The sequence below is a fragment of the Phycodurus eques genome, chromosome 10, assembly GCF_024500275.1.
Source record: "Phycodurus eques isolate BA_2022a chromosome 10, UOR_Pequ_1.1, whole genome shotgun sequence".
Lineage (NCBI taxonomy): Eukaryota > Metazoa > Chordata > Actinopteri > Syngnathiformes > Syngnathidae > Phycodurus > Phycodurus eques.
The window spans coordinates 14494536-14764470 of NC_084534.1; the positions used below are offsets into that span (position 1 = coordinate 14494536).

At 39.9% G+C, this 269935-nt stretch overlaps 17 protein-coding genes, 1 long non-coding RNA gene and 1 other non-coding gene across 41 annotated transcripts in view; 8 read left to right on the forward strand and 11 right to left on the reverse strand.

Moving 5' to 3' along the window:
* Positions 1–2525: 2525 nt before the first annotated feature.
* Positions 2526–11838, forward strand: nab2 (NGFI-A binding protein 2 (EGR1 binding protein 2)). Its single transcript, XM_061688883.1, has 7 exons — positions 2526–2648; positions 3872–4786; positions 4879–5012; positions 6932–6983; positions 7591–7705; positions 7803–7988; positions 11551–11838. The coding sequence occupies exons 2-7, from the start codon at positions 3878–3880 to the stop codon at positions 11646–11648; spliced, it is 1494 nt and encodes a 497-aa protein (XP_061544867.1). The 5' UTR covers positions 2526–2648; positions 3872–3877; the 3' UTR covers positions 11649–11838.
* Positions 11839–12966: 1128 nt separating this feature from the next.
* zgc:113184 (uncharacterized protein LOC553745 homolog) lies at positions 12967–30702 on the reverse strand. Of its 2 annotated transcripts, none has more exons than XM_061688927.1 (4): positions 30628–30702; positions 17634–17765; positions 17284–17564; positions 12967–17193 (listed from the first exon to the last, which is right to left on the reverse strand). In XM_061688927.1, the coding sequence occupies exons 2-4, from the start codon at positions 17743–17745 to the stop codon at positions 17017–17019; spliced, it is 570 nt and encodes a 189-aa protein (XP_061544911.1). In that variant the 5' UTR covers positions 17746–17765; positions 30628–30702; the 3' UTR covers positions 12967–17016. The 2 variants fall into 2 exon arrangements, with proteins under 2 accessions (XP_061544911.1, XP_061544910.1); XM_061688926.1 differs by lacking the exon at positions 30628–30702 and adding an exon at positions 20486–20646.
* A 36-nt stretch (positions 30703–30738) lies between these two features.
* On the reverse strand, positions 30739–40801 carry LOC133409188 (probable nuclear hormone receptor HR38). Of its 4 annotated transcripts, XM_061688872.1 has the most exons (9): positions 40644–40801; positions 36734–37521; positions 35248–35377; positions 34837–35000; positions 34276–34478; positions 34006–34184; positions 33787–33921; positions 31892–31970; positions 30775–30843 (listed from the first exon to the last, which is right to left on the reverse strand). In XM_061688872.1, exons 2-8 carry the CDS (start codon positions 37517–37519, stop codon positions 31927–31929), a joined length of 1641 nt encoding a protein of 546 aa, XP_061544856.1. In that variant the 5' UTR covers positions 37520–37521; positions 40644–40801; the 3' UTR covers positions 30775–30843; positions 31892–31926. The 4 variants fall into 4 exon arrangements, with proteins under 4 accessions (XP_061544857.1, XP_061544856.1, XP_061544855.1 ...); XM_061688873.1 differs by lacking the exon at positions 31892–31970 and having other exon boundaries at positions 30739–30843; XM_061688871.1 differs by lacking the exon at positions 30775–30843 and having other exon boundaries at positions 31683–31970.
* A 4427-nt stretch (positions 40802–45228) lies between these two features.
* On the reverse strand, positions 45229–57882 carry dgkab (diacylglycerol kinase, alpha b). 2 transcript variants are annotated; one of them, XM_061688854.1, is made up of 24 exons: positions 57793–57882; positions 57287–57366; positions 55615–55691; positions 54978–55119; positions 54511–54585; positions 54346–54395; positions 54164–54238; positions 53380–53496; positions 53154–53271; positions 51823–51911; positions 51064–51171; positions 50879–50977; positions 50751–50801; positions 50463–50536; positions 49255–49329; positions 49096–49181; positions 48937–49026; positions 48687–48847; positions 48506–48570; positions 47719–47809; positions 47449–47629; positions 47267–47387; positions 47113–47173; positions 45229–45971 (listed from the first exon to the last, which is right to left on the reverse strand). In XM_061688854.1, exons 2-24 carry the CDS (start codon positions 57357–57359, stop codon positions 45891–45893), a joined length of 2160 nt encoding a protein of 719 aa, XP_061544838.1. In that variant the 5' UTR covers positions 57360–57366; positions 57793–57882; the 3' UTR covers positions 45229–45890. The 2 variants fall into 2 exon arrangements, with proteins under 2 accessions (XP_061544838.1, XP_061544839.1); XM_061688855.1 differs by lacking the exon at positions 57793–57882 and having other exon boundaries at positions 50751–50795; positions 57287–57454.
* Positions 57883–59368: 1486 nt separating this feature from the next.
* On the forward strand, positions 59369–67682 carry stx16 (syntaxin 16). 3 transcript variants are annotated; one of them, XM_061688909.1, is made up of 9 exons: positions 59369–59784; positions 62659–62670; positions 62777–62884; positions 62964–63104; positions 65711–65873; positions 65967–66055; positions 66307–66450; positions 66606–66686; positions 66782–67682. In XM_061688909.1, the coding sequence occupies exons 1-9, from the start codon at positions 59659–59661 to the stop codon at positions 66881–66883; spliced, it is 966 nt and encodes a 321-aa protein (XP_061544893.1). In that variant the 5' UTR covers positions 59369–59658; the 3' UTR covers positions 66884–67682. The 3 variants fall into 3 exon arrangements, with proteins under 3 accessions (XP_061544893.1, XP_061544894.1, XP_061544895.1); XM_061688910.1 differs by lacking the exon at positions 62659–62670; XM_061688911.1 differs by lacking the exon at positions 62659–62670 and having other exon boundaries at positions 59369–59739.
* Positions 67683–69118: 1436 nt separating this feature from the next.
* LOC133409209 (EEF1A lysine methyltransferase 3-like) lies at positions 69119–73093 on the forward strand. Its single transcript, XM_061688923.1, has 3 exons — positions 69119–69281; positions 69376–69487; positions 71667–73093. Exons 1-3 carry the CDS (start codon positions 69120–69122, stop codon positions 72062–72064), a joined length of 672 nt encoding a protein of 223 aa, XP_061544907.1. The 5' UTR covers position 69119; the 3' UTR covers positions 72065–73093.
* Positions 73094–80098: 7005 nt separating this feature from the next.
* Positions 80099–85530, reverse strand: cnpy2 (canopy FGF signaling regulator 2). The gene is made up of 6 exons (XM_061688928.1): positions 85456–85530; positions 85149–85255; positions 84948–85063; positions 82184–82381; positions 81983–82079; positions 80099–81079 (listed from the first exon to the last, which is right to left on the reverse strand). The coding sequence occupies exons 2-6, from the start codon at positions 85246–85248 to the stop codon at positions 81036–81038; spliced, it is 555 nt and encodes a 184-aa protein (XP_061544912.1). The 5' UTR covers positions 85249–85255; positions 85456–85530; the 3' UTR covers positions 80099–81035.
* Positions 85531–86271: 741 nt separating this feature from the next.
* slc11a2 (solute carrier family 11 member 2) lies at positions 86272–106545 on the reverse strand. Of its 3 annotated transcripts, none has more exons than XM_061688875.1 (17): positions 106388–106545; positions 102498–102581; positions 100863–101002; positions 100542–100661; positions 99814–99933; positions 99327–99433; positions 99163–99233; positions 99011–99078; positions 98776–98931; positions 97617–97775; positions 97457–97543; positions 95867–95986; positions 95634–95783; positions 95431–95504; positions 93954–94107; positions 93602–93655; positions 86272–88117 (listed from the first exon to the last, which is right to left on the reverse strand). In XM_061688875.1, exons 2-17 carry the CDS (start codon positions 102529–102531, stop codon positions 88046–88048), a joined length of 1686 nt encoding a protein of 561 aa, XP_061544859.1. In that variant the 5' UTR covers positions 102532–102581; positions 106388–106545; the 3' UTR covers positions 86272–88045. The 3 variants fall into 3 exon arrangements, with proteins under 3 accessions (XP_061544859.1, XP_061544858.1, XP_061544860.1); XM_061688874.1 differs by having other exon boundaries at positions 100863–101048; XM_061688876.1 differs by lacking the exon at positions 86272–88117 and adding an exon at positions 90622–92221 and having other exon boundaries at positions 100863–101048.
* A 1522-nt stretch (positions 106546–108067) lies between these two features.
* Positions 108068–128144, forward strand: LOC133409179 (serine/threonine-protein phosphatase 6 regulatory ankyrin repeat subunit C-like). Its single transcript, XM_061688833.1, has 28 exons — positions 108068–108198; positions 110743–110826; positions 110916–110994; positions 111071–111141; positions 111233–111433; positions 111558–111645; positions 112366–112508; positions 114170–114382; positions 114459–114537; positions 114651–114765; positions 115943–116025; positions 116122–116239; positions 116317–116385; positions 116461–116601; positions 116693–116743; positions 117415–117526; positions 117612–117683; positions 117767–117968; positions 118045–118132; positions 121092–121209; positions 121288–121507; positions 122064–122151; positions 122232–122315; positions 122676–122821; positions 123055–123137; positions 123318–123400; positions 123517–123608; positions 125708–128144. The coding sequence occupies exons 1-28, from the start codon at positions 108172–108174 to the stop codon at positions 125947–125949; spliced, it is 3192 nt and encodes a 1063-aa protein (XP_061544817.1). The 5' UTR covers positions 108068–108171; the 3' UTR covers positions 125950–128144.
* A 678-nt stretch (positions 128145–128822) lies between these two features.
* Positions 128823–137628, forward strand: npepl1 (aminopeptidase like 1). Its single transcript, XM_061688879.1, is given in 13 exon segments — positions 128823–128997; positions 131938–132123; positions 132245–132313; positions 132315–132416; positions 132846–132935; positions 133009–133090; positions 134590–134732; positions 134902–134979; positions 135091–135191; positions 135729–135852; positions 136014–136190; positions 137054–137164; positions 137303–137628. Coding segments are annotated over 13 exon segments (1572 nt in total). The 5' UTR covers positions 128823–128847; the 3' UTR covers positions 137462–137628.
* A 99-nt stretch (positions 137629–137727) lies between these two features.
* On the forward strand, positions 137728–143049 carry ctsz (cathepsin Z). The gene is made up of 6 exons (XM_061688920.1): positions 137728–138398; positions 139752–139915; positions 140493–140672; positions 140750–140900; positions 142328–142490; positions 142573–143049. The coding sequence occupies exons 1-6, from the start codon at positions 138283–138285 to the stop codon at positions 142693–142695; spliced, it is 897 nt and encodes a 298-aa protein (XP_061544904.1). The 5' UTR covers positions 137728–138282; the 3' UTR covers positions 142696–143049.
* Positions 140917–155150, reverse strand: nelfcd (negative elongation factor complex member C/D). 3 transcript variants are annotated; one of them, XM_061688869.1, is made up of 16 exons: positions 154957–155150; positions 153624–154001; positions 152363–152475; positions 152139–152248; positions 151942–152051; positions 150137–150244; positions 149895–150047; positions 149124–149254; positions 148762–148927; positions 147775–147909; positions 147540–147679; positions 147241–147355; positions 147065–147160; positions 146805–146945; positions 143447–143576; positions 140917–143349 (listed from the first exon to the last, which is right to left on the reverse strand). In XM_061688869.1, exons 3-16 carry the CDS (start codon positions 152392–152394, stop codon positions 143315–143317), a joined length of 1602 nt encoding a protein of 533 aa, XP_061544853.1. In that variant the 5' UTR covers positions 152395–152475; positions 153624–154001; positions 154957–155150; the 3' UTR covers positions 140917–143314. The 3 variants fall into 3 exon arrangements, with proteins under 3 accessions (XP_061544853.1, XP_061544851.1, XP_061544850.1); XM_061688867.1 differs by having other exon boundaries at positions 153624–154049; XM_061688866.1 differs by lacking the exon at positions 153624–154001.
* A 2042-nt stretch (positions 155151–157192) lies between these two features.
* kdm5ba (lysine demethylase 5Ba) lies at positions 157193–191113 on the reverse strand. Of its 4 annotated transcripts, none has more exons than XM_061688828.1 (28): positions 191049–191113; positions 179100–179428; positions 175520–175597; positions 175323–175445; positions 175014–175184; positions 174583–174711; positions 174392–174485; positions 174215–174312; positions 173973–174131; positions 173371–173490; positions 172957–173115; positions 172401–172582; positions 172048–172210; positions 169506–169625; positions 169126–169320; positions 168730–168911; positions 168209–168333; positions 167915–168065; positions 163431–163548; positions 162997–163352; positions 160863–161001; positions 160604–160783; positions 160214–160372; positions 159494–159913; positions 159348–159423; positions 159075–159262; positions 158313–158588; positions 157193–158220 (listed from the first exon to the last, which is right to left on the reverse strand). In XM_061688828.1, exons 2-28 carry the CDS (start codon positions 179250–179252, stop codon positions 158083–158085), a joined length of 4452 nt encoding a protein of 1483 aa, XP_061544812.1. In that variant the 5' UTR covers positions 179253–179428; positions 191049–191113; the 3' UTR covers positions 157193–158082. The 4 variants fall into 4 exon arrangements, with proteins under 4 accessions (XP_061544812.1, XP_061544810.1, XP_061544813.1 ...); XM_061688826.1 differs by having other exon boundaries at positions 159075–159274; XM_061688829.1 differs by having other exon boundaries at positions 174583–174708; positions 191049–191112.
* LOC133409216 (uncharacterized) lies at positions 174560–186984 on the forward strand. The gene is made up of 3 exons (XR_009769378.1): positions 174560–174653; positions 181243–181436; positions 181805–186984. It is a non-coding gene; the product is annotated as an uncharacterized LOC133409216 (long non-coding RNA).
* On the reverse strand, positions 182609–191867 carry rabif (RAB interacting factor). 2 transcript variants are annotated; one of them, XM_061688934.1, is made up of 3 exons: positions 191710–191867; positions 191049–191210; positions 182609–183289 (listed from the first exon to the last, which is right to left on the reverse strand). In XM_061688934.1, exons 2-3 carry the CDS (start codon positions 191190–191192, stop codon positions 183041–183043), a joined length of 393 nt encoding a protein of 130 aa, XP_061544918.1. In that variant the 5' UTR covers positions 191193–191210; positions 191710–191867; the 3' UTR covers positions 182609–183040. The 2 variants fall into 2 exon arrangements, with proteins under 2 accessions (XP_061544918.1, XP_061544917.1); XM_061688933.1 differs by having other exon boundaries at positions 191686–191865.
* Positions 191868–191993: 126 nt separating this feature from the next.
* trnaa-agc (transfer RNA alanine (anticodon AGC)) lies at positions 191994–192066 on the forward strand. Its single transcript has one exon. It is a non-coding gene; the product is annotated as a tRNA-Ala (tRNA).
* Positions 192067–192220: 154 nt separating this feature from the next.
* On the reverse strand, positions 192221–207022 carry adipor1a (adiponectin receptor 1a). 2 transcript variants are annotated; one of them, XM_061688906.1, is made up of 8 exons: positions 206936–207022; positions 200749–200964; positions 200544–200663; positions 197790–197961; positions 197455–197641; positions 196353–196540; positions 194553–194746; positions 192221–193937 (listed from the first exon to the last, which is right to left on the reverse strand). In XM_061688906.1, exons 2-8 carry the CDS (start codon positions 200893–200895, stop codon positions 193809–193811), a joined length of 1137 nt encoding a protein of 378 aa, XP_061544890.1. In that variant the 5' UTR covers positions 200896–200964; positions 206936–207022; the 3' UTR covers positions 192221–193808. The 2 variants fall into 2 exon arrangements, with proteins under 2 accessions (XP_061544890.1, XP_061544891.1); XM_061688907.1 differs by lacking the exon at positions 206936–207022 and adding an exon at positions 206829–206917.
* Positions 207023–208535: 1513 nt separating this feature from the next.
* Positions 208536–231239, reverse strand: inavab (innate immunity activator b). Of its 7 annotated transcripts, XM_061688861.1 has the most exons (12): positions 231007–231239; positions 226099–226242; positions 223032–223158; positions 219543–219649; positions 216973–217100; positions 215372–215494; positions 215061–215292; positions 213202–213255; positions 212830–213124; positions 211909–212061; positions 210132–210843; positions 208536–209960 (listed from the first exon to the last, which is right to left on the reverse strand). In XM_061688861.1, the coding sequence occupies exons 4-12, from the start codon at positions 219595–219597 to the stop codon at positions 209868–209870; spliced, it is 1845 nt and encodes a 614-aa protein (XP_061544845.1). In that variant the 5' UTR covers positions 219598–219649; positions 223032–223158; positions 226099–226242; positions 231007–231239; the 3' UTR covers positions 208536–209867. The 7 variants fall into 7 exon arrangements, with proteins under 7 accessions (XP_061544845.1, XP_061544846.1, XP_061544847.1 ...); XM_061688862.1 differs by lacking the exon at positions 226099–226242; XM_061688863.1 differs by lacking the exon at positions 226099–226242 and having other exon boundaries at positions 223032–223161.
* A 20608-nt stretch (positions 231240–251847) lies between these two features.
* Positions 251848–269935, reverse strand: part of LOC133409199 (growth/differentiation factor 11-like) — a 33766-nt gene continuing 15678 nt past the window's right edge. Inside the window, exons 2-3 of the mRNA XM_061688905.1 lie at positions 261472–261845; positions 251848–252228 (exon numbers count right to left, since the gene is read on the reverse strand). Of these exons, the coding sequence (XP_061544889.1) occupies positions 251848–252228; positions 261472–261845 (755 nt within the window). The remainder of the gene's footprint in view (positions 252229–261471; positions 261846–269935) is intronic.

The following is a 269935-nucleotide window of genomic DNA, read 5'->3' on the forward strand; positions in this document are numbered from 1 at the left end:
TTATTAATAACTAAACTAAACGTTTTTGTATTTAGTTGTTCTCAGCTCATAGGGTGTCTTATATATATATATATATATATATATATATATATATATATATTCCAAATGGCCCCCAGTAACCCCCCACCATCACACACCCACCCACACACACACACCGGGTTCCGCCACCTCTGTAGACACAGCAAATTGATGGATAACTAGTTTAGAAATTGGCTGTTGGGTTTTCGTATATGGGCTATGGCTCTGCTGTGTGTAGTGTGCATGTTCTTCCCGTGCTTGCGTGGGTTTTCTTAGGGTACTCCGGCTTCCTTCCACATTACAATAAATAAAAATGCATGTTCAGTTCATTGAAGAACCTAAGTTGTTCTAAGATGTAAATTTGAGTGTGAATGGTTTGCTTGTAAGTGCCCTGGGTTTGGCAGTCAACCGGTCCAGGTTGATCTTCACGAGGGTCCCAGCTGACTCTGGGCAAGAGGTGGGGTACACCCTGAACTGGTCGCCAGCCAATCGCAGGGCACACATAGACAAACAAAAATGAACTCGGACATTCACAACTACAGACAATTTAGGATATGTTTACACTGCAAGTCAGTTCTGATTTTTGTGACATGTATTAGATTCTTTTATTTCAATGTCCATCCATCCATCCATTTTCTGAGCCGCTTCTCCTCACTAGGGTCGCGGGCTCATTTAAATGTGAACAGTACAATACAATTTTTTTTATGCCCAAGCCTCTTTCATATGTGGACATAAATCGCATATGTATGTGACACAAGTGCAGTGTGGATGCAGATGTATGACAAACATCACAAGTGTTGGACAAAACAGACACGCGCCAAAAGCAAACAGCAGACAAAGGAGCACAAAACAGTCAGTGGCGAAAAGATGATGCTTCAGAACTGATAAATATAAAAAAATGTTGGCTCCGGTTTCACAAAATCTTTGAAATGACCCCAAATGCGTCATGAGGTGACCTACGCGAGAGGCGTCTCGTGGTTGTGCGCGTGCGCAATGTGACGTCCTGTTTTGTACAGATGCATGTGAACTCACCAACCCGTTCTGTCCTCAATAGAAGCAGTATTTTTTTTTGTAATGTGAACGACTACATAAAAAGATTAAATAAAAAAAAAAATAATAATAATAATAATCCAAATTGGCGGCACGGTGGCTGACTGGTTAGACTCACAGTTCTGAGGAGCAGGGTACAATCCCTGGCCCTGCCTGTGTGGAGTTTGTGGGGCAGATGGGCTAACCAGTTGTCCACTGTGCTGCCCTGGATCCACCATTGTTAAATTTATTTTTTAAATTAGTTTGGTTACCATAAAACGCAATCTCGATCAAGCTGCTGCTCCTCCGCATCAAGAGGAGCCAGATGAGGTGGCTTGGGCATCTTGTTAGGATGCCTCCCTGACCCCTCACTGGTGAGATCCCCGCCGGGAAGAAGCCCTGGCCACACGCTGGAGAGATTACGTCTCTCGGCTGGCCTGGGAACGCCTCGGGATCCCTCCGGAAGAGCTGGACCAAGTGGTTGGGGAGAGGGATGCCTGGGCTTCCCTGCTTAAGTTGCTGCCCCCACGACACACAAATCAGGGCCATTGATTGCAAATGAAATTTGTCAATGGGCACACACCAAATATTCAATTAATCAATACTTTGTTTATATACCACACCTGAAAAAAGCAACAGAAAGTGCTACACAGAACAGCTGCCGATACCAAATGAAAATAAATACATAAATAACAGATACCAATATATATATATATATATATATATATATATATATATATATATATATATATATATATATATATATTTAAAAAGTGATGTACAATGAATCTGGAGTAGGTTAAAAGTGTTAAAGTTAAATAAGAATAAAACAAAACATATATATATATATATATATATATATATATATATATATATAGAGAGAGAGAGAGAGAGAGAGAGAGAGAGAGAAATGTATATTGATGTGGATATGGATATAGGTATATAATTTGTAATGCAATTCCAAAAGAATTCATCATCGAAATTCTGAGAAATGGGGATGTGTACACATGATGGGCACCCTCCTTGCCAGCCTTCACAAACACCCCGTCAAACTATGAAAGCGTGTTCAGTAACATCAAAACGTGTCCTTGACTGGGGGTCGTCAGGAAGCATTGGAATACCCCTTTAAAGCTTCATGCATCTCGAAGACGCACAGGGTTAATTCCGAGCCCCCACCACCACCACCCACATCTCCAATTTGAAAGCCGCCTCTCTACCGGGAGAGGAAGGCTCTTTTTCGGTCAGATGGCGCGCTGCAGTCCGCCCCCGTCATTCTCCAGCCCACACAGACACACAGAGAGAGAGAGAGAGGCAGCCAGCGACCAATACGGTACGCCGGAGGAGGATTTCTGCCAGTGATCTCAGACTACGCCAGTCTGACGCTATTGCTTCGAGGTAAAAGACTACATTTGAAACATGGCAATACACGCAGCAACGTGTTTGCTTGCAACATAGGTTATTCATGGCGCATGAATGTGTTGAATACTTCTTTTGACTAAATGAATGATGATAGGCTTGTTTGATTGTTTGTTCTTTGACAGAAACATCTGTTGCTTGAGAGACTTCTGAGCACCTTCACTCTGCTTCCTAACCCGAAGAAGGTAAGAACCATGACGATAGCAACACTTTCTTAACTAAATGGCTGATCATCTGTGGTGGGAAGTTAAAAGTGTAGTTACTATACTGAAGTAGATTTTTCATGTATCTGTACTTTACTTGAGTATTTATTTTTCTGATGACATTTGACTTTTACTCTGTACATTTCATATCTGTGTTTTCTAGTTCTAGAATCAATTGAGGCTTCCTACTGTTTTTCAAAGTCTGTGGAAGACAACACGTTAAAAAGAACCGAATAGAGGGAGGTAGTCAAATGTGGTTAAGATCTTCACTGACTGAGATCTTGGGGTCTTATAAGGTGGAAATTTTTTTTTTTTTAAATGACAACGACATGGTGGAACATGAACAAGGGACCCTAACCCTAACACCCTAAAAAATGCCGGTTATGGGGCACTTTTTCAGTCCAGGGGAGCACTTTTCTCCTCCTAAAATTATTTTTGCGGGGGCAGGGGTGGGGGGGGGCTGATCAACCTTCTTCTTTGGTTGGTGCTGCTGAACAATTTTTTTTGCCCCCCCGCTTTGCCTAAAATAGGGGCACTTCTAAAAAAAAAAGTGTGTGTGGGGCGGGGGGCCCGTTCCGCAACCTCTGTTAACAGCAATGGCAACAGATTCAGAGAGGCAAGATATTCCCCATCTATGGCCTTATTTAAGAGAATTGTTCTTCTTGTCAGTACAAAGAAATGTGCACTTTAATAAAAGAGGGAAACATTTGTGTGCAGATTTAGTTTTTGTTGTGACAAGTTATATAAACAAGTATTATTTGTGCATAATTGACAGAAATAATAAATTTTTAGTTTTGTACTCAAGTACTTCTCAGCCTACTTTTTTACTTTTACTTAAGTACAGAAGTTGAATCAGTACTTCTACTTTAATCAGTCTTTTCACACAAATAGATAGTACTGCTACTTATTGACAGAGTGTGAGTACTTTGCCACCTCTGCTGATAATAATAATAAGTGACGCATTGTAGTGAAAAAGTCTGAATGGTTCCAATATAATAAACTAGCTTCAAAAGTAACCATTAGATAAAATAAGATTAGATTAGATAGATAGACAGATAGATAGATAGACAAATAGATAGATAGATAGATAGATAGATAGATGGATAGATAGATAGATAGATAGATAGATAGATAGATAATAGCATTTACAAGTCCTGCTGCAAGTAGGTCAATGTGTCTCATTTGCCCTCATCTTTTGTGTGCAGCGTGCCATGTCTTTGCCACGCACACTTGGGGAGCTGCAGCTCTATCGGGTGCTGCAAAGGGCCAACCTGCTGGCCTACTACGAAACCTTCATCCAGCAGGGTGGCGATGACGTGCAGCAGCTCTGCGAGGCGGCGGAGGACGAGTTCCTGGAGATCATGGCCCTGGTCGGCATGGCCACCAAGCCACTGCATGTGCGTAGGCTGCAGAAGGCCCTCCGAGATTGGGCAGCGAATCCTGCCCTTTTCAGCCAGCCCGTCTCCAGCCTGCCCTCCCTCGGGGGGATCCCGCTGTTTAAAGTGGACAGCACAGGTCCAAGCGGATCTGCGGGTGGACCGAGGAAGTCTTTGAGCAACGGGCAGCCGGGGTCACCGTCCGAGCGGGAGGATCGGGCGTGTCTTACTCCCATGCACAGTGGGAGCCCCCGGAGCCCCTGCTCTCAGGCCTCCCCACAGCCGCCAGACTCACATTACCGGGAAAAACTGTCCCCCATGGACCCACACTGGCTCACCCCAGAGCCTGATGGGAACGGCACCTTCGCCTCTGCACCAGGAATCGAAGAGGATCCGCCCAGCCCGCCACATCTACACGTATGTCCCCTCGGTCCCTCCACATCTCCAAGCTCATCTTCTGCCCCCACCCCTCTGTCGGCTTGGCCCGGAGGACAACTGGACGGGGAGACGAGCCGCGCCGTGGCGGAAAGCGTGGAGAGACTCCTCAGGACTCTGCCACGCTCCGATCAGACGGAGGTGAAGAGTCTCCTGAGGATAAACAAGAAAATAGCAAAGACCGTGGGACACATCTTCAACATGGGCTCACAGGACGTGAAGAAGGAAGAGGAGATTCGCAAGTATAGTCTCATCTACGGACGCTTCGACTCCAAGCGGAGAGAAGGCAAGCTACTCACACAGCATGAGGTAAAACAGCCCAATCGCGCAGTTGTTTTATACCCGTGTGTCACCTGGCTGTGTCATGTTCACAGCTTCCATCTGTCTTCTTCTCTCCTCAGTTGATCATCAATGAGGCTGCCGCCCAGTTCTGTATGCGCGACAACGCCCTTTTACTCAGGAGGGTGGAACTTTTCTCTTTGGCTCGGCAGGTGGCGAGAAAATGTGCCTACACCTCCACTCTCAAGCATGCAAGGTAAAAAAAAAAAAGCATGTTTGTCTTTCAGCGACACAAACAATGCTCCTGCTGCAACAGAAAGGCAAGGAATGAACAGGGCAATGTTTCACAATCTTAATTGCACCAAGGCACATATTTTACAAAATTTAGGGCACACTACCAATCAAAAATGTCACAAAAAGTATATATACACTACTGAAATAATAATAATCTCATCCCGATTTACTTACAAATTGACTTAGTGTGAAGTATGGGCTTGTTTAGTTGAACACAAATACTGTTGTATGAATGGCAACAGGTGAATTCACAGGTTCCTTGGTGGTCCTGCCATTTAATGGAAGAGCATTTAATTATGATCGTCACAATACGTCACTTGCATCGATAGATGAACAATGATACATTATTTGTATTAAATCAGAATCACCTTTATTTGGCAAGTATGTCAAAAACACACAAGGAATTTGTCTCCAGTAGTTGTAGCCGCTCAAGTACGACAACAGACAGTCAATTGACAGAGAACACTATTGTGACATAAAAACAACAACAGTCACTGAGCAATAAAAGGTTACCAGTAATGTGGTAATGCCGGCACTATTTATTTATTTATTGACAATTGTGCAAAAAGATGCATAGTCCTCTAGCAATTAGAGCAGAATAGATAGGTTATAAATAATCTTGGACCAATTAAAAGAAAGTGGATAATTTCCCACTGCACATATGATAACACTGGTCAACAACACATTTATTGTTGAAGTTTTTATAGCTGATTTAGGACAATTCTGATGTGCTGAATCCAAATATCACATTGGTTTTGCTCAATCAGGTCAACATTTTGAACTATGGCCACGTTTCTTTACTACATGTACAGGTATTTTCGCTTGAGAGGTTCAAATAAACAGAGGTTCATGCCCTGAATTTTGAATAACGATGACGTAACATTCAATTGACAGGTACTTGCTTTTATCAATGTGGACTATTCAATTTACAATAAGCAAAGTTTGTAACATTTGATTAATAAACGGTTAACAACTTGGCATAAAACCCTGACCTGTAAAAAAGAAACAGATGTCATTTTCTGATTCAGCGATGCAAAATTGTCCTAAATCAGTTGAAAAAACATGGGCAACTTCCAAATATATATATTTTAACACAGTGTAATCTAATGTGCAGAGGCATAGCGGGAGTCAATCATTGAAATATCTAAAAACAACATAAACCCCATGTGAACCTAAACACAACATTAGGTGTCAACTCATTAGGTGTACTTGTTCCAGTTTAATGAAATCCAATACAAGATGTGGACAGACAGTATTGCCCTTACGAAGATAGCAACAGTACAATAACGCTACACCAAGAGTCACTATCTTTGTGTTTGTCAGTCCATCAGTATGTTAGTAGGCCACTTGTTGGTTCACAAAGGACGATCAAAGATGGCTGGAATGTACCTTTTTTTATGGGGAGACGCTCCATTGTGACTCTGTTGACTTGGTTCAAAACTTCTGGCTCAGGCCTTCATGTGTGGAGTTTGCATGTTCTCTCCATGCTTGTGTGGGTTTTTTCCGGATACTCCGGCTCCTCACAGATTTCAAAAACATGCATGCTCGGTTCATTCAAGACTAAATGGGCAATTGTTAAGAGTGTGAATGTGGTTGTTTTGTGATTGTTATTGACTGACAACCAGTCCAGGTTACCCAAAGTTAGCTGGAATAAGCTCCAGCTCACCTGTGACCCTATAAGGACAAGCGTTATAAAAAATAGATGGATGGAATAACTCTCTAAAAGTTTCAATCAAAACAAAGCATCATCATCTTTGTAAAGTTAAAACATTGGCTACAACGCTTATAGTGAATGTACGTGCACTGTAGGTAACATTTTTATATGCATTGGTTTAAATGTCAAAAAGGTCAAATAAACATTTTGTTTGTCATTCTCTGCAGGTCAAACGTGGAGGAGAACAGTGCGCCGTTCCAGAAGAGAGCGAGGCTTGAAGTGAGTTGACAAAAAAACCTCCTGTGAGAGTGTTTGTGATTATAACATTTGTGTCCAGAGATCCCTCATTTATCGCGGGGGTTAGGTTCTGCACAACCCCCGCAACTGATGAAATCTGTGAAGCAGCAACCACATATTTAAAAAATAATTATTTATACATATGTTAAAGCTGTATGAACCTCCCCAGACTCTTATTAATCTTCACCACAATCCTATTAACATCTACAATACTCTTTTAAACACTTTCTATACTCTGAAACACCTTTTAAAGTCTTAAACATACAGTAATAATGCACAGTTGTGCTGTACACTATGTACATTTGATTCCTTGTAATATGTGTTTTAATGAATTTTTCTTTAGTTTTTTTAAAAATAGTTTTAATGTTTTAGGCTAAAAAGTGTTTACTTTACCACAAAAAAAACATCGCATGAACTCAAACTCTGTGGTGAATTACAGTATGCGCAATATCAATATGAAACAAAGATCTGCAATGCACTGAATCTTCAAAAGGTGAACCATGATATAGCGAGGGAACACTGTATATTTGGAACTGAAATAATAATAATAAAAAAGTTTCTTAACAGCTAAATGTGTTTTTAATTCCAGGTGACTGTGCCTGAGAGCACTTCGTCACTCCTCGGAACGGACGGCGCTGAGACCTTAAACCAGAGGACCGATGAGGACAGCTTGTCTGCAGAAAGTCCAGACAGCGTTTCACATGGTAAACACCAAAAGATGTTATTCTGACTTTTACTCCAGATGTCCCTCCTGCCTCTAAAACTCCATGAACCATATTCCCTTACTGTCTATCCTGTCAGACATGGGCTCACAGTGCAACCAGTCACCATCGTCGTGCCCCCCCACCGACAGCTCCAACCAGACCCCTTGGAGTCGCCATCTCATGCAACAAACGCTTATGGACGAAGGGCTGCGATTGGCTCGCATGGTGTCGCATGACCGGGCCGCCAAGGTCAAATTAGGGTCAGATGGAACTCACTCCACAGGTGACTTTTCAAACATTAACTTATTATGTTTAATTTTGCCAACAGAATAAACGACTGTTTTGCAATATTTGCCCGTCTCTTTGCAAGTTGGAAAAAACAATGAGACTCCCCAAACTCTACAGTATGCATATTTCGTGTCCATTCTTAGCTTACCAATTAGTATACCTTAAACAAAACAGGCCACAAAAGAAATCAAGCCTTTTTTATAGAGTGATCCAGCAAAATTACTACATCAGAGTTGTAACAGAAGGCCCAGCATTCATCCACCTTTGCCTTTTACAAGCAGCACAGTGAGCTAGCGGTTAACATACAGTATATGCAGCGCAGTTCTGACCTTTGAGGCTCAAATCTTGGGTCCAGCCTTCCTGTGTTGAGAATGCATGTTCTCTAGGTACTCTGGCTTCCTTCCACATTCCAAAAACATGTAAACTAAGGTAATTGAAGACTCTGAATTGTCCACAGGTATGAATGTGACTGTGAATTGTTGTTTATCCATAAGTGTCCTGCGATTGACTGGCGACCAGTCCAGGTTGTAGCCTGCCTCTCTCTGCTCTAAAAAAAAAATGTCAGTTGTGACAAGATCAACCTCACCCATGACCCTGGTGAGGATAAGCGGTTACAGAAAATGAATGGAAGGTGGAAAAATTACTGCTTTTACAGTACAGGCAGTGTAAAAGGGGGTACAGTTGAAGGATATCATGTTGATCATTTCGTTGTTAGACACTGCGCAATTGTTATGCAGTTCATCGGGTTTTACACATATCATAGCAAATGTTTTCAACAAATATGCATTTTACCCATGCTGTCATTTGTCAGCATCACAGTGGCTAAAGTTTAGCCTCAATAATAATGTGTGATATTCCTATAATGTCTTTTAAGGTTAATGTTAGTTGAATAGTTTTGACAATAGAGCTGAGTTACCTCGAGATGAAGTTATCCTAAAACGTTAACGACAATGGTTATGTAGTTTAGTTGTTCTAATTTTGCAAGTTGTCTTGCCCTTAGCGGTTAGCAATTTGTTGGAGAATAACATATGACATGCTTACGCATGGGGCAGCACAGTGAACTAGTGGTAACGACCTTCCCATGTGGAGTTTGCATTTCCTTGTGTGGGTTTTTGACTTCGTCTTTCTCTCACATTCCAAAATGATGCATGACTGTGAATGTCTATATGAGGTGTTCTACCGAAAATGTGTTTCGACTTATTATTACTTTGTTCCTGAGACTGGACTAGTTCTTCCAAAAAATCTATACTGTTTAGGTTAGTTAAAAAAAAAATACAATTTTTAACCTTTCCCCACTAAAGTGTTTTAACTGACTAAAGTTGCAAGGTGCAATTAAAGTTTCAATACAGACAGACACATTCCGAAGTCCAAATTAGAGAGGATAGTGTTGCATTGTCAAGTAAATATGAGAGGCGTTAGGTCTCTTCCTGGTATCACACTGCCTTATTAGGAAGAAGTGATGTGTACAAGTTAGTTGTAATAGCCAGAGCGAGGAAAAGGATTCCGGCCAAGACATGAGCGGGCGTGGATGGAGGGAGAGAAGAGGGAGGGAGGTGGTATAGGAAGTACTCTGTGGGCGACAGCATCAGACCCCCACCACCAGCAGCGGCGTCGCCACCTCAGCGGCAACTGACGTCAGAGTGCGTTGGCTGCGTGGGCAGAGGGGCGGGGAGGATGGGCTGTGGGGGCGATGGAGTGGGAGGTAATTGGAGGGGCGTTGCATTGACTCACCAAGTGACAGTGCACCAAAATAAAACCCGTGGGCTGCGAAATGGCACAGTCTTTTTTATTCCTCCTCTCCCGCAACCACAAGGACTGCAGAAATAACAACAATAAAAAAAAGTGACATACGTTTCATCTCTGACGTCAATCTGCTTCAATTCTTGTCTTTCACTCCAACTTTAGTTCACTTCCTCCTAACATGTTTTCCCATAAATCCTCATCTTTTCTGGCCCAATCTAGTCATGATCATCTATGTATGTGAATGTTCCTGTTTGTCATATGACCAGTAAAATTGTCAGACTATGCATATAAGGGTATACACAAGTTACTGATTAAATATTTAGTGAACATGAACCTTCATTACTTGCTCATGTGTTGACTTTATGACTTTTTTTTTCTGTTATTCAACTGCAAAGATGTTTATCAGGCAACTTATGATGACTTCACTCCATGTGGGGGTGTTTCTTGCTGAATTCCCCAAACTATTATTCAAAGACTTTAAAACACATCACTTCGTGGCGGTGACTAAGGTTTAGCCTTTAATGCAGTCCAGTCATATTAAATAGAGTACTGTATCAAATCAGAACCCAAGGGGTGTATTAGAGAGATCTCACTTCTTTAATTCTTTGAACTTCCATTTATGGACTAGAGAAGTGTTTGCCTGCGGCGTGTCAGTCCCCAGTGATTCTCAAATAGTAGAAAGCCATTAAAGCACCAGGAGGGAATAACTTTTTGTGTGATTTCCTCTCAGGCCACTACAAGTAAAGCGAGAGCGTAAATATAAATTGCATGGCAAGCAGGCTAAGGTGAAGGAAGTCAAACACAACCGTCAACCTCCAATTTGTGGGTATACTGAAAAAAATATCTCCACATAATGGAATTATAAATAATATGTTCCAAGGTGATTGGCTGGCGACCAGTTGAGGGTGTACCCCGCCTCTCGCCCAAAGATAGCTGGGATAGGCTCCAGCACGCCCGCAACCCAAGTGAGGATAAGTGGAACGGAAGATGAATGAATGAATGTTCCAAGGTCAAACAGTCACCACCATTAAAGTATTGTTAACTGAACAGTATTGTTGTTAACTGAACATCTAGTTTTAACATCCAAGGGAATTAGCAATTTTAAAAACAACACTTTTTGTCATATTTGTTAAAACTGTCAGTATGACCTGACAGTAGTCCATGAGTAAAATGATCTGTAAAAAAAATAAAAAATCATCCCTCACTGACCCCATCTTGTGCCTCAAATTTGAAAAGAAGCAAAACAACGAATCAGAGACAGAAGGCTCATGTACTGCTGTCGGGTCAAACTGACAGTTTTAACAAATATGACGAAATTATTATTTTTTTTTTCAAAAAATAGTTAATTCCCCTTTAACTGTAAAACAAGTGTAAAAAAATAACTGCTAATGTGAAAACAATAAAACACTGACATTTTGTGGCACTTCGTGAACACATCTTCAGACGAAAGGAACTAAAACCAACAATCACTTGGTCTGTACCTAAAGAAGCAAAGTTAATGAGACAAAGCACGAATAAACTAACCAATGTCATTTCAAGGTTTGATCATTTTGGTATTTTTACAAGCACAACAGTAACATTAGCATCAATGCTATTGCTAGCAACATGAAAAGCGTCCTGGCTGGTCCACATAATATTTTAGACCACTAAAGTAAGTTAAATGTTAGTCACCGTGGGGATGGCAGTGACGTTATTTTCTTTATAACAATCCTCATAAAAACCAATGTACCCAACCTATCATATTTAAAATTATATAATGTAGCTTTAAATCTGGTGAGAGATGTGTTTATTCTTTCCATTTCCTGTCTCCTTAGAGCATGCCAGTAAAGTTCCGCAGCGGAGCTCGATCACAGTGTGCCGGAGCATCAGCCCAAACATCACCAAAGAAAACACCAATCACAGAGGGAAGTGAAAAAATAAATAAAATAAAAATTAAAATTTCCAATCCACACGGCCAAGGACGGGCTCAGGACACCACTGACATGAAGAGCATCCAATGGCGATAACATCACCATCAACTTCATATGATGACATTATAAGCCTACAGTGAACTGTTTGGACATGTTAATGGACATTTTGTTATTAAAAGCATTCATTCTGCATATTGGATCCATCTATTTATTATGAGCAATGTTGCATGTTAGTGGTGCCTTGATATGAAACGCCCCAACACACAAGGGGGCACTACAACTTTGGAAATGACCCCCTTTTTAATCACTGCGTAGAACACTGCAAGAAGAAAAGTTTTATTAATATTTTCAAGCATGTAAAATATAGAGCAGTTTGCTGATTTTCATTTTCAGGAAACAGTCAAAAGAGAAAAATGCATCAATGATGGTGACTTGCATCCTGTCAGTCTTAACATCTGTTTTGAAATACAACATAAAAACAGATTTTATCTTTATTTTGTGTATATACACACACGATATATAATGCTTTTGTCATACTAGAGGTTTTCGCTTGATTTTTTTATTTTTTTAAATCTTTTATACAGTTTTTCCTTTTTAAGCTCAGTAAGAACTTTGCCTTTTGGGTTGAAATCAGGTTTGATGAGTTAGAGACGTTTGGCTCAGCTGCACTTCACTTTCATCTATATTTGTTTTATGTGTTGTGCCAAATATGCATCATCAGAACAGCATTACACGCCAATACATTTTAAACTAAGATTGAAGGTGACTAAGGTTTAAAAATATATCAATATAGGGTTTTGATATGCCACTATGGTGACACTATAGCAGTGTGTCATGGAGATTAATGACTTTTTGACTTAACAACTTTTTTTTTTTTTGTAATTGTTGTTTTAGCCTTTGAATCTGCGTTCAAACATACACAGGCAGAATTTTAATTTCTATAACATCTGGTTGCATTAGAGCAGGGATGGGCAAAGTATGGGCCATAGGACACATTTACAATATTAGCTGCATTAATTTACCCTTTTAATCCTCAAATTAATGAATTAAAATGCATTAATTTTCCTGTGTGGAGTTAGTATGTTCTCCCCGTGGTTGCATGGGTTTTCATGGGTACTCCGGCTTTCTCCCACATTCCAAAAACATGCTTGTCAGGTTAATTGAAGACTCTAAATTATCCTTAGGTGTGAATGTGAGTGTGAATGATTGTTACATAAGGATGATATATAATCATAGATATTGACATAAAAACGTGCATTAATTACTATATTGTTAAAGTTAAGAGTTTAACATACACATTAAAAAATATATATCCTCATCTAAAAATACCGTAGTCCATCAACCTATTTTACAAATCAAATGTGGCCCGTGAGCAAAAACATTTGCCCATCACTGCATTAACTGTTTGACTCTGAAACTTAAACAACAACATGCTTATAATAATGACACATACAGCCTGGGCTGGATGTTCATTCTACCTGCTTGTCTTTGCAGCCTTGGTGACAGTTTATTAATTTGCCAACCAATCCTTTATTTTGTTACACACACACACACACACACAAAATAAATTTTATTCCCGATGGCTGCAATGTGTTGTATTGCAATGCACACATACATGTGTCTATTGCAGAAGCTGCTGTCATCTTGTTTGTTGTGCCGATGCTCTCCTGCAAGCTGTGACTCATGATGATACCACCAGAACTCACACACTTAGATGGAGATGTCCTTTCAAGACACATGGAAACATATGTGGAAATCTTAGATAAGGAATGTAGTTGTGTTGAAATAAAAAAAAATCCCATGCAAACTGTTGTCATCATAAAATGTTTAGTAACTGTTCAGTAAATTTTTTTAAGTCACATTTTAACATTCTTTTTCTGTCATACACATTTGATTAATTCATTTCCATCTGTTCATCCATCCATTTTCTCCAGCCAACTGTTCTGATTAAGGTCGCAAGGGAAATGGAGCCCATCCAAGCTCACTCTTGAGTGAGAGGTGGGGTACACCCTGGACTGGTCGCCAGCTAATCACAGGGCACGTATTGTATAGACAAACAACTATTCATACTCACATACCCACCCATGGGCAAATTGGAGTCTTCAAAGAACCTAACGTATGTTTTCGGAATGTGGGAGGAAGCTAGAGTACCCAGAGAAAATACACACAAGCATGGGGAGAACATTCAAACTCCACACGGGACGGCAGCAAACCACTATGTTACCGTGCTGCCCCATGTGAAAGCATGTTAGACTGGATGCTATTCTAAATGAACTGCCTACAAATTGCAGCTAATATCGCGCCAACTCTCTAAATTACCACTGGTCCACTACATAAACAACTAACATAGCTAAAGTTCTAGAATAACTCAGACATCAAGCTAACTCACTGTTGTCAAAATGATTAAAATACTATATGATTATCATACATTATAACTGTGGCTATTGTCATGATCTGGGATTTTCTTTTTTCTTTTTTTTTTAAATTGGTTTAGAATAGATTTCAGCCACATCCAAACAGGTTTTAGTGTATCTGCAAAAGTTCTTGAACGTTTCTGCATTCCGTCCACACAGAGCCTGCGTTTTGGGAGCTCAAATCCAATCATTTTTTAAACCAGGTTCCATAGTGGCTAATCTCAAAACGCTGCCTTCACGTTTCCGTGTGTACATCACATTCACTTCTTTTTTGATACGACGACACGGTTGTGCAAGTTGTGGCGGGACTGTGCATGAACACTGCCAACATTAACACCGACTGGTGGGTTACTTGTGTTGCATTCGTCCTGCATAAGTCCTGGGCATGATAGGCATTTCCAGCAAAATCTCTCCAAAAAAATCCAGTCCACACAAATGTCTCCTTCATTCCTCGCTTTGCATTCACTGCCATTGATGTGAGTTTGTTTACATCACAGAGCCTTTTGCTCTCTGTTTTTGGTGACTTCCTGTGGCTGCGTTACACTGCCACACATGCCTGGCTTACATCTGTATACCACAGTGTTTCAGCGTTTCCATGAAACAATTCCGTGTTTAGATCGGCTTCGTTTCCGTGTGGACAAGGTTTTAGTTTTGCTTCATGTTATGTCATGTTTTTCTGTGTCCCTTGTTCATTTCTCTTCAACTCGCTAGGCTTTTGTTTCTGTTCTCGTCAGCCTTGTTCCTTGTGTCTACCAGTCAGCTCCCTCCAGCTACTCGTGTCATGTCCAGGTGTGCCTCATTGTCTCATCAATTTTTGTTTACATAGTTCCCTACTTTCAATTTTTGTTTACATAGTTCCCTACTTTCTTTCAGTTCCCAGTTATTGCTGTCATATAGTATATCACGTAGCTTTAGTCAGGTCATATTTCCTGTAGTGGTGAGTGTTTCATTTCATTGTAATTCTTTATTACTTTGAATTTATATTTTGGGGGATTTTCAGAATTTTATATTTAGATTTTTCTGTGAACCTTGTTTGTTAATAAATACTTTTTTGAGATTACGCTTGCTCACCTGCCTTGCCTCCCTGCTCCCCTGTGATTGGGTCCACCACATTTGCCAAGTCCACCATGCAAACCCTTAGCCCTGACAGCTAAACTTTACTATTCACACCTATGGACAATTTGTAGTCTTCAATTTACCCATGCAAACTCCACACAGGAAGGCAGGAGCTGATATTCCAATCCCGAACCTTAGAACTCTGAGGCAGACATGCTAACCAGCAACTGTAAATGTATTTCAACACAAGATAATCATATCCATATTCAATTATTTTTCCCTACAGTGATCATGAAAGAAAGAGGGAGAATGAAGGCAGATGAAGACGGTGTCATCAATCAGCTGTCAGCAGTGTTAATTAGCGCCTTCATTCGTGTAGGCTATTCTTAGCCTTGGTGTTCCCTCCTTAGCAACACAGCACTGAGCAGCTGACAGATGACCAGTGAAAACTAGATTGCAATGACACACACTTTTTATTTTTTTTTATTGTGTCGCCATTCCAATAACCTACAGGTGCTCATTACTGTTTTGAGGCTTAAAAAACATTACAATCTTAAGGCATGCTGTGAAATTCTGTTCGGTCCAATACATTAGGCAAAGCATACATCACAGCAGTGATTCCCAACCACTGGTTTGATAGATTCATTGTTCATCTATCTGAGTGACATACTGTATAGTGACAGGCATAACAATTAAATGCACTTCCACTAGATAAAAGAAGGTACAATTAACCTGTGTATCCACCTGTTGCCGTTCATACAACAGAATAATAGCTTTGTCTTCAACTAAATAAGCTCAGAATTCACACTAAGTACATTAGTGAGTAAGATCATTATTATTATCATAATTATTATTATATAAATTATTATTATTTCATTATTTCAGTGTACAGTATTTTTTGTGACATTTTTGTTTGTGACATTTTTTCTAATGTAGGGAGACTACTACTCTTAAATCTTTTGACTCATCTATTGATCAACAACCAAAATCCCAGCTATCTTCGGGCGGGAGGTAGGGTCCACTCTGAACCGGTCGCCAGCCAATCGCAGGGCACATAGAAACAAACAACCATTTGCACTCACATTCACACCTACGGGCAATTTAAAGTCTTCAATCAACCTACCACGCATGTTTTTGGGATGTGGGAGGAAACCGGAGTGCCCGGAGAAAACCCACGCAGGCACGCGGAGAACATGCAAACTCCAGACAGGGGGGGACCGGGATTTGAACCCCGGTCGCCAGAACTGTGAAGCAGATGTGCTAACCAGTCGTGCTGTGGCCGTATGAGCAATTGCATACACACATTTATTTTATTAATAGTGTCGCGCTGAAAGAATAACGGCTAACAATATGCATGAAAATGACCTGATAAGCTTAACAACAAAAGGCACATATTTAATGCACTGGGAGAATGTTTTTTTCTTTCTTAACTTTCATAAGCAACAGTGTTGATTGTCAATTCCTGAAACTACAAAATGACAAAGCAAGCACAAAACACAATGTTGTGAACATGTTCTTATTCCGCCTGCCAACAGTTGCAATATCTTTAAAAGAGCAGAGGTTGACAGCATCCCTCTGCAAACACTTTATGTTCCCACTCCATTTAGTCCGTCTCCGTCAGGCTTATTCACATGTTGTGTCGTTTTGCTGTATTTTACTTTTATTTTATTTTATCATACAGTGATTAACTCCTCCTGACACTTACAGTATATGACAGTTAAGATTGTTAAGATGTATACTTAATTCAGGCTTTATGAAGGCAACAATTTGATTTTGCCTTTATAAATTTAATAATTGTCAGTTTTGATGAAGCCGTTTGCGATGTTTTGGATAAATCACGTGTAGAGGTTGAATTAGGAATTTTAAAGAGGAAACCCAAGCTCGTCTTTAGTGATGGTAACTAGGTGACATGGTTGTGGAGATGTTGCAGGAACTCCCCCCTGGTTGTTGTGTGTCCCGGAAAAACGGCCTGGCAAAAGTCGCACACGTGAGAGTGCAGCGTCACATCGGACATCAGCAATCTGCCTGGAAGACTCTGGAGGTCAAAGCCAAGGAACTGGCAGTCTGACAGAGACATCTGAGGCAAACACAGCACATTTTTACAGGTAAATATGGGAAACAATGTGTTGGTGCAAATAAATGCCGTCCCCTGATGTGGTTCATTTACCCTCGAGTTGTGGTGGCTCCCGCCTTCACTGGGAGGATCACAGGAAAACCTATTTGTTAAAGAGTCCTGTGCTAATGACATCTTTTGTTGTGCTTTGCCATAAGACGCCTTCATGCTGAGCTTGGACATATCTTCAGCTAGGAGATGAGATGTGTTCTCATTTGGAGGGCGTGCATACAAGTCAGACTGTGCTGTGGGGTTGTGTGCACTTATTGTGTTTCCCTGGAAATGCACTGGGATTTCTTGGATACGCTTGGCAGACAAGTCTCCATTTGAAGCACCTGCAGACAAACGCTTTTACTGAGTCATGATGGATAGCGAGACCTATTTTCTGGACTGTTTTGTTTAACCTTTGGCCTCCTGTAGGGTTGTCATAAGTCGGTGCAACAGAGCCGCCTGCCTAAGACAAAGAGATTTCAGGCGAACAAACTCCTGGTAAAGTTCTCTGTATGCTGCCTCCATCTTATATCACCAGTCTGCAGCTGTGGAAAGAACATGGCTAATTAGATGAGGGTTTTAACACATTTAGTTATGTCACCACAGTCCATGGACATAGCTACATTTAGACATAGTAACATGTGAACAAACATACAGTATGCCTAATATGTGGCAAACACACCTACAGGAAGTGAAAATTAATTAAAATATAGATCTTGTTCCTCATTTGCTATACTTCCAATATTGTAAGACTTTTTAATAAGTTTATAGTGTGTGTAACATGTGGCACGGTGGAAGACTGGTTAGAGCGTCTGCCTCACAGTTCTGAGGACCGGGGTTCAATCCCCGGACCCGCCTGTGTGAAGTTTGCATGTTCTCCCCATGCCTGCATGGGTTTTCTCCGGACACTCCGGTTTCCTCCCACATCCCAAAAAACATGCATGGTAGGTTAATTGACAACTCTAAATTGCCCGTAGGCGTGAATGTGAGTGTGAATTGTTGTTTGTTTGTATGTGCCCTGCGATTGGCTGGCAACCAGTTCAGGGTGTACCCCGCCTCCTGCCCGATGATAGATGGGATAGGCTCCAGCATGCCCGCGACCCTAGTGAGGAGAAGCGGCTCAGAAAATGGATGGATGGATGGATGTGTGTAACATAACATAACAGTGCACAAATGCATGCTTGGATGAGGTTGTCATGCTCATCATTTTTTGAAAAAAAAAAAAAAGTACCGGCATTACCAGATAACTAGCAACCCTTTACTGCTCAGTGACTGTTTTTTATTTTTTTTATTTTGTCAATGTCTTTATGTCTCAAAAGTGTTCTCTGTCAATTGACTGTCTGTTGTCGTACAAGAGCGGCTCCAAGTACCGGAGACAAATTCCTTGTGTGTTTTTTGGACATACTTGGCAAATAAAGATGATTCTGATTCTGATCACACTTTTGAGATGAACTAGAACAGAGGTCATGATAACGTCAGTGAACTCACAAATGTTCTTCTGGATGAACAAAATAAACATTCCACAGACATACTCTAAATCTTGTAGGAAGGCTTCTCGCTGTATGTGCAGTGACCCGAGTGACCACGTGGCCAAATACTTTGTATCGTGTATCATAATTGCTATTATCTTGTCCATACACTAGTTAAGAAATATATGAAAAGATAATGCTCTTCTAGATTTATGTGCTTCAACATGGTACGCATTGAGGGATATTGTGCTACATTGGAAGTTTTTTTTTTTTAACTTTACTTTTATTGACAACACTTATTTTTGGGAGCACCTAGAGTGATAGGGATATGATCTAATTAACAAAAGAGCCGAATGGACTGTGACTAAACATACAGATTGAAGTGGGTTTGCATATTGGAGGAAACACATCGAGTTCATCTTACGTATATGACATAATTTATTAATGCAAAAAATAAAATCCATCTTTTTTTCTCTACCGCTTATCCTCACTAGGGTCACCGGTGAGCTGGAGCCTATCCCAGCTGACTTTGAGCGGGGTACACCCTGAACACGTGGCCAGTTAATCACAGGGCACTCAGAATCGACCATTCAGACTCATATTCACACCTTTTAGATTCTTCAATTTGCATGTCTTTGGAACGCACGTGGGAAGAAGCACAAGGAAGGCCGAAGCGAGGAATCGAACCCCGACCTCAGAAATGCGCGCGATGGATGTGCTAACCACTTTTATCCACCATGCCGCCTCACGAATAGCAACAATGAAAAAATATATTTGAGGACACATCTACTGTATAGGTACAGTATGTACTCTACTAGCTTACAGTATACGGTATAGGCTAGCTGTAACTGCGAGCATTCACATAGCCAACAATAAAATGAGGAAGAAGGGCTAAGCTTCCATGTCTTTTCACACGTAGCAGGTTAAATGATGATGATAACAAAGTCAGCTTTAGTTTCATTGGATTTCTGATGCAAAAACAGTCATGAACTAAGATGTAGACTAAAAATTAGACTCAAACATGACATGTTCTTTCCAAATTTGACCTGAAAGTACCACCCTTTGGTGGAATCTTTATTAGTTTATGCAGTATATCTGAGATTTTGAAAAGGTTAGACCAGGTTAGACTCATAATATATAGTTAAACGTAACGTTTAACACATAAAAGAACATCCACTTTTGAACAGTTTCATTTTCATAATTTCGGACTTTTTTTTATGGAACATTAATGCCATCACTTATCTCGGTTGTCACGAAGCAATATTGTCTAAATTGTGCACATTTGTCATTCGGTCAACATGGGATCATGTTTTCAACACACTTTACCGATATACGGTAACAAGCAGATTTTTGTTATTTATTTACATTTTATCTTGTTTTGTTATCAGTTTAACTTTCTGTAAAGAACAAATATGTGGTTAATTCCTAAATACCTATGGTTTTAATCCTTTTTTTTTTTTTTTTTTGTGGAAACATCCTAAGGTCCTGTTGATGCAATCACTCAAAATTAAGAAAAGTAATTCAAATGTAATCAAAGGTAATTAGTTATATTACTTTGAAAAATTAATTGACATAGTTACGCTAATATTTTATTTTCAATAGGGTAACTTGAAATTGTAACCAACTACATTTCCAAAGTAATCTTCCCAACACTGCCCAAATGTTATGTACACTGACACTCAGTGAGCAGCTAGACATGTACACTGCATCATGCTGAGTATTTCAAACATTTTGGTTATAGTTTTAGTTTACAGTAGTAGTGTCTTTTGAGTGTGTATCAGTAAACGTTTACTGACCAGTCACACGATCATCTGCCGCAGCTCCAAGCAATCACTTCTATCCAGCTACGTTAATCTCATAAAGGTCTCCTGTAATAGCCAAAAACATTTGTTATATAAATTCTGGACATTGTGGTTCGTTCTCTCGTACCACCTTATACTAGAAGCTAGAAAGAAAACGGAAGTGGCTAAGGAGAATGAGGAAGTGAAAAGCATTTTGTTGAAAGGGAACCTCATGCGTTAAATAAGACTACGGAAAATATTTTCAGAACATCATAGCAAACGTCATGATAGCAATGTCAGTCAGTATTTTGGAAAGTTGTCATCATTTTTGGGGCGAAAAGAGCTTTCTATTTTTTTCCATGCATGAAATATAGCATACATACAGAAAACCCTCTAAACGTCTCCGTTAGGTCCAAATGTATTTGGACCATGAGAGTTATATATAACTATGTGACTTTTGAGTCCCTGAACATGGAGGTAATTGCTGAATGGTAAGCATCACATTTTTGTAAAACCTTTCTCAAAGAAAACTGGAAGTCCACTCTTAAATTATATCTAGATTTTTTTAAATATGGTGGCAAATCCATTTTGGTGGTATACAAAGGCAAAAATCCCAAGACTGTCATTGTTCTAATGACTGTAATCACTTGTCAAATTGTACTACGACATTCTTCATTCAATATCAGACCTAAAATACAACAACTTAAAAAAAGTGTGTTTCAAGAATAATACTGTAATGGTGCATTAGTAGTTTATATATATATATATATATATATATATATATATATATATAAATTTGCCATTATAATCATATTTTGTTTAAATTGTCATCTGTTCTTTTTTGGTTTGTGATTTTAGATTTGAGAGAAATATTTACTTGTACTGGCCTGCAGTTTACTCATGAAAATAAGGAACTCACTTTGTGTTCTGCTTTTCTTTCACCTCTGTGCATCATTTCCCCCTGTTACACTCTAAAATAGTTTACTTGAACACACGGAGATAACCTTGCTGATAGGAACTGACTGCAGATGAAGCAGGTGTGCTAATAGAGATCAGAAGACCTTGTCTCAGAGAGGCCTTAGGTAGAAGTAATTATTACGAGCTTAAACCATCCAACTCTCACTAATGTTCACGCTTCTTGTCATTACAGTTGGACAATAGCCCAAAGCTCAAACTCCCTTCATGCATGATGTCATGTGAGACTTAAACTGCATTTTGCTCCTTTTGTTGGGTACTATCGTGATGCAAAGAGTAAAAATGTGATGATGACTATACAACTAAAAATAGTTATTTAAAGTTATTTCAAGATAAAAGAGTTGCACGTTACCTATAACATTACATTTGTTTTGTGATTGTGATTAGGATTTGACTGTAGGACTGATTTCCATTATTTTTTCCAAATCCGCAAAAATCCATCCATCCATTTTCCGTCCCACTTATCCTCACTAGGGTCGCGGGCATGCTGGAGTCTAGCCCAGCTATCTTTGGGCGAAAGGCGGGGTACACCCTGAACTGGTCGCCAGCCAATTGCAGGGCACATAAAAACAAAAAACCATTAACACCTACAGGCAATTTAGAGTCTGCAATGAACCTACCATGCATGTTTTGGGATGTTGGAGGAAACCGGAGCACCTGGAGAAAACCCACGCAGGCACGGGGAAGACATGCAAACTCCACACAGGTGAGGTCGGATTTGAACCCGGGTCCTCAAAACTGTGAGGCAGAAGGGCTTACCAGGATTTCACTGTGCCACCAAATCTACACAAATTCCAAACATATTTCTTTTTGTCAGACTGCATGATTAAGATAGGATCAGGTGCAGCTGGTACATGAATGTGAGTCACTGTCATTGAGATTTATTAAGACGAATGGATGGATGTGCTGCTTGAGGCTGATGTTGGTTTAAAAATAAACCTTATTTAATGCATCGGAGTCCGGTGGGTGGCAGATTACTTTCTCTGACATCCATCCACTTGAGTGCCACCCCCCAAACCCTCCTCCCTCTGAGTTTGGAGCCAGCACCTTATGATCCCAATGGACTTGCCAGTCCACTTCACTTATGTAACTCTCTGTTTAAGGAACATGGGAAGACTAACTCTAATGACATCTTTTCAAAATGGTTGCAGCGTGGGTGGCGGTGTGGAGGAACAACACATTCAAAAGAACAGACTCTTTTTTAGAACACATAAAGATGGACTTGTGTGAATAATTTCAAGACTGTACAATATTTTTATATTTTTATTTTTATATTTAAGTTTTATAATGGTTTACTAGAGTGTCCCCAACTAGCGTGCCATGGCATCTTTGCGTGCTGTGTGAGATCATCAGGTGCCGCAGGAAATCATCAAGCTGTACTTAATTTGTTGGCTAATTATTATTTACTTAATTACAAATCTGTCTGTGTTCATCTGTCTATGCCAGCGACGTATAGCAGCAGGAAGAATAATTAAATGCCCTTCCATTAGATGGCAGAAAATACAGTAAACCTGTGTATCCACCTGCTGCTATTCATACAACAGAATAAATCATTGCTTCCTGTGAGTATATTTGGTTTGTGTTCAATTAAACTAGCCCAGTTTTTACGATAAGTAAGTCAGTTCATGAGTAAATATTTCAAGTTAAACATATTCATGGATGAGGGAAGCAGCCATTTAAACTGCACCTTTGGGTTTAATAACAATACACTGTAGAAAAAGTATATTGTCCAACAGACTTTTTTGTTGTTGAAAACATTAAACTGGACTGACAAGTATTTGAAACGTTTGTTAATGCTGAACTTTAACTATTTTCACTCGTATTTTCTACAGTGAAAATATGTTCATGCTCATTCTAGTTTAAATTTGAAAATAGATGTGACAAACAAGTCTTATTTTGAAAGTCCCTGCTCTTTGCCAGACTGTTTCTATTAATATGTCTCTTAATATATTATCTTTTGATTATATGTGTAACACCATCAGGTGTGTCAGATTACTATTCGTGTGTGACATGTAAAAGCCACACATTCCAATAAAAATTAAGATATGTAGATAACAAAAAATATGTTTAAATGTTATTTATACTGAATCACTGATGGATAATGCACATAATAATTGCTGAGGAGGCAGCTGAGTTGCACTCCCACTACACGCTTCACCCCAAGTAACATAAGCCCAAAGAGCACAGATGCTGATAAACGAGCTGGCGAATGTATAATGCAAATTCACATACCCGCTAGTATGAAGACTTTTGACACAAAATATTTGCACCGCTATTTTTAACAGCTGGTCTTGTTTCCAAGGACTTGTTCAACACCTTGTCGCCTCCAACACTGCTGTAGGGCCACTCAAGAAGAAGAAGACGAAGAAGAAGAAGAAAAATGCCATTCACATTGCATGCTAAAGAGTCTGTTTATTTTGGATTTATGCAGGTATTTGATTGTGTCTTATCGGTCAGACCACCAATCGTGTTTGCTGGTTTGCACACCATGTGTTTGCTCTGACCTTGAACCCCTCCTTCCATACACATACACTGTGCCACCCTTGCATTGCACTTGGTCCTTGTGTTAGGGGCTCTCTGAAGTGCGTGTATATGTGTGTACATGTGAGTAATAGTGGTGGTGGGGGGGGGGGCTTTGCTGTGAATAACTTCTGGGCCAGGAACTGTCATCTGCCAGTGCAACACGATCTAGCCTGTCAATCTTGTTTTATAATTGTAACATTCTCATGTTTTTTGGCTGAGCAGAGAGAAGTTTCCAACATAGTGAGAAGCGCAGGCGAACACATATTGAAATAGATATGCTTTTTATCTCTCACTGTGCTTCTCTAGCAGCAAGTGACATTACAATAAAAAAGGCGTTTTTTTTTAACAGGTTATCTACACTCCATTAGGTACACCTGCACAATTGACATTATAATTTGTTTTTACTTGAATTAACATTTTCTTAACTATCAGTTCCACAGGATTTTATAATGTTAGTTAAAATCCATGTAAAGTGAAAATAAATGTCTTCTAAACTGGAGACACCACAGAGAATAGTTTTGTTAACCACCTGCCAAACTTGAAGGATTGAAATAATCGCCAAATGTCAAAATTCAAGCCATTTTCTCCACTCTCAAACATCGTGGCAATGTCCACTGAATGTGTTAAAACCACACCTCGCTCAACTGTCCACTGCCAATCAAATACCAATACTACGACCTAGAAAAATGTATGCTACTTCATCTAGCATTTATATTTTGTCTCCACATAGCTACATGTTTGAGCCGCGAAAATATATCAGGCTTAAAAGCCCCCTGGTGGCTGGATTCCACAGTGTCATCGAGGGCTTTTCTACGCCGACACAATGAGACACTCTAAAGCGGCCATAACAGCGCGAAGCCCCTGCCCACACACTGCCTGTCAGATCTGGCTTTTATTTTATTTCATTTTCCCCCTTCGTCATCTTTCTGCGCATGACGTGTGCGAACTCGCAGCCGACAATGAGACACTCTAATGCGGCCATGCAGCCTGAAGCTTCGGTCCATACGCTGACTGTCAAGTTGGACTTGTTTTCCCCCTCCTCGCACGTCTGCCTTTCTCTGTGTGATGTACGCACACTCAGTGCCGACAACAAGGCGCTCTCATGCACCAGTCACAATATGTAATCCTATTGATCGACATCAAGGTGCGCTGTCGGAGAGGTGTTGTTGATATGTCACACGACACGGAAGATATCCAAAAAAACAAACATGCTGGATTTCTCATTTTGCCGTTGTTGAGCTATCGTAAAGCCAAATCATTGGCCGTGGATTATGTCACACTACAAGAGGTTTTGTCATTCCCGCCAAAATATGTCGGGCCTAATCTGGGAAATGGCTTGCGGTTGCTAATCAAGGCAATATCGGGGCTAAAATCCTGTAGTCGAATCTAGACATAAAGCGACCACGCCAGCCGACTCGCCTGAGGAAGATGCATTTTCAGGTGTTGGCATAGCTCGCTAGCTAACAGCATACCACAGTTGCGCTGAATAACTGCTGATGCAAACGAAGATACTGAAGTACTTATTGGGTAGGGGAGGGACTCATGCTGGCGCCCAAGTGAGACACTGGGCCCCATTTTAGCCAAGCCCAAAAAATAGGGAAAACTGAAAGTGAAAAACAATTTTACACGATGGGCTCTATTTTCATAGACTATGCAACGTGTACCAGAGCGCAAATGGTGAAGTACCTTGATTTTCGTGGAAGCGTAAGGGTTTGCCAATTTGGCAGCCTGGTCTAAGCCAAGATGGGCATACCGACACAACAAGGCTGTGTCCTTTGACATCTGCCCGGCACACACGGTGACAATTTGGTAACTGAAAGTTGGTCTAATGTACAGCTGCTCAGACCATGTCTAACTTGGCGCCATGTACACCGCTGGTCTAACACGATTTTTGTGAATTTGATCGAGGCGCAGGCAGACAGATACACAAGCTCCGTGGACATGTGTGGTGGATCAGACATATTTCATTCACATATGTGTAAACAGTGGACAGTGAACCCTCTTAATCATAAAGCATAAAGCAAATCATTGATTCCATTATTATTATTTCTGAATCATCCCACAGGCCGGCACGCAGCTATGGAGGGGCACAAGAACAATGTAGATGGGATAAATACATGAGGTATCGGAACATCTTTAAGTCGGTTATCACTGTATTTAATCACGCTGCCTGTTGCCACATCAGCCAAGAGCAGTGACAATGCTCCGGTCATGGATCACTGCATCTGCATATAGAGTTACAGATATATATGTATGTATATGTGTGTGTGTGTGTATATATATATATGTATATATATATATATATATATATATATATATATATATATATATATATATATATATATATATATATATATATACATACATACACACACACGCATATATACAGTGGGTACGGAACGTATTCAGACCCCCTTAAAATTTTCAGTTTTTTATATTGCAGCCATTTGCTAAAATCTTTTAAGTTCATTTTTTTCCACATTAATGTACACACAACACCCCATATTGACAGAAAAAAAAATATTGTTGAAATTTTTGCAGATTTATTAAAAAAGAAAAACTGAAATATTACACAGCCATAAGTATTCAGACCCTTGGCTCAGTATTTAGTAGAAGCACCCTTTTGAGCTAATACAGCCATGAGTCTTTTTGGGGAATGATGCAACAAGTTTTTCACACCTGGATTTGGGGATCATCTGCCATTCCTCCTTACAGATCCTCTCCAGTTCTGTCAGGTTGGATGGTGAACATTGGTGGGCAGCCATTTCCAGGTCTTTCCAGAGATGCTCAATTGGGTTTAAGTCAGGGCTCTGGCTGGGCCATTCAAAAACAGTTCTATCTTGTTCTCATCAGACCAGAGAATCTTATTTCTCACCAACTTGGAGTCCTTCAGGTGTTTTTTAGCAAACTTTCATGTGTCTTGCACTGAGGAGAGGCTTCCGTCAGGCCACTAGTCATAAAGCCCCGACTGGTGGATGGCTGCGGTGATGGTTGACTTTCTAGAAATTTCTCCCATCTCCCGACTGCATCTCTGGAGCTCAGCCACAGTGATCTTTGGGTTCTTCTGTACCTCTCTCACCAAGGCTCTTCTCCCCCAATTGCTCAGTTTGGCTGGACGGCCAGCTCTAGGAAGGTTTCTGATCTTTACAAACGTCTTACATTTCAGGATTATGGCGGCCACTGCGCTCTTAGGAACCTTAAATGCAGCAGAATTTTTTTGTAACCTTTGGCCAGATCTGTGCCTTGCCACAATTCTGTCTCTGAGCTCTTCAGGCAGTTCCTTTGACCTCATGATTCTCATTTGCTCTGACATGCACTGTGAGCTGTAAAGTCTTATATAGACAGGGGCGTGGCTTTCCTAATCAAGTCCAAGTCCAATCAGAATAATCAAACACACCTGGACTCCAATGAAGGTGTAGAACCATTTTAAGGATGATCAGAAGAAATGGACAGCACCTGAGTGTCACAGCAAAGGGTCTGAATACTTATGGCTGTATGATATTTCAGTTTTTCTTTTTTTATAAATCAGCAAAAATGTCAACAATTATTTTTTTTCTGTCAATATGGGGTGCTGTGTATACATTAATGAGGGAAAAATTAACTTAAATGATTTTAACAAGTGGCTGCAATATAACAAAGAGTGAAGGATTTAAGGGGGTCTGAAAACCTTCCGTACCCACTGTATATAGATAGATAGATAGAGAGATAGATAGATAGATAGATAGATAGATAGATAGATAGATAGATAGATAGATAGATAGATAGATAGATAGATAGATAGATAGATAGATAGATAGATAGATAGATAGATAGATAGATAGATAGCAAAACAATAATGCAATCCATTCTTGGACATCAGTATAGTATTTGTTTCTACATATATTTTCATATTATTTAATGATCATTTTAACATTACAACAGCATTATTGTTCTTAGCTGACTGGCTGGAATAAATCACATGGTTGTACTGCCTTAAAGTGAGGTTTGTTGTTCATTTTGACTTATTATTAACGGGTTAACCATAAATTTAATGCTTATTCTTGGTTTTCTCTCAAGTATGGCAGTCCTCATTGTGTATGCATTATAGAATAACACCAGTCAAGTGCATCACTGTCAAACTCTTAGGTTTACACCAAAGACACAACAATAACAGCCATTTAATAGGCGAGGTGCAAACAGATCCTCAGCAACCTATCCTCCACTTGAGAATGATAATTCACTTAAAAGTTAATACATTGGGCAGCAAAAGAGCTTTAGACGGTGATGTGGGGTGTACACGTATAACTGGGGTGTTATGGGCAGTGACATCTGCCAAGTCATTTATCAGCAGACTCTCTCGGCGAGAGAGGCCAGATCAAATTACAGAGGTTTCTATGGGCTCAACAATAGCCAGCTATAAATAAACACACAGAGGGTTTTCCACACTCAATAAGACACCCACACGTGAAAACAGAGAGCACATATGTACAAACGTGTATGTTTTAATCAACATGCTATGGCAATTAAAGGTAAATATTAGGCGCAAAACATGGAACCCTGTTTATAGGTCTACATAACTGGGGATGAAAGAGGAGTAATTCAATTCAGCAATGTCCCAACAGAATACAAAGCAGCTTCCCAAAGTTATTTGCAGCTCAGTCCATCAATAAACGACAGGTGCAACATCCTCAAAAACAAACCTATTAGCTTTCTGCCCATTGCGACAAAATCATCAGTCTCTTCTTTAAACACACACAAGTGTTCCATGCTAATTCATGGATTGCTTTGTCAAGTTATTTGAAATGAATCTAAAGATAATATTAACCGAACTAGTCATGTGGGAGGTCAGGATACACCTGCACAATGCTGCGCCACTCTTGTGACTACAAATGTTTTTTTATATTTATTACTGCGCAATTAATGTAAATATTTATGTTTGTATGTTTTCTGCCAACTCTCCCGGTGCTTTCTCCCGTTTGTATATCTGGAATGTGCTTTGGAATTCTGCTTAGCAACAAGTGACCAGATAAATTCAGAGCTGTTCTGTTGACCTACAATACTGCAAATTTAAGTTTTAATATGAATTAAGAAAGTGAGTTTCTCCATGGGGCAAAATGCTTTACTGTAAGAACCTGAAACATTAAGTGCAACAAGTCACTATAACAAGCAAGTAACAAATTCATACACATGCGCACAGATATACATTCTGTGTGAACACACTTCCATCTGCTACAGTCTGTGTCCAAATGCTGAGTGTTGTATGTCAGGGCAGAGTTCTAAAGTTGAGAGGCCGACAGCAAATCCAGATGACACCATTCCACTTTTGAAATGAAAAGGGGGCAGGGCATGAGAGTTCCCTTTGCATGCAGACATGATATATACAACATGAACAAAATAAAGTCCACAAAGAACTTGACATCAGCCTGTCAAACACCTGTGGGGTGGACTACAACAGAAAATACCACTGACCTCTGTCCTCACAAATCTAGATGAATGGACAAACTTTCACACTTAATAGTCATGTCCATAAGGGTTGACCAAGGGTTTTTAATTGCACTTTTGTGTACGATCTGCAGTGACCATCCATCCATCCATCCATTTTCCGAGCCGCTTCTCCTCACTAGGGTCGCGGGCGTGCTGGAGCCTATCCCAGCTATCATCGGGCAGGAGGCGGGGTACACCCTGAACTGGTTGCCAGCCAATCGCAGGGCACATACAAACAAACAACCATTCACACTCACATTCACACCTACGGGCAATTTAGAGTTGCCAATTAACCTACCATGCATGTTTTTTGGGATGTGGGAGGAAACCGCAGTGCCCGGAGAAAACCCACGCAGGCACGAGGAGAACATGTAAACTCCACACAGGCGGGGCCGGGGATTGAACCTAGGTCCTCAGAACTGTGAGGCAGACGCTCTAACCAGTCGCCCACCGTGCCGCAGTGACCATACAGTTATGTTAAAAAAAAAATAAAAAAATACAAAACCTTAAATTCATGAATGGTCATCACATGATCACATACTGTACAACAAGAATTTGTTTTGGTGTGTATGTTAAAGTTGACAAAGAAGTGAAGAAACATATTCCATCCTCCAGGTTGCTACCCTTTTTTCCACTTAGTCTGTCAGCACCAAAGCCCAGACAACCATATCTCGGAGTACAGTGGGATCAAGTGTCGTGCGGATAACAACAGCGGAACAGTGTCTTCTTCCTCGAGTCTGGAGGAAGATGCTAGCCTTGCCAACTTGACCACATTGAGTAGACTTCACAGCAGGTTTTATGTCAGTGCAACTCTACTGTCCAGTCAGCAAATATGGTCGAATGTGGTCATGACCACGAGAAAATAGAAGAATATATTTTCTTGCACACAAAGCTCTACTGAAGTTCAACAAATACACATAGAGGACAAATGGTTTTAATGTGCCTCCCTGTTGAGAGGGTTGAATCTCAACTCAGGCCCTCCTGTTTGGAGCTTGCATGGTTTTTCTCCGGGTACTACGACTTCCTCCCACATTTCAAAATCATGAAGGTTGAGTTAATGAAGACTCAAAATTGTACGTTTCATTCATTTGTTACAATCATTTCACAAAAATCTGAGCCGTTACATTGAAATTCATATTCATTATATTAAGTTGATGTTATGCAGTTTAAGTCATCTATCCATCATTTGTACTCACATTCACACCCATGGGCAGTTCAGAGTCTTCAGTCAGCCTACCAAACATGTTTTTGGGATGTGGGAGGAAACCGGAGTACCCGGAGAAAACCCACGCAGGCAGGGGAGAACATGCAAACTCCACACAGGTGAGATTTGAACCCGAATCCTCAAAACTGTGAGGGAGATGTGGGAACCAGTCACCCACCACGCCTGGTTTAAAGTCAGTAGATGTTAACTGCAAGAAGACAAAGTACATTCAAACAGAAAAATATGTGAGCTTGCTGACAGAGTGGACAATGACAGCTTGGACATTTTTGGCTAATGTTAGCATTTTATGATCAACATGATTGAGAGAGTGAGCTGACTGTACTGTTTAATACATATTTTGAATTTCTGAAAGGTTTCTATATCAATTGATATTTCACAATGACAGAGTGGACATGTTAAGCTTAACAACATGTAACTACACACATAGACATTTTTGAAACATAAGTGTACATATTTACCATATAACAAACCACTGTTTCAGCCTGCATTGAAAAAAGACCAAATGCACATTTTAAGAGATTTATCATTGTATTAGTATGTGTGCAAATGTTTGGCCACTTATCATAAGACCTCAGAGTTTCATTATTCTGCTACATTTCCATGATGACTTTGTGATTGTGATGAGGACACCGAAGGCACTTCAAAGTGATAAAGACCAAGGTGTGTACAGTATGTTAGTGTGATTGGGTGTTACACCATTTACAATGGTTGCTATAGCCTGCCTCTTGCCCAAAAAACATGTTTCCAAATTTTCAATATGGAGTGTTGTCTGTTAAATTTTCAGGGAGAAATGAATTTAATCTATATTGGAATCATGCTGCAACACAAAATGTGGAAAAAGTGAATCATAATGAATACATTCTGGATATACTGTATTGTCCAAATAATCTTAATATCACACAGTTTTTATATATATATATATATATATATATATATATATATATATATATATATATATATTTATTTATTTATTTATTTATTTATATAAACAAAAGGTGAAGAAGACGATAGACCAAAGTCTCGGGTACTTATTTTGTATTCATTTCATTTTCATATTTTGTTTCAGTACATCGGGTAAGTTATCTCACTATATAGGGTAAGATGTCACACTGGATTTTACAACTAATAAAACAAGGGCAAAATTATTGTTGTTCTCACAAGTCCACATGTATCACTGCTAGGATTTTTATCTGGAAGAAGCCTATTTTAAAATATATAAAATTAACTTTATTTACTTTGGGTTGTGCAAAAAGTTTGATTGTCGGCCATCTCAGCTCACAATGTCCAATTCTCTTCTCAGACAGGACACGACCCCTGACAATGTAAAGGAAGAAAACTAGTATTCTACTTTTTAGTTGCAACCTCTGGTGGAGAAGATATTTGCAATGTGATCCATGTGACAAGCCTCGGTCTCACCTATATATATATATATATATATATATATATATATATATATACACAGTATATATAATTTATTTATTTATTTTTCATACAGGAAAATTGCAAACATACCGGTACCATGAATATACTGTAATTACAACCTCTCATTGTCAAATTGGAAACGGCATTTTCTTGAGGAGAATGCACCTTTAGAGATACGGTAGATGTACTGTAGATGTCGCGGATATTCATTTTACATTTAAACCTCAAAATGAAAGCACTTGGTATGACATTTTAAGAATTTATTATCAAATATACTCCCTTTGTGAACACTTCTGCATCATAACTGGAGAATGAAGTCTATTGTATCTCATTGGGTTGAACATTGTTTGTAGAGGTCTTAGCTTTAGACAGTTTCTCCTAACATTCCGTTGACAGTTTTCAAGATATTTGCATGGTTCACTTCAAGGGTCAATTAAAATGAAGGAAACACGTAACAGAAGAATGTGACAGACATTATCAGACAAAGTAACATAAGTCAGCATTCATTTTAAGAACAAGAAGTCAGTAATATGCATGATCCTCACATTCAAATTATAAAATGGCTTCAAATATGCTGTTGAACAATTGATTCATTTGTAGACATTTCATTACTTGATACACTCACTCCGTGCAATGCTCACGCATCATATACTCTTTGTACAACTACAGGTTCAGTATATTGACTCATATGCTTCAGGCACTTTATGGCAAAAGCTTTTTCAATGATGGGTGAATTAAAATTTATTACTGTCTTGTTTTATGATATTAGGAATGACATTGACATAGAGTCACATGAGTTTACCAAAAGGGTTGTTTTTGCAAAGGCACCTTTGTATTCACTACACATATCAACAAATGCGTTTGTGTGCGTGTCAACTGGAAGGCTGCCAGCATCACCTTTTAAAAGGTGTTAAAAACGGCAACACGAGAGTAATGGCAGAACATTTTCTTGAATTTAAGGCCATAAGAACCACAAATAAACTACTGTATGCTGTTTTATCAAAACAGGTGTAAACTTTGGCCCTTCCGCAACTATTGTTGTGTCTCCCTTATAAAACACTGGGGCACAATGTCCATTTTATATATTACAACACGTGACCCTTGTCCGCAAGTGTCTCTGTTCTCAGTGGGACCAATAGACAACAAACTACTTAAGAGATTTTATTTTTTCAGGTTTAGCTACCATCATTTAACACTGCATTGCCAAAAATGTTTTTAGTTGCATAGCATTGTAACATTTACACATTTAGCACACCAATAAATTCCTTTCAACAAATGCACTCTCCAAATATATGATCACTAATGTCAGTTCAGCCATCTTTGTAATACCCAAGCACATATTGTACGTAATGTAACATGAAGACATCTCAGTAGACATCATCATCGGAGTGCTTAGTGCGATGTTACACCTCGAGTGGTTCCATGGGGTGCCAATCTTTAAAGATTCCGCATGCATGTTTAAAGATAGCTGCTGTGTAGGGGTACCCATTATTAGGTGACAAGTAAAGTGCTTTTTAGCACCAGCAAAACCACAAAAATCATATAAGGTGCATTTTTTCTCCTTTTGTGTTCATTTGTATTCAGAATGGTAAGATATCCATAAAGATTTTATCCACGATAGGTGGAGGAGGGACAAGGTTCTCCAGTTTTAGGTAGAAGATGCGCTGCAGCCCCTGTGTGCAAAGAGTCCTCAGCTCGGGGAGCTTACCCAGAAGCCGAGAGAGATAGTTGGGCTGGGTTCGACTTGTTTCCGATCTGTTTCCACTCACGTGTTCCCTTAAAGAAGAGATGAGATTGCTCTGGAAGTCTTCAACACGTTTGGGTTCTTTGAGGCCGTGGCGATCTAAGAGCAAAAGTTGTCACACAGTGAGAAACTTTGTCCTGGCATGTAACGAATGCACTGTGTGAAGGAAACAAACGGTCAAACCAGTGATGATGACGAGTGCTGAAAGGCACGCAAACAGGGAGACATCTAAGCTCATTCGGTGAAGGCTCTGGGAAAAATCCATGATGGAGTCGATCCAGTCCCCAAAACTACGAACACACTGCAGTCGGTGGAGGACCATGCCGTTACAGAAGATCAGTTTGTGCTTCTCTGGATTTGACCTGCAGTGATGTAAGCCATTTGAATGAAATGATATACTAAGACAGAACGGTATAATGGTAAACATAATTCTAGTTCTTAAATGCAGCCAACCTGTATGCCAGGCGTAGGATGAACAGCTCAACAAAGGCAGACTCAAGAAGTAGCTGCTGGTCCTCTTTGCAGAAGTCAGAGAACCCTGGGATGGCTTCAGCCCAGGTTTTTATTACCTCCAATGATCCGGTCAGTAGGTCATAGAACTGCTGGATGTCATCGGCATCCTCCTTCTCTGATACATTGTCCACTGTCTCCTGGTACTGAGGGGCAAGAGGAGGCAGATAACACATAATTCATTCATCTGCATATTTTATTTTATATCATGAAAATTTTAAGCACAGCTTCTGTTACCATGACTGCCAAAGGCGGAGCTAATGTGTTGCGACCAGGTGAGGGCTATTACTACTAGCCCAGCGTGGAAAGAAGAAACGCGAGCACCCATTTGGAGCTCGACAGTATTTTTAGCACTTGATCGCCACGCCTCCAAATTACAATTGTGAATTATTGGGCGGGTCCTTGCATGCAGCAGAAACATGGACAAAGGCAAATATACCTCACGAGTATGCAAACTAGCAACCAGAAACAACAGAAAGACATGATGCAAACATGGACTCTTACCTTGGAGTAGTCAAGCTTGCCAATGGTTGGGTTGGAGTCTAAATGTGCTCGCACTAGCGAGGAAATGATGTTGACAGTGGAAGTGGTGGAAGAAGCTTCAGCTGCCGTCTTCGGTTTGGATGGTAGACGACCTCGGCGACCCTTCAGGCTGTCTGTTCGAACAACTAGGGACAGAAAGGATGAGAGAAGATTTCAAGCTCACGCTTGTGTCCTTCACATGGCTGCGCTACGCACATCAAAAAACAGCTGCGACAGTATATCCATTTCTTTCTGCAGCTGGCATTGTAAATCTCAACTAACGTGTCTTTCATTCTGAGCTTTGGTTTCACAAGATTGTCATTACAAACCATGGTTTGGTCATCATCACGTGTAAGTCATTGAAAACTGAAAGTGAGGCTGACGTTATATTACCTTCTTTGACCATTCCCACTGTAAGACATTTCTGGAAACGGCAAAACTGGCAGCGGTTCCTCCTCCTCTTGTCCACTGGACAGTCTTTATTGGCCAGGCAAACATACTTTGCATTTTTCTGCACAGTTCGCTGTCAGTCAGGAGGGGAGAAAAACAATATGACTATGGATAGATTGTTTATCATGCTCAAATTACAGTAGCAATAGTAGCCCTTTATTGGGCAAAGGACCATATTTGGTAACCTAAGTGTGCTCAGAATGGACTTGGCAGTCCTCACTATATTTGGGAGATGAATTCTATGATTTCCCCAAGTCAATCAGCAAACAAAAATAATGTTATTAAAAATGTTTTGAATTGTTTTTTTTATATATATATTTTTTATTTTTTTCAGTGTATTTATTGTAACTGTTTTAATTACTTTAATTATCATTTCGTTTTTTTGCATCTTGGAAACTGTGCAAATAAGTACTTAAAAGCTAATACGAAAACAATTTATAACACAGTCATTTTATAATAGGCTACCAGTACTAAACAGTGATGCCTTGTGATATGGGTTTAATTCGTTCCTTGACCATGCTTGTAACTCAAAACACTCATATCTCAAATGATTGTTTCCCATTGAAATGGATGGAAATGCAATGAATCTGATAACTGTCATGCGTTTTCAATAAGAAAAATAGAACTCTACAATATTGTACTTTATAAAAACATACAGTAATGACCTAATTTGAGTCTAATAAACAGCAAAATAATATAGTAATAAACAGTTGTTGCCAGACCTTTGCTTCATTTCATTAGATAATGTGCTGCTCCTTCTGGTGTGAGTGCCTTGGCCCCCTGAGGCCAGTATAACAGACACAGAGACACGTGTAGAAGAGTTTCACAACTGACTTGGTAAGCTGCATTCTCGTAATATTAGTTGTTTTTCACAAACGATAGATAATATATGCCTGTGATTATTGTTATATTGTCTGTCTAAATATGTTGCTCCACCGTTTTTGTTCAAATATCCATTGCTTTAAGTGTTATAGCACCTCCACAATCTCGATATTTGTTCGCCCGTCTATGGCATTTTGCATTTGTTAGCATTAACCTGAACAGACTTTATTAAGGCAAAGCTCGGTGGGTGTTTTAAATACACATCATATATTTTTCTTTTTTTATGTTTAGTGACAATAAACGTAAGTGGGAGTGGCATTAAACCGCTTCAAGCCTCATTTTTTTAAGAATTGTAGCTTGTTGTAAAGTGAGCTATATTCACTGCCACCATAGAGCAGTTGTATCTCAAAAGGTTGGGTAACTCATATCTCAACGCGCCACTTTACTTAAAAATTTCTATTGTGTTGTACTGGTAAAGGTTTTTCAACAAGTGTCCTCTGTTGGGCTGACAACATTAAAATGTGAAATCAAAGAAATTCATTTCAGTAGATTTCAGTTTGTATTTCTCTGAAGGAGGACGAATGCAATCCACACTTCTTCCACTCACTTTGAAGAAACCTTTGCAGCCTTCACAGGTGCGGACGCCATAGTGCTGACAGGAAGCATTATCTCCGCACACGGCACAGCGGCCCTCGCTCAAACCTGGGTTGTGGATTTTGGAAGACCCCTCTGCAAGCCTGGCGCCGTGCTCCATGGACATAATGGGGCAATGCAGTGAAGACACGTGCTGCTGAGGGGACATGAAGAAGGGCTCGTCCTGACCGAGCTGAGCATCCTGGTGGGGCAACACGGGAGAGTGCTGTTCCGGTGTGGAGCTGAAGGGGAAAAAAGAGGACTGCTTATCAGCCGTGGGGGCTGGATTGTAGGGGCTGAAAGGGGAATCCCACACAGGTCCACACAGTGTCTGAAAGCCTGTCGTTGTAGGGGAGGCGGCGGGGTACCCTGGACTGCCGTAGTAGTCGGAGCCGCATGATGACATTGTCTCATCAAGGTAGCTGAGTGTAAATGAGCCTGGGCAACAGCCATACACTTGGAGGTCATCCAGCTTGTAGGCTTGGTTCTGCATCTGGCAGTCTGTAATTTCAGCGACTGAGGTGTGGCCGAATGAAACTGTAGATGTGGAAGGCGAGGCGGGAATCTTGCAGGAAAACGCATCAAACTCTCCTATGTAGCCACTTCCCACTAAGGTATTGATGCTGGGTAACAAGGATGTAGACAGCTGCTCCTTCTGGCCACCGATCTCCATCACCGGTTTGGCATCGAGATCAGAGTTTAAGAAGATTAAGTGGGTGTCACGGGTCAGGGTTACATGCTGCGTTTGTACACAGGGCATTGCTGGGGCACACAAGGACATCAATTACCACAGGTGAAACAAAACACGGGTGTAAGACATGTCATGTTCAGTCAGTCATGCTTTCAAAATGTTACATATCCAAAACCACTGCTTACGTTCCACACAAACATCTCAGTTACCACAACGGAGTAGTTAGGCACTAAATCACAGAAATGCAGTTCAGTGCCTACGTACAGTAGGTACAGTGATACGCGAGGTGTCAGCATTCATATAAGACAGGGATCACGGTGCTATTTCTTGGGTACTGATTAATGCAAGGAGCTACCAGCTTGATACACACCAATGGAATAAAAACTTTACTCTAATTACTTTTAATTATGTGTTATTAATAATAATAAATGATATTCATCTATGAGAAGACACTGATCATGTTAATGATTTCTCACACTCATCAACAATGAGTTAACAAGATAGCAAACAGATACGGTAGATATCAACACGCAACACTTTAGTTCCAAGTGTTTCCATTTTCAAATAATCATTTCTACAACATTGTCCCATTTGTTTAGACCAGGGCCGCTGGATACTCATGTGGTTCTTGGGGACAACCTGATGCCTGTGGGCACCTTGTTGGTGACCTCTGCTATAAGAGCTTGGGCCAGCGGCTAAAAAAAACAATAATTGTGCTTTTTCTTTGCTGTTTGTGGCTTTTTTTCTGAGACGTTTTAAAAAGAAGGGCCTGCCGGAGACGAAAAGAATAATAATATTCACTGGATGTTACTGTAAATGACGTACTGTCATACATTCATAACAGTATGCGGTGTCCCAATACTTTTGCCTGTGTGGTCATAGTCGTCATTTTTTGCAAACTTCCTTCAATTACACCTTTTGTGATTAAAGCTGAAGCGGGAGTTTGCAATTTTAAAACAAAACGTCAAGTGTTTCATTTTTGTTTTGTTGTCATGTTTGCATATTTTTACACACAAATTTCCCACTGAACTGTTACCTTTTATCGCAGAAAAAGCCTCTTATTCCTATTGGAATGATAGTATAATACTAAAGGCTCTATTTTGGTGGACTGCACAACTGCAGCGCAGTGCAAAATCTGACTCATCTTGATTTTCATGCAAGCATATGTTCGCCAATTTGGCAGACCAGTCTGCGCCAAGATGGGCGTACCGGCGCAGCGAGGGTGTGATCTTTGACATTGCGGCCAGAGCATTGACAATCTGATGGCAGAATTTCGGTCTAAAGCTACGCTTTTTGAGACCACCTCTAACTTTTGGTGCAGCTCGTCTAACGTGATTTTAGGGAATTTGATCGGGGCACAAGCAGACAGATTCTGAGCTCCATGGATGCCCTCTGTTATCGCCAGCTCATACTGTATTTAATCGTTGTCTCTTGCCACACCGGCCATGAGCATGTTCCATTCACGCGTGGATCGCTCTTCCGCACAGAGATGTCTCTATGCAAGACTCATTGCACCACATTTAAAGGGAATGAAACGAGGCGCTTTGATCGGCCGTGACTGAAGTCAGCCATGTTCACTCTCACAACGGACCGCCACAGACCACCCTTTTTTTAAATATGCCGCCTCCACGAATCTTTCAAATTACGAAAACCCAGACTCACGCCTCCGTGCAGTTACACCACTCGCCACTCCTGATTTAAGGTACTCATGAATTCTAGAGCCCTAAATGTTATCTGTTTGAAGTTTTAAAGTTTTGTGCCCACGATGAGTGTGCAACAAACGATTGACACCCCTTCTGTCTCCGATTGGTTGTTTTTCCTCAAGCACAGTGGTGTCTTTATCAAATTAGAGGCACAAGATGGGGCCAGAGATGGCTGATTTTTTCCAAAGATCATATTTATCATGTACTACTGTCAGGTCACATTGACTGTTTTAACAAATAACACAAAAATGTTGTTGTTTTTTTAAAATTGCGAACCTTCCCTTTCAGGCTGAATTTGTCCCTTTTGTTGTCATATTAACTGCGGTCATCTTATTTTTACACTTGTATGATATGTTACGTTGTTATTTCTAACATTCCTGTACAGTTACTATAGGTTTAAAAAATGTGACACTCGACTCTTGAAAATATTATTTCTGCTTCCGTTATTTCCGATGGGGAAAATTTCTTTTGAAACCAGATCCCGAATTGTTTCTCCATCGAGGCTCCACTGTATTCCTTATAGTCAGTAATTCTAAACCGCCTTCTGTTTCCTTTATTATCCCCTTGAATGCCTTATTTCCCATTATGCCCTCTCCTTGGCTTCAAGGCATCTCAGCCCTCTTTAGAAAGTGTAGCCCTTTGGCCCAGCAGAGCCGTCAGATGCTGTCAGATATTGTGTTACTGACTGTTCATGTTCTTAAGAACTCCTTGAGTGGAGGGCAACCCTCTTTCACAGGGACTGAACCAGGGAGTGTTGCAGATTGTATTACAGGAAGGGCCCAGTGCCATGTAAAATGGGAAGGGTGGCAAAGCCTGATTATGTATGCGTGTTTGTGTGCATGTGCGCGTGTGTGTGTGTGTGTGTGTAGGTGTGTGTGTGTGTGTGTATGTGGTGTACTTGCACAGATGTCTGTTTGAGGACTGATTCGAGACATTGTCAGGACATTGTTGGAAAGTGACGTTTCAAACGGTCCTCACTGCGAGACCTTTAAAGTGTGGCATGAAGGTTAACACTTGGCTTTTCCTGTTTACACCTGCATTGAGACTCACTCTAAAGGCAACTTTGTTAAGCCTCTGTAGAAAAGCTTTAATAGAACTGTACAAGATTTAATAGCTTTAATAGCTGAAGCTTTAATAGAACTGTACAAACATTTTGCACTGTACATGGGATAATGCCATCATCTTTTATGATTTTCAACAACCTAAAGTACATCTCACTTGTAAACTGGAGACAACTATTAAATGAGATTTCAAACTACAAGATACACAATTTTTTTTAACTTGATGATGTAAAATCTCCATCAGAATAATCTCTGGATTTAATGGGCATGTTAAGAAGAAAAATAAAATAACTGAAATTCACTTAAAATGTCACATTTACTTCATCAGAAGTGTTTTTTTTTTACTTTGCTGTTTTTGCAGCATTTTTCTACTCATGCATGCCGTCATCGTCATTGATCGCAAATATTGCTCATGAAGCAAACACTGACCTGATTCATGTAAATATCCAGATTCTGATGTTGTTCATGTATTCCAAAGGTCTGAGTTTGGCCCCACTGATGCACACGCCCACTCCCACACACGCGCGCACACTCACGCGCCTACAAGCATCAGTTCAGATCTACGCGGGACGCACCACGCGCGTCTTGTTTTATCACGCTGTGGAGACTACAAGGCGGGACCGCGCCTAAAACGGTGGAAGGAGAGGAGGGGTAGTTTCCGGTCCTCGACCAATCACGTCACGGTCACCACAGACGTCATTTGAGTGACGCATTCACGGGATTCCACTGACGCAAACGCCACTCGCCCTCTAAAGATAAACCACTAACTTGCTGCTCACGTGGGACTATTAATGGACGAGAAAAGACAAACAATAGCGGCTACAAGAAATGTGTGCGTTTGACATTTTTGATAAAGCTGGATCCGTGCTTCGTTGTTATTAACCACTGTCACCTAAACCTTCTCAACTTCGAAACAACAATCCTTTTTCTACTTAGGCTACACAGCCTGAAATATTCAGTCAAAATAATATTATAACCACAAGAAGTTTGTGTTGGATGAAACCGGAATAATATAAATGGGGGCAATGACACAACAATTTTCCAACACAAAATAATGGAAATTTAAGTTATCTGGGGCAGTACTGTGGAATAGGAGTTAGCACGTCTGCCCCACAATTCTGAGGTCGTTGTTGGAATTCCTGTGTGGAGTTATCTAGATAGATAGATAGATAGATAGATAGATAGATAGATAGATAGATAGATAGATAGATAGATAGATAGATAGATAGATAGATAGATAGATAGATAGATAGATAGATAGATAGATAGATAGATAGATAGATAGATAGATAGATAGATAGATAGATAGATAGATGTGTGTATATACAGCATGTAGAAAACATGATATCCTTGTTAACCTAATGACAAATGTGCACAATTTTGACAATATCGCATCATTCGACAAACCAGATAATTGAGTCTTCCATAAAAATGTCCCAAATTATCAAGATGAAACTGTTCAAAAGTGTAACTGAGTCTAACCTTTTCAAACAATAGATTGCATGACAAGGTGTCGCTTCAAGGTCATCCATCCATCTATTTTCCATACCTCTTATCCGCACTCGGGTCGCGGGCGTGCTGGCGCCTATCTCAGCTGACTCTGAGCAGAGGCGGAGTACACCCTGAACTGGTCACCAGCCTATCGCAGGGCACATATAAATAAACAACCATTCACACTCACATTCACACCTACGGGCAATTTAGAGTTGTCAATTAACCTACCATGCATGTTTTTGGGATGTGGGAGGAAACCGGAGTGCCCGGAGAAAACCCATGCAGGCACGGGGAGAACATGCAAACTCCACACAGGCGGGGCCGGATTTTAATCTGGATCCTCAGAAGTGTGATGCAGATATGCTCACCAGTCATCCATGCCAGTCATCCATGCCGCTTCAAGGTCATATTTGGGCAAAAATATATGTAATATGTTTGAGACTTAGTCACTGATGGTGTAGCGGTACACTCACACACACTCTCAACCAGCGTTGGTTCAGTTCCCAATGGTGACGGTGCGAATGGTTGTCCGTGTCTATATCTGCTCCATTTGCACACTGTTTGAAGAGTATCTGCAACATTTGCACAATCAACATTGTCCCAGATTATTGCACTACTCGCTTGAAGTCTCGGCACGCTTTGCACAATGGTCATTGTACCGGACTATTGCAATATTAGTCTTCCGAACTGCTCTAAGTGCTAGAGCTTTTTGCACAATTGTCAAAAAAAAGTACAGACATTACCAGATAACTAGCAACCCTTTATTGCTCAGTGACTGTTTTTTGTCAATGTGTTTATGTCTCAAAAGTGTTTTCTGTCCATTTCTGTCTGTTGTCGTAGTAGACCGGCTCCAACTACCAGAGACAAATTTTTTGGACATACTTGGCAAATAAAGATGATTCTGATTCTGAATCTGATTCTGATATGTGCCCTGCGATTGGCTGGCGACAAGTTCAGGGTGTAGTCCGCCTTTCGCCCGAAGTCAGCTGGGATAGGCTCCAGCGCCCTGCGACCCTAACCAGGATAAGCAGTGTTGAAAATGGATGGACGTTTGAGACTACAAGCAGAATGGCACATGACCAGAAAGAGACAATCACAAGTGTCAGCTTTAGAAGGAGTAAGTGAGATGGAGAACAAATACAAGCTTTTGCGGCAAATTTTTCTAATATAAATAAAATTGTAATGGAAATTTCCAAAAACAACTGTAATTTAATTAGCCATTTTCACTTAGTAATGTAATGGATTACAATTACATAAATTTTGTGACTCAATTACATAATCTCATTATAATTAGTTACTCCCCAACACTGCTGGCTGGCGACCAGTCCAGGGTGTACCCCACCTTCGGCCCAAGGTCCGCTGAGAGATGCATCATCTTAAATAATATCAACATTGTAAAACATTCCCTTACAAGCAATGTTATAAGCAATACTTCAATTTTCTTCACTCTTATACAAGCATATAAAGTTAACTGTTTTATCGTTTAAAAAAACTATTAACCCTTCTCAAGTGACTGAGGAATAGGGTCAAAGGAAGTGGATAGAGAATTTTAAAAACGTTTTTAATTAGCATACAAGTGTAAAAAGGAGTTTACCACTGTATTTTAGAAATTATAAACAGTGTACTCACCATTAACTTTGATGGGATGAGATAACAGTGTGTGCCTGGGAGGCAAGTCTAATCACATAGTAAAAGGACTTAAAAACTGATCAAGGGGCGGCACGGTGGGCGACTGGTTAACGCATCTGCCTCACAGTTCTGAGGACCCGCGTTCAAATTTGTTCTTGCCTGTGTGGAGTTTGCATTTTCTCCCAGTGTCTCTGTAGGTTTTCTCCAGGTACTCCGGTTTCCTCCCACGTCAACATGCATGGTAGGTTAATTGAAAACTCTAAATTGCCTGTAGGTGTGAGTGATTGTTTGTTTACATGTGTCCTGGCGACCAGCTCAGGGTGTACCCCGCCTCTCGCCCAGAGTCAGCTGGGATAGGCTCCAGCACGCCCATGACCCCAGTGAAGATAAGCGGTACGGAAAATTAATGGATGAATGACCTTGAAGCGCCACCTTGTGGTGCAATATTGTGTTTGAAAAGGTTATGAATGAATGAATGAATGAGTGAATAAATGAATGAATAAATGAATGAATGAACTGATCAAGGCATCACTACAAACCCAAATAATATTATAACGCACCGAATTGGGTGAACTGGGGTCAGTGGCGTAGCACCATGTTCAGGTCCCCCGTAGACCACCTTCACGGAGGGCCCCCGTCAAAAATATTTGGGGTGCAGTTGAAGATTTCCATTCCATTTCCCCCCCAGTTTGACGCCCCTGTCTGGGGTCACTATAGAATCATATCCCAGTGAGGTAATTCATCATAATTACAAGTCAATGTACCATTAAGATGATTTTTCATTCTGTCTCACATTAGCACAATATAAAATCCACAGCATGAACTTATCTTTTAATGTAGATAAGCCTCTAACCAATTGGGACTTGACCTAGGAAATCATTGGAATAACTGATGTTTCCAATTCAAGAGATGTGAAATCATACATTGTACTGTACCGCAGTGTCGTCAATGGAACGGTCGCATAATGGATGGCACAGTCACAGCTGTAAATACCCATATGTCAACAACAATTTAAGCATCAGCTAATACCGCTCATGTCATAACTTATCAGCCACAAACAGTTAATTCAAAGCGCACTTGAACCCTCTCAGAGGAGGCTTGGGCGTGATTCAGTTTCTCTTTAGAGTGCGAGGGATCATTCAGGGTGAGAAGAAATTGGGTTTTACTAATGAACATATGAATATGGAGAGGATCCGTGTGGAATGTTTCTTTAAACATTTAAGGCAATTCATTGCTGATCTTGTGGCTGTGAATGCCTCTTTGTCATTTGCTATTTCATATTCATATGACCCAATATCTAACATACATTAACTCAAATGTTATCAGACACTTCATCTGTGAGCGAGGAGACTGCATTATAATATAGCTTAGCAAAGTATAGCAAAAGTGCATGTAAGCTTTCATATCACCAACTCTGTGTGTGTCTTAAGATGTCTGCAGTTAGGCTATTCTATGTTTTAAAACTCCCACGTAAAGTTCCACTTTTCCTTTTCACTTACTTAGGATTAATCCTCCTCCATGCTTCTTTTCCCCGCAATCACTGGATTAGTCCTCCTTACCCACCCATGCATTCTGCAAAGCATGTTTCCCAAAATTCTGCCAGGATAGATAAGCATTTAGATATTCAATTGGTAGGCCACATGAAAAGGAAACACAGAATCATTCAGCATGTAAATAAATATGCCTTTAGCATAGTATTTAAAAAGAGAGCTACAGATTACATTTCAGAAAATGTCCTCAAAATCCTTATACACATTGGGCTGCGATAAGGCTTTGTATTTGGCTACGACAAATACAGTATCCCCAAAAAGTAATCCCTTTAAAGTAAAATAAATTGACACTTTACTCAGTCCATCCACTGAGATAGCAGAAGAAGCTATTAAGACATGAGTACATTGAAATGGGTGTATTTCTCAGTATTTAATATCAATAGAAAATGACCATCAACCATAAATAATGTAACAGCAATAAAAGATTTCCCCCAAAGTAATCAATGTATTACATAATTCCACCTTATATTAGTTTACTAGGTTAGATTAACATCTGCCTTGCTGTGAAGTTTGTAGGAGAGAAAAGACACTGAGCAAGTCAAGTTAACATCGCACTGTTTGCATAACACCTAAAGGTCCAATAAAACTCAAACACATTGCATTAAGGTCATTTTAACTGTTCTCCCTGGTCTGTCAATTAAAACACATAAATAAATATATTTCTACAATACATTAAGTGCAGGTAAGCACGTCATTAAGAAGCTATCACCCTACTGCGTATCTATTTAGCCAAACAGTGAACACAACAACCACATGTAAACATGTACCGATGTTTTATCCTTGTGTGAAAATGTGATTCAACCACAAAAGAGGTTGCATTATTTCAAACCGGCACATTAACGACAATTATTGCTTACTCGTAACACAACTGCAGTGTAGGAATTCTGGGAAACAGAACACACAAATAATGCTATTGAAAAGACTGAAACAATCAAACACAGAGTATCTCTGCATTATTTATGGAATACTGTTGTTGGGAATCCCTCTGTGGAAAAAGGCTGTTCTACTTGAGGTGGAAGAAGCCGGATGGCTTTGCTGGTGGCGCCATTAACATGTTAGCTTTGTTCTTGTGAGTTATGTGGATCTGGAATAAAGGAAGACACAACAGGTGGCTCTGGTTCAGTCAAAATGTAAATTATTAAAATGAAAATCATTTGGAATAATACATGTAGTCCTGTGCTGACCAAGGGGAGACCTATTATTAGGCAAATACAGGCCAAAAGGATGTCCATCCATCCGTTTTCTGAGCCGCTTCTCCTCACTAGGGTCGCGGGCGTGCTGGAGCCTATCCCAGCTGTCATCGGGCAGGAGGCGGGGTACACCCTGAACTGGGTGCCAGCCAATCGCAGGGCACATACAAACAGACAACCATTCGCACTCACAGTCACACCTACGGGCAATTTAGAGTCTCCAATTTATGCATGTTTTTGGGATGTGGGAGGAAACCGGAGTGCCCGGAGAAAACCCACGCAGGCACGGGGAGAACATGCAAACTCCACACAGTCGGGGCCAGGGATTGAAACCGGGTCCTCAGAACCGGTCGGCCACCGTGCCGCCCCAAAAGGATGTATTCAATTTAAAGCGATTATTATTGTTTTAGTCTCAAAATGCTTCATTTATCATGATTGTTTGAAGGGGTCCCCTCCCTTCTCATTTGTTACTCTAACTCTATTCCATCTTCTTCCTGCACATGTGCAGATTTGATTCATAAATATGTTGTTGATGCGGTTGTGTGAAAAATGAAGTGGGTAAATAAAACCTTTGTCATTGGAGGACACAGAAGTAGTGGTTCCCATGACTGGCTTTGCCTTGGGCCCCAAATCACTAAATATGCCCCTAGTGCTGACATTATTTCATCATGCATCTATTTTACCCTGAATTTGAACATATTTTATTAAAAGAACATAGTGCAGAGTGGAATGAGGTCTATCTCGCCCCCTGCTGGCTACTAAAATGAATGCAGTTTTAAGGTAATAGGCAATGGCTTACTTTTTCAGATTTGAATGCTTAGTCATTTATGGTCATTTATGCAATTATTTGCGGTGGAGTTCAGTTGTAAACTATTACACTGTTGGAGTTTTCAGTTCTGTCTCTAACTTTATTAAGTAATATTATTTTGTTGGAGCACACTCATGTTCATAGTCAAAGTAATGCATGAACATCCAGGATGAAATCACAAAGCTTGATTCAGTAAATGTTTGGGGTGACTATGAAAACAGACTTACTGTACAAGGAGGTTGCATCCACGGCTCCCCATCAATCTGCATGGGCAGGGCTTTGAGCGTCCTGTAATAGAGAAGACGCAAGAGAAGCATTTAATTTATTGGGTAAGTTTGGAGCAATGATTTGGGTGTTCCGTTAGAGGGTAAAGAACACCACCTAATAGTAATTTGGGAAGCCTGTGCCAATCTGTGCCCGGCGCTCTTCAGTCCAGTGTAGATCTGACCCATTTCTATCATCCCTTCCAGGCCCACAACCTCAAGTCGCTTATCCGTCATGCCTGTAAAGATATCATATTGAAAAGGCCCTTGCAATTGCTCTAATAACAAAATAGCGCATACTTTGTGGTGTTGTTTTAAGAATTTCTGGATCAGTGATGACTTCATCAGGCTGCACATGTGGTGGACCATCAGCCTTACTGGATTCGCCCCACAGGTTGGAGCCGCCATACATGCTAGGTATGTTGAGGACAGCGATGCACGCGAGAGATGTGGTGCTCAGGTCCAGACGTTTCCCAAAGCACTGTTATGCGTTCAACAAAGGTGTGACAACAAATGAATGTAGGGGTGTTTCCCCTAAAAAGGTCACGTGACTGCCAAAGAAACATTCACCTCAATGGCGAGACACTCTGTAAGGTTCTTGCAAGAGGAGCTGATGGTCTCAGATGTGGCAAACTCCAAATACCAAAGCTTGTTTTTCATTCTTTAGAACATTAGAAGAAATTGCTATATATTAGGTATAACTACACAACATACAGTACTACTATTTCACGCAATACAATGTTGGGTCACGGAGCCACAAATTCGCTCATATTTCGTAAACTATACTCTGTTGTTCACCGAAAACACCTAGTCACTGATTTTGTGCTCAGGCCAAAGCAATTAAAGTGTTGTAATAAAAGTACTGCTTTGGCGCTATTTTGTGGCATCATGGTATACAAGGAACTATGTTGAAGAGAGTTGATGAGCTTCATTTTATAAAAATAAAAAAAAGTAGTGGTTTGCCACCATCGTGTGAAATCTATAGGCAGTTATAAACATTTCGAGGGCACATCAATTACAGATTTTTGCTCTGCGCGGCTATCCCCCATGAACACAGTACAAATTATTGCTTAGTTTAATGCAAGACTGTCAGAGATGTATCCCTTAAACAATACAGTATGTTTATTTTTGGGGTTATTGTTTTGGCAAAGAGACTTTGCCATAATTTTAAATACGGCAATCAAAAGATTAGTATGAACTAGTGCAGTTCTATACCACTACAAACTATGACATAAAACAAAAAAATTGTTAAATGAATTCCTATTTGGAGTTTTAATGTTTTTACAGGCCTCCTTTGAGAGTATTTAGTCACAAGAGTTAGTACAGAGCAGAGTTACATTGTACTACTCATCCTCACCTGCTGTTGAACCTCTGAGGGTATTTCTCTCTCATGGAGTGGAAACGATGAGCAACTGAAGCATCCTGCTCAACAACAACAAAAATGTTTGTGTGTTTACCTCAGCGAGGAACTTCATTTTATATCTCAAGTTCAAGTACTGTATTGCATCAATCAGCCAATGCTTCAGTATGTAACTCACCGATCCTACTGAGAAGTAGTTGTTGATGATCTGGTAGGGCACATGGTCTCCCGCTTGTTTAGGATCATTTGGTATCACCTGAATGCTCCAGCGGTCCATTTGGATCAGCTCACTTGCCTCAATGTCCTTCAGGGTCTCTGTCAGATCAGACCCGTCGTAGCCTTCCAAGCGGTCACAAGAGAAGGAGGGAAAGTACATTACAAGTCAAATTGCATGTGACTTCATGTTTCCCTGAGTTTGATGCTTTTACCTCCTCCCCAGCGCAGACAGCGAGCCAGGTCATTGCCGGTACCCAAGGGCAGGATAGCTACTTGAGGATTCACCTGGAGGCCAGCTTTGTCTGAAAACACAAGCTACAGGATTAATCCTCTCACATTTCATTCCACTTCTAAAACAAGTGCGCCGGTACCGATGGCATCCAGGATCCACCCGGCGGTACCGTCTCCTCCACATGATAAAATCCTGTAGTCATGAAGATTGCGGAAGAAATGTAGCCTAAAATGAAAAGAGTTATTGTTAAGAAAAGTGCACTCAAAAGTGAAGGGGTAGTGTGGCAAAGGTGCGTTACCCTGGCGCGGGACCTCCATTGGAAAGGTTGTACACTTGACGTGGGTTCAGCAGGTACTGAAACTTACATAGAACTCTATAGAGAAAACGCAGATAGTAAAATTGAATAACAAATGTCTGAATTGTTCCTAACTACTTTGTTTGTATCTCTTTGCACGATGTGCAAAGCGTGTATGAGGGCCATTTCACTGAAATGGTGCCATTTACGAAAAATGGTGCCATTTACGAAAAGAAAATTTAAGTTCTGTGTTTTTTCAACTGTAAATCTGATAATACACATATTGAACTATTTAAAATGTGTATTGGCCCATATCTATCAACTTTAGTTTTAAATATCATTATTGTATGTACTAAAACTTCCCTTTTGAGTAACAGGACTGAAAGTAACAGAAGAGAGTCTTTAGCATAGAATCATGAATTGTAGCCACATGATATTGATGCTAATAGCATGCTGATACAAAGCACATTACAGTGATTCAACAACAACAAAATAGTAACAATAATTTAGGTAACGGGACTGAGTGGGGATTTTCATTTAGGGGATCTGAATGAGGCAACGCCCTGTGGACCATATGATTTATGGAATATTCCAAATTTTCCAGATGGGGTAATATGTTGGGGTAACAGGACTGAGTGAAACCCCTAGGACACAACTAAAATGTCCATTTAAACTTTATTTGTTTTTTTAAGTCTTAAGATAATAAAAGGTAGAGTTGTAATACGGAGTAACACAAAGTATAGAAAAATAATATGTAAACATTTCTAAAGGATTTGAATTCTTATATTTCATGGTAAAGTATAATTTTAGGAAGCGGGGACAGGCAACAAATGCTATTTTTCTAGTGTTCAATGTGGCTTAAATGACTAATTAATTGTATTTATTAAATATGCAATCAGATCAAAGTAGAGGACACTTTGCTTAGTTAAAAAAACATATTTTACAGTTAATCTTATTGTGCATTTATATATTTTCATAATCTGGGGACCATTAATTTAACATTATGTTTATTATTGTGGTTGTAGTTTGCAGTGCTGTAAATCTTCATAATTCATTCAGCTATCAGAAAGACTAAGTATTAGCAAAACCTCTCTGTATGATACAGTAGCTTTCTATAGCCCTGCAAATGAATACAAACAATACTGCATACCTCTTTTCTTATTGTTGTATCTCATTAGATTTCACACCTCATGTATTTAATGTCAACTCACCTTTCACCCTGGTTTCCTCCACTCTTTGGGTTTACGAATACCAGCAGCGGGTGAATGTTAGGAATGGGAACAATCTGAGGGAAAATACTTTGCCCATCATCATCTTTGAATAATGTTTGAAATATGGGGTCACCATTTGTGTGCACCTCATCGTCCATTCCTTTGTTCACTTTTTTATTGCATTATTATATGAACGAGAATGGACCAAAACATTGAGGAATAGCGATATGCGCAGGTCATGTTTGTCACAGAAAAAGAGGAGGTGATCAATGTAGACAACACAAGTACCTGTAAGATGTTGCCATCAGGAGTTATGTTCAACAGGTTGGTGTCCTGTTCCTTACGGAAACACAACACAAACAACAAACTCAACTATGCAGACTTACAACGCAGCAGAGTACACTATGATGTTCTACCTTGGAGCGAGCATGTATGGCCCATGGAGGGAGAATATGATCTTTCAGTAGGCCACAGTCACAGGTGGATATTCCAGTGTAGATGCACTCGTCGTGTCGCTTAAATGAAAGCACACCTGTGTCAATAGCCTGTAGTTATCCTTTATAATTAATTATTACAAAGCCTTCTTTCACATTCTTCTCACCATCTGGTGGCACCACACACAAAGCCTTCCAGCTAAAGTTTTAATCTTCTTTTGGCAAACTTGACACTTGGAGCTGCGGTCAGATCTGACCCAGTCATGAGACGGCACCTGAGGCAAAAGTTTATGTTTAAAAAGATTGATTACAGTACACCAATGTCCTAAGTCTGGTTAGTAGGTATGAAACAACTAATTCAAATAGTTGATATTCTTAACCATTACTTGCCATTACAAACACAGAATCCAACTCAAACACAGAATCCAACAGAGTTGGATTCTGTGTTTGTCTGCGTGCCAGTATGATGATGAAAATACTCGTTGGCTGGGTTAGGTTTCGTATTAAAATCATTTCAACAACAGCTATTCATTCATTGTTTCACAATTTGAACCATATTAAACTGTCGAGCTTGGTCTTGCAAGAATAACTTCAATCAATGAGTATCAATGTAATGAGCTTTCTTGACTTTCTTCTTGAAAACTTTCTTGACACCATATACTGTAAGTCGTTTTTAGTCGCATTTAATGAAATAAAAAATCTAATCAAGTTTAACTACTTTCTAGCGTCACAGGTGTTACCTCTATTGACATTAGATTACAGACTCCAGATTCCATTGAGAACAGCCTAAAAAATAAAATAGTTAGGTATATTTAAAAAAACACATAAGATATTCCATTTAGCATTTTCTAACTTACTCATCCAGACAAACAATATTTCAAAGCAAACCAAATGGCAAGGAACTGGATCGTTGTCACGCTGCTCACCCTCAGTTCTTGTTTGGATTTGACAAACGTGGGCACACAGGGCTCAACGTTCTTGGTTGAACACCGACTATGGACAGTATAACTGCAACCTGAGGGCAGAGAAAATAGGAACTACTCATTTAACAAAAACAACAACAACAGCAATTTTAGTCACAGCTCTACGTATTAATACCAGGGTCTTCAGAAACTTTTTGAGCTCCACTCAAATAAGAAATGAACCTTCTCTCCAAGACCCAAACTAACTAAGGTTCATGATGTGATAATAACTTTGACTGTACATAAACTAATATATGATAATAATACAGAATATGTGGATTTACTGCAACAAACATGATTAAACAGCCCTATGCCATATGTCACATTGCTCCGCACACGACAAACAGGTCCGTCTTTTACTTTGGTGAACAGACAATCTGCCTCCCACCTGTCTTGGAAAGTTAACTGTTTTCCATCTTTCGTTTGGCCATTTTTGGGAAGGGGAAGTGTAAATTTGCCCGAGGCGACTGGTAGCATAGTTGCTAACGATAGCAACAGAAAGGGAAGGGGCGCTCGCCGGTCTAGACTGATGAGCCAACACACTAGCAAAGCATTCTGGGATTTGTAATATTAGTGGCGCATGTGCTATATACTGGCGGGCCAGCTCTACTACACATTTGATATGGTCTTGCGGGCCAAATATAATTACATCTTGGGCCAAATTTGGCCCCCGGGCCTGAGTTTGACATATATGTGCAAACAATATTAACACAAAAGACATCAATTAATAATTTGATAAGATATTAAATCAAATACTGGTAAAACAAAAAATGTTTAATCTTTAATCCTCAAGCAACACTTCTCAGATGAAAAGAGTATCAAGTGGATATAATAAAACCAAATAGCAGCTACTGTTAATCAAACTCGCAGCTCGGGGGCCACATCCGGCCCGCCACATCATTTTATGTGGCCGGCGAGAGCAAATCATTTTCGTCAACTTCCACAATTCTTGCCAAAATCTGCACCAAAATTTCACATCGTAATACGGAATAAATAATAACGCTACGATATTGCAAGCATTTTTTTTTATTTTTTTTTTACCAAACCCCTTTTTACAGTAACTTGAACAACAGTTGAACAAACTGTTATGCTTGACTTCTGCTTTGGAAACTAGTTATTCATCATTTTGTTGTATATATATATAGAATACTATGATCAGGCGATTAAACATTTATATGGTTTCATAGCCATAACAGCCCTCTGTGGAAAACCGTACCAACAATGCGGCCTGCGTCAAAAATGAATTTGACACCCCTAGCCTAATCTGAGCCCCTGTGGTGTTTGTGTGCTCTTACGGGTACAGCAGAGTCCCTGCTTCCTGAGGCCGAGCAGCATGCTCTGACATACACAGCAGTAGGCCGGTTTGTTAAAATTCTTCATTCTCCAAATATGCTGCCCATCCCTTTCCGGCACCTATGGGTGTGGAAGCAAACACATAAGGAATCACTGCTGCTTTGTGGGGGGGGGAAAAAGGAAAAAAGAGAAAAAGCGGGCCATGTATGTGCAATGTTTGCGTTTTACCTTCAGTCCAAGCAGAACAAGCAAAGGCACATTGTTCATCCCTCCTTTCAGCCATTCCTCCAGTGTGACAGTATCACTGTCATCCACATCAATCGCTGTCATCATGTCCTTGAGTATCTACACAAATTTAAAAAAAGAGTATGTTTTGAGTCAATGGCCTGTGACTTGGGTGGTACCCTTAGATGTTTCCTGCCAAGGAAAAAGCCATTAAAGAATCTGGATAAAGGGAATTATGCACGCACGCCACAAGAATCATAACGGTACCACCCGTATAGGTTTGCACTGTTCTGACTGAGATTCTTGTCATATATCGTCGCAAACGGGCGGAAACCTATTTCCACATTGAGATTTTTCACAAATTGATACTATTGGTCAGTCCCCACATGGGTCTGTTATTTATTTTACAAATTATTAACCTATCTAAAATGTGGAAAACAGCTTGAGAACTTACTGATACAATGTTTAATGCATTAAAAAAATGCCGCCTTTTAAATTTCTTCAACAATAATGGTTTTGGGGATGCTAGGATTTCGCCCAACGGTAATGACATGGTCCTCATTGCATTGCTAAAACAACATCTAATCATGGTTACAATAAAAAAAAAAAAAAATGTCCCTTGTCTCTGTTATATATAAACTTACTGTAATTGTGAGCTAATGAAACGTACTAAAAAAAAACAATATTTCGCTGTGAGATTTAATTAAGCGCAAGTGAAATATTCATGTTACTAAGTAGAAACTTGTACATAAGCCACACCCACTGGTGAAAAAAAAAGGGTTCATACAGTTCTGAGCTCAACCACGTCCCAGCCAAGGTAATCAGCTGCCCGCATCATCTGCGTGATGATCCGATCCACTTCCTGATAGTCAGACAAAAGAACTCATTAATAGTTCATAGAGAAACAATCCATTCACTGGAATTGCTTCTGCATAGTGCATCATGATGTGATGGTTTGGAGAAACTTACAGAGCTATCCAGGTGTCCATTACCATCTTTGTCGTAAAGTTTGAATGTAACTGAAAACACAAACCATTATTTCACACATTCTCAAAGCCACTCTCTAATATTCCAAGTGGAAATTAGACATGAAACACATTCAAATAAACATGCCACAAGAAGAAGGTAACTAACATTCCAGCTTCTCTCGTGGCTGCCCTTCCTCCAGCACTGACAAGTAACAGGACACGTCACGGAGAAGCACCCCACCTGACAAAAACAAAACAAGCAATTAATTCATCTTAGCATCTTAAAAAAAACATGACATTGAGGCTGTTAGTTTAGCTTCTCATGGTAGAGTGTAAGGATTGAACCGATTTGTCAAGTCAACTTTAGTAGTACCTATAGATTCAATTACAACAATTACATTCAGTGTAATGTGAATTATTTTTTTTAAATAATTTGTTTTGATTTGTTTCCATGATGGTGGTCCGTGGCACAAAAAAGGTTAGGGACCGCTGTACTGAGCTGGAAAAAATATCAATGACGTCATTGATTAATCAACTCGACTTTCATCACATTATAGTCGAATACAAAAACATATTTGAGTCGTTCGACCCCTAGTGGAGTGAACTGCAGAGATGCAGCATCAACGTATTCACCTTTGGCCTGGGCGTTCGCCGTGGAGCCATCCTGCTCAAAATTTTGGAAGTAAAGGAAAAGGCGCTGGCAGAAATCTGCAGGAAAGTCGTCCACCTCTAGGTAGGTCTTAAGGAAGAGGCTGAACCCTTCCAGATCCACATACTGTAAAAATAAATCAAACAACGGTGTAATGACACAGAATGGAAACAATGGTGTGCAATATTTTGTTTTAAAAGTGTCATGTAATCCAAACGGGTTTCCTTTTATTGCTAATGCTCATGATGAAGCTGAAGAGTAATTACAAACAAATGACTAATTAACGTGTGAAATCTTGAATTACCTCATAATTTCCCTGAAAGGCTTGATAAATATTCAAGCTTTTAACCATTTTGGGCTGGCCGGTTTTATTTTTGCACAAGCACTGTCATGTTGAATTAATTGTGATTTAACTATGGAAGAACATGCAAGGGTGCCCTTGAGATCCTTAGCATTTCTAACAATTAAAGAAAATGTTATCCTTACTTTTAAATGGCAATTTGTTCAAATGAATGATTTTGCATGGGATAGTACCTTGAAAAAGATTGTACTTGAAAATAAACTGCACATTTTGTTGTGAAAGGAAAGAGGTGTTTTCACAGGTGCTTCTGCATAACTGACCTCTCGAGAGCTGTGCTGGGCGAGCCGACCCCCGCTTTGAAACTCCTTGATCACATCTTTTACCCTCAAAGTGCTGTCTGCAAAAGACCCACCAGGAAATTGCTTTAATAAAATCTGCATGCTGTGTGTAGATTGGAAAAAATAAACTTCTGTTACATGCATTCTCCATTTGTTTCAAACGTGCACTACTTCAATGCTCATCACTGTTTGTACACACATAAGATCATGCACCTAATCTGGCTTTGGGTCCTGCGGTAGTACAGGGACGAATGTGAGTAGTTATCCGTTCAACCATTATCCTCCCAAAAACTAAGACTAGATACACATTTTAATGAGCCTATGAGGGTAGAGCCTTTTTGTTCCCTCATTAACAGGTTTACGCAATTGTGCATTAGTTCTGACCCCATCTACAGTAACTCGGCACGCACTTAGGGAACACAATGCTGTGTTTTTGAATAAGAACTCCCCTATGCACAATCATTTTGCAACTCCTACTAATGTTAATGCAAAGACTGACAGTGAATGGAAACACGATGTCTTGTTTTTTAGTCTTAAACCATAACCGACTAGGGCCATAATCGACTAGGGCCAGTTACCTGCAAACATTGAAATGATAAATCACAACATATTAGATGGCGGACCCTGAATTCAAATGTTTGGACCCCTACTAAATGCTATGCCCCTCTGGTGTTGCCATGACACAGACCTATTTTGAGAAAAATCCAATAATTCAGAATCTTTTTGAACAGAAGAAATTATCAGGTCAAACATCCTGAACAAGCCACTTATTCTCCATTTTCTATACCACTTATCTTTACTAGGGTCGCAGGTGAGCTGAAGCCTATACCAGCTGATTTTGGAAGAGAAGCAGAGTACGCCCTACAATGGTCAGACAGGGCACATGTAGAACAATAATAAACCATTCACACTGAGGACAATTTGAGAGGCTTCAGTTAACCTAAGAAACATGTTTTGGGAATGTGGGAGAAAACCCACACAAGAAAACATGCAACTCAGTCCACACAGGAAGCCCTGAGCCTTGATTCGAATCCCGAACCTCAGAACTCTGAGGTGAACGTGCGAACCACTCGCCAACCGTGCCACCTCTCTTCTAACATTTGTCAAATCCATATCAATCACGGGCAATTAAAATTAACTTTGATTGTCTCGCAAAGGCCGGCACGGTGGAAGACTGATAAGAACATCTGCCTCACAGTCCTGAGGACCGGGATTCAAATCCCGGCCCCGACTCTGTGGACTTTGCATGTTCTCCCCCCGTGCCTGGGTGGGTTTTCGCCGGGCACTCCGGTTTCCTCCCACATCCCAAATACATGCGTGGTAGGGTGATTGAAGACTCTAAATTGCCCATAGGTGTGAATGTGAGTGCGAATGGTTGTTTGTTTCTATGTGTCCTGCGATTGGCTGCCGACCGGTTCAGGGTGTACCCCGCCTCCCGCCCGAAGATAGCTGGGATAGGCTCCAGCAGCCCGCAACCCTAGTGAGGAAAAGCGGTAAAGAAAATGGATAGAAAATGTCTCGCAAAGCATTCTCACACAATCAGTGAAACACTTTTTACGGTTAAAAAAATCTGGTAACTGTATACATGTCACTACATGATTAACCTACATACCACAACTTCTAGCTGGTAAAAGACTGAAATAGTGACACTTACATTGCATGTATTTCTGCAGCTGGATAGAATCCACAGGTGTCACAGTACCTTCTGTATCCCAAAAGGAGGCCATGTCTTATCTGAGGGAGGCAGAACACTTCAAAAGATGGAGGACAGAAACTTTACATATGCAGAGAGCCATCAAAGTAAAGACGCGCATTTGTTGTTCGCACAATAAAGCTTTAATTTCCGGGTTTTGTAAGTGACTCCTTAAACTGGTTCCCCTCCATTCCTGAAGCTACACACAAAAGCAGCAATTTGAACACTCCCCTCTTAGTGAAGTCAAAAATCAACCTAGTGAAAGTGTTGCATCAATACATTTGGTTCCCCACAAGGAGACAAACACACTGTCACATTACAAGGCAATTTATCTGTCCATCAAGCGCATGTAAAGTAGTGTAGCATTTAAAATGAGCCCAAACAGACAGACAATGCATGAGAATGAGTAGATTTCGCCACATTTTTTGGACCCCTGATGCTCAGCTCAACCCTTCCAAGCTCCTCACCTCGTCTAAACTCGATGCCCTGATCACGAAGCTCTGTTAAGCGACAGCAGCAGTGTCCACTTGGGTATTAAAGGATGTCAGGGATTAAGCATGGCAGCAGGAGGAGGAGACTGTTACCACATGATGACTGTGAGTGGCAACGCCTCTCAATGTGAAATCAAGCAGATAATGCAACCACACAGAACTTTTTCTTTTCACTGATGGACACATTTATGAATCAAAAATAAACTTGGGTACTACTTTACCAAATTTGCCGAATTCAAGCTACTGACACACTTTATATAATTAGAAATACTAATGTTAATGTAATTTAAAGCTTGACATAAGGGAGGCCTATTGCAAAGCTTTAAAAACATCATTAACATCATCGTGAACAGACAGGAAAATGATCATGTCACAAGCCACAAGAAGAGCTTGCTTATGGCCTGGCGTAGCTTCAAGTCTAAGAACTAAAGACAGATCAAAGTCTCTTCCAAAAACTATTCCCTCACATTCTTTTTTCCGTGAATCTTCTCTGCATCTGCTTTGCGTCTATACTCATTGATCCAGGTTTTATACACTGAATTTTGTTTCATCTCTCTTATTGTATCTCATCAAATTGATTAATAAAGCGTGCAGTAACTCATTCACACCTATAAACAATTTTTAGTCTTCAATTATGAATGTATAAAGGATGTAAAAGGAGGACCCGGAGAAAACCCACGGAAGCATGGGGAGAACATGCAAACTCCTCACAGGAGACCGGAGCCGACATTTGTACCCTGAATTTTGGAATTGTAAGGCAGACATTATATCCACGTAGTCAACCATGCTGCCAATAATGCTTCTATTTCACCTAAATTGAATTTATAAATAAATATTGATAATCATTAATATTGTTGTGGAAAGTAGTAGTAGTAGTAGTAGTAGTAGTAGTAGAAGTATTATTAATATGACTTCTACTGTATATATCCAGGGTGGGCAAAGAAGCAAAATCTGTTATTTAATCCAGCCCGTGGAACATTTACATTATCAAGAGTCCTTTCATATTTGTTGCATTAATTTAGATGTTTTTTCCCCTGAAATTGGTTTATTAAACGTATTTTTCATTTTGTTATTTATTTATTATTGATTTACTGTAAATCATACACAAATATTAAATAGAGCAATTTTACAAACACAGTTATTATTTTTAATTAAATATTTTTTTATTTTGAATGAAATCAAAAGATTAGCAAAATAACCAATGTACCTCTAAATTTAACATTTTTAATCAAAACAATTAATTAATTGTTAATATGCATGAGTAAAATTAACATACATGCATACATCATGCTTTGATTGTATCAAATAACTGGTTCATTAATTCGAATGAAATCAATTATAATAAAATAAAAAACAAGAGTTTCTTTTAATAAAAATAAACCATTTTACCTATCTTACATACACGTATAAAAAAAATTTTAACCTTATCTACAAATGACCTGACCCAGTGCAGTAGTAGCCCTTACTGTATGTGTGTACTTTTTTACCCAGTAGGTGGCGATATATGTTAGTTAGGAAATACAGCTGTGGTTCTTGACGCAGTAGAATAAGAATGGCTTAACGCGTACGGAGGTTTCTTATCATTTCCGGTATCAGTCTGAAGCAGGACGACGTTGACAAATTGACATGAAATCCACATTTTCGCGGGGGTCATGTTTGTTAAATATGGCATAATGTATTAGAAATAATATAGATAGCATAACGACGCTGTATTGTATCGCGAGTTACCCCTTGTCATTTTTCACGCGCAAAAGCTAAAGCTAGCATGCGGCGAGCAGCTGGAATACAGTAAAGAGACAGCCGAGCCGCACACACTTTTTAGTCCGAGCTATCGAGTCAGTCATGGCCACTCGGCGTCTGACAGATGCCTTCTTGTTAATGCGGAACAATGCGATCCAAAACCGGCAGATATTGGCTGAGCAAGTGAGTACAAACGACCCCCGTCTGAGTACACGTAGCAATGCTGCGGTGAGTGGTTTGCATCGTTTTGACATTTTACTTGTGTGTGTTTGCATATAGCCAGTCTTACTTGTGCTAGCTAGACTAGTGAGTAATGAAGAATGGCTGTCTGTAAATGTAATTAGGGCAGATTTCTGTCATTGTTATTTCGTTGCCACGGCATTTCACCTCAGGACTCGATTCCCAGTTAAAGCTAATAAGTGTTACTTAGAAGCAAACAAAGGTTATGTTTAGCCTACAAAAGACTGTATTCAGCAAATATCGGTAGCTACGTTGAGGTAAAGCATGTGAAGACACGTTTATACAGTCTGTACCGTGGCTTTCGAGTCAGCTAAGAAATCAAGTATAGCAAGGATGGGGAACCTTTTCTCTTTTTTTTTTTAATTAAAAAAAAAAAATCTAAATGTGTATGCAGGGTGTCTACAGAGTCGCTACAATTAAAACAAATAAATGATCAGATTGGTTCTATATACACTCAGTGTTTTTAATTAATGACTGCATTTAATATGGCTAAGATTAGGGATGTTCGATACCACTTTTTACAGACAAATACCAGTAAGAGTATTCCCGCTTAAAAACTCACCTATACGATACCAAGTACCAATACCACTGGTCCTTTTGATGTATACAATTTCAATTAACACAGTGACAGATAATTGTGAACATAGACCTTTCTTTTTGACGCATGTTGATTCGCCGATGTGTCAAACCGCCGCAGTGTAGTGCCAACTACTGGGGAGGAGGACTGCTAAATGTCAGATTTTTTTGCTTTAAATATCGGTGGCTGGTATCTTCACTAGTACCTGACACATTGAAATAAGCCCGGTATAACCCGCTACTGATTCTTGTTGTTTGTACTCGCTCATTACTAGTCATGGTGTTGCGTATTGCACAAAAACAGGGGTCATCAACGACCTGAAAAGGTCACTGGTTCATTACAGCTAAAATCACCTTCCAAAATAAATTTTGCCTTCACCTTTCAGGTTTGCTTCAAATTTTGAGGTGTGATGGGCTTGTGCCCAGTTCAGGGCCCACCACCTCCCCCACCTGTATCCCCCAGAGTCAGCTAGGATAGGCTCCAACTCGCTTGCAATCCAAGAGAGGATAAGCGGTATGGAAAATGGATGGATGGTTAAAAATGGAAGGAAAAGACCAAAATACAAAAAATTTTGGTCTAAATCTCTTCATTACAGAGGGATAGGCTAGCAGACTTTCAGTCTAATTAGAGCTTTCTCTCGGCTTTAAACAGCTACTGGATATCTTGGAAAAAACACCACTACAGCAAAGCGGCCGAACGCGACTGAACTATCACGCGGTATGTGGTGTTATGCTGAAATCGAGTACCGTCTTGATGTCTCAGTGCATATTAATCGTACACTAGATGTATTAAATGAGGCAAAAAAAAAGAATAATCCTCCTTTTGTAATCATTTCCAAATATTTGTCTATTCAGTTGCTGTTGTAATACATTTGTTAAATACTGAAGCGTGTGGACACCCTGTAGATTATGAGCATTTGTGGATTTGTATTTAATTTTTATTTGCTTTTATAACAACTGGCGGATCGGCTCAAATGCTACATTTCTGGCTGAAGGTTCCCTAACCTTTTATGGGAAGTGTGTAGCTCCTAGAAAGCAGATTTGCACTATAAGTTCATCATGTAAAGCATGTTCCCAAAGACACAGGCCAAGAGGTAAATGTTGTTCACCCAGAGTTGAGTGTGTTTATCGTGGCAACTGCACTGATGAGCATGAAAACTTTTCCCTAGTGTTTTTCACACTGGAAAAATGAGGAGACCACAAAAAGGCTCTTTATCTTCATTATTGATGTATTCCTGGTTGTCGAGGTTAATATCGGGTCCTGTACATACAAACTGCCCGGCTAAACTTGATGTCTTGTTTTGTGCCTGTCTAGTCTGCTCCTGCTGTTGTCTGTATGTGTCGTAAACTTTGGCTCTTCTAAATGTATCACTGTAAAGAAACCAATCACAGTCAAGTGACACAGTCAACAATCTTGGCTAAAATACTTTTTGTTTTCTGTCTAACTACCTGCTTTGTGCCCTTTCTGTCATAATAAAATATCAATTTGAGTTAATTTTATGGTACAAAACAAGGCTTTTGCTGTGCTTTTCTTCAAGCTTTGACTGAAACAAATACAGTGGAACCTTTAACTAAACTAATCTGATTTGTTCATATTTTTAAGCTCTTGTATTGAAAGTGTAAAAAGAAGTCAACCAAGTTCATATTGAAACTTAATACATGTCTTAAATGTACTGATAAATGAATAACACCTAATGCAAATCTCCCTGCTTCTGAAAATGTCATTAATCTCCCTTTTAGACAACAGTTTTAATCACACCTTAAGCTGCGTTTTCATTTCAATATCAAAATTATTGTCTTATCCATATTAGACTGACCACTCAGATCTGGCTCATGCAAATTTTTCATTTGGCTGTAAGTTCTTTATTCAGTTCTATGGTTACCATACGACTACATTTGTCCTCTTTATCTTGCCTCGTCCAGTACTCCTTTCTTGTGCTTACATTTGGAAATGCAAAGGCTCAACGGAGCATATTACTTTTTTTGTCCAATTTTTAGCCTTATTTTTCCCAAAACGTTTGTTTGATTTTAAGGATGTTTAAATGTTATAGTTCCACTGTATATTAGTACATAATATGATCATACGTTAAACACACGGCCACAGTTTATATATACTGTATAAAAACTCTTTATAGGATTATAAAGTAATTATTGGTGGACTTTGTAACACTTGCTTGGTAATCATTGCTACAACTTTTGGGGCTCACTTCTGTTCTGCTTCTGTCCTCCTCTCCTTTTCCTCCTCTGCTATTGGATGGAACCACACTGCTATCTGCCAAACTGTAGGAGCTTGATGAGGTACTACTGTTGTGTTTCCTGGTACAATTCTCCTTGGTACTAAGAGTGGTGCACTAAATCTACCTGTAATTATATAAAGTGCTAACAGAAGTGTCTTGTTTTCAAGTTGGCTGACGATCGGATGGCGTTGGTGTCAGGAATCAGTCTGGATCCTGAAGCGGCTATCGGCGTCACCAGGAAGTTGCCTCCCAAATGGATAGAGGGCATCGATGAGGTAACCTGGACGAGAAACTTCCAAAACTCTTCCATATCATGTCTTACACCGCTAACGCTCCACTTTGGATACCTTTCAGATTCAGTATCAAATCTCACGGGTTCGTCAGAAGATGAAGGACCTGGCTTTGCTTCACGACAAGCATATGAATCGACCCACACTGGATGACAGTAGTGAAGAAGAGCATGCCATAGAAATCACAACACAGGAGATCACACAGGTATGCGCAGTAGGTGTGGCACGATTCATTACTTATATTGATGTATCAATTTATATTCCTACGATCCAAGTGGCTCGATCTGTCCTTGGCTAGTTAGCGTTCCGTGCGAAAATATATTGATTTAAATCATTTTAAAAGGTAATCAATAGATTGTATCGCTACTAGGAACTAAAGCATTAGATTTAAGCACGGCAGACTTTATATGGATGTGCGTGTGTGTTTTTTTAGTACATTTAATGATAAAGCCATTAATTGATTTTAAGTTTTCCTGTCGGTGACGTCGCAGGGGATCATGGGAGTATCAGTGTAGTTTTTTTCTGGTGCTATTGAATGGGCCGGTTTGAGAAGAAAACCACATCTCCCATGATCCCTTGCCAAGTACGCAGGAGATCATGGGAGATAAACATGCACAGTGCAGGAAATTTCATGTCGCATTGAGCAGAGCGCTAAACTAGTGGAATATGATGCGAAGCTTAAATCTGAAATATGGATGTATTTTTGTAGTAAACAAAAAGGATCAAGGCTAAAACATGACGGACATACAAAAAACTGTTTGCTGATCCCGGTTGACTACAAGCCGGCGAATACAAGTAATATGAGAACTTGAAGCCACTAAGTTGATGTACAATCACTGGGAACCAAGAAGCAAGCGAGGCAAACATCAATTTGTGCAACATTGCAAGCAGGTTTTCCTCATGACAGAACATGAACACGCTTGAGACAAGGTACAAAATTCCATCACGAACATCCATCCATTTTCTGAACCGCTTATCCTCACAAGGGTCGCGGGAGTGCGGGAGCCAATCCCAGCTATCATCGGGCAGGAGGCAGGGTACACCCTGAACTGGTTGCCAGCCAATCGCAGGGCACATAGAAACAAACAACCATTCGCACTCACATTCACACCTACAGGCAATTTTGAGTCTTCAATCAACCTATCATGCATGTTTTTGGGATGTGGGAGGAAACCGGAGTGACCAGAGAAAACCCACGGGGAGAACATACAAACTCCACACAGGTGGGGCCAGGGATTGAACCCCGGACCTCAGAACTGTGAGGCAGACGCTCTAACCAGTCGCCCACCATGCCGCCTATCACGTACATACTTCAGCAAAACGCTAACGACGACACAAGCTACTCAGAGCTACGTAACCACTACTGGGTAGTAATAAGTATGATTAGAACATCTGAACATTATGTATTTTGTGTTAAATTACAATCAGTGTGTTTATTCTTAACATATCTATTCTATGTTGAAGAACAACATCAGAAGTAGCCGTTAAACCTGCTGTTAATCCTACCTGAACAGATGTAACTTTTTTTTTTGTTTTTTTTTTTTTTATAAATAGTGTCAATGCATTTTTCATTAGTTTTTTATTGTATAGCCATAATTCATTTTACCTGATACATTTAAAAGAAACAAAAATAATTTTGAAAAGTTTAACCAGCATTGTCCAGTATCCAGGTATTTTCTCCCCACTCACACTGGTTTAATTTTTGGCTAAAGAGTTACTGACTCAATTTCCAAACACTGAATTGTTTCGTATTGTATCGTTCTAAATGAACCGATATTGTCCTTGAATCGAAACATGATACGAATCAAATCTCTCCCAAAATAAATCATTACACCCCTATTAAATATGTATTGAATGGCTATTTTTAAAAAATGTGTTTTCTTATATGCACATTGTTCTTAACCTCTATAAAAGTGGGTTGCGACTTGGCGACAATGGGAAAATGCAGGTCCAGGAGACAATAGTTGGGAACCACTTCTCTAGTAGTGTTTCCCAACTGCTGTGCCGCTGCACATTAGTGTGCCATCTGAGATTTTATTAGGTGTACTGACTCCCGTTCAACACGAGTTTAAATGTGATTGGTTAATTTTGAACAGCCACATCCCAGTTATGAGGGCGTGTCCACTTGTGCAGCCACATTATTTCAGTTGCTTATTTGTACTTCCTGCCCTGCAATTAGCTGGCGACCATTTCAGGGTGTACCCTGCCTCTCACCCAGAGTCAGCTGAGATAGGCGCCAGCGCGCCCACAATCCTAGTGAGGATTAGCGCTACGGAAAATGGATGGATGGATGGATGGATTTTACCTCCATAGGGCCCTCTCAAAGATTGTTTAAGAAATTGAGTTGTACAAGTTCTAGGTCACGTAAATAGTGGAAAGTTTTAGAATGATTTGTGTTGGTCTAATGTTTTTTATCACAAACCTCGCATTTGAACGGGGTGTTTCGACTTTTTATAGCCACTGTACCTATGCCAGCGACATATAGTGACAGGCAGAATGATTAAATGCGCTTCCGCTAGGTGACAGAAAGTGCAATTAACCTGTGTAGCCACCTCTTGCCTTTCATACAATGGAATTCATAGCTTTGTGTTCAACTACACATGCCCCGAATTCACACAATTACATTTGTGAATAAATTGAGATGAGCGCGTCATTATTTCAGCATGCGGTATAGTTTTTATTTGGTGGTGTGCCATGAGATTTTTATTATGTAAAATAATCTCTTGACTCAAAGTTTGGGAAACGCAGGTCTATCCTGATGTCTACAGTCAAAATGCTCACGGTTCCTCTCCTCCTCTGTGTCGAGTACAGATCTTCCACCGATGTCAGCGAGCCGTAACGGCCCTGCAGTCGCGCTGCGGCCACTGCACCGAGCAGGAGCAGAGACTACTGAGAAACGTGGTCTCGTCACTGGCGCAGAGTCTGCAGGAGCTGTCCATCAATTTCAGGCACACACAGTCCAGCTACTTAAAACGTATGCTTTATTATAATAATTCATATCTGTCAGAGAGGTCTTAATTTAATGCCGATCGAATACACATGAAATTGTCATTGTCGTATCTTGCAGGTATGAAGAATCGTGAGGAGCGATCAAAGCACTTTTTTGACTCAGGACCGTTAATGGAAGAGGATGAAGAGCTAGCTGTGTATGACAAGGTGTGTGGCTCTTTGAAAAGCAATCAGTCTTTTGGTTTAACTAAAATAATTACATTTAATATGTCCTCGGAATTATTTGCACAGTTGAAAGAACATTAGCAGAAAAACAAACATTGGTCCAAAAGTTTACCAACACAGTTGACTCATTGAAAATAAATAAAAAATAAATCCTCAATAATCCCTCCACCATTCACAGGAAATTACGCTAAATATTATTGTCATATTATCATCGTGCTAATACTTTGTTTCAGGGCTTTACAGATGACCAGTTAATGCTGGTGGAACAGAACACAGTCATGGTGGAAGAGCGAGAGCGGGAGATCAGACAAATAGTTCAGTCCATCTCGGATCTGAATGAGATTTTCCGGGATTTGGCCGGAATGGTGGTGGAGCAGGTATTCCATCGATCCCTGTGCATGACTTACAAAATAGATAGTAGAGCATGTTCACGTATAAATTTTTTTCTATACAAGTAAAGCCAAATAATAACAGCAGTTGAGCACCTGAATTCAAAATTCTGCCAGTAAAATGTCTGCTGTTGTTCCTCAAGGGCACCGTTCTTGACAGAATCGACTTCAATGTGGAGCAAGCGTGTGTCAAAACAGACGATGGCTTGAAACAGTTACAAAAGGTAAAGCCAGTCTGCACGTATCCATGTGTAATGAAAACTGTCAAATGCATACAGTACCGTGTATGCATTTGATCATCTTTTCTTGTTCTTCGCAGGCAGAGCAGTACCAGAAGAAAAACAGGAAGATGCTGGTCATTTTGATCCTCTTTGTCATAGTCATCATTCTAATTATTATTCTTTTTTCAACCAAGTTTTAATATTGCATTCCTTTTGCTCCTCTGTGAGTGTTTGTTGTGGACCTCTGCTCAAAACCAAGTTGACAGCCTTTCACACCAAGCAGCAAAATGAAAATCCACGTCTGTTTTCTGGTGTGCTTTGGGCTGTACCAAGATTTTTATTTTATTTTTATTTTTTTTAAATCAAAGACACAATCAACAGTATGATTGAGCTGAGGCGGATTTATGTGACTCACACCTAATTGTCTAGGCCTATACTTGACCGTGTTGGTATATCTATCTTTCTCAAGAGAAAACACTTTACAGCATACATAACTGGACAAGCATGTGTATTGTTGAAATAGTGCTCTCTCCTTTTTTTCAATGTGCAAATGGGGTGAAAATACTTAGAAAAGCAGTGTTTTATTGTTAAAGGCTGTGAGAGCAGCACCAAGCATTACAACAGCCATTCACTACAAAAATATTCTACAGTGTAAGGACAGCATTTTGATCATTTAAACCTTTTCGGTTCTGATTTCATGATACTACTGAAGCGGTTGAAGTACTGCTGCTTGCCTGAGGGGGTTAGGCAGCTGGCTCCCTGATCCATCCCATCATTTTAAAATCACCTATTTGTCATCCAAATGTTTTTTGTTTGTTATTTTAAATGTCTTTTGTTTGTTTCATGGTCCTTGCATTAAGTGCTACCTTTTTTTTAACTGCAGTTTGCACATACTTGAGGCCTGAGCAAGACGGTGTTATGGATGTAATACTACTGTCATCTGTATGATAAAAAGAATTATTTATTTAAAAAAAAAAAAACTACAAATGATCGAGGAGCAGAATTACTGTGTGTTAAGTATAACCAGTATCTTAAATCTTTACTATTCATTGTCATCACTCAATTAAGAAAACTGTGATCCATCCCAGACAACCAGTTACATAGAGACAGCATTGTTTTATTCTGGTGTTGTTTTGTTCTTGCTCTGTTGATCTATAAAGACTGATATGATGAAAAGATGAAGAGCTTTATTTGACAAATCTGTACCCCACTGTCAGAGCTACATGGCTCAGTGTGGCCGCTGTCACAAGTGTCCTTGGGCAACACACACTGCCCCGTTGCTGCTCATGTTGTGTCTTCTGCGGTGTGAATGAGCTTCTTGGTGACCATCCACCATCGTCGGTAGCCCCCTTTAGAGTCTCTATTGTACAAATTGCACCACACGGAATGGCTTGTGGGGGTCAAAGTTGACACTTGAATTTCTTTCCTGCCTTCAGGGGTAGCATCGAAGCCACAATTCCAGGAACGGGGTATTAATTTCAATACCTGACACCTCTCCGACTCTTGTGTTCAAAGCAGTTGTCACTGTCTGGCAAGTGTTCTACACGTCAAACCAAGTACCGTCCTTGTGCTTGTCACGAATGCCAGGGCTTCTGTTAGGGCCCTGACTTGGAATGGCTGAGAAAATGGGATGTGAGTGAATAACAAACTTTGCATGTGAAGTATTTTTGAGTGCAGCACGTCTTTTATACACGTTAAATCATTTCTGTCATTGATGTGAAGCTGTGTGTGAAATCTGTCCCATTGGTACTCGTGCAGAGATTTTTTTTTTTTTTAATAAACCTGCAACATGACGGTGTAGCTCATTTATTTGAGTGCAGAGAAGACTGTTTATCTTTTTTATTGATGCCAATAGAGTTTCTTCCCAATGTAGGAACTCGGTGGTAATGAAAAGTAATTCCAACAGTAGGAGCAAAGTTTAAGTTAATATATATATATATATATATTTTTTTTTTTTTTTTAACTAAAGTTAATGCAAACAATTTGCGAATAATGAAGTTCAGAACAGTATCGCCGAATTAAATTTTGCTAAATGAGGAAAAAAAAAAAAAATACTTTTGAGTACGTGTCCAGTGTACACGTGGAACGATCATCTGGACTTGTCTTCGTCTGACCCGGAACATAAACCTCGCCTTGCGAAATAAAAATCCATCGAGGTATTGATTTGAAAAATAAAATGGTAACAAAACCAGTCTTCACGAGTGGATACTCAATAACGTGTTTAATACACAAACATCTACTGGTATCTCGCAAAGAATCCGGTGAAATCCATCCCGTGTCTAACCTCCCGCTTTTCATTGAAATGAGATAGCGACGAACTTCGCTAGCTAATGCTATCTGACCTGGAAAATGTTAAGGCAAAGACAAAACTTTTTTTTTTTTTTTTTTTTTTTTTTTAAATAACCATTTTTTTCCGCTATCCGTCAATCATTCACGATGAGCTGTTTAGTAAATGACGATGACCCTTTTCCTGCGGACGACTGTTTATTCGCTGACACTTTTTCGCAGGACAGCGTTTATATGTTAATGGGCCAGGAGCTGAAGATCACAGAGTTATTCGGTGCAAACCTCGGCGTGGCTGCCCCAGTATGGGAATCCGTAAGTACTCTTTTTCTCACCTCATGTCGACTTAAACGCATGCCATTGCTGAATGCGCATCTGTGTGTTTATGCGTCTGTGTGTGTTTGCACAGGCGCAACAATTATGTCGATACTTTGAGGAGCAACATGTGGAGTGGCGTGGCAGACGCGTCATCGAGCTGGGAGCGGGGACCGGTGTCGTTGGGATCTTAGCTGCTTGCCTCGGTAAATTGTCGGCGTGAGCGTGAGTCAATATCACATTGTGAAAAGTCATCGAATGGTCTCATTTCGCAATCAAACAAAAAGAAATGTTTAAAAAAGTGCCATAGGTCCTTTTCCCGTGTAGGGGGAAATTACCAGGTGAACAGACTACTCTCTACCACCCTACCTGCACGCAGCGAAACACCAAAAATGAGCCATTAATGTGGCATTACTCTGTACATCATTCTGCACAGTGAAAGTCAAACATTCAAATGTAGAACGAGAAGAAATTTCTTTGGGGGAAAAAAAACAGAATATCACTGAACATGGCTGACACATCTCCAAACAGTCTCCCTATCTGCACAGGCCTGGCTCAATTGTGCAGTTGCTGTTCCACATACATCCATGCAGACCCTTCAATCTGTACAGAGCGCTTGTTCGGAGCCTGTGGTTCTGGTATTGTGCAAAGTACCAGCCAGTCATGGTACCAACCGATGTCATCCCAGAGACTTGGCCGATGGAACTTGTTTATGCCAATAGCAGTGCATACACTTAACTTTCACACTGTGCCTTTCAGCATCTCTGATGACACCTGGTTATTTATGGTTCATTGTCGTAATTAACGACGCATCAAATGAGGCTTGCTGATATTTTTTTTTACTACGTATAGCATGTACTGTTATAAAATGTCTGTAATAGCTGTTGTAGTACGTGTAACATTATCAGCATGTGGCTAAACTATGCCCACCCTGCCACGGAAGGCTCGCTGACAGGGTGGACATTTTTGGCTAATGTTAGCATTTAATGAGTACATGGTGGACGTTCACTTAGCAACATGATTCAGTTAGCAAGCGGACTGTGTACTGTTTAACACATATTTCTAATTTCTGAAATGTTTTTATCCATCCATTTTCCATACCGCTTTATTCTCAGAAGGGTCGCGGGCGTGCTGGAGCCTATCCCAGCTAGCTTCGGGCGAGAGGCGGGGTACACCCTGAACTGGTCGCCAGCCAATCACAGGGCACTTGGAAACAAACAACCATTTGCACTCACATTCACACTTAAGGGCAATTTAGAGTCTTCAATCAATATTAAATGATATTTCACTATGACAGAGTGGACATGTTAAGCTTGACAACATCTAACTACACACCTAATATGATGTAAATTACGAAACATAAGTGTAAATACTTACTCTGCAACTAGCCACTGAGCTTCGAGGCATAATGGCGGGTTGTCGAGACGGGGAGTGTGCGGTAGGCGGAGGCGTGGTGGAAGAGGTCAGCAAGGCGGGGAACACGGAAGGAGCACTGAGGGCGAGGAAGAACATGGAAATCAGAATAATGGGAATAAAGTGTAGCCCCCATGCAAGTACTAGGGCAGTGTACCACAGGTGAACGTTAATACTCTGGCGAGGGTTTCCAGGATCTGGCAGGCTGCAGGTGCTCATGACAGTAAGCCCAAAATGACAGGGTGGACAGCAATTTCAGGGACAAATGCAAAATGTTCAATGCCATTATGAAAATAAAATATACATGATCAAAAGGACTTGTTTTAGACCTCAGAGTTTAATTATTCTGCTACATTTTCATGCTGACTGAGTGATTCTGAGGAGGACACCAAAGGCACTTTATAGTGATATTGACCCGCATTACAGTACATCATTTGACGTGACGTCAGGTCATCGCTGTATGTATGATATTACAATGTTGCAGCGGTCTTTATTCCTTCATTCCTGCTTAGGACTCAATTGGGAGTTGTAACAACACGTCGGCAGCATATTGCCGGTTGCTTGCACTTTTATTGAAGACCCCCCCTCCCCCCCAAAAAAAAAAAAAAAAAAAAAAAAAAAAAACTTCACAATAACAGCTATCACCGGTAACGGACAGTTTTAGCGGTGAGGGTAACCGTGATTTTTCAAAACCGTGTTCTACGGTCAAAACGGTACTAGTTCCATGCCTACATTTTTTTAACCGTCGCAATTACACAAGTACCTTACACAAGTAAGATAACCGCTGTATAACAAAAGTAAAATAAAGTAAAACTACTCACGACTTCCAAGACACCTAACATAATAAAGAGGGAACAGGAAGGTATTTGCAAAGTAGCAGTTGTATCATTTCTGCTTTTTCCATCAATGGCTGAATGTGAATATTTGAATTTAAAAAAAAAACGGCATATTTTGACTTGTGTTTACTTTCAGGTGCAGACGTGACCCTCACAGACCTTCCTGTGACTCTTCCACAGCTTGAGGCCAACGTCTGTGCCAACATGCCATCCAGCGGTTGGCCTTCTGCCCCTCCCACTGTCCTCCCTCTGTGCTGGGGTGAGGACCACATGAGGTTCCCCTCAGACTGGGACTTGGTCCTGGGTGCAGATATCGTTTACCTCCCCGAGACGTATCCACTGTTAGTGGACACCCTGGCTCACCTGTGCAAGAATAAGGCCGTGGTTTACCTCTCGTCCAAAATGCGGAAAGAGCACAAGACGCCAAGTTTTTTTGAAGAACATCTGTCCATGAGATTTTGTGTACAACTTATGCACCGTGATGACAATCAAAACATTAATATTTACAGAGCGTCTCTTAGAAAAGCCCAGTAAGAACGTGGATATTCTACTCTTACTGGATTTTTTTACCACAGCAAGACCAATCATGGCTGTATTCTTTTGGGTCAGAAGCAAACGCCACATTGTCACTTTTATATATCTTAATTTTAAAATTGTAGTTGGTTTTTAATTTTTTTTTTTATAGTGCAGCACAGTGAAGTAGTGGTTACCACATCTGCCTTACAGTCGAGAGGTTCTGGGTTCCTGTGTGGAGTTTGCATGTTTTCCCCGTGCTTGCGTGGGTTTTCTACAGGTACTCGGGCCCCCTCCCACATTCCAAATAGATGTAGGGTAATTGAAGACTCTAAATTGTCCATAGGTGTGAATGGTTGTTGGTGTATATGTGCCCTGCGATTGGCTGGTGACCAGTCCAGTGTGTACCCCACCTCTTGCCCAGAATATGAATGGGTGAATTCATGTTGGTGTGTTATTGTTTACCTAATTCTCTTGAGAAACAATGAAAATAATCTTCATGATGAAGGTCATTATTGTAGTTGTATAACTACTTCTTGATGATTTTGTTTGGTCAGATTATGTGATAATTTGATAATCAGATTAGGGATGGGCATTTGATTGCAGGTAAATTTCCATAATCAGATATGGGGAACTCCAAACAATGAAGTCAGTAGTTTTTACTGTTAAAATATAAATTTTAGAATAATGTTCTGAACTCTTGTCCATGCTAGTCTTTATATTGAGTAGAATATCTTCCCACACCTTTAGTAGAATAACAAGACAATAATAAGAAGAACACCCGTTGTCATGTTGTTCTTCAGAACAAAAACCAGTTGAGACTGAATTTTGCTGAAAGTAGTGGACCCCGTTTTGCCTCAATTGCTTCAGGAAATGATCGCGCGACAATCTATTTCACGACACATTCCAGTCAATTCTTAATCATTTCCTCAACTAATCATTTAAAATACTTAGTCTTAATATCGGTATTAACTTTTTACATCATATTTTGAAATATGCAAATGTTAAGCATGACATCTTTTTAAAAATGTTTAAATCATTTCCACAAAATTTGCTGGCTTTAAATGACTTATTAAATAAAAGGAATGATGAAAAGACACAATGTTCAAGTTTGTACTTTTACATGTAATCTCATGTATGTATACGTCTAGTGTGGAATTTTAATGAATGAGAATTTACGTTACAGAACTCCAAAGTTGAACAAAATCTGTTTTATGCTTGCTGACTTTCAAATCGATTCCCATTGAAAATAATGCCAAGATTTGTATTCCATTCATTTATTCCAGAGTTAAACTGTCACTGCTATAAAAACAACTGAATAGGCAATGTTTTGGGTTCCATTTTAACATTAAAAACAGCTATACAAGTGTAGAGACCTTAACCACTGTATATTTCAGCTAAAACAAGGTAAACCAACTCACCCGTTGAAGATGCCTAACAGATGCATCACAAACAGGAAGCTGTTTGGTTGTTGATACTGTTGACTAAGGATGTTTTATAGCTACTGCTGGAATTAAGTTTTGTGTAGCGTATGATAAACATATTAGACGTGTGCCAGAAAATGTCCAGGAGTATTGTCACAAAAGATATATTTCAAATCCAAAACTACACGTCTTCAAACCAGGTCCCATTGATGACCTCCTTGAGCTTGGAAAGAGAAGAAAAAAAAAAAGACAGGTTGGGTGAGTTGGGAGGTTGCTCCAGTACGGGTGTATGTTCTTAGCCAGTAAGTTTCAGATGTTGAGGGCCCCTTGAGCACGCGCGCTGTCATGGTGAAGAAGCCACGAGTTGTCTTGCCACATCTCTTGCACACTGAACAATGCATACGCTGCTGGGTCTCTTCATAAAGATGCTAGTTCATCATCTGGCCTACATTGAAGGGGAAAATTCTTAGTTTGTTGTTTGGCTTTGAAATATGTCTTATCGTAGTTGCTTGGTAAAATTAATTTGTCTGAAATTGATCATTAATTTTATTACTGGTATTGTAGTGAGCACAGACAATTTCCTGTCACAGTAAGTTCTGTTTCCTGTTCTATGGTTATCACACTTTTCCAATTTGTTGTCACTGTACTCTTCACTGGTGGTATCACAGAAAAACAAAATGCAAAGAAAAGTAAAACAAGTGAGGTTAAACATTTCGACGCTCAACTGTTGACAGTTTTCAACTCCTAACTTGACTTTTATGAATCTGAAACGTCACTCCAAATTGCACCACAAGATTTCATTGTAGATTTAACTGAGACTTTTGAGCCCGTAACAATGATCTTCCCACCCCCACCAACTATTCTGTCAACATCAACAGATTGCTCTGCCTGTGGCTCACTGTCTGCCATGATGCTTCATCCTCTCACTCCCTCACTCTGCTGATGTACTGACTTTCTGTTCACCAAAGGAAAGCCTGTTTGTCACGCTGGAGAGTTCCGAAGAAAAGGGAGGCAAACCATCCGTTGGCCTTCTCGCCGTGTGCTACAATCGAGTCCACAAAGGAATTGATCCCCCCCCACCCCCATTTCCATGCAGCTTCTGTCACACTGAGAAGGGAGTTCAGTCATCATTAATTGGGAAAAGTTAGGGAACGTTTATGTTGACCGACTCAATATCAATGTGTGATTGTAGCAAGATTGTCCGGAACTACGTCAATGTAATAAATAAATAACACAAATCTCAAACCTGTACCTTTTAGAAAGTGTGGATGTTTTTCCGCTATTAGTAAGGCTGTTTCAAAACACCTGATGGCATAACACTGGCAAGATGAGAGGGAGGAGACAGGGGTGTGTGTTGAGTGGGAGGGAGACTGACCACCACTGCCTCTTTAAAACAAGTTGCCCTATTTGGACCTCTCATGTCAAACTTCACAAGCAGAGAGGAAATTGTAATCACAGTCTGAAAGGTATGAGTCACATTTGTTTTTCTTTTTTTTTTTAAATCAACAGAACCTAAAATGTATTATTAACTTTGGGTTAAATGAAACCGCTCATAGCAATATTTACTGGATATCATTTTCCTCCATCTTTTAGATCAAGTAATCTGAGCACATTATGGATTTATGGCCTAAGAATCAAGAGCTGCTGCCCCAGTACACCAGATTCCGTACAGTTCCTGGCAGAAATCTTACACATAAGTAAGTATTTACATACGTAATATTGCCTTGCATGTGGCTGTTTGTTTGTTTTGCTGCATCTTTGTATTTTGGGACACAGGAACATAATTGTGCAGACAGCCCTGAAGAAATACATTTGCTTGTAAGCTTTATAATGTATTTGTCACTTATTTTTTAGTTGTTTTCTTTGCCAGATGTAGACCAAAGTTTTGACATTTCTGAAACAGGGTAACTTAAAAGTCAAAAAGGGCATTTCATATTAAAACTAATCTTCTAATGAGAAACAAATGAAGTAGAATTAATCGTCAAACTGTTGCCATCATATTAACTGTGCAGGTCCTGTAACATTTTTACATCATACAGGTAAATATGAATGGTAAAACGACAATGAAAACAAAACGAATTAAGATGAAAATATAATAGAACTTACCCTTTCATGACACAATTGAGGTGTAGTATGTCGGGAACTAAAAGGGGGTGATTCTTTCATCACACTTTTTAATATGCTTGACGGTTATACAAGTTTAAAAAGAACTCCTATATAATAAAACTTGAGAATATATTACACCAACTCTAATCATGAATGAAGAACACAGATGTGTGAAGTAGCCAGGCTCTACAGTGAACACTGAAAACATGAAATAAATCTATAGTTCCATAGTGGAAATATTAAAAAAGCAAGAAAACAACAACAAAACGTTAGTTAATTCTAGTTACATTTCCTGAAGTGCCCTGTGACGTCACACACGACAGCAATTTTACCTCTGGGTTTTTGTGTGACTTCAGAGGCATACTCTCCCCAAAAATGTCGGTGGAAGTATTCACCTTGTGTGGAAAAATGGCATCAACGAAGATAGCATATCATTAGGTTGTAACACATTTTTTTCAAATTCTTTTTATCCACACAGCTACCATGACAGACATCAGGCACCACATTATCGTCCAGGTAACAATAAGGCGCAGCAGAATCATGTCAGAGAGTCCAGCTACTGGACATTACCTAGAACAAGGACAGGAGCAATGCTACTGGATCACACCAACTGGACTGAGCCACAGGTGTGTGCCTCTACTTCTGCTCAGCACCCTTTTATTTTGGGCCATCATTCCCAGCAGAACATGGGAGACAATGAATGTTTTGAGGCCAGAGAATGGACAACAGCTGGACAGGTGGCAGGAGCATACGAGAGAGACGATGTGAGAGAGGGATGGGAGAGGAGGTGGGAACCCTCCAGTCTTGTCCACTACAGGGAGTCATCCAAGAGGGACAGCAGCAGTTACAGAGAGCTGGAAGCCTGGGCTGCTCGTTACAGCCATTCCCTTCCAAGGAGGAGGCGATTAGAGGCGGAGCTGATGGGATCTTCCCTGGGGCTGTTGGAGAGCAGACAAACTGGGACAGAGTCTTGCATGGCAACACCGCAGCAAGTCGGACAATGTGGAAACACGAGAGACGACCCAGGACAGTGGGAGAGAGCAGCCAAGCAACAAACCCATTGGCCTCCGCAAGCCCCCAACATGAGCCACACTGTGGGCATGAAAGGAAAGATCCAAAGCAAAATATTTAGTCAGCCCCCTGGTTATGTTGCACCTCCACCCTATAACAGCCCGAATAAAGGTTCACCTGTGATGCCCCACTCTTGGGAGCAGGTTGAGAAGACACAAGAGAATCCAGAGAGGAACCAACAAACACCCCCAGAGCTTGAAGGACATGGATACCAAGGGAATGTGATCCAGAATGTGCATACTCCGCATAAAGTTTTGACGTGTCCACAAATTTCACAGGAAGTTAAGACGACAAAGATAATCCCAGAATCGTCCTCAAAAGTGATTGAAGGTCGCAAATTCAGGTTAAGCAAAAAAACAGGTGGAATGACAATCTTCTGTTTAGTGTCTCGGATAGCAGGCCCAACAGAATGCCCATCTTTGACACCTATCGACCAAACAAACATTCCAAACACAGAGCTTGGAAAATGTTCCCAAAACAGTAGTGAAATTGTCCAAACATCCAAGGTGGCAGACGAAGTAGACTACAAGGCACTCACACGTTTGTCTGCCCTGACCTTTGGGGACAGAAACCTCAAACCCAAAAAGATGACACCAAGTTGCATAAAAAGTGGAGAGGAAGAACTACCAAAGAAAGACAAAACAGAGGGTTGCCGATTCAAGGAGGAAAAAAATGATGCTGAGTCTACATTAGAAAAACGAGCCGCTCGGTTGGTATCACCTGTGTCAGCCAGATATCCTTTGTGGAGGGAGCCAAGTTTCACAAAAAGGACTCATACACAGAGTCCACTTGGCATGGAAGTAAGAAGACTGGACATCAAGAAAGGCCCTGAATCAGAGGAGGGGAAAGATCTCTTGGTGATCGACACAACATGCGTTGTTGTCAAAATGGAACTCATTAAGTCTCCCAAGAAGGAACACATTCACCTCTTGAGATGCACAACGCACACAGAACAGAGTCCAGAACAAAGTCCCGCCACTTCTGGCCAAACCAGCGGCCTTCTTAGCCGAGAGCCGCATTCTAATCAAAACTCTGAATCAAACCTCTCTCCAAGGAACGAAAGGTCTCAGAACAGGGTGAACCCAGACCATGCGGAGACAACAACCATTGAGAGTGAGACAGAAAACATGGCAAGAGACTATTTGGAGAAGCGAGTTGAAAGAACCCTGGGTATCCGCCTCAATGCAACCTTGCTCCCTGACGTGTGCATGAAAGATGCAGATAAGGGATTAGATTCACCTCAAGGGAACAAGGAAATGAAAGGGAAGCTGTTACAAGAGACCATCAAGGAAAGGATGTCTGATGATGAGGATACAGGTCCTAATGTTGACTGTGACAACTTTTCAGGATCCCAGCATAAGGTGTCCAACGTGTTCAAGGAAAATGAGACTAACAGCCAATCTGGACTAGACAATGTGGATCAGTTTGACATGACGGAGGATCCCCCAGTTGGGTCCACTCCAGAAGTGGCCAACACTGAGCAGAGTCCCATTGAAAATTATGCCACTCGATGTGTCACTCCACCTCCTGTCCTTTCTAATCCTCACTTACCTGCAGCCTCAGAAGATGCCCAAGGGTCAAATTCTAATATCGTGCCATTGCCTTTAGCTGTTCAATCACTCCCATGTATCTCAGAGTCAGAGACCGAGGAAGCTCCAGATGTTGAGACAGGAGCTCTCGATCCATTAGCGGATTGTACACTTCAACTGGGAACCGCATCATTGCCGCATGTGCCATCTCTGATTCCCCTCACTGACCCTTCCACTCTACCGTTCTGTCTTGATGTAATACCTTCCAATGCAATGTCTGATATTGAGGTTTTTGAGGAAGACCAAGCTGAAAAGCAACAATCTTCACAGTATGGTGAGCTCAGCGATGTCCCTAAGGAATCTCCCAATGATGGGACAGCTGAACTGGTGGCACAAGAGCAATTAGAATGTGGCTCAGCCAATAAAGTGCTCATTGATATTGCTCTGGACCTTCTAAAGCAGACGCCTGGAATATCCCAAGAGAAGCCTCCAGAGTTAAACACTGAGCAGCAACTCCTTAGCATTCAAACTGAAAAAGAGAACAAGACCGACCATTCAGAAAAAGTGACTCACAGTCAAAGTGAAGAGAAGGAAGTAAAGTCTTTGGACTTCCAAGTGGAGGAAGATGTCAAGGTGAAAGAGACTAACATGGAGTCGCCTGAGGACAACAAGGATCTGCAAGCTCTTGAGCAGCAGACAGTAGAGTGTCAGAGTGACATTTTACTAGATACGAAATCATCTTCTTCCTTACCTTCTGACAGAAACTATGAGGCTCAACCACACACTCCTTCTCCACCACAAGAGTCAAGAGAAGAGTTTGCCCCTCATTCAGAAACCAATTCAGCCTGCTCTTCAATTCAAAATCATGATTCTCCTGTTGGACTTCCTGAAACTCTCTCTGATGTTCATCTGCTGGACTGTACCCCTTCTGAGAATTCTCTGTTGTGTTCACCTTCACCAGAGGAAAGTGGAAGTTGCCCCCCTGATATCGCCCAGGGAGCAGAAGTTCAGTATCCCAACTCCATTTGGGATGCAGTGAATCGCATCAGAAAACATACAGCTCCTGACTCCGAGAACGAAGAGGAGGAAGTTTGTGAGTTTTGGGATCCTGAGAGTGTAGGTGTTGCTTTAGAACAGGAATTGACGGTGTTAGAGGGCACTGAGGTTGGACAAATGCTGCCGCAGCCATGGAATGAGGAGGACACACTGTCTTGTAGTAGCACTAGCAGCCATGACTCTGGGGACACAGTTATTATAGCAGATGAGGACGATGTGGCGGAAACAGAGGAGGGTGGGAGGTGCTGCCTCGTTGAAGCTGAACAGAACACTGCAGGTGAGGAAGAGAGAGAAGGCGATGGAGAGGAGAGAGCGTGTGACCAGAGTGAGAAGTACCAAACTCTCGACGAGGGGGTGACAACAAAAGATGAGGAAACTAAGCAGTGCGATTACAGTATGGGGAAAATGTGCACATACTAAACTGTTACACTGAATTGCAAGCATGCCCAAGCTTACTCAGCAGACACCTGCAGAGCCAATCCGACTCTGCCTTTACAAAGATAACTAACCATACATGTAGTTTTATTAAACCTCAACCCGCAGACTAAAAAAGGAATTAGTAATCTGAATTACCATGTAGTGCGTCTGTATGAGATTGACAGAGATGCACCTTTTTGGGCATGATACATCTTAAGTACAGCACAGTATAAAAACCTGTTCCAAATAAAATTGTGATGTGTTATACATGCAACAAAATGTTAAACTATAAATACGTTTGGTCACTTTGATGACATCTTATTTGGGTATTTGTGAGCAAAATATTATAAAAGTACAATAATAAACAAATATATGAATAAATATATCAATAAATAGTGAATTCGTTTTGTAAAAGCAGATTTTTTTTATACTGCTCTTTTATTTGGTCTCATAAGTATGTATTCTCCTCCATCCTCTGCATCTGATTATAATATTAGTAATTTCATAGCTTTTTATATTTGATTTGAGAGTGATGCTATCCATGTCATAAAAACAGATAGGAAATAGAATATCTAAACCACATACCTTGTCTAATTGTAATATAAAAATGTTTTAGTAACGAATAAAGGTTGATCTGTAGAAAGCAGGGAATTGTATGAATGAAACATTACAGTACTTACAAGCAATACACTTCAAAACTTCATATTGTGATATTTTGGGAAAGGGTTGTTAAGAAGTAAATCAATTGTTCTCTACTGTTAAAATATTTAAACAAAAGGAGTACATTTAATAGTGTATCAATCATTTCCCAAGAAAGAAGGCAGAGCAGATGCAGAAATCCGAAAGTTTATATAAAAAACAGGGTTGTTCATTCAGTGGAAAATAGTAGAAAAATGACAAAGATATTTGGTGAGTGTAAAGTTGTGCAACATGTATTGAACAGTAAAGTCTTTTTCTGTCTTTTGAAGAGGGACAAACTGCAGATATACAGTACTTTATTATTAAGTTTGATCACTGAGAGCCTGAAGAGAATGTATCTACATCTCAAAGGATTATATTTTATCGTCCAGTTCTATATACGCATCCTAAAGCAGGCAGTGTACTCTTAGTCCTGCAACTAAGTTTGACCAAAGTTTCAGAGTAATAATAATGTACTAATCTAATTTAAGAGCGTCACATATTGTGAGGTAGAGATATAAGGGATGATGAAATGATTAAGAAAAACTGTCAAGACAAGCCCCCTTATTCTCCATGAGTGATGAAACCTCTTCTGAGGATTTGGAATCTGTGGACCTTTCATACATAACTATATCTTTCACCGCCGCCGCCGGCGTGGCGTGAACCGGCCAATATCAGCTGAATAGAGACGGTCGCCATGGCATGAGGATGTCAAAGTTCATCATGGGGGATTTTCAGAGCATGGTCACAAAGATCTGGCAGGACATAAAATGAGAATTGAGCGAAAAATAAAATTATGACAATAACAACACAGTGGAACCTCTAAAGTCGAACGCATTTTGTTCCGAAAGAGTGGTCGGAATTTCAAATAAAAATTATTTTCCCCATTTGGGATACTGGAAATAAAAACAACGGTAGTCATCATAAAACATTTATTAACTGTGCATGTAATGTTTTAATTAACATTCTTAACCATTCTGAAAAATGTTCAATTTCCCCTCAGAATTGAAAAAGAAAAACATTCGAAATGGACTGAGTGTGTAAAACCAATTAAATCTGATTTCATTTGAATTTAAATGCAATTAGGGTTAACTTGCAGTCTTCTCTTTATGCAGTTGATAAACAAAATAGCATGCTCCCCGGTCAGACAAAATATGCGCCCTGGTTCTGTTATTCACAAGTTCATTGACTTATCAAAAAATGGAAAATCTCAGAAGAGCAATGTGGTACAGTGTGAAATGATGTATATGCAATGTAAATAGAAATATTTTGCTTCATCCCAAAAAAAAGACAACAACAAAAAATAAGTTGTCTACTAATATTAATGCGTAAAAACTCAAAGATTAAAAACAATCTAGGGTCATGTGTATGCATGACAGACAGGTTTTGGGTTACATGATTTATCAAATTGTGAATTGTATGACCTTACATGTGTTTGACTTTAAGAGATTCCACTGTAAAAAATGTGTTACAGTACATACATACTTCAGAACAGAATGCATAAGTAAAAAAGGTGAAACCCTGTGCCAACTTCAGAAGTAACAAAACCAAATCAATACAAGCTAAACAATAATAACAATAATAATAAAACAAAAACAACAACAAAAATATGATTCTTACGTTGTGTTTGAAAAACTACATTTTAACTGCAGACGTACCTGTCCGCTTGCTGCATAGTTTGTCTTTTACATTTTCTGTTTCATGAGAGAAGAATTCGATGAGTTCGTCTTCGTGCTGCTCAGCAATGGCTTCGCACTACCACAGTATGACAAGATGAATCGTTTCACATGGAAAAACTCACCAATTATAGTAACGTAAATGACAAATTAGAATGAAACTCCTCAGAGAATTGTACTCACTGCAAATTTTAGACTGCTGGTGACTCTCGAGTCCAGCGTGGCCTCAGAAAGGTCCATGGCTTCACCGTTGCGAGATTTGATTCTAATGTAGGACTTCCTGTTGGTGGCAGCATCTTTAAGCTCGCCATAGTCCTCCATCCTCTCACACACACTCTCCATCAGCTCCAGAAGGTTTCCCTCAGAGCGTGCCAGAGGAACCTGACGGTGGATGGGGATTACAACCATTACAGTTCATGTCTGTAACCATTCACAAGCGACTAGAAGTTATGCATATCATTTAACAGATGTACACTCTGTACTCATCATGTGTCATTGACATTTTAATTAGTCTACCTTTGGCTTCTCTCTACTTTGCTATGTGACTGATTGCTTCATATCTTATACTATGTTAAGTTGGACCTCGCTGACTGCTTGTAAAACCTCTGCAGTCAAACAACAATCTGTTCCAGGATCCTGATCAATTTCACATTTGTTTGCATTAACAATTATTTTTTTCCATTAAAAAAAACCCCCTGAAATTTAATTAATTAATCAACTATCAACATCATAAAATGACTGATGAGGGACTGCAAATTGTTTAAGTAACATTCTCTAACTGTCATACAAGTGTAAAGTTAATAAACATAACATGTAACAACGTGTATGGTGATGCTGGACAAAAATAATTGGAACACCGTAAGGACAAAAGTCATTTCAACTTTTAGAATGAGTATCACCCAAAAAGCCAAAGAAAAAACAAGACTTAAATGAATTTAGAGGGGCTGTCCAAATTTAAATTGTGCTCTTGTTTTTTTTTGTTTTTTTTACATCAGGAACATTCTACTTGAGAGGTTCTGTAATATGTGCCCCCCCCCCCACCCCCAACTGTGGGATTAATAAAGGATGATCATTTTATATTATATGAACACAATTTGGCCAAACATCTATTGTACTACTAATTCTGTCTACTACTACTACTGTATTTTATAGATCAGGGGTTCTAAACCTTCGGGTCCAGGGACTCCATACAGGGAAGAAATTTTATCATGATCCCCTCATAATCCAAATGCAAATTAAACATAACAACCATGTGTACCCCTGAGTGCCATAGAAAGTATAATATTGCCTATTATCAAGAAAAAGTTGGAATGTCACATTGACAAATTCCTATTGATTAGGGAAAAAAAGTTGTTAAGACATTAGGGGTTAGGTTGTATTTTTTTTTAAGGGGGAAAAAATACAAATCTTTACACAAACGAAGACGTATTTTGTTGTAAGAAGTGGTAATCTTAACAATAATAATAAAATGATAAAGTAATAATATGATATTGAAGTTTAAAGGCAAAACATGTATGGGAAATGTTTTTTTCCATTCATCGCCAGCCGCCAGTTTCCTTTGTCCCATGACGTGAGGTAAAGTGTGGTCTTTACTTCGGTTCATCTATAACCATGTAGACCCTGTTCCACCAGGCTCGCTGATTTGAAGTGTGAGTAAACGATGTGGACCTGTATTTTTATTTTATTAAATCTCTACATGTTGATATTTTGTGTTATTTAAGAAAAGTAAGGGGAAAAGGAGAAGCAGTGTTTTGCACTACAGTAATGTTTCCATTTAAATTTTATATTGAATTCTCATGTTTCACACTGCTTGGAGGTTACTTGAAAAGTTTTCTGTATTTGTTTCCCATAATTTCAGTTTTGCACAATAAATCTTTTGGAAGTAGCATTCTTGACTATTCTGTTTATAGTTAAGAAAACAACTTCCTGCTTGAATGCCTTTTCTATTGGCATATGGTACCCATTCAGAACCAGTTATATTGAAAGCTACACACCAAAACATATACCGCAATACTGTGTATACCGTCTACTGTCTATGGTTCAAAATATATATAAATGTTAAGTCACATCGCCTAGCCCTAAGTGGAGTTGAGTTATAAAACACTTCTCTGACAGTTGAAGTGTCCAAGAGAGTTAATAGATTTTCTCCCAAGCTATTTTCAACACTTCAGATTGGTTCATAATTTGCAACAAGAACAGACCACATGGGGACTGACCGATAATATCAATTTGTGAAGAAATATGAAAATGACCATAATTGGAAATACGAGGTTTCCGCCTAACAGTGAAGATATATTTTGTATTCATTTGTCAATAAATAATTGGTTAATTTATTTCTTTGTAATCTAAACAATAAAAAAATAGCAAAATGAATAATCTTATATATACATTGAAGATTGTTTTATTTATTTGATCAAATAATGGGTTGGTGAAATATAATTAAATTCATTCTAATTTTTTTTAATTTTATGATCCAAGGGGAGGTGGCACGGTGGGCGACTGGTGAGAGCGTCAGGCTCACAGTTCTGAGGACCCGGGTTCAATCCCCGGCCCCGCCTGTGTGGAGTTTTCTCCAGGCACTCCGGTTTCCTCCCACATCCCTAAAACACGCATGAATTGGAGACTCTAAATTGCCCATAGGTGTGACTGTGAGTGCGAATGGTTGTTTGTTTGTATGTGCCCTGCGATTGGCTGGCAACCAGTTCAGGGTGTACCCCGCCTCCTGCCCGATGACAGCTGGGATAGGCTCCAGCACGCCTGCGACCCTAGTGAGGAGAAGCGGCTCAGAAAGTGGATGGATGGATGGATGGATGGATGGATCCAAGGGGAGGTTTGTGGATAGGTCGGTTGGTAGTTTAGGGAGGATGGATGGACGTGATGTAATTGATGGATGGATGTAAAGAATGGATGAATGGATGGATGGATGGATGGATGGATGGACACTGACCTCCCTGATGGACTGACTGCCGTCCGGGTTGATTCTGAACGAGCCTGTTTGGATCATTTTCTTGGGGTCAACTTGGGAGATGGCCCACTCCATCTCGTCCACCAGAGCCCTGCATGCTGTGGGGGTACATGCACCACTACTATCTGGCATTTGCGCATCTCAATGGCGCATTCATGAAGGACGTAAAGCGCAAACACCAACCTCCACATCGGATGTCCTGTCCTTGTCTGGCTGCCTGGCAGGAGCTCAGCAGGAGGAAGAAGAGCAAACAGGTTGAAGGCAGGAGAGCGACTTCCCTCATGTTGCATCTATTACAAACCAATATTGACGACAAGGGGGCTGCTGTTACGCCAAGCAGAAAAGCTGACGGTGGCGAGAGTTTTAAGCCGGCTTCCTTTTAGCAAGAGCTACCATGTCTGTGAAAAAAAAACCTGCCCCAAATCGTGCGAACGCTACTGAAATATACACAAAAGTGGGAGGAAAAACATAAAGTTAAACTAAGACTCACCAGGTCTTGGCGTTGATTGGCGATAGTTGGACGCTCATCTTAGTCGGCGAAATGTGGTGACGTTTCACCTGCAGCGCATCATGTCAAGAGGGCGGACAGCGCCCCCTGTGGGCGGGATGACGCTGAAAAGGCAAACTGGAAAGGCTTGCTCGACTTTAGAACATTTCATATCGAAAATTTATTTTTATACTTAAGTACAGCAATTGTCAGACTTTTACTCAAGTAACATTTTAAAATGTGACTTTAACTTTTACCAAAGTTATTTTCTGTTAAGATAGCTGTACTGCTGAACTCAAGCAACACTTCCAGGTAGTTTATACAAAACTGGTGAAAAGCTATACATAGATGGCGTCTTGCAAAATAGTAAATTATCCAAGCAAAATCTTGGGCTACATTTTCATTTTTTTATCCATTTTGAATAAAATGTGTCAATAAACATGTTAGGATCCTTACGTCTGTCAAAGGACATCTAATTGACGCACTTTGTTGCTGTTCTTCAAATGAGGCTGTTTTGCCTAATGATCCCCATCTACCACTATGCTCTCAGTCCTACTTCAATATTGTCTGTCCAGTGGTGAGAGTGAACTACGAGAAGTGAACGTGCAAACTCCACACAGGAAGGCCAAAGTTGAGATTCAAACCCAGAACCGCATAACTGTGAATATGCGCTCACCACTAGTCCTCCAAATTATGAGGATACATTTTATTTCATTTCCTAATATCTACTATGTTCCTCAGATTGAATGTGTAATGGGAAACCAGAATTCATGTTTTACTGCGTAAACATTTTGTAGCATTTACTTGCACATGCCGCAGTTGACACAACAGACCTTTTAATTCACATTTGCATGTTTAACTACAACAACAAAAAAACAGACAATGTAGACATTTGTAAATGTAACCATGATTTAAAAAAGAACCACAGTAAAGTGTCAATACAATGTCAAAATATAAAACTATAATTTAAAAAAACACACAGATACATTCAATTTCAATGTCAGTTTCTTCTTTACACCTGCTTTATCATGTAATATGATGTGGACAGCAAGTGATTTATACATATTGTCCTCCATCATTCAGCTTTGCATGGTCACATTGGCAATTTTGTTACATTTGATTCAAGTGTGATCTGGTTGTTCGAGACACCATAATAACGTTTTTTATTATTATTATTTTGTTCCAAGAACTTATTATTTTGTTCCAAGAACATATAAACCACTGGGAGTCCAGTTGGAAGTGAACACTACATTTTCCTCGACCAAATTTAGCTAAAAGCTAAAACAAAAACAGCGATACATTTATAAAAAAAAAAAAAAAAAAAAAGATACAAATTTTAAAAATATGATATGCGATTCAGTATTTAACCCTACAGAAATATTTGAGTTTGTTTTGTGCTTTGAAGATGTTACATGTGAGGCACACAGGAGGCGGCACCGTAGAAGACAGCAGATTTAGTCAAATGAGCTTATTTTAACCAAGCTGCATTCAGAGGTTTCAACATTTTGTAGCATTTTCTGATTACACCAATGATGTGCATGTGAAGTACAAATGGGTGTATGAAAAAATTATCATGTTGACAACAGCGAGATATTACCGTACACCAACATGTTATATTGTAAAGCTGCTATTTCACACTTGGTGTAAGTGCTCCAACATATTGAACAAAAAACGCCACATTCGAAAGTTCCCACCCACAATGCAACACTCGACTTGTCTTCTCATATTCAGAAGTCCCCTAAACATACAGTTTTTTTTTCTTCCCAGCACATCACTTAAAAATATGCTCTTCGCATAAATAAGTGGATTAAGCAGAAATGACCAACACTATTACCAAGTAATAGTGTTGGTCACATGAGATGACTAAATTCAATTTACACATGCAGCACTCAGCAGGTTTCCTTCCATAAATTCAACACGCATCCAACAGATTACACTGTACTGAAAGACATACAAACCCCAACTCCAAGGAAGTTGGCACGTGTAAAACTGAAATAAAAACAGAATGCAATCATTTTCAAATCCCTTTCAAGACAAAATTCCCATGTCAAAAAAACAAATAATCCAATGAGGGGGAAAATTTCTTTTTAAAAATATTCACAAACTCCTCAATATCGACTTGGGGATGACGTGGCATACATGAGCATGAGTTTTTTTTTTTTTTTTTTTTTTAAATGGGATTTTTTTCAAGTTATTCACATATTTTTCTTAAATATCTTAAAAGTAGCTAAAAACGTTTTCAATGTAATGCAACAATTTTTTGTTTGATCCACTTAATATATGTTAATTTAATTAGCTTTTATTATATTTTAAGGAAGTTTTTTTGCATTGCTGTTTTTGGTACCTTCTGCTGTATAGTATTTATTTTATTTCGAAACAAATAAAAGTGCAACATGGGCCCTTGTAATCAGAAGCTTGGCTGATGTTGCAGAGGCCTTTGATATAAAAGGAACAACAGTATCAGACACTTTAAGGGCACATTAAAGTGGAAGGCACTGAGAGGGAAGATGCAAAGATACTGGCTATGTTGCGGTGGTCCCGTCGGCGTTCTGGACCTCCATCACTGAGAGCCGTCCATCTGCTACCTTCTCTCCTATCTCTCGTTCACAATGTCCACATCAATGTCGTTCAGTAAGTAAATATCCGTGTGCCGTCCAAGCCCCATCTGGAGGAGAGAGGAAGGAGAGATGGACATTTCATCAGTATAGGAGCACTTAAAGACTTCACAAAGGGTATATATATATATACAGAACCCCAATTCCAATGAAGATGGGACGTTGTCTACAACATAAATAAAAACAAAATACAATGATTTGCAAATCATGTTCAACCTATATTTAATTGAATACACTACAAAGACAAGATATTTAATGTGCAAACTGAAACTTGATTGTTTTTACTAAATAATCATTAACTTAGAATTTTATGGCTGCAACACATTCCAAAAAAGATGGGACATTTGGCAAAAAAAGACTGAGAAAGTTGAGGAATGCTCATCAAACACCTGTTTGGAACATCCCACAGGTGAACAGGCTAATTGGGAACAGGTGGGTGCCATGATTGGGTATAAAAGGAGCTTCCCTGAATTGCTCAGTCATCCACAAGCAAAGATGGGGCGAGGTTCACCTCTTTGTAAACAAGTGCGTGAGAAAATAGTCGAACAGTTTAAGGACAATGTTCCTCAACGTACAATTGCAAGGAATTTAGGGATTTCATCATCTATGGTCCATATCATCAGCAAAAGGTTCAGAGAATCTGGAGAAATCACTGCATGCAAGCGGCAAGGCCGAAAACCAACATTGAATGTCCGTGACCTTCGATCCCTCAGGCGGCACTGCATCAAAAACCGACATCAATGTGTAAAGGATATCACCACATGGGTTCAGGAACACTTCAGAAAACCATCCATACATCCATCCATTTTCTGAGCCGCTTCTCCTCACTAGGGTCGCGGGCGTGCTGGAGCCTATCCCAGCTGTCATCGGGCAGGAGGCGGGTTACACCCTGAACTGGTTTGCCAGCCAATGGCAGGGCGCATACAAACAACCAACCATTCGCACTCACATTCACACCTACGGGCAATTTAGAGTCTCCAATTAATGCATGATGTGGGAGGAAACCGGAGTGCCCGGAGAAAACCCACGCAGGCACGGGGAGAACGTGCAAACTCCACACAGGCGGGACCGGGGATTGAACCCAGGTCCTCAGAACTGTGAGGCTGACGCTCTAACCAGTCGGCCACCGTGCCGTTACTTCAGAAAACCAATGTCAGTAAATACAGTTCGGCGCTAGATCCGTGAGTGCAACTTGAAACTCTACTATGCAAAGCAAAAGCCATTTATCAACAACACCCAGAAACGGCACCGGTTTATCTGGGGCCGAGCTCATTTAAGATGGACTGATGCAAAGTGGAAAAGTGTACTGTGGTCCGACGAGTCCACATTTCAAATTGTTTTGGGAAATTGTGGACGTCGTCCCCTCCGGGGCAAAGAGGAAAAAAACTATCCGGACTGTTACAGACGCAGAGTTCAAAACCCAGCATCTGTGATGGTATGGGGCTGTGTTAGTGCCAATGGCATGGGGAACTTACACATCTGTGAAGGCACCATTAATGCTGAAAGGTACATACAGGTTTCGGAGGAACATATGCTGCCATCCAAGAAATGTCGTTTTCATGGACGCCCCTGGTTATTTCAGCAAGACAATGCCAAACCACATTCTGTACGTTACAACAGCGTGGCTTCATAGTAAAAGAGTGCGGGTACTAGACTGGCCGGCCTGCAGGCCAGACCTGTCTCCAATTGAAAATGTGTGGCACATTATGAAGCATAAAATACGACAACAGAGACCCTGGACTGTTGAACAGCTGAAGCTGTACATCAACCAAGAATGGGAAAGAATTTGACCTACAAAGCTCCAACAATTAGTGTCCTCATTTCCCAACATTTATTGAATGTTGTAAAAGAAAAGGTGATGTAACACAGTTGGTAAACATGAACCTGTCCCAGCTTTTTTGGAACGTGTTGCAGCCATAAAATTGTAAGTGAATGATTATTTGCTAAAAACAATGAATAAACAACATTAAATACCTTGTCTTTATAGTGTATTCATTTAAATATAGGTTGAACATGATTTGCAAATCATTGTATTCTGTTTAACACAATGTCCCAACTTCATTGGAATTGGGGTTTTGTATATATATATATATATATATACACACCTTACTGATTATTAGTGTTATTCAATTTATATGTTGTCATTGTATATGCAACATGTAAATTAAAAGCAAATAAAGCGAACAACACATAAGACCATGTTAACACATTGCACTTGTTGGACCCATCTGTGCATCAGCGAGTCTGCAAAATCAACGTGGCAATTTAAAAAAATAAATAAAATAAATACAAAGGGAGGGTGAATGATCACGAACGACTATGTTGATTTGAATTAGTGATGAGTTGAGGGTGCTCACCTTCAATCATTTAACCATGGAAAGTCCTGCAAAAGAGCATTTTGCACTACATACACTGCTACTGCCCATCATAGATTACTTCTCCACTGTTTCATATCCAGAGTGTGTTATAATAGGCTATTGTGGTGCAATTACAAATAATCAGACTATTTCATAACACTAAAATTAATTAAAATTCAGACATACGACACCAACAATTGCCCATGTATGCAGTTTTTCCGCGTTTATTTTGTACAAATGGTGGGTCTCAGCGAGCAGGAAAGGACAGACTCAGAACAGTACAAACGGGAAAACAAATGTACACAATACTGCATTCATGTTTTTCCTCTGCAATAGACCGAATGTGTATGACCACAAGAGGAGAGAACATATTTTTAAGGAAAAAAAAAAAGAATCACAATGTGTTCATAAGTGGACGTAAGCAGCGACACACTCCACAAACATGATGGACATGTTGCTCCCAAAAAAACATTTTTTCTTTTTTAAATGTCATTCCTTTTAAAACCAGGATGCCGTATATTAATTTTAGAACATTCATTTAAAAAAAAAAAAAAAAAAAAATTTGCCTGGTAAACAAAAAATAATGTGTTTTGTACTTAATATCGTGTTGTTGTTTTTTTCTCAAAAAAACTCTGATCGAATATAAGATTGGGATGATGATGAGCTTTGGTCAGAGATCGAAAACGGTTACATTTCCAGACCGAGCAGGAATGCAGTGGAGAGATGCGTCTTTATCAGTCAACAGTATCAACACATCTCCCACCATCCTCAGTTGTAATGCTCTTTTTGCTTTATAGAATGTAGTACATCAGTGATAGAGCATGGAATCTCCATTGGCTGTTTTAGATTGAAACACTTTGAAGCAATGTAAATATTACTGATAGTTATTCAAAAATAAGTAAAGGGCCAAGCATCTATGATAGCGGAAGTAATAGAATAGTTAAACCAAAGAGACCCTAACATGAGATACTAGCATGAGTTGATAGAGTATATGCTTTTACCTTTGTGTAAAGTTGAATTTAAAGCAAGTGCTGCCTCCGATTCCATCTGAGAACAACACTTTAAAAATACTTTAACAAGTAAATGTTCCCTTTAATTTTCCCACGAGGGTTACATTTGACTTGACCAAGTCACTCAGTCTCCGACGGGCTCCAATTGTAACTTTACTTCAACCATTCTAACCTCTCTAAGGAATTGAAACACACAAAAGAGGATGAAAAAGTCACTTGCGTCATCTCTTCCAATACTTTAAAAAATTTTTTTTACTCCAACATAATCCAATTCAAATCAATTACTCTACACACTTGTACATTTTATAGTGCAGTGATTCCTAACCAGGGTGCTGAAATGATCCAATTTCACTTAATTGGTCTGAAATGTATTTGTTAGAAATGTATTTGTTCATCTATCTATGCTAGTGACATATTGTGAAAGGCAGAATAATTAAATGCTCTTCCATTAGATGGCAGAAGGGACAATAAAACTGTTGCTATTCAGACAACATAATTAGTCAGATGATGATGATGTGGTCAGCAAGTGATTTATTGACTGCATGAGAGTATATCAGCTCTGTTAAATTAAACAGGCCCAGATTTCACACTTCACAGAAGTACACTTGTGAGTAAATTGAAATGAGATCATCATTATTTCAATATTTTGCCGTTCGATTTTTCTTTTGTAAAATTAGTACGCACGGCTCAATAAAGGTTGATTTAAAGGAGGAAACTATTGTTTGCTTGCATCATAGTCTCTTCTAATTCTCCCCCCCCCCCCCCCCCCCAATTATGGGCTTTTCAACTTTTAATGATACAACGTTGGATTAAAATGTGGATACAACATTCATCATAATCATAAAGACAGTGGGAAGAGAGGGGAGAGAGAAAAGGGGGGGGAAAAAAAAAAAAGCACAAATATATTACACGCATTTTTACCAGGGAAGCACAAATGATGTCGATATCATGTTGCCATTCTTTGGCATCAAACTTGATCGTATATGGAAATCTGTCTATACTCTCTTAAAAGGATTTACTTCATAGAGTTGGACTAGTTTATGTGACCTGATGTTGCTCCCATTTGATCTCTTTTACTGAATAATAAGTCAGCACTTGCATGAGAACATACAATTACCTCACAGGCCCTTCCAAAAAGAGGCAGACAAGCTTTTGAACAGCTTTTTCTGACCCCTCCTCAGAACAGAGCCCAAGAATATGTATCAGGACACACAAGGAAGGATCAGTGCAACCACCACTGCATTGATTAATACTTGGACTTGAAATACAAAAGGATGTGATGAAATGTAATCGTATAAGAACAACTGTGCAAATGTTTCACTTCAGTGCATTGGATATGTTACAGCCTTAAAATATCATAACACACCTATGCTGGATATCATTTGGCATAACAACTGAGACTTTTCAGTCTGTTAATATATGGATCAACCTAATGATGCATTAAATGAAAGACAAAAAATAAATCTGACTGAACTATATTGGGCTAATATGAGATAATCGAGGGTACTGATGTAGACCAGGATACCTCGATATATTGTACATTTAACTTAATTTCTAAACTCTCATTCATTTAAGTAGAACTGCAGTAATACAACTGAAACTGCCTGTGAACATTTTGTGCCTCTTTTATTAACTTGAACCAACAACTTTGGTTAATTTAAGCTTGTTGAAACTTTTAAATGCCATCTTCCTCAGTTCGAGCTATTTGCTTTCAGGGCATTTTGCATGACTACTGCAACAATTGATGCAAAAATACTGGCTGAACCTTTTTGTATCACATAATAAAAAAGTGGTAATAATTGTGCTCTGCCATATGTAAGCAAACATGGTGCAAACTGTAAAATCAGTATCCTGAAAGAGATTGTGTTCAACCTTGTCGATTTTCTAATATCATATTCTTACAGAAATGGATTTAGATTGTGGCATGCAAAGTCAAACACTATCCTGATGTCGACTTTACACGAGCACATTCTGATAGCCCGGTGGACACGAGAAAAACACGAATCATTGACGGGAAAACGCTTCGACATGAACTCCAACAGTCCCAGTTGAGTATAGGGCTCAGAGTCTTCAGAGGAAAGAGGAATGCTGCTGGTTACTGTGCTGTTCCTCTCTAGGACTTGCACTCAGACTGTTCCTCTATGAACAGATCAGGTCGATTGCTTACCCTGCTGCCAAAGTCCAGGCAGGAGACCCCCAGGGCAACCAAACAGTGCCACACCTGCACACAAGACAGGAAAGACCGGTCAAGTAACAGAAAAGATGCAGAAGAGATTGTTTTGATCAGTTTGTTTGCATATTACTGTAAAATTTGGTCCATTGATCAGAATCCACACCCACTATATGTACAATGCTGCTTGAACATTTTTTAACCCTCCTGACACGCTCACGCTTTTTTTTTTTAAAAAAACAAACTAACCTCGTTAAACATACATCCAAATCCCAATTTGTAAACCATATCTTCCAAATAGTAGACGCACACAAAGAGATATTTTAATTGAATAAAAAAAACAACTCACCAGGTAGCCTACAAAGCACAAATAGGCGATGGAGAGCAGAGCGGCCAGGATGTAGAGCAGCACGTGGTTTAAAGTCGCCACATAAACCACCACAAAGTACACATTGATGGAACAAACCATAAGGATGACGAGGCCCCCTCCGATCTTCCAAAACCTGAAGGAAAACAATAAGACAACTTTCAGTACCTATGCTAGATATGTACATGGACAATAGGGACAACTAATAAACTATAGCACGGCATTTTTCGGACTACAAGTATCAAAGAGCGGGTCTATTTTCATAGATAAGGCGCACTGGATTATAAGGCGCATTAAGTAAAACAAAACAGTCAGGTAAGTCACTTATACACACACACCATAACATTATGTTGAAGTATAGTAAGTATTACTCCACGAGGCTCCCCACTATGGTAGCCGTAATGCTCAGACAATCCGGCTTCATAGCTTACCAAAGTCATACTAAAATATTTTGACAGATTTCTGAGCGTCGTGTAAAAAATTGGTTCGAGGTCAGTTAGCACAACCAGAATTCATACATAAGGCGCACCGGATAATAGGCGTACTGTCGATTTTTGAGAACATTTAAGGATTTTAAGTGGGTCTGATAGTCCGAAAAAATGCGGTATATTGGCAAAGGTATCACACATTGCCTTTACACCTAAGGGACTAAAAATTAATGGGAAAAAATGAAACAGATGAAAAATTATTCACATACATACATCGGATTATAAACAGTGGGACCTGCTGATTGTCTGCATTGGCCTGGTTGCCACCATGGGATTGGATCTCTTGCTGATCTTCCCCTTACAAACTGTCCAGGCACTGACCTTGAAACAGTTGATCCTTTTGTTTGGGAGGAAGTTAAGTGCTGTTTAGGAGCTAGGCAAGAGCTTGTCTTTCATTTTACATTGTTGGTGTGAGAAAAGACAGATGGGGCTGTTTTCAATCTGTCTTGTTTATTGTGTTGGCATATTTCTCCCTTTGTAGCTTCAATAAACACTGTAAAATGCGTGACTTGATGACAAAGGCCTTACTTGGGAGTGGGAAGAAGTGGAGAATCGAATCACGCTATGTTTTGGGGTTCTCCTAGACCCGGAACGTAACACCGGCTTGTTAACAAGACTCTTTTCTGTGATGGCTCAAATCTACAATACATTTTTTGGTCTGTTTTGTTCTACTTTAATGGCTGACATATTTCGAAGGGACAGTAAATTTAAACTGTTATACAAGCTGTACACTGACTATTTTACATTTTAGCAAAGTGTCATTTCTTCAGTGTTGTAGCATGAAAAAATAAAAAAATATAAAAATGTGAGAGCCGTTCTCACTTTTGTGAGATACTGCACTTGTTTATTCTACATCACAAGATTCAGGAGGAACTATGGGGTCCGACTGATTAACTCAAAGGTACAGTATGTCAATACTTTTGTCAACAGAGTATCGGTATGTTCACTTCGTAGATAGTCATTTTGCTTACAAGCCATTCGCAAAGTCGTTCATGATGGACGTCAGGCTGGTGAAGGTCAAAATTGGGATCAAGGCAAAAGGAAGCTAAGGGACGACAAGAAGAATTGATTGTACACATCCTCTACCAAACTACCTCAAAGCAGCCAACATGTACTTAAAAAAATGTAAATACAACACTTTTTGCAAGCGTTTTAAAATGAGTCACTGTCTGACCTGCATGCTTTGTAGTACATTAAGGAAGTCGTTCATCCCTGTCAGATGCTGCACGTCTTGAAAAATGGCAACCAGGAGTGTTGGTGTGATAGCGATGGAGCGGGTGAGGAGCACCCGCGCAAATCGAGACCACCGCAGGTTTAAGAAACCCTTACCAAATAGTAAGGAAAAAAACATAAGCACATTGCATTTCTTTGTTTCAATCTACATTGTCAACAACCACACAAATATACCTCCATAACAAATTGGCCAGAGTAGGTGCCTGTCATGGTGGAGCTCTGCCCTGCTGCAAGGATGCCGATGGCCCAGATGTACAACGCAGCGGGGCCAAAGAAACAGCCAAGAACCACACCCTGAAAAGTAAGTATTGCATTTTAAAAAAAGTATTTTTCACAATGCACTCGCCCTTGTTAAAAAAAAATACACTCAGTAAGTTTGGTGTGTGCAATGGCATCTTTACATCGTTGTATGCATCTCAATTAAATCCATAGATACAATTAAGTGTACACCCGTGGTGACATTTATTAACCTTCAACAGCAACAGTTCGGTATTACCTTTTGATAGCCCTTTTGGCAACTTGCTGATATTTTATTTTGGGGCTGGGGTCGACACAGATCTCTATCTCGAAGCTCCGCCGGCACCATATTTCAAGCTATCTTCCTGTATATTCCATACAGACATATATATCCACATACACCTCTATGCCTCTGTATTGAAACACAACACCCTTCAGTGTATTAGCACAATTAGTAGAAAGGTGGTATTGCAGGTAACAGGAAGTAAGGCAGTCAGCTATAGTCAGTGGGAATGGGAATATAGCGTCTTGCCTAGAATCTTCCGATTGTTACTGTCCATGACCGAGATTTGAACTGAAATGTTTTCTAGGTCCCAACACAGTTGTGTTACCACTAAGCCGTCTAAGCATCTCCTGGACTCAATCGCAGGGTAAGTCATTTATAACTACCAAGTGGTGGCATACTGTTACCCTAGCACTGCTCGTTGGAACGGACTCACTGGTGGCTGTAGACTCAAGGTCATATTAAGATGTTGGAAAACTAATTTCTTTGAAAATTCAAGAATAACATCAACAGAAACAACATTGGCCGCCCGAGATGGGCTCTTTGTGGGCTGGCGAGTGATGGATGTATCGTTTTATTAATGGGCCTTTAGTTCACTCATACTCACCTGAGGCGCACTCTTAGCAGGCATACGATGCGGACAAACCAAGGATCAACCAACCGACTCAATGAATACTGTCTTTATTTATTTATTTTAAATCCCCCCCCCCCTTGTTTTTGCGTCCCGCCGAGGGATTGGGTGGGGATAGACATCCAATTACCCGATTATTAGGCATCCATCTATCCATTTTCCATCCCGCTTGTCCTACCTTGGGTCGCAAGCATTCCAGACCCTATCCCAGCTGACTCTGGGCGAGAGGCGGGGTACACCCTTAACTGGTCGCTAGCCAATTGCAGGGCACACATACAGTGTACACAAACAACCATTCACACTCACGGACGATTTAGAGTCTTCAATTAACCTACTATGCATGATTTTGGAATGTGGGAGGAAACGGGAGTACCCAGAGAAGGAGCCACACAGGCATGGGGAGAACATGCAAACTCATACCCGATTATTAGTTTTAAAAAAAAAACTACAAAAGACCATGTAACATGTAAAAGAGAAGAGACCATATAATAATCCAGTTATAACAGACATTACCTCTCCAAAGAGTTACCTATTCAATTGTATTAATTGTTCATATTTGGCCCCGTAATTAAACTTCTAAAACATACCACAACAAGTTGACAAGTTGACGTACCCCTTTGTAGATATCAACCTCCAGTGTTTCATTGTTGAGAGGGAATAGACCTTGGTGAGGGATGCTGGTTGCATTGCACTCATTGTGCTGCGAGCAGAAAATAAAGATGAGTACTATATTGTACTTGACTGTGATTGCTCAAGCACTCCAGTATACCCACCACGTCCATGTTAGTCTTATTGTAGAAGGCCTGGGCAAAGACGGCTACAACAAAAACGTTGATGAGGAACGAGATGAAGAGGGCGATGGTTGACTCAATGAAGAAATACTTGTTGGCTTCCTTTATTTCTTTCTTACTTTGACGGTCGATATCACGAGACTGGTGCATGAAGAATGGAATGAGTTAATAGTATTTATTACTTTCACACACCAATCATTCAAAATCCTCTAAGCACGGACATCAGCAGAGTTCCCAATAATGTAACATTTCCAATACTGTGTCTGTACCTGTACTATCATACATTTACCAGACAGTTCATTGGAACACCGAGACAATCTAAAGATACAATGGCATTTTTACTGACACTTTCAGTATGGTAATTGTTGAAAATTATTCTAGTTTGCAGTGGCGTGAAACTACTCTTCATAACAGAGTGATGTTTCTATAATATTGCCCCTTCTCAAGGAGCTAAAAAAGGTAACCAAAAATGAATGTAAACATACACATTAAAATACCACTGACAGTAAATTTAAAAATGTGGCATTATTTTTGCAAAGGCAGAATTTTTCATACAGCTCTTGTATTGGACCTCAGACTGTGCAAGTTTACTTACTAAAAAGTAAACTACAGTATATTAATATAGCAACATGGTTAATGGTAATCTGAATAAAATGAAAGGTTTAAAAAAATAATAATAATACTCTCGCTACTACTCCTCTGACTACTCATTGTATTTACAGTGAACCCCCGCTATTCATAAAGGTTAGGGATAGAGCACTTCGAATAACGAAAATCTGACGGCCCTTCTAAAAAGGTTTGCAATTGCCTTTAACTGCAACAAAATGTCAGTGAACCCCAACTAATGTCTAAGTATGTGTGTGTGTGTACTCTGTTTCAACTCACTTGAACATACTTCATTGACACCAAAATGCCACTTAATGCCTGGCACCAAAGCAATACTGTTAATGCGTTGGTCTGAGCATGAAAACGGCAAACTGGCGAATTTTTCAGTGAACAACAGATGATAGGTTCCCAAAAATGGAAAAAAAAAAAAATAGCTCTGTGAGTAGGTGAATGCCGAACTGTGAATATGCGAGGGTTCAATGTATTTACCCAATTACTTTATAAATTATTCATATTTGACCAAAATAATTCTCACTTTGACCAGAGCTGAGTGCAGGTAGATGTTGTGCGGCATGATGACAGCGCCTACGATGCCAACAGCCTGCACCAGTTGTGTGGGCCCACATCCGGCACAGTATGGCACAAACATCCCCTTCAGGACCTCCCCCTGATTTGGCTTCACAAGCACGTACTACAGAGAAAAAAAAAAGCATAGAGTCTAACTATTCCTCCGTTGAATAACGTAGGGAGAAAGACAGAAGAAATGTTACCTCGTAACCAAAACTTATAGCCATTACAGTTATAAGAAAGCCAAAGAAAGCTTCAAGTTTCCTCAGGCCTACAAAAGGGATAATAAGATGATGTCAACACTGAGGGGAGACTCTACCGATAGCTTGGATTAAAAAAATCATCACATACACACCATATTTGTCCAAAAAGAGGAACACAAATGTATCTGTGATGGTAATGAGTACTCCAGCCCATAAGGGAATCCTGCAGGAAGAAGGAAAAGGAAGAATGTGTTCAACTATGATAGAAATGTTTAACTTTCTTGAAGTAGTATTAAGGATACGATCGTTAAGGTACCTGCCCACAGAGAGAAGATTGAGCGCTATTGCACATCCAATCACCTCCTGCATGTCTGAGCCAATAATCGCCAACTCCACCATTATCCATAGGATGATTCGCGGCACCTGCAGGAAAATGTGGATTTTTTTTTATTGTATTATAGAAAGGGGGGGAAGAAAAAAAAATAAAAAATAAAAAAAATAAAAAAAAAACATTAGCATCTTCAGAATTCTTCAGAAATCTTAAATAGCAGATTTTGCCATAGACAGAAATTACATTCACTCTGACTGAGACCAAAGACATAACATCTGTAAAGCTGAAGTTTTCGTTTGAGTTAAAGTGAATGTTCTGCTGTTTTTATTATATATTAGTAGGAGAAAATAATTTAATATGTCGTCTATTTTTTTGTATTGGCTACTGTATGAGTAAATAGGTCACACAATCTGTGCCTGGATTTTCAAGTTGGCATTGTTATAAAAAGATGTTATGGAGTGTGGACGCTCACAATGGAATATTGCCGGTTGCAGACTTCCGCCAGGTGCATCCCTGTGACGACGCCGAGACGTGCTGCCAACCTCTGCAGCAGCAGCCCAATAATGGTGGCTCCTAACAACACCCATAAGAGCTAAGGATGAGAGACAAGATCCGCAGGAGATTCATTGGATGGAGTTAGGAGTGACTGAATTTCCACCGGCACCCTGTAGGTTAATGGCACCGGTGGCAGACATTGTTAACCCTGGCTTCTTTGGAGGAACGCTCATATTTGTTTGGAAAAGTTTTAAGCCAGGTGCCCTTCCTGACACAACCCTGTGCATTTTTCTGGCCTTGGGACGGACCTGCAGTTTGCACTGGCTTGTGCCCCACCCCTAGGGTTGCATTAGGAGTGCGCAATGTGACCTGAAAATAAAACCTCAGATTTTCTTCACAAAATCCATATTTTAAACTTCACTAAATTGATAAAATTGTTTAATTGCACAGTCACAGATGGAATAGTATTTTAACTAACGAATATAAAATGAACAGCAAAAATTTATGCTTTTGTTTCAAACAATGTGGTACATGACAGGTGGCTTTCAAATCTTGAAACAGTGATGATAGTTACTTAACCCGGCCAACCCATCCACTGTATGTTGAAACATCATGTACAAAAACATGTAATGACGAAACAGCCACTTAAATAACAACACACAAATAGCTAAAATACTGTATGTATTTGTGACATTAAGTACTCACCTTAAATCCAGCTTTAGCTCCAGACTGCAAGTCAGATTCAATGTTTCCTGGATCTAAGTAAGCGATGCTCATCAAAAACCCGGGTCCAGTGAACGCCCAGAGTTTCCTAAAACTGAACACCTGAATGAAATACAAGTGAACAGCACAGGTGACTATTGTCCTTTAATTTCCCTGCAAAGTAAAACCTTAATTAAGTACCATTCATCTTACTTTATACTTAAAAGATGTCAACTACGCTCCTAGAATCACACACCAAGGATCACTGCATATAGAAAACCTATGAGAAAGGCCTCTGTTTTATGAGTGGTGGTCAGTCAGTACCTGATTGACACTTTCGGGAATGGCCACCTTCTCTTTAAAGTATGTGGAGAAGGGCTGATCTAAGTCAGCGGGGGAGGACGGAGGTGAGATGGAGTTGTACTGGTTGGTCTGAATGTCCCCGTTGTCATGAGGGGAACCCTCTAAAAAACACACAGAAAACAGGGGGGGGGGGGGAAAAAAGCAGGGCTGTAACAAAGAATCAAATAATTCGATTATGAAAGCAAAAGTCAAAGCAAAACCTCTGGCTCAGAGCTTCGCAGCGATCATTTTTTCCACATGGACTAATGTTACTGCAGAGTCACGCATCACTCCATGTTGAAATAAGTAGGGAGTGATGGCAGTGAGCAAAGAGAGCATAAAAGACAGAGACTGTCCAAAGTTTGGGTTTATTTCACCCTTAAAAAAAGAAAACAAAACGGAGTGCATCTACTCTACTGTAAAGGAGAATTAACTGACGTACCACAACAGCACGTCTACAATCGCAGACACACTGTACTCATGTTAGCTTATTTAATCATTGAATATAGCCTACTACCGCTGGTTAGAACCGATTGCAATGCCCGCACAAGTGGTCAAGGATAGACACAGTTACCTGTGCACTTTTAATCGCTTTACTGAACAAAACAACAAAATAAATATGTGCCGCACAAGATTTATAAATAAACTGCTACGGCCATAACTGACACCCACGCACTCAACAGTCAACGTAGCGTGGTTAACTGCTGGCTGTTAACCGGTTAGCTGGTTAACAGCCAGCCGCTAACCTGATCGCAAAACAGTCAACTTTACTCTCTCATATGATGACTCTTATGCTACTCATAAGGCCAGTCCCCACCTTTTGAAGCTACACACATTTGGCGTTCATATCTCTCCATTAACTAGTTGCTTTAACGAGCAGAAGCAGCCATTGTAAAATGAACTACAAGGGGAAAGTTATTCATGTCCATTGAAAAGCTTCAGAGGTAATTATCTCGTTTAGTTCCACTTTTCCTGATTTAGTTTATTGATGGATGTATTTATATAAAGGACAGCCCCCCCCCGAGATGGATTATTTCATTTTCGAGGGGACCCTTACAATACATAAATGTAATCAAAAATCATAAATAAAGGTCATTTCAGAACATAATACAAAAACATTTACAGTAAGTTCCTTCATCACCGACCACTACTGGCCCCAAACGCTAATGTGGACTTCATTGACTTCAAATGTCAAAACATCCTGACATTAAACAAAAAAGAATTCCCTGGAAAGACTGAGTGGCAAAGAAACGTGTGCCAACATACCACCATGTGTAGACAAATAAAGCAAACTGAACTTTAGCCACAACATCTCTCATGACGCAATAAAGATCACTAAATGAACTGTCAAAATTGGACCCAAATAAATAAATAAATAAAATCAACTTTTTTTGATCAACGGTTTGTTATCAACTCCCGAAAAAAAAGTATTCTATTTCCATGTCATTCCATGGCATGTAAATCTATTTTCATATGACGGCATAAAAATCTAAAACACTGTTTTAACCCCTTGTGGCAGATGACAACATTGACAGTGCATTAGTAATACCGTTCTAATGTCAAAGTAGGTAGGTGTGTGTGCGCGTTGCTCATATTTCTGTTGTTGTAATCGGTTACCTTGGAGGAGGTCTCCATCCTGCTGGGCCTTCATCGGGGCAGGCCAACAGATTCCTGAGAACTTGAGGGATGACTTTCAGCCTCCTAACAAAAAGAACAAAACAGTCGCAATATTTTACCTAAGACTGCAAGATTTAGAGAAAATACTTGTTTTGTCTTATACATTTTCTGAGAACAAATCCTCTGACTACGTTGAAATTGTGGCGTTGAAAATGTAGTGTTTTGTGGTAAAATTGAGCTCAGCATTTTCATTGTTTTTGGTGGTTGTTACAGGAATGGGGGATATGCGTGCTTGACTTTTTGTAAATGATATCCGATTGATGCAAAAGAGAAAGCAGTCATTGGGATAAATCCACAATTGCAACATCTTAGATGAATTCAATCTTTTCACTTCCAGTAAGAGACATAAATCGAAAATAAAAGCATCTTCTTTAAACACGATTGGGCAAAAGGGGAACTGTTAAAGGCAAAGGTTTTTCTTCCACTTTCATACAACCTCCCACCTCCCCCTTTCTCCACTCTACACAGCATAACTTTGAAGTCAGCATTCCAAGGATGAAATGCCAACCTTGAAACACTAAACTTTTCGCTAACACAGACTGAGCACATGACTGTCAGATCATGTGGCAAGTGACACAAAACCACTTCTCTCCCAAGTCAAACTTTCACTTCCTCCGCAATCAATGTCATATATGTGGCTCTGTTTGACATTGTTTGCAACAACAGTATAGTTTTGAGAGTAATTTATTTTAGTAAACAAGCAACGACATCATGACAGGATTACCATTGTCTTTCTACCATTTCTTTCACCTCTGTGAGATTAGGAAGTATATATTGTCAGTGCTGGCAAAGAGGCGTGATGAAGACCATAGAAACGGAAATTATACTTGCTGCGATGTAGGAAAACGATACACCTGGCTCAAGTGAACAATAATTTGACAATCAAAATAGACAACCACCCTTCACTTGAGGAGGTTCAGCTCGAGAAATGTAGTGCTTTGAATGATCAACCTTGTGGCGTCTATAGGCAATTATAAATCTTTTGGGGGAGGCGTCAAATAGAGATTTTCGCAATTCGCAGCAGGGCTCAGTCCTTATTATATAGTGTATAATGTTATTTTTGGTGGAAAACAATGAATTTTGAAAACTGAACAGGTCAACTAGCATGCTTGAAGGGATTATGTTTGAATTTAAGAGGCTCCATCATACATCCAATCATTTTAATAGTTGATGACTGGTCACGTGGTGCAGTCATTCCATGAGGCCAGTTGGCCACACAAGTTCACATGATCCTAGTGAAATCCCCTCAAAGAAATTCCCTCAATAGACTGATCATAACATCCTTTAGTAAACAACAGAAGCAAATACACATGTATTTGAATTTAAGGAATGTGTTGCAACTTCTGCATATGCTTGGAAGGACCAAGAGTTTTTATTAGAGGATATTTAAATGTAACACGTTATCTTGTTTGCACTACAGCGACATTCTAATCGGACTAAAGGTATGTCTTATGTCATCCACTAGATTCCAGTCTCGAACATACTGTGTTGTGTCAAACAACCTTCCGCTTCTTATGTTAGCAGCATTTAAGTAATTGACTACATTCTTGCAAATGTTGTGCCGATCACTATAGCAAGGAGAAATTTGAGTGTGACAAAAAATGAAAAAAAAAAACAACAACTGGAAAATAATGCTGTAAGTTAAGAATATCTAAGGAGCGTTTGATTGTTTTAATGTACTGTATAAACATTAGACTGGCTTAGAGCTTCTTATACTTGTATGACAGTTGTATGATTATTCTTATGGTGTTTTACTCTTTCATTGTTTTAAGATTCCCCCATGACCCTTCAAAGATCAAAAGGTGCATGTTGCTGTGGGAAAGTGTGCAAACACAGACAGTTCTCGCGGCTGTTCCCACTATTCCATATATAGTAAACACTTTAATGCTATGTACAGATTCACATTTCCCTTCATTTAACACACACCAGGAAATCTAAAATCAATTTTAGTAGCCGCAGGTCAAATTTCCTAAAGAACAGCCTTAGTGTACACAAACTTTGAAGCACCTATACAATCTGCAATTCTAAAAATTCTACATTTTTGAATATTTTCATTTTTGTGTATTTTGAGTCACTTTAGGTAATGTCTCGGGATGCACGATAACTATCGGGACTGATAATTAGCAGCACCAACACTCCCCCCTGCCCTCTTTGCCAAACCACAAATTATAATGTCTTTTAAAAAACATGAATATTGGAACCTGTGTATTATTTCAATATCTTAATATAATTGCACAGTAACAAGGTACATTTATAAAAGGCATCTCATATCACTCTCATTGTACTTTTGTATTGCGACAATAAAAAGACATAAACCACAATTATATACAATATACATAAGTAGGGTTCCCCACTCCAGCTTTCCATTAGTTTGAGGGGGTTTTAGCATGGAAAGTTTTGAAGACCCTTGATATAAACATTAAAATATATATAGATTGGTTATTGGTTTGGACAGGCAGCAAGATTTCAGTTATCAATATCGTTGGAAAAAAAATAGTTACCGTGGATCCCTAGTAATGTCAACAAATTTCATGGTCAACGACTACTCTTCAGGGTATTGCTGTCAAATGTTAAAACGGCTCAAATTTAACTTGAACAGTACATAAGGGTGAAAATATTGCTTGTGCAGTTAATTCAGCTTTCATGATGGTGACAGTTTGGATTCTGGAAGAACCTAGTACAAAAAAAGTTGATCTCAAAGGGAATTGCTGTTTTGAATGTCATTGGTCAATCAGTGTTACAGAGTACATACATTGCGTACTTGGAGGTACTAATTGTATGCCATTTATCAGGACAATATCAAATTACAGCAAATAAGTTTCTAGATGTGAAAGAGCAGCAACTTTGAGATAAGAAACTTTATCAGCACTTGGCAGCTTTTACAATCACAAGTGCACATCTGTGACAACTCCCAAACGAACAAGTGGCGTCAAATGTTAGAACAGTGCAGTCCCAGAAGCTCAAGTGCATTTCTTACTCAATGCAACATAGGAATCGAAGTGTTGTTAACCTTGGCAAAATGGGAGAATATGAGAGAAACCATTACATTTGGGTAGCGTTCTTGTTAACATACAAAGGTGCACCTAAAGTCATTTAGAAGCAATATTTTCTGTCTCTGGGTTAATATGTCTTGGGCGTGCCCTGCCTTAAATTTAAATTGGCTTGTTGCAGAACCACCTCAACAATGCAGTGTCATTAAATACAGACTGTTGCCTTGTAATCGAAAGGTGTTATTGGTAGGCTTTTATTTCCATCCTTCCCGGAAACGTTACCAATAAGAAATACTTGGAAATTTTTGGCAAAAGGGGGAAAACTGGTTCATCGCGGTATCAACAGAGTGACTAGTGATGACGCAGGTTTGGTGTAATGGTGATACACAGATTCCACTGTAACTTCAGCAGTGATTGCAAACCTGTCAAGTAACAAGCTGTACAAAAGAGGTATGCCCAAAAAAAGACTGGTCAGATTACAGTATGAAAATGTGACGATGATGACGATATTACCTTTTTGTCTTTTCTTTTTTTTAAGTTTGCAGTGTTTTTAAGAGTTATTGTTATCAAAAAGTGTAACTTTCTCGTTCTAATGGCATGCATTTACCAACATAGCAGGATGAGAAAACTAAAATAAAAAATAAAAAACAACATGCCCAAATGTCTTTTTTGTACAAATTTTAAAGCCAACCAACCGTATATATATTTTGTTTAAAATCCAAGGTGGGTTGACAAAGTAGCCACTAGTATAAAACATACCAGCTAACACATGCTACATGCTAGCTTCCTAGATTATATCGCTTAAAGTGACATTTACCAAAGTATTTCAAACAACCTTACCTGATTAAAATGTCGGGAAGAGCCAATAATACTGTACTTCGGCAATGGAGTCCGATTGCCAAAACACACCATGGGTAAAAATGTAAGGTCAGTTAATGTTATCAGGTTAAAGTCGAGCACATCCGCGTTTTATCGAATCTTTCCATGTCAACCTTCCGTTCAAGAGTCACCACGCATGCTCATAAAACGCACGCCGCTCTGATTGGTCAATGAGTAAACTTATTTGTTAATTACCCCTGACTTTTGTCTGCCAGGTAAAAAAGACATTGGCTGTTTTAGCCGTAGACCAATATACATAGATACTGTCTCTGCTGCTGAGTCGTACGTCTAGGTCACTTCCATAGCTGATGTTGCAAAGTGGAAATGAACCGTTCTTCTGTCAACGCGAGATCTCGTGGGATTGAGACGGAATAATTACTTTTCCTTGTATTTGACCTTTCTAGCATCTTTGTGCGAACAGAATTTGCCTACTTTGACACTCAAATGCTATGAAAGCGTAATGAATAATAATTTTCCTCCAGTTATTGCCAGTATCCATCCATCCATCCATTTTCTACACCTATACTCGGATCTTATCCTAGCTGATTGTCATTATTAATAGTTAAATTGATATAATTTACGGAATATACGAACAATTCAAGGGCATATCGACACTAGGAACCAGGCAAGCATCTCTCTAACAACTAGTTAGCATTTTACAGTTCTTCCCAGCGAGACTCCAACCAAGGCCCTCCAACTCTGTAACCCAAGTCCCTACAGATGAGCTGCTCATGAAATAAAACACTCACAGAAACATTAGAAAAACACATACTGTCTGTTTATATGGGGCTTACCTATATCCTAAAGGAGGAAATATTTATAATCATTGGGTTACAAGAGACATACATTATTTTGGTGCTATAGCAATCAGTTTCCCAAATATATTAATGTGTATATATTTGGGAATAAAAATGTATAATCATCATGAAATGTTTATAATCTATATAGGAGGTTAGCACCAAACCATCATGTTGTTTACAGCTACCAATGTGTGCAACACTGTTGCCGTCGTCATAAATATTAAAATTTATTGTGCTCCATGTCTAGTAGAAAGATATTGTTCTGGCGTTATCTGGTAGCATCTTGGTGTCAATCAACTATATTTACCTGAGGGGAGGAGCTTCATTTAGTCAGGCCAAAACTTTGTTTAACATAAACAAAAGTGCGTTGCTGCCATCTGGTGGGATCTATAGGCAATTAAAAACATTTTTGGGCGCTTTATATATGGGACTAAACATTATAGTAATAATCCGATTATAAATTACATACATTGTTTTGGGGTTCCATCTGTTTCCCAAATATATAAACGTGAGTGTGAATGGGTGAACAGGAGGTATGAAATTTGTACATGTTGTACAAAGACGCATTATGATGTTTAGTCCATGTACAGTCCTTGCATTTTGTACAGTACATATGTTTATGGTTTTGGCTTGTCACTGACACCACTGCAATGTTGGAGCTGGCAAGAGGGTCACAGATTAATTTATTGGTAGATAAAGCACTACCTTCAATTTATGATTGTTTTTGACAGTGTTACAAAGTCGGTATTTATTTATTTTTTTAATTAATTCGATTTTATTTTTTTTACACAACCAAGCCGTCTTGTTGGGACTTCTCGCGAGACCTTTGCCCACACTGGACACCACAAATGTACTCGCCTGTCGCTAACGAGGCTAACGAGCTGCTACTGAGGAACATGTATACACACACGGTGTGAATGAAAGCGTGAACAGGAGACTTGAGGAATGGAGTGTAGAGATATCAAGGACCAGGTACGTGAAAAGCATTGTGATAAATAAAATATAGGTTGTTTCCTAACTTTGAAATGGTCTTTGCAATTGGTTGACTTGGCGACATGTCAAGCAAAGTTTGCTAACGGGCATCCGGCTATATTTGAACAACCACGTTTACGTTTCTGTTTGTCGTGCAACTGAACTTTTTGGTTTGTGCTTTTGTAAAGTCGGAACAAACATGCTTTTAATAGCACATCGTTTATACGATTCACCGCTATTAACTTGACACTTTCGTTATTTTAAAAAAATTATGAGCCTCTGAACACAATATTGGAATTTTATATAATAATTATAAGTAAACCTAAATAGTCAAAAACAAAAGTCTTATGGGGCTTAAAGTATCAAACTAACTTTGGAAAGTGAATACAGTATGAAGCATCTGCTCAGACTGATGTCGTTTTTGGGAGCATTCGCCCAATGGTCACGTGGTGCCTCGGTTGGCAGAAAACCGGTTCAACCCAACGGCCGACCGAGAGTTATCGAGTTCACGCATATTTTCGTTAATTAATAAATGGTAGTGTCGTATTGCCTTACGGGCTATACAGTGGAACCAATACTTACTAATGGTGGCTGGATCGATACAATTATCGATAGTATCAGAATCCTCTTTATTTGCCAAGTATGTCCAAAAAACACACAAGGAATTTGTCTCCGGAAGTTGGAGCCGCTCTTGTACGACAACAGAAAGTCAATTGACAGAGAACACTTTTGAGACATTAAGACATTCAAAAACAGCCACAGAGCAATAAAGGGTTGCTAGTTATCTGGTAATGCCGATACACTTTTTATTTATTTTATTTTTTTTTACAATTGTGCAGAAAGATGCAGAGTCCTCTAGCACTTAGAGCAGTTTGAATGACTAATATAGCAATAGTCCGGTGCAATGACCATTGTGCAAAGGGCGCCGAGATCGATACCAAGTCAGTATTGGTATCGGATCGATACGAACCTGAAAATATCGGTACAGTAGTTTCAGTTTCGCTTGCTCTTGCACTGCTTAGGTTCTGTCAAGCAAACCCCTCTTGGGTTTTGAACAGTGATGCCGGTAACATGTTACAAAGTAACAAAAATACAAAGTAACGCAGACTTTTGAAGTAACAAGCAAAGTAATGCGTTACTTTCCCCGGGAGAGTAATCAGACTATAGATACTTTTTCAAACAGCAATAGTTACTTTTGAATCGTCAATGTCTTGCACTAAGTACTGATTTGTGGCTGCTGGTGAGTTGAAAAATCGCAGTGCAGCCATTCATAGCATTTAACCGTTAACACATACCACTAATTTCTCAATAAGTGGCAGAAAGTGATTGGGAGGTGATTGTTAATTCTACAGTGCACAGTGACGGTGCAGTACCATAAGAAAAGAAATGCACGTTTTCACTATTGCCACAGTATTCATTATTTTCCTTTGTAAAAAGTGTATTTGATTGATGTTACTTTTTTATTTACACATTAAGAATAGTTTTACTGTCGTGCTAAGCGCGCAATGCATTGTGGGTTAACAGCTGACGTCACGTAAGTAAGTGCTTCTCAATCAAACCGCCTCTCACTTTCACGTTTATGTACACAAACGCACGCACGCACACACCGTTGCCTTCATGGACCACAATCGGCATCTATCAGTTAAGTCTTGAGAGAAGTGTACTGAGACTGGTGTGCTTGTTTACGTTTAGGTACTTACTGCACTGTGTTGTCATGTCAAGTCTGCACTAAATTGCCGATTTAATTTGGCTTCAACTACACTAATAAGTTATTGGTTCATATTGATGACATCATTCTGTAACTTGTGTGGTGTAGATTACCAAGTAATGGGTACAGTTAAGATGATGCTTTTTTTTGTACTGTGGATAAGTGGTATTCCTGCCACTTGGCAGCTGCTGAAAGTAACTAAAAAGTTTTTTTTTTTTAACTTAGTTACTTTCGAAATCAAGTAATCAGTAAAGTACCTGTTACTTTTTCAAGGTAACTGTGGCAACACTGGTTTTGAAGTTGTTCTGTTACGTGACTTAGCAGCGCAAACCAAATAACCAAGCAAGCCGCTGGTTTGGGTGCGTCCGCCCACCTGCACACACATAACACATGCAACCACGGACATTTTACTACTTTATTAACCCCCCAGTACTGCAGTGGGTTGTCTTCTCAAGCAGTTGTGGTGTCTCGCTGATATGTATCTGAATGAATAAAAATAAAATACAATAGTAATGTCAGGCTGGTAAAGTGATATCGGTGTCGTAGTATCGGAGAAGTATGAGTACAGTCAGTATCGATATCGATGCATTCCTAGTTATGTAGCTTATGTTTTTTCATCATATTTAAATCTGAACAATTATCTCTTGATGTAGGGCAATATAATTAGTTTATGTTCTCCATAAGATTTTGGTGCTTACTGGTTAATACGTGGCTTTCCAGGCCTTAGTCAAACAATTCTTTTCTGGTTTGTAATAATCCATGGATCATTTCTACTCCCTTATGGTTTTGAATTTGTGTTTTCTCAAGTTTATTGTTTTTTTTTGTTTTTGTTTCAGTGTCCTTTGGTCCAAGCAATTTTCAGCCGAAGTACTGAAGAAGTGACATTTTTGTTAAGCCATAAAGAAGATGTCAATTCATTGGTAATATTTTTTCACTATTATGATGGGGTTTTTTTGGATAGAATTTTCCAATATTTGTTGGGTTAATGCTTCCATAATATTTTTCACAGGACCATGAACAAAGCACACCACTTCATGCTGCTGCCTACCTTGGTGACATTCATATTATGGAACTACTTATCACTGCAGGTAAAGTTAGAAATATTGAGAATCCCTAAATCACCTTAAAAACAAACCATAAAGCCATTTTTACGCTTTCTAACAGGTGCCAATGTCAACGCTAACGACCATGGTTTGCTGACTCCTTTACATCGAGCAGCTGCCTCCAGAAATGAAGTATGTGCTTTCTTTTCATTTGAACATTTCAAGAAACACAGTGCACAGATTGTTTTATTTGACTTCCCTTGATATTTTTTCTTCTTTTCAGAGGGCTGTAGAGCTGCTCCTAAGGCACGGTGCAGAGATCAACACACGGGACAAATTCTGGCACACACCACTACACATGGCTGCGGCAAACTGGGCTACAGGCTGTGCCAAATCGCTGATACCGCTTGTGTGCAGCCTGGATGTTTATGACCGCTCAGGAAGAACACCTTTGCATCACGCAGCACACAGTGGCCATGGAGAGGTACAATTGCCTAAAGATATTCATGGGTCTGTGCTTGTTGATTGTTGGGGCTTTTAAATTTCTTTCATTGTCGAAAGTACATTTTTCCATTTCGAACTGTAAGACAGTTGCTTACTTTCTACAGATGGTGAACTTGCTTCTCAGGAAAGGTGCCAACACGAGCGGCAAAGACAAAAAGGAAAGGCAGCCTATCCACTGGGCTGCATATCTTGGTAAGTGGTGGTGGTGGTGGTGTTGACTGAAAATTTGTGAGAGAATGCGGAAAAACTTTGTTGTTTGTTTTGTTTAAATGTATTGACACATTTACAACTACTGCATCCTAATCACCAGACATATTAATTACAAAAAACTCACTCTTAAAGGTATTTTCTTCTCAAATGAAAAATCTGAGACTTTCTGGAAGGAAATTCTGGAAACCTTCCTGTGACTCTTTAAACACAAAGGTTACTGTAGTCCCAGCAACTATTAATAAAGCTGTGTGCAGTACAACTCTCGCCTGCAGGGGTGTTTATTTCCCCCTGGTAACAACGTGATTCTAAGTGAACAGCTCAGTTTGTGTGTATCCACTTCTGTTAAGTCACTTACCACTCTGTTGCTTATCACTTCCTCACTCTAAAGTAGATAAGAGCAGGCAGCTATATGTTGCCCAGGAATGTAAATAATAAACTCGGTGCAGTGTGAGCATAAATAAAATCACCTGAGAAGTTTATTATGTTCACAATTTATCAGCTAATAGATAGAAACTAAATGTAAACATGGACTCTTATTTTGAGTGTACAGTGTATTTATTGTCTTAATTAAAAATCTGAAACCACAGACACATGGCATATACATTGAATGATTTACAACGGTGGTTAGTGCGGTTTACAAAAAAATGAGATGTGATTGAAATATTGTGGCAGATGTGTGATACATATTGTAATCCCCTCCAGGACATTTGGATGTCGTGAAGATACTGGTATCTCAAAGTGCCGATGTGACATGCAAAGACAAACGTGGCTACACACCGCTCCATGCTGCAGCAATCAGTGGACATTTAGGTGTGGTCAAATATCTACTGGTACTAGGAGTGGAGGTATGGTTTCCTATTTGTATACTGAAAATATGTTTTAAAAAGTAAAACAATGTGTTAGATTTTTTTCCAAGGTAGGCCGGAAGACTATATTGTGCATATGTGTGAATGGGTGTTTGTCTATGTACCGTATTTTCGCAACCGTAAGGCGCACCACATTAAAAGGTGCAGTCTCAGTTACGTGGTCTATTTCTGTATTTAACACATGCATAAGGCGCACGTATTATTGGGTGCAGGCATGGTAAAACATACGCTAGCTTAAAACATACAGTAGCATGCATGCATGCATGCATGCTAAATCATATGGTAGCATGCATGCTAGTGTATGTTTTTAAAAAGGCAAATAAGGAAACAATCTTGTCTTTTGTAGTTTTAATATCTTTGCAAAGAGAGAGAGAGAGAGAGAGAGTCAAGAAAGGTTACAGTTGCTTCGGGTCTCTGCCTGTCTTTGAAGAACACGGAAGAGCACAGCACTGTTAAACTAAAATGGGAGGGAAATGAGGAAAGACGAAATAAAGACCTTTTCACACAGTTATCTTGTCCTTGAGAGAAAAGGGATGTTGGTGTAACCACCGAGACAGGGTGACCGAAGGGAAGAAACAATTAAGCTACTAAGTATATTTGAAAAAGTCACACAAAACTATGGGATAATTTAATAAACTAGAGGATAATTTAAGAAAAGAGTATAGACTATATTTTGTCATAACAATATGCACCCTTCCATTGGCTGGTGATCAGTCCAGAGTGTACCCCACCTTTTGCTCAAAGCCAGCTGAGATAGGCTACAGCTCACCCATGACCCTAATAAGGACAACCGCTATAGAAAATGAATTGATTATTATAATCCTTCAAGGGGTCATTCAACATACACTCTGCTGCCTATCTTTTTGTTTTGCACCCCACACAGAGAACACGCATACAGGCATGCAAGGAAAGATGTCGAAATAAAGGGGTCCCCAAACACTGCTCCGTGTCTTGAGCTAGGATTGGGTTGTCCCTACTTTGCCCAAGCACACCTCTGCAGTAGTCAGAAGTTTAACTTTTTTTTGTCCGCAGTGGGGCAAAATCCTAAATCATTACCAATCAATCCCTCCTCAAAAAACAAAAAAAAAAGAAGTTAATCCTTGAATACTTGCTGATCTTGGGTCTTTTGTGGTGCTGACGTCATGCATTTTTTAATTGAATTGTGATTTATACAACCAAAGGGACATTCAGCTTCAGAAGTTTCATTGTATTGTTTTTCAGTGGCTGCGAACCAACAGAAAAATTATTATGATTTTTATTCGGCACGGTGACCGACTGGTTAGTCTGCCTCGCAGTTCTGAGGACCAGGGTTCAATCCCTGGCCCCGTCTGTGTGGAGTTTGCATGTTCTCCCTGTGCCTGCGTGGGTTTTCTCCGGGCACTCCGGTTTCCTCCCACATCCCACAAACACGCATGGTAGGTTAATTGACAACTCTAAATTGCCCGTAGGTGTGAATGTGAGTGTGAATGGTTGTTTGTTTGTATGTGCCCTTCGATTGGCTGGCAACCAGTTTAGGGTGTACCCCGTCTCCTGCCCGATGATAACTGGGATACGCTACATCACGCCCGCAACCCGAGTGAGGAGAAGCGGCTCAGAAAATGGATGGATGGATGGATTTTTATTCCTTCCCTGCCTTCCAGACTGATGAACCAAACGCATTTGGAAACACAGCGCTCCATATGGCCTGCCAGACGGGCCAGGACACTGTGGCTTCTGAGCTGGTCAACTGTGGCGCTAACATCAACCAGCCCAACCACCACGGCAACACTCCACTGCACCTGGCCGCCGCCTCGTCCAGCGGTGTGCTGTGTGTTGAGCTCCTCATTAACAATGGGGCTGATGTCAACGTGCAGGTAGAAGGGGAAAAAAGTATTTGGAGAAATGTGTCTTCTCAGAGCTTCTAACTCACTGAAATAATTTCTTCAACAGAGTAAAGAAGGGAAGAGCCCTTTGCATATGGCTGCTATGCATGGCCGCTTCACAGGCTCCCAGATTCTTATCCAAAATGGTAAACAAAATATTGATGTCAAGAGAATGCAACATTAATGTACTGTCTTTGGCAGTCAATTGTGCCTCAAAATATTACAACTTGTCATTTAATTGTACTTGCCTTCTGCCCAGGTGGTGAAATTGACTGTGTTGACATATATGGCAACACTCCTCTCCATGTTGCTGCCCGATATGGTCAGGAGTTGTTGCTCAGCACTCTGCTGACAAATGGTGCTGACAAAGCTAGGTAAAATTTATTTCTATACAAGGAACAGTTTTACAAATTAATCCCGTTATAATGAAGACCTGTGTTTCCCAACCTTTATTGAGCCAAGGCATCTATTATACATAAGAAAATCTCACAGCACACCTTAAAACCAAAATACTGAAATAATTATCTTGTCTCAATTTACTCACAATTTGGTTTACTTAGTGTAAAATCTGGGCCTGTTCAACTTATTCAGTGCCACCCATTTTAAAAGCAGAGTTCCCTATATTGCCTGCCATTTTAGACCATTTGACTGATCTTTCAATAGCACTGAACTTACAAATAAAGTAGACTCTCTTCTTTCATCAGAACAAAAAGTTTGTTTCTAACTTTTTCCGTTCTTTAGTAATGAGCAGGGGTTGGTTTGACCAAAATACTGGTTTCTGATCTAAGGAGGAGAAAAAGAGCTTTTTGTGAAAAGAAACATGTCAAGCAGAACAGTTACTTTGATGCTTATATCGTTTGCTTTTGTGACACCTGATTTCAAAATAATAATTAGGGCTTTTCATGGCAAAATATATTGTTTACACAGATATAGAGCCAAGAAATGCACTTTGAATGATGCTGACTCGCCGCATGGCTCGACTGTGGCATTCTTTACATGGTGTTCACCATTCACTCCATGAACTGCATCGTCTTTTCTCATGATCCCGGCACACTTTCTACTAAATTCCACGACTACACATACTGTTATTATAACATTCATAATCTGTTACAGTGTCAGGTTCCTAAACTTGGCCAACTTCCAGCATGTTGGCATTTGTCTCCCAGATAATCGACGTGACAAGCCAAGATGGGAACTCCTTATTTTATTCCATGTGTGACTTCCTGTGTTCCAGTACAGGAGGTACTCGGTTTACGATAGTTTCATTCCTATGGCGGTGATGTAACTTGAATTTGAACGTGCTGTGATCGTTCACTTATCTGCACTATTGCAGTGATAAGGTTCAGCAGCTGAGCATGCCTTCTTGTGCCGCTTGACGATGTATTCTGACGGCGCTGCACAAACTGGTTCATAGCACGCTGTTCATAACCTTGAAGCTGCATATGTTGGGAGCACTGTAAACAGAGGACCCCCTGTACTTGTCTAAATAGTGCATGTCTTCAAGAACATTATATGTACAGTATGAATAATAGTTGATCTGACATTCTGTAGACAGGGGATTCATGGGATGCTTCCATTACACCTGGCAGCGCTGTATGGCTTTTCAGACTGCTGTCGGAAGTTGCTCACGAATGGTGAGAAATTGTCCGATGAATACAGCAGTCTTCGTCACGTTAGCTGCCTACATGTTCAACATTTACTTATAACACTTTTACTTGTGTATCATATAGGACAGTATTATAACATTGTGTGTTCGCCAACAAGCTGCCAGATACCATTGTTTGGTTTTGATATAAACACACAGGATGACCTTGGGAGGACCTGTCTGCATGCAGCTGCATTTGGAGGGTAACACAGACACACACGTTTGTTGTTGGCAGATCAAAGTTGTTGTATAAATGAACATGTTCTTATGTTGTTGGCAGAAATATTGACTGTCTTAACATGTTGATAAATAATGGAGCTGACCTTGATGTAAAGGATCATTTGGGAAGGTAAGCAAAATACATTTTAATGCTGCATATCTGTCATGGTTTATTATCGTAGCCATTCACTGTTTTGCCCCGCAGATCTCCTTTGCACTACGCTGCGGCCAACGGTAACAGCCAGTGCACGGTCACACTGGTGAGAGGTGGCTCAGAGATCAACGAGTTAGACCTGATGGGCTGCAGCCCTCTACACTATGCTGCTGCATCGCACACATTCTTCGGGTAAAGTCCTGGTGCAATGACAAATATACATGCTGCCAGTTTAGGATGCAAGTTAAAGAATGTCAATTGTGTCAACCTTTTCGTTACTCAGAGTGGAGACAAGGTCCGACTGCAGTGTGGAAAAGGAACAAGAAACCTCGCTGTACGTCACACTTTATTCATGAGAACTGACACAGCCACAACATTAGGTACACCTGCACAATGTATTATGATTCAATACTGCGCTATATCAAAGTTCTGCCTCATTTTGGTCACCTTTTTTAGCTACGTGGGAGGTACAAAATATTACAAAGCTACACAATATCACAACTATGACCACAATAATAAACAAATTAAATAAAATTAGGACTTCACTCTGCATTTCAATCAATGATCTTTGTGTAAACAGATATTTAAATACATTACAGCAATTGTGTTGAATTTCATAAGATTGCGCAGGTGTACCTAACGATTTGGCTGTACTGCAAGTTTCAAATAGGGGGGCTCTAATGGCAAAAATATAATTAATTGTGATTCACTGTTTTATAATCCCCATTTTATTGGACAGAGTATTTATTTTTCATAAGAGGTAGTCCTACATATCAAAGCATTTTTGTAAATAAACATTCTGAAAGTTGGTGCCATAACAAATGAATGTGATGTTTTTATCTTGAGTTGTCCAAAGCTTGCCGGATGGTAATGATTCATGACATCACAAAAATTTCTTGCTATCTTGCTTGATTTTTAGAAGTCATAGTTTATTGGAGGGCTGTTTGTTTTTATTTGAACAAAAGAATGAGAACTCTGGGATTCCTGAAGTTTCTTTATGTTCAGGTGTTTGGAATATTTGCTGGATAGTGGAGGAAACCCAACTGTAAAGAACACTAAAGGTTACAGTGCTGTCCACTATGCAGCAGCTTACGGCAACAAACAGCATCTGGAAATGGTTAGTGGTACAGTTTTATTTTCAGAGATTATTATTGTATTTGTTTTTGCCTAGGTAGTCAATCTGTTTTATTTCCTATTTCAAGCTCTTGGAGATCTCTTTCAACTGTCTAGAAGAGGCTGAAAGTAATATTCCTGTTAGCCCACTGCACTTAGCTGTGAGTAGTTCAAGACCATCACGGGTATCTTACTTGTGGTATGAGGACTATTGCCTGTTGCAACATCTGTGCTGTATTGATAGGCATATTATGGTCACTGCGAGGCCCTGCGCCTGCTCTGTGAGACGTTAGTGAGTCTGGATGTGCGAGACGTTGAGGGGGAAACTGCTCTACACCTCGCTGCTCAGAGAGGCTTTACCACGTGTGTCAAGGTGCTACTGGAACATCGCGCTTCCTGCATATTGAAGGAGCATAAGCATAAGAGGACTGCTCTCCATGCTGCAGGTCTGAGTTTACAAATTACTCATTTTGATTCTGGGTTAATGTTTTGTTTCCTTATAGTATTTTTTTGTGTGTGCAGCTGCAGTGGGCCACGTGGACTGTCTGCTTTTGTTGGTGAATAATGAACACAGTGCTTATATTATTGACAGCCAAGACACACAAGGACAGTGAGTCAGTTCTTATTCATTATTGATTACAACAAAACAAGCTCACCCACTTGGCACAATAGCTATAACCCCAGAAATACTGTGATGCCTTGAGATAAGAGTTATTTGTCTTTCAGATGATTTTTTATTTTTTTTATTTTTTATTTTTTTTTGGTCCGTTTTGACTTGAGCCACAATTTGAGATATGAGCGCTGTATGGTGGCAGTCACCTCAACTTAATTTCCAACAAACAGAAGTTTGGCAGATGGTGAACAATTCTTCAGAAAAGAGGCTTCAAGCTGCTTATTACGACTCCTATTTGAGGTTAACTGTCAATGTAAATATATGATAAAGATAATTCTAAGTTTATTAAAAACAAACGCATAGCTTTGCCTTAGGAAAGTCAGTTTAACTTAATGCTAACAAACATGGCAAAAGGCCATAAACTGGCTAATTAGTAGCATCGGTGTTGTGGTGTTATAACCCTTTAAGCAACGGGTGTTTGAACACAAATGGAGGAGAAACACGTAGCCAGATAATATAACAATATTCATAGGCATATTCTTTATCCTCTGTGAAGAACGACTAATATTACTGCAGCTTGTTAGCTTACCACCACCAGGGTGTGACTGAGAAGTGAATGAATGAATGATGCGTGCAATTGTAAAGTGCCTTTGAGTTCCTTGTAAAGCGCTATAAAAGTCGAATGCAGTAGTGAGGAGTTGTGGCCGTCTACATATAGGGTTGGCCAGGGAGAATGGAGAACCGATTGGAACCGGGACTAAAGGCTTCTTTATACTCTCGCGGGCGTTGACCGCACTGACGTCACTGCGGCTCGAGCGCAACCCACGCGCGCAGTTTTGAAAATGTCCTGCAGTTCTCCTCGAAGTCAGGGGGGTCACTACGGCTGGTATTGGCTGGGACACCACAGGGTGGAGTTTCCGCTTCATTTTTTTGGCCATTTCCGGTAGCAGTTTTTTTAATTTCCTTTTCGGAACAAGGAGCAAAGCAACAGCAATGGCGACCGTGGAACAGTGTCTGATAGAACAAATGGACCGAGATTATACGTTTAATTATGCTGCAAAATCGATCAAGAAGGCGGCGGCGTAGGTGGTATGTGGAATCAAGGGGAACGCTGAGTACGTCATCACAGCATGTGACTCAAACAGACCAATCACCAGAGAGGATCAATCACCAGAGAGGATGTCCTTTTAGCATTTATTTTTGTCTTCAAACCAACGTAAGAGCGGATGACAGACTCAAAAATCAAATCTAAATGATTTTACCACACTGGAATGAAAGTAGAAACATTCGCATTACAAGTTTAACATTGAGATAAAACTTCACCAAAGGTCAAACTATCAACTTTACATCACAATGAATTGGGACAAAATGTAACACCAAACTTGTGCCTCATCGGTGGTAGGTAAGGGAATTAACGTTTTACAAAGCATTTGGTTCCATTTATTACTTTTTCTTGCCGTCTAGTTTTACTTTCGTTTTAACCGGTGTAGTGTGAAGTTACCTTTCATGCCAAAATGCTGAGTTCCGGTGTATCCATCCATATATGTATATATATACCATTTGACGTGATAAAACAGTCGCAAATAACTATTTTAACAATGCTATATTTAACTTTGCGCTGAAACATTAATTAATGAATATTAAGTCAATTGGATTAGTTACACACACATTGCCTTTTAGTTTATAGGTTTGATATTGATACTGGTTATAAAGAGTAAAATGTTCATTTTAATCTATGCTGCGTGCTGCTGAGAAAATGGATGTTTATGATTTGGGCACCCCTTATTTAAACCACGCAAACTTTTTTTGTCCCAGCCCCGTAAAAGAATCTGAACCGGAATCGGGACAAGGAGAAGCACAATGTCTAATAAGATGAAGCAAAAAATCTGGCACAAACTGTTTAATTCTTTACATTCTATTTTATTATGTCATTACTGTATGTTTTTATAAAGTACAACATTATAGAGGGCTATTTCATTTAATCCGATACATCAGCAACCTACTTCCCCATTCGGCAAAACAGGTAAAAGCATTTCCTCCTCGCTTGGGTGTATGGCGAAGGGGACTGTGACATAGCACCCGTAGGATCTTTAAATGTCTTCAATGTTGTTGTTTTTTTACACCAGATGTCACCACAGAGTCACCAAAGATGACAGTAGCCGTTGTTTAGGTTTCGTTCGTGTATAGTATTATATTTGTATAAATGAATTATATACGTGTATTTAACTTTTGTCCAAAGAAACCAGTCTTAAAGAAAACAAAATTTTCGTAAGTTCAGCTTCAGACAATCATGTCATCCATCCTCGTTAGGTCGTTAGCGTAGCGTACACAGAAAGTCAACTATCCCGTTTTCCACATTGGTCACATGACATTCAGCATACAGCAGAAAAATAAACACTACATTTTTGGGGGAAGGAGGCTGGCACAGATTAATGGCCTTTCCATTCATTTCAATGAGGAAAGATGATTTTTAATGTGTTATGAGTGTGGTCAAGGAGCTACTTAAACTTTTACCTCATAGCACTACTATATGTATATATTTTTTAATAAGTGACATTTTAGAATTATTATTATTTATTTTTTGCAAATTCAAGTAAAGGGAATTATAACTTTTTTCTGTTTTACAAGTTTGGCCAGTAATTCAAATTTCTTGTTTCTTACTTTACCAACATAATGAACATAAGTTTTAAATACTTTTAAGGGAAAATCAGGAACTAGTAAATAAACTGAATTAAAAATAATTGCATCTACTTCTACAGTACTTTTATTTTGGTTTAATGCAGCTCAAACAGTAGTGTAACAAATTAGTCCTATGAAGAAGCCTGTGTTGTAAAGAAAAGTCCTGTGTAGATAGTAGACAGGCCTGCACAAAACATGTGCATATAAGCACACTTATTCCTGTACATCACAAGTGCAAACTAAATTTACTGAAGTGGCTTATTTTATTCATTTGCAGAACTGCTCTCATGCTGGCAGCTCTTGGTTGTCACACTGATTGTGTCCACATCCTGTTGGAGAAAGGAGCAAATCCGGATGCCGGAGACAATAAGGGCTTCACTGCATTACATCGAGCTGTACGTTAGTTAGTATGTGAATGTGTGCTTCGCTTGTCTTTATAACAATATTTAAATCTCTCTGTCCTTGCCCTGCAGACTATGCTGGGCAGCAATGACAGTGTGTCAGCTTTATTGGAACATGGTGCTTCTGCTCTGTGTCGAGACTCTCAGGGAAGGATGGCGCTGCATCTTGCTGCGTCCTGCGGCCACACACAGCTACTCCACACTTTACTACAAGCTGCAGTGAAAGCAGACCCTCTGGACTCCATGTTGGATTACAGAGGCTACACGCCCACTCATTGGGCTGCCTACCATGGTAAGACATTAGGAAGCCATGAAATTTTCAATGTAAGTAAGTGTAAGGAAACTAATGTGGTTCATTGCTAGAGAAAAACATAAAAAAGCGTTGGGCTGTTCCAAGCAATCAAACATTCTTCCCATTTGTTATCTATTTTTATATTTGTCTTTTTTTCCTGTGCAAGAAATCACAGGGAAGCAAAAACAGAGTCCATGTCAAACTAACTAAATCCAACAGAAAATAGAACGTATCGCTGGCGTCGGCCGGAAACCTTGCATCTCAAACCATCACTTTTCAGGGGGAAAAAAACCCGGCATGTTTGTTGAGCCCTTAACATTGACTCATTAAAGAGAGAGAGAGAGACATTTTCAACACTTTATATTGTTGAATAATTTGTGATGATAACATACACGCATCGGGACTGACCAATAGTATCGATTATTTTCTAAAATATGAACGTGACCAAATTTGGACATCGCAGGTTTTGGCCCGACGCCAGTGATATGGTAGTTTCTCAGAACTGTATCCATTCTTGAATACATTTGCTTTTAAATAATCTTTGCGTCTTGTGTAGGTCATGAAGGATGCTTACGTATTTTACTTGAAAACAAGCTTTTTGGCAACCAGGAAGGAAATTCCTTCAACCCATTGCACTGTGCTTTGTGAGTCCCGTTGGAAATGTTTATCTACTAGAATTTTTTTAGATTTGAATGGACTGTAGTTTATATTTGTTCCTTTGCAGAATTAAAGGACATGATGTTGCTGCTGGACTTCTTGTAAAGACAGTTGGTCCTCAAATAGTTAAAATTAGTGATGCCAAAGGAAGGTGGGTTACTTTCTGCTTTTCGCCATTAAAGTCTATCTTGAAACATATAGCTACTGTGAGTACGTTATTATAGCAATAAACATTATTTGTACATTTGGGACACAGTATTCAATATTTCAGTCAAATAATTTTCATCATTGCTAACACTCTTCATTGTAAACTGTTTTATTTAATTTCATTTCCAAAGACTTAATTAGGTTTTGCTGATGTCCCTGTGTTTTAAAAAAAAAAAAAAAAAAAAAAAAGCAACACATTTAAGGTATTTTTTAAATGAGAGCTCATGAATCAGTTAAAGTGAGTAAATATCACCTGTGAACCCTCATTTTGTTGTGTTTTCTGGTCTTTTTTGTATGATGGCAGGACCCCGCTGCATGCGGCGGCCTACTCTGGAAATGTTTTAGGACTCCAGCTGCTCCTATCCCAGGGGGCAGAGCTCAATGCTGCCGACTATAGTGGGTGCTCCGCTCTGATGATTGCTGCTGATTGTGGCCATACCATGGCTGTTGGTATGTGTCCTTTCACAGTGTAAACATTTATCTTCTCTTACATAGAAAACCATAGCTCGAGTCCTTCAGTGACCAGTTTCCTCCTACTTATCACGCTAAGTTCAGACATGTTGACAATGAATGTATTCCTTCTTTGCATGCAGATGTATTCCTCACTATAATCATCCTAAATACAGTTCACTGCACATGAGATCCCCAAGTCAAGATGAAGTGTTTTTTTTCATGCATTTCAGAATTCTTGCTGCACAATGCGAAGCCAGACCTGACCCTGGTGGATGTCAATAATAACACAGCCCTTCACTTAGCGTGCATTAAGGTCACACACACAAATACACTTGCATGTACTATTAGGCACTCAGTGGCACAACCACAATAACTTTTGAATTCAGGTGAAATTAAGAGATCAATATGGCGAGATTCCATTTCGTCTTTTGAATATGAAGCTTCTCAGCATTGTAGACATGCATGCATGTGACTCTCCAATGTAATTCTACAGGGTCACGAGATGTGCGGCCTGTTGCTTCTTGGAGAAATCAGTGACCACTCCCTCATAAATGCAACAAATTGTGCACTCCAAATGTGAGTTGGCTTCTTCTACTGGGTGCTGTTCAGCACCACTCATGATGATGATGCAATTTTTGAGTTCAACAGTTTACCTCCATAGTTCTCAGTAATGAGATCTCTCGCTCATCCAGGCCCCTTCACATCGCGGCAAGGAAAGGTCTGGCGACTGTTGTGCAGGTGTTACTCAGCAGAGGAGCAGCGGTCATGGCTGTTGATGGCGAAGGTAAGCCATGTTACCAAATCTACACTCCATGTAAAAAATTATCAGACCACCCTTGTTTCTTCATGCCTGGTACAACTAAAGGTATATTTCTTTGGACGAATATAGTGATGACAACAACAAAAATCTCACGAGTTTAATTTAAGAGCTGATAATAACCATAATCACTGGGAATAGAATTAATCTTAAGTATTAAGGAATCAGCTGCATTTTTGTCGTTCTCTTCAGGTAATATACCTTTAGTGATACCAGGCATTAAAATGATTAAGAAATTGAAGAAACAAGGGTCTAATATTTTTTTCATGACTAAGTTACATTTATGTCTCAGGACCAGTCAATATGGTGCTGAATCAGTCACGTGTGATGTCTCTGCCAAGGGCCAAAGCGACAACAGCCTCTTGTTTGTCATTTTAACAGTGTAGTGGGTGTGACTGGCATATGCCAATTATTGTTTTGGGATTTGGGGCACAGATGACTTGCCCTACTAATTTTGGCTAGCAATAATACTGGAAAAAATAATAAGCATTTACGTTTATTTATGTTGCTCTACCTGCTAGAGAGCTACACTTTCTGTAGTTATGATTCCTACGATGGCTAGGGTGTCAAACTTTTCTTCGCTGGCCACGTTGTAGTTACGGTTGCTCAGAGGGGCCCAGTTCTAACAGTGAAACCACAAAAAATGTTAATTGTGGGAGGTGTAACAGTACACCAAAAATGGTATGGTGCATACCTTGGTTTTAAGTTCATGGTGCAGTGCACATTCGGTACAGTATTGGAACCAAATGCAAAACAAACCGCTTATCTTTTAAGTATAAAAGTACAGATTTAATGGCATTTAAAATGAAACATCAACAGCTTGAGTATTTCCTCTTTAGGAAAATGCCACAGAAATAGCTTCTTCTTCGTCTTAGAAAATGAGGGATGCAGACAAGTGCAACAGCGTGATTTGTGAAGGTTGAATCGAGGCAACCGGACTCTTGTTTGTTTAATCCAAAAGGCTACTTCATAACAATGTCCTGACATCCCTCCTCTGGAGATTTTCTCCTTCCGCTGGATGTGTGGCCACTTAACGACCTGCCACCAGGCAAATCAACGTCCGGTTGGTATGCAGGACGGTCGTAAAATCAACCACGCTGGACAACAACTACAAACCTATTGTAACCACCTGCAGGGGACAAACCATCGAGAGACGTATATATTGGAGACGTCACACTTCAAATTTTTGAATTGAAGAACCCTTTCAGATAGAAGGTATAACGTCTTCAACAAGAAGAATCCAGCTGCCTCAATTCTACCTTTGTGAATTACTATGAGTTACAGTAGAATCTACAAAGACAGTAAAACTGTGAATTATTATTCTGGCTCATTCGGTTGTTTATATGCCACTGGAAATTGCATTTTGTTAGCCTAATAATAGCATAATTGCCCAAGTTTTATATATATATATATATATATATATATATATATATATATATATATATAAAAAAAAAAAAATGTGTGTGCTTGTTAAGAATTTAGTTTTTTCTTTGTCTGTGTAAATGCTCAGTCAAAGGTTGAATAGAGGCAACTGGACTCTTGTTTTTTGAATTTGTTGTTGTTCTTGTTTTCCAAAAAATATCTTTTAAATTAGCTATTAATGAGTTGTTCCGTGGTCTTATTTTTTTTCTTCTAGCCAGAAACTGAGCAGCACTTGGCATGTGTGTAGCGTGCAGGGCAGTTACACTTCTTGTCATTTACAATAATATGTTTTGTATGGGCACACTAACAATCAGCCCATCGTATTGCATGATTGCCCCCTGCATTTGGTCATCATTTTCATGGCTACTTTTGTAGTACAATAAAATGTAGTATAGTATAATAGCAACCTTTCGCGGGCCATATAAACATTCTTGGAGGGACGGATGACACATGATGTAGACTGTTAGATGTCTGTGTGGTTTAGCAGGGTGCAGTTGTGACATAGGAAGTATTTTAAAAGCACATCAGATTCAAAGAGTGCTGTAGATTTCCTGGTAAGGAGCCTACCTAAGCGATTAATGCCCCACCATTATTTTCATGTAAAACCGCCACTTATTCCAGCTGCGGTTTTTGTAACTGTGCAGGCCACACCCCAGCTTTGGCCTGTGCCCCCAACAAGAAAGTGGCTGACTGCCTGGCCCTGATCCTCTCCACCATGAAACCTTTTCCTCTACGAGAGTCCAACACCAGCACGGCCTCCTGCTTCAACCCGACCCTGAATAACTGTGGCATCGCTGCCACTTGCGGGTCCAGTGGAACCTTGCGTCACTCCTATGTCAAGGGCTGTTCAAGCTCCATCGGCATGCACCAGTGTCTCACTGAGTGAACGTTTGTACTATTGCTTCCTCTGATGTATCATGGCATCCAGTCTATACTTCAGAAACATTTACTAACGGTGTCTCTAAAGTCTTACAGATACAGTGGAACCACTATTTAACAGACTAAAGGGAGGGGGGGGTCGTCAGTTAAAGCAGATTGTCCATCAAATTGACGCACTTTATTGCATGACCTAAAAACACTCAGTCCAGTACAAAATGTGTTACTTTTTTGTGGCCTAAAAACATCCAGTACAGTACCAAAAACTGAAAACAAATGTTTGAAAAGTTTTTAATTTTATCCAAACTTCGCTAGTGCTTGGGAGGGGTAATAATAGCGTGCTGGTAGAAAGTTGTAGTGGCAAGTAGAGCGTCGCTGTCATGAGCCGAGAGGTTATTGCGCTTACTTTTTTCACCTCTGTTAGGACAACAAAAACAACTGTATACTGTACTAAATTCGGTATAACGTGTTCGCGAGACATTTATACGTACTAAAGAATGAGTGCTCGCTCCAGTCAACAACAACAATAGATGTGAATAGATAGATACGACATGCCCCTTTTGAGCTGCATGCCTATAGCAATGGCAACGCTAAGCTAACGACCATGTTGGGAGGGGCAACATTCCCGTCAAAGGCAATGCATGGACATCACGTAGGCATTTCTGTTGGCCGGCCTTAGTCTTCATATCTGTGACGACCCAGAAATATGGGTACCAGTCTCTGCCTCTTGATTGCGCCACAGCGCCAGTAAACAACAGCGGCCAATTCTGGAGCTCTCAGCCTTTGTCAACTACTGTACGAGGGGGCGTATTGAGTTCAGACTAGACACTATTTTGTGTCCGTTAAATCCGAAGTCCGTTAAATAGGGGTGTGTTTAATTCAGGTTTCATATATATTATGAAATATAATATTAAACCTCAGCACATACTATATGTTTAAGTTAAAAGAAGTACTAACCATGAAATAGTAGAACACACCGCACAACCCGTCCTCTTGAACCATTGTTGCTGATCTTTTCTTTTTTTATATACCTCGTCACGTAGTCTAAAACCCTATTTCTGTCTTCTGCTGCTATAAACCAAAATGCTTGATTGTGGTTAGATGTGATGTTTGTGTATGCGTTCTAAGTATTAGTTTTTAATTATTTTTTTAATATGTAATGGTGAGTTGAGTCCTTTTATGCAATTAAGGTGTAGCAGACACTACATAGCCTAAGTAACGTGCGTATTAGTCTATCTGCATAGCTATATTTCAGCATGTGTATTTTTTTTTCTATCTTGAATGAAGGTGTAAGCTCATGTACAAGTATGCTATGGTGCAATCTAAAGCACATTTTGCGCAGGGCATAGGAGTATGTCTATATAGTATTACAATAAGCAAGAGAATAGAAAAAAATTAAGTCACAGAGAAAATGTTTATTATTATATGTACATTTCTATGCACAAGGACCTTACGAACAATTTCACTCTGAGACATCTACAACAGAAAATATATCAAATATGCTCTGTTGATGAACATAATTTACTTTGAGCAATGCATTTGTGTGTTCTCAACATATTCATCCATCCATTTTCTGAGCCGCTTCGCCTCACTAGGGTCGCAGGCGTGCTGGAGCCTATCCCAGCTATCATCGGGCAGGAGGCGGGGTACACCCTGAACTGGTTTGCCAGCCAATCGCAGGGCACATACTGTTATTGAAAAAAGTTTAAGAACTATCTCATATCCAGCACAAGTGACACCAGAGGCTGAAACTCAAGTTTAATTTCCTTATTCCCAGGTGACTATAAACTGTAAAGATTTGCTGACATTCAGTAAAAAAAAATATATATATTGCATTTAAATGTGGACATAACACCCACACAAGCAGGAAAAGTCACTTCAAAATTACATTCAACTTTAATATTCATTGGGTTGTTTACTCAAGACGTTTTATTTTTCTAATGTAATACCTTGCCGGTTATCTTAAAATGGCTTTAATGTATTTGCACTCCAACATGGATGTTTACATTTTACTGCAAATATGATTTTACTTTTTTTTTTTTTTTTCAAAATTCAGACTAAGTCCTATGCAGTTTGTCACTGATTTAATTGAACTTCAAGCAAGACTGTAAAAAAACAAAAATAGCTATTCATGTGAATAACTGCCTTCCTTACAAACAGGTATTTGACATTTCAGGGTCTATCAACTTAAGTACTGTGGATTTATCTCAGAAAAATAAAAAGACCAGTTTGTGATGACTGATTTTCATTTCTGTTGTTTGATTTATTGGCTCATTATTAGGGTTTTTTGTGATTTGCAGAGCTTTTTACACAACACTGTTGTTCGTCCTTACTCAGGCTACTGTGCCTTATTCATTCTAATCTTAAAGGTGTATGACTATGTTTGATGTTACATGTCCATGACCCGCGAGTAGTGAGGATAAGCGATACGGAAAATGGAAATTAACCAAATAATTACATCGTTGAATGTCTGTATGAATGCTTCATTTTGTTTTGTTTTACTATTTATAACAAGTCATTAACCAATTATTAAATAAGATTGATAAATATAAATTAACACATTAATTTTAACCAACGTTTTTTGGGGAAAAAGGCTAATTTAATGCTTCCAAATTATATGACTTATGTGAAAACTTGTTTTTTTTCGTCTGTCACTTCCCGGCCATACTTTGTAGTACGAGATCTAACGTGTGTATAGTACTGGATCCTTTAACCCTTACTGTCTGTATATTGCATTCATCTCGCAGTTTTACATAAAACGAAACTGTTTCGTGTATGCGATGCAATGATTATATATACATAGATATGATTTTTTTATTTCGCGTTTTTGTATTTCGACCTTTCGCTGTCGCCGTCGTCGACGCTGCTTTCTGCTTTCCAAACCTAGCTGCGTTCGCTAGTCCCAAAAATGGCGAACGTGGTGCTGGAGTTCAAGGCGTGTGCCGGTGACTCCGACCCACAGACTCGCCCGATTCTGATTATCGGACAGCATGCTAACCTTCAGCAAGTTGACTGGGGGCAAATAAAAGGCAAACTCCAGCCTGTTGTCAGCAAAGAGGTAACTCGTACGGGGGTGACAGTGACTGCTTGCTAATGCTTACTCAGGCTTAGCTAACACAGCTAGCTAACCGAAGTGACTAGCACAGCGGCAGATCAGTCACTTAAGGATTCAGACATAAAAACGCCTCATAGTCTCGCCGCCGCATTTACATGTTTTATCATTTAGGAGAACAGTAACGAATTTCAACTATAATTTAGAATAAATTCTATATTTTCCATCGAGCTGAGCTCATACTTCACGTGCCTCGTGAATTCATCTCTTACTTTAACATGTAAATGTCATTGCACAAGGTTAACGACCCCGAAAGTGTATTTTATTCGTTTGTCAATACTTAAATGGGGAAACTGTAAAACCCTGTAAAATAGTAAAAATCCTATTGAGGAGGTGGAAGTAATCTGTGCTGCTTGTGTAACATGGATTGTGACCAATGATTTCTGGCGTGGTTAACCTTCAGTACTCAGAACTGATTTAATTCATTACTTATTTTAACAAGGCAAGGCATCTTTATTTATATAGCACGTCTCATACACAACCTTAGGTAACTCGGTGTGCTTTACATGATTAAAAGTTAAACTTGTAAAAGGTTCGAAAAAAATGAGCGAAAAACAGTGAAATAAACAGTACAGAAATAGAAGAGAGCTTACTAGAATTACTAAGATAATGTACAGTGCAGTAAAATAAAAAAAATAGATGTTTAAAAGAAGTCTTAAATCATAAGGATGAGGTGGGGGAAATATTTATTTTTTTTACTTAATTTAAAAACGAAAACTTGGTGCTGACTTCATTTCTGATATTTACGAACACATCTCTGAAATTACCTTACAGGTCGTATAAAAACACCTAATTTAAATGATTTATCAGAATTGTATTTGTTTCAACTGCAAAAAATAGTCCAAGTTTTGAAGCGAAATTAGAAATATATGAAGTGAAATTGTCATGTGCATATATATTTACACCGCCTTTGTCATGAAGCCTCTAAAAAGTGCTGATGCAAACAATTACCTCCGAATTCACATAATTAGTTAAATGAAATCCATCTCTATGCAATCGAAGTGTCTCAGAAAGGCCCGAGGGTGCATCTCCTAAGCAAGAGGCACCGCTAACTGAACACGTAGAAAGCCATTACTTCCAGCTTGGAATAAGAAGGCACACTCCCAAAATGTACGGAAGTAGGTGCTGTGGTCAGATAAGACTAAATTTAACTTTTCAGCCATCAAGGAAAATGCGCACACCCAACACACCTAAGAGCACCATCCCCACACAGTGAAACATGGTGGTGGCAGTAGCATGCTGTGGGGATGTTTTTCAGCAGCAGGGACTGGGAAACTGGTATGAGTCCAGGGAAGGATGGATGGTACTAAATACTAGGCTTTACACGATCAGGATTTTTGGGGCCGATCAGCGAGTTTAAAAAAACGATCACCGATCTGATCACAAGATGGAACAATTGTCTGTTTAAAATGACTTGTTCATTTACTTGTATACTTAGTATCTTCAAAAGTATTCTCTATTCAGGTCATGTATTCTAATCAGTCATGACGGAAATAATGGGTGCTAACTTACTGTAATTAAATTATTGTGATCAAATTACTTCACACATTCCAAAACTTTAGAGCATGATTCAACACAATGCTGGCATGTTTACGTACAACCGTTAGTGTTAGCACTAGCTTGCTAGGCTACATAATGTTTTGTTGCCTGGTTGCAAGCTGTATTGTATTAAAAGTACGTGAACATACCTCAACCAATCCTTGAATGAAAGTCGTCTCCCGAGCACCGGTGACCACCAGCACACGTTTTTCCCCATTGTGTTTTTATAATACACACAACGCGATCCATTATTGTTGTCGTTGCCAAGGTAACAAGTGTGTCCGGTCGCGTTTGAGTTGATAAGATAAAGCCCAGTGATCGTAAAAGACGTGATGCGGTGGTATACAATATTTTATTGCAGTAGTGTAACATAGTGCAATCGTGAAAGACCAAATTTGTCTTGTAGTCTGATTCAGGCATTACGTTGTCTGTCTCAGACGTGTTGTCTGTCCCACACTGCCGCCATGTTTTTTTGAAAAAATAACTTTATTCGTGGTTAGATATTTGCAGTACTCAGTCAAAAGACACGTGACAAGACTAAAAATAAACTAGCTTTTGGATTAAAATATACTGTACACAATTGCGACGCGGAGTAAATGTCTTTTGCAGCGGCGATCAATGACCTCATTGATCCGATCGGTGAATTATGACATTAAAGCCGATCAACTTAAAATGCTAATTATCAGCCGATACGGATCAAGCCGATCAGATCGGTGTAAAGTCTACTAAATACAGGGATATTCTTGAGCAAAGCCTGTACCAGTCTGTAAGTGATTTGAGTCGAGGAAGTAGCTTCACTTTCCAGTGGGACAATGACACCAAGCATGCTAAAGCAACATTTGAAGACCGTGTAAAGTCAATTCAGAATTTGTTCTGAATTCAAAGTGAATCGATTGTCGGCATAGTTCTGTAGCTTAAATGATACAAAACCGAAAATAAATCCCTTTTAGTTTCAAGTTGTGAGGCATCAAAACAAGATCATACTTTTGCAAGGGACTGTAGAAACATAGTTATTCATAGTGTTATAATTAAACTGAAACCTTATGCATTCTTGCTGTCACATTTTATGCAAGTGTAGATTGGTTAAATATAAATTACAGTGGCTATAAAGAGTGAACACACCTGTTAAATACCATCTTTTCTAATCCCAAAACAAAAACCCACAATTCAAATGTTTTTCTTGGCTTTTAACCTGTCTAAAACAAATGCATGAATCAAAATTAACCAATGTTGATCTCTATGGCTGCAATTCCAGTAGTAGTTGCGTTCTTATCTTGAAAGCTTGTGATGTGAAAATAACTTCTATCATCTAAAATGAAGTTGTGATCAGCACTAGTGTTCTTTCAGATCTGGCAGGCTGCACTGAATACTTTGAGCCCCAAGCCCACAGACAGCTGTCCTCTGTACCTTAACTATGCAGCTGTGGCTGCCATTCCTTCGCGGGTCAGCAGGCACAACAGCCCCTCTTCTGCCCACTTCATCTCCCGTCTGGTCCGCTCCTGCCTGCCTGGAGGGAACAACCGCTGCATCGTGGTCAGTACCTGTGCCGCAACCGCCTCCTCACCCACTTCAAACTTGACATTTCCTATTTGGGACGCAAATATGTTTCGTCCAGTGGATGGAGATGTCTGACATATGTGTGTTTCTTCTGTAGATGGTGTGTCATCATTCAGACGTGTTTGCGTCATCCTGTGCAATTTCCAGAGCGTTCCCCATCTTCTCTTCGTCGCTCCGCATCCTCGCGCAGGGCCGAGAAGAAGCACGTCGCCGTGGAGTTTGTGATTGTTGGCCAAGACTGCAACCATCTGGATGTAGCTGAGCTTGAGGTACTGACTGCAATGTGATCGTCTTTTCACTTGTCCTGCTTTCTCAGATAGTTGGTGTGGAAAATTAATTTTGACCACCAGCCGTCTATTAGGGGTAAGGTCTTTTTTTGTATTTATTTATTTTTTAAATCAAGGCGATCTTTATATTCTATTTGTAAACAGTGTTTTGGGAACCGTCAGAGTAGCACAATTGTGAACTGAACCAGAATTAGAAAACAAGTTCAAGCCATGCCACACAAGAAGTAAATATCAGGGCTAGAGAAAATAGAGCAAAATTTCAAGAACATATGGCTGGCTAGACAAAGGTAAATTGTGAGGAACCAAATCGGCATCCGGCGATTAATTGAGACACAGCATCTATTAGAGTCAAGGCCATTTGTCATTTTATACCACTGAACTCCTGCAGTGAACCACGTTCCCTTTTTTCAGTGTCTCTCCAATGCTGCAGACGGAGTGCGACTGGCAGCTCGCATTGTGGACACGCCATGTAACGAGATGAACACAGACCACTTCTTGGATGTGAGGAAAACCAACAACTACAGTATGTGTTGTCAATCTGTCAGGACACTTAAGGGACCGCTATATGTTTCAGGAAATCAAAGCAGTGGGAAGTGAACTCGGAATAACTCCTGTGATCATTCGTGGAGAGGAGCTCAAGGAAAAAGGCTTTGGAGGTAATGTGTCTAATTATCATGGTCACTGGTCCACGGGATCATTTGGCACTGGGCGACATAGAAAATAATTGTTTCTTCATTTTAGTTGTATTTTGAAAAATGTCCAAATAAATCATACATCCTAATCAGTTGCCTTTCGGCGATATTCGCTGTTTTGAACTCAAAATAGGGCCATTTACGTGAATCGTATAGATCTGATGAGTTTTTCCTGGGTGGTGAGGGTGGGGGTCACCGTCGCTGTCATCATAGGCTGTTCCGTACTCCTTGAACGCTGGCAGCTAGTGGTAATGGTACTTTTACTCCTTTTTAATTATCTAAATGTCGCTTGCTACTTTTATTTATCAGTTATTGCATATTTATCAACTATTTCGTGTGCGAGACTACGACTTTGACTTCCGCATTGGGCTCTGTTTGCGACAATCTAATTTAAGCGCTAGTGATGTATAAGTCTAGTTCACCAATCAAACGACAAAAAAAGTCACATGACCTCACGAAACGTCTTCTTTTGGGCTTTCCGGGCATAGGTATAAAGTCGGAGCGATGCTAGGGATTATGTCACAACACAGAATGAACTAACTTCAAATTCAGAAATGGCCAATAAAAACAGAAAAATACTGTATTTAATATTGGAGGATGCATGTGGGATTAGCCTTTGAAGTTGGTAAGAGTGAAAAATGAAGTGAACCAGACAATTATTTTAGTCAATTCTTTTCCAGAATCAGAGTGCTTAAAGAGGAGGATGCTATTCGTGTGGCACAGCTTGAAGCAGGCATCAGGTGCAGGTGGAGATGGGCCTGGCTCAAGTTGGAGGCCAAAACAAAAAAAGAAAAGACATTAGGCAAATTTAATTTTAATCTTAAATTTGTACATTAACATGTACTTGAGCGGTGTAAATAAATGTTTTTCTGCCTGAAGAAAATGTGTTGATTTTGCCTTATTGTACTCTTCAGAGTCTTCAAATTGGTTAAATTATGTTAAAATGAAAAAAGTCTCTTCAGGGGTCCGGGGAGCCCCCCAGACCCCCCCCTCCCCCCACAATGTTTATTTTTTTCAGTCACCTTTTTCATGCCTTTGTGGTTTGCATGTCTGATAAACTCCTCATCACTTTTGTGTGTACCTCTCACGCTTATCTTTGTCACAGTTGAACACAAAGACCCAATTAATAGAAGGCAAAATAGAATATTGTTGTGATTTGGTTTTAGGAGAGTTTAGAATTTAATTTTTGCAAATTGCAGAAAAGTGGATCAGCCTACCCTCTGAGATATCCAAAGTGACTGTAGTCATCTCTTATTTGAGTGCTTCCTTTTGGTTATAAAGCAAACTATCTCTGGTCAGAATTGATTCTAACCTTAATTTGACCATTTGAATGAAATGTTTTGAAACCTTGTAATAAAATAAAAACAACCCTAAAACCTCTAACTCTCATCCATAAACATTAATTGTATTATGTGATACCACAGTGTACAGTATTATAGACTGATGCATAACTGTCCTTTCAGGTATTTATGGTGTTGGCAAGGCAGCTGAGAATCCCCCTGCATTAGCAGTCTTGAGCCACACACCAGATGGCGCCACTCAGACCATTGCCTGGGTGGGAAAAGGCATCGTGTATGACACCGGAGGACTCAGTATCAAGGGAAAGGTACTTTTTAAAAAAAGTTAACTCCATAATAGCTTTTCTGTATGCACACATTTACAAAGGCAAATTACTAAATGTTGTTAACGTGAGCAAAGATCTTAAACTGAAGAATTTGCTGAACATATATATATATATTTTTTCCCCCCTTTGTTTTTTTCTTGATTTGCTCTAGACCACAATGCCAGGCATGAAGAGAGACTGTGGTGGAGCTGCCGCCATCTTGGGAGCGTTTCAAGCTACTGTCAAACAGGTGAGCTATCAGTGACAGGTATCCAACTGTCTGCTTAGTCTCCCTTGCTTCTCAGACTCTGAGAGGTTGTGAGACCTCCGTGACAATCCCCCGCTTTCGTCTATGTCCCAGGGCTTCAAGGATAACCTCCACGCTGTGTTTTGCCTGGCAGAGAACGCCGTGGGACCCACTGCCACACGGCCTGATGATATCCACACACTCTACTCTGGAAAGTGAGTTTTAGCTCAAGACTCAAATGAAAAATTGGTTTCACCCAATGACAGGGCACATGTAGACCAGCAAGCAGTCACTGCTATGGACAATTTAGAGACAAGAAACCTAACATGTATGTTCCTGGAATGTGTGTGGAAGCACTCGGAGAACATGCAAACTCCAAACAGGAGGGCCTGAGCAGAGATTCAAACCCAGAACCTCAGATCTGTGAGGCACGTGTGCCTACCACTCATATACCATGTTGCCAGCAGAGCCCAAACTTACTAAAGTACATCATATTGCCATAAGATCAGCAAATACTGTACATAAACCAAGGAAAGATAACACAAAGGACATTATTACAGTAAACATGGGTCAATGAAGCTTTTGCCAAGAAATTTGTGTGCCTTGTTTGATTAGCAATAAAATGGCATACCAGAAAAGAAATTGGGGTCCTGACTGAAAAGTTTGGAAAACCCTGATTTCAACCATTTACAGTCAGTTCAGTTTACTAAACCTGAATGCAAACGAAGCTGTGTTCTTAATGACTTTTTAAGAACTGTGGAGATCAACAATACTGATGCAGAGGGAAGGTTGGTACTGGCCGATGGAGTTGTGTACGCCAGCAAAGACCTGTCCGCTGATATTATTCTGGATATGGCCACACTGACTGGTGCACAGGTACGTTTGTTTGTTTGTTTATTTATTTATTTATTTATTTATTTATTTATTTAATTAATTAATTAATTAATTTAAAAAAAAAAAAAGAATTATTTTTAGATATAAGGTTCACCGGGACACAGCAAAGTCAACATTGACCAGCTTGTCTTTCGGTTTTCTAGGGGATTTCCACTGGGAAGCACCACGCAGCTGTGATGACCAACAGCGAGCAGTGGGAGACGGCGTGCGTGCGTGCTGGGCGCAGCAGTGGCGACCTTGCCCACCCTCTGGTTTACTGCCCGGAGCTGCACTTCACTGAATTCGCTTCTGCTCTGGCGGACATGAAGAATTCAGTGGCTGTGAGTAAGACTCAGACTGCAACTAAATCCTAAAAAAAACCTTTGAAATTTGTTTGTTGGCATTTACTGTCGAATCAGCTATTCTCATCGGAAATCATTGAAATTGAATCAATCCGATCCAGGGACTAACTGTCACAATCACAATACCTTTAGTATCCGTACAAGCAATGTGTTAAATAAATACCATTTTAACATTCTTAACCATCACAAGTGTAAAATTCCCTTTCAAACAAATTTTATACAACCTCAACTGTTACAGACTCGTCAAAAACAGTAGAGCTGGGATCTTTTCGCCTGTCGTTTTTCAGGCTAACCTATGAAGCGGGACATTGCTGTGTTCACACGGCCATTGCAGCTCTGTGCAATTTGATAATTAGATGTGTGGAAATGGGGGTTGAATCAATTAATCAATGTGCAGACTTAACCACTCCGCAAAGACGGTTAGAGCTTGAAGTCGATTAATATGCAATCACATGTTTTGCCATTAACAACAAAGACTCCTCGCAGAAAGCAACAGGGGGTGTCCGGGTCTGTTAAAAAAAAACAAAAACAAAAAAAAACATCTAGCTGCTGTTTTGCTCAAGCCTTTATCCCGCAGACAGCGGTTAAAATACTTATTTTCCACCATAATTTGCTAATAAATTCTTTAAAATTCAGACAATGTGCTTTTCTGGATTTTTTTCTGTTTTTTTTACTCATTTCGTCTCATAGGTGAGGTATACCTATGATGCAAATTACAGGTCTCTCTCATCTTTTTAAGTGGGAGAACTTGCACAATTGGTGGCTGACTAAATACTTTTTTGCCTCACTGTATGTTTGTGTGCTGCTGGAATACTTTTAATGCTTGTTGCATTTTTTGTCAGGACCGAGAGAACGCACAGAGCTCGTGCGCTGGCCTCTTCATCGTCTCGCACTTAGGCTTTGATTGGCCCGGTGTGTGGGTTCATGTTGACATTGCCTTTCCTGTTCACGCTGTGAGTACCTACAGCGCTCAATGGTGTGAGTCAGTGCTCTGATTGGACAATGTCTGTCTGCGCGTGCATGTTTTTAAAAACTGAGTTGTAATCTAGTGAAAGCAGACAGTGCGAGCCTTGTACTACTTGCCTCGGCAGGGGGAGCGAGCCACAGGATTCGGCGTCGCTTTCCTGATGGCCCTGTTCGGTCAGGCTTCTGATGACTCCATGCTGAACCTCGTGTCACCTCTGGGTGCTGCTTCCAACATGTTAGAAGAGCAGATGGAGCAGGACTGCAAAAGGAGAAGACTGGTGTAGGGCACGGTTGTGCTCTCACAAGTTCTGGACCACTCTGCCGACACGATCACACACCTAAAACTGTCGAAGCAAGTGCTCATTTCACTTTGGGTTAATTCGTTTTAATCTGTAACTCTGCCCTTTGTTTGATTACGTTTGACAACACAGAATAAAATTAATAAAATGCGGCTACGTCGACTGTGATCTCTCTATCACCTCTGTTAGAAAATTGGTACAGCACAGTAAATGAAATAACCCTTTGTAACATTAGATCAAATTAGCAAATGAGTGCTCAATTCACTTTTGTTGTTGTTGTTAAAGACACCAAAATATGAAGGAATCTGATTATAATATATCCCAGTGATGATTGAGGGAATCAACCAGGTGACTGTTGGCTCACAGGGAGTGATGGCAGTACACAAAATTTAAAAAGGGGTTTGATGCGCTTTTGTTAAACTAACTTCAAACTGTTGAGTGACTTCGGGAGGTGGGGGAAATGTGACAATTGTGGGTTTCTTCTTTAACTAAAATTACAGGTACATTTTCGAGTCAGTACTTTTTTTTTTTTACTTGAAGGCTTTTTTTAGTGACCATCTAGCTAAGTCAGTATATTAGTTGTACTTGAGTACAGAGTCTGTGTGTGTGTTCTTTGGCCCCCTCTGAAGAACCCCTGCGTGTTGGGAGTAGTGGATGTTCTCCAGGCCACTAGGTGGCGCTGTAGAAATCGCCATGTCCCTATTTGAGCGGTCAAGAAGTCCCGACGATGCAGCGAGTAAATTTTTGTGTCAGGTGATGTCGACGTAAACCGGCAAATAAAGTTACATGTGAAGCCAGTTGCACAAATGGCGTCAGTTGTTTTATTTTCCGTGCTGTTGTATGCTGTTTCCGACGGACTGTCTTTCAACAACAACGAGCCCTGTTATGTCCCCGCGCCGAGGAACGACATCTTCGGTTTGAGGTAAACTGGTGTTTATTTTGAATATTTACGCTACCTAGTTATCGGCATGTCTAACAGCCTGCACTCGGAAGTCACGAGTTTTACTCGAATGACTGCAGCACACAATCTACATCAAATGCTTATACAGTGTATCACATATATATTATGATTAACTTGGTTTATTTATTATGGTCATACAAAAGTTGTTTTAACGTCAATAAGTAAATATCTCCCAAGATTCGACATTAGGTCATGTGTTTCATAATTCTGAACAACTGCTTGTAAAAGGAACTACTACTAAAGTGTACTTTTTTTTCATGTACAGTACTGGAGCACAGAGGATGTTTGTGAATTTCTTTATTTATTTTTTTAATAGCACAGTACTGACAACCATTTTCCTATCGAGTCTGCTGAGGGCTATATTTAATACAAAATAAAATTACTGAATAAAAAAAAATACTACAAAAGAGGAGTAGATATTGAAGTTTTTTGTTTGTTTGTTAAATTTGTTCGTCCACTCTTCCCTTTATTCCACCCTGTCTCCATAAATTTCTTGTGCGGTTCCCAAATTGACGGAGGTGACGGTTGTTTTCCATTCTTAATCCTGTAATGTCGCCGAGTCTACATATTGATTTTGTTTCAAGAAACCACGATAGGCGGCACGGTGACGGCTGGTTGGCACATCTGCCTCACCGTTCTGAGGACCGGGTTCAAATCCGGCCTCGTCTGTGTGGAGTTTGCGTGGGTTTCCTCCGGGTACTCCGGTTTTCTCCCACACCCCAAAATAATGCGTAGTAGGTTACTTGACGACTCTAAATTGGCCGTAGGTGTGAATGTGAGTGCGAATGGTTGTTTGTTTGTATGTGCCCTGCGATTGGCTGTTCAGGGTGTACCCCGACTCTCGCCCGAAGGTATCTGGGATAGGCTCCAGCATGTCCGCGACCCTAGTGAGGACGGGGATGGATGGAAACCACGACAAATGCCTTGTATATTGCGACTACTCTTGAGGAGTGAGGGGTAGCCATTTTCAGGGGTTTATTTTACTAAACCTATTTTATCAATATGGTACCTGAAATGGACAAATGCAATGTGATTAAAACGTTTAGAACCAACAAATCTGATTAACTGGAGATCATAAATTGCTTTTGTCATATTTTTTTGAGACTTTGTGAACATACTGTATCTTATGAGCAGTTGGGGGTTAAATGTTTATGCTCTTTTTATTGTCACGGTTACGCTGAATTCTTTTCAGTTTTTAGAACTGCACGACAGGTCGAATGAAATGCGCTCACAGACCTGATATGGCCCTCGTACTGTAGGTTTCCTACCCCAACTTTTAGCTGGTGTGTTGTGTGTGTGTGTGTGTCTTTCCAGGACCTCGCCTCGTCCTCACGAATATCTTAACATTTCTGATCTGCCCAAGTCGTGGGACTGGAGGAACGTTGGCGGTATCAACTATGTCAGCACCACCCGCAATCAGCACATTCCCCAGTACTGTGGCTCATGTTGGGCTCACGGCAGCACCAGCGCAATAGCAGGTTCGACATAATGTCCTCTCTCCTTGTACTTCTTTAGGTGTTTGTGTTACAGACATATTTTAATTACTGCATCTTTCTAATGCTATCCACCAAAATAAACAGTGGATTGTCTCACTAGACAAGATAGTGTTTCTAGCGTTTTCCGTTCTTTAGTAATCAGCAATAGAACAGGGGTTAGTTTCGCCAGTTTCTGACCAAAAACTGAAGAAAATTAGCTTTTTGTGGGAATTGTCTCAAGCAGAACAGTGACTTTGATGCTATTTTTTTATTTTTGTGACACCTTAAACAAATAAAGATATTAAATGTGCTTTTTTTAGAAATAAAAACTGCCTCATTTTTAATGAACACTTGAGCCTACTGCGCTACTGTATTTTAATGTTGGTGATTCTGGTGCTAGTTGGAAGCGCTAAGTACTTTTGGCGGTGATACTTGATGTAAAAAGTTTGAGAACCACTGATATAGAGTAAATTGAATTACAAGCTTGGTCACGAGATGACTTACTTTTGAGTCATTCTTTTTGTGACATTTTTGTTTAGTGGTGTAATATAAAATACTATAATTGTTATTTGATGTCCAGATCGCATCAATATTAAGCGGCAAGGGGCGTGGCCATCCGCCTACCTCTCCGTGCAGCATGTGGTCGACTGCGGAGGAGCCGGGACTTGCCACGGCGGGGATCACGGTGGAGTGTGGGAGTACGCCAACACCCACGGCATCCCGGACGAGACGTGCAATAACTACCAGGCCAAAGACCAAAGTGGGGGTCCTTCAGAGCGACAACGACCGAGTGCTCCCGGCACACCTGCCTCATATTGTGCCATCTTTCCTCTGTAGCATGTAAACCATTCAACGAGTGCGGCACCTGCACCACATTTGGCGTATGCAATGTCGTGAACAACTATACCTTGTGGAAGGTGGGCGATTACGGCATGGTCAGCGGGAGGGAGAAGATGATGGCAGAGATCTACGCGAGAGGACCCATCAGGTTTTTTCAAAAATACAAAAGCTCAGAACCACTTGATGCATGGAACAATTGGTTGTATACAGTCATGCTAAAAAATATTGGCACCCTGTATTGTCATATATTTTTCAAAATAAAATCCCCACTATTCGGGCACCCCTCCTGGAAGCCGTCACCTTATCATGGTGGAGGGGTGTGTGTGTCCCAATAATCCTAGGAGCTAAGTTGTCTGGGGCTTCACGCCCATGGTAGAGTCACCCACGGCAACCGGGTACTAAGTGATGGACCAGACAAAGCACGGACTAAAAGACCCCTATTATGAAAACTATTAATGGATCTAGGTTTCCCTTGCCCGGACGCGGGTCACCGGGGCCCCCCTCTGGGCCTGGAGGTGGGGCTCGAAGGTGAGCGCCTGGTGGCCGGGCCTGCACCCGTGGGGCCCGGCCGGGCACAGCCGAAAGGGTAATGTGGGTCCCCAAACAGTAGTTCAAAACATCGTTCCCTACATGCACTGCTTTCAGTAACAAGGCTGTGAGCAGAGAGGAGCGAGAATTGACCGTTTCCAACTTAGTGATTTGGTCATGATGTTTTACATCTTTTCTGACCCTTTGAGTGACCATTCTTCAAAAAGCGACTAGGGATACCTTAAGAAAAGCTTTAGGGTGAAAAAAAGCTAAAAAAAAAAAGACTAAATATGGAAATTGGAGGCGGCATGGTGGTCAACTGGTTAGAGCGTCAGCCTCACAGTTCTGAGGACCCGGGTTCAATCCCCGGTCCTGCATGTGTGGAGTTTGCATGTTCTCCCCGTGCCTGCGTGGGTTTTCTCCGGGCACTCCGGTTTCCTCCCACATCCCAAAAACATGGATTAATTGGAGACTCTAAATTGCCCGTAGGCATGACTGTGAGTGCGAATGGTTGTTTGTTTCTATGTGCCCTGCGATTGGCTGGCAACCAGTTCAGGGTGTACCCCGCCTCCTGCCCGATGACAGCTGGGATAGGCTCCAGCGCGCCCGCGACCCTAGTGAGGAGAAGCGGCTCAGAAAATGGATGGATGGATGGAAATTGGATTTGTACAATAGTCACAGCGCAGGTTCTGCTGCAATGTTGGTGTACTGTAATATACAGTGAACCAACTGTAATATTAAAAGTGACCAGCAGTGGGACCAATCACGTCAATATATATCACAGATTTAAAAAGAACAAAAGAAAATTGCAGTCATTTTTTCCGCCTAATATCATGTAGCCCTACTCGAAATTATACCCAAAAAAAATATTTCCTCTCTGTGTATGTTGAATTTATGAATTTCACTTTTTTAATTGAGCTACTGTACTGAAATATTTTTTTCTACAATATTCCAATGGCTTGAAACACACCTGTATGAGCATGTCCTCATGCCAGAGCAGCATCATTGTATTATTTGCAAGTAATCTGTGATAATTGTGGCTTTTAGCTGTGGGATCATGGCGACAGCCAAACTGGACACTTACAACGGTGGCCTCTTCTCTGAGTACGTTGAGAACCCCATTGTGAACCACATTGTGTCAGTGGCGGGATGGGGAGTTGAGAACGGCTTGGAGCACTGGATTGTAAGGAACTCCTGGGGAGAGCCATGGGTAAGCGCTTGTCCGAACAAGTACAATGTAATATTATTTGAGCATGTGATGGTTTGGTGTTGAAAAATGTTGTCGTTGTCAGGGTGAGAACGGCTGGCTAAGGATCGTCACCAGCGCTTACAAGGGAGGAAGTGGCAGTTCCTACAACCTCGCACTGGAGACAGACTGTGCCTATGGAGACCCTATAGTCCCTAAAGACTACTGAGTCTAGACATATCAGGACTCTGTGGATACATTTTAATCATAACTGAAAAGGGAATGTTTAATTATTTTTCTGTGTAAAATGTATTTTAAATTTGAGTGCCAAATGAATGGCACAGTTTGATTTTCAGAGACTGTTGAACAGTCTTAAATGGTAAAATGTTAAATTATCAGGATGAGATGTGACAAAGCAAAATTCCCACACTTAATAGAAAATACTGGCTGACTTATAAAAATCAAAATGCTGCTTTGCGTCTTAAAATAAAAAAAACATTTAGAAATGCATGCTGAACCACTGTCACGTTCTGCTGCTTTGTGAGTCCTACACAGCTGATTAAAGTGTGCCTTACACTACAAACCTTGTGATTCAAGTCTTTTCTCACAATATGAAGATGCTGACATCAGTCTTCAAAGTGATGCTATGTGACCTTCTCACTTACTCACTGTGATGAGAGAGAAAGCTATACTGTAGAAAATGAAATTTACAAGAATCCACATCTCTTGCAGCCATATCATCTGATCAGATCAAGAAGTTGACCTCAATGGCCAGAAAAGTCCTAAGTTGCATCATCAGACTGGTCCAAGAGGTGTTCTTCATCAGATCTTTATGGTGCAGAATGTCCTCAATTAATCATGATGAAATTTGACTTGCAATGAGCTGGAACGTAAATACAGAGCTAGTTAATTTTCAAAATCAAGATGATGAAAAGTATTTCGGTCTACACTAACAGTTGAGCACCAGAAGAAAAACATACCAATGAACTCCGCGACGGGGTCATGTTCTCCTTCTGTGCGGATTGTTCCTGCGATGCTGTCATTCTCCAGGATGGGTAAGAAGAGCTGAACGAAGTCGGACGTGTACGGAGGTGCAATCACATCCAGGACCTTCATGAGAACAGGCACAATCGGGTCAGCTTTATTCACATACTGTATACAGTGGAACCTCAATATAATGGACTAATAGGGGCAGGGGCGTCTGATATAGCAGACTGTCCGTTACATGAAAGTACTTTTTTTGGGGGGTGGGGGGGCATATTACTGTACAGTACAAAATTATTGTTTTGTAGTTTTTTTCCCCCACGGCCTAAACGCCCAGTACAGTCCAACGTTATTGTAAATAAATGTAAAACAAGCTTGAAAATGTTTGAAAGTTTCAAATTTTATCCAAACTTAAAACGACACTGTGCTTGGTCATGGTACCATTGTTGACATACAGTACTCATCATAGGCGAGTCGCTTTCATGAGCCGCGAGGAATTAGTGTAGTTCCTAGTTCCAAATCTGTTGCCAAAGGTGAACGGCTTGACGAAAAAAAGTTAACTACCAAAAATAGCATGTTCCAGACTCCAGAGACTTGTTTTGTATTCCTCAGAGTTAACACCACAGCCATGCTGCTCTCTCTCTTTGAAGCGTTCTATAGATAGACAATAGATACAGTCCCCTCCAAAAGTATTGTAACGGCAATGTAAATTCCTTTGTTGTATACTGAAGACAGTTGGGTTTCAGATTAAAGGATGAATATGAGACAGACATTCAAAATTCCAGCTTTTATTTCATGGTATTTACATCTAGATGTGTTAAACAACTTGGTACAGAGCACCTTTTGTTTGAACCCACCCCCTTTTCAAGTGAGCAAAAGTATTGGAACATATGACTGATGTGTGTTTCTAGTTGCTCAGGTGTTCCCTTTTCGATTGATTGCTTAATCATTAGATAGTGCTTGTTTTTGGCTTTGGGTTTCACCTGTGAAAACTGCATTTGCTGTCAAGCAAATATGAGGACCAAAAAACTGTCTATGGGAGAAAAGCAAACCCTTTTGAAGCTGAGAGAAGAGGGAAAAGCGATCAAAGCGATTGTACCAACATTGGGCATAGCAATACAACATTTTGGAATGTCCTGAAAAAGAAATAAACCACTGGTGTACTACGCAACAGACATCGAACAGGTCGAGCAAGGGTATCAACAGCAGTTGATGACAGAAACATTGTAAGAGCTGTGAAGAAACACTAACTGCCAACCTCCACAGGGAAGATGTGAAGGTATCACAAACCACTGTTCAAAGAAGACTTCGATAGAAGAAATATAGAGGCCATACCACAAGATGCAAACCACTCATCGGCAAAAAGAATTGGAAGGCCAGATTGGATTTTCCAAAGCAGTACAGAGATGAGACCAAAGTTTTGGAACAAAGTTTTATGGACTGATGAGACCAAGATTAACCTCTACCAAAGTGATTGAAAGTTCAAAGTATGGAGAAAGAAAGGATCTGCTTGTGATCCAAAACACATAAGCTCATCTGTGAAGCATAGTGGAGGTAATGTCATGGCTTGGGCTTGCATGGCTGCTTCAGGAACAAATTCTGAAGTCTACAAAACCATTTTGACTGACAATTTACAGAAAGAAACGCATCCAAACTAATTGGAAGAAGCTTCATCATGCAACAAGACAATGACCCAAAACACACTGCCAACACAACAAAGGACTTCACCAGGTGGGAAAAGATGAAGGTCTTAGACTGTCCAAGTCAATCACCGGACCTTAACCCAATAGAGCATGCATTTTACCTCCTGAAGAGGAGACTGACGGGAGAAACCCCCAGAAACAAACAAGAACTGAAAGAAGCTGCAGTAAAGGCCTGGAAAAGCATTTCAAATGAAGAATGCAACAGTCTGGTGAAGTCAATGGGTCGCAGGCTTGATGCAGTTATTGCAAGTAAGGTATATGCCATCAAATATTAAATGTTCTTCAGTTTCAGTTAATTTAATATTCTGTTCCAATATTTATGCTCACTTGAAAAGTGGGTGGCTTCAAACAAAAAGGTGCTCTGTCCTGAGTTGTTTAACACATCTAGATGTAAATAGCATGAAATAAAAGCGGGAATTCTGAATTTTTGTCTCATATTCATCTTTTGATCCAAAACCCAAATGTCTTCAGTATACAACAAAAACAAAGGACTTGACCTTGCTGCTGCAATACTCTTGGAGGGGACTGTATAACCATCACCACACGGCCACCATGTCAATGCCCCACATTTAACATGGCCGCCACTTAGGCAGGCGAGGCACGCCTTTTGGAATTGGATCTGTATTTTTTTTTTTAAATATCTGTGACCCGGAAATACATCAGTCCCATTCTCAGCCTGAATTTTTCCACAGCGCCAGTAAACACCGGCTGCCAATTCTGGAACTAATGGAATTTGTCAACTGCAGTGTAAGTGACAAACGGAAACCGTTTTCGGACACACCTGACATTGCGTTTTATCCAATATTCGTTATCTCGGGGCCTGTTTTAGGGATGTTCCACTGTATTTTCATATGCCACCAAACCAAGGCCCAATTCCAGCTTTCACAGCACTTTAAAGCTGTGGAGAATCACATTATACAATTGAGTACGCTGACGTGCAATAACCCTAATATTCATACATTTGTGCTCAAATTAATCAGAATCAGAATCATCTTTATTTGCCAAGTATGTCCAAAACACACAAGGAATTTGTCTCCGGTAGTTGGAGCCGCTCTAGTACAACAGACAGTCAATTTACAGAACACTTTGGGGACATAAAGACATTGACAAAAAACAATTGTGCAAAAAGATGCAGAGTCCTCTAGCACTTAGAGCAGTTCGAACGACTAATATTGCAATAGTCCGGTGCAATGACCATTGTGCAAAGGGCGCGGAGACTTCAAGGAGTGTATGCGGTTTAAAGTGACGAGTAGTGCGATCATCTGGGACAATGTTGGTTGTGCAAATGTTACAGATACTCCTCAATCAGTGTGCAAATGGAGCAGATGCTACTCTGGCATGAGTGGCCAGTATATGCAAATAGTGCAGCATGGCGAGACAACTACAGTGAGTGCACGAGTAATACATAATTGGCCCCACAGAAATGTGACAACGAACTCAAGTCAAAAAATTTGGGTTTGGGTTTAATTTACACCCGTATAGCAAATTACTGTAGATTCATTTTACATTTACCCCTATGACATGTGTGAGGAAGCTGCAGTATCCAGAGAAAACCACACAAGCACGGAGAACATGCATGGCTGGACCCACTTTCAAGCCACGAACCTCAGAAGTGTGAGGCAAACGTACTTGTCTTTGTTCGAGTCTTTACCTCTGTGACAAAATAGCGAATGAGGGAGATGTCAGTGTTGAGCTTCTCCAGACACTTGCGAATGTAGCCAACCACAGGCAGGACGTAACCACGACTCAGCAGATGCACCATCCGGTCCAGGAGGGTCTTCTTGAGCTCCAACTGGGAGGAAAGAAAAAGGTGTCCGTGGTTAAAACTTGTCATAACTTTGGAAACTTGAAGGGGCAACCAACAGACACAGACACAGACACACACAGACAGACACACACACACACACACACCTGCTCCATGACGTCGAGCTGCGAGTGTTCCGTCTCAAAGAGCTTGATGAGTAATTGGAGGACCTGAGGATGCAGCAGCTGGTGACACGTGCAGATCTGTCGGGGAAAGAAACACAACATTTAGTTGCCATTGTAGAAAAAGAGCTCAACTCGTACGTGACTGACTATCTCGGTACCTCATCCAGCAGAGCCAAGTGGACCGGAGTGTGATCGGTCTGTAGCTGAAAGTAGCGCGGCTCGGACACGGTCCAGTCAACCCACTTCAAAACTCCCATGGCCACCACTGGGAACCTAAGCGCACATTTACACAAGGACACTCGAATCCATCAACTGATTGTGTTCAACTGATTGTTCATTAGTCCCATCTGGAAGCAATTGAGGTTAAATGGAGTGCACTGCTCGGCTTCTGCCAGCAGCTGTCGGGCTAAAATGTGTTTTGACTGTATTAGGCTTAATTTAGCATGCTTCCACTCACCGTATGCACTGGTACAGAGTGCCAAGCTCAGCCACCAACTCTGTGGCGCCTTTGTTCTCGTTGCAGCAAAGGTTGTGCACCGTCTCGATGGCCTTGGAGGATGATTTTAGTTCATCCTTATTTATGTTGACTCGCTTGTTCTATGATCAGAACAGAAAGATCAGCTCAGCCCTTCGTGACTGCAACCCTAGCTGTTTGTCTGTGGGTTTTTAGCACAAACTTGATAGGGTTAAACCTTTTTCCATGTCTCAACCACGCTGGCAGCGTAGGCCAGGATGTGGATGTATTTGTGCTTGTGGTCTTGGTTAATCTTAGAGCCGGGCTTGAACAGCGACTGCATGAAGAGGTCCAGAAAAGCAGGCACTCTGATCTGAGGAAGGACAAATATAAATATGGATGAGCACTTCCTATCGATAGCCTCATTTACACCACGCCAGGGGTCTGCAACACACAGTTCCAGAGACCCATGTGGCTTTTTCATCCTTCTGCTCGGCCTCTCTTTGACTTTGGAAATAAATGAGTATTTCATTTAAATTCAAACAGGCGGAACGTTGGCCGACTGGTTAGAGCGTCAGCCTCACAGTTCTGAGGACCCGGGTTCAATCCCCGGCCCCGCCTGTGTGGAATTTGCATGTTCTCCCCGTGTCTGCATGGGTTTTCTCCGGGCACTCCGGTTTCCTCCCACATCCCAAAAACATGCATTAATTGGAGACTCTAAATTGCCCGTAGGCATGACTGTGACTGCGAATGGTTGTTTGTTTCTATGTGCCCTGTGATTGGCTGGCAACCAGTTCAGGGTGTACCCCGCCTCCTGCCCGATGACAGCTGGGATAGGCTCCAGCACGCCCGCGACCCTAGTGAGGAAAAGCGGCTCAGAAAATGGATGGATTTAAATTTAAACAAACCATGGATAAATCCAAGACACGTTGAAATTTTTTTTTTTACTGTTACATGAACAATATCAAAATTAAAAAAACATCGTCACGCCTCACAGATGACTGCTTACAATCGTGTGTGTGAAAATGAAGGTGACGTCTACAGCCTTTATTTTCTGACGCAGTACAGTAGCAAAAATCACATTAACCAGGAAAAACAAATATTTTAATTGACTATTATTGTGCAAATATATATTTGACACTGTTAAGAGAAATAGTTATTTTTAATTCAAGTGCGGGGGGGGTGGGGGGGGGGTAACGAATATGAGGGGCGGGGGTTTCCTCACCAGCTCCACAGGAGGCGGGTCCATGCTGCTGAACATCTTAAACAGCACTGTGATATCGGCCGGATTCAGGGCTCCCTTGGACAACATGGCACCCAGCGCCTGGCAGGCACGGGGGTAGGCTGCCGCTGTACCCAGCGCCAGCGTTATCTGACTGGCATCGTGGCCCCTGGCACGGCAAAACCATAGAATGAGCACTGCTTCATTAGGAACATGTATGCAATCAATGGGATCAAACAGGAAGAGCTGTATCTAAGATAATATTCATGGAACGTTTTCAAGGACAACTGTCAGGCTAGAATTGAACACTTAGCACCTTACGGGTGTGGAGAGTCAGAGAGTTTATTTAATTTTTTTCCCAGTACCTCTTGTGTGCCGACTTCTGCACTTCCTGACCAATCCGGCGCACAGCGGAGCCACCCAGCTCCTCCTGGGCCAGGATTGACATCATAGCCTGAGCGAAGAGGTAAGTGTGCTCACCGTGACACACCATTTTCTAAGTAGAGAGATGTGACCAAAAATAAGGGAGGTGTGGTGGGAGTACGAGGACTGAATTGGAAAAGGAAGAACTTAAACTACAAAACATTGGGCGTTTTGTAAACATGATCCCAAATAAATATTCAAACCCACGTAGAATTTAACTGAACAAAAAGGTCTAACGAGGAGATTGGTGAAACTATATGGTTTAAGAAGTGCTCAAACCAAGCACCATAATCTCTCAGTATAAATGATTGAGCATCACTTAACAAATAGCAAGAAATCTAAAGCAGAATTAACAAACTGACCTTTCAAGCCCAAATGTGCACAAAACAAAAGGAAAAAAAAAAGCACTGGACTAAAAAACTGCAGCACTATGAGAAAATATATCAATAAAGCTAATCAGTGGGGAAAAGCGTCAAATCGCTTTGAAGAGTAAATGTTGGCGTATATGGAGAATGGAAAAGGTCATGTGGTCAGACGAGAGCAGAATCCCTCTGGAATGTGTTGGGGAAAGTCCAAAACTCCCATCGTCAATACAGGACAATAATACATGTGACTGTGGATGGTAATAAATATAATGACCTTGCACAAGCTTATTGATGCCACACTAAACGTTTAAAAACCTTGGACTATGGATTTCTCAAAATGGGCCTCACAGCAAATTCTGGCAGGTTCTTCTCCAAGTTCTCCTCTCCTCCATCCAGCAGCGTGGCTAAAGATGTCCTCAACACTCGAGAGAAAACCTCCAGCTGCTGGCATGCTGTCGACACACTGGTGATCTCCCCCTGGTAACCTGCATCTGAAATCAGCTACAAAACACCTTTGTTTTACAGCTGGGAAAATAAATGAATAAATAATAAAAACAGGCATTGAAAAAAAAAAAATTCTGCGAGCATACCTTCACAGTGAAGTTGAGCATCAAACAGTCGGGATGAGCCTCGGCCAGCTTGTAGAAGAGGTCTCGCCAAGTTGTGTGAGCGATCATCTGCTCCAGCCAAGCAGGAGTCTGGAAACACATTCTCAATCAAAACACACACTCTTCAATCTGACTCAACACGTGACACAAGAAATATATATTACATATTATTGGATCAATAACAGTAAAGACATCGCCCACTGAATTTCCTTTTGAGATCTATTATTTTAACTGACTGTTTCAATTATTGGAAGTTATTATCCATCAAAAGGTCATAATTGTTTCGGAGGGGAAAAAAAACAAAAAAAAGTAATATTTTTCAAACTTTTAATGCAAAATGTGTTTAGCGTTAGGTGTCGGAAATGAAGTTTCATGATTTGCAACGTTTTCTGAAGATGCTAATTACATTTTTGTATATATATATATATATATATATATATATATATATACACACACACACACAGTATTTATTTATCTCCTATTGCTTAATGTGCCCTTTCCATGAAAACTAACAAATGTCTTCAGAGTTCCTTTGTTTGCTTCTTTAACAAACGGTCCTTCCTCTCTGACACCCAAGCTGTCTTTACCGTTAATGGCACTGAAGAGAGAATCACTGTTGTTGCTATACACCAGAGGGATCTGTGAGCTGAAGTGCCAGGATGAGGCAGCCATTTTGCATTCACACAATAGTAGACAGCAAAATAAATGGTGTTATTTGAGATATGAATATGTCTGAATTTGTAAAAGTGTCAGAACCATTGCATGTCTTTACCGTTATTACGACTGTAATAAAGACGAGACTGTAATGGGTTAAATGAGTAGTTAAGAATGCATGCACTTCTATCTGCAGTTTGAAGGGCAACATGTAAATTGTGCAACTCACATGAGTTTTATGTCTTTACCGTTCTGCAAGAAGTGCATTTCAGTGGGCCACCACCATTTGCTTTTTCAATCAGGATTGCTTTTTACAATTTTAGTTCGCTAAGCACTTTTTGATTTCATGACATCATTCAGTGTTTTTTCTCCTGGTGAGCTCAGAGTTTTGTGCCTCGACACTGTGATTAAATGGATGGATGAAATTTCCCTGCAGCAGATTATTTTCATCGATAATACAACATTAATAATAATGTGGTTTAAATTCACATTTTAAGGATTTTAATTGAATTAGCAATCACTAACCAATTCTTTATTTGAAAATGTAAAAAAGTTTAAGTGTATGTTTTTAACCAATCTTTCTTATTATGTTATATACAATAAATGAACTAATTTAATGACAAATGAATTTAAAAAGATAAAATAAATTTTATGTAACCAACAAAAAGCACAAGGAGTACATAACACAGGAAGGCCTGAGTCAAGATTTGAACCCAGGACATCTTGACTGTGAGGTAGACCATAATGCTAACCACTTGTACACTATGCTGCCCTACGTCACACTCTACATTGCAAAATTAATAAACAAATTTATGGTGGTCTCATCACAAAAACAATAGCATTCAGACAGGGATGTTTTCACTTCAACCCAACTGTATTATTGTCACCTTCTTAAACTAATGGCCGCAGTAATTCGTTTGACTTTTTTTGCCGATATCATCTCATGATGCATGCAGCCTTCTGTTAAAATCACCTACATTCTTAGTTGAACAAATCATGCAATTCCACCCCTGCAATAAAATTTGCAATAATATAGTCAGTACTTGACAAATTTTTCTTGCGTTTTCCGAATAAAGAAGACTTTCTGCCATTATTTTAGGAACTTTACTGTATGATTATCATATTAATCACACCTCTCCCTCTACGGTGAAAATGGAATCTGCTTTCTGGGGGTCGAAGTGTTTTATCAGCAGACTCTTCAGGTGATTTTCAACTCGCTCTTGTACTTGTGCTGGTTCGACACCTGTAAAGTACATGACAATTCCAGCTCATGAAAAGGCCCACTGCATGCACAGCGCCGAGGAGCAAAGACAGGGTGGGAGCTACTAACCCATCTGGATGAGCCACTCAGCCAGCAAATTAACAGTCTGAGCTACGGCAGAGTAGTTTTCCGACAGAAGCTGGATGACGTGTTCTGGAGAACCACCCGCCTGGAAATACCTGGAACATAAATAAGAGTTCAGCTTTATCGTCCCTGTCCTATCATTGTAAAAAAAGCTGCCATGGCTTGCATGACAGCTGGCTGAAACTGGCGGAAAACAGACGGGTGTGTACATTTTGAGGGTGTTAAAGATGGCAGGCTCCATGATGTAATCCCTGCTGGAAAATTTCTTCAGACAATCCTCTTGGATTTTCCCCAAATTTTCAATGTCAACATATGCATCCTCCTGCAAGAAAAAGGCAAGACTGTCTTTATGGTTTATGTTTCTGCAAAGTGCAACTGCGATAATGTGGTTGCACAAGTTTGCACACCCGCTTGTGACTGGGGATGTGGCTGTGCTCAGAATAAACCAATTACAGTCAAACTCATTAAATGGAGTCATCAGTTCAGCTGTTCCAGTATGTTTTTTTTTTCTTTTCCCCCAAGGTACTTTTATTGTCAATTCATCAATATGCGTAACACATACAGAGGTACTCATTGGCCCGCGTTGCTACAAAAGACTACAAATAATAACATCAATATAAAAGGTAAATAAACTACAGTATATACACAGACATGCAAACACCAAAGGCATGAAAAAGTGAGCAAAAAAAAAACATTGCCTTCATGGTAACGATGACCTTCTCAACATGGCCGCCACGTAGGCAAGACAATCAGCTGGGCTGGCTTACCTAGTGTTAATACCTATGCCCAGAAAGCCCAATGGAATATGTTGTGAGAGTTAAATTGGATTGACGCAAACAGTGGCCAATGCGGAAGTCGAAGTCGTAGTCTCACGCACGAAATAGCTGATAAATAACCAATAATTGATGAATAAAAGTAGCGAGCGACATTTATATCATTGTTACGGAATAAAAGCACAGTGTTTTTTTCTGGTCTCGTCAACTCCTGTGACTTGTCCAAACAAAGCAGGTCCCGAACGCACAGTCGGAACCTAACCATAACCCTAATATTCAGAAATTACATCTGTGTGGATGGTGGATGTGTGGAATGGATCTAGCTGCCAGCATTCCATGGACAAAACAGTCCATGACGTCAGTGACGGCGACCCCCTAACCCCAACCCCCCCAAGAAAAACTCATCAGATCGATATGAGTTACGTAAATGGCATATTTTGAGTTCAAAACGGCGAATTCTGTCGAAACGCGACTGATTTGCATGTATGTATACAGTATAAAAAGTATTAATTGAAAGTGTAAATATTAAAGGTCAGGTGACATGTGCAATATAGTCAAGGTCAGAGAACCAATGCAAATAAGACATTTATAAATTAGATGATAAAACCCCAATGCTGCTAAAGTGGTTAGTGCGACCCTGAGTCTGGTGTGAATGTGTACGCGTGTATTGTGTGTGTGTGTGTGTGTGTGCATCTACATGTTTGCGGGGCGTCAGAGTTCAGAAGTCAGGTAGGCAGACGACAGAAGAGGTAGAGGGGGCAGAGCAGGCAGCGAGTTCAGCTTCCTGACAGCCTGATGAATAAAAGAGTCTTTGAGTCAGCTAGTCCTGGCCCGCAGACTCCGCAGTCTCCTCCCTGATGGCAGCAGACTGAAGAGGCTGTGTGACGGATGGGTGGCATCCCCCGCTATGCGGAGGGCTTTGCGGGTGCTGTAAATGTCCCGCAGGGAGGGAAGAGAGGTTCCGATGATCTTCTCAGCTGCCCTCACTATGCGATGGGGAGTCTTGCGGCATGATGCGGTGCAGGCTCCGTACCACACAGTGATGCAGTTGGTCAAGATGCTCTCTATGGGCCCTCTGTAGAACGAGCACATGATGGGGGTTAGGGGTCTGGCTCTTCTCTGCCTGCACAGGAAGTAGAGACGCTGGTGAGCTTTCTTGGCCAGTAATGAGGTGTTGCTGGTTCAGAAGAGGTCCGCTGCGATTTGTTTTGACATTTCAAATGTCAGAACTTATAGAACAAGCTATGGTCCGCAGAGCGCTTCCACAGCGTCAGAGAGTTACACTGTTCAAATGTATCCATTCGAGAAGCGTTCAAAAGAATTTCCAAGGAATTCAATATACCATGGCATGGAACACAGTGAAGACAGCCATTATCAAGTCGAAAAAAATACAGAACAACAGTGACATGATCAAGACCTGGACGCCCCTCCAAGATTGATGAAAAAATGAGAAGAAAACTGAAGGAGCCGCAGAAATTTCTAGCAATTACTGATTGAGACAACAAACAATCTCCAGTCTTCTTCATATGTCTCGGCACATCCATCCCAAATGGATGTGGGTAAAATGTGTTATGGTCTGATAAAACCAATTGTAAACCTTTTTGGTGATTCTTTTAATTTTGATTCTGAATCTCAACACAAAGACATCCATAGTTTTAAGAGGGGGTGCAAACTTGTGCAACCAGATTATAATTTTTTTTTTTACCACTCCCACGAAGAGTTGTACAGGTTTTAGGTTTTATTAATGGCGTGACAAGGTTTTGAAATGACTTTTGTCAGCTCGAGTCTGTAAATATAGCTGATTGATTGAATGTATGTAAATACATCAATCTATTAGCACGTAGCAGCCAATTAACTTACATGTGGATTCCTTAAAAATAAAAATAAAAAGGCAGAAACTAACCGGACCTAAACAATGATATTGTCCGACTGTTGTATGAAGAGAGTGTTCAATCCCAAGAGCATTGCTCCCATTCAACTGTCATGCTAACATGCTAACAATAAGTGGCCAAACAGCAACAAGTTCTTACCGTGTTAGCGTCCGGGCCTTCCCAGTCCCCCGCGCCGCTATAATATTCCTCGTCCATGTCGACGGGAACGGGATAGAATTCAACTAGCTATAGTAAACCGTTGTTTGTATCCTCCCCGACGACCCGAAACACGAAGACGTTTGAAGAAGCTAGCCAGGTGGATAAATGGAGGAAAATGGCGCGGCGGTTAACCCTAATACACATTGGGCCCCACTACTATTCCCCGAGTCAATCCTGTCAGGCACAATCTAGCTCACTGGGGTTTTGTTAAAGCGAAATGCGCACATCAAATTGCATGGGCGTCATTTATATTTACTTTCTTTCCTATGGGTCACCCCTTGGGATATGATATCCAAGTTTCGAGGGAATTCTGCATATAACACTGTTTAGAAGGTCATAGAAAAGTTTTTTATGTTACCAAAAAAAAAAAAAAAAAGAAAATACATATAATGATAATGTCGTCTCAATTTCCTCACAAATCTATTTACTCCGAGTGGAATCTGGACCTGCATATCCTATTATTCTGTTGTAAGAATAGCAAAGGGTGGACACAGGTTAATTGCATTTCTGCCATAGAGTGGAAGAGAATTTAAAGTCCCTGTAAAGCGACGTCTTCTAAATCTGATACACCAGTGTTAACAACCCTGTCAAATTTGAATGATGAAAAAAATTGTCAATTACATAAAATGACTTAAAAATCGTGAAAAATCAAGCCATCCTCATCGCTCTCAAATACTGTGGGTGCATCAACTGAATTTGCTGAAACCACGTCCGTGCAACACTGTCGATCAAATACTACTACTACAAGCTGAAAAATGAATGCTACTTCGTGTAGCACATTTTTTTTATGCCTACACATAACTATGTGTTTGAACCACAAAAAAATATATCTACTTAAAGCCTCCGGGGGCTGGAATATATTACATCGAGTCGTGGTGGGGCAATTGCGCCAGATAATCATTGATGTGGGGTGGGGGGGTCTCATGCTTGGAGTGCGTCACATAGTGCCATTTTAGCTACGCCCAAAATATCAGGAAAAATTAAACGGTGAAAAACAGTTTAACCCTGTATTGCCACAACTTAGTAGTACGAGATAGTTTTCAGTCTTTGCACGTTTTCAGCAATTATCTTCAATTATAATGCATTTTTACGCAAATCTCTGAACTCACTTTATTGGGTCTTATTCTGACTGTCATTACATGCTTCTTTTATAGAATAAAATAAAATAATTTTCAGACCAATTAAGTGAAATTGGATAATTTCCCATGTCACACCTGATATGATTCTCTTGCGTACAGTGGTTGGGAACCACAGCCATAGAACACGCAAACAAAAACAAGAAAACACAGTAAAGCAACAATAGAACAAAATAAGAACAAAAAGTAACTAAAATAGACAATTAACAAAATCAGGTTGTTCAGTATAAAGTAATGTAATGTTCACACTAGTGTCGTGTCAGCATCTAACTGGCAGCATTATGGACAAAGTTTTTTTATATCAGCGTTATATCTGACAAAAGGTGTTGAATTCCTTAGATAACTACTGGAAAGGGTGAAACAAAAAAGGAATAAAGAAATGTTTAAGATATATAGGGTCATCTGTGTGAATACATTTATAGGAGTGAGTAGATCCTGTTTATAAAATGTGATACAATGATGATACGTTAAAAATAGAATAAAAATCCTTGCAGTCAATGCAGACTACGATCAAATATTTTTTTAAAAACACACGCAGTGTGTGAATTGCTCAATACGATGTCAAATGAACACCCTACACAAACTCATGACATCCACACAGGCCTACACTCTTACAGTTTTTAAAGTGGGATAATGTATACAATGATTTCAATGAATCAGTGTTACACAGACCAAAATGAGCAGGAGGCACGTAAAGTTTCATCTATTTGCATATGCTTTACAGTACATTGACTCATTGGAACAAAGTACTTAAAACCACACTCCAAATGTATTTCTGTAAATCAGATCAACACAATATTGTATTCTGTTGTTTACTCGTGAGGGGCCCCCACACTTTAGGTAATCTGATTTATCTTCTTTAAGCAGTGAAGATTGGGAGTGTAAACCCTGCAGGAGTTTTTTTTTTAAACCTGGAAGGTGTGTTTAAAAAGAGCACAGCCATGTTGGAATGCTTTTTAAAGTATTCATGGCATGTTAATTTAACAGAGCCATTCACAGGAAATTAAAGATATAGGTGAGAAGGTCAACACATCCAGACATTTGGGAACAAACGTCTTTAATTTTAAATTGCAAACTGCAACATATGAATTATATTATTTAGCCAAAGGAGCAGAAAAAGGTCATACCCGTGGCAAATAAATCACACAATCTGTGTTAAATCTAAATCCAACACAATATGTTCAACTTAAATCTTGCAGGGAAACTACACCCTAAAAGAAAATGTACATTCCTTGGATGTCGGACAAGTCATTCTTACTTTGTGAACATCATCAAGTCTTACGGAACGTTGACAAATACTCATTTTACCCAGTCACCCTAAAAAGGAAAACGACTACATTTAGTCTGACAACTGTAAAGGGACGACGGCGACTATTCCACCCCCCGCCCCACCTCCATACACAAACTCAAGATTCAGATATCCCATCATATCTCCTCGACCTCTTAATTCATCTTATGTGTTCTAAATATTTTACCTGAACTGGTTTGCAACATCAGATTCAAGGTGTATTAGCAGGGTTTCACTTCAACAAGGCATTCTATTGGGATTTCTTAGCTCAGTTGAAACTGAACCGGAATTATTGAGTTCGGTTATTGCTTTGATGAATATTTACTCTAGAGATGAAATTCCACATTGTTCAAATGCATGCGGGAAAAAAGGGCTAGATCTGGTTTCAATTGACTTTTGGTTGAAAAGTCCCTGCACTGTTCATTCTGAAAACTTTTGGAAATGATTAGCTGATTGGCTGTAGTAGCAGCCACATGACAGAAACAGTGACGCAAATCTGTTGTAACGTAGGAGACGAGTGATTAGCACCGTGTTCACGAAGGGCAAACCACAAGGTAAAGGGCACAGAGTTCAGGGGTGCACTTCCAAGTGCTGCGTGCTGTAAATCAACTGCTGATCCTTCAACAAGTCACTTTTTGGTCTTCAGTCCCCTCTGTCAAAGTCTGGCTGTGTGCAGCTTATGCAAATATAGTCTTCCATCTCTGCACGCTCAGCAGACAGTCCCACACAGACCTGGTGGAACCACTGATTGCAGCTTCCATCACATTGGACCCAGTTTAACTGAAAAAGAAAACAAACAGGATATTTATAGTGAAAAATAGTCTACAAGTCAAGGGCTGTCAGTTTGTGTGGTAGTTAATTATCAAACACACCTCGTCTCCTTCTGGCTCTCTGCACCACGGCGCAGCGCACAACGAGTAGTCCTCATCCGAATCGGATGCAGACACAGATGCAGCAGGTTCCGATGCTGCATGTGTGGGGGAGCAACTCCCCCTGCTTTCTTCCCTCCGGTCACGTCTCCTCTTAGACTTCTTTTTGCAACCTTTCTTGGCCTTCCCTGAGTGCTGAGAGTCAGAGCTTTCCTTGCGTCGCTTGGTCCTTTTGCTCTGAATGCTCAGTGCCTCTTTATTGTGACATGAGCCTCCACTCTGTGTAGACACGCACATTTCTGTTGTTACCATATGTCTACTGAAGGAGATGCAGCATATATGGAGGTACGTAGAGGCAGAGAAGAAAAATGGTGACGTGTTAAATACTTATTTCAGCCGCTGTACGTTTTGCGTACCGGGAACCATTTCATTAGACAAAATGGCCGGTTGAACATTTTGGTGTTCAATTATACGTTTAATTCTCTTTGGTTTTATGTCAGTTTTAAAGTAAACTTCAATTTGGTGTTACAAACTGCTTGTAGCAAGCACGCTTTGCTTCTTATTCAGAGAACTGTGCCACCGAAAGAGTGAGAACGGGTGCTAAGGAATACTTTAAAAAGTGTGTTTTAATAAGTTTAAACATGTGTTTAAAGCATGTGGGAGGGGTAAAAATGCATCCTACATTTTCACTTATTGCGGGTGAGTCTGGAACACATCACCTGCAATAAACAAGGGTTCACTGTATAGTCCAGAATTATTCAATACCTTTTTGTGCTGTTTTGTGCTCTCCATCTGTAGCTCGTCATCTTCTGTGCTTTTCCTACAAGAGGATCTCTGAGTGGGCAGAGGAGCCAGTTTGTACAGCAAGTATGTGTAAAGCTGCTCGGTTTCTGGAAGTGTGACCTGCAGTAGGAACCCCTCCACCATCAGCTCCTCCAGCTCAGGGCAAAGTCCTGTTAAAGGCACTTTTAGAAAGGTTGGCTTCATAATTTGAAAGGGGAAAAAAATGAAATACACACTACATTTGATTAAACTAACCCTGGACTGGAACACACTGGTGTTCTGTATAAAAAGACCAGCCATTCTTTTGCGATATTCTGTATCTGTTTTTCCCCTGAAACATAAACACATAAAATGTTACAAACAATAACACCACATGCCCGGATGCTAATCTGTCCACTGACCATTTTTGATACTTCCTCCAGAAGTCCACCTGTGCAGGCCTGCTGAACTCTGTGCTGCCATTGCACCGTGCGCTCGATGAGGAAGCGCAGTGCGTCACCCTCAGGAAGTCTGACCCGAATCCTTTGCAGTGATGCCAGCAGAGGCAAGACCTTGTCCAGGGGTGGCTTCCTTGAACGCTGGCAAAAGGGGCAAAGCCAGACTTGACCATATTTGAGGTCTGCGTTTGCTGCAATGCACCCACTGTGGAAAAGCTCACGACAGAGCTCACACTGCACCATGGCCCCCGAGGGCGGCTTTTGGCAAACACACACACTAGCGGCACAACAGTTTTGAGTAGGAAGAAGCTTGGACTCGTTTGAAGCCCTGAGAGCCAACAAGGTCTCCATCTCCTTGTCGCGGACGTCATCGAGGGTGGTCATCTGTGACGAGAGAAGATTTTGTTGTTCATGATGCTTACAGATCCAAATGTGATAGGGCTTCTTCACAAGCAAGTGTAATTAAAATGTCTAATTATTTAACACACTAATATTTGGTTAACACAATGTGCATCTGTATGTACACATTCTCTGGGCTCAATCTTATTGTAATCCCCCCAAAAATGATATTGCCTTTGAAAAATGTCTGCATTAAAATTAAGGAAATTATATTGTTTTAATGAAGTTAAACTGACAGTAGGAAAAAAACTGTTTTCCTGTATATACATAAGAGGCGACACTTACAGCAGAGGCAGAGTTTTTGCTTTCCGAAAGTGCCTTTTCCACGTCGTGGAGTGAGTCCAGGTTTACGGGTGATCTCTTACTCATCTGTGTTCCCTCTTTTGTTTTTTTATATCTTGACCTATGAAGCCCAGCTCCTTCGTCACATCTTGGGCACAGTACCTGAAAATGCAAAACAATATTGTGTAGTGCGCTAGCAGGAAGGTTGTTAAAATATAGTTACATCAACTCTTTGACCAGAAATGCCCTATATTAATTTGAGATTCAACATAGAAGATACCATTTTGGTAAATTGTGAGATATCAAGTCTTAATGTCGAGCAGCATATTCAGTGTGGTGTATCGAGCAAAAGAACAACTGTAATCCAAAAAAACATTAAAATGCTTGACATACCTCCAAAAGAGAAAAGGGTGAATTTTTGAGTAGGAATGTTTTTGCAGCGCTTTCCTTCCAGATCTGCACGTCACTGACCAGTGCCTCCAGTCGACTGAGAGGGTCGAGCCTCACGGGGATACCCTCTGCTCTGAGTACTAGCTCAGAAAGGCTTTCCAGCACTGGAATACGGCCCCCCAGCTATAAGCGTGCAAAGGCAACACTTGTAGGACCAGCCAGGCTTTTCTCAAGCAGAATTTTCAGCAAGTGGAAAGTTTACCTGGAGGGCTTCAGCTTCATGAAGCCACTTCTTGGCCTTGACCACAGCATCCTTCAGCTGCAGACAGTTCGGCAGATAAGCAGGGACGTTTTCCATTTCTTGTAACGCAGCATCAAGTGTTTCTATACTTTGATATGGACTTTGAGAAGACACACACAAATTTATTCTATTAATTTATTAAATAATAATAGTTCATATAGATAACTAAACATTTTCCTGCCACCTTTTTTCTCTCAACTTAAAGGTCAGACGACAAAGATGTCAAAAATGTTCTTAGTAAATCTAGAACCCCTTTACAAACCACATCTGGCATTTCGAAGTGATTTTATAGCAGGTATACAGCAGTTAAATGGATAAATATGATTCAGAATGCCCCTTCTGCATCCAGCGCCTTCCAGTCTTCAGCTCTATCCGGCGCTGTGACGTCACATGAGCCAAACAGCCTGTTAATTCGGCATTGTGTGCTATTGTTCCATGCCGTTGTTCCGTCCTTGTATATTTGTTGTTGTATGATTTAGCGATGTCACGATGATTTATTGTGCGGCATTTGGTTATACAAATTTTTTGGCTTTCCAAGTGGAAAAGGAATACGCAACCAGTATATAGGGAATGCCTATCAACAGGGGAAGAAACGTGCTCAGCTATGGGTGCCTAGCAAGCATTCCAAATTCTGTGCTGATCACTTCGAACGGCGTGTTTTGAGAAAGACTTCGCAGAAAGCATTGCATAGAGAAGTAGAGGCTAAAACCAGATGCGGTGCCAACTACTTTTCCTACGACCATCGGGACCTCAACCGCCAGCAAGAGAACTAAATCTCGCAGCCACCACGGTGGAGCGGTGAAGCGGCGCAAACAAGAGGTGAGGATTTCCTTGTATATACCTACCACTCTGTTATGGTTACTATGCACTGGGATGTAGGAAAAAAAGACCCACGCAGTACTTTTCAGTACTGTCAACTGTACTTTTGCTTATATGACAAGCCAACAGACACGGCAAAGACTTTCTGTGCAGCATGTTATAACGCTACTCGAGCGAGGGGCATACAATATATAGTAATATTGCATACTATGTAAAAGCTTGTGCCGTGTCACTGAAACATATGAATATATAATACGTGTAGTCGTGCTAAAAAATATTGGCACCCCTTGGGTGGCATGACTGTATAAAAAGACATGTTTTTGACATACCGTCACATCGACCCAGTGGCCCCTCTTTTTCTGTTGTACAATTGCTACTTGGCTGCTCGTCGTCATCACTGGTCGGCTCAAACGTATGGTTTGACGATGCCAAGTTCAGTTGGGTGCTCCTGTATGTCGAAATCCTCCTCATATTCCAACACATTCCTCGGCATTGCGTATAGAGTGTAGCACGCTGTTTTTGTCAATTGCAATGTCACTTCTGGTAGCCCTTGCGGTGGCTAGAGTAATCACACCCTGGTGTCTAGAGCTTCAGGTATGTTCGGGGAGTGCTCAATACGCGTGATAAAAACCTAATTTTTAGCTAAACTATAGTTGAAAACTTGCTGGAAGTTACATGCATGTATGACATAACATAAACAATGCAAATATGAATTTTAACTGACCCCATAACATCTTTGTCATCTGACCTTTAACTGTTGCATCTCCTGCGCCAGCGTAATACAGTTTTGGCAACTTCACTAGATTATTTATTGGGTTTCTTTAGTTTCCTCTGCTGAATAAGTGCTGGAACCACGCAATAAAATGTGCAAAGTTAGCCACGGGATATTCAAGGAGGACCAGAATGAACACAGAGCTTGCAAGTGACAACTTGATATCTTTGCAAGAGATCAGCCAGGAGAGAAAATGAATACTACAACGAGGTCCAAAAGGTGAGACGAACAGTGTAGTAAAAATACATTTTAAAACTTTTTTTTGTATTGGAAAGCAATTACTAAAGCATATATGAAAATTAAATGGAGTTTGTGTTACACATGAAGGTGATCCAACCGAAATTCAAATGAAATAGAGCAGGAAAGTGCTTTTAAACTACAATGCCTTTAATATGTGAAATATTTAATGAGTGGTCTCTAGATATAACCCATTACACAGGTATTGAATGGATCTAAACCTGATCTTTTTTTTGTTTAGAAACATGAGCATGCTTTTGTCCTCACCTGGCTTTCATGAGGCCGAGCATTCGCTCCTCCAGCTGCTCAGAAACCGTCAGGAGCTCCTGCAGGCGAGCCATGGCTCTTTCCACAGAGCTGTGAGGGGCTAAACCCACGCCCTGGTCGATCAGCCTCCTCATGGTGTCAAGGCAGAGGTTGTCTGGCCTGCTGTTGGCTTGCTTAACAGTCTCCAGCCAGCGGGCCTGCTCCAGCCTCTCCCTGAGCAGAGGCAGCTGGGGCAGCTCTACGTCAAGGCCCAGGCTCAGATCCAGCAGTTCCTGAAGCTCGACTGAGTTAGGCGACTCGTCAGAGAGGAGCCTTTCGCTGCGCTGCTGGAATTCATCAACCCGAGTCAGCAGGTCCTGAAAGGTACATGCAAATGCTATTAGGTTCTAACATTAAACACAAAGTCAAACTTTAAAACTTAAATGCTAAACAACCTTCAGTAAAGGCGCCTGTCTGATGTTACATGGCAGGTTGTCCAACTGTTGGACAAAAGACCGGAGCTCCTCCACAGTCAACCCGTGGCTTTGAGACTTCCCCCCACAAGAGCGAAACCTGCAACATTAGAAAAAGGAAAGACTACAAATGTCAGAACATTTTGAGGGACAGCTAATAATGCATGAAAATGTGGGTAAAATATCCTACCATGAATGTGTTTGCCATTTAGAGGTAGGAAAACTATTACATGATTATCAAATTCCAGTCAAGAGAGAAGCTCTGCAGTCTAAATCGGCCTCTCCAGACAGAACACGTATCCACGTCCTGTCAGAGGTCATGACCCTTCAATCGCTTCCTTAGACAAACGCTGTCCAAAATGATAGCCAGTTCTCACAGTAATCATGCTATGCTAACAGATCTCCCGGCTGATTTTTCTGTTTCTGAAGCAGACCAGTTTTCTAGTATTTTAGTGAGGTTTTTGTTCACTCAGTGGCTATATCTATGGGCCAAGGAAGATCGAAATGTATTTCTCTTAGCATGAGGAGGTACAGAAGCCAAAGGAAGACTGAAGTGCCACACTCGCTACATCTGGACATCAGACCCACCGAGATTATACTATGCAAACTGTTCTTTGTCAAGCAGAGTAAGAAAAAAATCTTAATGGGCTATTTCCAAATTTATTTTTTGCTCACGCTACATATTAGTTAATCGACTGCTTCTAGACCAAACGGACGACAATTTCATGACTATGACTAGCCAATGATTGGTTGAGAGAATGACAATTTTTATGAGGTATACTGCATGAGGAAATACTCACTTGGCATGTTATTTTCAAAGTGCTGAAGAGAAACAACGCATGTGTTCAGTTCATAACGTGCAACTCCCCCCCCCTCCCCCTTCATTTACCAACGAGGCGAAACAGTGTGTACACTCCAGAGCACAGTAGCAAATTAGCCAAAACAACTAAGCTTGAAACTTTGCTTCACTCAAGCATACACAATGCTAGCATGATGTAGCAAACTAGCCTTAAAATGTGGGATACAGAAACAAACCCTACACCATTTACCTGATTTGGATGTAAATAAACCTCAAATTAAAAGATGAAAGTCTGCAGCCAGCACATTTTGTTTGTTTCATTTCTAATCAATTGTGTTGACATTTGAGCCAAAAAGATGACAATTGTGTTCATGTCCTAATATTTATGGACCTAACTGAAGGCACATCTCAATGCTGCTAGTAACAAAGACGACGTTTCTAGAGTAAACTTTATGCTAAGGCGAGCTCATTCACGTATAATTGTCAACAGTCAATCTTTGTTGAGCCGAGGCACCTATTTTACATTTGAAAAATTTCACGGTCAACCACAAAACACACAAAAAAAAATTATGATTACTGATATCTTATCTAGTTTAGCCACAAATGTACTTTAGTCAGTGTGAAATCTGGGCTGGTTTAATTGAACACGAAGCTGATATTTGCAGGGAGCCAACTTATTCTGTTGTATAAATAGCAACAGGTGGATCCACAGCTTTATTGTACTTTTTGCCATCCAGTGGAAGAGCATTTGTTCTGTTTCCACTAAATGCCGCTGGCATAGATATATGAACAAATATATATTTATGATTAATAAAACTAATTAAAATAATAATACAAAATATATAAGGCAGCATTAATTTTTCTTAAGTTAACATACGAACGGCCGAACGGAAAACGCCAGCACAAAATTTAGATACCAACTGAAACGTGGATTTTGTGAACCGTTCCGCCCATAGTACAGGCATATCTGTTGCTATTAATTCTCAATGGTTTCATCTGGTTGTGAGGCCGTATCCACATCGCTTGATCCAATACAGACATTTATCAGAGATGCTTGGTTTTGGAAAGGGAATAAACTTGACAACCTTTTCCAGGCGCTCTTGATATCGCTTATCAATGATTTACGCTGGGACAAACTTTATATACTACACTAATCAAACTGGTGTTTTCCATAAGTAATATTTTTTGTCTCAGATAGTGTTTTTGGGAAATTACAGTGGTGTGAAAAAGTGTTTGACCCCTTCCTGATTTCTTATTTTTTTTGCTTGTTTGTCACACTTAAATGTTTCACATCATTAACCAAATTTAAATATTAGTCAAAGACAACAAAACACAGAAGGCACTTTTTAAATTAAGGTTTTTATTAAGGGAGAAGGGAGAAAAAAAAAATCCAAAACTACATGGCCCCCCGCTAAAACATAACTGGTTTATCATACTTCAGTTCAATTTCTCGAGGCTCACCCAGGCATGATACTGCCACACCTGTTCTCAATTTAAAAAAAATCACTTAAATAGAACCTGCTTGACAAAGTGAAATAGATCCTCAAAAGGATCATAGACATCATGCCGAGATCTTAAGAAATTCAGGAAAAAAATGACAAAGAAAGTAACTGTGGAAAAGGTTATAAAGCCATTTGTAAAGCTTTGGGACTCCAGCGAACCACAGTGAGACCCATTATCTACAAATGGCAAAAACATAGAACAGTGGTGAACCTTCCCAGGAGTGGCCATTCGACCAAAATTACCCCAAGAGCGCAGCAACAACTAACCCCAAGAGGTCGCAAAAGACACCACAACAAAATCCAAAAGAACTGCAGGCCTCACTTGCCTCAGTTAAGGTCAGTGTTCATGACGACACCATAAGAAAGAGACTGGGGAAAAAATGGCCTGCATGGCAGAGTTCCAAGACGAAAATCACCGCTAAGCAACAAGAGCAAAAAGGCTCATCTCAATTTTGGGGCGGATATCTTAATGATCCCCAAGACCTTTAGGAAAATACTCTGTGGCCAGACGAGACAAAAGTTAAACTTTTTGGAAGGTGTGTCCCCCATTACATCTGGCATAAAAGTAACACTGCATTTAAGAAAAAGATCATACCAACAGCAAAATATGGTGGTGGTAGTGTGATGGTCTGGGGCTGTTTTGCTGCTTTAGGACCTGGAAGACTTGCTGTGATAAATGGAACCATGAATTCTGCTGTCTACCAAAAAATCCTGAAGGAGAATGTCCGGCCATCTGTTTGTGACCTCAAGCAAATTTTGGTTTTGGAGCAGGACAATGATCCAAAAAACACCAGCAAGTCCACCTCTGAATGGCTGAAGAAAAACAAAGTGAAGACTTTGGAGTGGCCTTGTCAAAGTCCAGACCTGCATCCTATTGAGCTCCTGTGGCACAACCTTAAAAAGGCAGTTCATGCTTGAAAACCCTCCAACGTGACTGAATTACAACAATGCAAAGATGAGTGGGCCAAAATTCCTCCACAGCGCTGTAAGAGACTCATTGCAAGTTATCGCAAATGCTTGATTGCAGTTGTTGCTGTTAAAAGGAACTCCGATTGCAAGGACATGTTTGGTATATATGATCTGATATGATATGAGAACGAGTCTCTGTTGTAAAGAGCTCCGTTTCATTTCTGCCGTTGCTCATGGTACTTGTTCGTTTTGCCCGATGTTATAAATGTATTCAGTGATAACTGAGAGTAAAGTTACATGCATACCTATTTTACTGTTTTTCACTGCTAACTCAATGACCGGTTGTTTACAACAGCTGGTGCTGCTAAAGTGGGCTGATCAAGGTGAGCGGCCAGCGCCTCCTGTCTTTTGCGTCTTTTTGCTCAGCTTTCGCTTGTTACGTGCGGCCGTTGAGCTCTTTCATGAGATGGGGGCGATCAAAGGCTTCGAACAAACAAACCGGCCACATCCTCTCACCGTTTCCTCAACTGGATCTTTTTGGGAAAGCTATGAATGCTTGCCTCCTTTTTTTCATTCAGTCCTGATTGGAAATCACATCCCAAAGCGGCGCAGTATGGCATTTTTAACTCTTTTCACTGACGATGAAAGTTGTTCCTAAGTGGCTAGCTTAGCTCTGCAGAGAGCAGCAACGCAACAATTTTACAATAGCCATTCTACATCATCATTCCCAGAATTCTTTGTACACGCTAAACATGGCGGCGACAGTGTATCAAATTATGGTCTGAACAAAATCTTTTTTTTTTTAAACTTGTAGGAATAATTTATAAATATATACCCCTGTATTTCAGTAGTTGTAAAATTAAATGTGTTTTGTCGTTTCAAACGGAGTTTACTTTAAGGGTGGACCAACCAGTTATTAGGTTTAGGGGGCAATCACTTTTTCACACAGGGCCATGTAGGTTTTGATTTTTTTTCCCCCTTTAATAATAAAAACCTTAGTTTAAAAACAGCATTTTGTGTTTACTTGTGTTGTCTTTGACTAATATTTAAATTCTTTTGATGATGGGAAACATTTAAGTATGACAAACATGCCAAAAAATAAGAAATCAGGAAGGGGGCAAACACTTTCTCAAACCACTTTAAGCGTGCGCTACTACGATGTAGGAAGTTAATGATCGGTCTACTCTGTCATGTGACTCACTCTTGCGGAAAGGTCCATTAATATTTACATCACACTGGTACAAAATTAGTAATACCTTGTCTGCCTCTTCCCATTGAGAAGTTGTTGTGCTACCACAGCAACTTTGTCAGCTTCTGCGGAAACAACGCGCAGCTGATCCAAGAGGCTGGTTTGTGGGAACCTTTTTGTCTCTGCCTGCTCCACCAGGCTGTGAAGCTCTTCCAGACCTAACCGGACATAGATCATTCGTTTAGCACATCAAAAGATTGCACAAGCATTGTATAAAAATAAATAAATAAATAAATAAATAAATAAATAAAAATTCCTGAGGTGTGACCAGAATAGCCAAACTGTCTTAAATTAACGTCACCTCTTTTGTTGTTTTCTTTCTTCTCCAGAATGCTCTGCACGGCATTATTCCACTCCTTATAGGACTCTGCACGCAACTTCACTGATGACATCATGGGGTATAACTCATCCAGTGTAAATTTGTAACTAGTGAAAAAGTAAGACAGAAGATAAAAAGGCAGTATTCTAAACCACCACATCCATTAATATCCTTGGTGCAAGGTTAACATCTTGGTCATTCAACAGAAACTGCAGCTTTCAATTTTGTTACCCATGTTTTGTGCATTAATTTGAGCACATTTTTCGGAAAATAAAATACTTATCTGGTATAAGTTCATTTCTCCAATGTAGAGCAACTTTATAGTACTTGCAGAAGCAGCTGCATGGGATCAACTTGGGTTAATTTTAAACAGTGCAAGGAAAATAAAATTCATTCTTTGCATGTTTGCTTTCTGACTTATACTCGCAGGGGTAACACATTGCTGATTGAAGCTAGAATCTTTTTTTAACCACATTCAGTTGTCATGGTGACTGAGGACTCACTGGAGTATTAGGTTGCTAGATGGACAGGAGCAGAGGTCCTGGGCGTGGTACAGGCAGACCACCTTGCCAGGACTGCAGACACAAGTGATGCCAGACAGGTAGCAGGTGGTCCAACACTTGCAGCACTGGCGTTCCTCATCGGGGAGCAGCTCATAATCTACTTGTCTTGCTCCCACCACACCCTGGGGGATACAGATTCACACTCAGAGATGAAGAGGAAAAACAGCTGTGTACAAAAAAAGTGTTTGATAAACACAATGTGTTAAATGTACCGTGCATCATGAAGACGGAAGGTACGGTTTCATTCTACCCACCAATATACTTTGATATGACCAAAAGCATTGTACACAATTACCTCTAACACGTGACTGGGGATGACAAACTAGAACTCCTCACCATGTTGTTGATCTTCTCTCGAAGTTCCTCTTCTTCTTGGACCATGGCGACCATCTCCTTGTGCACAGCGGAGGCCAGGTCCACATCCACTCTATCCGCCTTGAAGGCCATGTTGCAGACCATCTCGTCGTGGGAGAAGACACAATACCGGTTCAACTGGCGATAGTGTTTCACACAGCCTCGGCCAACAGGCATCTAATGGGAAATTGACGTTAATTAAAGTAAGACACTCATATAGCCATGACAATAACACTGTTGTTAGTGTTGCTGTAAAAGCATAACATTGCATGGTCCTCTCGACGCCTTCACAACAAACACTACTAATACTAAGTCTTACTTAAAGGACAGTAAGTAACACAGCTGATTGGTGAGCTCTTTACCCAATCCATGGAACAGAAGTTGACTGCTTCAGCAAAGTTGAAACCTTGGTTGAATCCACTGTGGTATGCTCTGGGGAAGGTGATGACAAACTCTCCTGCACATTGGTTTGTGCGATAGATCTATAATTTGAAAGACAGAAAGGTAGGGGTAAAAAAAAATAGAAAAGAACGCTTTTTCTTGGAATTGTGTTTATATGCTCATTGCGTATCCCTGCACTATTTAATAACAACCAATACACTTGCCATTGTCAAGGGAGATCACAATTTAAACACATACACTATATTGTCATAAGTATTCACTCAACTGCTTTAACTTATATGAATTTAAAGGACATCCTATTCTTAAACCATAGGGTATAATATGACATTGGTCCACCCCTCTGCAGTTCAAACAGCTTAAACTCTTCTGGGAAGGTTTTCCACAAGGTGTATGAGTGTGTTCATGGGAATTTATGACCAATTTTCAAGAAGCGCATTTGTGAGGTTACATGCTGATGATGGACGAGAAGGCCTGGCTCTCAGTCTCTACTCTAATTCAGCCAAAAGTGTTCTACAGGGTTGAGATCAGGATTGTGCAGGCCAGTCAAGTTCATCCACATCAAACGCGCTCATCCATGTCTTCATGAACCTTGATTTGTGCACTGATGCACAGTCATGTGGGAACAGGAAGGGGCCATCTACAAACTGCTCCCACAAAGTTGGAAATGTCCAAAATATTAGTTCCTGAGGTTCAGTGACAGGAACACTTGACTGCTTCAGCATACCAAGAGATTTTGGACAGTCACACAGTTTACCCCTTTCTGTTCCAACATTTCTGTACACCAGTACACAAAGCAAGGTCCATGGATATGAAAATTTGGTACGGATGAACTTGACTGGGCTGCACAGAGTCCTGCCCTCAACCAAAAAGAACACTTTTTGGTTAATGTCGAGTGGACAGTGAGCCAGGCCTTCTCGTCCAACATCAGTGTGTGACCTCACAAATATGCTCCTGGAAGAATAGGCTAAAATTCTCATAAACTCACTCCTAAGCTTTCCCACAAGAGTTGAAGCTGTTACAGCTGCAAAGGTTAGACCAACATCATATTAAACCATATGGATCTGGAATTTGATATCACTTAAAATCATGTGTGAGTCAAGGCAGGTGAGCAAATACTAAAAAAAAATAGAAATATAGTGTAACTAGTATTGCAATTGTATAGCTTGCAGTGGCACAGGACTACACTGAATAATATCCAAACACAATCCAAATATGAGCATCTCAGTAAGAGTAACTCAGGGTCCGAAATACTTAACATTTTTTGCATAGTAATTATTGCTATACAAAATTATTTTCTACAGCAATTGCTGGGATTTGTGTAGCAATTTTTTGACATGCTGTTTCGGGCAGTAAGTTGAATAGAAGTTCCACTAAGTACTAAATCAGTGTCTGGTTTTATGCTTTTCTACCCTAAATTTATAGAGGCATATAAATTGGATAAATTAACTAGTCTAATGTTTGCTGATCATGTCAATAAAAAATATTTAGTTTTCTATGGCTACTAGTAATTTGTATTATGCATACTATTTCTAATGTATTTACTAAAATGAAAAGCCTAAACACTGCAAATGCAAAATTACTGGAAATAAGCCCAATGAATATTAGCATTCATGTTTAAACTACTGTATATTCAAATGTATTGGATTACTTTATAAAATATAATAGGATTACATTTTTAAAATAAACAATCAATAACATTTTATTAATTAAGTGCAACAGGGATCTATGACCTTGTGTTGTATGAAATCACCAAGGATTTAAAAAAACAAAAAAACAAACCGTGATTTATAGTTTGGCTTTCTATTCAGGGGACACTACTACTGACTTTGGTGGTTATCTCCCTTAAGACTAACTTTGGTGGTTATCTCCCCTAAGTAAGAAAATAAATATACCACGTTGAGGCTGATCAGCTGCGTCTCCATCTTCGAGACTCTACGCACCCTGATGGCATCTTATCATTCCGCCTTGTGCTAAACACATAATATAATACCATACGACACACCACCGATTGGATTTACTTACCCAATCTTTCTCGCTGTTAGAGGCATGGATCAACGCTCGTCTAATAATAGTTTTGTAGATTTCTGATAATGTTGCAGGATTTTTATCCAAATCTACAGCCTTCTTGTTTCTATGTGCCCTGCGATTGGCTTACAACCAGCTCAGGGTGTACCCCGCCTCCTGCCCGATGATAGCTGGGATAGGCTCCAAAACTCCCGCAACCCGTGTGAGGATAAGCGGCTCAGAAAATGGAGGGATAATCCACGCTCTCTTTGTCGAGTTACGAGTAATAAACGGTTCAAAACGTGCATCCCATATTGTAGCGATGGAAATTGAGGAATACGATAAAGACGGCATTTTACATTGCATTTGGCAATGCGATACCGGCAACTTACATTTTTGTTAAGCAACTGTTGACTTAAGATTTTTCTGAGCCCTGTCACACTTCCTCCTGCTTTGATGTGATGGTCAAAAATTGTGTTCCAACACTGAGCTACTTACCGGAACGCCGTTGTTCATCAATGTGTTGGGATTCATAATGGTGACAAGCTGATGAAGGAGGTCTGGCTGCGATTCAAAGAGCTCAGGAGCTAGTTTCTTCATGACACCCTCCAAGTGCTCTGCAGCGTAACCTGGTGCCCCATACCAGGTCTTTGGCTCACCCCTGCAGTCAAAAAAAAAAACCCCAAAAAACCAACCGTTTTTACCAATACACATACATTTGTTGCATTCTTTTAAGAAACAACAATATAAAAGTATGCAATTCATAATTACCTAACAAAGACTAACTGCAAGCTAATGTATAAAAGTTAATCTCTTCATCTCTACAGGAAAGACTGTACTACGAAGTGTACCAGTGAAGGTAGTTGATGGAGTAGCTCCAGTGGTCCTCAATATGCCAGCAGAAGGAGGAGAAGCACATGCCCACATAGAGCCAGGGTAACTTCATCCCACAGATGTCAGCAGTAATGTGAGTCAGGACCGAGGCATCCAGCACAGGCATGTTGTTAAGATTCCAGCCACTTGTTAGGTAATGCTGTAGAACACAGGAAGTTTCAAAACTATGGCCAGCCCACCTGACATCGGTTAGTTAGAAAATAACAATGGTAGTGGTCATTTTCTAGCTACCAGCAAGAAATTTACAGTGCTTTTAAACAGAGCTTGTTCGCAAAAAAAAAAAAAAAATTATAAAAAAGAAAATAAAAAAAAATAAAAAAATAAAGAAGCTAAACCATAGCAGTATTCTAGTATATGTTTGTAATAAATTAATCAATATGATTACAGTGATTTATTGGCCAGATGATGAAAATTCCCAAGTTACTGTGAAAGACACCACTACGGAAAAGTTTACAAATTCAGCTCTAGTATAAAAGATCATCCACATGCTCTTCGCAACTAGAGAGCTCGTACCTCATCCTCAGGAGACACTTCAAAATGGCTGTTCTTCACAGGGAAACCACTCCCAAACTCTTTGGAGGCGATGTCTGCTCCATATTCTACAGTCACATCCTCCTCGATAGTGCTGACTAGACGCCAAAACTCTTTCTCCACCAGCTCAGTTGGAACCATCTACATCAAGTTCAGCGATCAAGAAATTCAGTTCCATTCAATTCATTAATAGAGGATGGCAAAATGTCAGATAAAAGACTAACTGAGCAAGTTTTCCAAGTCATAGCAGTAAGCATTATGTTATATATTATCAAATAGTCCTCCTTTGTCACATGCTACAACCCTCCTCCAGTTTCAGTTACAATTAATTGTCCCTGTAATTTGGGTGTAATCGTGCAAACAGACAAGACACCACCAGCAAGGATCCCCACTCACGTGAACTGGCATGTTGAAATAATCTGATTTAAAGGAATCAGCCATGTCTCCAAAGGTTTGCAGGGTGTAGCTCCTGCTGGCTTGCTCGAAGCCAAAAGCAACCTGAGGTTTGCCGCATTCCTGCCAAATTAAGAAAAATACATTGACTATTAATTCTGAATTGTGTTGGTGGCACGATGGACGACTGGATAGCACATCTGCCTCATAGTTCTGAGGACCCCGGTTCAAATCCGGCCTCGCCCGCATGGACTTAGCATGTGCTCCCTGTGCCTGCGTGGGTTTTCTCCGGGTACTCCGGTTTCCTCTCACATCCCCAAAACATGCATGGTAGATTAATTGAGGACTCTAAATTGCCCATAGGTGTGAATGGTTGTTTGTTTATATGTGTCCTGTGATTGGCTGGCAACCAGTTCAGGGTGTACCCCGCCTCTCGCCCGAAGATAGCTGGGATAGGCTCCAGCATGGCCGTGACCCTAGAGACGATAAGCGGTACAGAAAATGGATGGATGGATAGATAAATTGTGTTGAGCTGTTGTTTCCAATAAAAAACAGTGTATTGCATCAGGATTTGGCTCCCCAAGGGCAGAGAGGATGCACCTCACCTGCGCTAGGCACTTGGGGCATCTCCAGTCTCCTTTGGGAACCTCATGTAGCGGGGGGATGAGACAGAAGATGTGATAGCTGTCATCGCAGCCATCACACAACAACAGCCGGTCCTCCTCAGTTCCGCTGTGACACATTAGGCACATGTATTGCTCCACCTGAGTAGTCAAAATAAGGATTTGTTTTGGAATAGGAACAACAACAACAACTTAGATATGCAACTACACTACAATATACTTACTTTACTGTTTGTACCATTTTGAATGTTATTTGACCAATTTTCTTCACAATTTTCTGTCACTATATATTCAATTGGCTCCTCTTTCACCGACATGCTCACTGAAACATGGATGCAATAGCAATGAGGGGCTTTAAATCTTCACCAAATGACCTGAAAAAATGATTATTATTTTTTTACCAGGTTCTGGTTTGGCAACATATGTTCCCATTCTCCTCCTGAGATTGGGGCGATTCTTGTGAACTTCCCCAGCTTCGCTTTTAAAGCAGCCTCTCTGCACAGTGTTGTAATGTAAGTAAAAGGAGACATCACACCAAAAGGAAGAGGAAGGGCTAAACAGAGAGAGAAAGAGACAGGCAGGCCACACTCACTTCAGCTCTCATCCGTTTTGCACGGCGAGCTATGCTGCAGATCTCCTGGGGCTGCACAGACTGGCGCTGCGGTAAGTCATGTGGGGTGTACACCTTATCCTTTGTGTCATTGGTCAAGGTGGCTCTCTGCTAAGACAGAAGTTGGAGGACAGAAGGCAATGACTATAAAGGGTAATCCTAATGCAGAGAAAGGCAAGTTTTTGATCCAACCTAGATCAAGAATACTGGGTAAATAAAAAAAATTGTTATATTGCATTTTATAACATTGTAAGCCCTAATCCAACACACACAGGTAGCGGAAAAAAATGACAAAGTGTGATGGAAATATCTGCTGAGAACTGTGCCGTTTGTGACATCTTCACTGAGAATGAAGCTTATGAGGCAAATCCATACATGGTCACAACAAAGAACCACAATTTGGTGATACCTACAGGCTGATTGTCTCCAGTCTGGAATAGGTTATATGGGTAGAGGATCCGCTCATAGTGCGCCCTCAGATGGGAGCCGATCGCCTTGCCTGGAGCAAAGCCCATCTTGACGGAGATTTTAGTCCAACGGCGCTCTCTGCAGACGGCCTCAAAACCTCCCTCGTCATTCACCAGCTGAACAACACAGTACCGACCAAATGCATGAATGAATGAATGTCTTTTATGTTTGTAGGCATCTAAGCAAAACGTTACATTCATGTGAACGTGTGTGTGTGTGTGTGGGGGGGGGGTGATGCCAGAAATTGCGGACACCTTGTTGAGTTGGTAGAGATCTAAAATCTTCCTTTCCAAGTGAGGGATTTTCAGAGTGCATCCTTGAAGCTCCCAAAACTTTGCTATTTGATCCAGAAAGTTCAGCTTCACTCTAGTCTGAGCCTGAAAACATCAAACAACTCTAATTAGTAAATGTACAAAGTTACCATTAAACATACACAGTTGCATGAACGTACCTCCAACTCATTGAGCCTTTGAATTCGTGGTGTGAATTTCAATCGTTCAACATCACAAGCAAATGGTGGCTGCCATTCCTAGAATTAAAAAAATAATGCAAATAAGTATGCTCTATTTGAATATTCCAGTTAAACACTAGAACAACAAGACTGTGTGAATAATCAACCAGTTATTTTCTTGCTTGAGCAATTAAGTGGAACAGTTTTATCAGTTCGATTAATTCACCAGCATACATGCTGATAGCATCACCATAACAAGTAAGTAAGCTAAAATTTCTAGCAGCTAATGAGGTAACCCAAGCAACAGTGTTACTGACAGCACCGTGACTATTCTATCTCAGTGTTACTGACAGCACCGTGACTATTCTATCTGCATCACCAACATAACGTACACCAGACCGCACAACTTCCTGCGAAAAAGCACAAATCTATTGTTGGTAACGGGTTTAGACACACAGGAAGATAAGATCAGTTTCACATGAAACTGCTACATGTCCTCGCACTCATTTTGCCCCAATATTTAACTGTGTGAAGAAATAGTTTTGTGAACTGGTCTAGCTAATTGATGTTTGATCTGGTATGCGTGTATGTCAAGGTTGCAGTTTAACTGATCCATATTACAAAGACTAGTTTAATTTTTGTAGTATGCGATTGAATCATTTTGATCAAAGCTCATCATCACACATGAAAGATGTCTGCCTTGATATTATTCATTGAAAAAAAATGAATTAGCTTTGTTTTTTGTGTGCTTTCTTTGTTCTCATTTTTTTTGTACCGCATAGACATCTACTAGCCTAAAATAAACATAGTTGGTTCTGGTGGCACTGTGTGGATAGTAATTACTTCTTTGAGGTATCAACACTGCTCAGGTTTGCAGAATAAACCGTCTTCCCCAGAAAGCAACCAAATGTCTGGTAGCGGCATTCCTAAACACAGGTTGACATTCTAAAAGAATCGTGGTTGCACAAGTATTTCAAGTATTAGCTATTAAACTTTCAAATTAAATTTAAGCATTTAATCGATTTACTACATTCAACTACCACACAGAATGTTCAGAAATTACTTTTCACAATTATGCCTTTAGGCTAACGATTTGTAACGAATTGTGGAACTCAATTGGAGAAACTATGATAATTTGACCTGGTCCACTATGCAATTCGGAATGCACATAAAATATGAGGAACTATTTTATAATAATAATAAAAGAAATAAATAAATAAAAATCCCAAAACATTTACACCCAGATGCTCAGAATGCATAATTACGACTAATGATACACTGAAGATTCAATTCATCTACATTTTCAACCCACAGCATACATGATTACATTTTTAAAATAAATATTCCATTTATTATAATACTTAACAATATTATAGCTATAGACATATTTTGAATATGTATCATTTCGTAATAAAGTTAAGTGTGTCAGAATATACTGTGTTTTTCTCCGTGCCCTACTTAATTTCGGTACGGTGTCTTTGTGCAGTGATATGTTCAATGTGACTTGGATTACTTTTTCGAACCACATACAGCAAATAGTCTATCTTGTCAACTAAGCTATTTCCATTAGCCAAAATGCTCCCACATAATTCTGACCTAAATGAGTTTAGAGGTTCCACAATGTCAAGGTTTTTAGTCATAGTAGCCAAGTTTCTTCCTCTCCTCTCCAAAATTGTACAAATTTGTGTATTTTGACCACAAGGTACATGAACACACAAAGTGCTACTATTGGATTAGTGACTGTGAAATGTGTTGATTTTACACTCAAACATTCAGACAAATATAACAGAGTTGGAAACTGCCAAAAAAAAAATGTGACAACTACTATACTGGTTATTACATTCTTGTGATAATACTTATAATACAAAATTATTCCTTTAAATAGATGCATGTGGTAGGTTGCAGTAGTTTTCAATTATTATTATCCCGCTCATGATGCCAAGAAAGGTAACCAAAAATAAGTATCCCCAAGTAAAATATGGTAAACCTCTATACTTCGCAAATTACAACCACAATAATAAACATAATACTAAATTGGCAAATATCAATGGGAAACTGAAAGGGAGAATCTAATAGTGTTGCACTGTGCAACTGTTAATGTTACCAGTGAGTGTAATGTGTGCGCAAACACTGGTGAATACATTTTTAACACTTTAACATCTCCTTTAAATGTACTGTGTAGTCAAAGGGACGACCAAACAATCTCAAACACATCCTGGTTGCATAAAATATTTAAAATAGAATTTAATACAGGCAACTTGAATTGAGGCCTCAAGAGTCTGATAGTCCTATATTATGCATACATACACAAATTGAGGACATCGACCAGCAAAGTAAATGATCTAATAAAAGGCCCGTTTGATAATCCTTTGAGGGCATCAAGTTGTCATCAAACATTATCTCACACCATTCTTTTTCCAAATGACTGATTTAATACATTTGTTGACTAATCAACACTAAATCAACCATTTAATCCTGCCATTTTATGCAGATCTAATCCCGTTTGACCGCAAAAAACATGCATTTCATTGCATATTTCAGTCCTGTTAATAAATTCAACAATACATCCTGGACATTATCCATGTGTTCGACGAAAGCAAGCGTGTGCATATTTGTCAATTTAATTCAGTCCAATTTTGACCTTTATTTCATTAGTAGGCTGATGAGGCGTGGACACACCCTTGACAAATCTGTAGCTTTTGCCAAACGCGATACATGATGAATAAAGTGGGCTAAATTATATGAAAGATGAGGTCGTGCTGCGTTCAAAGACTCAACATTTAGTCAATAATCAAGTTAGGCAAGTAAGAGTTAAGGCACAATTATTAATCCAGTTAGAGCAAAGTAAGCAAACTACCAGACTTAAACAAAACATCCAACAGTAACCGGTGAAAAATAACATTATTTCACTGTATGTTTTAATATAATAGGAACGGAAACAAAGATGTATTTATTTATTTAAAAAAAATAAAATAAATAAAAATTAAAAAAAAGATTAACGTGAGTGTGGCCATTGTGATTAAGCGTCCTTTATCTCCATACACAGTTGGTCCCCGAGCACGTAGCGATGCCAGGACCGTAGCTGTACACCGGACAGACGATTACTGTAAACCAAGACAACACAGACCAAATCCATTGAATTGTGTTGACCAAATAAACACTCGTCTTTAAGCAGTAGCCCAAATAGCTGACAAGATGCTGTACACGTATGACGCAAGTCCAGGAAGCACCTTACTTTGCCATAATGTAAACAATACCAATTATCACTGCATATGTAAAAACGTAAGCTTTTTAATTATTTTTTTCGAACTCGCACAACATTTTGACAGGATGTTTGACAGTTTCGTCGAAAACAGATTTATACTTAGGTGTTTTCGTCCTGAAAGGCTCGTTCAGCGGTTACACTGAAGGTTAGCAAACACACAGCTAGCTGACAATTCAACTCTCGAGTCCCCACTCCGCCATGTTGAAAACTGGTTAAAAAAAACACAACTTTGACTGCGACTTGACGCTCTTTCCTGGCCAACAAAGTCCCCCACACAAGTCTCTCAAAGACAGCCAAATGTTAAGGGAGGCTTACCGGTGGCGGTCGCACTTTACAGATGCCAGTTTTCTCTGCAATGGGTCGTATTTTGTTGATGTACGCAAAAGGGTCAGCAAATTCCTCCCAGCTGGGCTCAAAAACAGGGCACTCCGGGGGAGGAATGAACTCATTCTGCTGAGGTTGAGTCATTCTTGCATCTTCGTTGTGACGCTCGTTGAATGATACGTGATGGGTTGCCCACGCTCAATTTGTTCGCTTTGTAGTCCAGACTTCAGTCCGTATCCATTCTCCACTCATTCAACTCAAAGGCGAATTATCTAGTTGGAAGCGATGGGGTGACAGACAGGGACTGTGTGCTTCCGCTCCTACAAGTAGACACCCAGAAATGACTTGTTACGAGCGTATCATTTCATTAGAAACACCATAATCATACACCGAGTTACCTTTTAAGTATTGTTGGTACAATTTAACCAATATAAATGTACAAATATATATTTAAATAACAACACAAAATGTCAATTATGTCGGGTTGGTTTGATTGAGTACTTTAAACGTCACTTGAGGTTATTTCAAAACCGTACGAAATTAACTTTAGCCAAGTTAACTCTTGCTTTGTCCTTTGTAAGCGTTATATTTCTATTTCAGGATTATTGGTTCCGTGGTTTGCTTACAGGCGACGACTCCCCATTGTATACGTTTGATTTACACACCATGAGGCATGGCGGCTTCGTCGTGCGATAGGTTGGCTGTGCACCGAATGACTCCGCCCGGCCGGACAGAAATAATGGGAACACGGTTTTAAATCGAACTCACCTATTATATCAATCCGCTCCGACCGGATCTTTGTTTTTAAATGGTCTAGAGGAGCCATCTGATTGGGTAGGCACAAGTCATAGTTCAGCTGTTTCTTTTAATATTTAAATATGAATTTTGTATCAAGACCTGGAGGCTATATAAATAGAAATATTGACAATTCGGTTTAAAAATGGTTTTGTAATAGTCAACATGTTTATGGGCAGCTGCCCGTGTCATTAATTTTTTGTTGTCATTTAAATGGAGACACATTAAATTCCAATCAAATCCCACTTTCAGTTAGTCGGTTGGTTTCCTTTGATCGGTTGCCTGTGTGACCAATTGTTGCACACAAGCCTGGACTTGTCTTCTTGTCGCCGATTGGTGGAATTCAGCCAAATGGTCGGAAAGTAACATTTTGATTGACAGCATCACAGCAACCAAACGACAACAATGACCACAAGTTTAGATGACGACCATAGAAAAGTGCACGTCTATGATGACGACCTCCAAGTGGTATACAGCTTTCTTACATCTTAAACAACGAACAAAGGAGTCCCCCCCACCCCCACATTTAAAAATTTTTCTATCACATACAGTACGTATATAGGAGAAACATTTAATAATAGCCATGGCACGTTCCCCACAGCCTTTACCTTCAATCCTGTGTGTGTGATGGGTCCTTTTGCCCTTTTTCACAATACCCTTTTTGCGGATGGTTTTCTTTACCCCCCACACACACACACTTATAAAGGTTGTTCCGCCACCCATGACAATAGCTAACAACTGCAAATATGAGAAGAAATATTTAATTTGCTAAGCTATTGGTAATATACACTCACTGTATCTAATGAGATGCAATAGTCGTATACACATTTTTTAATTAAAACATTAAAATGTGTTTTAATTTACAGTCAGAGGAGTATTAATTTTACATTGTTTATTATTGTGGTTGTACTTTCTGATATTTTGCCCCAGCCTAGGCTAAATATGACAATCAGCACACCAACAAGCCACAACATCATGATCATCACTTGCACAATATAATGACATACATACAGTAAAAAAGGTATTTAATTCTCAGGGCATTAAATTGATCGCAACTGGACTGTTCTGGCTGTCTTAGAAGACATTTCGCCTCTCATCTGAGCAGGCTTCATCAGTTCATGTTTGTTTGACCTATCAAAGCCTTGTTGCATGAACTGATGAAGCCAACTCGGATGAGAGGCGAAACATCTTCTAAGAGAACCAGAACAGTCCCGTTGGGATGGATTCAATGCTCTGAGAGTAAAAGCGCGGTATCGTCTGCCTTCTTGAAGGTAATAATAATGATCAATTGTTGGTACTGTCATAGGTATTAATTTAATAAGCTAAGCCATTTCTAAAGCTTTAGGATTCCAGCGAACCATAGGGAGAACCATTATCCTCACATGGAGAAAACATGGAACAGTGGTGAACCTTCCCAGGAATGGCCGGCCTACAAAGATTACCGTAAGAGAACAGCAACGACTCATCCAGGAGGTCACAAAGGAACTCAGAACAACTTCTAAAGAATTACAGGCCTCCCTTGCCTCAGTTAAGGTCAGTGTTTATTACACAACAATAAGGAAGAGACTGGCCCAAAATGGCATCCATGGCAGAGTTCCAAGGCGAAAACCACTGCTAACATAAAGGCACATTTTACTTTTGCAAAAAAAAAAACAACATCTGAATGATTCCCAAGACCTTTGGGAGAGTATTATATGGACTGACAAGATGAAAATCGAGCTTTTTGGCAGTTGCGTGTCTCGTTACATCTGGCGTAAATGTAGCACAGCATTTCAGAAAAAGAACATCATACTACCAGTCAAACATGGTGGTGGTAGTGTGATGGTCTTGGGCTGCTTGTTTCTTCAGGACCTGGACAACTTGCTGTGATTCATTGAACCATGAATTCTGCTCTTTAACAGAAAATCCTGAAGGAGAATGTTCAGCCATCAGTTTGTGACCTCAAGCTGAAGCGCATTTGGGTTCTGCAGCAGGATAACGATCCAAAACACACCAGCAAGTCAACTTCTGAATGGCTTGATGATAATGAAGGTTTTGGGGTGGCCTAGTCAAAGTCTGGACTTCAATGCAGTGGCATGACATAAAAAGGCCATTCATGCTCTAAAACCCTCAATTTTTGCTGAAATCCAAAAAATCTGCAAGGAAGAGTGGGCCAAAATATATCCACAGAGATGTGAAAGACTCATTGCCAGTTATAGAAAACACTTGATTTCAGTTGCTGCTGAGGATGGCCCAACCTGTTATTAGGTTTTGGGGTTATTAGGTTTACATTTTGACGCAGGGCCAGGTAACTGAATAGTTTATTTTCCTTAATAAATCAAATCACCATTAAAAAACTGCATTTTAAGTTTACTTGGGTTATAGTTGTCTGATATTTAAAACATTTGATGATCTTAAACATTAAAGTGGGGAAATTATGCAAAAATATAAGAATTTGAGAAGGGGGCCAATACTTTTTCATGGCACTGTAAGTACCGTATTTTCACGACCATAAGGCACAGTTAAAAGTTGTAAATTTTCTCCAAAATGGACGGCGCGCCTTATGTGTGCACCAAGTTCCAAAATCTAATATGGTGTGCCTTATGTATGTGTTAAATACTGAAATAGACCCTGTAACTGAGACTGCACCTTTTAATACGGTGCGCCTTATGGTCATGACAATATGGTAAGCTTGACTTTCAGGTCACTCACAAGACAATTTAAAATTGAGAAAGTTTAATATTTTTATTAGAGCACAATCATGATACAGTTCTCTGTGCGAGAAATAAGAACAGTAGTGACATCTACAGTATGAACTCAATGTGTGTTTTTAAGGGTTAGCACTGACAGTAAATCCATAAAAATCCAGCAAGCACCTACAGTGGACGCGCACTTTTCACGGGGGATAGTGATAGTCCGGGCCGGACCACAAATAGCGAAAATCTGTGGATAATTGCTTAAAATTAAAATTTAAATTGCCCCCCCTCAAAAAAAGACAAAAAGAATTGAAATTTTTTTTTTGAAATGGAAAATTCTTTGGGGGGAAAAAACCCCCAAAAAACAAACAAAAACAAAAACAAAAAAACGCACTGCAATGCGGGGTCCACTGTACAGTGTATTTACTTTGACAATTTCTTCTGTTTCGTTACGCTTTAAAACTAGACATGGTTCACTCTGTCTATCGCAACATAGTAACCTATCTTGTCATCCAAACAGTGCCAGCCGATGGGTCCAATCTCACAGTCTGCGCAGATGAGATACTTAATTCTCCCCACATCGTTAGTGAAGCCCACGTTCTCAAAATCGAACATATCCCCCACTAACCAGTGGGAGGTCAGTGTGTCCCTGTCCACTGATCCCTCTGTGGCACTGAGGTTGCTCTTTTTACGCATGGATGGTAGTATAAGCTGAAATGAGAAAACGACACAGCCTCAACACTTGATCTTTGAGACAGTAGAGCACTATGGGCACAGATTTGTGAAACGGTAGCATTAACTTTACAAAGTGACTTAAGAATGACAGAGATATTTTTACATTATTATAGATAGGTCAAGAACCGGGGTTATCAACCTCTTTATGCTCTTTGTGCTGCCTTGAGATACGAGTTCAATATGTTCCGTGACCATGCTCAGAACACTTGTATCTCTAATAATTTTCCTCCAGTGAAATTAATGGAAATTTAATTTAGTGCAGCATTTATAAAAAAAAAAAAAAAAAAAAAAAAAAAACTAGAATCATTTTGCTATGTGTTTTTATAAGAAAAAATGCACGATAAAATTGCACTTTATAAAATTAGTCGTCTTCTTGACTTGGCGACTTCTTGACTAATTTACTCTGTTCAAATATCATTGACTTAAAGATTTACAACACCATGACACTGATGCTATTGGTTAGCCCTTCTATGGCATTTTGCATTGCATGAAGCTAAACACACTTTATCAAGGCAAAGTTATTCGTTTTATGGTATACACAACATGTAATTCTCTTTGTTTGATGTTTACTTTGACAGTAAACTTCAAATTGTACTGACAAACAGCTTGAAGCCTCTTTTTTTAATAAGTGTTCACTATCTGCCAAGTTGCTGCTTGTTGTGAAGTGAGTTGAGTTTAGATCACTGCCACCATACACTGCTCGTATCTGAAGTTTTTGCTTGCAAGTCAAACCAAAAAATAATAAAATAAATAAAAAGGGGAAAAAAATTAAATAAATAAAGAAATCGTCCGAACGGCGACTTGCATTTCGGAAAACTCATAAGTTAGGGCACTAATGTTTTGAGGCCAATGTATAACATCATACTTGGCAATAATTTGTAGTCAAAGGAGTCTTTCCTATAAAGAAGCCTTAAAGTCTAAGGACCTCACCAAATTTGGAGTTTACTGGGACAAGCCTTCACTGCAGCGACTTTCACTTTGCTGCTAGTTTATGGATCTTGCTGCCTTCACTTTTGTCTCTAGTAAGTGAAACGGATGCACCACTGACTTGACTATTGAAAACCATTGCATTTCTTTTCCTTTAAAAACTCTTGTATTATTCTGAAGTGACACAGAATTTCTCCCTTGGTGAAGATAAATGTTCACATCATCAACATATGTCACGAATACACTGGAAAGGTTAGGCGTACCAGTATCATTGTTAAAATGTACAATCAATCAGGAAAAGCCTTCATGAATGTAAAAACAGAGCGTTTACAACAAGTTCATGAACAGGCAAGGTAGATTTATTTGAATTCACCAGAAAATATTAAAAAGTCACCCACGTCCTGGAATGACATTCTTTGGACAGCTAAAACTAAGGTCAACTAGTATCAGAATGACGGGAAGAGAAAACTATGGAGAAGGAAAGGAACAGCTTATGACTTAAAGCAAGCCACATCATTTGTCAAACATGGTTGAGACAGTATTACGACATGGGATTGGGCATGTATGGCTTTTTATTTTTTATTATTTTGTCCTGTTTGGCTGTTAGGTCAAGCAGAATGGAAAATCTGTATCCCTTTTATACCGAAACAGTTTTACTGTTTCACAGTGGAGTTTTTAAGCTTCCGCTGTGGTATTATAATTGAGGTTTATTGAGAATCACACTTGATCAGTCGAAGAGAACAAAGTTTCTAGACGGGAGAAAGAAACAAAGACAAAATACAAAGCACTAATTGTAAACCGGATGAGAGACGTAAAACATTACATTATCTACAACAATGAAACGTTAAATATGAGTGTTGCATGGGGCTGTAGTGCTACACCCTGTGGGGGAAGGACAGGACAAGATAGAACAGGACAAGGACAGGAGAAGAAGCATGCAGAACCAGGGCCGTGAACCCGGCTGTACAACTGAAATGTGGTGGCATTCATTATGTAAATTATAAAAGTGTACAGGACTAGAGTATAAGTGAGGGGATACACAAGCGATTTGCATATTCATGAATTATTTGTTGCAGTAAGGGGTGTGTGCCTGTGGATACATGCAAGTGAATTGATACCGTTTTCCATGCACAAAGACTGAAAGAAGTGTCCTGTAATTGCTGTGGCCACACTGCAATAATGTGGTTACACAAGTTCAGACACCTTCTAACTTCTAACATGTGTGTTCAACCAGTCACATTCAAACGCATGTTAAAAGGGAGTCCGCATACACCTGCCACTATTTAAACCAGGTCAAGCTGAAGAAAAACAGCCCTAAAGCAGCTGCCATCAGTGCCCACCACCGGGCTTCACCGTGAGTATGGTGGTGGCAGTTCTTTTGGTGATGAGCAGAGTTGTGTGTGCGCAAAACCCCTTTAGATTTATGGCCAAAAGGTTCGACCTTGGTTTTATCAGACCATAACACATTTCCCCACATGCGTTTGAGAGAATTTAAGTGTGTTTTTTAAAAATTATGAAGGGGTAGGACAGAAGACTCCAAAGATGTAGATATATGAAGCTAATTGTTTATATTTTTCATCAAATTGTTTTATCTCATCTCTCACATTGTTTTGACTGTTCGTATAGTAGACAGATCCTTTCAACTCCTTTTGTTATTAATTTTATTCTGTGACCGTTGTGTGTGTTATTGTTCAGCAAGTGAAACCCATTGATTTATAATCCATGTATCGATGCATACTGCATTTTAGGGTGAGACAGTAAAGATTCATTTCAACCTCCTCAAAGTGTTTTCCTAACTCGTGTTCCTGTACAGATGGCCCCACCTTCCTGTCATTGGAAATTATTTAGCTAAATCATATTTTACTACACTTATGTTCTTTATAGATTAACAGACTGTAATATAACACTCTAATATAACTTTTAGTGGCTCATACAACATTAATTTTTAGAAGTTTGTATTTTGCTTAAAGTCACGCTTCACATGTTAAACTTTCCCAATTTCAGTTTAACGTATGTATTAGGCACCCAAATGTTAGATGTGTTGAGCCATTGTGTTCTTTACCCATGACCCTTATTTCGCCAAAATTTTGTCAAGCCCTTTCCACACAATCATAAAGTGCCCTCAGAGCTGTCCAGCGCGATCCGGCCAAATAGCCTTGAGGCACTAATGATGCTTTGACTACAAAGTGTGATTGTGAGGTTGTTATCTGAGGACAATAAAAGCTGAAGTGTGAGAACCTATTGCTTGTCAACCACAGCTTCAGCTGGCAAATATTAAATTGTTGCAACTTTCGGCTTGTCCCATCAGGGGTCACTAGAGAATTCAGTCACATTATTTGTTTGGGACAGTTTTTACACCAAATGACCTTCATGACACAACACACCCATTTTTATCTAGGCTTGGGATGGGCCATGGCTGGAAGTGGGAGTCAAACCAGTACCGTCTGCTTGAAAGGCAGCAGCATGTGCCACTCCACCCCCAGTGCAGCTAATAAATATAAAAAATATATATACACTTTTTTTATGATTGGAGTTGGATTTGCATTTAGTATTTGTAGTCCCATTTCAAAGTTTAATATTATATATAGTACGCACGCACGCACGCACACACACACACACACACACACAGTGGGTACGGAAAGTTTTCAGACCCCCTTAAATTTTTCATTCTGTTACATTGCAGCCATTTGTTAAACTCATTTAAGTTAATTTTTTTCCTCATTAATGTACACATAGCACCCCATATTGACAGAAAAAGCATAATTGTTGAAATTTTTGCTGATTTATTAAAAAAGAAAAACTGAAATATCACACAGCTATAAGTATTCAGACCCTTTGCTGTGACAGTCATATATTTAACTCGGGTGTTGTCCATTTCTTCTGATCATCCTTGAGATGGTTCTAAACCTTCATTGGAGTCCAGCTGTGTTTGATTATACTGATTGGACTTGATTAGGAAAGCCACACCCGTGTCTATGTGGCATGTGTGGAGAAAACCAGGCACTGCTCATCACCTGTCCAATACAGTCCCAACAGTGAAGCATGGTGGTGGCAGCAGCATCATGCTGTGGGTGTGTTTTTCAGCTGCAGGCACAGGGAGACTGGTTGCAAGTGAAGAAGAGATGAATACGGCCAAGTACAGGGATACTGTAAGCCCTGACTTAAACACAATTGAGCATCTCTGGAAAGACCTGAAAATGGCTGCCCACCAACGCTCACCATCCAACCTGACATAACTGGAGAGGATCTGCAAAGGGGAATGGCAGATGATCCCCAAATCCAGGTGTGAAAAACTTGTTGTATTATTCCCAAAAATAATAATGGCTGTATTAGCTCAAAAGGGTGCTTCTACTAAATACTGAGCAAAGGGTCTGAATACTTATGGCTGTGTAATATTTCAGTTTTTCTTTTTTTAATAAATCTGCAAAAATGTCAACAATTGCATTTTTTTCTGTCAATATGGGGTCCTGTGTGTACATTCATGTGGAAAAAAATGAACTTAAAATATATTGACAAATGGCTGCAAGATAAAGAGTGCAAAATTTAAGGGGGGCTGAATACTTTCCGTACGCACTGTGTGTGTGTGTGTGTGTATATATATATATATATATATATATATATATATATATATATATATATATATATATATATATATATATATATATATATATATATATATATATATATATATATATATATATATATATATATATATATATATATATATATATATATATATATATATATATATATATACACACACACACACACACACACACACACACACACACACACACATCCATCCATCCATTTTCTGTACCGCTTATCCTCACTATGGTCGCGGGCTGCTGGAGCCTATCCCAGCTATCTTCGGCGGGAGGTGGGGTACACCATATTATATATAATCATTCCACCGGATATAAAGACAACTCATTCTCAAAGTGTAACAGAACCGAGTGTTGGAAGTCTTTCTTTTTGTCACACTGCAGTGTTATTCTCACCTCTTATTTACAATAATAATCAGTATTAACTAGGGGTTTAACGATTCGTTATAACAACAATTCAATTCGTATCACGATTCGTGGTTGCCGATTTGATCCAAGGAAGAGATTGGTTCATTTAGAATGATGCGATCCGAAACAATTCAGTGGCTGGAAATCGATTCACTATCTTTTTAGCCAAACATACATCCAGTCTGACAGTGAAATAAATACCTGCATACGGGACAGTGCAGGTGAAATGTCTTACATTCTTGTTGTTTCTTGTCAGGGAATCGGGTACAAACTAATTATGGTGATTAAATTCAAAGATTTTGATGTGCTTTCCTTTTAAGTCTCTTATTGTGTACTGTACTGTACTGATGTGTTTTATAATGGACTATGAGTCTGCTTAACAAATGTTGATTGATTGATTTATTGCTTTGCAATAAAACAAAGGGGAAACAGCACATTATTGTTATCTATATTATTTCAGCTAAGATTTTATTGTTGTGCCATTTTTGTCTCCTAGAAAAGAGATGTTTAATTGGTTTTACAATTACAATGGGGTCATTGGAAAAAAAATTCTCCATTTTTCTTGGAAATAGAACACATACAGTACACACCTCCATATAAAGCCTGCCGTGCGTAAATCCAGTGTGTTATTTCATATTATTGATACAATTGATTGAAAAAACTTTTTAATGTAAATCGATACATTTACATTCGGAAGGCTAACTTGCCAAGCACAGATTGATCCAGTTGGATTGTAGGAATATAAATCGATACATCGATATAATTAATGAATTGTTACACCACTAGTCTTAACATAACATATAGAATGTATAACTGCAACCCAAGACAAATTTTGCCTTAAGGATTTCCCCCCCATGATGAGTGACATCTATAGTTACAGTGCCACCAGAAAGTATTCACACCTCTTCACGTTTTCCACATTTTGCTATGTTACAGACTTACTCTAAAGCTGATTTAAGTATAGATTTCTTTTTAAAAAAAAAATCTACATAAAATATCCCATAATTACAAAGTAAAAACATATTTTCAGACATTTGTGTAAATTTATAAAACATGTAAACATTCAAACATAATAGGTACATAAGTATTCACACCCTTTGCTATGACACTCAAACTTAGGTTTAGGTGCATCTGATTTCCACTGATCATCCTTGAGATGCTTCTACAACTTCTACAAGAACCCTATGGTCACTAAGGCAGAGCTCCAGTGTTCACTTGCGGAGATAAGAGAACCATCCAGAAGATCAACCATTGCTAACGCACTCTACCAATCAGGCCTTTATGGTAGAGTGGCCAGACGGAAGCCAGTTCTCTCTAAAAGGCACATTTCAGCCCACTTGGAGTTTGCCAAAAGGCACCTTAAGGACTCTCAGACCTGCAGAAACAAAATTCTCTGGTCTGATAAAACCAAAATAGAACTTGTTGGCCTGAATTGCAAGCGTCATATCTGGAGAACACCATCCCTACTGTTAAGCATGGTGGTGGCAACATCATGCTGTGGGGCTGTTTATCTGCTGCAGGAACTGGGTGACTAGTCCGCATAGAGGGTAAAATCACAGCTGCCAAATATAGAGAAATTCTTCAAGAGAACTTGCTCTGGAACTCTGACTAAGGCGTCGATTCACCTTCCAACACGACAATGACCCAATGCACACAGTCAAGATAACAAAGGAGTGGCTTCAGGAGCAGCCTGTGAATGTCCTTGAGTGGCCCAGCCAGAGCCTGGACCTGAATCCAATCGAAGATCCCTGGAAACACCTAAAAATGGCTGTCCACAGATGCTGCCCATCCAATCTGACTGACCTTGAGAGCATCTGCAGAGAAGAATGGGAGGAAAAGCCCAAAAAGAGGTGTGACATACTCGAGACATACCCAAGAAGACTTGAGGCTGTGATTGCTGCCAAAGGTGCTTCAACAAAATATTAAGCCAATACTTACTTAATACTATTATGCTTACATTTTCAATATATTTGCACAACTGTCTGAAAATATGTTTTGACTTTGTCACTATGGGATATTTTATGTAGATTTAAAAAAAAAGAAAAGAAAACAAGACTCAAATCAGAGTCTGTAACAGCAAAAGAAAACAGAAAACGTGAAGGGGTGTGAATACTTTCTGATGGCACTGTATACAGTATGTGGTCATTATGGTATTGTTAGAACTAAATCTAATGATGGCTTCAGACATAACATGGATTTACAAATTTCTCCTGTAATTTTGGGCTGGTACAACGTACGTTTTTCAAAAATATATATATATTTTTTTTACTCTAACCCAATACACAACCATATTTCCAAGGAGGATATCTGTTTTACACAGGTGTCTGTAAGGACTTTAACAACAATCTATAAAAAAAAAAAAAAAAAACTACATTACTATATATTAGTGTAGCACTTTTACTTTTGTTTCCAAACCATCCATGTTCTATACTGCTCGTCCTCATTAGGGTCACGGCTGAGTTGGTGTTTATCCTACCTGACTCTGTGCAGGAGGCTGATGACTGGCACATATACACAAACAACCATTCAACTGATTTAAGAGCCATCAGTTGACCTAAAAGGCATGTTTTGGGGTTATGGGAGGAAGCCCGAGCACCCAGAGAACATGCAGAGTCCACAGAGGAATTCCAGAGATGAAATGCAAACCCCGAACCTCAGAACTGTGATGTAAATTACTGATTTTGATTTGCCTCCTAAACTTGAGCGCAAATCAAACTAAATGATTGCTATAATAGTTTCAGATACGAAGGCCAATGTAGCTACTGTAGCTGACCCCCAAAAGTATTCCGGGTTACCTCTTTCTCTGCGAACACAGCCATTCCCGGGGACAGCACTTTGGATCCGCATCGTTGACACAGGACAGACTTGCTGTTCTTTCCGTCCTCGGAAACCAGGTCGGGCCGGTCCATGCCGGCTTTAGTCTGTGGATTGTGGTCCATCTCACGGTCTAAAACGAACTTGGGACAGAGAAGAACAGCTCAGACAGGATGTGTCGTTCTCTTGCAGCATATATACACTACACTGCACTACACACACTAAAAAAAGTCGGTACACTTTTTTGCATCCTCATATACTATTTACTATCCGTTAGGTAGTGACTGGTGTTGAAGCCTAAATTAAAGCAACAGTGAGGCGTGGCAGTGTAAATTCGGACTCGAGTTAAAGATTACGAAAACAAACCGGAATTACCACGTTCTGAGCATTTACCAGACGGATGTGTTAATTTTAAGAGTTAAATCCCCTAAAAAGCAACATGAGCAGAGAAAAATACTTAAATCGTATGACAGGCAATAGTTCAATATGCATCGTTGTTAAAAATAATTCCGGTGTCACTTTGAATTCGTTCCCACGCATTAGTGTATGCAAACCAAGTAATAATAATACAAAAGGGAGAAATCACCAAACTATTCTTGAAATATAACAAATTAGTACCTAATCAAAATGAAAAAGTAGTACCAGGCACGACGTAAAAATGTCAGCTTAGCTAAAGCAAACAAAGCATTCTGGCTGGTCTTGGACGCTACCGTCCACACACTAAACGGGCTCGTTTAGAATGACGCCGAAATTTTAGTTCCGGCATCACACACGCATCAGAGCTTTTCATACAATGCCAATTGGCCTCCTACTTCCACCCAAAAAATAATAATCACAGGAAAAAAAAGAAACGAACAAACACACACACTTCCGTACGACTGGTAAAAATATGATGAGTATTGTTTCAACATGTACAGCCTCTATCTGGGGGATTAGCTCAAATGGTAGAGCGCTCGCTTAGCATGCGAGAGGTAGCGGGATCGATGCCCGCATCCTCCAATAATTTATTATTGTAATACATATTATTTTCGAAGGGAGTTAGCAAAACCTACCTCCAGAAAAAAAGAATCACACTCTCGTCTTCATTGAATGCTCAACTGGTGACTGGAGGCAAAAAAAAAAAAAAAAAAAGAAGAGGACACCGCTGTACATGTGGAAAAACATTTTATTACAGTATTTTTCCCAAGATTACAATTAATAAATAGTTATGTCTACATTTCAATGAAATGTATGATTTCTCACTTTCTACACAGGACATAACACAAAGTCAAGAATACACATTATTTTAGTTTGTAATAAAGCTTGAATAAGTTGATCTAGAAAAAGTAGTCTTAAACAGCAGTTGATAAAACCTGTCCATGTGGTTGTAGTTCAATAATGATTTGATTGTATATGGCAAGGAGGACTATATGAATCTACATCTGGAAATCATTGCGGAACTCTTGACAATTCAGATAGGCCATTTTATTTAAAACATTTCCATTGGCCTAAGGCACAGGAATACTAGAGTTTTGTACCAATCACACGTAACATTTTAAACCCCATCTGTTAATTAAAAGTCTTGAATTTAAGAATACACGGTGCATTTGCTATTCACACCTCAGATTGCATCTGAAATCTAACACAAAAGGAAGCTTGCAACTGACAAAAACACAGTTTGACCCCTCCAGATCTGTACATTGTGCGTAGCCTGGGACCTAAATTGACAGAAAAAAACAGGATGTATTGTCTGGAAAATGATGGCAGGGAACCTCTTTATATTTCAATGTTTTCATCCACCCATTCTTTTTGCACAACTGCTGCAAATCTTTCTGTAATGTTGAAACAAGTTTGTTTAGGACCTTTTCTCAGATGATGGAATGTACAGTATCAAATGAAAGTAAACCTTAAAAAAATAATTTTCATATAATCCAAGGAAAGGGCAGCATTAACATTTCTATGTTCAAATGCCAGGCAAATATTCACTATTTAGACATCTATGAAAATCCATGATGATAGCACTTAAACAGCTTTTCTTTCAAGACTACTATGACCTAAGCTTTCAGAGCCTTACACTCTTTGTGAGTGTATGCCACATTTCAACCAACAATTGAACAATATTTGTTAGCATAGTAAACATCTGGCAAGATCCTTACATACCTTATGTAACATTTCATATAACAAACACATAGAGGCCCCTTTGTATCTACATTGACCTGGATTGTTGTTCTGCACCTAAATAACTGACTGTACATTCATCCTCAAGCCTGGATAGACAAAAAGTGGGAGAGAATGATTAGTTTACAATGTGTTCCCACTGCTACAGCACTCTTATTAATACTCTTCTTATCCTTTGTCACATGCAGACAGACTGAGACCAAAAGGTTAGTGACCATCAGTTAGATGGAGGTACGATTTTCATTAAATTGATGTTACTTTAGATGCAAATTTCAAGTTTAATTATTGACAAAATAGTGACTGTTGACGATTCCCTCCAGAGCTCGTTGGCTAGTTAATGCTACTTTATTGGAGCCCCCCCCAAAAAAAAACAAAAAACAAAAAAAAAACAAAAAAACAAAAAAAAAGCAGGAAACAAAACCCACCAAAAAGGCCTCACACCAGGTGAGTAAACAAGAAGTAAATGAGCAATAAAGGACTTTTAGGAATTCCAGCAGCATTTGTACTGTGTTTTTATGTGTGCATGTATGTGTGCATGTGGTGTTTGCGTAGGCTATTAAGAAAACAAGTCACAGTTAGGCCTCTCAGAGTAGAGTGTCATCTGTGCATCCTCCCTCCAGGCCGTAACGGAACTCCTGCAGGTTAGAAACGCCGTAGAAATGGATAAACGCTGCTGCCACGACCAGAACATGAAAAATCTGATGGGAGTGAAACTAGAAGGAGAGAGAAATAAATTATGAGTACCAACAATAATTTAATAAATAGGATTTCTCCAAACAAATATAGTGATGCCTTGAGATTTCGTTCAGTGACCAAGTGGATAAAAAATCTATGTGAGTATTGCAATATTATCTGTCTTCATGTGTTTCTCCACCATTTTTATTCAAATATCCTTTCCTTAAAGTTTCATAAAACCACCACATAGATGCTATGCGTTAGCCCATCTATGGTGTTTCCCATTATGTGTTAGCATTAAGATAGCATGTTTAAAAGGCAAAGTTATGTGGTTGTTTTAAATACAGAACATGTAATTATTTTATTATCTCTCACTATTGACAGTAAATTAACTAGGAGTGGCATTAAACAGCTCGAAGTATCTTTTTTTTAAAGATTTGTTCACTCTGCTAACATGCTACCTGTTGTGAATCGAGCAGAGTTGAGTTCACTGCCACCATACAGGGCGGATCTCAAATTTGAGCTCACAAGTGAAAGCAAAAAAAAAAAAAATAATTAATATAGTCTGAATGATGGCTCTTATCTCTAAAACACAGAAGTCAGTTCAGTAGTAGGTAGGCCCCACTGTATTGTGAAAACAAGTAAATACTTACCCATATGTCACACTTGCCGGGAAAATAGCGTTCAGGGATCCTGGCTGCATACAGACCAGCTCCAGTGATATACATGGCCCCCATCAGGTAGAACCAACCCATCTGGCCAACAGTAGTTGCCTTAACGAAGCCCTCCTCGATGGTGAAGTGCATTGTGGGAACAATGCCGCTAAGTCCCAGACCCATAAAAACACCTATGACATGACCAGACATGCAAACACCAAATGGATGAAAAAGGTGACTAAAAAAAATTAATAAAAACATTTTAGAGCGGGGGTGGGGGGGGGGGGGATCCCCGGGGCCCCCGCAGAGAATATTTTTGATTTTAACATAAATTAAGCAATCTGGAAGACGCTGAAGAGTACAATACGGCAAAAAAAAAAAATTAATAATAATAATTCTTCACGCAGAAAAACATATTTACACTGCTCAAGTACATGTTGATAGTCCAATTTAAGATTCAAATTAATTTGGCCTCATTTCTTTGCTATTTTTTTGTTCTGGCAGCCAGGGCATCTCAACTTGCACCTGATTTCTGCTTCAAGCTGTGCCACATGAATAGCATCCTCCTCTTTAAGCAATCTCATTCTGGAAAATAATTGACTAAAATCATTGTCTGTTTCACTATTGCCAACTTCAAAGGCCAATCCCAAATGCATCCTCCAGGAAAATATTAAGTATAATATTTTTCTGTTTTTAATTTGAAGCTAGTTCATCCTGTGTTGTGACATAATCCCTAACACCGCTCCGTCTCTTAATAGATTTAACATTAACATCCGTAAACAAATTAGATAATTGTAGCTGGGTTTACTAATTAATACAAGATGTACTAGCGGATCAACTCTTGTCGCTGATGTTACGTGTGCTTCGCGGTTCTGCTGGGACCACAACCAGGGCCACGATACATACAAAATACAAAAGACCAGTGCAACAAATACGACACTGGCTGATCTGACAAGAAATTTTTTTTGCTTAAACGTACAATAGAGGATGTCCGCTCAAGAGGCGGGTCGAGTAGCCAAACATTGTACTCAAGTAAGAGTACTGTTACTTGACAATAATGTGACTCAACTAAAAGTAGTCCTTCAAAAAATTACTTATCTAGTGTTAATACCAATGGACGACGTGTGAGGTCATGTGACTTTCTTGCATCGTTTGATTGGTGAACTAGACTTAAACGTCACTAGCACTTAAATTGGATTGACGCAAACAGCGGCCAATGTGGAAATCAAAGTTGTCTCGCACATGAAGTCGTTGATGAATAAGCAATAATTGATAAATAAAAGTAGTGAGCGACATTTAGATAATTGTAACGGAATAAAAGTACCGTCACTTCTTAACAGCAGAAGCGGTGGAAGTGCTTTTTCTGGTCTCGTCAACTCCTGTGACTTATCCAAACAAAGCCGGTCCAGAGCACACAGGCGGAACCTCAGGGCGATGCGCGCAAATATTAGTCCGCCGCGGAGTAATATTCAGAAATTACATTTGTGTGGAATGGATCTAGCTGCCAGCGTTCAAGGAGTACGACACAGTCTATGATGACAGCGAGTCCCCCCCGCAAGAAAAACTCATCGGATCTATACGATTCACGTAAATGGCCTATTTTGAGTTCAAAATGGGGAATTACGCCGATAGGCGACTGATTTAAATGTATGCATGACAAAAAACATTTTTTAAAACATTTTAACCATTTAAATACACAATCATTTTGAGTGTGATGGGTCGCTATTTTACCTGGAAGAGAAGATTAAAAATAATGATGCGAAATTATTTCTGCATTATAATGTGTGATGGTATCACCTGCTCTGGTGGGTCTGTGTCGAGGTGTGGAGAACCGGTCCCATTGGGCCACTATGATGGCGGCAATGCCGAGTACACAAACAATGGTGAGGTAGATAAGTCGTGGCTGAGGAGAACAATAGAACGAGTAGTACAGCCACGGCACGAAAGAACCCATGATGAGGAGCGCGATGCCTGAGTAGTCAAGCCTGAGGGACAAATGAAAGATCAATTTCACCATTATTAATACACAATCTGTACACAAAAATTCTGCCTTTAGAAGATAATGATTTAGGTTTTGAATGATACTTCATTGGTCAGAATCATTAGAATCTGAATTATTGGTCAGTATCTGGTGTGAACACCAGTGTGACCTTTTATTTCGGGTAGCCTAAGTCACACCTGTGGAATAGTCATGTAGTCTAATCAGCATCTATGCCACACCTGTGAGGTGAATGGATTATTTCAACAAAGGAGAAGTACTCACTAACAGATTTGGACAGATTTATGAATAATATTTGAGACAAATAGGCTTTTCGTGTACATAGAAAAATCTCAGAATTCAGCTCAGGAAAAATGGAAGCGAAACAAAAGTGTTGTGTTTATGTATTTGAGAAGTATAGTTCAGTTGTCTTTTCCACGGTAAAAATTTAAGAACATTTCCAAGACTTACTAGAGCAACTTGCCTTTTCTTTATGTATATATTTGTACAATTGGGAAAATCGTTGACACTTTTAAGTGCTTGAAAATCCTGATGTTTGTTCACTATACCATTTCAGGCTAATTTCACAATTATACAAAAACAAAGTACTTAAATTCATCATTGTCCTTTTACTATACTAAAAAAGATTGTATTATACTAGAAAGAGACCAAACTGTGTATACAGTAATTACAGTGGCAGTTGGGGTAGTAGCAAAGAATCTGGCTTTTGTTTGAAGGGGTAGTGAATGAGCAGCCCCCATTTGTAAGAGTTTTAAGCACGCGTGGTCATGGTGCATACAAATTCAATGTTTTGGAGTGTATGAAGTTAATCGAGTGGCAGATGACAAACTGAAAAATCAATACTTTTTACAAAATACTGAAAAGAAAAACGGTATTAATGATAAGTGTCTGAGCGCTTACTTGGAGAAGGTGCGAGACACTTTCTCGGAGTGACAGTAGACTGTATGAAAAAGCCAGGAGAAACTGAGGCAGAGCACAGCTCCCAGGAAGAACATCCCAAACACCACTTTCTCTTGAAGCGGGGCCATGAAATACATGTTGGGCCGCAACATGGTTAACGTGCCCAGACACAGGAATAGAATAAGCCCTAAGGGAGACAAAAGAGTTTCAATGTTCTCTCTGGCTCACACGTAAAACAAACATTTTGAAATTGTGAATGCGAACCCATTACAGTAAGTAATACAATCATAATATCAAAAGGTGAGCTAAAATAAAACATGTTTTTGCATTCTGACCTAACAAATGAGTCCAAATGTTTCCGGTCTCAGTGTGAATTCGGAAGATGCTTCCAAAGCAGGCCCGGAATGAAGGCATGGGGGGGCGATGTCCATGCAGGAGGTAATCGTTGTCCTTAAGCCACTCTGGCAGGACATGGAAGGGAATGACTCTCCAGCGCCCCTCCCAAACCTGAAAAAACATATTTTACAAATACTGTACATTCATCCATCCATCCATTTTCTACCGCTTATCCGAGGTCGGGTCGCGGGGGCAGTCGCTTTAGCAGGACATATAATTTCCCTGTTGGAGTTGACGTGAATTTCTTACCTTAATGCCTCAAAGAAAATACTTTTACTGAGAGGGGACAGCGAACTAGTCACTGATGGTGTAGTGGTACAGTCGCCTGACTTTGGTGCGGGCAGCGTGAGTTCAGTTCCCACTCAGTGACGGTGTGAATGTGGGTGCGAATGGTTGTCCATGTCTATGTGTGCCCTGCGACTGACTGGCGACCAGTTCAGGGTGTAGTCCGCCTTTCGCCCGAAGTTTGCTGGGATAGGCTCCAGCGCCCCGCGACCCTAACCAGGATAAGCGGTGTTGAAAATGGATGGGACAGCGAACTCTCCATGAGGAAAGTCCGACGACGATGAGAAAGCAACGACACTTATCGGCTGCTGCCGCGCGAAAAACAAGGGAAATCACATCATGTTTGGTATCAACAGAAAGTTTGGGGTTCTCTGCAGCCATGGATTTAATTCAAATGTACGGAAGATGCTTCCAAAGCAGTCCCGGAATGAAGGCATGGGGGGGGGGGGGGGGGGGGCGATGTCCATGCAGGAGGTAATAGTTGTCCTTATATATATACATATATATATAGACATATATATATATATATATATATATATACATATATATATATATATATACACACACATACATACATATATATATATATACACACACATACATACATATATATATATATATACACATACATACATATATATATATATATATATATATATATATATATACATACATATATATATATATACATACATACATACATATATATATATATATATATATATATATATACATACATATATATATATATATATACATATATATATATATATATATATATATATATATATATAATATCTTTAATTTCATATATATATAAAGATATTATTATTGTAAAACACAAAGTAGGTATTGTATTTTCTGTTTTGCTACGGCTTAGTAGCGGCCAACTAGATCTTCGTAACCAGCAATGTAATCTTTGTTGTGAAAGATCATGTAATACAACATGGCATTTTTGACTGGCCGTTACATCTGCTGCGTTGCAACGGTGTGCACCTGCAATTCAAATTCTGAATTGCAGCAAAACTGGTTAGAGTGTCTGCCTCACAGTTCTGAGGACTGGGGTACAATCCCCGGCCCCGCCTGTTTGGAGTTTGCATGTTCTCCTCGTGCCTGCGTGGGTTTTCTCCGGGCACTCCGGTTTCCACCCACATCCCAAAAACATGCATTAATTGGAGACTCTAAATTGCCCGTAGGTGTGACTGTGAGAGCGAATGGTTGTTTGTTTGTATGTGCCCTGCGATTGGCTGGCAACCAGTTCAGGGTGTACCCCGCCTCTTGCCCGATGATAGCTGGGATAGGCTCCAGCACTCCCGCGACCCTTGTGAGGATAAATGGCTCAGAAAATGGATGAATAGTTATTACCTTTGTAAAGGCTAAATGTTTTTATATTAAGCAGGTGCAGCTCATGTAGTGGCTGGTGAGTGTACTCCACACATTCTTTGCACCACTGCATGGAAAAATCCACTGTTGACTGACTAAAAACAACACTTCTGTGACATGTTAAGCTCTCATTAGTGCTGTGGACCCAGATTTGCACCAACTGAACTTGCTTAAACCAAGCAAAACCTTAAAACATGACCTGTACAGTTAATAAAGCTTTAATAATAATGACAGTTTGATCAGGGAACAAATTATTTTGATTGCCTCCTTTTCCTACAGTAAACATGTTTTCTAAATTTTAAGAAACTGGAGGTTTACCATCCTGAAATGGGTTGCGTTCAACCTTTGCTAATCATGAGCAGTACTCAACTGGAATGGACACATTGAGTAGGAACAAGGAAGTGACACCAGGTGGCTTGTCTTATGAAAACAAGTTGTTCCCATTTACATATTTTGGAACCAGAAGTTGCCGTTTCTGGGGAGCGGGCGGATCCATGCATATTACAACACCTCCGCACTAACTGACACGTCGTGGCAGTAGCAATTTGAGGCAGTTGAAGGTAGCCACACCTTGCAGCATTGTGCTTTGCTCTCTGTTTGACTGCACACGAGAGTATAATATCCCAAATAAACATTTATTATGAGATAGTAATTAAGACTACTATGTTACCTCAGGTACTTAAGTACATGGGGCACCCATGGAAATACTATACTATAAAGAGATTACACTTAGGTAGTTGTTTTCCAATTTGAAAGACTGCCATTATATGACAAAAGTATGACAAAATTGACTTTTTCCCTACCTTGTTTAATCCTACGATGTTTAATGCTCACATTGATCTTTACTTTTCTGTGTTAAGAGGTGGGAATAATCACATGCAGTCTCACACAGCAATCACATTGTACTGCTTTAAAACGTGGTACATTTCAACTTAAATTTAAGTTACCAAATGTGGTTCTTTGCCCGTTACGAAATTTGTATTTAGGGTGCACACAGAGGTTGCAAAATGGAAAGCTGCACTTACTTTGTGTACAAACTCTTCCATCTTTTCCATGGCGTGGTGTGCCTGGAGTGGTAAGGTCAGAACCTCTCCCACCTCATCATCATCATCCTCCTCCTCCTCATCCGCGAGCATGGTTGCTCCCTTTAAAGAGAGGATTACTGAAGATGAACGGGAACTAAATTTGTCGGGAGTGGGGTTGGGCTATTAAGAATAAAAAAAGTCATACCTCTGCATGGGCACCTTTGGAGGCCGGCTGGCGAACCCCTCCCTCCTCCAGCAGGGGCCCAAGCTCTATTAGCTCCACATCCGGGACATGGCAGTCCTCTGAGATCCGGCAGTCTGCATCACTTGCAGACCCGTTTCGGCCTGACATAGGGAGACTGCCTGATAACCCACTCACAGTCCCTGTATTCTGCTTCAAACGGTACACTTCAATTTCCTCCTGAGAAAAACACAAAGTGCAATCAACTTCATTGTTTTTGTGAGATATTTTACAGTTCTCAGTGGTAGTGAGTGAACAAACATAGAGATAACAACTAAATGCAAACAACATACAGTGGGTACGGAAAGTATTCAGACCCCCTTAAATTTGTCACTCTTTTGTTATATTGCAGCCATTTGCTAGAACCATTTAAGTTCTTTTTTTTTTTTACTCATTAATGTACACACAGCACCCCATATTGATAGAAAAAAACTGTTGTTGAAATTTTTGCAGATTTATTAAAAAAGAAAAAATGAAATATCACCAAAAGTATTCAGACCCTTTGCTGTGATGCTCATATTTAACTCGGGTGCTGTCCATTTCTTCTGATCATCCTTGAGATGGTTCTACACCTTCATTGGAGTCCAGCTGTGTTTGATTATACTGATTCGACTTGATTAGGAAAGCCACACCCCTAATCTATATAAGACCTAACAGCTCACAGTGCATGTCAGAGCAAATGAGAATCATGAGGTCAAAGGAACTGCCTGAAGAGCTCAGAGACAGAATTGTGGCAAGGCACAGATCTGGCCAATGTTAAAAAATAAATTATGGTACACTTAAGGATCCTAAGAGCACAGTGACCTCCATAATCCTGAAATGGAAGATGTTTGGGACAATCAGGACCCTTCCTGGAGCTGGCCGTCCAGCCAAACTGAGCAATTGGGGGAGAAGTGCCTTGGTGAGAAAGGTAAAGAAGAACCCAAAGATCACTGTGGCTGAGCTACAGAGATGAAGTCGGGAGATGGGAGAAAGTTCTTGAAAGTCAACCATCACTGCACCCCTCCACCGGGGCTTTATGGCATAGTGGCCTGACGGAAGTCTCTCCCCAGTGTAAGCCACATGAAAGCCCGCATGGAGTTTTCTTTAAAAAAAAAAAAAAATAATAACAAAAATAAATTAAAAAAAACACCTCAAGGACTCAAATATGGTGAGAAATAAGATTATCTGGTCTGATGAGACCAAGTAAGAACTTTTTGGCCTTAAATCTAAGCGGTATGTGTGGATAAAACCAGGCACTGCTCATCACCTGTCCAATACAGTCCCAACAGTGAAGCATGGTGGTGGCAGCAGCATCATGATGTGGGTGTGTTTTTCAGCTGCAGGGACAGGACGACAGGTTGCAATCAAACGAAAGATGAATGTGGCCAAGTACAGGGATATCCTGGACGAAAACTTTCTCCAGTGTGCTCAGGACCTCAGACCGGGCCGAAGGGTCACCTTCAAACAAGACAATGACCCTAAGCACACAGGTAAAATAACAAAGGAGTGGCTTGAGAACAACTCTGTGACTGTTCTTGAATGGCCCAGCCAGAGCCCTGACTTAAACCCAATTGAGCATCTCTGGAGACCTGAAAATTGCTGTCCACTAATGTTCACCATCCAACCTGATAGAACTGGAGAGGATCTGCAAGGAGGAATTGCAGAGGATGTGAAAAACTTGTTGCATCATTCCCAAAAAGACTCATGGCTGTATTAGCTCAAAAGGGTACTTCTACTAAATACTGAGCCAAGGGTCTGAATACTTACGGCTGTGTGATAGTTCAGTTTTTTTTTTTAATACATCTGCAAGAATTTCAACAATACTGTTTTTTTCTGTCAATATGGGGTGCTGTGTGTACATTAATGAGGGAAAAAATTAACTTAAATGATTTTGGCAAATAGCTGCAATATAACAAAGATTGAAAAATTAAAGGGGGTCTGAATACTTTACCCACTGTAAATACCCACTGTATTTATTATCATAATTGTCTACGTCATTTATGAACGTTTTTGGACAAGAAGAGAAAAACAACAGAGTCCATTTGCCTCGATTCAACCTCTGCTGATTACTATGACCTGGATGACTGACAATCTACACAGACATGAAGAAAAAACATTTTTTAGCAAGCGCATTATTATTTTTTTTCCTGTTGATATTGTCACAGTAAGTTAAAAATTACTTTCACAATTATTACTAGGCTAATAATATACTGTTACTATATACCAGTGTTTCCCAATGTTTATTGCGCCAAGGCCCATACAGTCCCCTCAAAAAGTATTGGAATAGAAAGGTCAGTTCCTTTGTTTTTGTTGTATACTGAAGACATTTGGGTTTCAGATCAAAAGACGAATATGAGATAAAGGTTCAGAATTCCAGCTATTTCATGGTATTTACATCTAGATGTGTTAAACAACTCAGGACAGAGCACATTTTGTTCAAAACCACCCACTTTTCAAGTATGCAAAAAAAAAAAAAAAAAAAAAAAAGGAATTGACCTTGCCGTTCCAATACATTTGGAGGGGACTGTATTTCACATTATACAGGACACCACCAGACATAAAAGTTAAAAAAAATTACAATGACTTAGATGTACAGTATAATTAAAAACATTTTTTTAAAAGTATATATCGAAATAATGATCTTGTTTCGATTTACTCACAAATTTAAGTTAACTGAATACGTCTTGCCTTCTACCAAGACCATTTAATTGTTCTGCCAGTCACAATACATTGCTGGCATAGAGAGATGAACAAAGATACACTATAAAGACACATTATTCGTAGTGAATAAATCAGTCTATACCGATTAAGTGAAATTTTATAATTCACAGCAGCACACCTGATGATCCATCATTAAACAATGTGCTGCAGCACTGTGGTAGAGACTGTTATGTATAGTTTATATTAAAAAAAACATTTAAAAAAATAAAAAAAATTAAAAAGACGTCATACAGTGGGGCAAAAAAGTATTTACTCAGCTACCAATTGTGGAAGTATTTTTTTTATCATAGGTATACCTCACCTATGAGAGACAAAATGAGATAAGGAAAAAAAATAAAAAATTCAGAAAATCACATTGTCTGATTTTTGAAGAATTTATTAGCAAATTATGGTGGAAAATAAGTATTTAGTCAATAACAAAAGTTCATCTCAATACTTTGTTATATACCCTTTCTTGGCAATGACAGATCTGTGTCTTCACAAGGTTTTCACACACTGTTGCTGGTATTTTGGCCCATTCCTCCATGCAGATCTCGTCTTGAGCAGTGATGTTTTGGGGCTGTCGCTGGGGAATACAGACTTTCAACTCCCCCTAAAGATTTTCTATGGGGTTGTGATATGGAGATTGGCTTGGCCACGCCAGGACCTTGAAATGCTTTTTACGGAGCCACTCCTTCATTACCCGGGCAGTGTCTTTGGGATCATTGTCATGCTGAAAGACCCAGACATGTTTCATCTTCAATGCCCTTGCTTATTGAAGGGTTTCACTCAAAATCTCACGATACATGGCCCCATTTATTTGTTCCTTTACACGAATCGGTCATCCTGGTCCCTTTGCAGAAAAACAGCCTCGAAAAATGATGTTTCCACCCCCATGCTTCATAGTAGGTATGGTGTTCTTTGGATGGAACTCAGCATTCTTTCTCTTCCAAACACGACAAGTTGAGTTTTTACCAAAAATTTCTATTTTGGTTTCATCTGTCCATCTCCCAATCCTCTTCTGGATCATCCAAATGCTCTCTAGCAAACTTCAGATGGGCCTGGACATGTACTGGCTTAAGGAGGGGGCCACGTCTGGCACTGCAGGATTTGAGTCCCTGGCGGCGTAGTGTGTTACTGATGGTAGCCTTTGTTACTTTGGTCCCAGCTCTCTGCATGTCATTCACTAGGCCCCCCCGTGTAGTTCTGGGATTTTTGCTCACCGTGCTTGTGATCATTTTGACCCCACGGGGTGAGATCTTGCGTGGAGCCCCAGATCGAGGGAGATTATCACTGGTCTTGTATGTCTTCCATTTTATATTAATTGCTCCCACAGTTGTTCTCTTCACAACAAGCTGCTTACCTATTGCAGAGTCAGTCTTCCCAGCCTGGTGCAGGTCTACAATTGTGTTTCTGGTGTCCTTTGACAGCTCTTTGGTTTTAGCCATAGGGGAGTTTCAAGTGTGACTATTTGAGGTTGTGGACAGGTGTCTTTTATACTGATAACAAGTTCAAACAGGTTCCATTAATACAGATAACAAGTGGAGGACAGAGGAGCCCCTTAAAGAAGAAGTTACAGGTCTGTGAGAACCAGAAATCTTGCTTTGTTTGTAGGTGACCAAATACTTATTTTCCACCATAATTTGCTAATAAATTATTTTAAAATGAGACTGTGATTTTCTGGATTTTTTTTTTTTTTACTGATGTGCCCATTTTTCTCATTTTGTCTCTCATAGGTGAGGTATACCCTATGATGAAAATTACAGGCATCGCTCATCTTTTTAAGTGTGAGAACTTGCAGAATTGCTGGCTGACTAAATACTTTTTTGCCCCACTGTAAATAAGGTGGCAGTGCAAAAATGAATAAATTATTTGACAACTAATCAATTATTTTGATAATCAATTAATCCTTTACTGACTTTTTAAAAAAAAAACATAAAATTGTCCAAATCCACAGATTTTAGCCTCTCAACAGTAAAACTTCTCAGATTTCTGTCGTCCTCTATAAAAGCAGATTGATCATCTTTGTGTTTAATAAAAATAAGACATCAGAAAACATCAGCTTTTACTTTGGAAAACAACGATCAACATTTTGCCTATTTTCTAACATGTTACAAATCATACCAGTAAATCTGTCACATTTATAACCAATTTGTTGGTGCATTTTCTGCACTACCAAATTCAAGTAATGTCTTGTTTTTTAATAAAGGGATGGAAATAAAAAAAAAAAATTTTTAAATATAATTTCTTGATTAATCAAGAAAATAGTCAACAAATTAACCAGCAATTAAAATAATCATCAGTTACAGCCCTAAACAATGTTCAGACGTCAAGTCAAATTTTCTGCTGATAAATCATTCATTAAATTAAATTTAAGCATTGTCATATTCAGTAATGAATGAAGATTGATCTCATTTGCAGAAAACTCGATGGAAAACTGGTTGCTATACTGCTAACCCTATCATATACTACTATACTACAATTAAAAAAAGATCAATCTGCGATAACGTGTCCATTTTCCATAGAACAATGATCTGTTGCCATTAAATGTTCTTGTTGTTTTATTTGGAATCACGTAAAAATGCACTAATTTGGACCTAATGGACCTTTATTCTGGCTACCAATGAAGAATATATTTAAGGAAAGAAAACTCCCAGCTTTTAACAGTCAGTTGACAGTAAATATTTTGAACTTGAGGATGTCAGTTTTGAGAAACACTGATCATTTCCATCATCTTATAACCCTCATCGTATTGAACGTGTTCACTGTGCTATGCTGCACAATACTAACATTGGGCCCATTTACTTACAGAGATGTTTCAGTTATTGCATTATAAGGCTTAAGAACAATAATTCATCTCGTGGTTGTCAGATAAAACACCCAACAACCGCACGTTCTCCAAGATGATTTTACGTTCCAATGAAAATTTAGTCAACGTTCAATTGACAACAACGCGATTGTCGAAACAGGTTTGCCATCCCATGACATCCCATAGATCTTTATAGGAATATTCAGTTATGGATCCGCTTGATTGTAAAACAGACAGTGAATGACCTCCATCCAGAGCGTTTACATTTGGATTGATGGCTCATATTCGCGATGACAACCGAACAACAGCACGTCCAAGCGGGGAGCAGCTTTGTAAACGCTGGCGGGCAGACAAACAACGGATGTGACTTAGCAAAGCGTCAGACCGAAACAAAGCAAAACGTAAATAACAAATGTAAGATACCGACGGTTTGATTAATCGAAACTCTCTCAACCGCTAACTACTTATGTCACACAGCAAATCCTAATTTAGCAGGGGGAGTTAAAACAAATGTGTGATGACAGATCGCCCGTATACATGTCGCTAATGTTACCTTTATGCTAGCACCGAGCTGGCAAACAGGCACCAATTATTCGCCTTGTCAGATACACATAGAATTAACATTTACAACGGCAATTGCACTCTCGGAACGCAATTTACCTGACAAAGTAGTCCTCAAACCAGGAAGGTGAATTACTAACCGAAAAAAACAAAACACAATCCTTTTCGGAAGTTGCGGTCTCTTCCGCATAGTTAATCCATACCCTTCAAAACAAAGTAACCATTCTAAATCCATACCCTTCAAAATAAAAGTGTGAATTCCTCTTTATGGAGTAGGTCAATGTTTCCCAAACAAGGCACATGAATTTAGAAAAATCTCACGACACATGACCATACAAAGATGTCACGTCTTAATTTACTCAAATGCAGCTACTCAGTGTGAAATCTGCGCCTGTTTAGTTGAATATAAAAGCTATTAAATTGTATGACTGGCAACATGGGGATAGCCAGGTTAAATGTGGATTATTCCATCTAGTGGAAGAGCACTGAATTGCTCTGCCTGGGGTAGAATAGTGATAAAATACCAAAAATAACCTGTAAACCAATTCCATTAAATTTTATGTATTTTGCAAAAGGTGCTTCACATGTATCTATAAAGCAACAATAATCACATTTTTTATTTAGAATTTCGTATTTCATAAATATATGAGTATGTTTTATGTTATCTGATCAAAAATTGTGTTCATGAAAAAAAAACAAGACAGTGTAAAGAAGCAATTACTGTAATTTCTCGTGTATAACGCGCACCCATGTATAATACACACCCCCAAAGTTGACCTCAAAATTCTGGAAAACCCTTCTACCTATGTATAATGCATTTTTACAATACATGATTTTGCTTCTACCCATATGATCAAAACTAAGTATTACCTGTATTTTGTTATTTTTTTCCTAAGAATTATACTGAATCCGGTTTCCTCCCACATCCCAAAAACATGCATAAATTGGAGACTCTAAATTGCCCGTAGGTGTGACTGTGAGTGCGAATGGTTGTCTGTTTGTATGTGCCCTGCAATTGGGTGGCAACCAGTTCAGGGTGTACCCCGCCTCCTGCCCGATGACAGCTGGGATAGGCTCTGTATGAGCACAACTGTACATATTATGCAGTCATACATACCCCTCATTCATAACCTCGAGATGGCGGCATACATTTATAAAATGGGAAAGTCTTTTTCGTTTTCCCCTATACTTATGTATAATACACACCATTGATTTTTTTTGGGGGAAAATGTGCATTATACACGAGACATTACGGTACTCAAGTCCTATAATTCACTTAGTCTATTATACATACCCAAATACGCTCTTCATTGCAACAAGAGGTCAAAACTGAGAAGCTTATTTTTATCACGTTCAAAGTGAAGCTGTCAATAATACCACCCTCCCTGCAGTAAAAAGGTTTGGAGAACTCTAATTTGGTTACTGTCAGTTTGTAAAATTCTGTCAAGTTTGACACAACAGCTCTGTCTTAACTTGATTAAATGATTGATTAGTTTATTTATTTCCTTTAGCAGATTGAAAAGCACAGTTTAAAAAAAATCAGGTTATTAGTATACTTTGGAAAATCAAGTATTTTGAAATCCAAATCACAGTATGTTGTTAATCACACACATCATGATTCATCATGTCAAGTCCTTGGTGAGACAGACAACAAAAGCTGTTGATATTGGGCATTGAAAGCATCAATAAAGATAGTGAATACAGTCGTAAAAATACTTTATTCCACATGAAAACATTTCCGCATATGCAACAATATTACAACAAGAGTTTCATTTTAACCACAGCATCTAAAATGGTTAAATAAAAAAATAAGACAATAAAAATGCACACAAGGAAACATGATTTTGGGCACTTTTATACAATTGTTTACTGCATCATGCATTCATAAACTCACCCTGCAGCTTCACTGATTTCAAGTCTGACTTCAGTTGATTTCACAGCACAAATAAATTAACAGATAAATATATCGCAGTAAGAGGCTGTGAGTGAATGTCGTTAAACTGTAGCAACTTCTACTTCGTGACACATTGCCAAACTAAAATTTGGTCTGTAATCACAATCTCACATATTTTCATTTGACATGTACATAGCTGCCAAGCATCGTCTTTTTTCATACCATGCTACTTTGAATCTTATGTACTGTGTGTTAGTAGAGCAGCAGCATAGTTTCAACTAGTTAAGTCATGGGCACATCAGTAATCAACAAGAACTGGTATATTTAAGGCGGCACGGTGGGCAACTGGTTAGAGCGTCAGCCTCACAGTTCTGAGGACCCGGGTTCAATACCCGGTCCTGCATGTGTGGAGTTTGCATGTTCTCCCCGTGCCTGCGTGGGTTTTCTCCGGGCACTCCGGTTTCCTCCCACATCCCAAAAACATGGATTAATTGGAGACTCTAAATTGCCCGTAGGCATGACTGTGAGTGCGAATGGTTGTTTGTTTCTATGTGCCCTGCGATTGGCTGGCAACCAGTTCAGGGTGTACCCCGCCTCCTGCCCGATGACAGCTGGGATAGGCTCCAGCACGCCCGCGACCCTGGTGAGGAGAAGCGGCTCAGAAAATGGATGGATGGTATATTTAAAAAAAAAAAAAAAAAAAAAGTAATTGTGGGTAAACAAGACTATTATGCCAATTTCAAAGTAGAAAAACTGGCATGCTGATTGATCCAGCACCACAAAAATATTCTACCTACACTTTAGGGCACGTTAGTCATTTACAATATCTTAGAATGGTGGTTCATATTCTTCATACAAGTACTTGAAATAGTATGGTCAACATGGTGTCAGTTTGAAGACACCTAGTGGTAAAACACTGCTGTAAGTAACCATGGTTATTTGGCCCCTTCAGTTCATATGTTCACGTTCCAAATTTGTGACACTTATCTCAAAACATCACAAAATCATATATAGCCTGCATTGTTTTCCCCCATACAGGTGAGATTTGATTATTCAACTGCTGATTTTTTCAACGAGTCCAAATGAAATCAAGTAAGATTTCTCTCACTTGGCCCACACCGATTCACTCTCACAGTGTCACACTTGACTCATATAGTGAGTGCCATCGTCTACAGGCCAGTGTTCTTGAGAGTCATTTGTGGACAATTGAAGAGCTCTTCTTTGAATGACCTGTAAGTGAGTGATACATATAATTAACTGGAGATCCCTTGAAAACACAATCTCATTCTGTAATGCTGTCTGGCAGAATGGTAAATCTCAGGCGATAAATAAAGGTGCTGGCGTAATTCTATTAGGAAAGTTGATGATGAGGCTAAACTAAGCAACAAAAGTTTTGCCTACCTGCTCCTGGTACTTCTGATTTTGATATCGGATTGCCTCCAGAGCCGCCATGCTTTTTACCCTTACTGCTCCCTGTCTGTCAAGTGAACGTGATCTGGGTCCCTTGAGCTGACTGCGCCAGTGCCACGATTTCAGCTGTTCGCTCACCACTTGCCGTGGGAGGCAGTTGGAGTGGTACTGTGGATGATCCCATTGTGCTGAGGGGGGAGAGTGACTGCTATCAGGAGCCAAATGCCTTGTTGCTCTCTGCAGGGGCACAGAAGCTTCTTTGTAGCGGTACTCATATCTGCTGGGGGGGCAGGGAGACTGACAGGTGTAATAGCTCCATGGCATGTCTACATACGGAGGGTAAACCACTTCCTCATTGTAATAGGCTTTGTGGACACTTAGATTGGACTGGTGTCTGGGACTGTGGTAAACTCCAGAATTTGGGGAGGCTTGAGGTCCGTAGCTACCAAATGGAGCAGAGAGCGGGGAGGCAGCCTGATAGTGTTTAGGCAAATCACAAGGCAGCTCTTGACTGGGGGAGCTGCTGTAGGATGCAAACGAGTGTTCGGAGTTGCTATCCTCAGAGCCTGCATTGTTTACGCAACTAAACATTAGAGGAGAAGCTTCTGAGGGTATTTTGTTGAAATCTGTCAGTCGCCTCCTTCGACCCCTGGCGCGACCACGGTCCTTGTCTGGTCCGAGTGAAGATTCAGGGTTAGATATCCTGTGCAAGTCACACAAGGATGTCAGGATGTACTTAAACTGAGCTAACAAGGAATCATCTACAGTGTATATAAAAAGTCTACACATACACGTTCAAATGCCATGTTTTTGTGATATGTAAAAAACAGTCTGAGATAAATCCTCTCAAAACCATGAATGTAACCTATATACTGTACAAATCGATGTATTTTATAAATCTTTTCACGAGGGAAGGTGAAATAAATAACTGAAATATCATGGTTGCGTAAGTGTGCACACCGTCTTATATCAAGGGATGTGTCGTTGTTCAGAATTAACCAATCACATTCAAACTCATGTTAAAATGGGAGGGAGTCAGCACAAACCTGCAATAATTTAAAGTGGCTCTGATTAACTCCAAGTAAAGTTCAGTTTTATTTGTAGGCTTTTCCTTAATTTTCTTTTTGATTTTTATCATAATCCTGAAGGTTTTGTGATATCACTGACTGGTATTTGGAACTGTTCATAATTCCCTCCACATCATCTATGGTCCAAGTTACAGCTGAAGAAAAACAGCCCCAAAGCATGACACTGCCACCATCATGTTTCAGTGTAGATATGATGTTCATTTGGTAATGAGCAGTGTTGTGTTTGCACCAAACATACTTTTGGGATTATGACCAAAAGGTTCAACCTTGGTTTCATTCGACCATGACAAAATCTCTCAAACACAAGTGGGAAAATTTGTTATGGTTAGATGAAATCAACTTCAGTTTAGCATGAGTTTGAATGTGAGTGGCTAATTCTAAACAGCCACATTCCAGTTAGAAGAGGGTGTGCGCACCTGTGCAACCACATTATTTCAGTTGTTTATCTTTACTTAAATTCACAAGAAGATTTTAAAAATATTTTCGATTGAGTTGTGAAGATTATAGTTCACATTAATGGTGCAAAATGTTTTAAATTATTTATTTGATGATCCTTTTTTTATGTCACAAAAACCTGGCAATTGAACAGGAGTGTGTTGACTTTTCATATCCACTGTATATGTTCCAAAGCAGATACTCTTTAGAACTAGAATTCTATGCTGACAGACAAATTGTAGTACCTGAGAGAGAGCTGCCTGTGTATGCGCATCTCGGACGTGGAAGGCGTGCTGTTAGACTGTGTACGGCTCAGTTTCAAATGGGAGAGCTGCTGTGGCAGAGCAGAAAGTGGCAAGCAAGCCTCCAGTGGTGGTAGTAACTCATTCTTGGCTGGACTGGAGTAAAACAAATGTTTCACATATTTTATCTGCCAAAACATACTCAGCTGCATAATTCACTTGAAAAACATTTAGACCCCCCCAAAAATGCAGACCCCAAATACTGTAATAGTGTTTACTATTTTCAAAGCGTTGTGAAACTGAAAACTATGACTTCTTTTACAGTTGTTACCTACATTTTTAAAACACGATCCTATATACTGGGCCTTTAATATATAGTGTTGAGTCTTTATTAGAGTTCAACAAGGCAGGTAACCCTATATTACAACTCCGTGATGTAGGGTTCTGTCTTTTCCGTTTGGTCATTGTACCACGTATCCACCAGTAGATAGTGGATCTTAAACGACTCAAACCTTTGTCATAATAGAGGAGTTAAGAATGGGGGATAAAATGAACCTAAGTTCTGAGAGATTTTTTTCCCCTTTCTTCACGATGTTATAAACAAGTGATAACTGGTAAAAGATAAGGCCAAACTCTACAACAAAATTGAGAATTGGAACACCCACAAGTTGATGGTAGGCAATTTAAAAAGTTTCCTACAGAGCAATGCTATTTCACTGGTAAACTTAAGGAAACTGAATGACTTTTAGGATTATTTAATTTCCAAAGTTGCGTCACTGTTAATTTTCTTGTTACTTTTAATTGTCAATAATAGGAAAGAGAGTTCACAAGCTTACAAATAAAACTAGTAGCTGCATACTCTGCGTAGTGCCTTGTCCAAAAGGGAAACTTGAGAGCTGTGTCATAATGGATGGTCCCCATTACCTTTCTTTGGAGAAGGACCGTGACTTCTTGCTCTTTTGGTATGGCTGGTCAAGGCTTGTCTCTGACCACGGGGAGTGCTGGATCGGAGGCGGGTCATATGCGGGGCTTGAGTTAAAACTCATTGAAAGGTCAAGGCTAGGATGAGGCGATGAGCTTGGTGTCTGAGGCCCCACAGATGGTGATCGATAGGAACCGTCTGTGTAGGACTTTGAAGACACAGTGGATGGCTGTGGAGAGTCCATCTCTCCTGAATATGGGAGGACTGAGGATGGCTGTGAAGACTCACTCGGCCCTTCTAATTACAAATATGATACAGTTAACAGTGAACACACACATCTCGACAGATCCTTCCTTGTAAACTTTGGGCCTTACCTTCGTCTTGAACCACTGAATCAGATAAAGAGCTGTCATCAGACGCAACAAGATCTGAGAAACAAAAGCAAAACAGACTTTGAGTCACCTGTGATGCATCAATCCCGATGCTCTTTTGACCTCACACAGTAGTATGACTTGCACAAATTACTTGGTTTTGTGCAATTTGTACAAAGGTGAGAACATACTATAGCCTATCACGAACCTATGTTAGTATGTTAGGCAATAGTAAAGTCATTACAGTAATTATTTGTATAAAAAACATTAATAGGCAATGAATACAAAACGTTCAAATGAAAAACAGATTCAAATAAAAAAACAGTAAGTACAGCGGTACCGCCACTTTGTGATGGAAGAGCCCCTGTAGTGGGTCAGAGCATAAGCCGAGGCGGGACCCATTCAATTTAAAGAGCCCCTGGTTAGTCATGGTGGTAATCAACTAATTGGTTGATTAATTATAATGTATTTAATTAGGAATAATACAATTAAATAATTAGAATAAATTACTTTATATACTACTAATAATGTATTATATATAATTATATTTGGAAAGAAAAACAGAATATTAATATAATTTATTTAAAATTATCAATTTTACCTGTTTTAATTATTTTCTTTTCTTCCTTATCTTCCTTATCTTCAAAAGACCTGGCCCATCTGTCCGTTATTAAAATCAAATGTGGCCATTAAGCACAAAAGTTTGGCCATCACTGGCCTAAAGGGTAAAAAAAGACTCAAGACTATACTGTAGGCCTCAGACAGGGCTACAGCTCCAGAGAATAAAGGGCGCAATTACTGCGCTGACAACTCACACAACACCACTGGATGTGTATCTACAGAGGATATACAAAGTCTACAGCCTATTGTTCAAATGCCAGGTTTTTGTGATATAAAACAATGAGACTAAGATTAATGTGACCTAAAGTATAACCTGTACAACTCAATTGGAAAAAACATATTTTTGAGAGGGTAAGTACAAATAAATAACTGAAATAATGTGGCTGCACAAGTATGCACCCCTTCTTATGACTGGGATGCTGGAACGTGGCAGTGTTCAGAATTAACCAGTCACATTTAAAGTCATGATAAATGGGAGTCAGCACACACCTGCCACACCTGCCTTTGATTAACCCCATTTAAAGTTCAGATGCTCTAATAGGCTTTTCCTAACATTTATATTCATTTCTCGCAGAAGACTGAAGGTTTTATGCTGGGTGGTACTGTTTAGACTGTTTAGACTTCCCTCCACCTTTACTAAGGCCCCACTTCAAGTAGAAAAAGAATAGAAAGCATGATGCTGCCACCACCATGCTTCACTGTAGGTATTGTGTTCTTTTGGTGATGAACCACAACGCATTTTCCCACGTGTTTGGGAGATTTTGTTATGGTCCGATCAAACCAACGTTGAACTTTTGGCTGTAACTCCAAAAGGTAAGTTTGGCACAAACACAAAACTGGTCATCACCAAATGTCAGGAAAAGCCTACTAGAACAACTGCGCTTTATTTGGGGCTAATCAGAGGCAATTTAAATTGTGGCAGGTGTGTGCTGACCCCCGTTTAACATGTGTTTGAAAGTGATTGGTTAATTTTGAACACAGCACAACTCAGAGGATGTGCACACTTGTGCAATTACATCTCAGTTGTCTGTTTAGACTTCCCCCTCAAAAGGATTTTAAAAATTTCAATTGAGTTGTATTGGTTTTGGCCAAATTAATGGTGGAAAAAAGTTTTGAAATGATTACACTTGGTCTAATTTCTTATGTCACAAAAAACTGCCATTTCAATAAGGATGTACAGACTTCTTATACCCACTGAATAAATGTATGATTTGATGCTGATATAGGCTGCACTTACTCACCTTGTCGTGGGATATTAAAAGCAGGAAGAGGTGATGATCGGCCGTGCTCCAGCCGCAGATGGAAAGCAGTCTCTTGTAAATGTTTGAGTTTCTTCTCCTCTCGCTGAGATTGCTTCAGTCGACTCTTTCTAACAGCCTTACTCAGGTGGTTCTCCTCACAAAGCTTGCGTGCTGCCTCATAGATCTTAAACTGAAGAGCCAACTCGGCATCCACAAGATTTAGGGCCGACTCCTGCAAAGGTAGAACAAAATGGGTTATGAATGCTGTTTGAAAACAGACCGTCACAGATTCAATCAATGTGTTCTTATACCTTCACTCCCCGGGGGATGCTTTGCTCATCAAGCTTGAAAGCAGTTCCGATGCGTCTCCGGATCTGTGGAGGCTTCTCTCCTGGCAGCAGAGGATAATCTCCTGAGAGCCGGCCTGTCAGTTCCTTAACAACACAAATAAATTCACAAATAACATTTCTCAGCAAAGAGAGTGAACCAGAATAAAAACACATTTTTGTACAGATGAAATGATGAATACAAAGAGCAGACACAATTTCCAATGCAAATGCATCATTTAGGTTCAGTGGCTCACATATGCAGAAATCATTCAGGTGGGAAAGTTGGATACCACTACATAAACACCCCATTTTCCTCACGTTGCCGCATATACTGTAGGTTCTGGCAGTCTGTTGCACAATTTCTCGTCACAGTACATTCTTGTGGTCTCACCTATCTACATCAGGTAACCATGTCCAAAGCAAACCAAGTGCATGATGACACAAGGTTTCTGATTTCATCACTCGTAAAATCCCTACATCTTTGAGTCATGCTGATGCAGATGGCCAGTGAGTTTACACGTTACCTTCTCACAGTGACGTGAGTTAGAGGGCGCGGTGCGTCCGATTAGATCACCTTAGCAGGTCCCGACACGAGTGCCCAGCCCGAGTGTTAGCAGAAAAGAATGATCACTTCTGGGATTTTACCTTTAAGCAACCACACTTTGGCACAGATTCCCAAATCAGATTTTGCATCCAGTTTCAAAATTAGTGACATTTATGTGGCCATCACATCCTTAAATGAGAGAGGCTATTTACTATAAAGCGGAAATGCAACTGAAAGAAAGAACGCAAGCAAATGAAATGACCATGACTTAAAGTTCCAAGTCAAACAATCCTAATCTGGATGAGCATCAAATCGTACACCTTCATATAGATATGTCTGCGCCGGACTGAATTTTTTCATTCTTTTTTACTTTTCATTCACTGAGAAATTAAGGAAAATGCCCAGTTTTGCAATGTTAAAAAAGGAATGAAAAATCATAGTTTGTCTCTGGTTTTGCAATGGCTAACACTCAAAAAACACGTATCTATTCTTAAGGATGTAAACTGTAAAGAAAACAAACTCCTTAAAAAGGCCAAAAGGGCAAAAAGAACCACGATTATATTTAGTGGATGATTCATACTTTCCAAAAGGTCAACTTCCCTTTTTGCTCCCTAAATCTCTTTAATCTTGCTGAATGAAGATTGGTGATTTTCAAAGTGTTCCGTATGACAAATCTTACAAACTGCCAGCTTCTTCTGATCATGTGGATGAGTGGGAGTTTAGAAATACTGACGTGAAAGTGAGGCTTGTCTGAAAAAATGAGTGTAGACTGAAAGTTAAAAAAAGAGACAAGCAACATTGTGCAGTCAACCTCAGAAGCATCTCATCATGTTATTTTAAGGACTTGCAATAAATGTTTCAACAATCATTACAAGTTGAACCATTGCACATAAAAATGTGATGGCTGGTATGGCACAGCTCGAGAATGATAGAATAACATCTTTCCAAATGATGTATCAACTGTTAAAAGTTAAAAAGGTTTCAACAGAACAAGACTCCTATGGTCAAGTCACACAATAATGAATCCAAAATTCCTCACTGCTTCACGAATGCAGAGTTTCTTCAGCTCCAGGAGGCACAGCTCGAGTTGGTCTTGGAGCGCCTGGTGCTTTAGCTTCATGGCTCGCGTGTGCGTGTTCAGATCCTTTGTATGCGATGTCGGGCTGTCTGAGCGTACAACCACAAACAAAAAGAAAAAAAATTGAATTAAATTGCATTTTTGGAAAAAAAGGTGTTGTATCACGAAAAGAAATGGGATTATTACAAAAATTAGGTCAAAATATTCACAACAAAAAGTCACAATTTATGAGAATAAAGCCATAATGTGGAAAACAAAAGGAGAGAATATGATGAGATTAGAGTCAAACAGAAAGCAAAGTAAAACAATGGAATAATACAATAATTCAAATTCCCCACATGAACCTAAATGTGAAAGCCTGAGACAAGCAGCCGCTTTCGCTTTCTAGAGACTTGCTATATATGAATCAGGTAATATCATTAAATATTTGTTAAAAACACTTCTGATGTGATGGAACAAACTGAAGAAATGTGGACTTTCAGTGTGCATAATTCTTTCTTAGGACCATGCACAAACATTTACACAATGACAAACTTCACACTGATGACAGTGTTGATGTGACAAAATAACATCAACCAATGTCACTCTCAAACTTTAGATACAGGGTGATATATAAACTTATAATTTATTCATATGTTGTAATATTTTTCAAATTGTTTTTGTGTATGTTCCATGATTAAAGGAGCAAGTCTATTCTACCAAACCAATGACTTTGGAAGAACTTCAAGGGCGAATATGAGAAGTTATGTCTTCCATCCCACAAGAGTTCCTTGTGAAATCAGTTAATGCGGTTCCCAGACGGCTTGAGAAACTGGTGGCTAATCCTGGCGCCCATATCGAATTATAAATAAAACTCCATGCAATACACTTTCTTCTCATGTTCATTTCTTGTAAGAAATATAGTTCAGAAATAAATTACAAGTAATATTTCTTTCAACTTTATTCTTGTAATTATGACTTTATTCTCAAATATCTCAAATCTAAAAAAAAAAGACAGGACAGAAATACTGTATGAATTTTAGATTCCACAGTGGAACCCACTTAAACAAAAAGATGACTATTAGGAAAAAAGTTAAATGTGTTTTTGTCATTGTTATAATGTGAGAATAAAACTGTGTGACTATTGACAGCTAGTGAGTGTTCAGCTAGTGCTGTCTGTCGCCTAGGAGACAAACAACATGAGGCTTAGTCTCCGGGCTAGGGGAGTGTCTTGGAGCAGAATGCATTGAGCAGTGCATACCTTTAGAGATTATTAACAGAATCCCTGCAGGTACTGACAAACATCTGATGTGTCAACAGGAAAGAAGTGTGGCAATGTGACAATAGAGCAGAGAATTCCTCATCCTTGAGACACAAACAGCTATTCTTGATGGATGGACATGTTCTCATTGTATGGAGCAGGCACCACGCGGTCAATTAAGGCCAGAGGAATGTCACACAGGACAGAACTAATCAGTACACATTACAACGAAAATAACACTGCTGATCTATAAGAAAAAGCATTTTGCGTTTTCGACATGAACAATGTCTATCCCAATTTAAAGTTTGCCATTGAACCAGTCCACTGATAATTTAAGAAACTATGTTTCACAGTAACACTTTGATGTTCACAATCACGGCTTTATAGACATGATTGTATACTATTACCTGCGTCAAAGAGGGTTGTCAGTTTTTGGTGGTGAAAGGACAAAGACATACAGTACTGTACACTAACAGGCCCCAACATTAGGTACATCTGCATGAGGTCCAAAACAAAAGATCTAACAAAAATTCTAATTGTGGTCATTATTGACTGACATTCACGTTACCATGAAGGGATTCATTCATTATACTGTGATATGAAAGACAATATCACCCAGCCCTAATGTCAGTGATGTTTAGGTTGCAGATGGTTATAGTTTCCACTTTGTGCTAAGTCATATTTATAGGTGTTCCAAATATGTTTTCCCCCTTTTTGCCAAAAAAGGTAGCCAAAACTACCACAAACTATTTTAGATACACAACAAAATACTGCTGTAAAAGATTATTGTCTTTTTTAATCATTAATTAAATAGCAGACTCTTTGAATGTTGTGAACTGCTGCTTTGTTGCATTCCACTGTTGTATTGAGTAGAACAACGGGAATAGTTCCCAGAAGAGTTGACAAAGCGTTGCTCAATTTCCAAATCAAGTACTCAGTTTAACCTCAATTGCTTCAAGACACAATTAATCAATCAATTCCACAGAATTCACCCAGTTCTCAAACATCAGTAAGTAGGTTAATGTGCCCTTCCGTAATGTAAATGAACTTAAATTGTCACATGAAAGCTGCCCAAAGCATAAGGCCAACTACAGCAACAAAGCCCGGCACTAACCAAATCCTTTTACTGTTTCTGATATTATGCTAATATATTGTGTGATTTAACGATACATTTGGGAGGCTGGATGTGCATAAAGTGAAAATGTGAAAATGATCTTTTCTTAGTGAAGACGATTAATAATGCAACAAGCGCATGAGTGTGTACTAAATGAACGCTGTAAACATGTTTTACCAGAGTGGAGGATGATGCCGCTATCAGTATCGCTGATCTCGCTGTTGCCTTCCATACTGTTCAATTACTATTCTTCAGTGGCGGGGAAACATAATGATCACCATGTCCTGTATAGACAGATTCAAAATCAATCAATAATTTTAAAACTGATGACATAAACACTGTAAATCTGGTACGGAAAACAAATAAAGAGCCTTGCCAACAATGTTTAATGAGTTAACATCAACGGACTAAAGATGGAGAACATTAATAGAAGATCAGCAGAGGTCTGGTACCTCTGATAGACCTACCGTAATTTCCCGTATATAATGCGCACCCATGTATAATACACACCCCCAAAGTTGACCTCAAAATTCTGGAAAACCCTTCTACCTATGTATAATGCATTTTTACAATGCATGATTTTGCTTCGACCTATATGATCAAAACATGAAGTATTATCTGTATTTTGTTAGGTTTTTTTCAAAGAATTATTCTGAAGTTAAGCATGTTATTTGAACACGTAATCCTTTTTCTTTTTTATTTACTTGCTCTTATTTTGAAATTCACAGCCCTACTTTTATTTAGTACATTAGAAAACACACAGTGGTGCTCATATATTTGATTACCCAGGCAGAATTTGTAATATGAGTACAATTCTTGAAAGAAAACATGAAGGACCAGGCGAAACACATTGAATTTTATTTTAATGGAATTCAAATTAAACGGCCAAGCATTTCAGAAAAGCATTATCATTCAACAAAACATAACCATAAAGAAATTAATTATGGTTGTTGTTCAGTCAGTCATATTTAAAAAAATATATTTCACAAATTCTGCAAGGGTATGTAAACTTATGAGCACAACTGTACATATATGTAGTCATACGTACCCGTATATTGAAATGAAAGTGTAGGCTGCACCTTTTTTACAAGCACTAGGTGGCGGTGGCATTTTGGAATGAAAGTGTACAGCTTTTTCATAACCACGAGATGGCGGCATACATTTATAAAATGTGAGTTCCCCCCCCATTTGCCCCTATACCTATGTATAATGCGCACCATTGACTTTTGACAATTTTTGGGGGGGAGAAATGCGCATTATACACGAGAAATTACGGTACCTACTATTACCCAACCATGTGACCTGTAGCTGGAATGACTCAGGAGTGACTTCCCACTTTGATCCTACACTCACACAGGTGGAGTCATAGTTTACAGCAGAGCGAGTGTGTGTAGCCAGGTCTGGTCTGTTTCCTGTGACTGCTCTGTTGTCATACGATGCCAGTATCACAACTCCTGGTTCGATTATTAACTAAAAGGGATCAGTGAAATGCAGTGGCGTGGCAGCGGCGCATTCCAACATGCAGAGTAGGTTCAGCTCGGATAGCCGTGGGAAGCCAAGAAGTTACAATGTGAATGTTACTACTTGTTTGCACACTGTACGGCTGCATGCTGAGAAGTGCCTCTATAAAAAATGTCTCCTGTTATCAGCCTAGACATGACATGAAACATGACACATCCTGCATTACGCTGATATGACTGTGACTTGCTAAGGTGTTAACTGGCCACTGTGTTGCCACATTGCTTTCACCATAGATAAAGAACAGATGATGAACCAGCTTAAACAATGACTACAGTATAGCAACATTTTTTTCTTTTAACCATGGATAGAAAAGTCAAACAACAAGTTCATGGTTTGATCAAGGCCTTGCCTTTATATTTAACATTGAAATCAACAGAATGAAAGAAAAAAATTAACAATTCAACCTGCGTACATCAATTACAGTTGGTTCTGAATAATTACATCATCAGCTATAAACATTATCTTGTTTTTTAAAACAGCATTGTTTTTTTTGTTTTTTGAACACAGTAACAATTACTTTCTCCATCAAACCAATGATTGGAGTGGCAAATAATGAAACAAAAAAAGTTACTGAAGCAGCCAGTTGGTTAAAAACACAATGTAATTATACATTTTCATTCATATGCATGTTGACAGTACATGTAGAATCTAGTATTATACAACCCCAATTCCAATGAAGTTGGGACGTTGTGTTAAACACGCAAAGTTCAAAAGCCAGCATCTGTGATGGTATGGGGCTGTGTTAGTGCCAATGGCACGGGTAACTTACACATCTGTGAAGGCACCATTAATGCTGAAAGGTAGATATAGGTTTTGGAGAAACATATGCTGCCATCCAAGCAACATCTTGTTCCTGCAGCAAGACAGTGCCAAACCACATTCTGCACGTTACAACACTTTGGCTTTGTAGTAAAAGAGTGCGGGTACTAGACTCGCCTGCTTGCAGTCCAGACCTGTCGCCCATTGAAAATGTGTGCCGCATTATGAAGCGTAAAATAAGACAACGGAGACCCCGGACTGTTGAACAGCTGAAGCTGTACATCAAGCAAGAATGGGAAAGAATTCCACCTACAAAGCTTCAACAATTAGTGTCCTCAGTTCACAAATGTTTATTGAATGTTGTTAAAAGAAAAGGTGATGTAAGTGGTAAACATGACCCTGTCCCATCTTTTTTGGAATGTGTTGCAGCCATAAAATTTTAAGTTAATGGTTATTTGCTAAAAACAATAAAGTTTATCAGTTTGAACATTAAATATCTTGTCTTTGTAGTGTATTCAATTAAATTTAGGTTGAATTTGCAAATCATTGTATTCTGTTTTTATTTATGTTTAACACAACGTCCCAACTTGGCGGCACGGTGGACGACTGGTTAGAGCATCTACCTCACAGTTCTGAGGACTAGGGTTCAATCCCCGGCCACGCCTGTGTGGAGTTTACATGTTCTCCCTGTGCCTGTGTGGGTTTTCTCCGGGCACTCCGGTTTCCTCCCACGTCCCAAAAACATGTGTGGTATGTTTATTGAAGACTCTAAATTTGCCCGTAGGTGTGAATGTGAGTGCGAATGGTTATTTGTTTATGTGTGCCCAGCGATTGGAATCGTGATAAAGACTGCAAGAACAGTTTTTATTTGGAAATTTTTGTCAGTTTGGCAGCTTTTCACCAAATTTGCTACTTCACCATTGTTAAAGAACATCTTTTTTTTAACGTCTCTATCCTACTTGCTGAAAATCCATAATAAGCAATTTTTAAAGCGTAAGTATATTTGCAAATACCCTGTTCAATATTTACAACAGAACAGACCAAAGTTCTTTGGAATTCAGATAAGCAATTCTAACTGCTCATTACAACAATATAGAGGCAATGTGAGTCACACACAGACACTAACTCACAAAATTTGGACCACAGCTGTATGGTCAGAAGAAAATAATTGTACCGAGTAACACCATTAAAGGCATTTACGTTTTTCATCATAAAGCATTATTCATAACTTACTAATCTCAGGACTGATAATCACATCAACTGGGAAATTGGATTAAAAAAACAACAACAGACAAACAAAGAGGGATCTGCATTAAATCAGTTTTTTTTTTTAAAGAATTATCACAACTGCAATAAAAATGACAGGTTGTATGAGAATGTACTTACTTTTGGAAGATTTGCAAAACTTCAAAGTGTGAATAGTCCCTCAGAGTGTGTGTGCTGATAGAAGGCTGGCCACTGTTGAGTCCGGACAGGAATGAAAGCCTGGCCCACAGAAGAAAGCACTGCCTTCCTGCTTAAAGGGAGTGGCCACATGCAGCGTCAGTATCGTGTAACCCTCAGCTGATTTTGAAACTGTGTCAACAACAATGAGCAGGTTACTGGGAATTTCATTGCAACAATATCGGTGATGGCTGAGGGAGGAAAACTTGACGAAGTGTGCCCTTTGGGGGGAAGCCTGATTAAAAGTAACACAGTAAGAATACTCAAGAGTGGCAGGAGAACACAGTTGTTGAACTAATTTAAAGAGTCAAATTAGGGAAGAAAGGCCACAAGTTGTGGTCAGCGATGTGACACCAATGGGCTTTTCTGGTCTCTTTATAACAAATCCTAATTAAACAGTGTGACCATTCATCTTTCTTCATTATCTGGTCAGTTTATGACTAGTGCCATCTCCTGGATGCTCTAATGGCTCACTCATGATTGAAGCAGAGCTTGTACCCTTCCGTCCTTCCTACAAGGCCATTTTCATTACTTCTGGGGTGAAACACATGCTGGGTGGGATAGTCTGCATGATTTATAGAGACCCACAACAGCACCTGCTCTTTCACTGCATGGCTTGCATTCATTCTGAATCTCAATATTCATTTAGGATTTCAAGGAATGTCGTGGGTGTTCAGACACATAGACATACATGTACAGAAAAAGGTCCTGCAATTCCCAGACATTAAAAAGAACCTCTCACATGACTCTGCTCCAGCAAAACAGCTGCTCAAGAGAAGATAGGGGGAGCAACTGTTTCAATCAGTTAATGACTTCCACGAGCGAGTTTTTTCATTGTTGCTTGTTTGTTTGCTAGTTAGCATGCAAAAACAAATTATTCAAATTCAATGATGTTTGTGGAATGGTGGGCCCAAAGAAGAGACAACAGAAATTTCCAAGATCCAAAGTCTTTTTAATTTCTTCATTTATCAAACAAATAAAGCATGCACGGTGGCCGACTGGTTAGAGCGTCAGCCTCACAGTTCTGAGGACCCGGGTTCAATCCCCGTCCCCACCTGTGTGGAGTTTGCATGTTCTCGCCGTGCCTGCGTGGGTTTTCTCCGGGCACTCCGGTTTCCTCCCACATCCCAAAAACATGGATTAATTGGAGACTCTAAATTGCCCGTAGGAATGACTGTGAGTGCGAATGGTTGTTTGTTTCTATGTGCCCTGCGATTGGCTGGCAACCAGTTCACGGTGTACCCCACCTCCTGCCCAATGACAGCTGGGATAGGCTCCAGCACGCCTGCGACCCTAGTGAGGAGAAGCGGCTCAGAAAATGGATGGATGGATAAAGCATGACTTGATCATCCATCTATTCTCTACACCGCTTATCTTGCTCTGGATCACGGGGACCTGCAGCTGACTTTGGGCAAAAGGTGGACTACGCCCTGGAGTGCTCCCCAGTCAATCACAGGGCACATATATATAAAGGCAGTCAGCCATTCACACTTTTACATCATCATTGAGTAGGAACGGTACCCACTCTGCCTGCAAAGAAGCCAGCCAAATGAACCACGACAGCTTACAATGAGTGAAAAAACAGGAATCATAATTAAAAATTTTTGTTCAAACTAAGGACACATGCACCCAAAAATATCACACATTGTCCAATTTAATATCCGAAGAACATTCTTTCCATCAAATTAGCTATATTTAATACAGCGCAACATTAACATTTCAATATCCTTAAAGTTCTTGTAAACAATTTAACACACCACAAGAGAAGAGTGTTGTTAACAACCTACCAAATTTGATTGAATAAAACAAATTACCAAGTACTGTATTTAAAATTAGGCTTCAAAACTTTGAAAAATCAAGCTATTCTCTCAGCTCTAAAATGCTGTGGGTGTGTACGCTGAAGGCGATGAAACCACGCCCCGCTCAAGTGTCAACTGTCAATAAAATACATTCATATGTCGAGCATCTTTCTTACATCGAAACATCACTATATGTTTGAGCCGCCAAAACATGATCATCTTAAAGGCTCCGGTGCCTGGAATATAACCCACTGAGCTGTTGCAGGGCTTTTCCACACCACGACAAGAGGCTTTAGCCACCAGCTAGCTCGTGGGCTAACAAGCTTCCAATCACAGCGGGTGCCAGGCTCGCCCAATACATCACCGACTCGTTATGTCAGTGTCTAGGTCCGGATAACAGAGACACTTGACTTCAAGGACAAGTTTTAAATGTTAATTTTATTTATTAATGGACAAAAATATTCAAAGCTACCTGGCTGTGTGTGAAAAAATAATTGCCCCCTAAATCGAATAACTGGTTGGGCCACCCTCAGGAGCAACAACTGAAATCAAGCATTTTCTATAACTGGCAATGAGTCTTTCACATCTATGTGGAGATGGCTCACGCTTTCCTGCAGAAATGTTTTAATTCAGCAACACTGGAGGGTTTTTGAGCATGAACGGCCTTTTTGAGATCATGCCACAGCATTCCAATTGGATTCAAGTTTGGACTTTGACAAGGCCACTCACACTTTTTTTCAAGTCATTCAGAAATTGATTCACTAGTGTATTTTGGATCATTGTCCTGCTGCAGAATCCAAGTGCGCTTTAACTTACGGTCGCAAACTGATGGTCGAACATTCTCCTTCAGGATTTTCTGGTAAAGAGCAGAATTAATGGTTCCATCAATCACAGCAAGTCTTCCAGGTCCTGAAGTTGTCAAGCAGCCCCAGACAATCACACTATTTTTCTTTTTCTGAAATGCTGTTTCATTTACGCCAGATGTAACAAGACAAACACCTTCCAAAAAGTTCAACTTTTGTCTCATCAGTCCATAGAATAGTCTCCCAAAAGTCTTGGGAAACATTCTGATGTTTTGTTTTTTTTTGTGGCAAAAGTAAGACGTGCCTTTATGTTATTTTTGGTCAGCAGTGGTTTCCGCCTTGGAATTCTTCCATGGATGCAATTACTGCCCAGTCTCTCTTCCTTATTGTTGAGTCATGGACACTGACCTTAACAGAGGCAGGAGAGGCATGTAATTCTTTAGATGTTGTTCTGGGTTCCTTTGTGACCTCCTGGATAACTCTTCGCTGTGCTGTTGGGTCACTTATGTAGACTGGCCATTTCTTGGAAGGTTCATCACTGTTCCATGTTTTCTGCATTTGTGGATGGAAAATGGCTGTTACCGTGGTTCGCTAGAGTCTTAAAGATTCAGAAATGTCTTTTTAGCCCTTTCCAGGCTGATAGATGTCAATTGCTTTATTTCTCATCTGTTCTTGAATTTCTTTGGATCACTTTTTGATATCTTTTAGCTGACTTATTTTGTCAGACAGGTTCTATTTAAGTGATTTCTAGATTGAACAGATCTGGAGGTAACCAGGCTTGAGTGTGGTCAGTAAAAATTAACTCAGCTTTCCTAAAAAATTTTATTAGCCACAATAAATTCATGATTTAACGAGGGGGGAATGGGAATTACTTTTTCACACAGGGTCAGGTAGCTTTGAATATTTTGTTGTCCCTTAATAAATAAAATCACCATTTTAAAATTCTATTTTATATTTACTTGGGTTATCTTTGTTTTTATTTACATTACTTTGATGATCTTAAACATTAAAGTGGGGAAACTATGCAAAAAAATAAGAATTTGAGATGGGTACATATACCTTTTTCAAGGCACTGTTCAGTATATACTGCTAAAGCTATTCCCCTGCGACCCGACCTTGGAGAAGCGGTAGAATATGAATGGATGGATGTACAGTATATAGTGAGAGGGTCATGCTGGAACGCCCAAGTATGTCACTCGGCACTGTTTTAGCCACGCCACCCTCCCAAAAACAAAATAATCAGGAAAACTGAAACGGTGATAAACAGTTTAATGCTATATCTCAAAGTGCCCTAGTGATTAGCATTTCTGCCTCACAGTTTTGAGGGTTTGGGGTTGAATCTTAGATCTGGTCCTTGTACCTGTGCAGAGTTTGCATCCTTATGTGCACTAAATTGCCCATAGTGTGAATGTGAAAGCTTCTTTAGTCTGTATGTTTTAGCATTTTATCTCCATTATTTGTTATAGGTAGAACTGTTTTGAAATCTGAACAAATTGGCGGGGGACCGGCATCTAGCCAAAGGTTTAGTTGCCCCTGAAAGGTTCCATGGCATGTTTTAAGTAAAGAATGAAACCAAACAGGCAGAGCTGCTTCCCGATATAATCTACAGGTATTAGCCAAGAATTGTTGGCTGGGTGTTTTGTAAATGAGTTAAAGCTGTGATTACAATAAAGTATGGCCGTAAAAATGCTGGAATTTTGTTTAAACAGGCTGCATGCCAGGTAGCATCATCAAATCTAAAAGGAGCTAAGAGAAATGCAGGTGATGATTGCCATCATTGCTACTGTAGCTTAGAATTAAAAGCCAAAATACAATCAAAATGTTAGATATCTGCCAGGAAATTATTTTAATCAGTACAGTCCATCAGTATGTTAGGTAAAACTACTAAAAAGATATAATTATTCTAATCCATCTTTCTCATTCTGTCGCCAAGTCAAGCTGTTTAGTTCCCTCATCTAAGACTGGTCCAGTGGAACCAGTTGGTGGTTTGCTTTTCTAAAGCAGGAGAGAGAGACAGAGACAGAGACAGAGACAGAGAGAGAGAGAGAGAGAGAGAGAGAGAGAGAGAGAGAGAGAGAGAGACCTTTGTGTCTGCAAACCAGCAGCTGGCTAAACAAATTCTTCAAATAATCTCAAGTCATTTTTACAAGTGTATGACCAGGTGACTGGTGCCGGTGTGTAGTGACATGAACTTTACATATAAACACTGTATTTGTAAAATTTAATATGTAGTTAAACATCTATATATACTCAGAATGGGCATAATAGTCGTTTAATACATTAACTGATCGTTAACAATTCTGTTTATTGATCATAATCCAAAATGGACTGTTTGACTTGAGTAAAGAGGTCCTGTTGCCTAGTAGTAGAGTGCTTAGCACTGATGCCTCAGAACAAGAAGGTCTCTGGTCTGATTCCAACATGCGACACTCTTAACACTGGACTTTCGGGCCTTTTTTTGTGGAGTTTGCATTTTTTTCCCCCATGACCCTGTGGCTTTTCTTCATGTGCTCCAGTTTCCTCCCACAACTAAAAACATGTAAGGCTAATTTCCAGTCTACTTACCAAGGTACTACTGACACAAGAACTGGATTGAGTGTGACAACAATCTTGCCCACTGCTCCTCAGGGACGGTTGAAATGCAAAGAACATCCATCCATCCATCCATCCATTTTCAACACCGCTTATCCTGGTTAGGGTCGCGGGACACTGGAGCCTATCCCAGCTGACTTCGGGTGATAGGCGGACTACACCCTGAACTGGTCGCCAGTCAGTCACAGGGTACATTCACACTCACGTTCACACCATCACTGAGTGGGAACTGAACCCACGCTGCCCGCACCAAAGTCAGGCGAGTGTACCACTACACCATCAGTGACTCTGCAAATAACATATTTAGCTAAATACTGTACTGTATGTATAGACCTATTTTTTTTTTTCAATGATGGTCAATGATGAAATTATGTGGCTTGGCCATTATAATACAAACAAAGCAAGGTGAGTTCCTCCCAAAAGTGTGGCTACCGACAACTTCCTTTCTTATTATTCATACTGTATTTCAATGAGAATGTGTGAAGAGCAGAGGTGGGTAGAGTAGGCAAATATTGTACTCAAGTAAGAGTACTGATACTTTAGAATAATATGACTCGTAAAAGTAAAAAGTAGTGATCCAAGTATTTACTTGAGTAAGAGTAAGAAAGTACTCAATGAAAAAACTACTCCAGTAAAGAGTAACTTGTGAGTAACTTCTGATTTTTTTATGTTTAAATCAGAGCATGAACATCAAATAAAAATATAAAAATAATAATATATGGGAGTCAACACACACCTGCCACCATTTCAATTTTTAACTGCCCAAAAACCAACAACACATACATTGGGCCCGAAAAAGAAAAATAATTAGGAGTGTGCATGCCGTGAGCAAGCAAGGTATCAGGGATCAAGCTACCGCTGACCTCTTGCCCTCAGGCCAACACTTTGGAATGTGGGGACTGTAGACAATTTTAATGGTTGGGACGCAATACAAACCCAACTAAACAAACAGAATTTCAATATCAACATCAAAGTGGTCTGTATAGTCTTATCTCTTCAAATCCGCTTAGTTGTTTTGATCCCACGGTCAGTCACACACAAGAGGAACTATCATCCATCCATCCATTTTCTGAGCCGCTTCTCCTCACTAGGGTCACGGGCGTGCTGGAGCCTATCCCAGCTATCATCGGGCAGGAGGCGGGGTACACCCTGAACTGATTGCCAGCCAATCGCAGGGCACATACAAACAAACAACCATTCACACTCACATTCACACCTACGGGCAATTTAGAGTCTCCAATTGATGCATGTTTTTGGGATGTGGGAGGAAACCGGAGTGCCCGGAGAAAACCCACGCAGGCACGGGGAGAACATGCAACATGTTCAGTGTCAATGGATTGAACTGTGAGGCTGACGCTTTAAGAGGAACTATCAAGTACCACTATTTTCTCGTACACTGGTGAACCTTTCTGCAGAAAGAGGATGTTGCAAACCCATCGCTTCTCTGCATTTCTTTATCTCTATGATGCACCTTTGGACATTGCCTCTTTACCCTTGAATGTGTCAGTCAGAAAAACAGTAGATTTGTCCATTTCTATAGCGCTTATTATACTATACTATTATACTCAGCCTATCCCAGAGGCGAGAGGCTCTGTACACCCTGGACTCCTCGCCATCGAATGCACCAATGATTCTCAACTGGTGGGTCGTGGATAGCGAATAAAAAAAAAGACATGTTTTCATATTGTGATTTTTTTCAGTACACTAAAGAGGCGTACCAAATTCCCACATGGAACATATTAGGTAAGCGACAGGAAACATTACTCACTAGTCCTCTAGTCACTAGTTTACTCTATAAACAAATATAGTGCAGTTCAGTCTCTGGTTAGTGAGTGTCATAGCTAGCAATATGCTTTTGGTGGGATATGAAATTCATTTGAAACGGCATTCAAAAATAACATACTATACTGTACATGTGTTTTCAGATGCTAGTTCTAATAATAATTTTTAAAAAAGTATTGTTCTTAACTTCCATAAAAGTGGTCCGTGACTTTGCAACAATAGGAAAATGCGGGCCCTGGGGTAACAACAGTTGAGAACCACTGGGATAGGAAAAACAACTATTCCCACTCACACCTATGGACAACTTAGAATCTTTAATTAACCTAATGTACATTTTCATAATGTGTGGGAAGTCTGAGTGCCCAAAGAAAACCCACACAAGCACAGGAAGAATATCGGCCACACAGGAAGGCCGGAGCTAAGAGTTAAACCCTGAACCTCAGAACTGTGAGGCAGATTTGCTAACCACTCAACTACTGTACTGTCAACAGTACACTACATGTATATGTGAGAAAGGTAGTAACAATAGTGTCATGTACAGTGTAACGTGAACTAAATGATGAAGATGCTGATACATCAAACACAGATTATGTGCAACACATTTTATGTCAATAAGGGTCAATAATCTAGGTGGAAAAAAACAGATGAACTAACATGTAAATTGCTCCATATATCTAATTGCTAGTCATTAGGCCTGAAACAATGATATTGAAGAATAAAGATGTATTTTTTTCGTGCACCGTTATGATTACTGCACAGAGCCATCTTAACATGTGAAACTTGCTTTAAAAAGTGAGATTTTAGCCATCATTACCACTCTACATTCATGTGGAAAGGCAGCACCTGATTCCAGCGGTCTTGAGTATACTGTTAGTATAAGTTATATGCATATGCATGGAATGCTGCTGAAACAAACACTTAAATGCAATGCTTGCCTCTTACCTTCCAGGCTAGTTAGCTAGCTAGCATCCAGAGCTAGCTGACTCCATAATATCTTCACTCCATCGGCGAGCGTTTTCCACGTTTGGACTCATGTTCCCCTTACAGTAATAAAGCATAACAAGCATAAACACGTATTTTCGAATAGGCATCTGGCGGCTCCAAAAGTAAGAATAAAATGAAGTTTAACCGTTTTCAAGCAAGGTTTACTCCAAAAACTAAACTTTTGTTGGGGGGTTTAAGTGAAGTTTTGCGTGATACATTCATCGTCTCTCGAAAAAAGAAGCACTCGAACAAACAAGCAGCGTGAATGTGTTTCTGACGGAATGACCAAAAGCCAAGTTGGCAAAATGAATACATTGTAAATAGGGAATAAACAAGGAAATATTGAGCATGATACTTATTACTGTGGTTAGATAGCACTTGAAACGCGCCCAGATACCAATTATCATCAGTGTCATCATTAAGGATTGCCAATCTACGAGTTCTAAACGTGTCTTTGAATGCCGCATTTAACATTCGCTCCCCAGTGCTGCGTGGTTAGGTCTAAGGGAGAATTTATCATTGGTAAATCTGTAAATCGGTGTCATTCAGATCTGTGGATTGAATAACAGTAGAAAACAACATCTATCTCTGTTTATTATTATTATTATTATTATTATTATTAAATAAAACTGTCATTCTGTGCTTTTTCTTCGCATTGCAGTGTAATAACGATATATGACCAGGAGAGAGCAGGTAAGGTTTACTTCTGTGGTTGTCACCTCGACACTGACCAGCAAACTTCTTTCTCAATGGCCGAAACCTGGACTGGTTACATTTTATGTGCAGTAGTTAAGCTATTTTGAAGAGTAACATTATTCATTTGAATCAATTTTCATTGGTCCGCTGGGGTGAAATGGTTTTATTTTACAACAATTCCTTTTGATTATAGAGTTTGACATCACATCTTTCTGGGTAGCAAGGATGAACCCTAATAGGATACCAACAGATAAACATGAGAGTTCCACAAATTACTTTTGTTCCATCAAGACTTTTGTTGACTAGTCTGTTGTAATGTTGATTATCTTTATGTTTATAATTAATAATATACCAATTTATAAATTAATTTTCTGGGTTGTGCTGCCATATGTGACGTTTACACAAACGACTGGCACACTCTACAACAAATAATAAAACTCATCTCATTCATTCCAATATCATCATTTAAAAAGTTTATAAGGGATACTGTACATCACAGGTGTCAAACACAAGGCCTGGGGGCCAGATCCGGCCCGGCACATCAATTTATGTGGCGCGCAAAAGCAAATCATTTACGTCAACTTCCATTATTCTTGCTAAAATCTGGACCTTAATTTCAAATCGTCATTATTAATAGATAAAAACTGAGATATTGCAATAATTTTTTGTTACCAAACCCTTTTTTACAGTAACTTGAACAATAGTTGAACAAACTATAATGCTTGAGTTCTGATTTCAAAACCAGTTATCCATTTGTTGTGTATATGTAATACTATGAAGAGGCGACGAAACATTTAGATGGTTTCACAGTCATAACGGCCCTTTGAGGGAAACCATAACTATAATGTGGCCCACAACAAAAATGAGTTTGACACACCTGATCGGTGCCCCTGCTTTTAGCCTGCTATGAACCTTTTAATCACAATGTGCTATGATGTAATGAGCATGCGTCAAACTCAAGGCCCGGGGGCCAGATCTGGCTCGCCACATCATTTGATGGGGCCTGCGAAAGCAAATCATGTGCTTCAACTTGATTCTTGCTAAAATCTGTACTAAAATTTTAAATTGTACCAAACTCTTAAATTGTCATACTTTTACATTTTGTTTTCAAACCATTTTACAGTAACTTGAACAAATTATTATCCTTGACTTCTGATTTCAAAACTAATTATTCATAAATTTGTTTTGTATGTTTAATAATATGAAGAGCCGATTAAACATTCATAAACATGGATTCACAGTCAGCCGTCTGAGGGAAACCGTAACTACAATGTAGCCCATGACAAAAATTATTTCACACCCCTGATGTAATGTAATATCGTATATAAATATGTAACTCTATCACATTGTACAGTTTGTTGTATATGTATTTGTATTTGCTTTTATTTTGCTTTGTTTTACTCTGCTGTCTGCAGTCAGGTCAGCATTGCAAATGAGAATCTGTTTTCAATTGCATCACCTGGATAAAAAAAGTTAACTAACGAGATAAAATAAATACATTTTAAGTTTCCATATTGCACTATAAAGGGCTACCTCATGTGTTGTTCAGTCTAATCTGAAGACTAAAGCAATTGACACAAATGTATGATTCTCCATTCGTAATATTGTACTTCTTCAACTCTGTGAACCCTGGCATAATAATTAAAGAGCAAAAGACAGATCAGAGTGGTTCATGTTATAGCAAGAATCAAACAGTCCTGTGAGAGCATGTGTATCTGTGATTTTTGTAGTCCTGCCTTGGTCCTTGCTCATTTCCGCAATCATATTGTCTCCAGTCAAAGTTAATTGAGTTTGACAGCACCAAAAAGGCTTTGGTGGACGCGGACATTGTTCTAGAGGGGAAACTGTCATTACGACGCCCTCCGCGTGACAGAATGGACTGGGGAGAAATTAACTTCGAGGTCCAGCTTGCAGCTATTGTGCTCGGCCAGAAAGAGTGAGGGCTGGAGGACAGGTCGCATCTCACAAGAGGCGGCCGCACAGGCTGGAGAAGGCCTCATTGTTCTACGGGCAGTTTCAGTTAAGAAGGCACAGAGAATGAATGACCTCCCTCTAGGATCCCCGCTCCACTTTGTAGGATTCCGCTTTCTTGTGTCAAGGTGATGTGTGGATATACACATCATGCCACATTGTTTGCGTTGACGTCGTTCTCCCTGCATGCTCAGCTGTACCTTTTGCTTTAAAACCCTTTAATGATTTCTTCTCCTGCATTCTTGCTGCTCTGTCAGCGGAACACTGCATTCCTCTCGCCGAATAAGTGCTGTCTCACTCCAATTGAGCAGAGTCAATGTGAATGCCAGTGAATGGAGCAGGCTCAATGGGGGAAAATAAACAATTGCGTCGGTCCATGGGTGCAGCGGGGGAGAGCGGATGAGAGGAAGGGAGAAAGGCCTCCCTAATGTGACAAGATTCCCATGGATACTTGCTCTTTGCGCTCTTTAAAGGAAGATCTCGTAAACTTCTTCAATAGAGGACGATTTCTCTTCTTTTTCTCACTGTTTTATTAGAGGACAGAAGGGGTGGTCAGCATCAGGGTGGTTGTTTGACATGGGGGGGTTACATACACACGTGCACTCACACACGCACACACCCACGCACACACAATTTGTTCCTCCCTTGTCGTGTGCAACGTTTCAGAAAAATAGTCCATTGTCTGGGTGTTAAAGGTTCTTGTCTTAGCTGTTTAACTACATCCAAAGTTCCTCCGACACAATGACATGCAAAGACAGTGTCGACCACTCTGTGACACTTCACGAGGTCTTTTGGCAAAGAAATAACAGCTTTGCTTAATCAACATTAACTTTCATCATTTATGCAGCACTCTTTCAATGACTTAAATAAATAAAAATCAATAAATGATAATCAAGAAATTCTAAATTTAGTCCATCAGTATACTACTTTTGATCACATGGTGGACTAGCAGTGAGCATGTCTGGCTCACAGTTCTGAGGTTGGGGGTTCGAATCCGGGCTCCGGCCTTCCTGTTTGGACTTTGTTTGTTGTCCCTGTGCCTGCGTGGGTTTTCTCCTTGTACTCCGGTTTCCTCACACATTCCACAAACATGCATGTTAGGTTGATTGAAGACTCCAAATTCTCATTGACTGTGAAAGTGAGTGTGAATGGTTGTTTGTATATTTGTGCCCTGCAGTTGGCTGGCGACGAGTCCATGGTGTACCCCGCCTCTCGCCAGAAGTCAGCTGGGATAGGTCACCCATGACCCCATAGTGAGGCATGGGTGAAAATGGTATTCTTGCTGCAAGACATTACATAGTTCTAATGCCTAAATCTAAGGTGTGTAGTGTCTGCTTAGACTTACTATAACTTCCAGTGACGAAATATGGTTCCTTGCCCTATAAAAAGTCAACTTCAACTGAAGATCTGACTCCCATTTAAATCCAATTTTGCCTTGACTATTTGACATGCAACTTTAAAGATTATCTTTAACTTTTGTTAACATTGAAAAATTTAATGAAATATTTTATTATCTATATTAAAGAGGAAGCCCCAGCCCACTAAATTTTACAGTTAAAAAAATAAAATTAATAATAATAATAATATATATATATATTAGAAACCTCTCTTAGTTGGATGGACCACAGTTCTACAATATTACAAATTAAAACCAAAATAATAAATATCTTGTTAAGTAAATAACTCTCTGACTGTGTCAATACAAACTGAGCAGCTGTTACTGTTGCTGTGGGTTATAACCCTGTGACAAAGCAAAATTAGCCAATCAAAATCCTTTTTTTTTTTTGTTTATGAGTGTGGAATTACATACTGTATATAAAGTAACACTAGATTACAAGTTATATTACATGTAATCAATACATCTTTCCTATTTTTTCAGTTTCTGCAAATTTGTAAAAACACTCTTCATGACATGAAGCAAAATGTTTTGTTTTTTTCCACGGAGTGAATGCTATCATTTTATCTCAGAGCATTTTGTAAACACTCGACTAAGGGAGGAGTCACATTTCATTTGAAGCCGACTGCCCTTGAGAGCTAAATGAGGAGCTTTGACAAAAGCCAGGAGAGGCCTGCTGGTCAGCGGCAACATCAGGTTTGTGTTTGTCAGCCTTTTTGACACTTAAATGAGGGTATTACAAACCTGCTGCTTTAACACAGCAGGCAAAGGCTGGCAGGAGTGTTGAAAAAAATATCAGCCTTATTCAAATAAAATATGACTTTCAGGACCAAGCTTTAATTTTTTTAAAATGAAGAATTAAGCCCTCAATAGTGAATTAAGCCCTCAAACAGACTACATCATTAATGTATACATCAAGATCTATGAAATATTCTGCCTTTACAAAAATTTAAATACTTAGTTTTGACTGAGTGGCACAGTCAGTGATATTCATTTCAAATAGATTATTATTGTGCTTGTAGTTTAACTGTACTGCATCATACTGAGAGCTATTATTTATATTTTTCACTCTCTCCATAATCAACTTACTCGACAGTTCTCAGTTACCAGTCAATTGACCACTGCAAACTACATCCCCAAAAATAAACATATTACATTAACACCTCAGTGTCGTTCTTTGCACTATGATATTTGTCAGGGCTCAATATTTGATACATCTCTTAAACTGGGTGGAATTATATTGTAAAAGTGGTTCTAATGTTGGGACTGCTAGGTGTAGATTCATAATAGTAAGTGTAAATAATGATTATAATAGGACCTTTTGTAAATGTTCAATGTTCCCAGGTACACATTTGTTAAAACTAATTTGGAAACACAACAGACTTGTTCATGTAGTTTACATATTAATTTTTTCAAATTTGATCATTTATGTTGTATACAAATCTGACTATCCATATTTTAACTGTGATTAGTCTACAACCTATAAAACAGGACATTTCTTTATGGTTCAAATGAATGGTCCCATATTTTGGCTATTTAGACCTCCATAGAGTGACTCTCTAACATGGACTATAAAAGTGTCAATTTCATTTAAAAAAACACCTTGGTTTGTCACACGAGGTTCCAGAAAAGGCCCCTCTGACAGCTACTTCTGTTTGACCCAGTTTTGTATCCGCTTTGTCCATATTTGGCTAAGACTACTCCCTTTCCACTGATTGGTTGCCTCCGTGTAGAAGACCCCCTTGTGAGAGAACACGTGTTGGTTATGTTGACAGCGTTGGCTCGGGAGCGGTGTGGTAGACGGAGGTCTTCACTAGTGACGTACAATAGATAAGCTCGAGAAATTCTAATAACCTGATTTCAGGCCTCTCGGCAGAAGAACGTCTGGAGCTCAGAAATGCGTGGACGATTTTAATTCATATTTCAGATGTTTACTGAGGCACCATAGAGCCAATATTACATCCCAAGTAGTAGAAAAAGTTGGTTTGACAAAATATGGGACCTTTAACTTATGCTCTCTATTACAAATCGTGGATGGCAAAGAACTTTCTTCATCTTAACCAGAACAAAACTGAAGTTTCAGTCATCAGTCCGGGGCCCCGAGAGAGAAACTTTTAACTAAAATATAAAATGATTTTTACTTCCTGCTTTTCTATTTTTAGGTCTGTTATTTATGTTTCATTTATTTCAACTTTTATATTTTTAGGTATGTTATTTATGTTTCATTTATTTCAGGGGGAGTTTCTGGCAACAGATGGTCATCTCAGTGGGCAGAGATGAATGTCAGCTGACAATGACGAACCTTCTTTGCACGGCAACTGTGCCCTTGAAAAGTCTACAACAAGATTGTGTCACAGATTGTTTTTGGTTCCATCACATTGGGGGCCCTATTTTAGTGAAAGGTGTAAATCTGGCATGGCGTGTGGCCCAACTGTGCGCTAGAGGCGGGTTACACCGGTGTTGGTACCTTCTTAGATGAGGGCAGCCCGGGGGCTCAGGTAGTGTTTACAGCCACCGTCAGTCAAAGCGGCTCATTTAAATGTGGCACATCTGACAGTCTCAACAGAGACATCTCTGCACAGAAGAGGACGATGTGTTATCGCAGCGATCCGTGCGTGAGTGGAGTATTGTTACTTCTCTGGCCATGGTGTGGCAACAGACAATGTGAGCGGGTGTACATAATACGCTGTATCCCTACTAAATTACGATCTTTTGCTTTGTGGTGCGAGGCAAAATTTGAAGTGTGAGTTAGCTCTGGATACGCCGGCGCTAGATGGCGACAGTGAATGCCAGGACATCCGCCCAGCATCACATGATTTGAGAAATGAGTAAATTGAGATACGAGGTAAGTCACGGAACAAATTAAACTCCTATGTCAAAGTACCACTGTACTGTGGTTCTCCTCCTACCTATGTGGTTGGTGCAGTGTGAGGATCTGAAGTGGGGCATCTTCTGGTGACTTCATACTCCTTTTGCTGTGAGCCGCTAAGACCTGTTCACTTTAGGAGCTGTTTTGGGTCACAAGGTCAGAAGACAGGCTCAGGAACACCTGGGGACAGAGTTCATCGCTCAGAGAGCCATTAGGACCGCAGGGGCTGGGACGGCTCAAGAGCGCTCGTACAGGAGGCGATCAGTGACATGATGAGGACATGCTGTTGTGTGATAAAAAGAAGTGTGCCAGAACAGGATTCCCATATTTGTTAAATTCTTATTTTAAGAGAAGTGAGCCAAAGGAGGTCCAGAGGTAGGCTTGATGAATGTTTTGAAGGCAGCATTTTGATAGGGGTAATTTTGACCTGACAGGGCCCAGGCTCTCTCATGAATCAAAATATGTCAGCCGGGCGCAGGAGATGGAGGGCCGCTCATTGTGGCGCTGACACCCAAGTGAGGGGCCGAGGCTGCTGGGGGTCAAGTGTGACACCTCATTAGGACGGTGTTGATTTAGTGCGGCCGCAGTGCAACAGACCTCCTCCTATGGGGTATATGGTGAGGCGTTTGAGGGAGGGGGTGGGGAACAGCAAGCACTGGACAGAGAATGGGGTCCTATACTGCTCCTCATGAGTGAGGCCATCATCTGACAGTATGCAAATCACGCACCTATACCGCACATGCTGCCCACACTGCCCAGCGCCCACTTTTTTCACACGCCCGTTCTGTATACCTTTTGAGCATTTCTTTCATAACAGAAAAAACAACTATTTCCCTTGAATTTTATTTTTTGTCATGCTACATGGACCCACACCTGGACCCATCCCCCCATCACTACCACCCGAAATGAGCCCAAGAGCCCCTGACCTGACAGCATAATTCCGACCTTTCACCTTTGATCTTTCAATTTGAAATTGTTTTCTACAACGTCAAGATGATTTCTGACAAGCTGCAGTTGTTCTCACTGGTCTGAAGTGTAAACTGGAGCCTTTGATTAATGTTGTCTTTTTTTCCCTTTTTTTTTAAAGCACACTTAAAACAACCCGAGTGGATAAATGGCACAAAGGCAAAAATGCTACTTGGTACAAGTTTAACACATGAAATGAAATTTGAGAAATATAATACAATAAGGCTAAAATTAACACACAAGTGTTCAACGGATTGGGATAAGTATATTGCAAGTACAACTTTTTTTTCCCGTCAGGGTTTTTGTTAACGATGTTAAACTGCAAGTGACATGGTGACAATACTAAAAAAACATATTCTTTGGCTTTCAAGTCGGCAGAAAACTGCATCTGTTCTGGAGTTTTATTGTTTTATGGTAAATTGTTTTATATCTTGTGGTTGATTTTTATTTGTGTACAGCACTTTATAAATAAAGTTGAGTTGAGTTAAGATGACACAGTAAAAGTAAGCAATTGCCTTTCTTGTGCTTATTTTGGCCCCAACATAAATTTGGATTCATAATGTGACTGATTCCTTTGAGGCTATTTATTTTTTGATTTATTTTAATTTTGTTTTAGTAATGCTGTTTTATACAGGAGTATTAAATTGTTACTCCACATCTGCAAATTAGTTTAGATTAGTCATTCAAATAAGTATCTGTTTTTTTGTGAAAAGAAAAGAAAAAAGACGTACTATATGAACTTTGAGTTTGCATTATCTGTTCATACATTGTCAATTACTTGAGCTTGAGAACAATTATAACAAAATGATAATCACATTTTCAACGACAAATTAATCATTTGGGCTTAATGGCTACACTGACTAGGTACAGTGAGTACGGAAAGTATTCAGACCCCCTTAAATTTTTCACTCTTTGTTATATTGCAGCCATTTGCTAATATCATTTAAGTTAATTTTTCCCCTCATTAATGTACACACAACACCCTATATTGACAGAAAGTATTCAGACCCTTTGGCGTGACACTTAAATATATTTAACTCGGGTGTTGTCCATTTCTTCTGATCATCCTTAAAATGGTTCTACATCTTCATTGGAGTCCAGCTGTGTTTGATTATACTGATTGGACTTGATTAGGAAAGCCACACACCTGTCTATATAAGACCTTACAGCTCACAGTGTATGTCAGACCAAATGACAATCATGAGGTCAAAGGAGCCTGAACAGCTCAGAGACAGAATTGTGGCAAGGCACAGATCTGGACAAGGTCACAAAAAGAAATTCTGCTGCACTTAAGGTTTCTAAGAGCACAGTGGTCTTCATGATCCTTAAATGGAAGATGTTTGAAACGACCAGAACCCTTCCTAGATCTGGCCGTCCGGGCAAACTGAGCGTGATGATGAGAGGTAAAGAAGAACCCAAATATCACTGTGGCTGAGCTCCAGAGATACAGTTGGGAGATGGGAGAAAGTTCTAGAAAATAAAACCATCTCTGCAACCCTCCACCAGTCGTGGCTTTATGGCAGAGTGGCCTGACGGAAGCCTCTCCTCAGTGCAATACACATAAAAGCCCGCATGAAATTTGCTAAAAAACACCTGAAGGACTCCAAGATGGTGAGAAATAAGATTCTCTGGTCTGATGAGACCAAGATAGAAATTGTTGGCCTTAATTCTAAGTGGCGCCACAGTGGAGACTGGTTAGAGCGTCTACCTCACAGTTCTGAGGACCGGGGTTCAATCCCCAGCCCCGCCTGTGTGGAGTTTGCATGTTCTCCCTGTGCCTGCGTGGGTTTTCTCCGGGCACTCCGGTTTCCTCCCACATCCCAAAAACATGCATGGTAGGTTAATTGACAACTCTAAATTGCCCGTAGGTGTGAATGTGAGTGCGAATGGTTGTTTGTTTATATGTGCCCTGCGATTGGCTGGCAACCAGTTCAGGGTATACCCCGCCTCCTGCCCGATGTTAGCTGGGATAGGCTCCAGCACGCCCGCGACCCTAGTGAGGAGAAGCGACTCAGAAAATGAATGGATGGATGGATATATATATATTCCCTTTATGTTAGATTTGCAGCTATACACAAAAGTGAAGATGGCCATCTGTCTTTCCTGATACTCGACACAGGTTACACCCCCCGAATATTGAATTGGTAATAGATATTGTATTGGTCACATTAATTAATAAATCTCACCGAGACAAGATGATTCATGAATGCTCACAGTCCACTTTTGTTGCCTTTGAGATTTTACTCATTAGTCTGAATAATAACTGTCACTAATTCAAGCTGTTCTCACTTGGCTTTTTGAATAGAGGGAGAGGGAGAAAGAGGTAGCAATAGAGAGGAGAGAGGCCTGAGAGATTAACTCCAGTGAGCTCACTCTGAGAGGCCCAGGAACGGCTGAATATTGTTCTAGTGCTGGGGAGATGGAGAGTGGGTTGTGCGGGTTGGGGGCGCAAGGGGGGCCAGGGTAATCCCTATGCAGTCAGAGAAATGAACTTGATGATCTCAGGGGGGCGGGGAGAGGATCGCCATGCTTGCTCCTGACAATCAAAATTAGATTGGCCAGCGCTGTGTCAACACAAGACTCAGCTAAGGCAGGACATAAGGAGGGATGGAGGGAGGGCAACCCACCCAACCCGTCCCCACTCCTGTGGGTGCTTTAGAGATGTGCCATGTGAACTATGGAGACCCCACAGCGCCTTTCACTGACTGCTCGGGCCTCAAAGAAATCCACAAGGCCTTTTTTAATGGCCGCCACTGTAACTGACGACATCTTGGCTGCTGCACGTCCTATAATTTGGCAACACAGTTTTATTTAAACCCCAAGTGATAAATCTATGGGCTACATTATTTGTGATGAATGGCGTATTGCTTCTTTCAGGCCGTCTTACCTAATAGGGGCAAACCTCACAATAAAAATTAATTTATCATAACCTTTGGTTCGCCCTGAATCTCATTGTGGACAGTTCTATGGGAACAGTTTGGAGAAGCCTCTTTTTTTGTTAAGACTATGACTGTGCTGCAGTGCACAACAAAGCCAGGTCCATAAAGGCACGCTTTGATGAGTCTGGTGTGCTAAGAACTACAACATAAAATACATTTTTGATGAACTAGAACAGAGATTGTGAGCCTCACAAATGGTTTTCAGAAAGATGATGATGATGATGCTTCACAAACTGTGAGCATGTGCTTTTATTTCAATTAAATGATATTGTCTCTTACATTTTTGTATTTGGACAAACTGTGACACCACAGATGTGTATTTATACAAGAAGCAGATATTCACAGTCAGCTCATTTTAAAAAATGTTCTTATGAGCATTAGACGATTCCATCCAGGTATAATTTTTTTTAATGCATTTTTGTTCGTTACAACTTAAGGTTCACTTTCCGAGAAATAACGAAAAAGAAGACATTTGTTTATGACATTATAAAATTATTAAATTGCATTTTTGAATGAACCGTTACATGGTTTTATAATGAGAAAAAATTATGAGCTAATTGTAAATCTTTGGATGTTTCCTTATTTTGATGAATAAACACCATTTAGATATTGTTATGTAATGATTTCATTGAAATTTCAAATTCACTCACTTGGTTATGTTTGAATACATTGTCTGCATCTTATATGGTACCTTTGCAAATACAGTACTGTTTTCTTTTAACCAGTCAGAGTAGTTTTAATTTCTCAATATGTTTATTATTGCCGTTATCTTGTAGCTTAAAAAGAGCACTTTAGCATTTTACAAACAACTGTCAATGTGATGCAATGAAGTTCTACACCACTGCAAACTACAACCACAATAGTAAAAACATTGTTAAATGACTACCGCTGTGACAATGTCAATCAAAACTGAGCATTATCTTTGTAAAGGCAACATTGTTGCTATAGCTCTCATTCGATGTGCAAGTGTACCTAATGGTTTGGCCGATGAGTGCACGCTTTTTAAAATGAGAAGAATTGTTTCTTCCTTTTCAGACCTGACTGTCAGTTGTGAAATCCTCATGTGAGGTATTGCCTTGTCCTCAGCGAAACTCTTCCCATGCAGGCCAATAAGATGATCTCTCTTGTTGAGGTAACCAATTACACACAATTTGAGGAACCAAATTTGAGGTTCCACACAAGTTGTAAACAAGAAATCCTTCTCTACATTCATCCATTTTCTCTACTGCTTATTCCTTTTTAGGGTTAAGAGATTATCAGAATTTTGTTGTTGTTGTAAATACAACAAAATATGTTGAGTTTTGAAATAACAGCAACAAGACCGTTGATTAAAAAAAAAAAACATATTAAAAGATGAACTGCTTCAGGCCTAAACATTTCCTTCTTCACAGCTGAATGATTTTATTGTTGTGTTAGATTCTTTTGTGCGGTCCTGTGCGTGTGATCTTTGGTGAACGGTTTCTCTGTGTCGTCACACACCAGTTGGCGAGCCAGACAAAAAGGTGTTACTGATGACTGTGTCCAGCAATGGAAGCTATTCACTGCTTGCCCCCAATTCACCTTCTTTCTCAACTTTATGGCTAATTGCCATAAAGCTCCTCCCAAATGCTCCCAGGCCCCAGCAGCCTTTCTTGAGGACTTTGTGGCATGTTCAATATTCCCGTTGGACTGTACCATTTCAAAAGAGCCTTTCTAGCATTGTTTATTTAATGAGCTTGGGTCAGAGTTCATCATGTTCGTGGTCGTGAGGCTTTTACACACACCATTCGACCCCTAACACATCACATCCAACTTGTACAACTCATCTTTAAGTGGTGAAAACAATAAAAGCATCAATCAATGTCCTCCCTTGTCCATTTAGGGCGGCTATGAGCGATGATCTGCGGCACGTTGATGAACTCGAGAAGCAGGGGACTGTGAATGTTTGTTTATGTCGAGTAAGGACTTGTCAAAAGGTTTATGTCATTGCTGGCATCAGTCTCTCTGAGCTTGTACTGGGTGGTCTTTGTCCGTTTGCATCCGTAAAAGGCTTCACTCTCACTCTCATTTGTCCCCTATTGATTCTCTAACTTAGGTTGATGAGAGGCCCTCCTATCAGGTGGCATATTAATTGGGTCAGGCTGGATCGTATATGAAATCCAAATAATGGCAACTCCAACCTCAACACTGACCCTTTGTCCCCTGAACACTCTCTTTCACCAATTAGCCTCACGCTGGATGCGCCGCTTGCCACCTCCGCTGACCGCTACCCTTTTCACAGATGCACCACGCCACCAGTCGACCACATTAGCGTGTGTGTGGGACAGGCAACTGTAGCGACAACAGGGGGAAGGTAAACGTCATAGATTGTCAGTCTATTCAGAGTTTACCTTTGCAAATGAAAATAGAAGTGAATTGGGTGCATGGCTGACTCCACAGATAATTCTCAGTTTATAAAAGAGTACATATTAGTACCTTATTTTTGTACCAAAAATGTAAGTCAAAGTTTGAATTGAACATTTTAAATCAAAAGTGAATTTCATATCAACAGGGTGGTATAACTATTGTAATAACATTCCAGATACTATTTTCTTAAATATATTTGGTAAGCAAAATTAATCCATGCTGTTTCCCCACATTTCTGTTTAGCTCAAACTGGTATCAACAATACTGATCCCATACTTTGTACACACTTAATCATGCATTTCCAATGACAGCCTCATAAAGAATACAAGACATTGTAGTATTTTTTATTTTTTTTTACATTATCAACCGTGGAAGTACATTGAGTTAGTAGTCATACAACTCAAAATTTTTAACACTTATACACTTAACACTTAATAATTGATACAGTTTTTCGATCAACTGTTATTTTTTTATCAATCTTTTCTTGTATATATTTTAATAAATTCAGTATGGCTGCTTTATCGCAAATGCTCTGTACAGTATAATTAAATGACACATTGTCAATGTCATCCACTGTAAATGATCAATTCTAGAGGAAACCTTACTTGAATAAATCTATGCTGTTTAGCTTGCTTGCTAGCTATTTGAATGTAATAAACAAAGCCACTCATTGGTTCGCACATATTTATGGAACATTGTTATAAAAATTATTGAATTGTTGATCGGAGTTTTGATTTAAAGCTATAAAATGCAATTTCTGGTGCCCCCTAACACTGGAATTCAGCAATACAACAAAGCCTTCATTGCTTCGATATGACGTAGGCTAAATGTTTGTCCGGCCTCCTCCTTCTTCCAAACCCGAATGCTTTCTCCTTTCTCGATGCCTCAGTCGACCTGCGTGCCATATATGGGCCTGCCCGTCCGCAGGTAAAATACGTCATTTCCGCTATATCGTTTCAGCGCGCTACCGGGTGATTCAGCGCGGGAATGTATAGGATAGTCGCTAAATATAAAAAAATAAATATCGCAAGATGTGTCAGAAGCTGAGAGGCTTATTTAGCATTCTGTAAACTACTTTTGTAGTGGCTTGGGGAAATTGTATTTTTATTTTTTTTAACAAAAAATAGTTGTGGAGTATAGCTTTACAGGTTTTGGTTGGCAGTAGGATTTCAAATTGGGCAGACCGGGCACTCGTTGGGAATGATTGGGTTTGTGTTTAATTCCAAACATGTCAGAAAATAGACAATAATGGCGATCACTTTTCCAAAAGCTGAAGTCCATGAATGCCTTGTTTTGCCTAAAACACAAAGGTAACTTGTTTGCTTTGACAGAGGACCGAGGAAATCAGAAAGTGGTCCAATTTGACTACAAATCTGAGGATTTGAAATCTTAATTTATATTTAAAAAGTGGTTCAATTCATTTTCAATTCCTTTCCATCTTGTGTCATCATAGGACAGTTAATTACCTTGTCCGTTGTGATTTAACTTCATTGTATTTTAATTCAAAAGAAGTTGTGCAATTTTCGTTCATGCATTTTCTTATTATGATAATGGTTTGGTAAATTCAGTCGAGATCAGGAGTGTTATGAATTTACTGTTGAGATTGCCACGATACGTAATTGTATGGAATTGGACTGGACCCAAAAGCAGACTGAGGCAGAGGGAGTAGATGAGAGTGGTTTATTTTGGTAGTGGCTCATAGTTTGTGTATCCAAGGCGTGCTAGTGATCCGTCGGAACAAGGAATGTGCAGGAAGCGGGAACGTGAGGAGGTAGAAGAGCTTGGCGGCATGGTTGGAGGGGGCAGCGAAGCGCAAGGGGCGCTGGAAGTGGAAGAGAACACAAGTGGGTGAGTACAGGTGCAGGTCGTCGGATAATAACTTACCCACGAGTGTTGGCCTGTGTACCACTAACGAGTGCGAATACTCTGGGGTCGGATCCCTGGGTCAGGCAGACTTAAATACAGGCAGTGATCAGTGCTGATTGGGCACAGGTGCGCAGGCAGTGATGAGTGCTGATTGGGAACAGGTGCGCAGGTGAGGGGATGTTAATTGCTGGGGAGAGAGAGAGAGAGAGAGAGAGAGAGAGAGAGAGAGAGAGAGAGAGAGAGAGAGAGAGAGAGAGAGAGAGAGAGAGAGAGAGAGAGAGAGAGAGCAGGGCGTGCGGGCGGGCGGTGCGCAAAGCGCCACCCAAGCTGCAAGAAAGGAATAGCAGGGCACAGATCCTCCATCCATCCATTTTCTTTACCGCTTATCCTCATTAGGGTCGCGGGCTGCTATCTTCGGGCGGGAGGCGGGGTACACCCCAAACCGGTCGCCAGCCAATCGCAGGGCACATAGAAACAAACAACCATTTGCACTCACATTCACACCTAAGCTCAATTTAGAGTCTTTAATTAATCTACCACGCATGTTTTGGGGTTGTGGGAGGAAACCGGAGTGCCCGGAGAAAACCCACGCAGGCACGGGGAGAACATGCAAACGCCACACTGGCGGGGCCGGGATTTGAACCCCGGTCCTCAGAACTGTGAGGCAGATGTGCCGGCGGCACAGATCATGAGAGAGATATTTTATTTACTGTCTTGCAGAAGGTGCTAACTTTACATGGTAAAAAACAAGTAATTGAGGTGAGGATGAATGTGAGGTGGACCATCTTCAAAATAAATGTCTCAATTGTTTCATTTAAAAAAAAAAAGTTCAAATCCACTAGCACAGGCCTGGCCAACCTGCGGTTCGGGACCTGCAAGTTGTTACCAGGCAACCCAGAAAACTACGAACGGACTACACAATTTCCCTTTATGAAAACACTCCCAATAAACACCTCAATCGGAATAAACAGGCCAAATTTGAATGATTTCACAGGGATGGAATTTTCCTTTTTCCAAACCGATCAGAAATACATTTTCGTCATGTTAACCACGAATCCGAATGTGTGAATCTCCGAATGTCTATGTGTGCTCGGTTTTGACATAAATGTGCGGTGACATCATCATTTAACCACATACCTGTAAAAATAGCGGCTTCCAACCAGAGTGTATATTTGGCAGAGATCTTGTTTTTAACTACTTTTAACTTGTTTTTAATCAAGCGAGTGTTTTGATGAAAGTGTAAAAACAATTCCAACTACTGTGCTAATTACCCGACGGTCCTCTAGCTTAATAAAGGATGTGATGTTTACGTCGATGTGCATATGTATATATTCAATTGAAATGGACACACGTGAAGAAACTGCTTCGAGTGGCAACAACTGAATATAAACTATATTTGAAAAGAATTGTTGAGGGAAAAGAAGCTTTAAATGCATTTTTTTTGGGTCACTATTATTTTAACGTATGACATTTACAGTAAGTAGAGCAGAGGTCTTTGTGTGTAAGAGAAAGTGAGAGAGTGAGTGGAAGTGATGGGGGCAGTTTACGTGTGCCCAGGGGCGTAGGAACAGGAACAGGGGGGAAAACTGGCACAAATGTGCCCCCCCCCAACACACACACCTCCCACACCCCCTAAGCAAAGAATTTATGTGGCTCTTTGCAGGAATACAATAAAAATTGGGGCTCCTACCCTCTGACTGGTTGGCCACCCCTGCACTAAGATGTACAGCGCTCCAGGCATGGACATTTTATTTTGGCCACAATATAGTTGTGACATGCACACAAAATGCTAATATTTGCCCACAAAATAGGTGTAATTTGCACAAAATACAAATTGGTGGGAGGTGATCATTCCGATTAACAACTAAGCAAATGGTTAAACTGGATTTCCTGCTGTCCATAAGGCAAGTGTCTCTCATATTCTGTTTTCATGAATAGCCTCCAATGCTCTGCTAAGGCGTTTCAAACTCTTGTTCCATGTGCCCCCTTTTAACTTTGAAGACCTGCCCTTCCAAAGGTGTCTGTACACCCCTGCTGAGCAGTGTGGCGTGCTGCTACACTTACACGTGAAGCACTTACACAAGAGGAAGTAAAAAGTAGTTCCCATCAGCAGCTTATCACAGTAGTCTCAATAGTGCAGTTACTTTTCACTGTGTTCCTGTCAATGATATACTGTACATTAACTGAAGTATCAAAAGTATTCATATTTTGATTTGAGAATTGATCTTAGAGCATGAAGATCTGGTATCAGAGGTATCGATATGTCAGTATCGATCTCCACATCACTAGTAGTTACACTGACATGTACTGAGCATGCTGCCCCGTTTATTGGAGTGCGAATTCTGACACTGCACATATAGTACAGGCTCACCTCTAATGTACTATGTTTAGTTCAGTGTGTTCTCATGTGAATTGTGTGAAATCGTGCAAAATATTAAGTGTAATAATGTATTTCATGACTTAAACACATCCATCCTGAGCCGCTTCTCCTCACTAGGGTTGCGGGCGTGCTGGAGCCTATCATCGGGCAGGAGGCGGGGTACACCCTGAACTGGTTGCCAGCCAATCGCAGGGCACATACAAACAAACAAACAACCAGTCGCACTCACATACACACCTATGGGCAATTTAGAGTCGTCAATTAACCTGCCCGTAGAAAACCCACGCAGGCACAGGGAGAACATGCAAAGTCCACACAGGCGGGGCCGGGGATGGAACCCCGGTCCACAGAACTGTGAGGGAGACGCTCTAACCAGTCCTGACCGTGCCGCCGAGTTAAACACAATTGTTCCAAATATAATTGTATGTAGTTATAATTTCAAAACATAATATACAGTAGTAATCATATACAGTACAGTTCTCCTGTATTTACTTCTCACCATGTGGCTGTAAGGAAACAAATTTTATTTGAGGAGACTTAGAAATCAGCGCTGCAGTAAAACGAACACTGTGAAGTATAATACTGTCGTGTCCAGAGCTAAGGCACAGCAACTATGCTAACTTTAGCATGTGCATTGTACGAACTCCAACACTAGTTGACTAGAACAAAATAATACCAAGGAGTAAACCACAAATCCCATAAGCTAAATAAATGATTTATTGTACAAAAGAAAAATTATCATAAACAACACAAGCAAAAATAACATTTGAACAGTTATTCATATGCACAACAATTAAACTACAATGTTGGGGTGATTTATTTAAAACTACACAAAGAATGAAGGAATGAAAAACAGAAGCGGTGAACCTGTCCAAGACATCATAAATGTCAACATTTGGGTGGTTATTTACATAGAGGCTTTTTTTTTACTCTCATATATTTTTATGAAAACACTCGCACACATACCAGTATACAAAGACTCAATTTCAAAATGGCTTGAACAATAGTCGAGCCATCATGGCGGGCACAGCGAATCCCATTTTCTGACCACACATGAGCATCAGTCATTCTGTCAATGAGCCCATGCCAGCCTGAGAGTACGGGGACCCTGTGGTTTTCTTCTACTCTTTTTTGGGGGCCGTGAGGTTTCATTTGCACATTTGAATTCATTTTTTAAAAGCTAGGTATTTTTTAACGCTAAAGTGAGGTAGACAGATTTTGTAATTACTATTAATAAATATAGACAATTGATCAGTTGAATCTTTTCCAACCACAGCCTCGAACAGCGTTTTCCTCCCTTTGAAATATTCTAGCATAATTCCTGCGATAACAACACAAGTTACACCACGCAACATGTCGTCCTCTACTTTGGCTAACGATCCCTGGATACTCCTCCCATTCTTACATGGGTGCGTTCCCTTAAAACACACACAAAGGCAAATTAGACTCTAAATTGTCTCGCTAACTTTGTAATGAAATAGGTGGGCGGGCCATTTCCAGTTAAAGCATTCTGTATTCATCGATGCAGACTTTTATTACGCACATGACTTATCACCCAACATTTGGAAAGGAGGCCTTTCAGGCCGCTGGCACGGGACAGGGCGTCCAGGTTCCAGAATGGATTGAATGTATGTGTGAAGTGGACAGGCCCCCGCTTCAGACAAAAGCCAGGACACATGTGATGCCATCAAACAACAAGTGATAACCTTGCTAGTTTCTCTGCATGGTTCCTAAGCAGAAGCTTGAAAAGTTTCTTTGAGGCTACACTGTCCAAGCTCGCTTGTGCTTGGTCAAAACACAAAAAAACACTTTACCTCCTCATGCCATAGTGCAAAATTTATTGTTGGTAAGGTAGAGTACCCCCCCAAAAGGTTTTGTATGCCTTTTTCTTTTAATATATACATATATCATTTATATATAATAATGTCAGAAGGCTCTTCCTTTATCCAACAGCATAGTGCTTTCGTTTACAACAAATGGACATCTCTGCTAGGACATCCAGGAGACAAAGACACACTTTGAGCATACTAATCTCTACTGTATTTAAGCACTAACAACAGCAATTTTTCACGATGAGAATGAGCTTGGAAGGGGGTGGGGGAGGCGGGTGTGTGTGTGTGTGTGTGTGTGTGTGTGGGATGTAGTGGGGGTGGGGGGGGGGGGGGTGCGGGTACAAAATGTATTTTTCTAAATAGTGGTCAGTGGTTACTGCCTAGGTCAGTAATAGTTGGATACCCTTTTGATTTAATCAAAGCTTGCTAATGGTGAATGAACCAGCTTAATGACGTGATCACTGCGCTCATATATCAGAATTACTGCCAATTAGTTGTTTGAGCATATGAACATTTTTGGTTACTTACATCTGGTCAGATTTTTTGCATGCTAAGCTTCCTAATGTACAAAAAATGTATTCATACCTTGGCCCAATGTTGACCGAAAGTGCAATGTTATGAGTTGAATGGTTATCGTTTAGCTCCGATAACAGCAGGGATAGAATCATTAAAAAAAGAAATAAGAAGGAAATGTATAATATAAACCCATATTACAGTCTTTTGCTAATTCCTTGTGTCATTTACAACTTAAAGGTATCCATTCAACAAGTTAAAATTCACTTAAGATCAACATTAGACCTGCAAATGAATCATTTTGGCCTTAATTTTGCATCTGAAGTAACTACTTTAGTGGAAATAGTTGTACTATCTACTCTCGCTGTTGCTTTATGGAGTTTTTACAAGACTCCAAATAAAACAATCAAAGCAGCAGTGTAAAGGGTTTGTGGATCCGCGAGAATGTCACACTAAGGTGTTATAGATTAAGGGTTTGGTTTTGGATCTCCTCAAAACATTTTATCTCTAGATTTCTGGATTTCTATGAGGTAATTGTGGATTCTGGTTGACGTATTTGCCCCTTTTTTGTAGATCAATCATGAGCAAGAGTGTTTGTGAAGTAAAATGTCTTGAAACTTCGGACTGAAAATGGTTGAGTCTCCTGTCATCTCCCTCCACTAACATGGACATTTCACAAAGATACCATTAAAAAAAACACAACAACAGAAATAAAACATTGGTTTCTCTCATTCTGTGAAGCCGCTCCACACATTTACTTAATGTACTGTATTTCCATCACTCAGTCCCTTTTTGATTCCTATTTCATACAGAACTTTTTACAAGTTAGAATCATTAGAATTTCTGGAAATGGAAACCCTTGTTTTTTTTCTTTTTTAAATCTGGTGCCAAGGAATGGGTTCTGGTGCCAGGGGACACCTCCATTCATGTTTGGGGTGGTTTGATGGAATGATGAACGTAGAACAAGCGCTTGTCATCCCCGCAGTCTAAGAGCAGCCACATCGATCCACCACCATTCCAGGAATCTTGCCGTGGATAATCTGCTGCTTATCATTAAAGTAGAGCATGTTAATGGGCGACATCTTGGTAGGGGTGCAGCAGGGTCCTGCTGAGCCTCGGGGGTTGGCGTGCTGCACCAGGTGTGTGTGCGGGTACTTCTGCATAAACATGTACTCGCACTGGCCTGAGCAATAGTTGGCTTTGTAGCGCTTGGGCGCGATGATCCAGTCCCAGCCGAAGGCCTCGAAGTCCACTGTCAGAGGGTAGCGACAGCAGCGAGACTCGGTGGAGTGCTCATCGCAGTCGAGGCCCAGGTTTCTTCGAGACCGTTTGGTCGTCTCCAGAACTTTCACTTCCAGGAACGGCTGCTGGAAACACGGGGCGGAGGGAGAGAAAGAGGTGGTTATAAAGGAGGGTACAGATGGGTGGACAACCGCAGCAACTGTCAATGAATTACCTTTACATGGTGAAAAGAAAAAATGGCGCCATCAAAGGACATCATTTTACACATCATAGTTCTTACTGTTCAGGGCCAGCAAGGACTTCTCTGCTGGCCTAAACTCTATCAGAAGCACTCACATACATTTACAACCTAAATTCTAAAATTTGTACCATACTTAAATTATTCACTTCTTTTTATAAGAGCATGACTATGGGTGCAATATTTATAGACCTCACTAAGGCATTTGACAGGGTCAACTACTATCTACTCTTTGACAAATTACACACTATTGGTCGATCCAGAGAGCCCTTATTCTGGTTTAACTCATATTTTCATCACAACCAGCAGTGTGTTTCTGACCATTGCAGCCAGTCAGAATTTGTTATAATTGAGAAGGGCGTACCCCAGGGTTCTTCCCTGGGGCCACTAATTTTCTCTATCTTTATGATTTGTTGAAAATAGTATGCAGATGACATGGTTATTTATTGTTCCAAATCAGACATCTTACAAACTGTGTGCACATTACAGGCAGACTACAACTCAGTTAAAAAAAATGGTATAATTAAAATAAGTTGGTCCTTAATAGAAAATAAATCTTACAGTATGCTCTTTCCCTTAAGCACAAATTATCTATCTTTGCTGAATACGTTCCTTGATGGCTCTCCCTGGACAAAGTCGAGGAATACAAATATCTGAGCCTTTCTCAGTCTCACATTGACTCAGTTGTGCAGAAGACGCAGCTTGAGAAAACTTTACCGTTCCATCAATTGTTTTACCCTCGAAGTTAGAAAATGAATCGTATCAACTATTATTTCCAATTTTAGATTATGCAGATATAGTGTATCAGAACAGCTCATACTCAAATCTTTATCCTTTTGAAGTTGTTTATAATTATCTCGCTAGATTTGTCCTGATATGACACTGATATGATATGATACTGATATGACACATCATTGTATTATGTATGAATACCAGAAGGCATTCTCATTGACTGTAGTTTAGCTTTAAATGCATTTTTAAAATTGTCCTCAGTGCGTCAAACAATATCTTGACCTTCATAGCACAGAGTATAGCCTTAAGGGCCTATTTCACCGAGGCTGATGAGTAATGGTGACTCCGGCGACCCGGGAGACCAAAATATTGCTTGTGCTCTCACCAGGACGATGTCTTGGAGATGTCTCCAGACAAGGTGGCAACCAATTCACCTGAAAGTGGCTGAAATAAGCCTATATACAGCACTGTATATACTTTATGTCGTACTAGAGCGGCTCCAACTACCGGAGACAAATTCCTTGTGTGTGTTTTGGACATACTTGGCAAAATAAAGATGATTCTGAGACTGACTGATAGCATACAGAGAGCAAGACGTTGGTTTAATTTACAGTATTAATGCAGACGCATAGGCTTAATAACACCTCGCAATTCATACGAAACCATATACACTTTAAACCTATTGGCTGGGCAATTAATAGATTTGTAATCATGATTTAAATTCTCACAATTATAAAGACATAATTGAAGAAAAACAAGTAATGTGCGGTAGGTGTGGTGGTTGTTGTATGTGGGTGCATAGCTGCAGGTGCTGCTGGAGCTTGCTAACGATTTAGGGTTCAACAGCAAAAGAAAATCATACTTTGGCCACTATTAGTCAAGTAAGAGGGGAGGGTTGCCGAAGAAACTTCGAGACACATCGCCCATTTGAGTGTTCGACAGCAATAGAAAAGTATACTTAGGTCACTAATAGTGACGTGTCACCTAAGTAATCTATTAAGGTTTCTTTCGTTTCTTTTCTTTTTTTTTTTGCTGTCAAACTCTCAAATGGGACATATGTCCCAAAGTTTTGTCTCAGCCACCGGAGGAGGGAAGCCGTGACAGTCCTCTTGAGGAAAACGCTTTAATGTCCACAAAATCCAAAATATTGGGCCAATCGTTCTGATATTTTCTGAGGCTGAAGTAGGCATAAGTAGAGATTTCCACGTAGGTTTTTGATGACTGATCGCAGTTTTGTGACATTAAGCTTTTTTTCTATTGTGAGCACCTTTCTTCAAAAGGTCTCCTTCAGTGCGACACCCTGGTTGCCCTAGCTAGTCTCCAGGAGACTCCAGGAAACGTCAGTGAGACGTCTACGGAACCAGAGGCGACTCGAGTCGGCATCAGGTCACCAACTAGTCTTCAGGCCAGACATATCAAGATTATTTTGTTTAATGGAGGGACTGAAATTGGACGACATGCTTTTAAATAGACAGCTCCGTTCGATTGGAAGAGTTTGGCTGACTCCATAACATCCATTACTTTTTTTCAATCTTTCAAGTCATCCATTTTAAGTCATATTAAACCACTCTGAATCTGCTCCTGCCCCACCCAAGAAAAAAATTGAGCAACCTTGCTCTGGTGCCCCTAAGCTTCTGAAAGGGGGTTTGAAGCAAAACTCTCATTTACTCAATTTGATCCAATATATTCAGTGCTTGCCCTACGATTGGCTGGCGACCAGTTCAGGGTGTGCCCTGCCTCTTGCCCGAAGATAGCTGGGATGGGCTCCAGCACACCCGCGACCCTAGTGAAGATAAGTGTTCTGGAAAATGAATGAATGAATATCCAGTGCTTGCTTGCACATGCTAAGGTTTACTTTTGTGTTTGTTCCTTGTTCTTGATTTTCTTTTATACTGCTTGTAATGTATGAATTGTTCGTTCCAGCATGTAAATAATCATTTATTTATCTCAGTATGCAGTTGTATACATTTATGTTATACGGAAATTACTGTATGTGCACGTATGACCTATGTTTACATATTTCCGTTCAAACTCACTCATGCAGTTCTTTTTTTGAACTGGCGCATTTTGTTGTTTAGTTTACTTCTGAGTGTGATTGGTAGGGGTGGGCGGTATAAGTATGGGGAAAGATTTGTTTGTATGGATGTTTTGTGTTGGGTTGTTTAACGTGTATTGTATTTGTGTGATGGACTCCTCTAAAAAGAGATGACTCATCTCAAGGGGTAACTCCATAAAAAGGTTTATATACAGCGGGGCAAAAAAGTATTTAGTCAGCCACCAATTGTGCAAGACACAATCTCCTACTTAAAAAGATGAGAGAGGCCTATAATTTTCATCATAGGTATACAGTGGGTATAAAAAGTATTCAGACCCCCTTAAATTTTTCACTCTTTGTTATATTGCAGCCATTTGCGAAAATCATTTAAGTTCATTTTTCCCTCATTAATGTACACACGGCACCCCATATTGACAGAAAAAAACTGAATTGTTGAAATGTTTCCAGATTTATTAAAGAAGAAAAACGGAAATATCACACAGCCATAAGTATTCAGACCCTTTGCTGCGATACTCATATATTTAACTCAGGTGCTGTCCATTTCTTCTGATCAACCTTGAGATGGTTCTACACCTTCAGTGGAGTTCAGCTGTGTTTGATTATGCTGATTGGACTTGATTAGGAAAGCCACACACCTGTCGATATAAGCCCTTACAGCTCACAGTGCATGTCAGAGCAAATGAGAATCATGAGGTCAAAGGAACTGCCTGAAGAGCTCAGAGACAGAATTGTGTCAAGGCACAGATCTGGCCAAGGTTAGAAAAAAAATTCTGCTGCACTTAAGGTTCCTAAGAGCACAGTGGCCTCCATAATCCTGAAATGGAAGACGTTTGGGACAACCAGTCCCAAAGCATGATGTTTCCACCCCCATGCTTCACAGTAGTTATAGTGTTCTTTGGATGCAACTCAGCATTCTTTCTCCTCCAAACACGACAAGTTGAGTTTTTACCAAAACGTTCTATTCTGGTTTCATCTGACCATATGACATTCTCCCAATCCTCTTCTGGATCATCCAAATGCTCTCAAGCAAACTTTAGACGGACCTGGACAAGTACTGGCTTAAGCACGGGGACACATCTGGCACTGAGATTTCTGCTTTCTGATTTCTGATTTCGGAGTTGTTTAACACATCTAGATGTAAATACCATGAAATAAAAGCATGACATTCCAATATTTTTGGAGGGTACTGTATATGAAGTTGTATGAATTTATTCCTAACAGTCTATTCTCATTTTGTAGAGTTTATCTTGGTTGCACTGCTTCCAGTACGTGTACATTGATGTTAGATTTTTTTTGTCCAGTCAGATTACAGCCTCTATGTGCTGCCATATCAATCTAATCTGCTCAGTGCCTTCAAAATCAGTACTGCTGGGTGATGTAATTTAAACTATATAGTGACTGTTTCTTCAACCAATCACATTTCAAGCAAGCTGGCCCTCAATGACGTCGGCATTTTTCCTTCCTCTGATTGGTCAGACCAAAATTTAGTTATAGCCAACGACTAACAAAAAAATCTGTCGCGATCTGCACACATAACACACATAAACATATTCAATAATCAGCATCTCTGGTGGGTATGATGTTTTTCGTTTTCAGAGTTTTATGTTTTTATATGTTATTAGATAAATATTGATTCTGAACTATTTCGGATGACGAACATGGCACAGTTTCATGCAGTTATATTGCATTGTTGTACAGTATTGATGGTTTTAAAAAGTGGATTAAATCGGGTAAGACCCCACTGAAGGCCCTAGTACCAAATGCACGGCCCACACCGCCATTATGCGATTTAACGTTGAAGCAAGTTTATTCTTTTTGCGCCATCTTAAATGGGACATCTGGCAAATTTTTTCGGTATTTGTGTTTGGTGACGTGTCTATCTGCCACATATACACAGAGCTCTATTTTCATAGACAGTGCATCTATTGCGGCAGATCCTGCAAGGCTTGCTACACGTTTGGCAATTTGGCAGACCGATTTGCACCAAGCTGGGAGTTCCGGCACAATGAGGGAGTATCCTTGAAGATGTGCCTGGCAGGGTGACAATTAGGTGGCAGCAAGTCTCTCTAAACGTATCCCTGCTCAGACCATGACTAAGTCCTGATGCAAAGTAGACTGCTGGTCCAACGCAATTTTGATGAATTGGATCGGGGCGTAGGCAGACAGATACTGAGCTGTGCGGACATATTTAAGTCAGCAGCAGTTATCACCAGCTCATTCTGTATTTGATAAGGGTACCTGCTCACATTGCCTGTTGCCACAGCGGCCAAGAGCAGGAACAATGTTCTACTCATGCACGGATCGCTGCGAGATGTCTCCATGCGAGACTGTGAGTGTGCCACATTTAAAGGGAATGAGAGGTGCTGCTTTGATTGGCGGCTACGGAAGCTGGCTGCAAACAAACCCACAGTGGCGTAGCCCGCCTACACGCAGATACGCCAGCCTGAGTCAAGTCATAAGGCTCAAGCTCTGCCCTGGTCATCACGGTAATAAAAGCTGGACCGCAATGGGCCAGCAGTATACAGTATGGGGCACAGTATTCAGTCGCTCACCTGTATGAGACAGGGCTGGCCCCTAAAAATGGGCTAATTTCAGCAAGACAAGAAATGGGGTGTGTCAAGTCAACTATCATTCTTGATTAATGGGGTATGTTGACAAAAGTTACAGACATTAATAAATTAAATTAAACATTTAAATGTGAGAAAATGCACGTTTCCTTTAATCTAAACTGCACTAAAGTCTCCTTTAGACCCACTGATTGCACCTGACTTCAATGTTTGACCAAATAAACTACACTAAGTGGGAAAACTAGTTTTCGATTAAAACAGACTAATAGTTGATTGCTGGAAAAGACCCTTAATTTAAACAACAAACTATTAACAATAGTTGGCGTACTTAAGAAACAGTTGTACTTTTTTGTATGTTGTTTGTATGCGCATTAAACGAACAATAACTTTTATCAATGTTCATAAACACGTAGCTAAACACACTGGGCAGCCATGACAGTAATTTTAGCTGACTTAGAGAGAAGTTCTTTTTAGGTAAACCAATTATGATTCAATTGACATTTAAGAACAATTGGTTTTCAGTGTGAGCTGCATTAGTTATAGTACATAAAAAGTGTACAGACCCATGTTTTTTTTTTATATAAAAAATAAGACCAAGAGAAATCATTTCAAAACTTTTTACACAATTAATGTAACTTTTAACCTGTACAATTAAATTGAATATTTAATTCACTGGAGGCAGCACGGTGACTGACTAGTTAGCACATCTGCCTCACAGTTCTGAAGGCCGGGGTTCAAATCCTGACTTCACCTGTGTGGAGTTTGCATGTTCTCACCGTGCCTGCGTGGCTTTTCTCCGGGCATTCCGGTTTCCTCTCACATTCCAAAAACATGCATGGTAGGTTGATTGACGACTATAAATTGCCTGTAGGTGTGAATGTGTCCGCGAATGGTTGTTTGTTTCTATGTGCCCTGGGATTGGCTGGCGGCCAGTTCAGGGTGTACCCCACCACTCGCCGAAAGATAGCTGGGATAGGCTCCAGCACGCCTGCAACCCTTCTGAGGATAAAGCGGTACAGAAAAGGGATGGATTTAATTTACTGTAGGTAAGGTATACATTTGGTGATTTGGTGTTATTTTTGTGCCAAACATACTTTCTGGATTTATGGCCAAAAGGTTCAGCCTCGGTTTCATTGGACTGTAACAAAATTTCCCATATTTTGGGGGGCATTTTGTTGTGGGGTTTCCACATTTGTGCAAACACATAATTTCAGTTGTTTATTTTTACTTCCCTAAGTTTTGTTTTTCAATTCAGTTTTACAGATGATCCTTTATATGGAAAAGGATGACACGCTGTGGTGACCGTAACGGGACAAGCCGAAAGGAAAAGAAGAAGTTTTACAAGTTAAGTCAAAATAATGGTGGAAAAAGTTTTGAAATCATTCAGCTTGGTCTCATTTTCCTGATATCACCAAAACCTAGCATTTGATCAGGGGTGTGTAGACTATTTATAACTACTGTATACATCAATTTTTGCAAATTAAAAAAAAAAAAAATATCTTTGCTTGATTTCTTCAATTGGGTTCCAAAAGAGCTCAAGTGTACTTAATAAATAGAAGTGTGCTTTATGGCATGCAAATCTACACCAAATCAATTGTTTCATAATTGATTCCCCCAATCCCCTAATCCCCCAAGAAAAAAAAAACTACTTTGTAAACATTTGTTATTGAACATGGACATCAGAAGCCTGCATAAACTCAAACTTTATGATAAAACATCTGTCAGTCAGTCTGTCTGTCCGTCCGTCCATTCATCCGTCCGTCCGTCCATCCATCAATGCATGCTGTATAACACTTATCCTGTTCAGGGTCACATGGAGCTGGAGCCTATCCCAGATGATTTCTGGAAAAAGGCAGATTCCACCCTGAACTGGTGGACAGTTAATAATCACAGGGCCTGCTACAAACATTTTGTCTCATTTTAACTACTTGGCGGCCACTTCATCAGGTACACCTGGTTATTTCCGACATGAATTCATGTACTGCCACCTCATATGGTAGAACGATATTTAAAGGCCATTTTTTCCTCACCAAATATCTAATTTGATTTGATTGCTTATTTTGAAAGTCAGGTTATTAGAATGCTGAACCAAAAAATAATAGTGGCCAATAATTGAGTGACTTTTCTGCAAAGCCTCCCTCCCTCCCTCTTCCTTCAGTGATTCCAGCTGGAAAACCATGAAGTTGACATGACGCATGAAGAAGAAGATACAAACTGAAAAGCTACGAGGGTGAAACCACTTTTGGCCTTTAGGGTCTTTGTTGTTGAAACAAAAGTCCCAGAGGATCGTGGAAAAACATTTTTCTTTGCTTATTTGATCTTGCCTTTGTTTTGGATCTTTTGCTTTTTTTACATCAAGAATAATACCAGACACTGCTGCGTAGGCCGAGGACAGCACTTTATTGGCCAAGCTACCAGAGATGACCTCTGATACGTGACCCAAACAAGCACTTGGCAAATATTTGGTGGAGTCGATTCTTAACTGTGAAAACCATGTCCACTCTCCCTAAAGAAATACTATTTTAACTTCAAACAACTGCTTTTATTGACTGTTACCTTTGTTGACTGTTCCCTTTAACTCGTCTCTTCTATTTGCTATTCATTGCAGCCCTTATTTAGCATTACAACAGATTCGTCTGTGGAATGATCATTTAACCTTCAGTTTTTATATAAGATTCTGCATCTGCATTGAACGATTTTTCTGGCCACTTGGGGGCAGTAAGAACAAGTTACAATCATGGTAGCCATCACTTTGGCGTACACATACATTTATAGGAATAGACTAGATGACTCCAACAAGGTCATTGGTCCAGCACAATCATTCATTTTTTTAAATTCACTTTTTGGTTCTCTGTAGTAGGTCTCTTTTGGTTCAACAATTAATATTAGTGGGGCGTTTGACAATGAGTCCGGATTAAACCTTATTGGAAACTAATTGAAATACTTACATACGTCATATCTATTTTTGTAATATTTATTTTTGTATCATTTACATTAGATTCTTTTGTATTACTCATAATAATTTAATTTGTTGTCATGCACGTTTTTGGTTAATTGACTCAGGAAAATCACATGGTCTACTTCCTTATGGTATCAATTTTGATTGATGTGACTAAATGTAGTTTCTTGCTCAATAACATGGTGTCAAACTCAAGGCCCGGGGGCCAGATATGACCGCGTTACGTCATTTTATGTGGCCCGCAAAAGTAAATCATAAGTGCCAATTTCCATAATTCTTGCCTAAACTATGTACCAAAATTAAAAATTATCATATGCAATAAATGAATACATTAAGATATTTTAAGCATTTCTTGTAACCAAAACCATTTTTACAGTAACTTGAACAATAGTTGAACAAACTATTATCCTTGACCTCTGATGAGTTATCCATCAATTTGTTGTGTCCTGTATATGCAATAATATGATGAGGCGATTAAATAATTATAAAGTTTCACAATCATAACGAGCCGGCCCTCTCAGGGAAACTGTAACTATAATGTGGCCCGCGACAAAAATAAGTTTGACACCCCGGTGAGTCTATAAAGTGCTAATAAATTGACATATGAACACAGTGGCTATACATTTCAAAGGGTCTTAGAAGTCCTGAGCGATTTATGTGCTAATTAAAAAAATATAACAATGAAAATATCTGACATCAGTGTTTGCACCAACATTATGTTGTCGTGTCTGGTTGTATTAAATTAAGACTTGAGCTCTTGCATAACAGCGTTTGAAGGGGATCCCTTGTCCCCAGGACAGGTCTGAGGGTCCTTACCAGCCCCTCCTCCCCGGGTCGCAGTGAGGTAACGGCCAGGTCATTGCCGCTCTCATCAAAAGCATTGATGTCGATTCCCCAGTTGGTGTGGGGCTGTTTGAACCAGTTCTGCAACACGTGCTTGAAGTCAATACTTTGCCAGTGTCCCACCCTGGAGTTGAGCTCTATCTTCAGCGAACGTATGCGGATGTGGCGGGTGCCCTGCTCTGTCACGGGCTTGAGCCGTAGGATCTGCAGGTAGATGGTGGAGGTCTGCTGCAGTGGTCGCAAGTACACCCACAGTTGGGCCTTCAGAACCTTGGTGAACATGAGTTTGGGGCTGAACTTAAAGAAGCAGCAGGTCGGTTTGCCATTCACCTGCACCAGGGGCTCCGCTGTGAGAGAGAGAGAGAGAGAGAGCACAGTTGTTAATATACTTTATAGTACATAAACAGATACGCTGAGAGTAATGCATTCACACTAAAATGGGGGATGTGTAACATTTAAACTGTACATAATATGTTACATGCGTAATGTCACATGACCAAATCTGGAAAACAGGTTAGCGGACTTCCTGTGTATGCTGAGAATAACTAGCATAACTACAGGTTGATGGCATGATGTTTTAAAGCCAAACTTGCTAAAATGTAGTTTTCTTTATCCCTGGTGTCTGTGGGGAAACAAACTGTTGAATATGTACATACTACAACCCCAATTCCAATGAAGTTGTGACGTCGTGTTAAACAAATAAAAACAGAATACATCCATCCATTTTCTGAGCCGCTTATCCTCACAAGGGTTGCAAGAGTGCTGGAGCCTATCCCAGCCATCATCGGGCTGGAAGCGGGGTACACCCGGAACTGGTTGCCAGCCAATCGCAGAGCACATACAAACAAACAACCATCCGCACTCAAATTCACACCTTTGGGTAATTTAGAGACTTCAATTAACCTACCATGCATGCTTTTGGGATGTGGGAGGAAACCGGAGTGCCCGGAGAAAACCCATGCAGGCACGGGGAGAACATCCAAACTCCACAGAGGCCAGGCTGGGATTTGAACTCTGGTTCTCAGAGCAGTGAGGCAGATGTGCTAACCAGTCGCCCACCAAGCCTGTGTGGAGTTTGCATGTTCTCCCCGTGCCTGTGTGGGTTTCCTCCATGTACTCCGGTTTCCTCCCACATCCTAAAAACATGCATGGTAGGTAAATTGAAAACTCGAAATTGCTCGTAGGTGTGAATGTGAGTGCAAGATAGCTGGGATCGGCTCCAGCACGCAACCCTAGTGATGACAAGCGGTACGCAACATGACTGAATGAATGATATAATACTGTATATGTAAACACAAACGAAGCCTAAACATCGGAGATTGTCATTTTGGTTGGCTCTTGAAGACATTGGGCCCTATTTTCATGACTGGTGTAAATCTGGGGCGGCGGCGGTGCAACTGTGTGCCAGGGGTGGGTTTAAGTGATTCAGAGGAGGCGGCACGGTAAAGAGTGGTTAGCACATCTGCCTCACAGTTCTGAGGACTCGGGTTCAAATCCGGCCTCGCCTGTGTGGTGGAGTTTGTATGTTCTCCCCGTGCCAGCGTGGGTTTTCGCCGGTACTCCAATTTCCTCAGATATCCCAGAAACATGCATGGTAGGTTAATTGAAGACTCTAAATTGCCTGTATGTGTGAACGTGAGTGTCAATGGTTGTTTGTTTATAAGTGCCCTGTGATTGGCTGGCGACCAGTTCAGGGTGTACCCCGCCTCTTGCCCATAATTAGCTGGGATAGGCTCCAGCACACCCTCGACCCTCGCGAGGAATACCGGTACGGGAAATCAATGAATGAATGAATAAATGAATCAGAGGGTTTGATACACAAATGTTCACAAATTTATGAATAAAATACATCTGACATCCACCACACATGTCTGCGGAGCTCAAACTCTGTCAGCCTGTGCCCCAATCATATTTACCAAAATGGCATGAGACCAACTGTGCCAAGATTTAGACCCAGTCTGAGCAAGGGTAAGTTCAGAGCGACTTTCTGATACCAAATTGTTACTATGCTGGGCACATGACCAAAGACACACACTCTGTTGCGCCGGAATGCACAAATTGGCACAGACCAGTCTGCCAAATTGGCAAACACGCGCAGCGAGCCTTGCGCTTGCACGAAGTTCAAGATACACCAGTAATTGTCCCAATGCAGATGCGCCGTCTATGAAAACAAATCCCATCCTGTCAAAAACAAAAGACAGAGTATGCCTGTGAGTATTCAAATTCATCGAGGTCATTTCATTTTCATCCCATTGAATGGATCGCAACTGGATTGTTCTGGCTCTCTTAGAAGACGTTTCGCCTCATATCTGAGCAGCCGCTATAGTGCTGTCCTAACTAAGCAGAACAGAACAGTCCCGTTACGACTGATTCAATGGCCTGAGAATGAAAAAAAGACAAGTGTATAGGTTTAATATTTCTACAGTTGTCTTGTCCTAGTCTAGGGCTTTGCCAGTCACCTGAACCGGAAGGAAGTGCTTGGAACTATTTTGCCCAACGAGGAAGTTGGTTGTGCATAATTCCTACAGCATATTCATCTCTTAGCAGAGTTGGCAAAAACACTCACACTCTGTAATTAAGTAGAAGTGCAGATACTTGTCTTAAAAAAAAAGAAAGAAAGAAAAAAACTAAAGACAGGAGAAAAAAAAGAGCTGGCTTTTGTTTGTCACGTTTTTTTAAATGAATTAATGTATTATTAACTTTATGCCCTTCCTTACACAACCCACCCATTTAAAAAAAATAATCAATCCGGACTGGATAAAAATAGTCTGTACAAAATTAAAACATGTTATGGCGGTTCTCCCCTTGCCTGCGTGGGTTTTCTCCAGGTACTCCGATTTCCTCACACATTCCAAATCATCCATGTTAAATTAACTGAAGACAAAATTTCCTACAGTGTGAAGGTGAGTGTGAATGGTTCTTTGTGAATACAGTATGTGCCCTGCGATTAGTCCGGGGCGTACTTTTGCCCAAAGTAAGTTGGGATAGGCTGCAGCACACCTGTGACTTTTGTGGGAATAAGCGGTATTGAAGAACAAGATTTACTCGACACAATGCCCATTTTGATACCTTTTGATGAAAAGCTTCTCTGCACATAAAATAGTTTCCCCCTTTTATTACACAGTGCTTGTCCTCAGAAGACGCAAAAAGAAAACGTTACAAGTCACAGCTGGCATTGGCTTGACTTTTATGCTACCAAAACAACGTGTTCTCCATCCAGTGGATATAGAAAGCCTACACACCCCAGTTCAAATGCTAGGTTTTGTGATAAAGATAAATATTTTTTTTTCCACCATCAATGTGATCTATAACCTGAAAAACACAATTGGAAAGAAAAATTGAGAGAGGGAAATTAAAATAAACAAGTGAGATAATGTGGTTGCACAAGTGCGCACACCCTCTAATAACTGTGGATGTGTTCAGAATAAACCAATCCCATTCAGACTCATGTTAAATGGGAGTCAGTCCACAACTGTCACCATTTATAGTAGTTCAGATTAACCCCACATAAAGTTGAACTATGTGAGTAGGCTTTTGCTGACATTTTTGTAATCACATTTTACAGCACAAGCCATAGTCCACACAGAGCTTCCACAGCATCAGAAGGATCTCATTGTTCAAAGTAATTGGTCAGGAGAAGGCAAGGCATCAAATATACCATGAAACACATTTAAGACAGTCATCATCAAGTGGAGAATAAATGGCATTACCAGAAAGTGGACATCCTTCAGAAATTGATAAAAAGATGAGGAAAAAAACATCAGAAAGACTGCCAAGAGGCCAAAAGCAACATTAAAGGACCTGCAGGAATTTATGGTAAGTACTGGCTGTTCAGTACATGTGACAACAATCTGTCTGGACTATCGGGTAGGGTGGCAAGACAAAAGCCTTATCTTAAAAAAAGAAAACCCCAAAAAACCACAAGTGGGAAAATGTATAATGGTCAGACAAAAACAAAGTTAAACTGTTCGTCTATAATTCTAAAAGTTATGTTTGTTGCAAACTCGGGCTGTCAAAGTTAACGCGTTAATGCACACGATTAATCACAAAAAAGTGTTGCATTAATCATGTATCAACACAGATTAATTGCAATTTTTGAGGACCAGACATGCTCCTTTATCTTAACCGCCGATGGTTAAAAGATAAGTGAGCAGACTCCGATGGTGAGCTCAGTTGTAAATTTCCCTTCGAAAATCACTACGATGGAACTTTAGATAAAACCAAGGTCTAGGTGCAGGGAATTATGAACAGTTCCAAAAAGGCAAGAAAAGCCTACCAGAACAAATTAACTTTTTTGCGGTTAATCTGAGGTGGAAAAGGGTTTTAAATTATTTATCTTGTTTTGTTTTTCTTTTACCTCTCTTTATTTGTCTGTTTTTACATTGTGTATCATCCGCTGAGGTTGAAAAAACTAACAAGCCTATTTTGACAAAGTAAGTAATAGAAAGTATAGAAATCTTTTTTCAAATGTTGGAGTAAAAGTAAAAAGAGGTCAGAAAAATAAATACTCAAGTAAACTACAGATAACTGAAAAATCTACCTTAAGTACAGTAATGAAATATTTTTACCTTGTTACTTCCCGCCACTGTCTTTGGAGTTGGACTCCAGAATATAATATGATTTTTATTCAGGACAGCCCAACTATCATTTTTCTCAGCCCCAACACTGAACATAGAGGTGTCAAAACTCATTCAGACTTTGATATTCTCTGACTTTATTAAACACATTAAAAACAATCTATCGCGCACTTGCATATTATAGTTATTTTAAGAACTACATCACAGCTTTCTGTTAAAGGTGATAAGGGAAATAGTTTGGACTTTTTCATCATTTTTCAGCCCTGTTTCCCACCAGCATGAAAATCAATATTCAGAACCAAAACAAGAGCACTAAGCAATCCAAGACAATCCAATGCTTTTGAAAATCCTTAAAGCAGTGTTTACTTTAGGATCATAATTAATCATTAATGTGCTATGTTCACAAATCAGATCTTAACACAGAGCAGAAGTGCAAGAAAACCTTTTTGCTACTGAAACTGTATTATCTTTATTCACAAGGCATTGGAAAGACACATTTTGTTACTTCTTTGTAAATAATTTTTTTGAGTATCTAGAAAAGCTCTATATAAAATAAATGCATTATCATTAGTCCTACCAGTTTTAGTCTTAGTATTTGTCAGGTGCGTCGCAAACCATGGGGCATGCGGATGTTGCAACGCCCCACACATAGACTTTTTCAACACTCACACCCAAAAGCGTTGCAGGCCATGTCAAATGTTATCTAGGGGCCAGGGGGCTGCACCTATGGGACTTTGCACAGGGCGCCGTTAAGGCGAGCACCGCCACTGTGCGCTAGTCACGAAAATATAATATAATATAAAAACGATGCCGCGACAAAAGCGCTGTCTAACTGACCTGGAGAGGGCATATTTGCATACTATGATACGCTGTGTTTTAAACAGCGACAATGACGTCATGACAGAATCTTTAAAGCACTGTGTCCAAGTCTCCAACAGGATTGCTCAGATGTCACTCCAGTGCAGCTCACAGCACCTATGTGGGGACACATGGTATCTGGGTTTGTTATGATAAGCTGTGACATACTTTTAAGCAGCATTCCATCAATCTATCTATCCATCCATCCATCCATCCTTTTTTAGAAGCCTTGTCCTCATTCTGGTTGTGGATGAGTAGCAGACTATCCCAGCTGACTTGGGGAGAGAGGTGGTGTATACCCTGGACTGGTCACGAGCCATTTGTAACTAAGCAGCATTATTGTGCTCATGTCAGTTCTGCCAATAGCATTTCTCAGCAATTAATTGTAAATATTTTATAATAATTAATTTCTACCTTATTTGAATCTTTCTTAAAAGCAGTGTCATCGCTGAACAGATTTGAACATGTTCAAAGAAAAATATGTGCAGATATTTCTTATATAATTTGTGCTCAAGGACCACATTTGTATCTGAAAATGAACAGATGGGCCAGGTCATTTGAAGATGAGTTGAAAAAAGTTACAATGTGTTTGTAAAATATGTAAAATATGTTTTGAAATTGTATTATCTATAAATCATTTCATTTTATATAACCAAATATTTAATATTTTTTTTGGGAATGTTGCAATATGCATACAATTGCTTCTTTTACTCATTTTAGAAATTGTATTATGATAAATCAATCAACCATTTATTTAATGGGATGAATTTTAAAAAGACAGATAGTAAATCAATTACATAAATAATCAATACATTTTAATTAATGAATTTGAGTGAAAAAAATGCTAACTATTGCAATAAACATAGCAGGACTATTGATAATGTAAATGCTCAGTGCATGGGCTGGATTAAAAAACAGCATGCAAGCCATATTTTGCTCACCCCTGAGCCAGGTGCTGTGAGCTATTACTTTTGTAACACCAAATACTTATCAGTTTTTTTTTTTTTTTTGTGAGACGATCAAATGTGACCTCATGACTAACAATAATACATAATAATTACCGGTAATTATGCAGTAATCGTGTCCCAATGGCTCAAAAGCCTGCAAGTGACTGGTATGCATCTGCTGTGATGTCAACATTGGGCGCATATTTGTGTGATATCTAGGAATTGTTATCATATGATATATTATTTAAAATGTCACATTCCTTAATTAATGCACTGAATTGGCATTTCAGCTCGTCATTTCTCAGCATTCACATGCAATTTTGATGTTTAAAGGTGTTTAACAAAAACAATCTTTTTGCTCCAGCACCTCATTTTTTTGTTTGACAAGCAGCTGCTGCAGCTACAAAAGAAAATTGGAGACTTGACAAATTGTTGGCCTAGTAGCCCAATTGCCTGAGTCATATTTGAACGTTTTCAGAAAACAAGAAAAATCACAACAAAATCAAGAAACATGAGTCCAGTTGCTATGATTTAACGTTTGTGGATTACCATGACTTGGATGACTGACAATCTACACAGACATGAAAAAAAAACATTTTTTTTTTTTTTTTAATGAAATCATTATTCAAGTGAAGTGAGAAAGATTACACTTTAGGTTGGTCTAATGCTGTTGTCCACCCATCAACAAAGTGACATCTCAACTCCACACAAGTTGTTCTTAATACAATACTGTGACAGTAACAGCACTGTGACTTCTTGCACTTGCCAGTCTCAGTGTGTTCACACACCCACAGTTGTGTCAACACAGTCCCCCCATCATCTCAAATCATAGTTTGCATTTAATCAATAGCAGGTCTTGCACAATACATGTCAGAAATAAAGTAGCTGTGATTTGTGTGAGCTGTGTTATTTTACATAATGTTAAAATGACTTGGATGGTTTCTCTCTCGCCCTCGCACTTTAGTTGCTTATATATGCATGGATGCTATGCAAACGGTCTACCTTTTTGTCTTCATCAACTGAGCTGGGTTACAATTGTGATTACATGAGGGCTGGAAAAAACAAAATCCATTTGCATATTAAAACAAGAATCAGTGATGGTGGCCAGTGGCCAGATGGTAACCTTAGATTCCCTTGGGTCAGTCATAATGAAATACTCTACCCCTCCATTACAACTGGCAAAATTACATGTTTTTCCCTTCTCCAACAGCTATGCCTACTAGCAAAACTACTTTGGCCTTGGATTAAGGTGCATGTCAAAGAACATGAGGTGTCAGAGGAAATAGGCGGATTTATTCCTGTCATGATCCCCTCGTGTTTTCGGCAATTGGCACCACATGTCAAATATGCACAGCGGTTCATTTACATAGACCGCCATCTGATATAATGACATCCATCCATTGCATTCATACATTCATTTCCATGTAAAGTGTTCATGTATTTAGGGAAATTTATTCCGCATCTATCAGGCATAATAATGCGCTAACAGAGGACAATAGAATATTTCATCTGTCCATTTGGCCTGAATACATTTGACACCAATACCAGACGTATTCGAATAAACTGTCACGCACTGTCATTTGTTTGGCAATGGACTGTTGTCACCTCAAGAAAAAACAAAATGTGCATGGACTTGTCAATCATTGCTCAATCGGAGGTTGCTCAGGCAACCTACAAATGCTTCCTGGGTCAAAAGGTTATTTGGCACCTCAGCCTAGTTAAGAAATGGGATCAGGGGTCAAAACTGTCAGCCCTTTTACATCTCAGGGGTGCTGGTGAGGGGTGACACCTAATAGCCACATTGAGTTTGAAGGTCAAGGTCGACCCCATGGCAATGCTAATATGTCTTTTTTCACAACACGCCTTTTCAACAGAGAATCGTTGGAAATCGGTGGCGCACAACTGTGGCCAATAGCCCTCTGCTTGTTTTTGTTTTGATTAGGGTGGAGACGATCCAGCCAATGGTACACGGTTTGTCAAACATCGACTGACCAGGAGAGAACACAGCACTTTTTTTTTTTTTTTTACACTAAACAAGAGTCATAATTAAATTAT

Excerpts from the sequence above, each read along its gene's own strand:
- rabif (XM_061688934.1), bottom strand. The coding sequence starts at position 191,192 with ATGGACCACAATCCACAGACTAAAGCCGGCATGGACCGGCCCGACCTG. Across the intron at positions 183,290-191,048 it reads CTGTGTTCGCAGAGAAAGAG|CTTATACTACCATCCATGCG; the intron begins GTAACCCGGAAT and ends TTCTCATTTCAG.
- dgkab (XM_061688854.1), bottom strand. The coding sequence starts at position 57,359 with ATGGCCTCCTTTTGGGATACAGAAGGTACTGTGACACCTGTGGATTCT. Across the intron at positions 48,571-48,686 it reads ACTACTTCTCAGTAGGATCG|GATGCTTCAGTTGCTCATCG; the intron begins GTGAGTTACATA and ends GTTGTTGAGCAG. Across the intron at positions 47,174-47,266 it reads GCTTCCCAAATTACTATTAG|GACGCTCAAAGCCCTGCCCA; the intron begins GTGGTGTTCTTT and ends TCTCTATTACAG.
- nab2 (XM_061688883.1), top strand. The coding sequence starts at position 3,878 with ATGTCTTTGCCACGCACACTTGGGGAGCTGCAGCTCTATCGGGTGCTG. Across the intron at positions 5,013-6,931 it reads TCCACTCTCAAGCATGCAAG|GTCAAACGTGGAGGAGAACA; the intron begins GTAAAAAAAAAA and ends CATTCTCTGCAG. Across the intron at positions 6,984-7,590 it reads AGAAGAGAGCGAGGCTTGAA|GTGACTGTGCCTGAGAGCAC; the intron begins GTGAGTTGACAA and ends TTTTAATTCCAG.
- slc11a2 (XM_061688874.1), bottom strand. Across the intron at positions 97,776-98,775 it reads TGCACTCAGCTCTGGTCAAA|TCTCGTGATATCGACCGTCA; the intron begins GTGAGAATTATT and ends TTCATGCACCAG. Across the intron at positions 97,544-97,616 it reads ATAAGACTAACATGGACGTG|CACAATGAGTGCAATGCAAC; the intron begins GTGGGTATACTG and ends TTCTGCTCGCAG.
- ctsz (XM_061688920.1), top strand. The coding sequence starts at position 138,283 with ATGGCGTCAGTTGTTTTATTTTCCGTGCTGTTGTATGCTGTTTCCGAC. Across the intron at positions 140,901-142,327 it reads TACGCGAGAGGACCCATCAG|CTGTGGGATCATGGCGACAG; the intron begins GTTTTTTCAAAA and ends TGTGGCTTTTAG. Across the intron at positions 142,491-142,572 it reads ACTCCTGGGGAGAGCCATGG|GGTGAGAACGGCTGGCTAAG; the intron begins GTAAGCGCTTGT and ends TGTCGTTGTCAG.
- cnpy2 (XM_061688928.1), bottom strand. The coding sequence starts at position 85,248 with ATGAGGGAAGTCGCTCTCCTGCCTTCAACCTGTTTGCTCTTCTTCCTC. Across the intron at positions 85,064-85,148 it reads ACAGGACATCCGATGTGGAG|CATGCAGGGCTCTGGTGGAC; the intron begins GTTGGTGTTTGC and ends GTACCCCCACAG. Across the intron at positions 81,080-81,982 it reads ACTATGCAGCAAGCGGACAG|ATCTTTGTGACCATGCTCTG; the intron begins GTACGTCTGCAG and ends ATGTCCTGCCAG.
- inavab (XM_061688859.1), bottom strand. The coding sequence starts at position 215,698 with ATGGGGTGTTTATGTAGTGGTATCCAACTTTCCCACCTGAATGATTTC. Across the intron at positions 212,062-212,829 it reads CGGTCCTTCTCCAAAGAAAG|TCCAGCCAAGAATGAGTTAC; the intron begins GTAATGGGGACC and ends GTTTTACTCCAG. Across the intron at positions 210,844-211,908 it reads CACAGGCAGCTCTCTCTCAG|GATATCTAACCCTGAATCTT; the intron begins GTACTACAATTT and ends TGACTTGCACAG.
- adipor1a (XM_061688906.1), bottom strand. The coding sequence starts at position 200,895 with ATGTCAGGCCGAAACGGGTCTGCAAGTGATGCAGACTGCCGGATCTCA. Across the intron at positions 194,747-196,352 it reads ACACAGACCCACCAGAGCAG|GTGTTTTTATGGGTCTGGGA; the intron begins GTGATACCATCA and ends GTCATGTCATAG. Across the intron at positions 193,938-194,552 it reads CCGGCAAGTGTGACATATGG|TTTCACTCCCATCAGATTTT; the intron begins GTAAGTATTTAC and ends CTCTCCTTCTAG.
- kdm5ba (XM_061688826.1), bottom strand. The coding sequence starts at position 179,252 with ATGACTCAACCTCAGCAGAATGAGTTCATTCCTCCCCCGGAGTGCCCT. Across the intron at positions 172,211-172,400 it reads TCCATCAACTACCTTCACTG|GGGTGAGCCAAAGACCTGGT; the intron begins GTACACTTCGTA and ends TTTTGACTGCAG. Across the intron at positions 168,912-169,125 it reads GAGAGAAGATCAACAACATG|GGTGTGGTGGGAGCAAGACA; the intron begins GTGAGGAGTTCT and ends TGTATCCCCCAG.
- LOC133409188 (XM_061688870.1), bottom strand. The coding sequence starts at position 37,519 with ATGCCCTGTGTACAAACGCAGCATGTAACCCTGACCCGTGACACCCAC. Across the intron at positions 35,378-36,733 it reads GCTGCAAAGGTTTCTTCAAA|CGAACTGTGCAGAAAAATGC; the intron begins GTGAGTGGAAGA and ends CCTGACTGACAG. Across the intron at positions 33,922-34,005 it reads AGCACTCGTCATCATCACTG|ATCGCCACGGCCTCAAAGAA; the intron begins GTTTGACCGTTT and ends TTTTGCTCTTAG.
- zgc:113184 (XM_061688927.1), bottom strand. The coding sequence starts at position 17,745 with ATGGAGGCAGCATACAGAGAACTTTACCAGGAGTTTGTTCGCCTGAAA. Across the intron at positions 17,565-17,633 it reads AACCCTACAGGAGGCCAAAG|GTGCTTCAAATGGAGACTTG; the intron begins GTTAAACAAAAC and ends GTTTGTCTGCAG. Across the intron at positions 17,194-17,283 it reads GGAGCCACCACAACTCGAGG|ATGTCTCTGTCAGACTGCCA; the intron begins GTAAATGAACCA and ends TGTTTGCCTCAG.
- LOC133409209 (XM_061688923.1), top strand. The coding sequence starts at position 69,120 with ATGAGCTGTTTAGTAAATGACGATGACCCTTTTCCTGCGGACGACTGT. Across the intron at positions 69,282-69,375 it reads CTGCCCCAGTATGGGAATCC|GCGCAACAATTATGTCGATA; the intron begins GTAAGTACTCTT and ends GTGTTTGCACAG. Across the intron at positions 69,488-71,666 it reads GATCTTAGCTGCTTGCCTCG|GTGCAGACGTGACCCTCACA; the intron begins GTAAATTGTCGG and ends GTTTACTTTCAG.
- stx16 (XM_061688909.1), top strand. The coding sequence starts at position 59,659 with ATGGCCACTCGGCGTCTGACAGATGCCTTCTTGTTAATGCGGAACAAT. Across the intron at positions 66,056-66,306 it reads AGCTAGCTGTGTATGACAAG|GGCTTTACAGATGACCAGTT; the intron begins GTGTGTGGCTCT and ends ACTTTGTTTCAG. Across the intron at positions 66,451-66,605 it reads CCGGAATGGTGGTGGAGCAG|GGCACCGTTCTTGACAGAAT; the intron begins GTATTCCATCGA and ends TTGTTCCTCAAG.
- nelfcd (XM_061688866.1), bottom strand. The coding sequence starts at position 155,013 with ATGGACGAGGAATATTATAGCGGCGCGGGGGACTGGGAAGGCCCGGAC. Across the intron at positions 152,249-152,362 it reads ATCTTTAACACCCTCAAAAT|GTATTTCCAGGCGGGTGGTT; the intron begins GTACACACCCGT and ends TTTATGTTCCAG. Across the intron at positions 147,161-147,240 it reads ACTTGGCTCTGCTGGATGAG|ATCTGCACGTGTCACCAGCT; the intron begins GTACCGAGATAG and ends TTTCCCCGACAG.
- LOC133409179 (XM_061688833.1), top strand. The coding sequence starts at position 108,172 with ATGGAGTGTAGAGATATCAAGGACCAG. Across the intron at positions 114,538-114,650 it reads CCAGATTCTTATCCAAAATG|GTGGTGAAATTGACTGTGTT; the intron begins GTAAACAAAATA and ends CCTTCTGCCCAG. Across the intron at positions 117,684-117,766 it reads TTAGCCCACTGCACTTAGCT|GCATATTATGGTCACTGCGA; the intron begins GTGAGTAGTTCA and ends CTGTATTGATAG.